The sequence below is a fragment of the Ranitomeya imitator genome, chromosome 9 (assembly GCF_032444005.1).
Source record: "Ranitomeya imitator isolate aRanImi1 chromosome 9, aRanImi1.pri, whole genome shotgun sequence".
NCBI lineage: Eukaryota > Metazoa > Chordata > Amphibia > Anura > Dendrobatidae > Ranitomeya > Ranitomeya imitator.
The window spans coordinates 38615329-38903686 of record NC_091290.1 but is presented as its reverse complement, the minus strand read 5'-3'; the positions used below and the strand labels follow the sequence as shown (position 1 = coordinate 38903686).

Here is a 288358-nt window from a genome sequence, read left to right as displayed (position 1 = left end):
TTCCACTGGGGACCACTTGCCCTGTGGTGTAGATGCACCGCACCCCAACCAGTCAGGCTCGCATCGGTGGTCAGAACCTTCCATTGACCTGTGAGAAAGGATTTCCCCTTTGCTAGCGAGGTTGGCTTGCGCCACCAGTGCAGGGACCTCCTGGTTGATGACGTTAGCCGGAACTCCCTGTCGAGAGAGAAAGGGTTCTTGTCCCAGGACTTGAGGATGGCTAGTTAGAGAGGCCTGAGGTGAAACTGGGCAAATGGGACCACTTCTATTGCTGCCCCCATCCTGCCGAGGACTCATGGCAAAACGGAGAGATCGAAGGGGTTTGCGGAGGAGGGTGCCAACTCCTAGGCGGAGAGCCAGTGCCTTGTCCTTGGGAAGGAGCACTAGACTCCTAGAGGTGTTGAATAGCATTCCCAGGAAGGTCAGAGACAGACTCGGGGTTGGTGATGACTTTTGTAGGTTGACTAACCAGCCCATGCGACTCAGAGTGTCAATTGTGATTGAGACGCTGAGCTCGCAGTCCTTAAGGTGGGAGCCTTGATGAGTAGATCGTCCAGGTATGGAACGACTACTATGCCTCTGGAGTGCAGGATGTCCATGGTGGCTGCCATGACTTTGGTGAACACTCTGGGATCCGTGGCTAGTCCGAACGGGAGAGCCACGAACTGATAAAGGTCCTGGTCCATTGCGAACCTGAGAAATCTCTGATGAGCGGGTGCAATAGGTATATGCAGGTATGCGTCTTGTATGTCTATGGAGGCGAGATATTCTCCCTTCTCCATGGATGCAATGATGGACCGAAGGAACTCCATGCGGAAGTGACGGACCCGTACATATTTGTTGAGCTGTTTTAGGTCCAGTATGGGCCGTATGCTGCCTCCTTTCTTGGGAACTACGAATAGATTGGAGTAGAACCCTCGGAAGCGCTCGGCCGTGGGGACTGGTACTATGACTCCTGCTTGAAAAAGTGAGGAGACTGTTTGGTGGAAGGCACAAGCCTTGGCTGGTGGTTTTGGGGGGACAGAGAGGAAGAATTGGTCCGGTGGGTTGGAGGTGAACTCTATCTTGTATCCAGAAGACACTAGTTCCCTGAACCACCTGTCTTCTGTAATAGGCAGCCAGACTTGATGAAAGAGCAAAAGTCGGCCGTCTACGGGTGTGGTGTCTTCCGGAGTCTGTGAGTCATGATGAGGAGAAAGTCTGAGATTTTCCTCCTCTGGGCTTTGACTGGGCTGCTTTTGACTGCCAGGTCTTGTCCGACCTTCGCGTCGAATGTGAGTTGTCCCTGCGTGGGTAACGGTTACGATTTTGTGCTGGACGCGAGACGGACCAGCCCGAGGCGTTCCGAAAGGATCGGAATCGAGTTTGGTTACGCTTCTTGTAAGTGCGTTTATGTTTCAGTTGGGGAAGAGAGGTACTTTTACCCCCGGTGGCGTTGGATATCATTGTGTCCAACTGTTCACTGAAAAGTCGCCCACTGAGGTAGGGGAGGTGCGTGAGGGACTTCTTTGAGGCTGCGTCCGCTTTCCATTCCCGCAGCCAGAGGATACGCCGAATTGTGATGGCGTTTGATGCTTTCCCCTCTTGCTAAATCCAGAGCTGCATGAAGCATATAATCTGCTACAACTGCTATTTGAACTGCTTAGTCTGACAGCTCAGGAGCGGATGCTTGGAGGCCAGCTTGTAAAATTTTGGCCCAGGCCAGAATGGCCTTGGCAGCCCAAACTGAAGAGAACGCGGAAGCCAGGGATGCCCCTGCAGCCTCGAAAATTGAATGAGCCATGCGTTCTACCTGCCGGTCTGCTGCGTCCCTGAGGGTTGAGCTATCTGGCAGTGAAAGGAGGGACTGTGCTGCTAGCCTAGAGACTGGGAGATCCACCTCGGGTGGATCTGTCCATTCCTTGGTGTCCTTCTGTGGGAAGGGGTACCTTTCCTCCAGATATTTGCAATTAGCGAATTTTTTCTCAGGCTGTGAGAGCTGCTTTTTATGGATCGCCTTAAACTCTGGGTGGTTAGAGAAAACCTTAGGCGGCTTCAGAGCTCCTTCAAAAGAAATCTTGTGTTCTGGGGCCTCTGGTGGCGGATCAGAGATGCCCAGCACCCGATAGATGGAAGAGATTATGTCCCCAACTAGCGCTGTATTGCTAGGGGGGGATTTGGATCAGGGACCCCTCAGTTTCCTTGTCTGAGTCACAGATGCCTTCCGAATCCTGTGTATCACTGAGGCGTCCCCTGCTGGGTGAGCTGGGGCGGAGGCCTTCTCTGGTCAGTGATTGCGGAGATCTGCATTGTCTGCCCCTGGAAGGGGACGGTCTAGATGACCTGGAACTATGGTGTCTCTCCCTAGAAGGGGATGACTGTGTGCTATGGGATGACGCAGATGGACTTGACCTATGGGTCCGCTTGCGTCCTGACCTAGACGTGGATGTGCCAGGGTCGTCCTGTCCCCGAGTCAAGCTCTCCCCTTGCTGCATGGGCGGACATACCGCCGGTTCAACCGGTGCAGCTGCAGCGGGGCCCGGAGGCTCTGGGGGGCCTCTGCAGAGCGGCTAATATAGAGGGCAATCTGGCTAGTCTATCCGGCCCCGAGGGCCCCCTGGCCAGATTGCCCTCATGTGCGGCAGGCATGGAGCAATCCCTGCAGCTCCGCTGCCTGCAAGAGAAGATGGCAACGGATCTGCAGGGAATAGATGCTTCCTGCTTCCTTTCTCACACACAGACAGCAGCGGCTCAGCTGAATGACGTCATCATTCCGCGCTGCGGCTGTGCGAGACAGGAAGCTGCCGGCGTGCAGCTTCAGGATAGGATCCGTGTGCAGAGGTGAGATATCTCCTGTCTTCTTCACAGCTACTCCTCCTCCCGGCTCGTCCTGTCTGGCACCTTCTCCCTGCACACACTTCCAGCCTGTGCGAAGGAAGCTGCAGCTGTGCAGGACCTCAATCACCCCCTGAACAGGAGGTAAAGAACGGCCTGAATGTGACGGATTGTTTGCAGAGTACAGAGGGGAGGCAGGGGCTGCAGTCAGAGACTAGAAGCAGTGATTTACTGACTGTGACCCCCGGAGCTTTGTGTTCTCTGGTCAGTGCAGGATTTTCATCCACACACAGCAGGGACCAGAGAGCTCAGAGCTGGGGAACACAGTCACTAAATCACTGGGTCTATTCTCTGACGGGACTCCAGTCATCACTGCAGTATCAGATCCAGGCTGGGACTGACCCCTGAGCCCATCCCCCAGTGAAGACTTTTTCACATATACTGTATCTGTTGCATCAAACACACAGGTACAATACATAGACACATATAAGGGTATGTTTCCACTGTCAGTAAACTCTGCGGATTGGACGCTGTGTACATCCGCAGCATCCAGTCCGCAGCGTCCTGATGTTACAGCATAGTGCATGAGATTTCAGGAAATCCAATGTCCACTATGTATGCAGCGGCACCCGCAGCTTCCCTGCAGAGACGGACATGCGGCACATCTTTCTAGACCGTAGCATGTCTATTTATCTTGCGGAGATGCTCAGTCTCCACAAGATAAATATCACAGTCTAATGTATAGGATGCGGTGATTCCGCATGTGTTCAATGAACACATGCGGAAGCATCACTCGTACAAAAGCTGGCAGCGCTTTGGACCAAGCGGACATGTGCTGCATCTAAAGCGCTGCCGATTCCTGACCGTGGAACCATACCCTTATACATTAATGTATACTATGTCACATATGCAGTAGACACAGGTGTTTATTATAGATGGGCATATTCTACAGTATATATATATATATATATATATATATATATATATATATATATATATATATATATATATATATATTACCCCCCCCCCCCCCCACCGGATTTAAAGGCAGGATAGCGGTGGGGCTATAAGCGGAAGGGGGGGCCCTGTGAGGGGTCCCCCTGAGGCAGTATAGAGCTGGTGCTGCCGCAGAGACAGGGGCGCAGGGAGCCCTGTCTCTATTGTGCCATGCCTGCCTGCACTCCCCCCCGGCCCCGACAGGAGCCCGCAGCTGGGCTGGGGTCCCTGGATGCAGCCGCAGTGTGCTGGCCCATGCTGCTGGGAGCTGCAGAGTGCTGCCGGGAGCTGCAGAGTGCTGCCTGTACAGGCCCTACCTGAGGCGTCTCAACCTAATGCCCCCAGAGGGGGATTAGGGAGGGTGCTGCTGTCACCATCAGGGGGCTTTATCCTCGCCTTGACCTCAACCAAGAAACCAAAAGGAATTGGGGAAGGAGGGGGGTCTCGACTTCGAACCAGCACCTGAGGGACTGGGGAAGGAGCGACATGGGGAATAGCCATCTCAACTTCAAAAAAGTTTTAGGTGTGCCTTCTATGCGACACTAAGCAAAAACTGGAGAAGGCTGATGCCGTCCAGGGGTGTATACTGCAGAGGAGGAGCCGCGGTTAATCTTTTTCAGATTACGCATAGTGTCGCCTCCTAGTGGTCAGCAGCATAACACCCATGGTCCTATGTTTCCCAATGAGGCGACAGAGTAAATGGAAATTTGGCAAAAATTTCACAATTTTCAAATTTTGAAATTTTCTTCTGTTAAACCAGAGAGTTATGCGACACAAAATAATTATTAAATAACATTTCCCACATGTCTACTTTACATCAGCACAATTTTGGAAACAAATTTTTTTTTTTGCTAGGAAGTTATAAGGGTTAACATTTGACCAGCGATTTCTCATTTTTACAACTAAATTTACATAACTATTTTTTTAGGGACCACCTCACATTTGAAGTCAGTTTGAGGGGTCTATATGGCTGAAAATACCCAAAAGTGTCACCATTCTAAAAACTGCATCCCTCAAGGTGCTCAAAACCACATTCAAGAAGTTTATAAACCCTTCTGGTGTTTCACAGCAGGAGAAGCAACATGGAAGGAAAAAATGAACATTTAAAGGGAACCTGTCACCCCCAAAATCGATGGTGAGGTAAGCTCACCGTCATCAGGGGCTTATCTACAGCATTCTGTAATGCTGTAGATAAGCCCCAGATGTAACCTGAAAGAGGAGAGAAAGACGTTAGTTTATACTCACCCTGGGGCGGTCCCCCTGCGGTCTGGTCAAATGGGTGTCTCAGGTCCGCTCCAGCGCCTCCCATCTTCATTCCATGACGTCCTCTTCTGGTCTTCACTCCGCGGCTCCGGCACAGGCGTACTTTGTCTGCCCTGTTGAGGGCAGAGCAAAGTACTGCAGAGCGCAGGGCCTCTCTGACCTTTCCGGTGCCTGCGCATTGCAGTACTTTCCTCTGCCCTCAACAGGGCAGACAAAGTACGCCTGTGCCGGAGTCGCGGCGTGAAGACCAGAAGAGGACGTCATGGAATGAAGATGGGAGGCGCCGGTGCGGACCTAAGACACCCATTTGACCAGACTGCAGCGGGACCGGCCCTGGGTGAGAATAATCTAACCTCTTTTTCTCCTCTTTCAGGTTACATCGGGGGCTTATCTACAGAATTACAGAATGCTGTACATAAGCCCCTGATGACAGTGAGCTTACCTCACCATCGATTTTGGGGGTGACAGGTTCCCTTTAACTTTCTAGTCACAAAAATTATCTTTTAGCAACAATTTTTTTATTTTCCCAAGGGTAAAAGGAGAAACTGGACCCTGAAAGTTGTTGTACAATTGTCCGGAGTACGAAGATACCCCATATGTGGGGTGGGAGGGGGGGAAACCACTGTTTGGGCGCATGACAGGGCTCAGAAGGGAAGGAGCGCCATTTGACTTTTTGAATGAAAAATTGGCTCCAATCTTTAGCGGACACCATGTCGCGTTTGGAGAGCCCCTGTGTGCCTAAAGATTGGAGCTCCCCCACAAGTGACCCCATTTTGGAAACTAGACCCCCCAAGGAACTTATCTAGATGTGTGGTGAGCACTTTGAACCCCCGAATGCTTCACAGAAGTTTATAACGCAGAGCCTTGAAAATAAAAAAATCATTTTTCTTTCCTCAAAAATTATTTTTTAGCCCGCAATTTTTTTTTTTTTACAAGGGTAACAGGAGAAATTGGACCCAGAAAGTTGTTGTCCAGTTTGTCCCGAGTAGGCTGAGCTCGGAAGGGAAGTAGTGACGTTTTGAAATGCAGACTTTGATAGAATGGTCTGCGGGTGTCATGTTACGTGTGGAGAGCCCCTGATGTGCCTAAACATTAGAAACCCCCCACAAGTGACCCCATTTTGGAAACTAGACCCCCCAAGGAACTTATCTAAATGTGTGTTGAGCACTTTGAACCCTAAAGTGCTTCAAAGAGGTTTATAATACAGAGCAGTGAAAATAAAAAATCATTTTTTTCCTCAAAAAAATGATTTTTTAGCCCGAAATTTTTTATTTTCACAAGGTTAACAGGACAAATTGGACATCAATAGTTGTTGTCCAGTTTGTCCTGAGTATGAGGATACCCCATATGTGGGGGGAACCACTGTTTGGGCACACGTTAGGGCTCAGACGGGAAGTAGTGACGTTTTGGAATGCAGACTTTGATGGAATGGTCTGTGGGCGTTATGTTGCGTTTGCAGAGCCCCTGATGTGCCTAAACAGTAGAAACCCACCACAAGTGACCCCATTTTGGAAACTAGACCCCCCAAGGAACTTATCTAGATGTGTGGTGAGCACTTTGAACCCCCAAGTGCTTCACAGAAGTTTATAACGCAGAGCTGTTAAAAGAAAAAATCATTTTTTCCCCACAAAAATAATTTTTTAGCCCCCATTTTTTATTTTTCCAAGGGTAACAGGAGAAATTAGACCCCCAAAGTTGTTGTGCAATTTTTCCTGTGTACACTTATTCCCCATATGTTTGGGTAAACCACTGTTTGGGCACATGTCGAGGCTCGGAAGGAAGGGAGTACCATTTGACTATTTGAATGCAAGATTGGCTGGAATCAATGGTGGCAGCATGTCGCGTTTGGAACCCCCTGATGTGCCTAAACAGTGGAAACCCCTCAATTTTAACTCCAACACGCCCTTAACTCTAATCCCAACTCTAAGGGCTCATACTCACTTGCGTGAAACACGGCCGAGTCTCGCATGGTAACACCCGGCTCTGCCGCCGACACTTGGAAGCGGAGCGTGCAGCTCCATGTATTGCTATGCGGCTGCACGCTCTGTTCTGGAGTGCCGGTGGCAGAGACGGGTTTAACATGCGAGACTCGGCCGTATTTCACGCGAGTATGAGCCCTAACCATCACCCTAATCACAACCCTAAACCCAATACACCCCTAACCCTAATCCCAACCCTAACCACAACACACCCCTAACCCTAACCACAAGCCAAACCCTAACCCCAACATACCCCTAACCCTAATCTTAAACCTAATTCCAAGCCTAACCCTAATTTCAACCCTAACTCTAGTTCCAACCCTAAGGCTATGCGCCCATGTTGCGGATTCGTGTGCGGATTTTTCCCCACCTTTTTTGAAAAATCTGCAGGTAAAATGCACTGCCCCTTTTCCGGGCTCAAGTACAACTCCTCCTGTACCTGCAGGTCTGGTGAAATTTTAGTTAACCCTTTCACCCGATCTGCAGGAACGCGATCCTGCCATGACATCACATAGGCGTCACAGGTCGGATTGGCACCGACTTTCATGACGCCTACGTGGCGTCACAAGTCGGGAAGGGATTAAGTGTAGTTTTTGTGTTATTCGTATATGATACGCTCACCTGAAACCATATATAGCTGCACACAGTGGGCTTACCATTTATTTCTATACAGATTTCATTCCCGCCATGTGCGTGTCCTCCAGGTCTATGGCCTGCGGCAATTTTTTGCTCCCACTCCTCCATGACGACGGCCTTCTCCTGATCACTCAGGTACGTGGTATCTGGATGCTTCTGTTGGATGTGCATCTTCACGGTGCTGATTTTTGGATTCATCAGTATCGCACCGCATACCATGCAGATTAACCCATCCTTTGCTGGGGTGTAGTCCATTAGAAACTCCAGCTTCCAGCGGTCGTGCTGATACCTACCGGGGTCCTTTACTTTACCTTGAAGTCTTCCAAATGCAAACTCCCAAGAAGCACCTTTACCTTCGGGTAACACACCAGCCCAGTTAGACTCTTCCTCCTCGGGTTCTACAGAGTCACAATCAGGAACATTCACAATGTTTAGCCCACGGTCTACAACACAATCAAAGAGCAGCAAAGGTTAGAAGTATAAAGCAAGGCTGTGCAGTTTCTTAGCATTTTGAGGCTTTTTCTATTTTTTGGTGGAGAGGTAAATCACGCCAAGACATTGTGAAGAAACTGCAGAGTGTGGTCTCATCTTTGATGGATCCAATGGCTTTCTGGTTGCTGCTTACATCTAGCTCAGTCTCCCTCCAGCTACAACTACTACTGCCATGTTGAAGTAAAGAAAGATTTAAAAATTACAAATTTAGTATAGTTCTTCTGCTTCGCTATGTCTCTTTCCTCATGTGCAGGTATTGCAGGACCTTGGGTATCCATGGTTACACCTACTGAAAGCGGCAGTTAGCTAGTTGCTAGTGGTTGTAACCATGGATACCTTAGGTCCTGCAATACCTGCACATGAGGAAAGAGACAAAGCAAATCATAAAAACTATACTAGATGTTTGCTAATATTAATGTTACACGTACTACGTATTAGGATAGGATCTTGGACATGGGAATATCCCTTTAAACCTGTATCCGTGTATGACCACAATTTTACAGTTCATGGATACAAGCTACATAAAATATTGCCTATGATGTACTGACTTATAGCTTGTATCTAAGCACAGAACTAAACATATTTCTATCGGAAATAATCAGCAAGTTTGTCAATAAGACACACTCCTGAAGGAAAGGTTATCATCAGAAAATCACTATTTAAAATCAGGTTTTTGTTTTAAATGTATTTTTAAATTCTTTTTTGCAAATGTTGTGTTTTGTTTTCCTGTGTTTTTAAAAAAAAATAGAAATCGTGCAATTTTCACATTGTCCCCTAGGGCTTTTATTAGACTCTTAACTTCCTGTTTTAGGAAACAACACATGTGCATAGCCAAAATGGTCAGACCGACCCTATGTTTTGTATTTGATGCATCTAATGAGCGTGTGCTGATATCACTAAAGTGAGGGTGATGTCACTAAAGTGAGGGTGAGCAGGAGGAGCTGTGACATCGCCTATTGTGACTGATGGATTCAGCCTTATATAGAGGTGTTACCTCTCATTGTTACCCTGCCTCTGATGATAAGGAGCCTGCTGAAAACTCTTCCTGAAATGACAGGAATTAAGAGTCTAAAAAAGATACAGTGGCCAGGGTGAAAACTACAAGTTTTTATTTTTTTCTTTAGCCCATATGCACATAGTGATGTGTAAAAAAAACAAAAAAAACAACTGGAAGCTTTACTACCCCTCTCCACCGGTCCCGTGTTATATCTCTGCCACTGACCCCAAACTTTATCATTTGGCTGCAGCTGTGTTGTCATGTTGACAGTGGAGATGAGCGAAACCAAACTTTAAAGTTTGGGGTTCGTGCTGAGAGAGCGAGAGAAAATTTTCTGGCTCCAAAGTTCAGGTCCCCACAGATTGCAATGAGGTTCAGGTTCATGTTCAAGTTTGGACTAAAGTTCAGATCGTTTATAGGAATCTGAACTTCTATGGGTCCGCTCATCCCAAGCTGATAGCAGTGCAGCAAGTCCTTCAACTCAGCAGCTTGTGCCGTTTAGATCTGGGATTGGCAGCATCAGTTGACTGCTACGGCCGAACAACAAAGACCACGGCAGCGTAGGAATGCATCCACCAGACCTACAAGTTTGGAGCTTTTGATGAAAATTCTGAGAGTTTGTTCTTCGTAATCTTCTATAAAAAAATAAAATATAAATTGTGTGCAGATGTCAGTGGTTAGCACAGCAGCCTTGCAGTGCTGGGGTCCTGGGTTCAAACCCCACCAAGGACAACATCTGCAAAGAGTTTGTATGTTCTCTCCGTGTTTGCGTGGGTTTCCTCCGGGTACTCTGGTTTCCTCCCACATTCCAAAGACATACTGATAGGGAATTTAGATTGTGAGCCTTAACGGGGACAGCGATGATAATGTGTGCAACCTGTAAAGCGCTGCGGAATATGTTATCGCTATATAAAAAATAAAGATTATTATTATAATGCAAGGGTGGGGAATCCTTTTTCTGCCAAGGGCCATTTGGACATTTATACCATCCTTCGGGGGACGTACAAACTCTGCCCACAAAGTACATCCTGACTCTTTTACTGGTTTCAGGACGTAATCTTTCATTGCATGCCCTTCAGTAGTGAACACTGCATGTGTGTGGTAACAGAGCAAGAAGAAATTAATGAGCTGGTTGTAATCAAAATACACTTCCCTGCCCAAGAATGTGGTCCCTGAGAATCTGCTCGGGGGTCTGATAAAAGGTCATCGAGGGACGTAAATGGCCCTGGGGCCTGAGGTTCCCCGCTGCTGCTCTAATGGAGTGGTTTGATTTAGCTTTTTAGTACATCATATTATAAAGGTCAGCAGAATTATAAATGCAGCTCTGCTCTGGACGACTAAGTTAGTATCACTACAAGAAAAGTTAAGCAATGGATTTATGTAGTTACTTAACAAATAGTTAATTCTGTCTATAAACTGTAAACTAGTGGTCAAAGAGTGGCCTGAGGGTTTATTTTGTTTGTATTTTTTTTTCAACAAATTTAGATCAATTATTGCTACGGATACACGTACTTACAAGTTAATGACACTGAAAAGCTGCAGCCAAACATCTCACATCCACTGCAAACTAATCATAACTCCTGTCTATCCTACGACGGAAGACTTGCGGCTATATTCATCAGTCCTGATTGGCTCAATTCACACTGCAATTATAGCAATTGGGAAAGTTCCTCATCCATATACCAAAAGTATCCCTAAGCCCTCAATCATCCTCATCTTCCTTCCCCTAAGGTGAAGAAAAAGGGCGAGGAGGCCTATTTGAAGGAGGACTCGGCACTAGGTATCATAGTAAAAAAAAAAAATCCTGTTTGTTTTTTCACATAAAAATGGGTGGCTTCTAAGGCCATGTTCACACGTGTCGAATTTGCACATGCAACACATATTTAAAGGAGTTGTCCACAATCTCTTACGAATGTCCCCAAAGTACTGCCTAAAAAAAAGAATGTAGCCATCACCAGACAGAGGCCGCTCCTCTGCTCTGAAGCCATTTGTCCCCGACAGTCCCACTATTTGGACAACTTCTTCTCATACCCCTCACTTGGCCATGATAACATGATAAAGCCTATACTCCCCTCCCATGGCGGTGTGTCAGCACTCATGCGGTGTTATGACATGTGACGTCGGCACCCAATCAGCGCTGACGTCACTGTTCCCACCTCCGGACGTTTTGAACAGAAAGGAAAAGCTGGGAATCCGCTTCAGTGTGGACTTCCTCCTCATATTCAAAACGTCTAGAGGTGGAGAAGTGACGCCAGTGCTGATTGGGCGCCAGCGTCACAACAACCGCACGAGAGCCCCAAGGAGAGCAAGTGACGACACTGTGGTATCAGTGCCAGCACGGGAGGTGAGTATAGGCTTTATTATATTATCGGGGCCAAACATTTCAGTCAAGAAGGGGTTGTCCTAGTAGTGGACAACCCATTTAAACAGTCAAGTGAATGATGCAACGGATTGACTGCCACCTTCACAATTTCGTCAAGAGTGTGACAAGATTGTCAGAGGACATAGGACTCAGTGCGAATCCTTAGGGGCATTCATAAGGGGTTTCATTAAGTGGGCAACCCTCTTTATAGTGTTACGATCTGCAGATCCATATTCAACGGGGCTAATCGGTATCGTGCTGACCAGTCGGCTTTTCTATGCATTATTTGGAAGACTTGAATATCCCCTTACCCCAATGCTTACCTCCTATAACTGATCTCTCCTTGTTTGGTTTTACTCCAATCTTCTTAACCTCAGTCAATTTATTTTCCCAGTCCAGGATAATTGCAGCCTTCTCCTCGGCAGTGAAGTTCCCCGTATGTGCGTGCTTTTGTGCAATGTGCCTTCTGATACTGCTCTCCTTCAGTACGGTTAGAGAGGAGCTACAATACATACAGACCACGCTCCCCCGTACCCCATTGAAGTCCATCAGGTATTCCGAGCGCCAACGTGTTTGGTACATGTTGCTTAGGGTAAGATTTCTACTGTTAGCCCGGGCCACACTAACCTCCCAAACTGTGGGGTCAACCCCTGCAGGTGACTGGGAGGCATCAATGCTGGCCGAGGGTGTTTGATTCTGGCTATCTGTTGGAGTGACCTTGGGTGCGATAACTCGATAGGTTTTTGAGATCTCGGCAGTAGAAGTGGAGGGTTTGGGTTTTGTGGCCTGCAGGATAGCATGCTCTGGGAGAACAGAAACCCGGGTTATAATGATAGGTGTTGGAGCTTTCACTGAAAAAGAAGTGTAAAAGTTACTTGTCAGGTCACTAACATTCATTATTATTCTATAACTGATGAATTTTACCGGTATTACAGACATTTCTAATAATTTCAACACTCCCCCCCACAAAAAATAAACATATAGGTATTAATCACAAAAGAAAATATTATCCATATACTCACTTTTTATCACAGGAAGTCCAATTCCCAACACAGTAGGTGCTTGTGGCATTGGTGTAACCTTTATTATCCGCGTTTCTGTCACCTTTGGCTGCGCTTTTCCTCCTTCCCCCATTTTTGCTGTAACCTGTATCTTTTCAGCTTGGACATGATTTACAATCTCGGTCTTTTCGGTTTTATTCATGCTCACATCAGCATACAGATGATCCTCTAGTTTCACAGTTATTTCTCTGTCCACATTTTCTACTTCATTTGATACTTCTTGCTCCTCTTCCAGCTTTACTTCTTGATCTTTTGGTGTATCCAGGTCCAGTTCCTCGATTTCCATTATATCCAGTTCCTCTATTTTAATCATGTCTTCATCCAGCAGCTGGCCCTCCATAGTGTTCCCATTCTCTTCCTCTAATAAATGAGCCTCCTTTGCATTCGTCTTCTTTTCCTCCTGCTGATGGTCCTCCCTGGTCTTTTCTTCCTCCAGCAAACGGATCTCCTTAGCGTTTGGCTTTTCTTCCTCAGACAGTTCAGCTTCCTTAGGTTTTATGTTCTCTTCCTCTTGTACCTGGACCTCATGGGTGTTCTTCTTTTCTTCCTCTTGTATATGGGCCTCCTTTGCTTTCCTCTTTTCTTCTTCTTGCAGCTTTGTCTCCTCATATTTCCTTTCTTTTTCCTCTTGTAGATTGGATTCCTGTGCTTTCACCTTTTTTCCCTCCGGCAATTGGGCATTGATAGATATTTGTGGTTCCTCTAGCAGTGCAGACTCTCTGTCTTTTTCTTGTTCGTCCAACAGTTGTTTCTCTATAGGTTTTTTTTCCTCTTTAGGAAGCCTTGTCTCCTTCTCTTCCTCGAAGAATTGGCCTTTCCTAGCTCCATGTTCCTCTCTAGGTTTTTGCTTTTCTTCTAGGATCCGCAGTGACTCCAGCAGATGTTTCTTCCTTACTTTCCATTCCTCATCAGCTATTCGTTGTAAATCTTTTGCATCCCGTTCCTCTTTATCATGCCGTTGAACATCTCTAGTTATTGATTCCTCATCCTCCAAAAGCTCCATATCAGACATTTCCAGTCTCTCCTCTTCTTCCATCAACTCTGTACTACAATTGTTCGTTTTCTCTTCCCCAAATTCTATATTCTTTTCCATTAAATTAGCTGAACTTTTAGCTTTTAACTTCCTACTTTTAGGTCCTGGCTTTGCAGTCTTTTGTGCCACAGTATCACATTTTCCATCTTTTTTAGCCAATTTCTCTTTGTCATCATCCATATCTTCTTCCATCTTTGGAGTCATGTCCCCTTCCAGTTCCATCTCTGGATTCTCCTTACGATTTATCCAAGCATCTATAATCACACTTTTCTGGGAATGGCTGAACTGCAGTGACGTGGGATGACTATCCAAAATGTGATTTTTGATGTCCGTAAGACACAGACTTGGCAAGGTCATTCTACACATCATGCAATGGAGCTGGTTTCCTTGGTAGTCATAATGAATCAGAAACTCCAGTCTAAACCACCTCTGAAGGGACTCATTCATATACTGCTCCAGTTGGGTTTTATCCATTGGTGAAGACAGAGGACAGTCTGGACCCAACACTGGCCGCCATGTTCCTTTCGCCACTGGTGGCAGACGCCGTCTTTTCTTTTTTGGACCATTTTTGGCTTTCATATTCTCTGGGGGGGGGGGGGGAAATAAATAGGATACAAAATATTTAAAATAAGTAGGCAAAGTACATTTGCTTATTACAGAAGACCAACAAATTTCAAGCAACATTTTATTGAGCCGTTGCACCCCACACTACCGCTAACCATCTTCTACCTTCTCTTTTCATGTCCTACAACAATCACAGAATGGCGTGTACCCTTATGTATAATGTGTGGGTTAAATAGTGCCTTCTTCTGTCCTTCCTACAGTCATGGCCAAAAGTATTGACACCCCTGCAATTCTGTCAGATAATACTCATTTTCTTCCAGAAAATGATTGCAAACACAAATTATTTGGTATTATTATCTTCATTTGTCTTAAATGAAAAAAACACAAAAGAGAATGAAGCAAAAAGCAAAACATTGATCATTTCACACAAAACTCCAAAAATGGGCCAGACAAAAGTATTGGCACCCTCAGCCTAATACTTGGTTGCACAGCCTTTAGCCAAAATAACTGCGACCACCCGCTTCCGGTAACCATCAATGAGTTTCTTACAATGCTCTGCTGGAATTTTAGACCATTCTTCTTTGGCAAACTGCTCCAGGTCCCTGATATTTGAAGGGTGCCTTCTCCAAACTGCCATTTTTAGATCTCTGCACAGGTGTTCTATGGGATTCAGGTCTGGACTCATTGCTGGCCACCTTAGAAGTCTCCAGTGCTTTCTCTCAAACCATTTTCTAGTGCTTTTTGAAGAGTGATTGGGTCATTGTTCTGCTGGAAGACCCATGACCTCTGAGGGAGACCCAGCTTTCTCACACTGGGCCCTACATTATGCTGCAAAATTTGTTGATAGTCTTCAGACTTCATAATGCCATGCACACGGTCAAGCAGTCCAGTGCCAGAGGCAGCAAAGCAACCCCAAAACATCAGGAAACCTCCGCCATGTTTAACTGTAGGGAGCGTTTTCTTTTTTTTGAATGCCTCTTTTTTTTTCTCCTGTAAACTCTATGTTGATGCCTTTGCCCAAAAAGCTCTATTGTTATCTCATCTGACCAGAGAACATTCTTCCAAAACGTTTTAGGCTTTTTCAGGTAAGTCTTGGCAAACTCCAGCCTGGCTTTTTTATGTCTCGGGGTAAGAAGTGAGGTCTTCCTGGGTCTTCTACCATACAGTCCATTTTCATTCAGACGCCGACGGATAGAACGGGATGACAATGTTGTACCCTCGGACTGCAGGGCAGCTTGAACTTGTTTGGATGTTAGTTGAGGTTCTTTATCCAACATCCGCACAATCTTGCGTTGAAATCTCTTGTCAAGGTTTCTTTTCCATCCACATCTAGGGAGGTTAGCCACAGTGCCATGGGCTTTACACTTCTTGATGACACTGCGCACGGTAGACACAGGAACATTCAGGTCTTTGGAGATGGACTTGTAGCCTTGAGATTGCTCATGCTTCCTCACAATTTGGTTTCTCAAGTCCTCAGACAGTTCTTTGGTCTTCTTTCTTTTCTCCATGCTCAATGTGGTACACACAAGGACACAGGACAGAGGTTGAGTCAACTTTAATCCATGTCAACTGGCTGCAAGTGTGATTTAGTTATTGCTAACACCTGTTAGGTGCCACAGGTAAGTTACAGGTGCTGTTAATTACACAAATAAGAGAAGCATCACATGATTTTTCGAACGGTGCCAATACTTTTGTCCACCCCCTTTTTTATGTTTGGTGTGGAATTATATCCAATTTGGCTTTAGGACAATTCTTTTTGTGTTTTTTCATTTAAGACAAATTAAATCAAGATAATAATACCAAATAATTTGTGTTTGCTATCATTTTCAGGAAGAAAATGAGTATTATCTGACAGAATTGCAGGGGTGTCAATACTTTTGGCCATGACTGTACATTAGATAAAGAACACCTTTGCTCAACTGCTAGCTATTTATGAACAAAAATCATTATCAACCAATTAAGACTTTGCTCCCTTGCCGATTTTCTTAATTATAAAACACCATTTGAAATGTAATGAGATTACTACACATTTAAGTGAATGTCTAAGGGGCTCTCAAGAATTGTTTTTCTGTTGGGAAGAAAAATAAACTAAAAGGGGGAGAAAAAAAAACAAAACAAAAACTCTTCTCTGGTTTTTCTCTCAGAAGGGATTAGACATTATGTTGAATATGCCTGATCCATCAGGGTAAAGTCCTTGCATGATATTTGCATTCTGGGAAGGTTGCTTTGTAAATCGGACACTCTACAATAATCTAATGTGGGGGAAAAGTACCTCCCTCATTGTAATAGTCAGTATTAAGTTACCCAGTCAACAATTTCTAAGGACAACTGGCAGAATTGTGAATACAGCTCTGAGAACAACAGCAAAGCAATGTATTCACATAATATAGGATTACAAATCACAATGTTCTATGTGAACTCTGTAGCTCTTTACAATTTCCTTCTCCTTTACAAGCCACCCATTCTTCCATTAATATGATCCATTATACTTTACCCTCCTGTACACACCGATTAATCAGTTTTCACTAGCGTAAAACTAGAGTACATTCACTGCGGTGGTGCTCTGAAGATGAAAGATGCGTCAAATTCATTAAGATGTGCGTGTCGCTTGATGAAATTGGCGCAATTTACTCCAGCGCACGCTTCCGCCAGTCAGAATAAACCTAGGGCTATTGATGCTCGTCAGGAGAAGAAAAGTTAAGTGCCACCATGAATCCTGTGTTTGCCAACAGTAAAGTATTCTGAGACCATTCATGTGTGGGGGCTTCTTATCCATGAAGGGGGCTCACTTCCAATTTTGCCCAAGAACCCGGCCATGAGTAAAGAACAGAATCTAAGTCTCCTTCAACAGCAACTTTTCCCAATGATCCAGAAGTAATTTAGTGATAAACAATCTTTTTTTTTCCAGCATGGATACCATGTCACAAGGAAAAAAATGATAACTAAGCAGCTCAGTGAGCAAAACATTGACATTTTGGGTTCATGGCCAGAAAACACCCCAGATCTCAGTCCCATTGGAAACCTGTGGTCAATCCTCAAAAATCGGGTGGACAAAAAAAAAAAAAAAATCACAGAAATTGTGATGAACCCCCAAAGCACTGATAAGGCAAGAATGGGTTGTCATCAGTCAGGATTTTGCCCAGAAGCTGATAACCAGCTGCCAGGAAAGAAGGGCAGAAGTCTCGAAAAAGAAGGGTCTATGCTAGAAATATTGAGTCTTTGCATAAATTTTATATATGTGGTCAATAAAAGTTTAAAAATGTATGAAATGACGACAATTGCACTTCAGCAACTAGAGAAATATCAGACTATAAAATCTAAACACAGAAGCAGCAAATGTTGTGAAAAGCAAAATTTGCGTCAGTCTGAAAACTCTTGGCTACAACTGTTCATAAATTGTTAACTGGTTGCTACATTTCTCTTTATTAGAGGGGTGTGTCCCTACATTGCTGATCACTGATTGGATGGTATCAGACCGCCTAGGGACACACCCCTCAACCGTCATTCATAAATTTCGAGGAGGAATAACAAAGCAACGGCACAATGCAAAGAAAAAGGCGCCTCTGGCCAACTCTGAAATTTGGAGTCAAATTGTATTTTTATTCACCATCTGGAGCCCTGAATATTTGATTTTTGCAATTACAAGAAAACCTCTGTGAGATGACTACCCAAAACTGCATTGAAAAATGGGGTCTGCCAGAGGGGCAATGCTCTCAAAGGACATGGACGATAATTTGCCACATGAAGAAATCTGGATGAAAATTTTTTTTTTTCTATTGTTAAATAATTATTAAAAGAACAGAACTTTGGAAGTTACTGAAAGAAACCAGGCAAACATTCACAACTGGCACAGAATTACCTGCCATGTGCTCCTCACTTCCAGCAAGTGTCTGAGCATCGACGCACAGGTGCGCGTCCCAGCTACCAATGATGATCTCCTTCTCACAAGGAGTCCAATAGAGGGAATAGGGGTGCTTCTGGCGTATGTGTCGCTTGATGGTGCTGAGTTTTAAAGTGGCCAAAGAACTGCCACAAACCATACAGATCATACTATGGCAGCGGGGATTATGGTCCATCAAATATTCTAGTCTCCAGTAGTTATGGTAGTAACGCCTGTGGTCTTTTCCAGGGATTCGGCTATTTCCTGGCCTGGAAGCCTTTTCTTCACAGGCCTCTTGCACGGCTACTCCTCCGACGTTGTTTCGCCCCTGACTACTACTATCTGGTGAACTCCAATCAACAGAACCTGGGAAAAGCCCGCCAGGAAATGAATCAGACGGTTCTGGATACATGGCATCTATTGAGCTTGCATAACTTGTATCTAAAAAACAGTAATATAAAAATAAAAAAAAAATCATGAAAATTCATGAGACCAAAAAAAAAAAAAAAAAAAAAAAAAAGACAAGGTATCTCTACAAAGAGAAACTGAAAAATTATTTTGTATTTTAAGTAACCTAAGAAACACACATTTTGAAAACCAGTACATTAATATTTGCCTGAGTGAAAAAAGAAAACCCTTTCGAAAGCGACCACTACATGATTTGCTTTGTTCGGTCTGGTGCTCACATATTGTGCCTTACATGATACAATTAGAAAATATATATTAGCTCAACGTCTCTGATCGAAAATTGTTTTTCTAGATATCGGAAAAGTCTTATATGATTTTTTTTTTTAAATTATATTAAAAAGGGGGAATGCTGAGTTAATATGGGGTGGGGGTCACATTTATTCATTAGTCAGGTCCATGTATAGACTGCAATGCATTGGGTGACGGCGGGTCTCTCAACCAGAACCTACAGCTTCATATAGTGGTGTTTGCAGGTTTGTGAATCCTTCAGAATTTTCATTATTTCGGCATGAATTTGACCTAAAACTATATCAATATTTCACACAAGTCAAAAAAGTAGATGAAGAGAACTAAATCAAACAAATGAGTAAAAAAATTACTTTATCATTTTTTTATTGAGTAGAAAAAGTATGGTATGAAAAAAGGAGATTTCCGAGGTCTTCAGAAGAGGAGTTGATGATGCTAACCAGGCTGGAAAAGGTTACAAAACCATCTCTAAAGAGTTTGGACTCCATAAATCCAAAGGCAGACTATGAATAAATGGAGGAATTTCAAGACAATTAATACCTTTCTAAGGAGTGGTGAACCAACATTGATCACTCCAAGAGCAAGGCAAATAATAGTCCACAAGGTCACAAAGGAAACCAAGAATTACTATAAGCAACTAAAGGCCTCTCTTACATTAGCTAATGTTAATGTTCATGAATTTATCACCAAGAAAACAATGATGTGCATTGCAGGATTGCAAGCAGACCATCCCTACTCTTCAAAAAGAACTATGCTGCCCATCTGCAGTTTGCTGAATGTCATTGGAACATTGTTTTATTTTTAGATGGATGAAAACAAAATAGAGTATTTTGGATTACATGGGAAGTGTTATGTTTAGAGAAAGAAAACCACTGCATTACAGCATAAAAACTCATACCATCTGTGAAATATGGGGGGTGGTAGTGTCATGGCTTGGGCTTGTTTTGCTGCATCTGGGCAAAGACTTCTGCCTTCATTAATGCAACAATGAATTCTGAATTTGATCAGCAAATTCTAAAAAGAAAACGACAGGATATCTGTCTATGAGCTGAATCTCAAGAGAACACGGTTCATGCAGAAAGACGACCCAAAGCACACAAGTCTTTGTGCAAAAGAATGGTTAAGTAATAAAGTTCAAGTAATGGAATGGCCAAAACAAAGTTTAATCCCGTGAAAGGAGCTGAAGTGAGCAATTCATGGGAAACAACAACCCAATATAATAAAAGTTGAAGCTGTTTTGTATGGAGGAAGGAGCCAAGTCCACGTGAAGGACAAATCAACAACTTCCAGAAATTTTTACATGCAATTATTTCTGCTCAAGTGGTCACACCAGATACTGAAAGCAAAGGTTCACATCATTTTGCCACTCACATATGCGATATTGGATTCTTTTTCTCTATTATTCTTTACTCTTTTGTTTGATCTGTTCTTTATTTTAATCAACTTTCAGGACTTGCTTGAAAACAGATAGCTGGGAATCACTGTTTGAGTTGAAAAAGGTCCAGTGATGTCGAGCTGATCTCCTGGAACGGATCTGGTGCAACATTTCAGGCAAAAAGAGAGTGTAGTCGAAGGAGGGCCCCAAAGTTGCCAAGGAAGTGGCTACTTGCTTGTGCGGGTCGCTCTTTCTTCTACACATTGGCTGGTTTGCCTGAAACATTGCACCACGTGAACTACATTGAGGCAAATTGCATCAATCTAAATGTGTGCTGCCTTACTTTTGTAAACCAGCATGGAAGCCACAAAAATCACATAGGTGCTATTGTTTGCCGCCCAAGGCAAGGGCTTCACAGTGACAATGGCTGTGCAATATGAAGATCATGGAGATGTGTCGTCCCATCTATTAATGTTTATGGAGTCAAATTATGATCTAACGCAAAAAAAATCTAACATGATTGGATTTTTTTCCCCTTGGATTTATGAGACCTCTCCTCCGAAATTTAAATTTGCAGTTTGCATGCAACTTGTCTGGGATTTGGTAGTTTCTTTACAGTGAAATTGCATCTTTTAAAATGGTCAAATGACAGCAAGTCGCTCAAATTATTTTGGCCGTACAACTTGCAGCTAGAGTTCCAAGACAATTTTTGGATGTGGTGAATTGTTTAATGACTCAACGTGTGAGCTCAAGGTTTCACCATACTGAAAAAAAGTTGGGAGCAACATATGATGGCTTCCCTACTCATGAGAGACCAAATACTACCATGGAGCCATAGCCACATGTAGCTAATGCGTTTTGGTACAAGTGCAAACTGGAACATCATGTGTTTAACCACAAAACAGGGGTTATCCTGCAAAAAGTATGCAACTTAAAAGAAGCATTACAAAAAAAAAAAAAAACCATGGCAAAACTTTTCACTGCATTGATTTTAGCCATCTTAACTCGGGGCACGAAACATTCAATGGTCCAGGCAGCTAATGTGCCTGGGAATCTGTTAGTGGCACTTTTTGGCATCTTTTCTTTTGAAATGTACAAAACTTAAAAAAATGTCAACCTGCCTCTGAAGCGCTACGGTCACTGGCTAATTTATTCATGCATATTCAAAAGTAGGCCATTAACCAATATATTGTGAATTTCCATTTTGTAATGCCTTTAATTTTAGATCAATGTAAAGTATTTTAGTGTCTGTTAAAAAAAGAACTAACAACTAAAAAAAGAACTAACAACTAAAAAAAAAATTTGCCACATGGAAATCATTGTGATTGCTATAACCTATGCAATCTCAGTATTTATTAAGACTTGAAAATGAAAATAATGCAAATCATGCATGTGGTTTTAATGTCAATTAACCCCTTAAGCCCCGAGGGTGGTTTGCACGTTAATGACCGGGCCAATTTTTACAATTCTGACCACTGTCCCTTTATGAGGTTATAACTCTGGAACGCTTTAACGGATCTTGGCGATTCTGACATTGTTTTCTCGAGACATATTGTACTTCATGATAGCGGTAAAATTTATTTGATATTACCTGCGTTTATTTGTGAAAAAAAATGGAAATTAGGCGAAAATTTCGCAATTTTCCAACTTTGAATTTTTATGCCCCTAAATCACAGAGATATGTCACACAAAATACTTAATAAATAACATTTCCCACATGTCTACTTTACATCAGCACAATTTTGGAAACAAATTTTTTTTTGTTAGGGAGTTATAAGGGTTAAGAGTTGACCAGCAATTTCTCATTTTTACAACACCATTTTTTTAGGGACTACATCACATGTGAAGTCATTTTGAAGGGTCTATATGATAGAAAATACCCAAGTGTGACACCATTCTAAAAACTGCACTCCTCAAGGTGCTCAAAACCACATTCAAGAAGTTTATTAACGCTTCTAGTGATTCACAGGAATTTTTGGAATGTTTAAAAAAAAAAATAAACATTTCATTTTTTTTTTTCACACAAAATTTCCTTCAGCTCCAATTTGTTTTATTTTACCAAGGGTAACAGGAGAAAATGGACCCCAAAAGTTGTTGTACAATTTGTCCTGAGTACGCTGATACACCATATGTGGGGGTAAACCACTGTTTGGGCGCATGGCAGAGCTCGGAAGGGAAGGAGCGCCATTTGACTTTTCAATGCAAAATTGGCTGGAATTGAGATGGGACGCCATGTTGCATTCGGAGAGCCACTAATGTGCCTAAACATTGAAACCCCCCACAAGTGACACCATTTTGGAAAGTAGACCCCCTAAGGAACTTATCTAGATGTGTGGTGAGCACTTTGACCCACCCAGTGCTTCACAGAAGTTTATAATTTAGAGCCGTAAAAATAAAATATAAAATATTTTTTCACAAAATGAACTTTTCGCCCCCAATTTTTTATTTTCCCAAGGGTACCAGAAGAAATTGTACCCCAAAAGTTGTTGTGCAATTTGTCCTGATTATGCCGATACCCCATATGTGGAGGTAAACCACTGTTGGGTGCATGGCAGAGCTCGGAAGGGAAGGAGCGCCGTTGACTTTTCAATGCAAAATTGGCTGGAATTAAGATGGGGCGCCATGTTGCATTTGGAGAGCCCCTGATGTGCCTAAACATTGAAACCCCCCACAAGTTACACCATTTTGGAAAGAAGACCCCCTAAGGATCTTATCTAGATGTGTTGTGAGAGCTTTGAACCCCCAAGTGTTTTATGACGCAGAACCGTGAAAATAAAAATTCTTTTTTTTTTTCACAAAAATTCTTTTTTAGCCCCCAGTTTTGTATTTTGCCAAGGGTAACAGGAGAAATTGGACCCCAAAAGTTGTTGTGCAATTTGTCTTGAGTACGCTGATGCCCCATATGTAGTGGGTAACCACCATTTGGGCGCATGGCACAGCTCAGAAGGGAAGGAGTGCCATTTGGAATGCAGACTTAGATGGAATTGTCTGCAGGCATCACATTACGTTTGCAGAGCCCCTAATGTACCTAAACAGTAGAAACGCCCACAAGTGACACCATATTGGAAACTAGACCCCCCAAGGAACTTATCTAGATGTGTGGTGAGAACTTTGAACCCCCAAGTGTTTCACTACAGTTAATAACGCAGAGCCGTGAAAATAAAAAATCATTTTTTTTTCCACAAAAATTATCTTTTAACACCCAGTTTTGTATTTTCCCAAGGGTAACAGGAGAAATTGGTTCCCAAAAGTTGCTGTCCAATTTGTCTTGAGTACGCCGATACCCCATATGTTGGGGTAAACCCCTGTTTTGGCGCATGGGAGAGCTCGGAAGGGAAGGAGCACTGTTTTACTTTTTCAACGCAGAATTGGCTGGAATTGAGATCGGACGCCATGTCGCGTTTGGAGAGCCCCTGATGTGCCTAAACAGTGGAAACCCCCAATTCTAACTGAAACCCTAATCCAAACACACCCCTAACCACACCTCTAACCCTGACACACCCCTAACCTTAATCACAACCGTAAATGTAATCCAAACCCTAACCCTAACGGGAAAATGGAAATAAATACATTTTTTTAATTTTTTTATGTTTCCCTAACTAAGGGGGTGATGAAGGGGGGTTTGATTTACTTTTATAGCGTGCTTTTTAGCGGATTTTTATGACTGGCAGCCATTACACACTAAGACGCTTTTTATTGCAAAAATTTTTTTTTGCGCTACCACATTTTGAGAGCTATAATTTTTCCATATTTTGGTCCACAGAGTCATGTGAGGTCTTGTTTTTTGCGGGACGAATTGACGTTTTTATTGGTAAAATTTTCGGGCATGTGAAATTTTTTGATCGCTTTTTATTCCGATTTTTGTGAGGCAGAATTACCAAACACCAGCTATTCATGAATTTCTTTTGGGGGGGGGGGGGGGGGGAGAGGGGGCACGTTTATACCGTTCCGCGTTTGGTAAAATTGATAAAGCAGTTTTATTCTTCGGGTCAGTACAATTACAGCGATACCTTATTTATATCATTTTTTTTTATGTTTGGCGCTTTTATACGATAAAAACTATTTTATAGAAAACCTAATTATTTTTGCATCTCTTTACTCTGAGGACTATAACTTTATTTTTTCGTTGATGATGCTGTATGGCGGCTCGTTTTTTGCGGGACAAGATGACGTTTTCAACGGTACCATGGTTATTTATATCCTTTTTATCGCGTGCTATTCCACTTTTTGTTCGGCGGTATGATAATAAAGCGTTGTTTTTTGCCTCTTTTTTTTTTACGGTGTTCACTGACGGGGTTAACTAGTGGGACAGTTTTATAGGTCGGATCGTTACAGACGCGGCGATACTAAATATGTGTACTTTTATTGGTTTTTTTTAATTTAGATAAAGGAATGTATTTATTGGAACAATATTTTTTTATTATTATTTATTTATGTTTTTTTTTTACACATGTAAATATTTTTACTTTCTTACTTTGCACCAGGGGGGGACATCACAGTAAAGTGACAGATCGCTGATCTGACACTTTGCTGTGCACTGTGTCAGATCAGCAATCACACAGCACAGCAGGAAGGCTTCCCAGCGCCTGCTCTGAGCAGGCGCTGGTAAGCCACCTCCCTGCAGGGCACCGGATGCAGCCCCGTGGCCATTTTGGATCCGGGGCCTGAAGGGAGGAGGCACTTGGTACAAGGTGAGCACATCGCCTTGTACCGAGGGTCTCAGGGAAGCCCGCAGGGAGCTCCCTCCCTGAGCGATGCTTCCCTATGCCCCTGGAACACTGCGATCATGTTTGATCGCAGTGTGCCGGGGGTTAATGCGCCGGGAGCGGTCCATGACCGCTCCTGGCACATAGTGCCGGATGTCAGATGCGATAGTCAGCTGACACCCGGCCGCGCTCCCCCTGTGAGCGCGGCCGATCGCTATGACGTACTATCCCGTCCCTGGGAATTAGGTCCCAGGTCACCTTGACGGGATAGTACGTCAAATGGGATTAAGGGGTTAATGAAGTTTTGATCCCTTAGTGACCGGACAAAATTTTGGGAATCTGACCAGTGTCACTTTGTGTGTTAAATCTGGAAGGCTTCAACATATCCCAGTGATTTTGAGATTTTTTTTTCGTGGCACATTATAGTTTATGATGATGGTAAATTTAGGTCGATATGTTTTGTGTTTATTTACAAAAAATATCAGAAATTTAACAAATGTAAAAAAAATGTGCAATTTTCAAACTTGGAATGATTATCCCTTTAATCAAGATGGTCATAACAGAAAAACATTAATAAATAACATTTCCCACATGTCGGCTTTACATCAGCACCATTTGTAAAATGTTATTTTATTTTGTTAGCATTTTAGAAGGTTTAAAAATGTAGCAGTATTTTTTCATTTTTTAAAGGAAATTTACAAAAATATATATTTTTTTAAGGACCTATCCAGGTTTGAAGTGACTTTGAGAGTCCAATATATTGGAAAACCTCCAAAAGTTATACCATTTTGCACACAGCACCACCCAACATATTGAAAACTGCTGTCAGGTAGTTTATTAACCCTTCAGGTTATTTTCAGGAATTAATGCAAAGTGACATGACAGGAATGAAAAAGTGTATTTTACCACCGAAGGCCGGGGTCACACTAGCGAGTTTTACGGACGTATGAGAAGCGCAAAAACAACGCATTGCACACGGACCAATGATTCTCGATGGGGCAGCTCCTATCTGCCATATATTTCTCTGCCGTATTTTACAGGCGTAGAAAATCACAGCATGCTGCGTTTGTCAGCGTATTGCGCAAAAAATCCGCCAATGAAAGTCAATGGGGGCGAGCAAAATACGGATTACGCACGGACCATCAGTGTGACTTGCGAGAAATACGCAGCGGTGTTCTATAGAAAAGCCGGAAATTCAGTGCGGTGATTGCCACGACCAATCAGCGACTTGGATTTCCATGACAGACAGAGGCCGCGACCAATGAATATCCGTGACAGAAAGACGGAAGTGACCCTAAGACAATTATATAGTAAATATATATCTATATATATGTATATATGTCAGTGAGACACATATATCTACTATATAATTGTCTAAGGGTCACTTCTGTCTGTCCTTTCTGTCGCGGATAATCATTGGTCGCTGCCTCTGTCTGTCATGGAAATCCAAGTCGCTGATTGGTCGTGGCAAAACGCCCACGACCAATCAGCGACGGGCACAGTCTGGCGGCAACATTGCAATGAGCTTGTAAATACAAACTTTGCAACGGATCTCTGAGGGATTTTTCATTTTATTGCTTACAGCTTGTTGTGTAAGTTACCTGCCACCTTGCACAGCCTATCAGAGGTGGACGCTTTCCTAGGCTAAGCGTACGTGCAAGCTTGGCTGTCAATCTTCTGGAATGCACGGTCCCCCAACAAGAAGGGGGCAGAGGGCCAGTGCACTCCTGAAGAAAGAAGATGAGCACAGCCCTTTAATGAGATTCACCTGTGCAGCACGAACCATGGCCCAATCACTACACATAAATAAACCCTACACTGTTAAGGCTCCCGTACTTTGTTGAAGGGATTGTCCGGCCTTAGGCTACAAGTCTGCAGTCACTCTACTGTCAGGTTCAGGGAATGGGCAGTCATTTAACCATAAGCTTACTTCCGGCCACATTCCAACTAGTTGTGTCCGGCCTCACTCATTGCACTTGCATTGAACGCAACTGTGCACGTCTAGTCGGCAGGTGACCACATGTATGCAAATCATATACTTGCGGAAGTTACGGTCACACGCCAAATCACTGAAGACTCCTCACAGCGCACACGATGAGAGGATTCACAAGTCTGCAGTCACATAGAGTGACTGCACACTTGTAGCCCAAAGCCGGGCAACCCTTTTAATGCCCATTAATAGGGGCTAATTTTGGCCCATTATCGAGCACTTACCGTTCTATTATTATATACTGCCTACATATAAAGCTGCTCAGCGTTTACTTACTGTCCTGTTTACATGGACAACTAGTACTGACGGGAACGCAATGATCGCTAATATGATTGCTCTGTCCCCAGACAGTATTATATTATCGGCAGCACATCTCCTGTTTACACCGGGCGATGTGCTGCCGAGACCAAGGATTTTTATGCCTTTTATGCAGCATAAATGATAGTTCACCCAATGAGCAAGTGTTTTTCTCGTTTATCGGGCGATTGCTGGCGTGCTTACGCTTGCCGATAATTGTAGACAACTATTTGTACAAACAATTATCATCTAAATTGGCCCTTTGCAGAATTAAGAGGCGCCATCCAGTGACTGTACCCACAACTCTGCTTCCTAGGTGTTATTTTACTGCCAGAATTCATTTTTAGCCAATGGCGGCACTTTATGATTATTGACATTAATTACAAAACTATGGAAACTACAAAGGGGCCGAGGCTGACGGCACCGAGGGCTGCGTGCAAATCATGGTCTGCCAGGCACAGCTCTTCACTTTTATTACCGCCTGTACCTGCGGCCGGAGCGCGGTCCTATTCATTGGGAAACATGACAGGACTCATGCACACGTTGCTTATTTTTTTCCTTGCAGATTTAAGTCAGCAGCACGTCAGTTCTTGCAGCTTTTTACAGCAGATTTCACCCATACAAACGAGTGGGGGGAAAAAGAATCTACACCAAAAAAAAAACAACACATATTGTACGATACCATTTTCCTGGCAAGAAATGCAGAAAAAAAATAATCTGTGTGCACATCTTAGTAAATTAAGTACTCAAAAAACTCTCTCTCTCTTATGGCACTTTTTGGGACGGACTAAACTGCATATTGGGATTATGGGATGATGGGCTGCAATACTAGACTCCACCACTAGATGGCAGCACATTTTACAAATGCAGCCCAGGAAATGACTTCTTGTAATATAGCAAGAAGGGAATTCAATGGAAATACTTAAATGAATCAGAACATCCACAGGGCTGGATTAAAGTTTAATAATAGAACCAGGGAAAAAAGATTGTAACTATATGGGATTATGTGTAGAATATCGGGTTACACACGCCTGGTGATATATCTCATCAACATCTCATAGGAATATGAGTATAACTATTGTTCTGTATGGGGATTATGGGTGAAATATCACAAATACACATGCCCAGGAACATACTTCATCTACTTCAGGAAATATGTTCCTGGGCATGTGTATTTGTGATATTTCACCCATAATCCCCATACAGATCAATAGATATACCCATATTCCTATCAGAAGTAGATGAAGTATGTTCCTGGGCATGTGTATTTGTGATATTTCACCCATAATCCCCATACAGAACAATAGTTATACCCATATTCCTATGAGATGTTGATGAGATATATCACCAGGCGTGTGTAACCCGATATTCTACACATAATCCCATATAGTTACAATCTTTTTTCCCTGGTTCTATTATTAAACTTTAATCCAGCCCTGTGGATGTTCTGATTCATTTAAGTATTTCCATTGAATTCCCTTCTTGCTATATTACAAGAAGTCATTTCCTGGGCTGCATTTGTAAAATGTGCTGCCATCTAGTGTTGGAATCTAGTATTGCAGCCCATCATCCCATCATCCCATAATCCCAATATGCAGTTTAGTCCGTCCCCACTTTTTTAAAGAAAAACTAAAAATCACACACAAAAAAAGAGTTTATAGCACATTTTATAATTCCCCATTAAATGCCAACTAGCATCTGTTGTGTATTTTTTTCTGAAAAGAAAAAAAAAGTCCTTAAAAATACTGCGAAAAAAAAAATAAATACAGTACATTTTGCAGAAAAATAAATAAATGAAATAAAGCCTTTTGTGAAGACCCCCAGAGCGCGTGTTCACATGCGGCATTTTAGTGCATTTTTTGTGTTTTTTTTCTTGCTACGGGTCCCAATGGGGAAAATCTGCAGTAAAAAAAAAAAAAATTACATGCTGCTGCAAAAATGTGCCTTGTTAATAAGATGTTAAAAACTTGCACTTTTTTACGTCACTGTAAAACGAAGCATTTTTTTTTCCTCTTCCGGAAAATAATTTTTTTAAAATTAATTGGTGTAAAAAAAATGCATACCAAAAAATATAAGTGCCTGACGCCTTTAGGTCATGTTCCCACTTATATTTTTTGGTATGCATTTTTTTTACACCAATTAATTCTCCCTGCTTTTTCTCCAGCCATAGAATTCTGTTTTTTAATGCAAAAAAAAAAAAAAAATCTGTAATAATAATACAACGTGTGAACAAGCACTTGGACTACAACACTGAGACATGCTGGGAGTTGTAGTCTCAGAGCTGGAGAGCAGCTTGTGTGCAATACAGAATAGTAACCTATGACCCTGTGGCACTGCACTACATGCCCCAGCATGCCCCGGTTGGAGCCTCCCCTGCAGGCAGCAGGTCACGTGTGCTCTCCCGTGTAATAACCTCCTGCGGCCAGCAGGTGTCGCCAGCGTCCCCGCCTTGCAGTTACCGCTTCGCACCGCCATGAGTCACCTCTCGCTATCCGGCTCCGCCACTCACCCCCTGCGGCCTCCTCCTTCTTTATCTCCGTTATCGGCTTGACCAGCTCCAGCTCGCCGCTCTCGGCTGGTAATTCCCCGGCCGGGCCCGTCTTGGGCCCTACCGTCACATCCGGCTCTCCTTCCTGCAGCTTGGCGCTTTCCATTTTCCTCGGGCACCGTCCGGTTTTTTTCTGGGATTTTTTTTTTTTTCCTCGTCAGCCCTGAGCGCGCGCGGTGCAGACACCAAGGGGCCCGAGGTCCACGCCGCACGCAGCCAGCACCGCACAGGAGGAGGGCGGGGCTTTCGGCCTGACGCCACGGAAGGGGCGGGGCCAACGAGCGCCGCACAGGACAGAGGGGCGGGGAGATGGCGTCATTGGCGAAAGCGGCGCGTTGTGCTGCGCCGCACAGGACTGGGGGGGCGGGGACTAGGCGTCACGTGATGCGGAGGACCTGCGAGCCGCGCCGCACAGGACGGGGGCCCAGTCAGGGCGGCGGTGCGTGGGGGAGACGTGACACCCTGGGGGCGGACACGGGCTGGGAGGCCATTATTATTATCTACCCGAAGAAACGCCCTGCTGCAGCGCGGTATATGGGGGATGCTTGTAAAAAAAAAAAATGTGCTACCAAATGCCCTGCAAAAGTGTATACTAAAAGGTGTATCCAAAAATGACGTTCTGCTAGGAGAGGCTGTGGTGCAAAAGGTTCTGGTCCCTCAGGTCTCTACGTTCTGCATCAGAATCCGCCCTCATCTTCTAATCTGACGCTGTGTTCTGCACATCTGCGGAGCTACTGGAGCGGCGCCAAAATGATCACAATGGCGCACGCTGCGTGGTAAATTTATCACAACATGTTATTCCATGTTTTCCCGGTCGCTGGGACGTGAGCAGTACCGGGCACGTTATTCCTGCATGCCAGTCACCATTCCATTCACGCTCCGTAGGGCCGCTGGGCTCTGCACTCCGCTCCGTAAGAAATAAAAGCACAACCCTTGTAGTAAACCTATACCCAATGATTCGCCTCCTTGGCGCTGCTGTTAGACACTAGTGGATTGAGCTGTGTGTTTCCATGAGGACGGTGGATAGCTGGCGATAACAGGTGTTATACGGATGAATGTGCTCAATTGATGGCTATAAGGTTGATTATTGATATGTACAATCGCAACGCGTTTCGCAGCCGGAACGGCTCCATCAGGTGATACACAACGGCTTTGAAATGGGCTTTTGTTGAGAGCTAACCTTGCCCAACATCGCTACCCCTATTTCTACCATTTGGCGCCTTTATGTCCTCTTAAAATTTACAAACAGGTTTTGTTATGTGTAACCTGATGAAGAGCCAGACTGGCTCTGAAACGCGTTGTGATTGTACAGTCCTTCTGGAAAGATAGAATGGATATATACATTGAATAGACAGAAAGATGTCAGTCATCTATATAATTAGTGCAGCGTGTGTGTAGCTTACGGGACATGTATTTAGCTAATAATTCAATAACTTAAAGAAAAAAAAATGGTGTGGGGTCACCCAACATTTTAATAACCAGCTGAGGGAATGTGTACAGCTGGGGGTAGATGTTAATAGCCTGGGAAGGGGGTAATAAACATGGAGTTTCCTGGTCTATTAATATTAGATTACAGCTGTATACTTAGCCTTTACTGGTTAATAAAATAGGGGCCCCACCCCCCAAAAAATTACCGTGGCGCCCCCTATAATTAATAACCAGCAATGGCTAGGCAGACAACTGGAGGCTGATATTAATAGGCTAGGAAGGAGCCATGGATATTGGTCCCCTCCCAGAGTAAAAACATCAGCTCTCAGCCGCCCCAGAAATGACGCATCCATAAGAATAATGTCAGCCCGCAGCTGTCTGCCTGACCTTTGCTGGTTAGTAGTTATAGGGGGACCCTACATCATTTTTTTGGGGGGTCCCTCATTTTAATAACCAGTAAAGACTAAGTATGCAGCTGTGAGCTGATATTAATAGGACATGGAGAAAGAAAAAATGCGGCACTCACCAGCTGGAATATATCCAATAGTCTTTAATACACCATCAGTGCTTTAGACGAAAAGACCGACATGCAGGATTACAGAGGCGTGCGGGGGAGAGAGGACGACGGCCGTTTCGCAAACACTTCAAGGGGTCCAGCTGATATTAATAGCCTGGGAAGCTCCATGTTTGTTACCCCCTTCCCACCCTATAAACATCTGCCCCCCGCTGTCCACTTTCACTCAGCTGATTATTAAAATGTTGAGAGACCAAACAACATTTTTTTCTTTAATTTATTTATGAATTAAATCAGCTGCACGAGCAAATCAATGTTTTATATCTCCCATATTTATACCTATGGGTATGATGACTTAACCAGCAACCCTCACATATTCTCCAGGTGATTCCCTATGTGCATAGGTACTTTTTCATTTTGTGATATTTTTATGACAACCCTTTGCACCCTATTTTTTAGACATTTTTCAAAGAATATGTGTCTAAAACAAAATAAATGTCACACGTGACCATGGGAATTTTTTATTGTCATCTGCATTATGGGGAACACTATTCTCGCCGCCACCAACTTGCCACGAACAGGGCCAGCTCCAGGTTTTCATGGGCCCCGAGCAAAAGAGTCTCAGCGGGCCCCTTTAACACGTATCACAATTCATGATGCACAGATACAGCAGAGAAATATACGTATAGTACAAAGCCAAAGATTTCACTTCTTACATTATATAAGTGATATCTATAGCTCAGAAACCAGACAGTATACTCCTGCATACAGTATAATGAGCCACATACAGTGCTCCATACAGTATAATGGGCATCATATAATGTTCCATGCAGTATAATGAACCCCATATAATGCTCCATATATAATGAGCCCCATATATTGCTCCATACACTATATGATGGGCCCCATATAATGCTCCAGTATGTGAGGGCCCCTTATGATGCTCCATATATAATGGGCCCCATATGATGCTCTGTATATGATTGGTCCCATATGATGCTCCAGTATATGATGGCCCCTTATGATGCTCCAGTATATGATGGGCCCCATATGCTCCAGTATGTGAGGGCCCCATATAGTACTCCATATATGATGAGCCCCATGTGATGCTCCATATATGATGGGCCCCAAATATGCTCCATATATAATGGGCCCCATATGATGCTCCAGTATGTGAGGGCCCCATATGATGCTCCATATATTATGGGCCCCATATGATGCTCCATATATAATGGGCCACATATATTGCGTCAAACAAAAAAAAATGAAATACCTCTCCTCGCTGGCTGCTGCTCTGCTCCGAACCCCTCAGTGTCACCGTCTTCCAGCTCTCTGCACTGTGACTGTTCAGACAGAGGGTGCACAAACGTGACATTATTGCGCCCTCTGACTTGAAACATCACAGAAGACGCAGCAGCGAAGGAATGGAGAGAGGTATCACAAGTGCCGGGGTCCTGAGCAAGCGGGGGGTCCCACTGACACCTGGCTCCTATAGTGCACCGGTGTCCCCGAGGGCGAGTGGGCCCCCCACCTACTCAGGGCCCCGGCACTTGCCCGGGTGCTGACGTCGGCCCTGGCCACAAGTAACACACATGCCTCAGAAGCTTCTATATAGCCCCACTCACTCATCCAGTTGCAATAGGCTGAAAATGAGCTATGCGCACCCCACGGATCCATCATCCACACCACTCTTCGCTGCCACCACTCGCCGTTTTGATAGGACAGCGAGACGTCTGCACTAGGTCACACTAGCACACATGCCACCCAGCTTTCTTGAGTTTCTGATAGGTACCCACTTGGACACAGGGTATCATAACCAAGATATTCTCGACTTCCTTAGTGTTTCATTTAGAGCAGCAAGGAACAAACTTATTACATTTTTCAATTTAACATAGAAAAAAAAGTACAGTGCTTAAAAAAGTTACAAAAGATGGAATAATAAAAAGACATACATATTGTCAAAAACGGTATAAAATACAGACACTTCTTACGACTTTGATCCGTGAAAGCCTCTATCAGAGGAGAACACTGCAGGGAATATGGATTGATCTGCATTACTCGTTGCATCTCCTGGGGTCTTACCCTGATATTTCTTAGATGGCATTATCAAGGGTCTTACCTGATCCCTCACTCTTCCCTCAGCTGAGTTTAAGAGGGGTTAGCCAATTAGATTAGAGTCTAACCCAATTTTTAGCCATATTTACGCAGCCAGTCAGATTTTCCCCCTAGAAGAACAATATGAAAATGATATATTCATAATTCAGGGAGATATTGAGTTCCTGTGGGTTGTCAGCTAGTAGCTACCAAAACTTTTTGCAATGTTCTTGATCATGGAAATATCCATGGATTATGTGGAACTCGGATTTTATAGATATAGCATGGAAAATATTGTACTTCCATTGTCTTGTGAGGCCTCTGATGTGGAGCTGTACCGTCAGGTAATTCGGGGGTACACGGTGAAAGTCTGCCTTTCCAACAACTGTCGGATATTTGTTAATTCATTTCTGTACACATTCCATGTCTGCTCTCCATCAGATAATGTGCTTAAAAAATGTCACTTTAGAAGAAAACGAAATGAGACCTTAAAATGGTCATCGTTATTTGAATAAAGTCACCCGACAGTCAATGCAATGACTAACAAAATCGCAAAGTACAACCCCAATTTCAAAAAAGATGCTGTGTAAAATGTAAAGAATGCATTGATTTGGAACTCTTTTATCTCCATGTTATTCACAGCCGATCAGAGAACACAGATCATAAATTCAATGTTGGGCATTTTTTCATTTCATTTGAAAACACTCATTTATAAATTGATAGCAGCAACACATTTATAAAAAGTTGGGCCAGTCTTGACAAAAGGGTGGAAAAGTAAGTGGTACTAATGAAAAATATCCGGAGGGTCAATTTTCAACTAAGTCACATGACTGTAAAATGAGCATGTTAGAGAGGCAGAGTCTCACAGAAGAAATGATGGTCAGAGGTTCACCAATCTGTAAATAACTGATTCTAAAAGTTCATTCATACTAGCATACAAGAATAATCAAAATCAGTCATCCAGGGGAGTGGGACGATTTTTTTCTCACATCTGATATACAATCTGTTTTTTTTTACTCAGAAGTTATTATTAATTTACAAGACCATTTACAGTTTCCTGTGCTACAGGATTGTAATGTATGCGTAAAAATTAGATACCATACTGATGGTTCGTTTGGCATGCGAATATTTTATCGCAGCCATCAGATTTCAGAGTGAAATTACAGCATGCCAAATACAACTGAGAAAAAAAAACCACAGATCTGCACAGCCTAATTAAATAACATTGGTCCGAGTCCAATCCGATTTTTTATCGGATTGCACATTTCCGATTTATACGCTAGTGTAAGCTAGCCCTAAAAATTGTGGAACAATTTCATAAAAATGTTCCTCAATGTAAAATTGCAAAGATTTTAAATATCCCACTAACTACAGAACATAATGTCAAAATATTCAGAGATTCTGGAGAAATACATGTGTACAAGTGACAAGGCTGATGGTCAATTTTGGATTCTGTTTACACAGTGCCTTCGGACTGTGGGCCCTGTTGTGAATTCTGTTGTCGGGCTCCCTCCTGTGGTCATGAATGGTACTTCGGCTGGTTCTGTCCATGGACTTCCTCTGGTGGGTGTTTCTGAGTTTCCTTCCTCAGGTGACGAGGTTAATTCGTTAGCTGGCTGCCCTATTTAACTCCACTTAGATCTTTGCTCCATGCCACCTGTCAATGTTCCAGTATTGGTTTAGTTCACTCCTGGATCGTTCTTGTGTCCTGTCTTCCCAGCAGAAGCTAAGTTCCAGCTTGTATTTCTTTGGTTTGTTATTTTTCTGTCCAGCTTGCAATTTTTATTGTTGTCTTGCTTGCTGGAAGCTCTGGGACGCAGAGGGAGCGCCTCCGCACCGTGAGTCGGTGCGGAGGGTCTTTTTGCGCCCTCTGCGTGGTCTTTTTGTAGGTTTTTGTGCTGACCGCAAAGTTACCTTTCCTATCCTCGGTCTGTTCAGTAAGTCGGGCCTCACTTTGCTAAATCTATTTCATCTCTGTGTTTGTATTTTCATCTTACTCACAGTCATTATATGTGGGGGGCTGCCTTTTCCTTTGGGGAATTTCTCTGAGGCAAGGTAGGCTTTATTTTTCTATCTTCAGGGCTAGCTAGTTTCTTAGGCTGTGCCGAGTTGCATAGGGAGCGTTAGGCGCAATCCACGGCTATTTCTAGTGTGTTTGATAGGATTAGGGATTGCGGTCAGAGTTCCCACGTCCCAGAGCTCGTCCTTATTATCAGTAACTATCAGGTCATTCCGTGTGCTCTTAACCACCAGGTCCATTATTGTCCTGACCACCAGGTCATAACAGGGCCCTAACCAAGTCCCTAGAACTAGGGGCGCCCTAGTCTATCCCTGTCCCCTGGATCACTCGTGATGGTGGTGACGCCGGGTACTCGTGTCTTGCTGAACTCCTATATCTACCCTTATCTGTCCCCTATGTATATAGGATAACAATAACCAGACAAACAAAGGAAGACGGACAGGAATAAGTGAAAATAACACTCATACAAAATACACTCACCAAACAACAGAGTAGGACACAGGGGCGTAAAAAGGAAGGCGAAACAAATAGGAGAGAATGAGGATGTGCACCCAGACAAAACTCCAATCAACAATCTCCAGAACAAATTTCCAAACGCCAACTCCAACCACAAACTTCACGTCCTAACTCCAAACCAGGGAGTACAAACTAACACTGGCAATTCTTAAGTGTCAGAGGCGAGCATATATAGCAAAGTGGAGTTGCCAACACTGAATCTGGGTGCTTGGATGTGCTCAGCACTCGATGAGCATTGGCTGGTGCTCGGATTTGAGGCTCAAATGCATGCCACACATCTTTAGCAGCTGTTACACAGTCAATAAGCATGCAGCGATTGCCTGCCAGTTACTGTAATGCCATAGCCATCTTGGTTGTGGTATTACTGTTATTGGCTGGCTGCATTACATCATTAGAAGTTATAAAAGGACAGGCGCCGCCTCACTTGGCTCACTGACGCCATTGCACAGCTCTGGGACAGTTGTGCTTGGAGGGAAAGAGCAGTTATACATGCCTGTGTGTGCACAGTGTAACTAATCAAAGTCCTCTAGTGTTGATAGTGATGCTGAGCCATCCGGAGGACCAGGGTGTGGCGGTGGAAGACGAGGTGGTGGATGACAAAGTTACCGGCCCAACCCTTGGAAGCTGGCGTGCAGAGTAAGGCCAGCAGCACTGAGGGGGAGGGATCGGCAGCACCAAAACAGGCAGGAAGAGGCAGTAAGGTGACCAGAGGGAGAAGGCGGGCAACTGTTCCACAGAGCACAGACATTTATGAATTTCTCGGTCAAAGAGTTAGGTGCTCCCCACTCAGGGACTTTTTAAAGAGAGGTCTGAGACAAAAAAAAATGGACATTTGCAACCTGTGCCATGCCATGATCAGCAGGGGCCTGACCACTAAGAGCCTAACCACCACCAGTATGATCAGGCACATGTCATCTAAGCACCCGATGATCGGTGAGCTGAACGCCTGGGTCCACGATTGGTGCCAGTAGGTGACACCACTGACTCTTCCCCTATGCTAGATGCTTTCCAATCCGCTGTCCATGACTCTGGCGCAGATGCCTGTCCTTACCCATTCTGATGCACCATCATCATGCACTTCAAAATCGTGCCAGCACAAGCTGTCCTTACCCCAGTCCTCAGAATGAAAGAGAACGTTTCCAGCCACCCACCCACAGGCCAAAAGATTACCGGCAAATTTCCAAGTTGCTTGCCGAGGAAATGTTGCCGTTAAGGCTTGTTGACAGGATCTCCGCTGACTCATGGCGGCAGCCATATTCCTTGGTACTTAGTCCTTAGCCGCCACTTTTTCTCCCATTATGGCATCCTCATCTTGAACCAGCACATGTCAAGGAATATCACCCTTGCCCTTACCAGTACACTTACTGGAATTGTCCACTTAACGGCCAACACATGGTCAAGCTGATATTAATAACCTGGGAAGCTACATGGATATTATCTCCTTATTAGTCTTTAAACATCTGCGCACAGCTGTCTGGTTTCTCTCTGCTGGTTAATAAGAATGTCGCAATTTTGTTAAGAAAATAATTTATTAAATAAAAAAATGCATGACAGTAAGCTACACAAGCACTGTACTAATTATATATGTGACTGACATCTTTATATCTATTCTATGTGTATGGTGAAGGAAATAATTATTTGATCATTTGCTGATTTTGCAAGTTTGCCCACTGACAAAGACATGGACAGTCTATAATTTTAAGGGTAGGTTAATTTTAACATTGAGAGATATAATATCAAAAATAAAATCCAGAACATCACATTGTGTAAATTTTATAAATGTATTTGCATTTTGCAGTGAGAAATAAGTATTTGATCCCCTACCAACCACCAAGAGTTCTGGCTCCTACAGACCAGTTAGATGCTCCTAATCAACTTGTTACATGCATTAAAGACAGCTGTGTTACATAATCACCTTTATAAAACACTCCTGTCCACAGACTCAATCAGTCAGACTCTAACCTCTACAACATGGGCAAGACCAAAGAGCTTTATAAAGATGTCAGGGACAAGATCATAGACCTGCACAAAGCTGGAACGGACTACAAAGCCATAAGTAAGACTCTGGGTGAGAAGGAGACAACTGTTGGTGCAATAGTAAGAAAATGGAAGAAATACAAAATGACTGTCAATCGACGTCAATTTGGGGCACCATGCAAAATCTCACCTTGTGGGGTATCCTTGATCATGAGGAAGGCGAGAGATCAGCCTAAAACTACACGGGGGAACTTGTTAATGATCTCAAGGCAGCTGGGACCACAGTCACCAAGAAACCATTGGTAAGGCCGGTTTAACACATCAGTGGCTCCGGTACGTGAGGTGACAGTTTCCTCACGTACCGGAGACACTGACTCATGTAGACACATTAAAATCAATGTGTCTCTGCACATGTCAGCGTGTTTTCACGGACCGTGTGTCCGTTTGGAAAACACGGAGACATGTCAGTGTTCGTGGGAGCGCACGTATTACACGGACCCATTAAAGTCAATGGGTCCGTGTAAAACACGTACCGCACACGGATGCTGTCCGTGTGCAGTCCATGTGCCGTGCAGGAGACAGCGCTACAGTAAGCGCTGTCCCCCCAGCGTGGTGCTGAAGCCGCTATTCATTTCTTCTCTCCAGCATCGTTCGCTGGAGAGAAGATATGAAAAATCTTTTTTTTTTTTTTCTGGGTGTTTAAAATAAAGATCCCTGTCCCCAACCCCCTCCCCCCCTGTGCGCCCCCCCCTTCACCCCCGGTGTTAATAAAATACTTACCCGGCTCCCTATGGGAGGTGGAGCCGCATATTCATCACTGTAATAGGCGGCACCACGTGACCGCATACAGGAGAAGCTGCAGCGAGGACAGGAAGCAGCGCCAGCGAGGGAGCCGGGTAAGTATTTTATTAACAGCAGGGGGGCGCACAGGGGGTGGGAGGGGGTTGGGGACAGGGATCTTTATTTTAAACACCCCCAAAAAATTCATATCTTCTCTCCAGCGAACGATGCTTCAGCACCAGATGCAGGGGACAGCGCTTAACTGTAGCGCTGTCTCCTGCACGGTGCGTGTGGTCCTCAGTCGGCACACGGATGCCGCACGTGTGCCACACTGATGTGCCACATAAACGCACGGACACACGGACACGGATAATTCCGGTACCGATTTTTCTGGTACCAGAATTATCTGGACGTGTGAGACTGGCCTAACACAATACACTATAACGGTTTAAAATCCTGCAGTGCCCGCAAGGTCCCCCTGCTCAAGAAGGCACATGTGCAGGCCATCTGAAGTTTGCCAATGAACACCTGGATTATTCTGTGAGTGATTAGGAGAAGGTGTTGTGGTCAGATTAGACAAAATTGAGGTCTTTGGCATTACCTCAACTCGCCGTGTTTGGAGGAAGAGAAATGCTGCCTATGACACAAAGAACACCTTCCCACTGTCAAGTATGGAGGTGGAAACAATATGTTTTGGGGGCGTTTCTCTGCTAAGGGCACAGGACTACTTCACCGCATTAATGGGAGAATGGATGGAGCCATGTACCGTAAAATCCTGAGTGACAACCTCCTTCACTCTGCCAGGACATTAAAAATTAGTCGTGGCTGGGTCTTCCATCAAGACAATGACCCAAAACATACAGCCAAGGCAACAAAGGGGTGGCTCAAAGAGAAGTACATTAAGGTCATGGAGTGACCTAGCCAGTCTCCAGACCTTAATCCCATAGAAAACTTATGGAGGGAATTGAAGCTCCAAGATACCAAGTGACAGACTCAAAATCATAATGATTTAGAGATGATCTGCAAAGAGGAGTGGACCAAAATTACTCCTGACATGTGCGCAAACCTCATCATCAACTACAAAAAACGTCTGACTACTGTGCTTGCCAACAAGGGTTTTGCCACCAAGTATTAAGTCTTGTTTGCCAGAGGGGTCAAATACTTATTTCTCACTGCAAAATGCAAATCAATTTATATAATTTATACAATGTAATTTTCTGGATTTTATTTTTGATATTCTATCTCTCAATTTTAAAATTAACCTACTCTTAAAATTATAGACTCTTCATGTCTTTGTCAGTGGGCAAACTTACAAAATCAGCAAGTGATCCAATAATTATTTCCTTCACTGCATATATCTATTCTATTCTGGTTGGGTCACTCCGTGATTTTTCTGTGCGTGGCAGATGAATTACCAGCATTTCAAAGGACATGGATCTGTAAAAATCAGACAGCACTTGCATGGTCCGGGTGCCGTGCGATTTTTTTTTCTGTAAACCTATTGACTTGCATTGGCGAGTCTTATTCGAGATACGAGGACAATCGCGGCATGCTGTGATTTTTTTCTCACTCCGATTTCAGCTGAGAAAAAAAAAATCGCAGATGAGCAGGGACTCATAGATTAACATTGGTCAGAGTGCAACCCAATTTTTTATCTGATGGCACTTGTCCATTTTTCTCGCAGGTGGGTACGAGCTGTTACAGTAGCAGTAGAGACATCAAGGTTAAGTTACCGCTGTGTCCTCACTTCTGTGCTGTTGCATTCCAAGCACCTGTTTACACAGCTAAAACAGAGAAGTGAGGTCAAGCAAGCCAATGTAATATAGCATGGGGAATGCATGCATGGAAATAAGGGAAAGGAAGGTCCTGAACCTATAGTGCTGGCAGAATGCCAATAAAGAGGAACATTTACTGAAACCGAATGTATGGCAAGTTATAGAGCACAGGATAGCTCCTGGACATATTAATATTATATGGGCACCAAAAGCTGTGTTAAGATCCAAGATTTTACTGTAGTTTAGGTAAAATTACAGATACACATGACACTAGACATATTGAAATTGCCGTGCAACATGATGTGCCAAAAAATAGTGCAGGTCAATGATAAATTTGGCTCCAGCATTGCAACGTGTAGCTATTTGATGCAATATTTTATTATCCGCCTATGCTTGTTACAGAGTAGGATTTGATGTATCTGTTGTTTTGTACATGTTTTTTTGGTGCATTTAATTGAATAAATGTGTTCAGTGATAGTACGCGGGCAGCTGCGATCCCTTTATGTGTGACCTCAGATAGTGGAACAGTCCCTTTTGCTGTCAGTACAAAGAACCATCAAAGTGCAGCTTGGAGAGCGGACATGTGCCTCTAGCTGGCGCGGTTACATCAGAGCGCTCTCCGCAGTCACTACAGGGGCATTGCCTGGCAGTTCTGATGCTGTGGGGGGCTATGCTCAGATTAACTACTCCTCTGCCAGGGCTGTAATGAGCCCTTTAACATCCTCCCTTGGATGTCTGTATATAATTCTCTTCTTTCTGATTGCCCACCAGCCTTGAGATTTCCTCCGAAATAAAGCGAATCATTTCCTAAAATAACAAAAGCTTAAAAAGCTTCGCGCTGGAGTAAGCTGCCCCCCGAATGTATCAGGAACTACGCACATTGGGGGTCATAGTTTTCATTTAGAAATTATCCAAAAAGACATCACATGCTTCGCTTAGGGCCCAGGCCCAAACAGTCCTGATTTCACAAGGATTGCTTCGGGAATCTAGGGTAAAAAAGGGTCGGACTTAAGAGTGCTGACGTTATGGGGGCATTCCAACAGGCGGGATTTTCAAGGTTTAAATTAATTATCATTTTGCCTACTGTGTAATAAAAATAACAAAATCACCATTACTTACACTATGTAGCTTCATCGCTACCGTTAAGCTGCTTCCCCCAGTAATGAAGTGGTGACATCATTACACTTGAACGCTGCAGCCAATCACTGGGTCGTACTGAAGTACATGGCATGAGACCACTGAGGCCAGTGACTAGTTGCAGCGGTCACCTGCTGAAAAAGTGTTATCATTGCTACTGATAGGTCTACATAGAACAAAGGAGCAACAGGAGTAAGTAATGTTGATATTGTTATTTTTACATATAGGGTGACTATGCAAAAAAGGAAAACCCCTTTAAATGTCCTCATTTTGCCCATTAGGGTGTTGGTAAAAAAAATGCAAATGGTTTCCTGTATTGGCATGCACCTTGGGCAATCATTCTTCTCCACTAGCAGAACAGCAGATATTTGGTCAGTATTTTACATCAGTATTTGTACGCCAAATCCAGGAGTGGGTGATAAATACAGAAGTGGTGCATATGTTTCTATCAGGGCCGCCATCAGGACGTTACTGCCCTTACTGGCTTATGGGGTCCCCCTCCTCACCGGGCCCCAGGGGCAGCATTCAGCAGCTCGCTAATAACTGAGCATGTGTCCTCAGACATATGGGGAGCAGGATGGAGTCATATGGGGGCAGCAGGATTGAGACATGTGGGGCCAGGAAGAGAGAACATGTATGGGGGCATGATGGAGACATATGGGACCAGGACGAGAGGACATATATGGGAGGAGGATGGAGATATTTGGGGCCAGAATATATGGGGACATATATAGATGCAGGAATGGAGATATATGGGGCCAGGATGAGGGGCAGGATGGAGACATATAGTTCCAGGACGTGAGGACATATGGGGTGGCAGGATGGAGATATATGAGGGGCAGGATGGAGACATATGGGAAGCAGGATGTAGACATATGAGGCCAGGATGGGAGGACATATATGGGGTCAGGATGGAGACATATGGGAGGCAGGATGGAGACATACAGGGCCAGGATGAGAGGACATATATGGAGGCAGGATGGAGACATATGAGGGGACATGATGGAGACATATATGGTGGCAGTATGAAGACATATGGGGGTACAGGATAGAAACATATGGGGCCAGGATGAGAGGACATACAGGGGGGGGGGGGGGGCAGGATGGAGACATATGGGAGGCACAATGGAGACTTATGGGGCCCTTTCATATGGGGGGGCATGATGAAGACATATGGGAACAGAATGAGAGGACATATTTTGGGGAAGGATGGGGGCATCACTGGACATATGTGAGGGCATGATGGGGTGGGGCAAAATGGAGAGATATATAGGGACAGGGATGGAGACAAATGGGGCCAGGATTGAAGGACATATGTGGGGCTGGAGACATATGGGACCAAGATGAGGACATATTTTGAGGAAGGATGGGGGGGGGGGTCAGAGGACATATATGGGGGCATGATAGGGTGGGGCAGGATGGAGAGATATATGGGGCAGGGATGGAGACATATGGGGCCAGGATTGAAGGACATGTGGGGGGCAGGATGGAGACATATGGGCCCAGATTGAAGGTCATGTGGGGGGCAGGATGGAGACATATGGGGCCAGGATGGTCTGCTGGTGTCATATCTTGTTTGGAAAGCCCTTGATGTGCCTAAATAGTGAAAAAAAACACTTAAGTTACACCATTTTGGAAGCTAGATCCCTCAAGGAATATGTCTAGCTGTATGGTAAGTTTATAATGTAGAGGCGTGAAAATAAAAAAAAGTAACAATTTTCCCACAAAAATGTTATTTTAGACCCAAATTTTTTATTTTCACAAGAATAGCAGGAGCAAAAGAAACCCCAATATTTCTTGTGCAATTTCTCCCATATGTGGTCGAAAACTACTTTTGAGGCACAGCGCAAAGCTCAGAAGGCAAAAAGCGCTATATTGGAGTTAACATTTTGCTGGACTGGTTTGAGTGTGAAAAGTCACATTGCCAAAGCCCCTGAGTTGCCAGAACAGCAGAACCCCCCATAAGAGACTACATTTTACAAACTACACCTCTCAATTAATTCATCTAGGGGTACAGTGATCATATTGACACCACAGGTGGGTCACAGAACTTTATACCATTAGGCAATGAAGAAAAAATAATTACATTTTTACCACCATAATTTTGTTTTAGCCCAGATTTTACATTTTCACACTGGGAAATGGGTAAAAATTTCTGCTGAATGTAGAAATACTCCATCTGTGGCTGTGCTGTACTGCTTAACCATACTCCGAGGCTCGGGAGGGATGAAGTTCTATTGGCCAATATCGCTGTGTCCCTCCCGAGTCTCGCTTTATTGCTAAGCAGTACTGTTACACAGGAGGCATTCTGGAGAGTATTTTCTGTAACAGTTTTCGAACTCCATATGCAGAGCCCCTAAGTACTAAAAGAGCAGAATCTCCCCTCAAGTGACCTTATTTTGGAAATTATACCCCTTTGGAAATTTACGTACAGATGATTTTGACTCCATGGGTGTTTTCCAGAAGCAAGCAGCAGTGGATGTTGCTGAGTGAAAATTGCAAACTGTTGTTGTAGTGTCCAATACGTTGTAGTGCCCGTACATTGTGCCCAGCTCTTGCACCCGTAAATTAGGCGGGCTCTCATAGCTACAGAAATGGCAAACATGTGGACACTAACTGTGGTTTGGGCACACTGGGGCTCAGAAGGGAGTGGGCATTTGGATTTGGGAGTGCAGAATATCCTGAATTTTTTTTTTTTTTTTGGGGGGGGCAAGAGACATTTCGCTTGTCCAGAGCCTTTGTACTACCAATAACGTGGAATCCCCCTATACTTCCATTAACAAATGATGGACCCAAATGGGGACTTGCTTTTTTTGTGGACTGAGTTGAAGCTTTTATTGGGAACATTTTACATCACGTTTATCCTGCGCTCTACGCTGAGCGCTTACATCAGGGGTTTCCCTTTAAATCTCCAAGTGACGTAATTCATATGAAACTCCTATGGATCCATTCACTATAATGAGGCAGCAGAGTTACTCTGGACTCTGTTCAGCGGTGTCTTATTTTGCAGAGGCATACAAAATTCTGGCCGACGGCACTTTCATGCACTCTTAATATGTAAAAGAGAAAATGATGTATATAAATGTGTGCTGCGATATATATCATATAGTGTATTATAGATATAATCCCTGGGTTTCAGCACACATGTATAAGGATGCATTGCTGTGTGATGGGGAAAATAATTACTTTTTCTTGCTACGTTTGTATTTCTTTACGGTCAATTAATTTCTTCTGATTTTTTTTCCCCCCAAACATGTAAAGAAGATTATACAGAACAGCAAATGCTGACTTTGCAATGTTCCGCACAGATGGTCTATAGACCCTGTATGGGCTGAATGTATTCAATTGTATGTACTATTGATGCGCAGAAAACTCATTGGAAGTGTCTCAATGAATATGGTGGAGTGTGAACGACGAGCTGTGCGCCTGTTACAATTAATGTAAGCACAGATGCATAAAGATGACACAAATCTGCAAAAAAAAAAAGATTTTATTTCAATAAATAGAGTTTAATAAATAAACATAGTTCCCCGGATAAAATTTCGGGAGCAATGAGAACGAAAAAAAAAAAGGGAAGACGGGCATCTTGTTGCTACCCCCTCCATTTGGAGGATGCCCGGTTTCACAGTGTAAATAGGGGATTTAATGCCCGAGGTAATTCAGTCTCCCGCTTGGAAGATTTAAGACACAGATATTGGGGGATGGGCAGGAGTTGGCGTGAAAATACCCCCTGGAAGGAAAATGGGGATGGGGTGCTACGTTTCAAGCAGATATCTCAAGTCCTCATTTTGTAATATATATATATATATATTAAAAAAGTTGTCACATTGTTATTGCACATAATTCTTTGTTGCAAATTACTTTCTAAAAAATATTGTCCAACATTATCCACTTTCAGCAAGCAGAAAACCCTGGTATTCATTGTCCGTTTTTTTTTTCTCATTTTACGATGCAGCAGATTAAATGTTATGTAATCATTCCGCTTCTTTTTTTTTTTTCACCCTAAGCCTATTGGCCAATGCACCAATCTTTTTTCTTCGCGTCCGATGCATCAATTCTATATGAATGGTCATATAAAACAGTCGATTACACTATTAATATGTAAATTAACCCACAATGTGGTTATGGCATTCCTATCTATTCACCCCCAAACTGTCGATAACGTCCTCTTTGCATGAGAATAGCGGTATACAAGCTGCATATTCGTACAATTTTTTTTTTATATAATAGCGCAGCACCAAAAATGGCTGCCACGTATGTGGATGGCAGGTGCATTTAACTTATAGGAAGTTTTGGGGGTTTTCTTGTACTCCAAACTGTAAAAAAAGAAAAATGGTAGTCTGCCAGTTATTTAAGAAGAATACGTTGGAATAGATGATAAGTAGATATCAAACTTAACCTAAGCGCTACAAACAGAAGGATTTCAGGATTTCTAGGTTGGTCATTTTTACGATGTAGAGCCCCAATTTATGGACGAGCCATTCCCTTTTTTTCCTTTATGTCTGCAAACAAATTCAAAACCTTAATTGAGACTATTAAGGTTTTATTTTGACATTTCTTATGTTGCGGTATCATTCACTAATATTGAGGCTACAGTTTCTAGGGTAGGTAACGTCAAACGTCTTTAGGGTTTTGAAGCTGCAGATTTCACCGTGAGTGAATAGCTTTAGTCTTCTGAGACCTGAATCTGCATTTTCTGTAGGCTCCGAAGCTTATTTGCCTGGTGGATCCTGACACTGCATTTCAATAATGATCTAATTTGGGAGATTTTGCTGTTTGCTTAAACATGTCTTACTGTGCAACATCAAAATTGGCTTTTTCCTTCTTTTTTTTTTTTTTGTGTCCTACACATCACTCTCAATGCCCCTCAGTCTGGGTACAAGGATTCTTGGGGTGATGCCTGCATTTAGGTCCGATTCAAACTCCAGGAGTTGCCCCATGAAATTCAGATTGGGTGATATTATTGGACGCTTCCCCTTGACGAACTTGTAGGCATCACCCACAGTCATCAATGTGTGCTTCATCAGATATGCAATGACCACAGTGGCAGAACGAGAGACCCCAGCCTGGCAGTGAATAAGAACGCCTTTGCCTTCCTGTTGCGCCTCCTCTGTAATAATGAAGAAAAACACAACAATCATGGTCAGTTACCAGCAACATAATGTCATAAATAAATGCACAGGTCCCTGCTATATAAAGGTCTGTTCCCATTAAATTATATTATGTTTATATAGTGCAGTAGGATATGCATATATAAATGGACAAAATTAAAGATCAGTGAATAAATTCTAAGGTTCCTGGTCATCCGACCGCATCATTATTCCGGAGCCCTGTAGACTGCTTCCTACCGGCCGGCATCCTTGGCTCCTCTTTTGATTAGATGACGAGATGCGACGTTGTATACCGTAAAGTTGACCGCACCAGGTCGGCTAATCAAAAGAAGAGATGGGGATGCCAGCAAAAATGGACATGTCTCTGTATTTTTGGGGGGCACAATACATGTGAACAGAGTCATAGACTGTTGACTGGTAAGTTTTCTATCAGTGAAAAATACAAAAAATGGACATCCGAATAAGACTGAACTTTTCAATGTGTGGTACTAAGATAACTCTCTGGTAGCACACCCAATCTCTTGGGAGTTATACTGTATTTGATTCAGATCTATCCTTCCCTCCATAAGTCCAATCACTGTAATGCTTGTCACCTACAGCTCAAAATCATCTCCAGAATCTGTCCTTTTCTTACTACTAAAACTGCACAACCTCCTACTGTTGCTAAAATGCATTTCTGTCTCGACTACTTAAGATCAATCTTCCTCTCACTTAAACCCTTCTCCATTCCATCCTGAATATAGCAGTCATTCACATATTTCTGTCCAGCAGCTGCACAGTTGCCTCCACTCTGTGCCAGTCATTGCACTGGTTTCTCATCTCCTACAACATACAATATAAACCTATCACTTTCACCTACAAAGCCCTGCACCACCCAACACATTCTTCTTCATCTCTTTCTACCATCCTACCTGTGCTCTCGGATCAATATCCTTCATAAACCTTTCACTCCTGTCTCCAAAACTTTTCTCATGCTGCACCGGCTCTCTGGAATGCACTACTCCAGATAATCAGGTTTTTCCATATATCCACAGTTTATTGCCTAGGAACCCATCACCTCATGGATTAAACTTCCTCAGTTCTCCCTTTCTAAAGTTTTCCTTCTGGTTCCTTCTTTCACATACACTATTGCCAATCTGTGAAGACTGAAGAAGGTCTACAACAGATTAAAACATATTTTACTGTGGATTGCAATTAAAATGTTTTGGTTTTTTTTTGCATTATACTCAAGTGCCAAGTTCTTCATATATAGTGACCTCCGACCTGGCAGAATTAGTCTTTTTAATACAAAGCACAAATAGGTGGCACATTTTTGGGCATGTCTGGAAAAGACAAATACTACCTGGTCGGAGGCAAGACAGTGACCAGAGTGACGCTTCATTCAAGTGAATGGCTCTGTCAGGGTTCCGGTCAGAATAGTTTTTCAGGTATTCCAATGGGAACCCTGATATAATGCTCAGCGGAGAGCACTGTATTCATGTGAATCTAGCCTTTCTCTGCTCAACAGGTTTATGGGAGAGTGGCCTGCCAATAAATCTCTTGGCAAACAGTTATAGGGGATGTATGGGCACCATTAGACTTTGGCCAGAGAAGAAAGGCCCCGTAGAATTACGGTAGCTAAATATGGCATCAATAGGAATCACAGATCTTGTCACATTGTTGAAGATCATAAATAGTTATGCTCAATTAAAAAACAGTATTCAGAGGAAAGGTCTGTCCCTGGGGGAATACAGCTGTGACTGTAGCTGGTACACGCACTGTGCTTGTCATGGCACAATGTATGATCGTAGCCTTGGAGGACTTTGTAATTTGTCTAAATAGGGAATACTTGGCTTAGGATGGCTAAGAAATGCGGAACGTCCTTAGACCATCTAACAAAATTGTGTTTCGTTGTGTCACTAGGAGAAGATGTAGGTTTTAAATCAGGGCTGTGGAGTCGGAGTCCATTTTGGTGGAGTCGGTGTCATGGAAATTGAGGAGTCTCAGTCGGAGGTTTGGCTTACCAACTCCACAGCCCTGTTTAAAATGACTTGTCCTATTATACGATGAGAAGAATCCCGCTTACCGATGAATTCAAAGGCCTCCTCGAAGTACTGGCGGAGGTCCTGCTTACTGTTATCGGTGGCTGGCAATCTCTTGTAACGCAAGGCTCCGGACTCAGCATGGTAGAGAGGCAGGTGGGTGGTGACGTTTAGGACGTGTCCTATGTTCAGAGTTACCATGCGGCCCAAGTCCTGGGCGTCCTTTTCATTGCCCAAATAAAGGAAAGGCAAGATTGGGCTCAGTTCAGCTTTTTCAACATCAGGAGACAATGGAAGAGCAGGAGTCACTTCAGGGGGTACAACACAGTCATCAGCAGGGGGGTCTGCCAAAACTGCCAGAAAAATGACAGTAGTAAGAAATCACAATCCATAAAATTCGGGAGTCATTTAAAAAAAAAAAAAGGATTATAAATAATGACTGGATGTATATTTGTACCTGGAAATATTAGAGGTAAACTTGTGTTATGGTATGTTCACATGGGGATTTTAAAACAGAACTTTGACGGTGACCCCTGGTTATCTAGATTGCAGATCCTACCTATCTAGGTTGCAGATCCTACCATTCATGTACTGCTTGCACTGCCTTAGGCAGCCGTCACACTAGCAGTATTTGGTCAGTTTACATCAGTATTTGTAAGCCAAAACCAGGAGTGGGTGATAAATACAGAAGTGGGGCATATGTTTCTATTATACTTTTCCTCTATTTGTTCCACACCTTGCTTTTTCTGTGTGATATTTGAGAAAAATAAGTACCAAGCTGGCAGATTTTAGACTGGGATAGCACCAAAGATTCATACATACATCCATACCAAAGATCCACACATCTTATTCAAGTGAACATCATGATTGTGGAGCCCATACTGTATACACATGAGGATTTGCAACTAACTCAGTGCCAAAATCTATGTGAAAAAGAAAGGGATGTTTGCACAACCTTTTTTCTACATGGATTATGGAGCAGGTGGTTCTGTGACAAACTCAACATGAAAAACATGCTTTAACTATGAATAATGGTGTGTTCACATTGAGTTTTTGGAGCAGAAACTGAACAAAAACCATCCAAATCCTCCTTAAAACAAAAAAAAAAAACACAACATAAAACTCCTGAAAAGTTGGAGTTTTCATTTTTTGATGAGGATTTAGAGAATTTCTGCTCCAAATACTCAGTGTAAACACACCATTTATTTTTTTATTTTTTTTCAATGGAAACAAACCTGTAGAACACACGTAGCTGTTTTATTCTACATGAGTTTTCCAAGTGAAGAGAAAGCAATATATCAACCCTTGGAGCTTTTCCATATGTAAGTAAGAGCGCTCCAAATCTACTGTAAAAAATGGAAAACACACACACACACACACATAAGAAAACTAGTTTTTGAAATGATTTCTGTCTATGTTGTTTTTCAATATACAAAAAAGGTTGCACTCTATCGTGCCAAAGCATGTCTAATATGAAATACATGAAATATGAATAGCAAAATGGCTTTTGAACATCAGGAAAATATTTGAGAGACGCTTTGCACAGAATTTGATCAAATAGTGTGAGCCCATCAACCATCGTCAAGGTGGTCTCATTTAACTGATGGGTCCCTGACCTCCCTGTCCAAATGTGAACACTTACCGAAGGCCAATGTCTGTATGTCTGGGTGAACGTGGACACCTCTGTCAGCCAAGCCTACATATGGGTCATCTCCCGTCACCATGTGGTTTTTAATTACATCTAATCACACTTGGTTCCGGCCAACCCATATGTAAGCTTGGCTGACAGAGGTGTCCACATTCACCCAGGCATACAGACATTGGCCTTCGGTAAGTGTTCACATTTGGACAGGGAGGTCAGGGACCCATCAGTTTGAGACCACCTTGACGATGGTTGATGGGCTCACACTATTTGATCAAATTCTGTGCAAAGCGTCTCTCAAATATTTTCCTAATGTTCAAAAGCCATTTTGCTATTCATATTTCATGTATTTCATATTAGACATGCTTTGGCACGATAGAGTGCAACCTTTTTTTGTATACTGTGTATGGAGGTAGCTGCTGCTGGTATGCACCTATTCACACTAGTTTGGATGTGCCAGCCGTTTTTCTGTAATTTCTATGGTTTTTCAGCCAGAATTTATATTAAAAAATCTGATCATACCCTAAAGCATTCAAAAGCAGCGATTTTCAGTGCTTTTTTGCTGTGTAAAATACACATGATTTTGGTACATTTTAACTTGTGTTTTATACCCATTCATTAGAACGGGAGAAAAATGGTGTAAAAATGCCAAGTGTCAACATATCCTAAGGCTACGTTCCCACAATGAGTATTTGATGAATTTTTGATGTTGCAGATCCTCTGCAGCATTTATGCACTCATAGCTAAATTAGATTACTTTGCCATTTTTTTATTTTATTTTTTTTTACACTTTTTACATGCGTTTGCTTTGCATGGCTTTTTTATGCTTTTTTTTGTCTATTTTTGGTATTTGCTGCTTTTTTATACATGCTGATATTTGCCTTTGGCAAAACTTTAACACAGAAATCGTGTAGATTACATGTTTATTTTTTTTGTCTGTAGATTTTCCATATCAAATACTACTTTGAGGAGTTTTGGGACAAGTTTTTTTTTCCATTTCCTGAAGCAGTCCTGACGTTTTTCAAGCTTTTTAGGGGAGTTTTTTCCTGCAGTATTAATATATTTTTTTTTAAATAATTTTTTGGCAACATTTTGACAGCACAGTGTCTAGTTTGGTTTGTTTGCCCATCAGAGGCTACACGCACACGTCTTTTTCAGGCAGATCCACCAGCAAATGTAGCAATGTCAAAATGACATTGCTGCGCACATATTCTATGTTCAAGAAACCCTGGAGTGGTTAAAAGAAGCACCCTGGCAGCTTATGTTCATAAATCGCTCGATCTTTTAATGACGATATAAGGAAAAAGACGCCAAGGAAACGCGACAAAAAAAACAATCGTGGGAATATAGCCTTAAGGTAAGGACTCTCATTGCGAAAAATACATGATCCATTATTAATTGGATACCAGCTAATCCTAATATGGACCCCGTTGATTTATAAAAAGGGGGTCCATAGGGATTTAGGTGTTTTTGATGATAAGAATAAGGCTACCGACTGCGCAGTTTGTGCTCTCAGAAAACAAAAAGCCCATTGTACACCTAGATGGACTTCATCAATGTTGTTTATAAAGACAAAACAAATAAGGTGATTTGTATTTGGAGTTTGATTCACTTTAAGAAATTAATTAATTATCTTCCCCTCTATTACCATGCAGGAAGAGGAGTTGGAAACGCATGAGTGCGCCTATGTGTCACCATCAAGACGCGTGTCTAGAACACGTCACGCAAACATAGAACTTTGATTGTTGTCTCACTCGCTGTTTCCTGTTCATGATGTGACTTTTCAGGACTTTTTGAATGATGTAATTGTATCACAGTCAGGTGCCGCCCGATATTGTCTCCAACCAACAAGTTCCTGCTTGCTCCGTACATGACGTCACCTTGTATTTATGTGTCCCGTGTATTAGTCATATGTATTACACATGTACATTTGTCATCGTCACATGATCTCCGCTCTTCTGATACAGGTTTCGTCACTATGAGACACTTGTTCTGTGCATTGTGTCCAATGAAATCCTCCATATGTCATATCCCATTATAGAATTACTAAATGAATTGTGACCAAACTTTTTGGTGTCCTGTTTCGTTCGCTTGTTGGGTATTTCAATCTATTTTACTGTCCTAATTTATTTATTATTCCATCATTATCTCATTTCAGATTACATTGATGCCTATCGATGACTTTCACTTTGATTAAAGACCTAAAAGGGCTTCATTTGGCTGAAGACCACAAATTTTCCTAGTCTTGTTATAGGCAAGGTCATGAATTTTTGCTACACCCGAATCATCTAAAGACACACAGGTAATAAATAAAAGTACTGTAAGTTTGTGAATTACCTCTTCCTCCTGCAGAATTTTCTTTTTCACTCAAGGGCTCCAGAAGAAGGTATAAACTTTGAAGTCGTCTATTCGTCCCAACTGGAGACTTTGGTGGTGGCGTGGAGGGAGGTGGAGGAGAGCGTGGAGGTACTGGATCATCAACTTCCAATCCCTCTAATCCTCTACAGTCCAGTAATAGCGGAGTTCCTCCAAGCATTCCTCCCCGCGTTCGAGACATAATTTTCCGCGCCAGCTCATCCGGCCATATAGCCCGCACACTATAATCATCATCCTCATCGTAGCTTACCCTTGTACTCCCAACAAATTGTGGGTCAAACGTCACAATAGGGTCACAGCTGCAAGACGAACCCACAGATTTTCTCGGAGGGCGCAGCAGTCGCCAACAGCCTCGACAGCCACATTTTAGAGGGTGAAGAGCCCAACGGAAACATGAAGGTGATCGCGAGGAAGGAGATGGAGGTGAACCCCTCCGACGAGAACAAGGCTCCCGTGGCCAGCGGGGAGGATGGAGCTGGGGTAGCAGTCCAGGTATAGTGAGGTCAGCATGAGATGGTGCCCTATGTCCCGGCTGCAGACCTCGGACCTCTGGAGCCATTCTTGAATGGGTTGCTGAACGTAATGGAAGGGAGCGAGGACGCGGCAGAGGGACTGAACGATCTTCTAGAGGCACCGGGGGCATGATGCTGGAAAAAAAAAAGAAATCCTAGATGTTACCATGTAGCATTGCAGACATTATAAAGGGCAGCTGAAGTTATGGAGCCTGCTTCTTCTATGCAGAAAAACTGCTGCATTTTATAGACACAAGAAAATTCCGACTCAGCACAAAAACAGCAGACGACACAAAAGCCACAAACCGTCTGTGATCTGGAAACCAGTCAATGACTGAAGCTACTGTCGTAGCGAAAGCTCCAATGTAAGAGCAATCTAAATGAAGCACAATGCTCTTCCCCCGTCTACGTCCTTTCCTCTCCTCATTTGTAGCTCTGCAGTAGATGCCTCTCCTCCTAAACGTGAGCTCCATCTAATCTGCTCAGATCACCTTCACATAATGCAGGGATTCCAGCAAACAGTCGCCTCACTACAGGCAATCCGCGAGACGTGGAACATATAGAGAGATCCATGGCCCCGCGGGGTATCAGAAAGCATGTATACAGTGTGTGCAAAATGTCATGTCTCCCCCAATAGAAAGTCATTGCTCCAGTGTATAATTCTGCATAGGACAGGACAGAAGGTACATTGCAGCGTAGCCAGGTAGTAGTGAATAATGGGGGTATAAATAAGGATAAACAATGACAATACTAATATATATATACATACATATATGTATACATATGTATACACACAAACTAATATATATATATATATATATATGTATAAATATACACACATACATATATACACACACATACTATATATATATATATATACACACACACACTATACACACATATGTATTCTAATATATACACACTATATATACATAGATATAACATATACATACACACATATGTACAAACATACACACTATATATATTATATATATTTACACACACACATGTATTCGTACAGATCTCTATCTCTCGTTCCTCAGCATGGTGGCTGCAGTACCTTTGTCAGCTGCTCCCCTCCTCTGCAGACCCCGGGTGCTGTGTCGGTGCCCTCATCTGTGCATGTCTGCGCTCCCCGGTGTCACGTCCTTTGTGTGTGCGCCCGTGTCAGCGTGTGTCTGCTGTGTGCACCGGGTGACACTGAATGGCAAGCCCCGCCCCCTCCACACGAGATGACATCATCGCCAACCAATCAGCGCTCCGGCATACTCTCCAGCTAGACGGGCCGGTAATGAGCGCCGTGCACATTGTGCAGATTGTAGGGAACACAAAGGATGATGGGGCCACAGATAGCGCTGCGCGGTGTATCCGCCGGGGCTACTAATAACACAGATGATACAGGGGAATGATGGCTGCAGTCACTATAGTGTTATACCAATCACCACCCCTGGACAAACAGTAGCTTTTTAGACGCTGCCTCTCAAGTCTTTTTTTAAAGTAAAAAAAAACCATAGACTTCGCATCAGGTATTCTAGAATATTCATGTCCACGTACTATATTGCCCAGCCACGTAGTATATTGCCCAGCCACGTAGTATATTGCCCAGTCACGTACTATATTGCCCAGCCACGTAGTATATTGCCCAGTCACGTAGTATATTGCCCAGCCATGTAGTATATTGCCCAGTCACGTACTATATTGCCCAGTCACGTAGTATATTGCCCAGTCATGTAGTATATTGCCCAGCCACGTAGTATATTGCCCAGCCACGTAGTATATTGCCCAGTCACGTACTATATTGCCCAGCCACGTAGTATATTGCCCAGTCATGTAGTATATTGCCCAGCCACGTAGTATATTGCCCAGTCATGTAGTATATTGCCCAGTCACGTACTATATTGCCCAGTCACGTAGTATATTGCCCAGTCATGTAGTATATTGCCCAGTCACGTAGTATGTTGCACACCCACGTAGTATATTGCCCAGTCACGTAGTATATTGCCCAGTCACGTAGTATATTGCACACCCACGTAGTATATTGCCCAGTCACGTAGTATGTTGCACACCCACGTAGTATATTGCCCAGCCACGTAGTATATTGCCCAGTCACGTAGTATATTGCCCAGTCACGTACTATATTGCCCAGCCACGTAGTATATTGCCCAGTCACGTAGTATATTGCCCAGTCATGTAGTATATTGCCCAGCCACGTAGTATGTTGCACACCCACGTAGTATATTGCCCAGTCACGTAGTATATTGCACACCCACGTAGTATATTGCCCAGCCACGTAGTATACTGCACAGCCACGTAGTATATTGCCCAGTCACGTAGTATATTGCCCAGCCATGTACTATATTGCCCAGTCACGTAGTATATTGCACAGCCCACGTAGTATATTGCCCAACCACGTATATTGCCCAGCCATGTACTATATTGCCCAGCCACGTAGTATATTGACCAGTCACGTAGTATATTGCACAGCCCACGTAGTATATTGCCCAACCACGTAGTATATTGCCCAGCCATGTACTATATTGCCCAACCACGTACTATATTGCCCAGCCACGTAGTATATTGACCAGTCACGTAGTATATTGCACAGCCCATGTAGTATATTGCCCAGCCATGTAGTATATTGCCCAGCCACGTAGTATGTTGCGCAGCCACGTAGTATGTTGCCCAACCACGTAGTATATTGCCCAGTCACGTAGTATATTGCCCAGTCACGTAGTATATTGCACACCCACGTAGTATATTGCCCAGCTACGTAGTATATTGCCCAGTCACGTAGTATATTGCCCAGCCACGTAGTATGTTGCACAGCCACGTAGTATATTGCCCAGCCACGTAGTATGTTGCACAGCCACGTAGTATATTGCCCAGTCACGTAGTATATTGCCCAGCCACGTAGTATATTGCCCAGCCACGTAGTATATTGCCCAGCCATGTAGTATATTGTCCAACCATGTACTATATTGCCCAGTCACGTAGTATATTGCACAGCCCACGTAGTATATTGCCCAACCATGTAGTATATTGCCCAGCCATGTACTATATTGCCCAACCACGTACTATATTGCCCAGCCACGTAGTATATTGACCAGTCACGTAGTATATTGCACAGCCCACGTAGTATATTGCCCAGCCACGTAGTATATTGCCCAACCACGTAGTATGTTGCCCAGCCACGTAGTATATTGCCCAACCACGTAGTATATTGCCCAGCCACGTAGTATATTGCCCAACCACGTACTATATTGCCCAGCCACGTAGTATGTTGCCCAGCCACATAGTATATTGCCCAACCACGTAGTATATTGCCCAGCTACGTAGTATATTGCCCAGTCATGTACTATATTGCCCAGTCACGTAGTATATTGCACAGCCCACGTAGTATATTGCACAGCCATGTAGTATATTGCCCAACCACGTACTATATTGCCCAGCCACGTACTATATTGCCCAGCCACGTAGTATGTTGCGCAGCCACGTAGTATATTGCCCAACCACGTACTATATTGCCCAGCCATGTACTATATTGCCCATTCACGTAGTATATTGCACAGCCCACGTAGTATATTGCCCAGTCACTTACTATATTGCCCAGTCACGTACTATATTGCCCAGTCACGTACTATATTGCCCAGCCACATAGTATATTCGCTACGTCATCATCTCGCGAGACCGCAATGCACTCTTCACACCGGAGCGCGCGAAGAGCTTTGGTAACCGCTTCGATCTGGGGGCCAACGGAGGGTGAGTATATCACTATTTTTTATTTTCTTTTTTTTTAACAGGGATATGGTGCCCACATTGCCATAGACTGCGTGGGCTGTGCAATATATTACGTGGGCTGGGCAATACACAACGTGGGCTGCGCAATATACAATGTGGGCTGCGCAATATACTACGTGGGCTGCGCAATGTACTACGTGGGCTGCGCAATGTACTACGTGGGCTGCGCAATATACAACGTGGGCTGTGCAATGTACTGCGTGGGCTGCGCAATGTACTGCGTGGGCTGTGCAATATACTACGTGGGCTGGGCAATGTACTGCGTGGGCTGTGCAATATACTACGTGGGCTGGGCAATGTACTACGTGGGCTGCGCAATGTACTGCGTGGGCTGTGCAATATACTACGTGGGCTGCGCAATGTACTACGTGGGCTGCGCAATGTACTGCATGGGCTGTGCAATATACTACGTGGGCTGTGTTATACACTACGCATACATATTCTAGAATACCCGATGCGTTAGAATCCGGCTACCATCTAGTAATGTATATTCAACATAACAGGACAACAAGATAAATATATAGGTAAAAAAATGCCTTTCTTATAACAGTATAAGGGCAAAAGGTGGAACTTGAGACGCGTTGACTATTAACCTGTTTAGAAATAAAGCTTTGAAGTATATCGTCTGCCATCCGTCTTTATCAGCAGCGCAGATTTGGACACATACACCCGGTTTCACCATTATCCTCGGTCTTTGGACCCCTGTTCTGCAGCAGCTGATCCAGGCTTTTTACATGTTGATTAGTTGCAATAAAACAAGGTGAGTGTACCGCTCCCCTGTGCACCCTATGTTTTTAACCAGTTAAGATCCTATTTACACTTTTTTTACTATCCAGATTTTCTATGTCTAAAAAAATAATCAAGGTACAGGAAATGATGTATCTGTGTGGAAGATAGAATGTATTGATTGGCAGCAGATGTAACTCACAAGAGTCCGTTTGGTCGATATAGGACGCACATTCATGCAAGGTTTGACCGTATATGCTGCTGAACATGGATATTACTGTAGATAATCTACTTTATAATTGTCTACGGGTCACTTCCGTCTTTCTGTCTGTCTATCTTTCTGTCTCTAACGGAAATCCCAAGTCGCTGATTGGTCGCGGCAAAACGGCCACGACCAATCAGCGACAGGCACAGTCCGGCGGCAAAATGGCCGCTCCCTACTCCCCTGTTGTAAGTGCCCGCTCCATACTCCCCTCCAGTCAGCGCTCACACAGGGTTAATGGCAGTGTTAACGGGGATCTCCCCCAGACACAGGGCCACGAGTTCTCGGTACCGGGCCTCTCTGATTCGGTTCTGAGGCTGTCACCGTGGCTAGACCCGGTCCGTGACCCTGCTAAGGGGCGTCCAATAAAAGGTGATAGCAGTCTGTCAGGGGTTCGTGACGCCACCTGTGGTGTTCTGTCAGGGTGACCGACGCTGCTGTGGGGTCCGCTGGGGTGATGGAATGGCAGCTGGATGGTATACCTTCCCACAGGTGAAGTATGTCTCCAGGGCTTCCCAGTAAGGTGGATGGTGATGGTGTGAGGTGCAGTCAATAACGAGGACACAGGGTTGCAGTCTCTTTACCTCTTTACTGAAGACTTCAGGATCCTCAATCCAGAGCATGCTTAACAGGGTTATCTGAGACCAGCCGGTCCGATGGGCACTTCCAGAGTTCCCTTTGCAGGTGGAAATCAGTGCCTACCACTAGCGCCTGTATGTTGTAGTCCTACCCTGCTGAGCATTCGGAATAGTCCTCACAACTGCTGTTCTCGTTCGTTCGTTCTTTACAGCTCTCTCTCTCTCGCTTGTTCCAGATGTTACTAGTTTCTCGTTCCCCAGTATGTTATGGCTAGGACGCACCCGTATGACGGGAAGGCTCGGAGCTCTTCCGGGACCCTAGAGACGCCCCTCTCCACGCGTTGCCCCCTATGTCTTCGTAGGAAATTTAAGGTAGACAGCCAACCTATAATTAACTGTCCTGCGGAGTTTGAAGTAAGGCCTAGAGTCAGTTACTCCTGCGGTGTTCCGGCCACCGGCTACGCGCCTCAATAGGATGTTGCCTCGGTCTCACGGCACAACTCCTACTGGTTCTCCTTTGGGCTTGATCTCGTTTCTCACTGTTCCACAATATCCTTCCCTTCGTGTCACTTTCTTAGGATACCGCCGCGGGGTGTGCAGGCGCGGTTCCGTAACATTCTGCTCTGTTCGCTAGACACCTGCCAGGTTCCCACACCTGACAGGGACCCCCCTGTGTCTTCTCCCTGCAACACCCCCTGCCACGGGATGTTGCCTGAATCCAACCCAGTCAGCTTCTGATTTACTTCCTATCCAACCCCTAGTTTTACCAGTGTGAGGAGTGGCCCAATAAATAAAGCCTTTTTCTCCCCCTAGTGGCCGGAGTGTGAAGTGTAATGTGTGCTGGTGATACCTGGTCAGTAGAATTCCTTCAGTGCCATCAGACGTACCATCACTCCCCTTAGCGGCAGAGTGTCATACTGCAACGACCAGAACTCTGGGGCGCTGCATAACGGACCACGTTATACCGCGGTGTAATGCACTCCGTTAACGCTGCTATTAACCCTGTGTGACCAACTTTTTACTATTGATGCTGCCTATGCAGCATCAATAGTAAAAAGATCTAACGTTAAAAATAATAAAAAAAAAAAAAAATCATTATATACTCACGTTCCGTCGGCCCCCAGATCCAGCCAAGGCCTTTCCCGCTCCTCGCGAGGCTCCGGTGACCGGTCCATGCATTGCGGTTTCGCGAGATGATGACATAGCGGTCTCGCGAGACCGCTACGTCATCATCTCGCGAGACCGCAATGCACTCTTGGGACCGGAGCATCGGTAAATGCCTCAGCTGGATCCATGGCTGTGGTATATATTACGTGGCTGGGCAATATACTACATTGCTGTGCTCTATATTATGTGGCCTGGGTTATATACTGCATGGGCAGTGTTATATACTACATCTCTGTGCTTTATACTACGTGGCTGTGCTATATATTACGTGGCTGTGCAATATACTATGTGGCTGTGCAATATATTACGTGGCTGGGCAATATACTACGTGTCTGTGTTATACAGTTAGGGCCAGAAATATTTGGACAGTGACACAAGTTTTGTTATTTTAGCTGTTTACAAAAACATGTTCAGAAATACAATTATATATATAATATGGGCTGAAAGTGCACACTCCCAGCTGCAATATGATAGTTTCCACATCCAAATCGGAGAAAGGGTTTAGGAATCATAGCTCTGTAATGCATAGCGTCCTCTTTTTCAAGGGACCAAAAGTAATTGGACAATGGACTCTAAGGGCTGCAATTAACTCTGAAGGCGTCTCCCTCGTTAACCTGTAATCAATGAAGTAGTTAAAAGGTCAGGGGTGGATTCCAGGTGTGTGGTTTTGCATTTGGAAGCTGTTGCTGTGAGCAGACAACATGCGGTCAAAGGAACTCTCAATTGAGGTGAAGCAGAACATCCTGAGGCTGAAAAAAAAAGAAAAAAATCCATCAGAGAGATAGCAGACATGCTTGGAGTAGCAAAATCAACAGTTGGGTACATTCTGAGAAAAAAGGAATTGACTGGTGAGCTTGGGAACTCAAAAAGGCCTGGGCGTCCATGGATGACAACAGTGGTGGATGATCGCCGCATACTTAATTTGGTGAAGAAGAACCCGTTCACAACATCAACTGAAGTCCAGAACACTCTCAGTGAAGTAGGTGTATCTGTCTCTAAGTCAACAGTAAAGAGAAAACTCCATGACAGTAAATACAAAGGGTTCACATCTAGATGCAAACCATTCATCAATACCAAAAATAGACAGGCCAGAGTTAAATTTGCAGAAAAACACCTCAAGAAGCCAGCTCAGTTCTGGAAAAGTATTCTATGGACAGATGAGACAAAGATCAACCTGTACCAGAATGATGGGAAGAAAAAAGTTTGGAGAAGAAAGGGAACGGCACATGATCCAAGGCACACCACATCCTCTGTAAAACATGGTGGAGGCAACGTGATGGCATGGGCATGCATGGCTTTCAATGGCACTGGGTCACTTGTGTTTATTGATGACATAAGAGCAGACAAGAGTAGCCGGATGAATTCTGAAGTGTACCGGGATATACTTTCAGCCCAGATTCAGCCAAATGCTGCAAAGTTGATTGGACGGCGCTTCATAGTACAGATGGACAATGACCCCAAGCATACAGCCAAAGCTACCCAGGAGTTCATGAGTGCCAAAAAGTGGAACATTCTGCAATGGCCAAGTCAATCTCCAGATCTAAACCCAATTGAGCATGCATTTCACTTGCTGAAATCCAGACTTAAGACGGAAAGACCCACAAACAAGCAAGACCTGAAGGCTGCGGCTGTAAAGGCCTGGCAAAGCATTAAGAAGGAGGAAACCCAGCGTTTGGTGATGTCCATGGGTTCCAGACTTAAAGGGAACCTGTCACCTGAATTTGGCGGGACTGGTTTTGGGTCATATGGGCGGAGTTTTTGGGTGTTTGATTCACCCTTTCCTTACCCGCTGGCTGCATGCTGGCCGCAATATTGGATTGAAGTTCATTCTCCGTCCTCCGTAGTACACGCCTGCGCAAGGCAAGATTGCCTTGCGCAGGCGTGTACTACGGAGGACGGAGAATGAACTTCAATCCAATATTTCGGCCAGCATGCAGCCAGCGGGTAAGGAAAGGGTGAATCAAACACCCAAAAACTCCGCCCATATGACCCAAAACCAGTCCCGCCAAATTCAGGTGACAGGTTCCCTTTAAAGCAGTGATTGCCTCCAAAGGATTTGCAACAAAATATTGAAAATAAAAATATTTTGTTTGGGTTATGTTTATTTGTCCAATTACTTTTGACCTCCTAAAATGTGGAGTGTTTGTAAAGAAATGTGTACAATTCCTACATTTTCTATCAGATATTTTTGTTCAACCCTTCAAATTAAACGTTACAATCTGCACTTGAATTCTGTTGTAGAGGTTTCATTTCAAATCCAATGTGGTGGCATGCAAAGCCCAACTCGCGAAAATTGTGTCACTGTCCAAATATTTCTGGCCCTAACTGTATACTACGTGTCTGTGCTATATACTTTGTGGCTGGGCAATATACTACGTGTCTGTGCTATATACTATGTGTCTGCGCTATATACTACGTGTCTGTGCTATATACTACATGGCTGGGCAATATACTACGTGGCTGGGCAAGATACTACGTGGCTGGGCAATATGCTACGTGTCTGTGCTATATACTACGTGTCTGTGCTATATACTACGTGTTGGGCAATATACTACGTGTCTGTGCTATATACTACATGTCTGTGCTATATACTATGTGGCTGGGCAATATACTAAGTGGCTGGGCAATATACTATGTGGCTGGGCAATATACTACGTTGCTGTACTATATACTACGTGGCTGTGTTATATACTACGTCTCTGTTCTATATACTACATGGCTGTGCTATATATTACATGGCTGTGCAATATATTACGTGGCTGTGCAATATATTACGTGGCTGGGCAATATACTACATGTCTGTGCTATATACTACGTGGCCTGGGTTATATACTGCATGGGCAGTGTCATATACTACATCTCTGTGCTTTATACTACGTGGCTGTGCTATATATTACGTGGCTGTGCAATATACTATGTGGCTGTGCAATATATTACGTGGCTGGGCAATATAATGCGTGTCTGTGCTATATACTACGTGTCTGTGCTATATACTTCGTGGCTGGGCAATATACTACGTGTGTGTGCCATATACTATGTGTCTGCGCTATATACTACGTGTCTGTGCTATATACTACATGGCTGGGCAATATACTACGTGGCTAGGCAAGATACTACGTGGCTGGGCAATATGCTACGTGTCTGTGCTATATACTACGTGTCTGTACTATATACTAGGTGTCTGTGCTATATACTATGTGGCTGGGCAATATACTACGTGGCAGGGCAATATACTACGTGGCTGGGCTATATATTACGTGGCTGTGCAATATATTACGTGGCTGTGCAATATATTATGTGTCTGTGCTATTTACTACGTGGCTGGGCAATATACTACGTGGCTGGGCAATATGCTAAGTGTCTGTGCTATATACTACGTGGCTCGGCAATATACGTGTCTGTGCTATATACTACGTGTCTGTGCTATATACTATGTGGCTGGGCAAGATACTACGTGTCTGTGCTATATACTATGTGGCTGGGCAATATACTGCGTGGCTGGGCAATATACTATGTGGGCTGTGCTATATACTACGTGACTGTGCTATATACTACATGAGCTGTGTTATATACTACGTAGGCTTTGCTATATACTACGTGGCTGGGCAATATACTACGTAGCTGTACTATATACTACGTGACTGGGCAACATACTCTGTGTCTGTGCTATATACTACGTGTCTGTGCTATATACTACGTGGCTGGGCAACATACTCTGTGTCTGTGCTATATACTACGTGTCTGTGCTATATACTACGTGGCTGGGCAATATACTACGTGTCTGTGCTATATACTATGTGTCTGTGCTATATACTACGTGGCTGGGCAATATACTACGTGTCTGTGCTATATACTACGTGGCTGGGTAATATACTACGTGTCTGTGCTATATACTACGTGGCTGGGCAATATACTACGTGGGCTGTGTTATATACTATGTGACTGTGCTGTATACTACATGAGCTGTGTTATATACTATGTGGGTTTTGCTATATACTACATGGCTGGGCAATATACTACATTGCTGTACTATATACTACGTGGCTGTGTTATATACTACGTCTCTGTGCTATATACTACATGGCTGTGCGATATATTACGTGGCTGTGCAATATATTACATGGCTGTGCAATATATTACGTGGCTGGGCAACATACTCTGTCTGTGCTATATACTACGTGTCTGTGCTATATACTACATGGCTGGGCAATATACTACGTGTCTGTGCCATATACTATGTGTCTGTGCTATATACTATGTGGCTGGGCAATATACTACATGGCTGGGGAATATACTACGTGTCTGTGCTATATACTATGTGGTTGGGCAATATACTACGTGGCTGGGCAATATACTACGTGTCTGTGCTATATACTACGTGGCTGGGCAATATACTACGTGGCTGGGCAATATACTATGTGGGCTGTGCTATATACTACGTGACTGTGCTATATACTACATGGGCTGTGTTATATACTACGTGGCTGTTATATACTATGTGGGCTGTGTTATGCGCTACTTGGCTGTGCTATATTTCTCTGCTGTATCTGTGCATCATGAATCGTGGTATGTGTTAAAGAGGGGGGGCCCACTGAGACTTCTTTCGCTCGGGGCCCTCAAAAACCTGGAGCCGGCCCTGGCTTCACTGATTGTTCGCGGCCAGGCGTGACCAATCAGCGACAGGTGCAGTCCGCCCGCGAATTGGTGCGGAAGTTGAACCACGCTCACTAATTGGTCGCGGCCGGCCAGCTGAATCCTTTGTATAAATTGCATTATTCTGAAAACTTTATAAATAAACTACATACATATTCTAGAATACCCGATGCGTTAGAATCGGGCCACCATCTAGTTTGAATTATAAAAGAAGGAACATACCAGGTAGATGGTGTGCTGTGATGGAAGTGTGTCGCTGAGCCCCGACATGCGTTTTGGACCAGAGCAGACTTTCGTCAGGGGGGTGGCGTCCTTGTAAAAATCCTGTGGCGTGGCAAGTGGGGTTCATATTTGTGGGGTTGATGTCACCTTTGTTTTGTCTGGTGACATTAAGCCCATGGCTTAGTAGTGGAGAGGCGCCGTTCATGTTGAAAATCAGATGTCGGAGAGATGGATTACGGCGTTGGACAGTATGGATTATCTTCACATTGGACAAGTGAGGGATATGGTTGTTTATTATTTATTTATTTTTTTTACAGGGGACATGGGCATCAGAGGATTTTCTTCACATTGGACAGTTGAGGGATATGGTTGTTTATTATTTCTGGGTTTTTTTTACAGGGGACATGGGCTTCAATGGATTAGGTGTAAAAGTGAGTATAACTGTTTTTTTTAATTTTTAAATAAATGTGTAAAACAGGGAGTTTGGTTTGATTTCAAATAAACGATTTTGTTCTTGTGTGTTTTTTCAATACTTATTATGGAGTTAGTAATGAGGGCATATTATAAATGCCTCTCAATTATTAACCACTGAGCGTGATGTCACCTGATAATACAAAGGTGACATCAATCCCAACCCTATTACCTCACTTGCTATTGCCACAGGGCAAGTGGCAAGAGCGAGGCTCAGTACCAGATTTGGCACATCATATGGTTGCGCCATTTCTGGTGCTGCTGAAAGCTGATGTTGGTAGCCTGGGGGGCAATATCTCTGGCTCCTTCCCAGGTTATTAATATCAATCCACAGCTGTCTGTTTAGTCTGTAGTGTTTTGAATTTATAGGGGGACCCAATGCCTTTTTTATGGTGTCCGCCGTAAATTCACCAGGAAAGGCTAAGCAAACAGCTGTCATTTATTTTGAATAGCCTGGGAACCTTATGGGATATTGCCCCTTTTCCCAGATTATTATTATCAGCCCCCCTGCCATGGACTTTCCCTCTATTGGTTATGAAAATTGCACAGCATCCCATGCCATACTTTTAATATTTTTAATATTTAATTCTTAATTTTACACAGGATGTTCCCCACTGGTGCTGAACACAACTCCAATAATTGTCACCTGCTCACATTAATCTCAGGGAGACCAAGCGACAATGATCAAAGGTGTCTTCAGCAGCCGGCGCCTGGGATCACTGCAAACTGTATTGCTTTTCCAAGACAACGTTATGCGTCATGCTGATAACACAAGGATGTCATCCGTGTGTCGTCAGTGTGCGGCACACATTTCATCCATGCTTCTGATAAAATACTGACATGTGTGTCTGCAGTGGCGGATTATAATGAGGTCAGTCTGGGCGGTATCCCAGGGCCCAGTGGTGTGGGGGGGCCCCGAGCTACCGCTGAGATTGACCTTGGCCGCCATCAGGGCATTACTGCACTGACTGGCGTATGGGGCACGGTTGGCAGAGGGGGCCCGCATCGGGCCCCGTCTCATCTGCTCACCAGGCCCCTATCGGCGCTGCAGTAGTTTAATACAATTGACGTGCGGGCCCGTGCCCGCACGTCAATAGTTAACAGCGACCAGCCAATCAGAGGCTGGCAGCTGACGTCAGCCGCAGCACGCACGTCGCCGGGGTCTGACGTGATTGTCAATCGCCGGCGAGTGCGTGCTTCAGCTGCATGGAGGGAGCTTCGCCGAAGGAGCGCGGCCAGGTAAGAAGAACTTTTTTTTTTAAATTGAGAGCAGTGATCCGGGGGGCCCAGGGCAGAATGCTGGAGACATTGGGGACAGAGATGCTGGACACAGATGGGGGCAGAGATGCTGGACACAGATGGGGGCAGAGATGCTGGACACAGATGGGGGCAGAGATGCTGGACGCAGATGGGGACAGAGATGCTGGACACAGATGGGGGCAGAGATGCTGGACGCAGATGGGGGCAGAGATGCTGGACACAGATGGGGGCAGAGATGCTGGACGCAGATGGGGACAGAGATGCTGGACACAGATGGGGGCAGAGATGCTGGACACAGATGGGGGCAGAGATGCTGGACATAGATGGGGACAGAGATGCTGGACACAGATGGGGCAGAGATACTGGACCCAGATGGGGCAGAGATGCTGTACACACTGGGGGCAGAATGCTGGACACACTGGGGGCAGAATGCTGGACACACTGTGGGCAGAATGCTGGACACACTGTGGGCAGAATGCTGGACACACTGGGGGCAGAATGCTGGACACACTGGGGGCTGAATGCTGGACACAATGGGGGCTGAATGCTGGACACACTGGGGGCTGAAATGCTGGGGACACTGGGGGCTGAAATGCTGGGGACACTGGGGGCTGAAATGCTGGAGACACTGGGGGCTGAAATGCTGGAGACACGGGGCAGAATGCTGAATCATAGGGGCAGAATGGAGATACGGGGCAGGATTGGAGACACTGGGGCAGAATGCTGGAGACACTGGGGGCAGGATGCTGGAGGCATAGGGGGCAGAATGGAGATACGGTGCAGAATGGGGATACGGGGCAGGATTGGAGACACTGGGGGCAGGATTGGAGACAGATCGTGCAGGATCATGGGGCAGAATTGGATCATGGGGCAGGATGGATACGATGGAGACTGATGGGGCAGGATGGGGAGTGTTATGATCAGGTGACCTTGGAGCAGCATGAAAACTTTAACTGGAGTAGGTGGTAACTATACTGACCGCAAACCCTGATCTTAACACCGCAACTAGAAGTAGCCGTGGGGTGTGCCTAACAAATCCTAGACACCTCGACACAGCCGGAGGACTAAATACCCTTATAGATGGAAATAGGAATTCTACCTTTCCTCAGAGCAGAACCCCAAAGGATAGGCAGCCCCCCACAAATATTGACTGTGAGTAGTAGAGGAAAAGACACACGCAGGCAGAAAACAGGATTTAGCAAATGAGGCACACACTAGCTAAATAGGAAAGGATAGGACAGGATACTAAGCGGTCAGTATTAAAAATCCTTCCAAAAATATCCACAGCAGAAAATACAAAAACTCCACCATCTAACTAAAGACTTGGAGCGTATATCTGCAACTCCAGAGAATCCAACAAGACTGAGAAAACACTGACACAGTCTAAGCTGGACAAGAGAAAAACAAATGAATAGCACAGAATATAAGCACACTGCATGTGTGCCACAGAAAAAGAAACAGACACTTATCTTTGCTGAAATGGCAGCTAAGCAGGAGAAGCCAGAGAGTGATCCAACACTTCACAAGAAACACTGACAACTGGCAAGGACTAATGAATCCTGCACACCTAAATATCCCAGTCAGAACTGCAATAAGCAGATACACCTGGCCAGGACTGCGACTCAGAGACAACTGCATTCCCACCTACAACTACTGGAGGGAACCCAAAAGCAGAATTCACAACAGTACCCCCCCTTGAGGAGGGGTCACCGAACCCTCACCAGGGCCCCCAGGACGATCAGGATGAGCCAGATGAAAGGCACGGACCAAATCAGCAGCATGGACATCAGAGGCAAAAACCCAAGAATTATCCTCCTGGCCATAACCCTTCCATTTGACAAGGTACTGAAGCCTCCGCCTCGAAAAACGAGAATCCAAAATCTTCTCAACCACACACTCCAACTCTCCATCAACCAACACAGGGGCCAGAGGATCAACAGAGGGAACAACGGGCACCACGTATTTCCGCAATAAAGATCTATGGAAGACATTATGGATAGCAAAAGAGGCCGGAAGCGCCAAACGAAAAGACACCGGATTAATAATCTCAGAAATCTTATAAGGACCAATAAACCGAGGCTTAAACTTAGGGGAAGAAACCTTCATAGGAACATGACGGGAAGACAACCAGACCAGATCCCCAACCCGAAGCCGGGAACCAACACACCGACGACGGTTAGCAAAACGTTGAGCCTCCTCCTGAGACAACACCAAATTGTCCACCACATGAGCCCAAATCTGCTGCAACCTGTCCACCACAGAATCAACACCAGGACAGTCAGAAGGCTCAACCTGCCCAGAAGAAAAACGAGGATGAAAACCAAAATTACAAAAGAAAGGCGAAACCAAAGTAGCCGAACTAGCCCGATTATTAAGGGCAAACTCAGCCAATGGCAAGAAAGCCACCCAATCATCCTGATCAGCAGACACAAAGCATCTCAAATAAGTCTCCAAAGTCTGATTAGTTCGCTCGGTCTGGCCATTTGTCTTACCAGCCAAAAGTGTCTACCGTGTTATGGTGGCGGCTTGAAAAATCTTTTGGCCAAAGCAAAAGCTGCCAGTTATATGTGTGATCTGGTGATGGGAACTGTTAATGTGTGATAGGTGAGAAGTTGAGTTTCACTTAGCAACTATTTTTCTGGAATAATCTGGTTCAGGTATATGATGACCCCGTCACATGACAGGGGGGCACACAGAGTCTGAACAGCCCGGGGCCCTGGCTACCCTTAATCCACCCCTGTGTGTCTGTGTGAAAAACCTGACGTGAGTGCCACCATTGAAAACAATGGGTGTGTGTCTGTATTTGCGGCACTTAAAAAAACGTACTGCCAACGGGCACAAAAAATGGACGTGTGAAAGAGGTCTTATGTTGTGTTTACAATGATTATTTTTTACTGAGTTTTTGGAGCTGAAACAGAGCAGTAACTCTCAAAAATCTTCCCCAAAAACATCAAACTGCTGAAAAACTTGGCATTTCTGTGCCAAAAAGTCATCAAAAGGGCTCAGTGTGAACATGTGAATTTCACATTGGCACATAGTGTGCTTCTTTATTGATTTGAATCAAATAACATGCAGAACTGAAAATGTGGAGTGCACACTGCATGCAGTATTTTTTTTTTTTGGGCTTTGTGTCCTTATGTTAGACTGATGCCATGACATCAAACCCCTTGAGCTTATGTGCCACACTTAGGCTATGTGCACACGTTGCGGATTTTGATGCGTTTCCGCAGCTTGTTTGGATGCGCAAAATTGCATCAAATCTGCAGTGTAGTGCACAAGCAATGTTAGTCAATGGGAAATTGAGAATTGTCGTGCACATGCTGCAGAAAAAAACGTGCGGATTTGCAGCATTTTATTTTCCACAGCATGTCATTTATTTTTGCGGATCTGCAGCGTTTCTGCACCCATTGACTACCATTGAGTCACGCAAATCCACAGCAAAACCGCAGGTTTAAAAAGATCTGCGGTTTTGCTGCGAGAAACGCTGCAGATCGGGAGGAGGAAGAATGTATGGGCGGAGTGTGGGCGGAGACTGTGTGTGTACGTGGAGAGGATGTGCGTGTCTGTGTGCGGGTGTTTGTGTGTGTCCGTGTGTATCTGCGGGGCTGTGTGCGTGTGCATGTCTGTGTGTAGGCAGGCATCGTCCGATGGGACTACTAGTCCCATCCGGCTATGCCTGCTACAGTGACAGCTAGCCGGATGATGGGACAGCAGTAGTCCCATCATCTGGCTACTGTGTTCCAGTGTAAAAAACAAAAACAAAACACATACACACATATAGACATACAGTACATACTCACCAGGGTCACAGGTGATACAGTAAGGGGCAGGTAATTTTCTGCACTGTATCCCTCCGCCGTGAGTTCATCAGAGTTCATACTGTCACTTGCGGCACCGCTGCGTGGGAAAATTCTCACGCAGCAGTGCCGTAAAGTGAGAGCATGAACTCACTGAACCCTCAGCGATAACACTGCAGGAGCCATTGTCTCCTGTCAGTGTGTCACTGGAGGCCCTGTAGGGAGGTCACATCTCCTGATGTGACTGCTCTATAGGGGAGATCGTCGTGGGACACTCGTTATTAAATGGACTACATTGGACCAGGGAGTATTTTTGTTGGTTTATTATTTTATTTTTATTTGCAGGAGATCGAGGGCGTAGCAGGAATTGGGCGTAACAATAAAGATGACAAAACTGTTTTGTGTTTTATTTCATTAAAATACTTTTTTTCTGGCTGTGTGTTTATTTAGCCCTTTCACTACTGTAGGATTAGTAATCAATAGGTGCCTTATTGATGTCTCTCCATTACTAAGCCAGCTTGATGTCACCTTACAATCCTTACAATTCAAAGGTGGCATCAACCCCACATATATTACCCCATATGCCACCGCTACAGGGCAGTGGGAAGAGAGAGGCTAAGTGCCGGAATTGGCGCATCTTAGAGATGCGCTATTTCAGGGGCAGCTGTGAGCTGGTGTTTGAAGCCGGGTGGGCAATATCCATGGCCCCTTCCTAGGCTATGAATATCAGCCTGCAGCTGTCTGCGTAGCCTTTTCTGGCTATTAATTATAGGGGGACCCCACGTCTTTTTTGGGGGGGGTCCCCCTATTTTAATACCCAGTAAAGGCTAAAAAGCTAAATATACAGCCGTGGGCTGAGATTCATACGAAAATAGGAGAAAAAGAAGTACATAGGTGCATAAAAGTTTATAATTTTATTAATTCCAAAAAGGTAATATATTTATAAAAGTTTGTAATGCAAAAGACACATTCAGGAATGAACAGAGCTATTGATGTCACTATCCATTAGATCTAAAACCTTGCACATATCCACAGTGGCAGAAAGAACAGGTGGGTTCAGTATAATTACACCAGTACACAATACGCCACTCAAGAAACACCACTTAAAAAAAGTGTATATATATACCTATCGCACAAAGTGTGCATCAATTACACAATAATGTGCCCCTCAAAAAATAGCACTAGAACCAGTGCCTGTGACAAGATTGCACATACCCCACATTAAGCCAACAGAAAAAAAAGTGGTATTGTGCAGTTCAAAGGAAGGTACCGTTCTGTAACACATATTCGTATATGGCAAATACATATTCAGCCTGTCTCTAGTCGGTCCTTACCAGGATACAGAAAATTGACACCCCAGGTCAGGTGAAGCAGTCCCGACGGATGTTTTGCAGGCATAACACCCCGCTTTCTCAAGGGAAAATACTCTGTGAGGTAAACAGGACCTTCTTAAGCTCCGGACGGCCGGTCACATATGAAAATTGGCCAATCCTGATGGCGTTACTGGCGCATGCGCAGTGCGCCTGAAAGGTCCCGGTGATTACTGAAAAAGGCGTCCAGCATCACTACGCACGTGCGGGGAAAGAGGGGGTCACCGAGCGAGCGAAGGAGGCAAATGGACGCCCAGCAGTACACCGGACACCACGAGCCACACCCACGGATGCGCACAGCCACGAATCACCAATTATAGTGGTACACACACATAGTAGCCATACAGATATAATACAAAGATACATTAAAAATCAGAGAAAACAACAAATAATATGGTTGTAAGTTGTCTGTTAGATGTAAAGAAAGGTCCGTTACTTCAAATGCAATATAAGGGCCCATTGAATGCAAGTTGTCAGAAGATTACGTATGCTAAAAAAGACATAACAAAAAAAGGACAATTAAAAACACAGCTAAAAACAAAAACACCTGATCAACAAAATATGATGGTCCAGCAGAAAATGTACACCAGTAACGACAAATATGAGACATATATGAGACATATCGTCACAAGAAGGGGGAAAATGGTAGCGTCTCATTAAGACCCCTAGGGGTCATAGTGTCCAAGGTCACAATCCATTTGGTCTGCATTTGGGCCAGGAACTTGTTATTATTGCCCCTCCTGATGCCAAGATGTAAAACATCAATCCCCCTGACCATAAAAGTCCTAGCATCACCATTTTGATGATGTAAAAATGGCGAGGAATAGTCTTAAGGTCAGAGGGATCGACCACCTTCCTGTCTGGGCCAATGTCCCGCACATGCTCCCCAGTCTCAATTCTCTAGAGGTAAGGCCAATGTAGACTTTTTGAATCCACAAGCGGCATAATATTCCACATTAGTACCACCACACAAGATCCGTTGACGAATATTTACTTCTTTCTTACCATCAGAGGACCGGAAGATGGAGCAGCGCAGGACATTGGCGCAGCCAGGCAGTGGCCACATGATATTGACCTAGGAGTGGGGCCTCTGGACCCACATGGATTAATCGGAGTTGGCACATAGTGGCTCCGAACCAATAGGTCTTTTAAATTCTTGGACCTCCTCGATGTCATTAGGGGGAAGTCTCCTAATGCGGTACCCAGGGAGGGCTCGGCCCTCAATATAGCCCAGTGTTTTTTTTAAGAATGTGACGCATCTGTTCCCACTCGTGATTGTATGTCAAGATGAACCTAATGGGTCCATCGCTATTGCCACTCCTGTGAATGCAACAAATCACTCTGGGGGGTCTTTCTGGCCCTGTTATATCCTTGTCAATCATGGCCTTTGCGCGCCGGGCGCCGCCTCTTTCTTCATCAGCGTCCCCGGCGCCTGCGCTGTACGTTCGAAGGGCAGCGCAACTGCGCATGCCCGAAGAAAATAAGCGCAGGCGCCGGGAACGCCAATGTAGAAAGAGGCGGCTCCCGGCGCGCAAAGGCCATGAGTGACGACAGGGAGGCGTCTGGATTCAGGGGGAAAGACCTGCTCCCGTGGCGATTTCACAGTATGAGGGACAAACTTCAAAAGCGATTATTGCAGCAGTGCCAGGAACAAGAACTAACAGAGCCACCTTGTCAGAATGCAGCATTAGTGCAGCACCAGGGGGCTCTTTTACTTACTAACGCCTGAGGGGGGGTGACAGGTTCAGGTTAAGCTCCACCGTTCACAGTAAATGCTGCTAATGTGTCCACGATAGTAGCCGAACTGTAACACAATTATTAATTCATTAATATTATTATTATTAACAATGATAAATATAATATTAACAATAATAAAGCAATGAATACTAATTACATAATAGATGTTAATAGTTTTTATAATAATAAAAATAAATATACTCATTAGAAACTAATACAAATAATTGTAAATAATAATAATAAATACAATAATAATACTACTAGTAATAAATACAATAATATTAGACTACTACTACTACATACAATAATAATAATATAAATAAAATATTTCATAATTATTAAAATGCTGATATGAATAATTGTATTTTGTCAGGTAAATGTTGGCTTTTGGCTCCCTGACCACGTGATCTCAGCACAGGGGATCTTGCCCACAGCGGATCATTCCCGCACTGACAGCTCGCGCAGAGCGTGATCACTGTGTGCACCACGTGACCGAACGCGGGAGCGTATTGTGGGGCGTGGCTAGCAGACTACTGTAACGCAGAATGGGCGGGGATAGACTATATGTGGGCGGTGACTGAGTGGAGAGTGCCGGGGTGGGCGTGGTCTCGGAGTGGCGGGTGATTTGGAGCGCGGCGCGGTGTGATCTGGCGGGAAATGCAGCGCTCGGCGGCGGCGGCGGCGGCGGCGGCGGCGGCGGCGGCGGCGGCGGCGGCGGCGGCGGCGGCGGCGGCGGCGGCGGCGCTGGCGGGGACGGAGAGGATGGCGCTGCTCCCGGAGCTGTACGTGCTGTGTGACCCACAGAAGCCGCCGGTCAGACTGCAGCGGTAACGTAACCTCATTACCGGCCATCATGTAGACGCCACATAATCAGCGCTGCAGCAGGAAGTGTTGTCATAGGGCAGGAGCCATGATGGCCGCAATTGACGTGTCTGCGCTTATTTCCCATTCCTGGAGTCCTTGCAGTTATCATCAAGGCTGATTTTTTTTTTTTATTTTGTATCTATATATGACATTAACTTTTTTTATTTATTTTTTTTAGACGAAATGGGGAAAAATGCTAAAAAATACCAATCACTTTTTAACCCTTTGATTGGTCAATGATTATTTTTTGCATTTCCTCCTTGCAGCGCACTGATCTGCCTGTTTTCTGCAGGATACATGGTATTATTTTAGTTGCTCCCCTGGGGTGCAGCCAATGACTGTATTATTTATACAGTAGATGCCGGATGTGGAGTTTTACAAAAATAAATCTTAGGCTATTTCTGCAATTATTTTCAATTTGTCTAAAAAAAAATATAAGTAGAATTTTACTAATTGAAATCCTTGATAGAAATCTGTGACTGACAGTCTTCCCTGTACATGTAGAGAGGGCTGTCAATCACTGGTAGGACCGCCCACTGGACTCCCATGCATACAGAGGACTGTCACTGAATAAAATACAAGTAAAAGCGCAGTCAGATGACTGTATAAAAGGGACCGGAATGCACGGACTGGACGGCGGTAATCCCGACCAGGGGTGGATTAAGGGTAGCCAGGGCCCGGGTTGTTCAGACACTGTGGGCCCCCCGGGTCATGTGACGGGGGTCATGTGACATACCCGAGCCAGATTATTCCAGAAAAATGGCCGGGCCCTACTCTACTGTAACCTATTAAATATTTGTTAAAATCTGCAATACAATTTAGGTATATTTTGACCAATAATATCACATACAAGGAACAAATACCACCGCACCGTGACCAGACCACAAATTACAACCACAGTGATCGAATAATATCACATACAAGGAACAAATACCACCGCACCATGACCAGACCACATATTACCACCACATAGTGACTGAATACCACAATACTGATCAGTAATAAAAAAAACAAACACAATACTATCACTATAAGTGCCAGTATTCACAGGAGATCTGTCCTTAGTATGCAGTGTCTGTATAGAGGTAATACAGTGATCACTGGTGACATTGTACACAGGACCTCTATATAGTATACAGTGTATAGTGTCAGTGTATAGGTAACACTGACTCACCAGTGACGTCTCTAGGTGAAGTCCTTCATCTTTCATCCAGCACAGACCGCCATCATTTTTTCTAGCCAGGACTCGTTTCTGCAGGAAATAACACAGTTATCTCCAGCTCCGTTTGCAGAACACATTACTTAATTTTTCACAACTTCTACATTACAACATGAAGAAAAAAAGGCGACAGTGTCACTCTGCACAGTAACAGGACCGCCCCCCCCCCCCCCATTTAAAACAGTATACTCAAAAAAATAAAATAAATACATCACTGCAGTAATAATATCCCTTAATTAGCCCCTATGGTAATAATATTCCCCACCCTGGTCCCGTGTGTCTCATTCCTGGCTCCAGCCATATGTTCTCCCATCCTGCCCTCATGAGTATCCATTCTACTCCATATGATCTCCCCATCCTGCCCCATCTGTCTCCATCGTATCCATCCTGCCCCATGATCCAATCCTGCCCCATGTCTTTCATTCTGCCCCATGTCTCCAATCATGCCATGTGTCTATATTCTGCCCATGCCTCCAGTCCTGCCCCCAGTGTGTCCAGCAATCTGCCCCAGTGTGTCCAGCATATTACCCCCAGTGTGTCCAGCAATCTGCTCCAGTGTGTCCAGCATATTGCTCCAGTGTGTCCAGCATATTGCTCCAGTGTGTCCAGCATTGCCCCCAGACAGTGTGTCCAGCAATCTGTCCCAGTATGTCCAGCAATCTGCCCCAGTGTCCAGCATTGCCCCCAGACAGTGTCCAGCAATCTGCCCCAGTATGTCCAGCAATCTGCCCCAGTGTGTCCAGCATATTGCCCCCAGTGTGTCCAGCAATCTGCCACAGTATGTCCAGCATTGCCCCCAGACAGCGTTCAGCAATCTGCCCCAGTGTGTCCAGCATATTACCCCCAGTGTGTCCAGCATATTACCCCCAGTGTGTCCAGCATATTACCCCCAGTGTGTCCAGCATATTACCCCCAGTGTGTCCAGCATATTACCCCCAGTGTGTCCAGCATATTACCCCCAGTGTGTCCAGCATATTACCCCCAGTGTGTCCAGCATATTACCCCCAGTGTGTCCAGCATATTACCCCCAGTGTGTCCAGCATATTACCCCCAGTGTGTCCAGCATATTACCCCCAGTGTGTCCAGCATATTACCCCCAGTGTGTCCAGCATATTACCCCCAGTGTGTCCAGCATATTACCCCCAGTGTGTCCAGCATATTACCCCCAGTGTGTCCAGCATATTACCCCCAGTGTGTCCAGCATATTACCCCCAGTGTGTCCAGCATATTACCCCCAGTGTGTCCAGCATATTACCCCCAGTGTGTCCAGCATATTACCCCCAGTGTGTCCAGCATATTACCCCCAGTGTGTCCAGCATATTACCCCCAGTGTGTCCAGCATATTACCCCCAGTGTGTCCAGCATATTACCCCCAGTGTGTCCAGCATTGCCCCCAGACAGTGTGTCCAGCAATCTGCCCCAGTGTGTCCAGCAATCTGCCCCCAGTGTGTCCAGCATATTGCCCCCAGAAAGTGTCCAGCATATTGCCCCCAGAAAGTGTCCAGCATATTGCCCCCAGAAAGTGTCCAGCATATTGCCCCCAGAAAGTGTCCAGCATATTGCCCCCAGAAAGTGTGTCCGTTAGCTTATCAAAAAAAAAACAGTCTCCTCACCTGTCCGCGCTCCAGGCGGCGAGCTCCTTCCAGCAGCGCACACTCGCCGGCGACTGACAATGACGTCAGACACCGGCGACGTGTGTGCTGCGGCCGACTTCAGCTGCCAGCCTCCAATTGGCTGGCGGCTGTTGTTGTTAACTATTGATGTGCGGGCGCGCACCCGCACATCAATAGGAAACCGCCGCAGCGCCGGAAGGGGCCCTGGTGAGCAGATGAGAAGGGGCCCAATGCGGGCCCCCTCTCTCTGACCACCGGATCCGGGGGCACATACATGCCGGCCCGGCGGTGGGCATTCACAGACGATTAGTGGAGGGTCAATCTGTGCGGCAGCCCAAGGCCCCCCCAGACCACTGGGCCCTGGGCTACCGCCCATATTGACCCTCTGATAATCCGCCCCTGATCCCGACCCGAGCCTGACAGCTGTGTAGGAATATATGAAGCCGTCTGACTGCGCCCTTATACTGAATCTTTTACAACAAACCCATATATCATTCTGCTCAGCTTCTCTTCTTCAGAGATCAGACTGCACGTGCAATAAGACGGGTTCCCTTTTACTTAGTAATGTGCAAGCATGCTAGGATAAGGTGTTATCTGAGCATGCTCGAATGCTAACTGACTCGGCTGTTCGATAGCCGAAAGACATGCATGGATTGCCTGTTAGGAGACATGCAGCCGCGGGGACTCGAGCATAGGTTTCAGCACGCTGGCGTGCACCCCGCCTCCTGAGCAACGAACATTAGTCTTGGCGCCCGCTAACATGTGCTCATACATTTCTCTTAGTGTCCTGTACATCACAAGTGCGGTTTCTATCTACCATGTTACTCATTTGATTTTTTTTTTTTTCTCTCTCTCCTCAGATTGTCGTCTTGCCCGAACTTCACTGCCACCTTGGCCTTTCCAATTCCTTCCCAGATGTTGGTTTTCAGCGTGGGTGACTGGTCAGGATTATCCAGAGATGGTAAAGTGGAGGTTCAACTGGAAGTTAGTGGGCAAGAAGTGGAGAGAATCGGAACCCTGACCCATGAATCCCGGTAAGGGCCTCTAGTGAAATCACTACCATTGATAACTGGGGTCTAAGGGGTGACGTTTCTCCTAGTGGAGAGGGACAAGCCAAATCTGGCAAGCCATGTGGCTTGTAAGTCTCCTCACTCTGACATGCCAGGCTTGGCTTGTCGCTCTCCACAAGGAGAAACGTTACCCCTTAGGCCGGCTTCACACTTGCGAGTTTTACGGATGTAAGAGCGCAGAAACTACGTCCGTAAAACTCGCAAAAAATACGGCACAATTATTCTCTATGCCCCTGCTCCTATCTGCCGTATTTTACTGATCAGTATTATACGGCTTTCTACGGCCGTACAAAATCGCAGCATGCTGCGTTTGTCACCGTACTGCGCAAGAAATACGCCAATGAAAGTCTATGGAAGCGTGAAAAATACGGATTACACACGGACAAGCAGTGTGACTTGCGAGAAATACGCAGCGGTGTTAGAGAGAAAAGCCGGCAATTCAGTGCGGTGTACAGTAAAATCACACTGACCGCTTACAGTCCAATAGGTAGAATAAATGTGTACACATAGAATATATATATATATATATAATCAGTGAGACACATATATTAATATTTATTCCAGCGCTATACAGCTTGAAAGCCGGTAATTCAATTACCGGCTTTTTCTTTCTCCTTCCTAAACCCGACATGATTTGAGACATGGTTTACATACAGTAAACCATGTCTTCTCTCCATTTTTTTTTGCAGATTCCACACTACTAATGTCAGTAGTGTGTATCTGCAAAATTTGGCCGTTCTAGCTCTTAAAATAAAGGGTTAAATGGCGGAAAAAATTGGCGTGGGCTCCCGCGCAATTTTCTCCGCCAGAGTAGTAAAGCCAGTGACTGAGGGCAGATATTAATAGCCTGGAGAGGGTCCATGGTTATTGGGCCCCCCCCCCCCCCCTGGCTAAAAACATCTGCCCCCAGCCACCCCAGAAAAGGCACATCTGGAAGATGCGCCTATTCTGGCACTTGGCCACTCTCTTCCCATTCCCGTGTAGCGGTGGGATATGGGGTAATGAAGGGTTAATGCCACCTTGCTATTGTAAGGTGACATTAAGCCTAATTAATAATGGAGAGGCGTCAATTATGACACCTATCCATTATTAATCCAATTGTAGTAAAGGGTTAAATAAAACACAAACACATTATTTAAAATTATTTTAATGAAATAAAAACAATGGTTGTTGGAGTATTTTATTCTACGCCCAATCCAGTCACTGAAGACCCTCGTTCTGTAAGTAAAAATACATAATAAACCAACAATATACTTACCCTCCGCAGATCTGTAACGTCCAACGATGTAAATCCTTCTGAAGGGGTTAAAACATTTTGCAGCAAGGAGTTCCGCTAATGCAGGCTGCTCCTTGCTGCAAAACCCCGGGGAATGAGGCTAAATATAGATCAATGATCTATATTTAGCTTCATTTGCGGTGAGGCGCCCTCTGCTGGCTGTTCATAGATCGTGGGAACTTTCCTAGAAAGCCTGGGAGCTTATAGATATAGATAGATAGATAGTGTGTGTGTGTGTATATATATATATATTTTTTTTTTTTTTTTTTTTCTTTTTGGGACACATGGATCACTTCTATAGCGGTATGTTGGTTTTGCAAGCCTGCGAGAAAACCACGCAGTACGGATGCCATACGGATTACATACGGAGGATGCCATGCGCAAAAAACGCTGACACACCCTGCCTACGGAGGAGCTACGGACCACTATTTTCGGGACTTTTCAGCGTATTACGGCCGTAATATACGGACCGTATTTTCATACGCTGAGTGTGAAGCCGGCCTTAGAGTCCAGAGCCTCTCACTTAGCAAAATCAGATCTCGCATTTTGCACGGATGAGGGGCAACACCCCAAAACACACCGTGTTTGCAAACTGAGATTTTGGTTTGGCTTTTATCCTAAGTAATATTGCAAGGCTTGTTAAAGGGTCAAAATTGATTATTAGGATTGCTACTTACAATAGTTGGCGCTAGAGTTCTAGTCCTCTTCCTCTGTGAAGAGACTGTTTGCATATTTAATTTCCCAGATGGGCAGGCATGGCTTATAAGTCTCCTAACTCTTGACATGCCAGGCTTGGATTGTCACTCTCCACAAGGAGAATTATTACCCTTTAGATAATAGAGCTTAATAACCTTATTCTGTAGCAGGCTCAAAAGACAACTTGTGCTATAATGTGGTGATGCCTCTTAAAGGGGTTATTCAGTTTCAAGAAACTGATGACCTATCAACTGGATGGGTCATAAACATCAGATTGCTGGGGGTTCTGCCGCCCAGCATTTCACCAATCTGCTTGTTGTAAGCTAGCTGGATGTAAATACATTGAGCAGAGCTGCACTGCACAGCGCCATTATAATGTAGTGGCCACTGAGGGGTACTACACCCAACTACTATTCAAGAGCATAAGAAAATGTCTGCAGTCTGTTACCCCACTGAAGTCACTGATGGGGCCAGTGATTGACTGCAGCACTCCCAAGAAGCATTACTGGGTGTACGCAGACCAGTGTAGGGCCAGGAAAGCATTAGGCATGGGCCTGTATTTTGGGATAGCGGTTGGCTGTCGGCTAGCTCTCCTGGCCCCACTGACTATGTCCACGGGCGCTCTTGTTCATTTGTTCTTAATATCTAGAGGGGAATAAGGGGCTGCAAGAAGTCCCTCACTGCCACTTATTTCCTATAGGATCTAGCATGTTACATACCAGGGTGCTTAATCGGTTTGGTGGGTAAGGACAACAATCATGTATCTTATTAATTGATAAAAATAAATGAGTAACACTTCTATTTTTAAAACATTCTTTCCAGCAAATTTTCGCCCACCTGCCTAAAACTTTTGTAAGGGAACTTGGGTATATCTGTATGTCGGTGCTGCAGGACGGGAAAATAATTTCTTATCCTTCCTCCAGGAATTCACAGCTCCTGAAAAACATAAAACTCAGCAAAAACAATGCACATAGCCTAAGGGAGTTTTGTATGAGTATTATTTCTCTCCTTCCACGAGTAAAAAGTGATTAGCTCTTGATGTTGGTTTTATAGATGTTTCCTCTGGGATTGTGCATCTGGGGATTACAAAGGCAACAAATCTGGGAAGGGGGAGTTTTCTGTAAGCATGGTTCTACACGGACAGGTAAGACTACGGCCGCGGTTATTTATCATGCATTTTTATCCCTTTTTATTTCTTTATAATTTTAGCAGCAAGGTATCTGAATACAGCTGATTGTTTGATTGTGCCCATGTGTCCTGTGAGTTACATTAGCAAATTACGTAGAAGCAGATTTTTCATTATAACCATGGCGAAACTGTTAATAATGCTCCTTGCTGATCTGTAATCTAATTAACTGTGCTATTAAAATATTAGTGGTCTGCAATTGTGTGGTTATTGATGACAAGGGATGGGTGAGGATACAGTAGGTGAGGATAGAGCTGGTCATGCAGCGGTTTGGTCGATCGGTGGTTACTGCAGGTTGTAGGCTTGTCGGAAGAGGTGCGTCTTCAGGTTCTTTTTGAAGGTTTCGATGGTAGGCGAGAGTCTGATGTGTTGTGGTAGAGGGTTCCAGAGTAGGGGGGATACGTGAGAGAAATCTTGTATGCGATTGTGGGAAGGGAAGATAAGAGGGGAGAAGAGAAGGAGATCTTGTGAGGATCGGAGGGTGCGTGCAGGAAAGTGCCGGGAGACGAGGTCAAAGATGTATGGAGGAGACAGGTTGTGGATGGCTTTGTATGTCATGGTTAGGGTTTTGTACTGGAGTCTCTGGGTAATGGGGAGCCAGTGAAGGGATTGACAGAGGGGAGAGGCCGGGAAATAGCGGGGGGACAGGTGGATTAGTCGGGCAGCAGAGTTTAGAATAGATTGGTGGGGTGCGAGAGTGTTAGAGGGGAGGCCACAGAGCAGGAGGTTACAGTAGTCAAGGTGGGAGATGATGAGGGCATGGACTAGGGTTATATATATTGTGTGTGTGTGTGTGTGTGTACATACACAAACGTGTACAGTACAGACCAAAAGTTTGGACACACCTTCTCATTTAAAGATTTTTCTTTATTTTCATGACTGAAAATTGTACATTCACACTGAAGGCATCAAAACTATGAATTAACACATGTGGAATTATATACTTAACAAAAAAAGTGTGAAACAACTGAAAATATGTCTTATATTCTAGGTTCTTCAAAGTAGCTATCTATCTATCGAATGCATTCAGTTTATTTAATTTAACCTTTTACATTGTACGGGCAGTATAAAAATAGCAGAAGGAGCTGAGAAGACTATGTATAGGAGTCAGAGCAGATTCAGGGTCACTCTATGACTGTGTTCACACCATGTCTTTTAAACTCGAACAAACCCAACAACATTTTTTTTTAGAAATAGAAGACAGTTTAGGAAACTGGAGTTGTTTTTTTCCTGAATTGCCTTTTTTTCTCTATGCACAGTCATACATTGAGGCTGTTAGTAATTGAAAAGGGCGACTCACTGAACAACAATTCCTCTAACACCTATAGCCTTCCAAAATAAATCATAAAAAAAGTAAAAGGTAACATCAGTTATTTCAGAAGGCAGATAATTATTTATTCACTACAGGTATCTGTTAAAGCCAAAAGTCACCCAAATCATGAATGCAAGAAGAGGAAAAGGCTGAAAGAAGACATGGAAGAGAACATTTGTCCTAATAAAGAATCAGTGAAAGGACCAGTTATACAGCAAAAGGCCAAGGCTGGTAAAGATGGTGCTCTTGCTAAGGCTGGTAAAGATGGCGTTCTTGCTAAGGCTGGTAAAGATGGCGCTCTCACGAAGGTGACTCCGGGAAAAGGAAAGCGGACTATTTCAGGTGAGTTTAGTTATTGATCAGCTATGATAACTTTACTTCCAATTGGATTTATATATGCATTACATTAGTGTAATACACTGCAACATTTCCATTCACATATCTGAATGGAAAATATTTAGTGCATTTTCTATGTGTGAACGTTTTTCGGCTACAAAGACTATAGAAACCCAATTCAGCATGCAGCCATGGTGACAATTGTTTATCTCTTCATTAGGGGGCCCTACAGAGCGCTGGGGGCATGCTTTATGTCCCGCTGACTCTCAGACTGTGATTCTCATTGGTGGTCAAGGTACACGAATGCTGTTCTGTAAGGACTCCATGTGGAAACTTAATACAGGTAAAGAGAGAAGTATTGTAATGCTGCCCGCCAATGCATTGTAGTCTGCTCTGTGCCGTTACACCACGCTTATGTACATGTTCTGCAGCGCATACATATATGCAATACTGCTACATGCAGCTTATACGGACTCACCCCTGCTGCTGCCGCTACGCAGGTTCGGTCCTGCTGCTGCCGCCGCGACCGCTCGGTCCTGCCGCCGCCGCGAAGGCTCGGTCCTGCCGCCGCCGCGAAGGCTCGGTCCTGCCGCCGCCGCGAAGGCTCGGTCCTGCCGCCGCCGCGAAGGCTCGGTCCTGCCGCCGCCGCGAAGGCTCGGTCCTGCCGCCGCCGCGAAGGCTCGGTCCTGCCGCCGCCGCGAAGGCTCGGTCCTGCCGCCGCCGCGAAGGCTCGGTCCTGCCGCCGCCGCGAAGGCTCGGTCCTGCCGCCGCCGCGAAGGCTCGGTCCTGCCGCCGCCGCGAAGGCTCGGTCCTGCCGCCGCCGCGAAGGCTCGGTCCTGCCGCCGCCGCGAAGGCTCGGTCCTGCCGCCGCCGCGAAGGCTCGGTCCTGCCGCCGCCGCGAAGGCTCGGTCCTGCCGCCGCCGCGAAGGCTCGGTCCTGCCGCCGCCGCGAAGGCTCGGTCCTGCCGCCGCCGCGAAGGCTCGGTCCTGCCGCCGCCGCGAAGGCTCGGTCCTGCCGCCGCCGCGAAGGCTCGGTCCTGCCGCCGCCGCGAAGGCTCGGTCCTGCCGCCGCCGCGAAGGCTCGGTCCTGCCGCCGCCGCGAAGGCTCGGTCCTGCCGCCGCCGCGAAGGCTCGGTCCTGCCGCCGCCGCGAAGGCTCGGTCCTGCCGCCGCCGCGAAGGCTCGGTCCTGCCGCCGCCGCGAAGGCTCGGTCCTGCCGCCGCCGCGAAGGCTCGGTCCTGCCGCCGCCGCGAAGGCTCGGTCCTGCCGCCGCCGCGAAGGCTCGGTCCTGCCGCCGCCGCGAAGGCTCGGTCCTGCCGCCGCCGCGAAGGCTCGGTCCTGCCGCCGCCGCGAAGGCTCGGTCCTGCCGCCGCCGCGAAGGCTCGGTCCTGCCGCCGCCGCGAAGGCTCGGTCCTGCCGCCGCCGCGAAGGCTCGGTCCTGCCGCCGCCGCGAAGGCTCGGTCCTGCCGCCGCCGCGAAGGCTCGGTCCTGCCGCCGCCGCGAAGGCTCGGTCCTGCCGCCGCCGCGAAGGCTCGGTCCTGCCGCCGCCGCGAAGGCTCGGTCCTGCCGCCGCCGCGAAGGCTCGGTCCTGCCGCCGCCGCGAAGGCTCGGTCCTGCCGCCGCCGCGAAGGCTCGGTCCTGCCGCCGCCGCGAAGGCTCGGTCCTGCCGCCGCCGCGAAGGCTCGGTCCTGCCGCCGCCGCGAAGGCTCGGTCCTGCCGCCGCCGCGAAGGCTCGGTCCTGCCGCCGCCGCGAAGGCTCGGTCCTGCCGCCGCCGCGAAGGCTCGGTCCTGCCGCCGCCGCGAAGGCTCGGTCCTGCCGCCGCCGCGAAGGCTCGGTCCTGCCGCCGCCGCGAAGGCTCGGTCCTGCCGCCGCCGCGAAGGCTCGGTCCTGCCGCCGCCGCGAAGGCTCGGTCCTGCCGCCGCCGCGAAGGCTCGGTCCTGCCGCCGCCGCGAAGGCTCGGTCCTGCCGCCGCCGCGAAGGCTCGGTCCTGCCGCCGCCGCGAAGGCTCGGTCCTGCCGCCGCCGCGAAGGCTCGGTCCTGCCGCCGCCGCGAAGGCTCGGTCCTGCCGCCGCCGCGAAGGCTCGGTCCTGCCGCCGCCGCGAAGGCTCGGTCCTGCCGCCGCCGCGAAGGCTCGGTCCTGCCGCCGCCGCGAAGGCTCGGTCCTGCCGCCGCCGCGAAGGCTCGGTCCTGCCGCCGCCGCGAAGGCTCGGTCCTGCCGCCGCCGCGAAGGCTCGGTCCTGCCGCCGCCGCGAAGGCTCGGTCCTGCCGCCGCCGCGAAGGCTCGGTCCTGCCGCCGCCGCGAAGGCTCGGTCCTGCCGCCGCCGCGAAGGCTCGGTCCTGCCGCCGCCGCGAAGGCTCGGTCCTGCCGCCGCCGCGAAGGCTCGGTCCTGCCGCCGCCGCGAAGGCTCGGTCCTGCCGCCGCCGCGAAGGCTCGGTCCTGCCGCCGCCGCGAAGGCTCGGTCCTGCCGCCGCCGCGAAGGCTCGGTCCTGCCGCCGCCGCGAAGGCTCGGTCCTGCCGCCGCCGCGAAGGCTCGGTCCTGCCGCCGCCGCGAAGGCTCGGTCCTGCCGCCGCCGCGAAGGCTCGGTCCTGCCGCCGCCGCGAAGGCTCGGTCCTGCCGCCGCCGCGAAGGCTCGGTCCTGCCGCCGCCGCGAAGGCTCGGTCCTGCCGCCGCCGCGAAGGCTCGGTCCTGCCGCCGCCGCGAAGGCTCGGTCCTGCCGCCGCCGCGAAGGCTCGGTCCTGCCGCCGCCGCGAAGGCTCGGTCCTGCCGCCGCCGCGAAGGCTCGGTCCTGCCGCCGCCGCGAAGGCTCGGTCCTGCCGCCGCCGCGAAGGCTCGGTCCTGCCGCCGCCGCGAAGGCTCGGTCCTGCCGCCGCCGCGAAGGCTCGGTCCTGCCGCCGCCGCGAAGGCTCGGTCCTGCCGCCGCCGCGAAGGCTCGGTCCTGCCGCCGCCGCGAAGGCTCGGTCCTGCCGCCGCCGCGAAGGCTCGGTCCTGCCGCCGCCGCGAAGGCTCGGTCCTGCCGCCGCCGCGAAGGCTCGGTCCTGCCGCCGCCGCGAAGGCTCGGTCCTGCCGCCGCCGCGAAGGCTCGGTCCTGCCGCCGCCGCGAAGGCTCGGTCCTGCCGCCGCCGCGAAGGCTCGGTCCTGCCGCCGCCGCGAAGGCTCGGTCCTGCCGCCGCCGCGAAGGCTCGGTCCTGCCGCCGCCGCGAAGGCTCGGTCCTGCCGCCGCCGCGAAGGCTCGGTCCTGCCGCCGCCGCGAAGGCTCGGTCCTGCCGCCGCCGCGAAGGCTCGGTCCTGCCGCCGCCGCGAAGGCTCGGTCCTGCCGCCGCCGCGAAGGCTCGGTCCTGCCGCCGCCGCGAAGGCTCGGTCCTGCCGCCGCCGCGAAGGCTCGGTCCTGCCGCCGCCGCGAAGGCTCGGTCCTGCCGCCGCCGCGAAGGCTCGGTCCTGCCGCCGCCGCGAAGGCTCGGTCCTGCCGCCGCCGCGAAGGCTCGGTCCTGCCGCCGCCGCGAAGGCTCGGTCCTGCCGCCGCCGCGAAGGCTCGGTCCTGCCGCCGCCGCGAAGGCTCGGTCCTGCCGCCGCCGCGAAGGCTCGGTCCTGCCGCCGCCGCGAAGGCTCGGTCCTGCCGCCGCCGCGAAGGCTCGGTCCTGCCGCCGCCGCGAAGGCTCGGTCCTGCCGCCGCCGCGAAGGCTCGGTCCTGCCGCCGCCGCGAAGGCTCGGTCCTGCCGCCGCCGCGAAGGCTCGGTCCTGCCGCCGCCGCGAAGGCTCGGTCCTGCCGCCGCCGCGAAGGCTCGGTCCTGCCGCCGCCGCGAAGGCTCGGTCCTGCCGCCGCCGCGAAGGCTCGGTCCTGCCGCCGCCGCGAAGGCTCGGTCCTGCCGCCGCCGCGAAGGCTCGGTCCTGCCGCCGCCGCGAAGGCTCGGTCCTGCCGCCGCCGCGAAGGCTCGGTCCTGCCGCCGCCGCGAAGGCTCGGTCCTGCCGCCGCCGCGAAGGCTCGGTCCTGCCGCCGCCGCGAAGGCTCGGTCCTGCCGCCGCCGCGAAGGCTCGGTCCTGCCGCCGCCGCGAAGGCTCGGTCCTGCCGCCGCCGCGAAGGCTCGGTCCTGCCGCCGCCGCGAAGGCTCGGTCCTGCCGCCGCCGCGAAGGCTCGGTCCTGCCGCCGCCGCGAAGGCTCGGTCCTGCCGCCGCCGCGAAGGCTCGGTCCTGCCGCCGCCGCGAAGGCTCGGTCCTGCCGCCGCCGCGAAGGCTCGGTCCTGCCGCCGCCGCGAAGGCTCGGTCCTGCCGCCGCCGCGAAGGCTCGGTCCTGCCGCCGCCGCGAAGGCTCGGTCCTGCCGCCGCCGCGAAGGCTCGGTCCTGCCGCCGCCGCGAAGGCTCGGTCCTGCCGCCGCCGCGAAGGCTCGGTCCTGCCGCCGCCGCGAAGGCTCGGTCCTGCCGCCGCCGCGAAGGCTCGGTCCTGCCGCCGCCGCGAAGGCTCGGTCCTGCCGCCGCCGCGAAGGCTCGGTCCTGCCGCCGCCGCGAAGGCTCGGTCCTGCCGCCGCCGCGAAGGCTCGGTCCTGCCGCCGCCGCGAAGGCTCGGTCCTGCCGCCGCCGCGAAGGCTCGGTCCTGCCGCCGCCGCGAAGGCTCGGTCCTGCCGCCGCCGCGAAGGCTCGGTCCTGCCTTTTGTAAGCCAGAATTATGGCATAAACACTTTGATGACTCAGTGCCATAGTATTTCTTTATCTTGAAATTGCTTCTTTTAAGGAAACATAGAATGTATTCAGTCGCTGGAAGACTGGATAATTATGAGATGAAGCTCTTTATGTGTTATGTGACTTCTCAACAATGGTGCTGATTTTAGCTGACAAGACCTGGTCTCCTGTGGAAGCATTAGCAGACCACTCCAGTCCAGAAGCACGCACAGGCCACACTGCAGTGTTTGACCCCGAGAGCCAAAGAATATATGTGTTTGGAGGTTCCAAAAACAAAAAGTGGTTTAACGATGTTCATATCTTGGATACCGTGACATGGAGATGGAGGAGTGTGGAGGTCGGTGAGCTCGTTTTCTAACCACATTTAGCAGTTATCTTTGTATTTGCTACTTATTGTAATGACTACTTTGGTTGCTTTTTATTTTTTCTCCCTTAGTCTAAAGGCAAAGTCCCTCCTCTATCTTATCACTCCTGTTCTCAGTTTCTTGGAGAGTTATTTGTGTTCGGCGGAGTTTTCCCACGTCCCCACCCGATACCAGACGGTTGCAGTGATTCTCTCTACATCTTTGATCCACAGCATGAGATATGGTATAAGCCCATTGTTCAGGGGGATAAACCTGCTGCACGCTCTGGGTAAGAAAGAAAGGCGATAGAAATAAATATTTATGCGCTGAATACATTACTTGTTTAGGCAGCCTGCTAGTCTGGTATATATTTATTGTATGCCGGGTGTCCAGTCATAGTCATAGCATCAACAGAACAAAAACCTGCTCCTAATATCTACTCTCCTACACGTGCAATGTATGCTGATCCAAAGTAACATTGTGATTTTGCTGGTTACAGCCCAAGTTAACAATGGGTCACCCAAATCTGTATTTACATGCACAGATCTCTGACCAATCTTTAAGAGGTTGAGCGGTCTTCTGATAAAAGTCTTTAGTCACTCTATGTGGCTGCAGATATCTGAATCCTTACACCTTTTAGTGCGCATGCTGTCTGGATTCTCCGGTGCTGCTGGTGAAAGGGGGAGGTAACGTGACTACAAGCATGGAATTTAATTTGCATGCTTCTGGCCACATTCCAACTAGACTTGCTCAACCTCTCTTAATATAAGTGAATTTAGAGAGGCTAAGTACGTCTAGTCCGCATGTGACCACATGTGTGCAAATCACTTACTAGTGGTCATGTGGCCGACCGCTGTTGCATGCATGCAAAATTGGGTATGTTAGATCAATATCTGCCCCAACAATAAATTGTCCGGGGTCCACATACACGTTAGACAAATCCATCGATATCAGCGGGTTTAGGTGACATTAGTCTAATGTGTTTGAGGGCTTTATAGATTATAAGACTGGTCTGAATTAAGGCCACCCATACACATTAGACAATATCGTTGAGTTCAGCCAAGCGTCTGGTGTGTATGGGGGCGCCAACTGACTAGTGGTCCTAACAACAGATGTCGAAGGCGCTTGACCAATTTGACTGCTTATCGCATTGTTGTCCTTGAGATAAGTCACCGCCTTTCCTGTTCCTTCTAATTGTCTTAACTTTGTTTTTGTTTTTTTATTTTATCTGTCTGCATGCTACAATCCTGTTTGGCAGACAGATTTTTTTTTAAGCACTGATCAATGTTCCCATCAAGAAACTAATTTCTATCAGATCAAATGGGAATTTACACAAATCAATTTTGGCCTGATCACGCAGAAATTGGTCAGATATCTCTACATGTAAAAGCACGTGGGTGACTTCATTGTCCTTACACCTATTGTGATAGTTTAAAGCAGGCGATTTAAGGGGCAGGTCTTGTAACTTTGTTGTTTTAGACTTTTGGCAGCATGTTCAGCGAGCAGTGAGAGCTTTCCCAATGAACATGTCTATAGGCCTCCATGCACACTGCAAAAGAGTGAATATCCCCTAAATAGTTTGTACCAAACTGACAAGATACATATGACGTGCTGTGTTCTGTTTTAGGCATTCTGCCTGCCTTCTGGACAGAGAGCTGTATATCTTTGCAGGTTGGGACGCACCAGTGATTTTCAATGATCTCTATGTTCTTGATCTTGGTGAGTGTTTGCATCCATGACATGTTTGTGTTTTAACGTACAATATCTGTTAGAATCGATAAAACATGAATTGTGTTCTCCGCTATTGGACAACCCATATATTAATTGTCAATCAATATGATTGGCTTTCTTGGCTCTAGGTGATGATTCAGTGGTAGGGATTAGTGAAGAGCGAGCGTGTTATCCGCCCATGCTCAGGTGCTAACCGAATGTCTTCGACGTGCTTGAAAAATATGATTGAGTCCCTGCTGCTGTGTGTCTTTCAGCTGTTAGATATTGCCTAACAAACAGACCACTCCTGCATGTATTGTGGCTGTCTAACAGTCACGAGACATGCAGCCGCGGGGACTCAAACATATTTTTCAAGCTTTCCGAAGACTCTTCGTTAGCACCTGGGCATGCTCAGATAACACCTTATCGGAGCACTTTCACTCATCACTAATAGGGATGGCTGTCCCAGTATGTGTATAGAAATCATGGGGCCCCTTAGCAGAAGTAGGTAGGGTCCCAGCATATAGGCACTGTTATAGAAGGGCATATCACCCAACTTTTAAAAACCTGACTGTCATAAGTATTATGCTTATGCAGTCATTTTTCCCCTATTAAAGGCCCTTGGTGTTCTTACCCAAAACAATACCCCTTTCATGACCCCCATAAAGTATAATGCCCTACTGTCCCCCACACACAGTGTGATGGCCCTACTGTGTCCCCCACACACAGTGTGATGGCCCTACTGTGTCCCCCACACACAGTGTGATGGCCCTACTGTGTCCCCCACACACAGTGTGATGGCCCTACTGTGTCCCACACACAGTGTGATGGCCCTACTGTGTCCCCCACACAGTGTGATGGCCCTACTGTGTCCCCCAAACAGTGTGATGGCCCTACTGTGTCCCCCAAACAGTGTGATGGCCCTACTGTGTCCCCCAAACAGTGTGATGGCCCTACTGTGTCCCCCAAACAGTGTGATGGCCCTACTGTGTCCCCCAAACAGTGTGATGGCCCTACTGTGTCCCCCAAACAGTGTGATGGCCCTACTGTGTCCCCCAAACAGTGTGATGGCCCTACTGTGTCCCCCAAACAGTGTGATGGCCCTACTGTGTCCCCCAAACAGTGTGATGGCCCTACTGTGTCCCCCAAACAGTGTGATGGCCCTACTGTGTCCCCCAAACAGTGTGATGGCCCTAGTGTGTCCCCCAAACAGTGTCATGACCTAACACAGTATGTTCACCTCCACAATTCCACTGCATTCAGTTGATGCCCCCCCCCCCCCCCCCCCCCCAAAGCTGCCCACACTTTGATGGCCCCACAGTACCGTATATCCCACACACTGAATGACAGCCCCATACAGGTACTCATTGATAAAATAAAAGGACTACTCAAAGCCCACATTCCCTCGCTAATTAGATCTCTGCATCCTGTGGTCTGACGCTCCGCACACAGAGCTGATGTTTCATTGTGCCATCACTATATTCCACTGTATCTGACCAGTCTTCACCTCCCTTCCACCACCGACTCACAGGCCGATTAGCAGCCGCCGTAGCTTGTCGCTATTAGCGGTAGACAACTGTGCATCAAACAAGAAAACCACAGTAATCCAAGGTCTGCAATTGTTAGCTTGGTCTGCTCCATAAAATATCCCATGGCAAATGTTTTGGTCCCGTCCGAGGAGTCATCGTGTGAGCGCTGCAGCCAATCGACAGCTACTGATCACCTGCAGTGTTTACATTTTGTCCAAGCAGAAGAAATAAATTGTGTAACACTGCATTTATTTTGTGCAAACTAAACACTTGCTGCGGAATTCCCCTACATATTAGAGCTGATCATTGGGGATCCCTGAAACGGGACCTGTGTGGTCCGTTAATCAGTGGAGCTTTTTTTTTTCTTAAATTAAACTAAAGTGCGTTCTGGGATTCTCCTATGATTACTCCACAGTAATTGTACATAACGAACCATATAGAGGTTCAGAGGTTTGGTTTTCTGATGTAAACTTTAATGTTTTGTATTAAAACTGTTTTTCAATATGAAATGTATAGGGGATGAATAATTGTACCCAGACGGTCAATGCCGAGCTGCGGTCCCTAAATAATCACAACTATAGTAAGATGGAACCATATCCATAGTCATAATGATCATAATAATTAGTAATAATTTTTAAAATGGCTCAACAAAAGCAGCGTGTTTTAGGATGGATGACTTTCTTGTCTTAGGATGTGAAAAATACTCAACAAGTTAGTAAGAGACAAACTATGACACCAAGCTATAAGTAGTAATAAGCTAAGAATACTTCTACTTTGCCTCCGATACTGATATTATATCCTTAAAGTGGACACCAAATCAGCATCCACCTCTCGCTCAACATTTAAAGCAAATTTTATAAATTTTAATATTGCCATTGCCGTAATTGACTTCTATTTCACAACCAGGAATTATGGAGTTTTCTCGAGTTGAAGTTGAGGGAAACTCCCCCACACCCCGTACGTAAGTGAATTTGGAATTGCTAACCCCTCCCTGTAGGGTCATGGCTCAAATTGTCTGTCTGGTTACTTAAAGGATATGAATGACTCTGCACCATTGTGGTTTTTTTTTTTATTATTTTTGTTAAACACTCCACAACTGCAAAATGTATGATAGTCGTCCTTCTAGCTACTGTAATTGGTGCGCAAAATGGACAAAAATATGTCAGGGCTTTGCTACTAGCTGCTTTCTGCTTTCTTCCTGCCTTTTTTTCACTTTTAGCAATAGACGTAACATGCAGGAGAAAGGGGTGGGGAAAGTATCTGTAGTCTCTTGGAGAGTGGTCAAAAGATGGTGAGGAATCTGTATAGTAATAAACTTGTGTCGATACATGATGGCTACTGCAGTAACCTAGATACTCACAGACTTCAGATCCAGCCTCTATTGCATGTAGTGACACTCCACAACTGAAATAAACAGATACAAGGAGATTAACACCAATAGAAAAATGCGGCAGCACTCACCGATCTTGTGTGGTCCAAGTCCTGTATTAGAGACAGTTACAACAATGACATCTTCATGGCTCGAGGAAGCAGAAGCTGAGGGGAGGTGAGCAGGGAATAAAGACGACGGCCGTTTCGCGCCTACAACAGCGCTCCAGACCGGTTGAAGAGAGGAAGAGAACTTGAGCCACCTATTGGAGGCAGCGATCCTAAAAGTTGGTATTGACCCTTTCAACGAGACTTGCAATATGACTTAGGATAAAAGCCTAACCAGAATCTCAATTTTCAGATGCTTTTTTTGGGGTGTTGACCTTCTGGGACCATTGCATGTCTCCACAAGGAGAAACGTTGCCCCTTTTTGTCATTGCACACAGCAATAACCTATTGTGTACTGTACGATCTGTATGTATGAAATTAGCAAGTCATTTTTTCATCTTCTCTAAACACGGTTGACTCGCCCCACTCTGGACTGAAACTTCTGAGCAATATGATCTTACACCCACGGCTAGTCGCTGACATATATTGGGCAATGGTTTATTAAACTTATCCGGAATCTATCAGTTCTAAATGACTGTTCAAACCAAGCACAGGCACATGGTGCACCTTTTGGCTTTGCAGATTAGTTTCATGCACCTTCGCAGCTACTTGTTTTCCATCGATCTCCTCCATCTACTGGATCATTCAATACACAAGCTGTCAATCAAAGAAGAGGGGCAGGTGGAGATATTTTCAAGTGGAAGTAGATGGAAATGTGCATGTACTTTGTTCGAATGGTCATTCTGTGCTGTCTCTTTGCTGTCCCTTAAAATCTTACGATTTTTGTTCCCCAAAACAATGTTTTGCCATGTTTCTTTCTCTTTTTTAATATTTGATATATTTTTAATTGAAGTATACATGAATATAGTGCTCTTTTCCATTCACCTTTTTCTCTTAGTTGGCATTCTGCTGCCTGTGTATCCAGTTCCCGTTTCCTAATCCATGGTGGCTTTGATGGAAATCAGACTCTTAACGATACTTGCATATTCAACACAGGTAATGTTTAAACAGTGATGAGCAAACAAGTTCGGATAAGGTGTTATCTCGGCATGCTCGGGTGCTAACTTAGTGACTTTGGCGCTCGAATAATATGTTCGACTTCTCTCGCCTGCATGTCTTACGTCTGTTCGACAGCCGCTAAACATGTGGGGATTGCCTGTTTCTTAGGCAATCCCTGCATGTGTTGTAGCTGTCAAACAGCCGTGAGATATGCCGCCATGGGATCTCGAACATGGTATTCGAGCACTCCGAAGACCCTCGGTTAGCACACGAGCATGCTTGAATAAGGCCTTAATGCAAGCTGATATATGTCTTATATTAATTGGGAACATTCCTTTTTCTTGTTACAGTGACAAAGACTTGGACTACATTGGTCCATGATTCGCTGCCAAGTTCTCCCCGTGCTGGTTCTTCCATGTTGTCCCTCCCTGGAGTGAAAGGTGACGGTGAGGATTGTTCTTCTAGTGAACTACTCATCTTCGGAGGAGGAGACAATAATGGCCACTTCTACAATGATACTATCAGGCTGCAGAAATCCGACATCCTTGATTACTAACTTCTTTTATATTGGCTTTTAAAATAACAAATCTTTGACATTTTTTCTTTAAGTGTATGTATATAATGTGTGGTGCCTTTTGTAAATAGTTTTAATAAATGTAAGGATTTTCTGTGTTTGTTGCGATGTGCATAAGTTTTTGTCAGCATTTGTAAATGAAGATTACTTTATAAAGTAAAGCTAATAGAATCTGTGTAAACTTATTATTGGGGCTTTCTTCTTTCATTCTATGCAAATCTTTATAAAATAATGTCCTAATGTGAAAGTTCATAGCCTTCTGTTCATTGACATGACATATTGGTAACCTTTTGTTTCATTGATCAGAATATTTTATCTGGCCGAGGTAATGAGCTTTGGTTTCAACCGTTATTTTGTACAAATACATTCCCTTTTTTCATAGTATTTTTAAGTTTTCTCTGGATGCAGCAGAGTAACTTGAAGCTCATGGGCCCCGATGCAAAATCTCCAACAGGACCCATAATTATTGCAACTTTTTAATAGTATTGGTCTTTCATATAGGCCAAAGGGACTTTTTAGGACCTTTACGCTCCAGGTCCCTGTAAGTAGAGTATAATATATGGTCATTTTTGTGATAAACATAATTTCACACACCTCCTGCTCCCTTCTTGAAGTGAGTATCTGAATCGTTAAAGCAGCTTTTCTCGTCTCAATTACTTGCTAGTGCAGAGCGCAGCAGTTGTGATGAGTTTGTTGCTGCGCTCTGCACAGGCAGTGACCAAGTTTATAAAGCACTCTGTATAATGAAATGAGCCTTGTCATCTTTGTTGCTGCCTATGCAGAGTGCAGCAACCTGATGACAGACTCATCACAGCTGCTGTTTTCAGTAGTGGCAGGAACAAATCATAAGGTAAAGCTGGATTCGGCTCCCTGCCTATCCTCCCAGTGTCATCCTTTTACTACAGCTACCCTGTTCCTCATCGATTTGGGCTTGGAACCAGTGGTAAAGCACATTTATCCAAAGTGTCCCAGTAGCCATTTTTCAACATAAGACCAGGCCACACGTTGCTCGTGCTACTGTGTGCAGCTTGCGTGGCCTAAATGTGTCACCATGTCCTCAGTCCACACTAGAGGATGAAACAATTTGGCACTATCATTAACCCCTTCACGACATGTGCCATACTAGTACGTCGCATGTTGTGTCTCCCCCTTTGATGTGGGCTCCAGCACATGTCAGCTGTTTGGAACAGGTGGCATGTGCCTGTAACAGCCGCAGGTGGAATTGCGATCCAACTGCGGCTGTAATCCCGTTAAATGCCGATGTCAAACTCTGACAGCAGCATTTAACACGCGCTTACGGGAAGTGCGCTGGAAATCCCGTCCATCTGTGACCCCCGTCACGTGATTGCGGGTCACGGATGGGTTGGCATGACAACCAGAGGTCTCCAACAGTGCTGGTAGTGGGGAACTCAATTATAAGGGAACAGATAGGGCAATCTGTCACTAAGACGGGGATCGTCGAACGGTGTGCTGCCTTCCTGGTGCTCGAGTCCGACACATCGCTGATCGGGTGGACAGATTACTGGGAGGGGCCGGTGAGGACCCAGCGGTCATGGTGCACATTGGCACTAATGACAAAATTAGAGGTAGGTGGAAGGTCCTTAAAGATGATTTCAGGGAATTAGGCTGCAAGCTGAAAGCAAGGCCCTCCAACGTGGTATTTTCCGAAATACTGCCGGTACCACGTGCCACGCCAGAGAGGCAACGGGAGATTAGGGAGGTTAATAAGTGGCTCAAGAATTGGTGTAGGAAGGAGGAGTTTGGGTTCCTGCAGAACTGGGCCGACTTCTCAGTTGGCTACAGGCTCTACGCTAGGGACGGGCTGCACCTCAATGGGGAGGGTGCAGCTGTGCTGGGGGAGAAAATGGCTAGAAGGTTGGAGGAGTGTTTAAACTAGGAATTGGGGGGGAGGGTATTCAATTTATAGGAGGGGAAGATAGTGCAGATAGAGACCTAGGCACAAATAAGGAAGTTGGGGGTGGCGGTGGCATGGGGGGGTGGGGTTAGAATAGTTAATAATTTAAGAAAGAATCGAGGTGCAGAGAGATACATAAAATATATGTATACTAATGCCAGAAGCCTCGCCAACAAAATGGACGAATTAGAACTAATGTTGGAGCATAATTATGACATGTTGGGGATATCTGAGACATGGCTGGATGAGAGCCATGACTGGGCTGTTAACTTGCAGGGCTATAGCCTGTTCAGAAATGACCGTACAGATAAGCCAGGGGGTGGGGTGTGTCTATATGTAAAATCATCCTTAAAACCCATCCTGCGTGATAATATAGGTGAATTTAATGAAAATGTAGAATCCCTGTGGGTGGAGATAAGGGGAGGGGGAAAAAATAATAAATTACTGATAGGGGTTTGTTATAAATATCCAAAAATAATGGAAGCAATGGAGAATATCCTCGTAAAGCAAATAGATGAAGCTGTGACTCAAGGAGAAGTCATTATTATGGGGGACTTCAACTACCCTGAAATAGATTGGGGAACAGAAACCTGCAGTTCCAGCAAAGGTAATCGGTTTTTGACAACTATGAGAGACAATTACCTTTCACAACTGGTTCAGGACCCAACAAGAAGGGGGGCACTGCTAGACCTAATATTAACCAACAGGCCAGACCGCATAGCAAACATAAGGGTTGGGGGTCACTAGGGAAATAGCGATCACAAAATAATAAGTTTTCATGTGTCCTTTAAAAAGATGTGTAATAGAGGGCTTACACGGACATTAAACTTCAGGAGGGCAAATTTCCAACGGATGAGAGATGATCTTGGTGCAATTAACTGGGACGATATCCTGAGACACAAAAATACTCAAAGAAAATGGGAGACGTTTATTAGCATCCTGGATAGGACCTGTGCACAGTATATACCGTATGGGAATAAACATACTAGAAATAGGAGGAAACCAATATGGCTAAATAGAGCTGTAAGGGGCGCACTAAGTGACAAAAAGAAAGCATTTAGAGAATTAAAGGAAGTAGGTAGTGAGGAGGCATTAAATAAATACAGAAAATTAAATAAATTCTGTAAAAAGCAAATCAAGGCAGCAAAGATTGAGACAGACTCATTGCCAGAGAGAGTAAAAATAATCCTAAAATATTCTTTAACTACATAAATAGTAAGAAACTAAAAAATGATAGTGTTGGCCCCCTTAAAAATAGTCTGGGTGAGATGGTGGATGAGGATGAGGAAAAAGCCAATATGCTAAATGACTTTTTTTCATCAGTATTTACACAAGAAAATCCCATGGCAGACAAAATGTCTAGTGATAAAAATTCCCAATTAAATGTCACCTGCTTAACCCAGCAGGAAGTGCGGCGGCGTCTAAAAATCACTAAAATTGACAAATCTCCGGGCCCGGATGGGATTATTAAGTACAGTCATTGATAGACCATTATTTTTAATCTTTAAAGACTCCATAATAACAGGGTCTGTGCCACAGGACTGGCGTATAGCAAATGTGGTGCCAATATTCAAAAAGGGAACAAAAACTGAACTCGGAAATTATAGGCCAGTAAGCTTAACCTCTACTGTGGGTAAAATCCTGGAGGGCATTCTAAGGGACGCTATACTGGAGTATCTGAAGAGGAATAACCTCATGACCCAGTATCAGCACGGGTTTACTAGGGACCGTTCATGTCAGACTAATTTGATCAGCTTCTATGAAGAGGTAAGTTCCGGATTGGACCAAGGGAACCCAGTGGATGTAGTGTATATGGACTTTTCAAAAGCTTTTGATACGGTGCCACACAAAAGGTTGATACATAAAATGAGAATAATGGGGATAGGGGAAAATATGTGCAAGTGGGTTGAGAGCTGGCTCAGGGATAGGAAACAAAGGGTGGTTATTAATGGAGCACACTCGGACTGGGTAGCGGTTAGCAGTGGGGTACCACAGAGGTCAGTATTGGGCCCTCTTTTTAACATTTATTAATGACCTTGTAGGGGGCATTCAGAGTGGAATTTCAATAATTGCAGATGACACTAAACTCTGCAGGGTAATCAATACAGAGGAGGACAATTTTATATTACAGGATTTATGTAAACTAGAAGCTTGGGCTGATAAATGGCAAATTAGCTTTAATGGGGATAAATGTAAGGTCATGCACTTGGGTAGAAGTAATAAGATGTATAATTATGTGCTTAATTCTAAAACTCTGGGCAAAACCGTCAATAAAAAAGACCTGGGTGTATGGGTGGATAACAAACTCACATTTAGTGGCCAATGTCAGGCAGCTGCTACAAAGGCAAATAAAATAATGGGATGCATTAAAAGAGGCATAGATGCTCATGAGGAGAACATAATTTTACCTCTATACAAGTCACTAGTTCGACCACACTTAGAATACTGTGCACAGTTCTGGTCTCCGGTGTATAAGAAAGACATAGCTGAACTAGAGCGGGTGCAGAGAAGAGCGACCAAGAGGACTGCGGGGTCTGCAATACCAAGATAGGTTATTACACTTGGGGCTATTTAGTTTGGAAAAACGAAGACTAAGGGGTTATCTTATGTTAATGTATAAATATATGTGGGGACAGTACAAAGACCTTTCTGATGATCTTTTTAATCATGGACCTGAAACAGGGACAAGGGGGCATCCTCTACGTCTGGAGGAAAAAAGGTTTAAGCATAATAACAGACGCGGATTCTTTACTGTAAGAGCAGTGAGACTATGGAACTCTCTGCCGCATGATGTGGTAATGAGTGATTCATTACTTAAATTTAAGAGGGGACTGGATACATTTCTGGAAAAGTATAATGTTACAGGGTATATATACTAGATTCCTTGATAGGGCGTTGATCCAGGGAACTAGTCTGATTGCCGTATGTGGAGTCGGGAAGGAATTTTTTTCCCCAAAGTGGAGCTTACTCTTTGCCACATGGGTTTTTTTTTGCCTTCCTCTGGATCAACATGTTAGGGCATGTTAGGTTAGGCTATGGGTTGAACTAGATGGACATATAGTCTTCCTTCAACCTTAATAACTATGTAACTATGGGTCTGTGAAAAATATCGGATCACACATCCAAGGGCTGTCCGATTTGCTTGGATTGACGTTATGGAGAATGTGGGGAAACTTTTTTTTCTCTCCACGTCAGCCCAAAAAAATAAAAAATTGACGCTCTGATCACAGTTTGATCAGAATAATCGGACCATTTTTCTCGGTTGGGCAGAAAACGGTCTTGTGCTTTACCCCCACTTAAAGGTGATTTTAAAGGTCTCCATCCCTGTTGAGACCCATATACACAGAGGCATTTAAATGGACGACAGACTAGATCTTGTTATTACTCTCATTACTTAGCATTGCAGATCTGTATTAAAAGCCATTTATTATGATGGTGTTATTGTGGTTTTATTTGGACACAGATATTTTAATATTGTGTAATATGCAGTAAAATTAATACTGGTTTCTCCCTGTTATTAGGCAATGACATGACTGTGTTTATGCAGGTCTCCAATATAAAGTAATCAATTCACTTCTTTCAGCTAAACTGGGAGACAACGCTAGAAGCGGCAAGTGCAATTTGTAATGCTACCAGAAGGTGGTGCTATTAGTAAAGCCATATTATGTTTCCACTGAAAAGAAGAGCGCGGGCGGGAAATACGACATCACAATATTATAATACAAATTAGGCTTAGACAGATACACATCAATGTCTATGTCCAGGGCTGGCCATAGCTGGTTTGGATACAAAGAGCTACTTTTACTGTAAAAGAAAGCATTGAACCGTAAAAATTAAAAAAAAAATTAAACTTTTCAGAAATCCCTTACAAGATCAGTGGGGGGGGGCACAAGCTGTGCATAAGGCCCCCATTTAGATCAGTACTGGTTGTCAAATGGGTCGGTTAGGGTGAATAATGGCTATTTGGATGTCCAGCAGTGGTCAATCTGCTTTGCCTGCAGTGTCCCAGTGATGCCAGGGCAGGTGTCCTCTGATTTGTTAGGCTGTGTTCACACAAGGCGTTTTTTTTTTTTCTAATGCAAATTTTCAGCTGCCTTTTACAGTACCAACAAAGTGCTTTGTATGTTTTTTGCACAATATAGCATATCAGTTCTTTGAGCATTTTTTCTGCATCTGTTACTTGACTAGGGCGACAAATTTTGCCGTATTGGTCTGTGAGTATAGTGGCTTGTGTCTCAGAAGGTTTAATATGGGCCCACGCTATGGGGAGTGCAAAGCTCTTTTTGCATAACGGAGTAAATACTGCTGCATCCAGTTCCAGGACGGCTTGTATTATTTGCTCATGCCATGTTTTGGAATCAATTTTCTGTCCTACTATCCTTTTTGTCAATTATGTCCTTACATCTTTAAAGGGGTTTTTTTTTTTTTAAACCAAAAAAATAGGAGCACAAGAGAACCTATCACATAATCAAATTAAATTCAAGCAGACAACAAAATACTATACCAAAAAAGAACCACTTGAAAAATATATATATATAAATAAAACCAAAAATAATCACACAAACAATTATATTCAAAATATAAATTATTTTATTGAAGACACCAATCCAATTTAACACAAAAACATGATTAAAAAACATATACAACAGGTCTAAAAAACAAGGGGAGCAGAGCACCACACGTAATCCGAATTAATTACCAAAATAGCATACGGTGCTATATAAATCCAACTAAACATAAATAGGGAAACACGTATTTCATACTCACAATCTCATAAATAATTAATAAAGTTCTTATAGATATGTATCCAAATCCAAGTAGTATCATATAAAGTGCATAAGTAATAGGGTACATGTAGCCCCAAAATATATTATAAAGTGCACATGAATAAATCACATATAATGATTCCTAATAAGGGAGTAACTAAATATCGTCAGGGAGTGACAAAGCAATGTGTGAAACGCGCGTTGGAGTGTGGGGTAGCAGTAGCTCCACGTGGGAAATGAATCCTGGTTAGTATATGGATGTTTTCATCATATTTTAATTATTCCCTTATTAGGAATCATATGTGATTTATTCATGTGCACTTTATAATATATTTTGGGGCTACATGTACCCTATTACTTATGCACTTTATATGATACTACTTGGATACATCTCTATAAGTACTTTATTAATTATTATTTATGAGATTGTGAGTATGAAATAAGTGTTTCCCTATTTATGGTTAGTTGGATTTATATAGCACCGTATGCTATTTTGGTAATTAATTCAGATTACGTGTGGTGCTCTGCTCCCCTTGTTTTTTAGACCTGTTTAGATTGTTTATGTGATTTATTTTTGGTTTTATTTATATATATATATATAAGACACAAAAGAGAATAGTAAAACCAAAAACACTCAGTTTGAAAAAATGTTGCAGTAATCCGCAAGTGCTAGTAAAAGATGTAAAAAACAGGGTATTTGGTTGATACGTTTTTTGCAAAAAATGTATACTAAGCTGCTCTACCAATCTTCACGGTATACCCCCATCAGAGCAGCCCCAACCAATGTATGCAATCCCTATCTGATGCATTTAAAAACCTGATCATCTGTATATAACCTGTGTGAACAGGGTTCAGAGAGGTAAAATCCATGTGTGCATACAGGGTAGAACAGCTTTTGTGCAGATAGCCCAAGAGGAGTGGTGGAACTCCCCAGTCTTGTAGACACAAGAGAACAATTATGGAAACAGGAACACATGGGCTACTTGCACAGTGAACAAGTCTGTATGATCATGTTCACACACCACCAAGAAACCTGAAGACACAAAAGAGAATAGTAAAACCAAAAACACTCAGTTTGAAAAAATGTTGCAGTAATCCGCAAGTGCTAGTAAAAGATGTAAAAAACAGGGTATTTGGTTGATTTTTCCTCTCTGAACCCTGTTCACACAGGTTATATACAGATGATCAGGTTTTTAAATACATCAGATAGGGATTGCATACATTAGTTAGGACTGCTCTGATAAGGGTATACCGTGAAGATTGGTAGAGCAGCTTAGTATACATTTTTTGCAAAATACGTATCAACCAAATACCCTGTTTTTTACATCTTTTACTAGCACTTGCGGATTACTGCAACATTTTTTCAAACAGAGTGTTTTTGGTTTTACTATTCTCTTTTGTGTCTTCAGGTTTCTTGGTGGTGTGTGAACATGATCATACAGACTTGTTCACTGTGCAAGTAGCCCATGTGTTCCTGTTTCCATAATTGTTCTCTTGTGTCTACAAGACTGGGGAGTTCCACCACTCCTCTTGGGCTATCTGCACAAAAGCTGTTCTACCCTGTATGCACACATGGATTTTTCCTCTCTGAACCCTGTTCACACAGGTTATATACAGATGATCAGGTTTTTAAATACATCAGATAGGGATTGCATACATTAGTTAGGACTGCTCTGATAAGGGTATACCGTGAAGATTGGTAGAGCAGCTTAGTATACATTTTTTGCAAAAAACGTATCAACCAAATACCCTGTTTTTTACATCTTTTACTAGCACTTGCGGATTACTGCAACATTTTTTCAAACTGAGTGTTTTTGGTTTTACTATTCTCTTTTGCGTCTTCAGGTTTCTTGGTGGTGTGTGAACATGATCATACAGACTTGTTCACTGTGCAAGTAGCCCATGTGTTCCTGTTTCCATAATTGTTCTCTTGTGTCTACAAGACTGGGGAGTTCCACCACTCCTCTTGGGCTATCTGCACAAAAGCTGTTCTACCCTGTATGCACACATGGATTTTTCCTCTCTGAACCCTGTTCACACAGGTTATATACAGATGATCAGGTTTTTAAATACATCAGATAGGGATTGCTTACATTAGTTAGGACTGCTCTGATAAGGGTATACCGTGAAGATTGGTAGAGCAGCTTAGTATACATTTTTTGCAAAAAACGTATCAACCAAATACCCTGTTTTTTACATCTTTTACTAGCACTTGCGGATTACTGCAACATTTTTTCAAACTGAGTGTTTTTGGTTTTACTATTCTCTTTTGTGTCTTCAGGTTTCTTGGTGGTGTGTGAACATGATCATACAGACTTGTTCACTGTGCAAGTAGCCCATGTGTTCCTGTTTCCATAATTGTTCTCTTGTGTCTACAAGACTGGGGAGTTCCACCACTCCTCTTGGGCTATCTGCACAAAAGCTGTTCTACCCTGTATGCACACATGGATTTTTCCTCTCTGAACCCTGTTCACACAGGTTATATACAGATGATCAGGTTTTTAAATACATCAGATAGGGATTGCATACATTAGTTAGGACTGCTCTGATAAGGGTATACCGTGAAGATTGGTAGAGCAGCTTAGTATACATTTTTTGCAAAAAACGTATCAACCAAATACCCTGTTTTTTACATCTTTTACTAGCACTTGCGGATTACTGCAACATTTTTTCAAACTGAGTGTTTTTGGTTTTACTATTCTCTTTTGTGTCTTCAGGTTTCTTGGTGGTGTGTGAACATGATCATACAGACTTGTTCACTGTGCAAGTAGTCCATGTGTTCCTGTTTCTATATATATATATATATATATATATATATATATATATATATTTTCCAAGTGGTTATTTTTTGGTATAATCTTTAAAGGGGTTGTCCAGGCTTGGGGAACAAGTCTGCAGTCACTCTATGTAACCGCAGACTTGTGAATCTTCACAGTGTGCACTGCTAGGAATCTCCATTGCCGGGAGCGGCATGAGCGTGACAACAAGTATGTGATTTGCATACATGTGGTCACGTGCCGACTAGACGTGCGTGGTCTCGCTTAATGCAAGTGTAATGATCGAGGACAGACACGTCTAGTCGAAAAGTAGCCAGAAGTATGAAAATCACATACTTGCGATTACGTGACTGCCCGCTCCTGGCACTGGCGAATCCTAATAGTGTGCACACTACACACTGTGAGGATTCACAAGTCTGCAGTTGCATGCAGTACTATACCAGTCCAGCTTGTGCCTGATCTAACACCGGTCTTCTAGCTGTACCATCACATTAACCAGTTTCTGGCCATTCCTACTGCAGTGTCCCCCTTGGGGGCAAGCTGTCATGGCTCCGTGGGTTCGTTCTGGAGTAGCACCTGCCGGTCACCTGGTGCCAGGTCCAACCCCACCATCAGGGGTTCTAGTGAATAGTCAGGTGTTCGCTTAGTTGCGTCCCTCCAGGCTGTCCCCGGACTGTGGCACCGTGGTTCCATAACGGTGACGGGCACAAGGGGGCATTCTTTGCGTCTGGAGGAGAGAAGGTTTTTCCACCAACATAGAAGAGGATTCTTTACTGTTAGGGCAGTGAGAATCTGGAATTGCTTGCCTGAGGAGGTGGTGATGGCGAACTCAGTCGAGGGGTTCAAGAGAGGCCTGGATGTCTTCCTGGAGCAGAACAATATTGTATCATACAATTATTAGGTTCTGTAGAAGGACGTAGATCTGGGGATTTATTATGATGGAATATAGGCTGAACTGGATGGACAAATGTCTTTTTTCAGCCTTACTAACTATGTTACTATGTTACTTGCATAACAGTTTGTGTTGAAAAATCCTGAAACATCGGTCACTCAGTGTGAAAGGAAAACGAAACCAACATGTAACAAAAAAGTAATAATTGTCACATATATATTGAACCAAAGTAGCCACAGTAAAGGGGAAGTCTGGAGTTTCACTTTAACCACAAGGAAAATTATTTTTCATGCAGTTTCTGGTGCAAAAACAAAGTTTTATAAGAAATAGTGTGACAGCAATTAGTAGTAGAAAGCATGAGTGTGATTTTGCTAGAGGGGGGGGGGGTGATGAAAAGACCCTGATTCAGTGCGTCTGCCATGTAATGAAGCTGTTTTCTCATAAGAGACATTTATTACGTCGACAGGATTTACCATAAGTGTCCAATAGGTGCAGGTTCCACCTCTATCGCCAGGACTTGAGGTCCTTGATTACCCCTTCTGGGTAGCGCCCAACCAGCAGTGGGGGGTGAGGTGGCCACACATGCACCAGTCTCTCCATTCACTCCTAAGGGAATTACTAATACAGCCCAGAAAATACTTTATTGTTCTACCCATTGAAAACACATGAGCGCTTGACCAAGTCAAGAGTTCACATTTATGGGGCAGTCAGGGAAGGAACTCTCACTGGCTGATGAACTGACATACTCTTTAGCTTTTACCCACATCTCTAGCTCCCAATTTCTCTTTTGATTCCCCATACAAAGCCCCCTTACCACGATCTACTTTCTCCAAGGCTACACTTCCTACCTTCTTGCTTTCCTCTGCTTATTAACCAAATTACCTAAACGGTAATTGCCAACTGTCCTGAATTTTCTGGGACACCTGGTGCAAAAGGCAGAGGTTTTTTTTTTTTTTTTGTAAACCATAAAAAAACAAGAAAAAAGCTGAATGGCACTAAGAAACAGGTGAGTACTCACAATTGCAACACAAACTGGTTAGGTTAATGGACTACGGCCGTTTCGCGTAGTATACACTTCAACAGGTCCAGATCAGGACCCGTTGAAGCGCACACGACACCACACGAAACGGCCGTAGTCCATTATCCTAACCAGTTCGTCTTGCAATTATCATCCTAACTGCGAGGAGCCGGGTGTCAATCAGCATGATGTTGGCACTCAGGCTCCATCAAAAGGGCAGCGTGGAAGAAGATCTGCTCTGTTGACATAGAACAGCTGGATCACTGGCAGGAGTGGTTGGTAACTGATCTGAGCCGACCCTGGGTAGAACAGGCAGGTATTTGCTTCTGTTAGCAGCTATCTGACTGCTAGTGTTTAGGACCATAGTAGAAAAAGTAAAATAGTCCTGGTCAAGCCTGGATATATATGCAATATTCTTGGTGATCTCTTCTCAGAACTCCCATCGCAGTATGTTCTGCTTTACTCATCTCCATGCTGGGGCTGTCAGCTTTTTTTATTTTTGCATTGGCTAGAATAGTATTTGCTCTCCCTCCTCTTCAGTATCTTTCTTGCCTGCTGTTGTTAGTCATACCATTAATTAGATGCCTGTATGTGATTGTTTGGACTAATTACAGTACATCAGTCCCTCTTTACAATATAATAGATAGGACAAAACCAGTGCTAAACCATGAGATGAACCTTATGTAGCATGTATTTGTCTTTAATACTCATTACAAAAAAGCATTATTCTCTGATGTAAATTTAATGTATTCAAATAAAACCAAGAACAAGTATGATTCCAATAATTCTTGAGTGTAGTTTTAAAAATCCAAGATCCTATTATTGACAAGGAGCAATAGATGAGAAACCCTTGCTTGTTATAGGAGTCCCTTGAAAATAAGTTGATTGTATAGAAGTTCCCTGCTGGGATGCCAGAAATTTGCTGGTATTTGTGGGAAATCCAGGCAGTAAGTGTTAATTTTCCCTGCTGTGCCACTGTAGGGGAAATTCAGCATTACTTATTGTCCATGCAAAACTGTGCAATACCGGAGACGAAAGGTCTTCTAGAGAAGATCTGAAGAGGGAACAATCCACAGTTAACTCAAAGCGAATTTGTCAGGGAGATCAAACTCCCCAACCCCCCATCATCCCCTTTAAATCATATATATATGGGCATGCAGGTCTTTGGATGCTAAATCCATCGACACCTTTATATATTCTATCAGTTGCTGCATTTCCGAGAAACCAGCCAATGAGGCATTAAGTGCTCTGGGCATGACAGAGCACTTCCCGAGGTTTTGCCTCCCAAGGTTGATTTTTTACCCATCAACATCCTCTTCAGCTTGATTTATAACTCACTGACTGTTATGTCAGGCAAGGAAATTAGGCAGTGAGCTATCAAGCAAAGAGGTTGGCAATAGGCAGGGCAACACGCTGGAGAGTCAGAGACTTGGTTAGTGCCCTGTGACACACAGCTGGGGGCTGCAACCCTCAGCTGTCAGCTTTAGCAAGGCTGGTTGTGAAAAATGAAGGGGGGACCCCTCTATTTTTGATAACAAGCCTTGCTGAAGGTAACAGCTGAGAGTTGCAGCCCCTAGCTGTGAGTTTTGCCTGGCTGGTTATACAAAATACAGGGGAACTCATGCCATTTTTTTCTTTTATTTATTTATAGTGCAGGTGGCAGAGCAGGGGAGAATTATGAGAGCGTCTTCACAACCCAGCGCCGGGGAACAGCACTTACTGTACCGCTTCTTCCCTGTTGCCCGTCTGTGAGGTACTGATGCGGGACACGGTTGCCACACATGTGCCGCAAGTATTACCCACATGGACACTGACATTTCCGGTATCATTTTTTCCGGTACCGGAAGTATCAGGACGTGTCAAACCGGCCTTGCATTGTAATGAAACCGCGCGTGCGTGATTACTCAGAGTGGGCACTGACATTGTGAGGAAAAGCCCTCCTCCTCCTCTCTGACTGCGCTACTCGGCTGTGTGACAAAGCAGAGCAAGAGCAGAAGTGCCAAACGAGAATGTTTTTTCTCAGACAAGCGTGAATATTTCCATCCACATGTGATATAATGGCCGCCTCCTATCTATAAATACAACCAGGCCTCCATCTCTACGGTCTGAAGGTGCAACTGGCTTTGTTGTCCACAGCAACCAATCAGAGCTCAGCTTTCATTATTTTAACAGCTCTGGTAAAATAAAAGCTGCGCTGTGATTGGTTGCTATGGGCAACACAAACAGGTTTTGGAAGGCGGAGATGAAATATAGGGGAAATACAAACAGAATTGGAGGACAGAGGATTAGAAGGTGAAAGGTTGGGATTTGTAGGGACAGACAAGTAGTAGCTAATGTTATCTGTGCATGGAGACAGCAGGAGTGTGGAGAGGAAGCAGGTGCTTGTGGGAAATGTAGTTCACAGTGGTCACATGGGCAGCACTGAAGGACCGCCCACTTGACACTGAGCAGAGCCACACAATTATGGAGGAGCTGGAGCCAGAAAATGTAAGAAGTTAGCTAGTGAGGATCTGAAGGGGTTACTTTAGAGGGACTATTGCAGTTTAGGGAGCTTGAAGAAAAGAGCGGAAAAGCCTTGTTTTTTTAATATATTTTAAAGGGGTAACTAGAAATATTTCAGCAGTGTAACAGTGGCTATCATGCGCTGTGTAAGGCCGGTTTCACACGTCAGTGGCTCCAGTACGTGAGGTGACAGTTTCCTCACGTACCGGAGACACTGACTCACTTAGACACATTGAAATCAATGTGTCTCTGCACATGTCAGCGTGTTTTCACGGACCGTGTGTCCGTATGCAAAACACGGAGACATGTCAGTGTTCGTCGGAGCGCACGGATTACATGGACCCATTAAAGTCAATGGGTCCGTGTAAAACACATACCGCACACGGACGCTGTCCGTGTGCAGTCCGTGTTCCGTGCAGGAGACAGCGCTACAGTAAGCGCTGTCCCCCCAGCGTGGTGCTGAAGCCGTCATTCATTTCTTCTCTCCAGCAGCGTTCGCTGGAAAGAAGATATGAAAAATCCTTTTTTTTTTTTCCGTGTTTAAAATAAAGATCCCTGTCCCCAGCCCCCTCCCACCCCCTGTGCGCCCGGCCGCTGTTACTAAAATACTCACCCGGCTCCCTCGCAGCTTCCTCTCAGCGCAAGCTTCTCCTGTATGAGCGGTCACGTGGTGCCGCCGATTACAGTCATGAGTATGCGGCTCCACCTCCCATAGGGGTGGAGCCGCATATTCATGACTGTAATGGGACTGTTTTTATAAACTAAAAGAGCCACCTTGTGCAGGAGTAATGCCGCATTCTAACAAGGTGGCTCTTTTAGTTTTTTGTTCATGTATTCCCAAAATAAAGCGCTTTGAAACTTATCTAAAATACCTGTCTTTCGCCAGCTTGAACCGCTACTCTGCCGTCACTCCAATCTTCAGGGGCTTTCGGCCCCGCCCCCTCCACGCTGTTTTAGCTTCAAAACCGGCGCCTGCGCTGTGTACAACTGTGTGGGGCAGGCGCAGTAAGCTCTGGCCGTCTCACGTCCCAGCCAGGCTTGCAGACTGCGCCTGTGCGGGCAGTGCGGCCACCCACCTCGGTAATCCCTGCCCCGCACTGTGTTATGCATTATGCACAGTGCGGGGCTAGGATTCCTGGGCATGCGCACTGCGTGTGTCAGCCTGTCACCCAGGTCCCCTGCCTTACAGCGTCTGTTTATTCAGCTGATCGTGCCTCCTCCTCCTAGCAATCGCCGGGAAAGAATTGCTAGGAGGAGGCACGATCAGCTGAATATACAGGTGGCTCTTTTAGTTTATAACGGCTGGGGGGGTGACAGTGGCCCTTTAAACCGTATGTTAAACACCCAAAAATATGCAATAAAAAGGAATGAAAAGTCCACATTTACACCGAAATGGTGTCAATAAAATGATCAGTCACATATGCCAAAAATGAGCCCACACACAGCACAATCGATGGAAAAATAAAAAAGTTACGTGTCACAGAATACGGTGATAACGTTTGTTTTTTTTTAAATTTCAGATTTTTTTCACCACTAGAAAAATGAAAAAAAAAAAAAAAAAAAATGGACAAGTTCAGTATCACCGTAGCAATCATTCTGACCTGGAGAATCATTTTGCTGAATTAACTCCAAAACCTAAAAAAGAAAAAAAACAATGGTCAAACTGTAGGTTGTTTTTTTTTCATAAATTAACCAAACTTTGATTTTTTTTCTCTATTTTCCCACAAATTGTATAGTAAAATTAATGGTGCCATTCAAAACTACAACTTGTGTAAAAAAAAAAAAAAAGCTCTCATATGTCTGTCTATGGTAAAAAAAAATAATGAAAAACTTATAGCTATTGCTACAAAAGGGAGGAAACAAAAACGCAAAAATGAAAAATCCCCTTGGTTGTTAAGAGGTTAATCAGATGTGAAAACAAAATTGAAAGCTGTCCTGTGATTGATTGCTACGGGCAAAAAGGAGAGTTTTCATTAAACTGTCTCTCTGTGTGATCTATACAGGACCCTGAAGAAACTCCTGTCCTCAACGCTGAAAATAATTTACAGCTTCCAGCAGCTATTTCTGAATTTTAGATGTAAGAATTTACTCTATTATATTACTTATCTGTCTAAATGTAATTACTCATCATTTTACATTATTTCAGGATGGCATTCTGGGGTTTTTTAAACCAATTATGTTTTTAAGTTATAATATTTTCTACTTACAAAAAGGTCTTCTGAGAACTAACCCTTCTCTACTCTAAAGGTCCTCTCACACCTAGATGAAAGTCAGCCGAATCCACCGATTTCGGTGGGACTGGTGGAACATCTCATGTCCATGGGGCCTTCCTACTCTCTGCCAACAGATTGGGAAGTTAAGAATTTTTTGTCCGATCCTTTTCTTTTCAAGGAAGCTTCGCTACGGATAGGGGTGTCTGAGAGCGTCTTCTCTTCCTATTGTAAACACTTGAATGTTCGGCCAAGTTGAGCACTCAAGTGTATGAGGGAGTTTGGAGAGATGGTTTTCTCCTGAACGTTATATCCAGCTTTAGATTCCCTTTAGGACATGTGAGTAGTAGAAGAATAGGAATGGTAGTCTGCACTGCTGAAGTGGAAGATAAAGAAATCCAGAAAACGCAGGACAGGATTGACCATGCGGTTTATCCTCAACACGTTTTGAAGTTGGTCCAACTTCTTCATCAGGAGTAAAAAAATATTGTGGTTCTCTTGATGGAGAAGTTGGTCCAACTTCGAAACGTGTTGAGAATAAACCACATAGTCAAGCCTCTACTAGGTCTTCTGCATTTCTATCCTCCTACTACTTACTTTAGACAGCGGGATCTCCCGACCTTAGGGTACTGCAGCAGCTTTCAATCCCTGATTCCTCAATTGTGGGTTAAGTAACCCTATAAGGTGAGCAGTTATCATTCATCCTCACCTAAACAAATTTGGCCATCGGATAAGACATTAGTGTTCCCCTGTCTCTTTAGGACAGTGTTTCTCAACTCCAGTCCTCAAGAGCCACCAATAGGTCACGTTTTCAGGATGTCCTTAGTATTGCATAGGTAAAGGAATTACTGCTTGAGCAGGTGATGAAATTATCACCTGTACAATACTAAGGATATCCTGAAAACTTGACCTGTTGGTGGGTCTTGAGGGCTGGAGTTGAAAAACACTGTTTAGAACATGTGCACAGTTTTTCGTGGAGTCTTTTGGAGCAAATTCACTGCAAACACATTAAAAATAACAAAAACACTTAAGGGACTCTTCCTATTACTTTCTAGAGAAAAATAACTTGACGTTCAGTCTGTAGATCAGTGTTACCCAACTCCATGTAGAAAAGCCACGGCGACACCATCACATGTTTCTCAACGCAAGCAATAAATAGCCAGGTCTTTCATCGGGAAGGAACAACCACGGGAAGGGCAGCATCCAAAAAGGAAAACCACCTATGCCAAAACATGGTATCCATCCACAGACAGCTGTTTTGGAGTTTTATTTCCCATAAGGGATGGGAGCAGTGTTCTGGATCACTGCGTTGAGAAACACGTGATGGTGTATCCGCGGTGTTGGATGTTTTGATCTCCCCGAGGTCATTCATCCTTATGTTTATTACCCAACTCCAGTCCTCCAGAGCCAACAACACATCATGTTTTCAGGATTTTCTTTGCATTGATTGAATTATCAACTGTGCTTTACTATGGAAATCTTGAAAACATGATCTGTTGGTGGCTCTCGAAGACTGGAGTGGGGGAACATTATTTTTTTTAAGATTGTTGTTAACTAGCTTCAGGTTTTCAAAAATACCAACTGTTTAAATTAATTGACTTGTCAATTTTTCATTTTCTGCTATGAAGTCTCTCCGTACTTTTCAATAGAAGTCAACGGGAAGACTGCATTAAATGTTTAGTGTTTAATTCATTGCATAAAGGGCTTTATAGAAGTGAGAAAATCGCCCACAAAAAAAAAGTAATCACTAAAAAGAAAACATTTCCAAAATATTTACAGAGAATGCCAACGAAAACAAACAAAGAAAAAACATTTACATTTCAGGCAAGAAAAAAAAATAAAAATACCTAGAAAAATCCACATAGGAGCATTTTCCTATAGCAGTTTGTGCTTGAATAACTCATTTTTGACTGTCTAATAAAGAGACCTGTTTGCGCACGTACCCTAACACGAGCACAGGGGTCTCTCAATCGTCAATGTAGCAAGTTGACCAGTGACTGTTTACGATAATTGACAGGTTGCAATCATTTTTTTTCTCCCATCAAACGATCATTTGTGTCACTCGCTTCCGTACATTTGACATTATTTTTGTCGGCCTATCCATTACTTACATGACGGGACGAGCTGCCGACAAACGATTTTTAGGTCATCATAGAAATTGCTTAATTAACATCAAACGAACACCTTATACATATTAATGCTTTGCTTGATGATCCAATAATTTCGGTCTATAACTGTCTCCCCATATGGGTTTGTCCACCCTTTCTATTCCACGAAAAGCAAGAACAGGCATATCCTCGAAATGTCCCATAGTAATGTGTCGAGACTACGCTCATTAGATAAGAAGCTCTGCACTTCCTACGTCTGATAGCTGTTTCCAAATGTAACATGTGACTGCTACATTGTTTCAGATACCTACTGTTAAGTCACATTGTTGCTTCTGCCATGATGCATAGTAAAATAATAAATAATAAAAACTAGCCATTGCTGCCAGGCATACTAACAGCATTATACCATAGTCATAGCCATGTGCACCGGGAATGTGACATAGCTTACAGATGTGTAAAATACCTTTAGATAATAAAATGATGACATCAGGTAATTGTCATGCATACATGTAAATGTGCTCATCCGCCAGTCCTGGCTTGTGCTTGTGATCATCTTCCATCTCCTCTAGACACCACAGTCTTTTTGGAAGTCTGAGACAGAAACACACAGGAGTCATCATGTACCAAAGAAGATGGTTTCACGTCCCCAGAAATAGGTGCCTGGCATGCATCTGTATGGGGTCACCGGCGGATCTCTATGAGGTGAGTTAAAAAAAACAAGAAAGGGGTCTTCTAAGATAAAGACTGCAAATACTATATGGTAAAGTATAAGACTTATTGCACCTTGTTAGAGTACTTTTGTCCTTTGGTAATGTGGAGATACCAAAAAATGAATTATGAATGTATGATGGATAGATGGGACATATTGGCTAGAGATGGAGACTTTTTAGTTTATAGACAATGTGTTGTAGGTTTACTTGCCGTATGGATACATCTAACGAATGCCTGGTGCCTAAGGCCCTGTTCACATATCCAGCAGTTTTTCCCGTTTTTGTATCCACTCATTTTAATGGGAAGAGATTGTCATAAAATGTCTTCTGTTTGCTTCCATTCCGCCTGCTATCTTTTTTTTTTTTTTTGGCTGGGCCAATAAAACAAAGTCAGTGCAACGTTTTTATCCAGCCATAAAAAAACAGTAACTAGATTATTACTTTTTAACATGGATCATAACGGATGGTTTCCATTTTGCATCTGTTTTTGCTCCGGTTGCAATTGATCCAGTTTTTTTTTTTTTTTTTTAAATGGAGTCTTGTGCTTGGATCAGGCGGGATTTGACAGGTTATTCAGGACATATTTTTTTTCAACGGGACTAAAAACTTATCAGCAGGTATTTGCTTAATATATCTACCTTTTCTGCAAATATTTTCTGGCTCAGTGCGGTCCCAGACAGCTCCTGCCGGCGATTCTCCTGCTTCCTGTGACTTCATGTCGACAGATCAGTTCCTTCTCTTCCGCTCAGTTCTGTCGGTGGGGCGTCACTGCCGACATCATGTTGACTGATAGCTGGCTCCCTGCTGCGTCAGGTTGAGCCGGTTGTCAATCAACATGATGTCGCCAGTGACGTCCCCTCTTTGACAGAGTTGAGCGGAAGAGAAGGAATTGATCTGTCGATAGGGCAAAAAAATCTGCGTTGAAGGATAACATTTCTGCATATTTTTAAATCCATGTAATGGTGATTATTGCAATTGATTCCACTCAGAAAAGGTGCATGTAAGGCTACGTTCACATTTGCGTCTTACGACGCAGCGTCGTCGACGCATAACGACGCATGCGTCATGCGCCCCTATCTTTAACATTGGGGACGCATGCGTATGCGTTGTCATGCATTTTCGTAAAACGCACAACGCATGCATCGTTTACCGCACCTGGCGGGGCGCCGGCGACGCTACATGTTGCAGTTTTGTAGCGCCGTAAAAACGCGTGCGTCGCACTTGCGTCGCCCGTGCATCGTAATTGCGTTACAATCCCCCATTGAAACCAATTGATAAGGCACGGGACGCAAGTGCGTGCGTCGTGCATGCGTTGTGCAACGCATGCGTCGTTAAATAAAATTAGTGTAAACAAAAAGTGTAAAAACACTAATAAATGACATCATTGTTTGACAACGAATGCGTCGAAAAACGCTGCGTTTTTCAGAAAAACGCAGCAAAACGCACCAAAAAACGCTGCGTTTTACGACGCATCCGTTGAACGCATGCGTCGAAAACGGTGCGTTTTTGTGTGCGTTGTCAATGCGTCGTGCGTTGCGTCGACTACGCTGCGTCGTAAGACGCAAATGTGAACGTAGCCTATGTCCTGTTAAATAACAATTGGGCTAATTTGAAGAATCCCACTGCGACATTTACAACAGGAATCCAAATTTCAGGTTTGCAGGTAGTAATTTTTCCTCTTGTAAACATAGCTTTTGTAAGGTATCAAAATCTAGATCCTTTGGTGCTGGATAACTCTAAGGCCAGGATCACATATATGCGAGATACGGCCGAGTCTCGCAGGTGAAATCCGAGCTCTGGCATCGGCACTCCAGAGCGGAGCGTGCAGCTCCATGTGTAGCTGTGCGGCTGCACGCTCCGGAGTGCCGGCACCAGAGCTGGGTTTTCACCTGCGAGATGCGGCCATATCTTGCGTATGTGTGATCCTGGCCTTACCCTCATAGTTTAAAGGGGTTGTCCAGGCTTGGGGTACAAGTCTGCAGTCACATAGAGTGAATCCTCACAGCATGCACATTGCATGCTGTCAAGAATCTCCCGCCCTGGGAGTGGCGGGCATGTGACCACAAGTATATGATTTGCATACACATGATCACATGCCGACTAGACGTGCGCTGCCTCGGTCAATGCAAGCGAATTGAGTGGCGAGGTTGGACATGTCTAGTCGAAAAGTGTCTGGAAGTATGCAAATCACATACCTGCAGTCATATAACCACCCGCTCCCAGAGCTGGAGAATCCTAACAGCGTGCACTGTGCGCACCGTGAGGGATCACTATATGCGAATGCAGACTTGTACCCCAAGCCTGGACAACCCCTTTAAGGCCTCGCTTATAGTGGGGAATATAAGTATTTAATACACTGCCGATGTTGCAAGTTTTCCCACCTGAAAAGAATAGAGAGGGCTGTAATTTCTGTCGCAGGTACACTTCACCTGTGAGAGACAGAATTTAAACATATAGAGCAGAAAATCACATTGTAGGATTTTTAAATAATTAAATTGCATTTTTTTGGCATGAAATAAGTATTTGATTGATTGACCTGTTTTTCTTTAACAAGCCCCCCCTACTGTGCACTCATTAGCTGGATTAATTGCAACAGTTTGAACTCGTTACCTGTATAAAAGACATCTCTCCACACACTCAATCACACTCCAACCTCTCCACCATGGCCGAGACCAAAGAGCTGTCTAAGGACAAAATTGTAGACCTGCACAAGGCTGGGATGGGTTACAGGACAATAGGCAAGCAGCTTGGTGAGAAGGCAACAACTGTTGGCACAATTCTTAGAAAATGGAAGAAACACAAGATGACCCTCAATCTTCCTCAGTCTGAGGCTCCATGCAAGATCTCGCCTCGTAGGGTAAGGAGGATTCTAAGAAAGGTCAGGAATCGGCACAGAACTACATAGGAGGACCTGGTCAATGACATGAAGAGAGCTGGGTCCACAGTCTCAAACATTACCATTAGTAACACACTACGCTGTCAGGGATTAAAATCCTGCAGGGGACCAAGGTTCCCCGACCTCCTTCCGTCAGTCAGAGCACTGAAGACGGGTCGTGGTTGGGTCTTCCCGTATGACAATGATCCAAAGCACACAGCCCGGGCAACTAAGCAGTGGCTCCGTAAGAAGCATTTCCAGGTCCTGGAGTGGCCTAGCCAGTCTCCAGACCTGAACCCAAAAGAAAATCTTTGGAGGGAGCTGGAACTCAATGTTGCCCAGTGACCACCACGAAATATAAAAGATCTGGAGAAGGTCTGTATGGAGGAGTGGGCCAAAATCCCTGCTGCAGTGTGTGCAAACTACAGGAAACGTCTGACCTCTGTAATCACAGTGACCGCCCCGAAATATAAAAGATCTGGAGGTCTGTATGGAGGAGGGGGCCAAAATCCCTGCTGCTCTGTGTGCAAACTACAGGAAACGTCTGACCTCTGTAATCACAGTGACCGCCCCGAAATATAAAAGATCTGGAGGTCTGTATGGAGGAGGGGGCCAAAATCCCTGCTGCTCTGTGTGCAAACTACAGGAACCGTCTGACCCCTGTAATCACAGTGACCACCCAAAATATAAAAGATCTGGAGAAGGTCTGTATGGAGGAGGGGGCCAAAATCCCTGCTGCTCTGTGTGTTAACTACAGGAAACGTCTGACCTCTGTAATCACAGTGACCGCCCCGAAATATAAAAGATCTGGAGGTCTGTATGGAGGAGGGGGCCAAAATCCCTGCTGCTCTGTGTGCAAACTACAGGAAACGTCTGACCCCTGTAATCACAGTGACCACCCAAAATATAAAAGATCTGGAGAAGGTCTGTATGTAGGAGGGGGCCAAAATCCCTGCTGCTCTGTGTGTTAACTACAGGAAACGTCTGACCTCTGTAATCACAGTGACCGCCCCGAAATATAAAAGATCTGGAGGTCTGTATGGAGGAGGGGGCCAAAATCCCTGCTGCTCTGTGTGCAAACTACAGGAAACGTCTGACCCCTGTAATCACAGACAAAGGTTTCTGCACCAAATATTACATTCTGTTTTTCTATTGTATCAAATACTTATTTCATGCAATAAAATGCAAATTATGTAAAATCCTACCATGTGATTTTCTGCTTTGTATTTTTAGATTGTCTTCCACAGGTGACGTGTACCTATGATAAAAATTACAGATCTCTCCTTTTTTTATATGTGGGAAAATGTGCAAAATCGGCAGAATGTCAAATATTTCTTTTCCCCACTGTAACTATAAATGTGTGACTCGGATCGTAACCAAGCGGTCTGCAAAAGAAATCCACGGACGTGTGACCAGCCAAAAGGAATGTAATGGGCACGTGGGACTAGAACTCATCCTGCCAAGGGGACGAAAAAGTAAAAAAAAAAAGTTTTGGCTGTAGTAAGAAAAAAAAATGGTAAAAAGTATGTGTCCTTTATATAAGTCCATACAGATCGTTTTCACATTAAGGTTATGTTATTTGAGTTTTTCTACTAAGCAAAATGCCCAGTGTGAACTGGGACTGAAACCCGCGAGAAATCCTGAGCGGCTTCTGCCACTTACCAGCATTAGCGCCCTCTATTGTTGGTGTTGGTGTAATGGCATCCTCGGCTGCGCACGCGCAGTGAGCGGCCTGTGTGTGTGGCTGTGAGCAGCAGCTGAGGACAGGTCCGGGTATGCGCGCGCAGCTCCCTACGCGCAGGAAGCATCGCGCGCTCGAGTCAGGTGACTCCGGGGTCGTGCGTGCATGCGTGCGCGCCCCTCCCCCCTCCTCCCTCCATAGAGAGCTGCGAGAGCGGGGACACACCTGGAGCAAGCGAGCGGGAGATCAACAGCGCGCACTGGGGGGGAAGGGGGAGGCGCCAGACCTGGGCGGGAGAATCTACCTGTGTCACCCCCCCTCCTCACCATTACTTTCCTCTCCCGCCCCCGCCTCACACACAACCTGACTGACACCTTTGGTGCGGTCCGGCGGCCCAGCGGCTTCCATTACTCAGTAACTCCCGAGGTGAAGTGGGCGTGTTGCTGCTGGCTCTGCTGTCAGGAAGACATACTTACAGGAGGACCTGTAGTGCGCATGTGTGCGGCTCACCTGAGGGTGTGGGACGGTGACACCTGCCCCGACCACCAGGGGTCACCTGTGCGCCCCTCACAGTGTAGTGTCCCGCATTAGTGCGCCACTCACTGGCCGGGGCCTAATCAGAGCCCCCCTGCTGCCCACCACTATCACCAGGGCAGTGACATGTACTGATTCACAAAGACCCTTTATAATGTGTGAATGAGACCACAGGGGTCTCCTGTAATATAATAACCCTCCCTGTGTGTCCACTAATAAAACCAAAAATTGTTCCCCACCCCATACCTCTGTAACGCCATCACAGCGCCCACCTCTGATCTGCCACGGCCTCTCATCTCCTCCTGTCCAATGCTGTTCTTAAAGCGGATCTATAACTAAGTACAATGTCCACTCGGACCCCCCTACCCACCGTCAACGAGCGCGATGCCGACCAGGTGAGTCCACGCGGCGAGAGACCGCCAATGCTGCGTGTCCGTGTGTCCACGGGGTCTGGTGGATGTGGTGGCTGTGAGACTAGGCTACTATTGTCAGGAAGCCAGATGTTTATGTGTACAGACACTTTGTAACTATTGTTTACTATGAGATCACCCCCCTCTGATTACTATGGCACTGGTCACCCTATATTCTGTGAGATTACCAACCCCCCTCTGATTACTATGGCACTGGTCACCCTATATTCTGTGAGATTACCACCCCGCCTCTGATTACTATGGCACTGGTCACCCTATATTCTGTGAGATTACCAACCCCCCTCTGATTACTATGGCACTGGTCACCCTATATTCTGTGAGATTACCACCCCGCCTCTGATTACTATGGCACTGGTCACCCTATATTCTGCGAGATTACCACCCCGCCTCTGATTACTATGGCACTGGTCACCCTATATTGTGAGATTACCAACCCCCCTCTGATTACTATGGCACTGGTCACACTATATTCTGTGAGATTACCACCCCGCCTCTGATTACTATGGCACTGGTCACCCTATATTCTGTGAGATTACCACCCCGCCTCTGATTACTATGGCACTGGTCACCCTATATTCTGCGAGATTACCCCCTCTCTGATTACTATGGCACTGGTCACCCTATATTCTGTGAGATTACCACCCCGCCTCTGATTACTATGGCTCTGGTCACCCCGTATTCTGCGAGATTACCACCACCCCTCTGATTACTATGGCACTGGTCACTCCGTATTCTGCGAGATTACCCCCCCCCCCCTCTGATTATTATGGCACTGGTCACCCTATATTCTGTGAGATTACCACCCCCCCTCTGATTACTATGGCACTGGTCACCCTAAATTCGGCGAGATTACCACCCCCCCTCTGATTACTATAGCACTGGTCACCCTATATTCTGCGAGATTACCACCCCCCCCCCCCTCTGATTACTATGGCACTGGTCACCCTATATTCTGTGAGATTACCACCCCCCCTCTGATTACTATGGCACTGGTCACCCTATATTCTGTGAGATTACCACCCCCTCTCTTATTACTATGGCACTGGTCACCCTATATTCTGCGAGATTACCACCCCCCCTCTGATTACTATAGCACTGGTCACTCTATATTCTGCGAGATTACCACCCCCCTCTGATTACTATGGCACTGGTCACCCTATATTCTGCGAGATTACCCCCCCCCCCCGATTACTATGGCACTGGTCACCCCGTATTCTGCGAGATTACCCCCCCCCCCTCTGATTACCATGGCACTGGTCACCCTGTATTCTGCGAGATTACCACCCCCCCTCTGATTACTATGGCACTGGTCACCCTATATTCTGCGAGATTACACCCCCCCCTCTGATTACTATAGCACTGGTCACCCTGTATTCTGTGAGATTACCATCCCTCTCTCTGATTACTGTGACACTGGTCACCCTGTATTCTGTGAGTTTACCATCCCCCTCTTTGATTACTATGACACTGGTGACCCTGTACTCTGAGATTACCTCCCTCTATGATTACTATGGCACTGGTCACCCCATATTCTGTGAGATTACCACCACCCCCTCTCTCATTACTATGGTACTGATCACCCTGCATTCTGTGAGATTAATCCCTCACTGATTATTATGGTACTGGTCACCCAGAATTCTGTGAGATTAGGCCCCTGCACCCCTTTTGTGCTACAGCATTGCTCACTCTGTTCTGAGAGATTAGCCCCTCCCCTTGATTACTATGGTACTGGTCACTCCGTATTCTTAGAGATTAGCCCCCCCCCCCCCTATTTACTAAGGTACTGTCCACGCTGTAGTCTGAGAGATTAGGTTCCCTCCCCTACTCTAATTACTACGGCACTTGTCACTCCATATTCTGTGAGATTAGCCCCCTCTTCCTCGTATACTATGGCACTTGTCACTCCATATTCTGTGAGATTAGTCCCCTCTTTCCCGCATACTATGGCACTTGTCACTCCATATTCTGAGAGATTAGCCCCCTCTTCCCCGTATACTATAGCACTTGTCACTCCATATTCTGTGAGATTAGCCCCCTCTTCCTCGTATACTGTGGCACTTGTCACTCCATATTCTGTGAGATTAGCCCCCTCTTCCCCGTGTACTATGGCACATGTCACTCCATATTCTGTGAGATTAGCCCCCTCTTCCTCGTATACTATAGCACTTGTCACTCCATATTCTGAGAGATTAGCCATCTCTTCCCCGTATACGATAGCACTTGTCACTCCATATTCTGTGAGATTAGCCCCCTCTTCCTCGTATACGATAGCACTTGTCACTCCATATTCTGTGAGATTAGCCCCCTCTTCCTCGTATACTATAGCACTTGTCACTCCATATTCTGAGAGATTAGCCCCCTCTTCCTCGTATACTATAGCACATGTCACTCCATATTCTGTGAGATTAGCCCCCTCTTCCTCGTATACTATAGCACATGTCACTCCATATTCTGTGAGATTAGCCCCCTCTTCCTCGTATACTATAGCACTTGTCACTCCATATTCTGAGAGATTAGCCCCCTCTTCCCTGCATACTATGGCACTTGTCACTCCATATTCTGTGAGATTAGCCCCCTCTTCCACGTATACTATAGCACTTGTCACTCCATATTCTGTGAGATTAGCCCCCTCTTCCCCGTGTACTATAGCACTTGTCACTCCATATTCTGTGAGATTAGCCCCCCCCTCTGATTCTTATGGCACTGGTCACCCTGTATTCTGTGAGATTACCACCCCCTCTCTGATTACTGTGGCACTGGTCACCCTATATTCTGTGAGATTACCACCCCCTTCTGATTACTATGGCACTGGTCACCCTGTATTCTGTGAGATTACCCCCTCTCTGATTACTATGGCACTGGTCACCCTGTATTCTGTGAGATTACCCCCTCTCTGATTACTATGGCACTGGTCACCCTATATTCTGTGAGATTACCATCCCCCTCTGATTACTATGGCACTGGTCACCCTATATTCTGTGAGATTACCATCCCCCTCTGATTACTATGGCACTGGTCACCCTATATTCTGTGAGATTACCACCCCCCTCTGATTACTATGGCACTGGTCACCCTGTATTCTGTGAGATTACCACCCCCCCTCTGATTACTATGGCACTGGTCACCCCGTATTCTGCGAGATTACCCTCCCCCCCCTCTGATTACTGTGGCACTGGTCACCCTATATTCTGTGAGATTACCACCCCCCCTCTGATTACTATGGCACTGGTCACCCTATATTCTGCGAGATTACCCCCTCTGATTACTATGGCTCTGGTCACCCCTTATTCTGCGAGATTACCACCACCCCTCTGATTACTATGGCACTGGTCACTCCGTATTCTGCGAGATTACCCCCCCCCCTCTGATTACTATGGCACTGGTCACCCTAAATTCGGCGAGATTACCACCCCCCCTCTGATTACTATAGCACTGGTCACCCTATATTCTGCAAGATTACCACCCCCCCCTCTGATTACTATGGCACTGGTCACCCTATATTCTGTGAGATTACCACCCCCTCTCTGAATACTATGGCACTGGTCACCCTATATTCTGCGAGATTACCACCCCCCCTCTGATTACTATAGCACTGGTCACTCTATATTCTGCGAGATTACCACCCACCTCTGATTACTATGGCACTGGTCACCCCGTATTCTGCGAGATTACCCCCCCTCTGATTACCATGGCACTGGTCACCCTGTATTCTGCGAGATTACCACCCCCCCTCTGATTACTATGGCACTGGTCACCCTATATTCTGCGAGATTACACCCCCCCCCCCTCTGATTACTATAGCACTGGTCACCCTGTATTCTGTGAGATTACCATCCCCCTCTCTGATTACTGTGACACTGGTCACCCTGTATTCTGTGAGTTTACCATCCCCCTCTTTGATTACTATGACACTGGTGACCCTGTACTCTGAGATTACCTCCCTCTCTGATTACTATGGCACTGGTCACCCCGTATTCTGTGAAATTACCACCCCCCTCTGATTACTATGGCACTGGTCACCCCATATTCTGTGAGATTACCACCACCCCCTCTCTCATTACTATGGTACTGATCACCCTGCATTCTGTGAGATTAATCCCTCACTGATTATTATGGTACTGGTCACCCAGAATTCTGTGAGATTAGGCCCCTGCACCCCTTTTGTGCTACAGCATTGCTCACTCTGTTCTGAGAGATTAGCCCCTCCCCTTGATTACTATGGTACTGGTCACTCCGTATTCTGTGAAATTACCACCCCCCTCTGATTACTATGGCACTGGTCACCCCATATTCTGTGAGATTACCACCACCCCCTCTCTCATTACTATGGTACTGATCACCCTGCATTCTGTGAGATTAATCCCTCACTGATTATTATGGTACTGGTCACCCAGAATTCTGTGAGATTAGGCCCCTGCACCCCTTTTGTGCTACAGCATTGCTCACTCTGTTCTGAGAGATTAGCCCCTCCCCTTGATTACTATGGTACTGGTCACTCCGTATTCTTAGAGATTAGCCCCCCCCCCTATTTACTAAGGTACTGTCCACGCTGTAGTCTGAGAGATTAGGTTCCCTCCCCTACTCTAATTACTACGGCACTTGTCACTCCATATTCTGTGAGATTAGCCCCCTCTTCCTCGTATACTATGGCACTTGTCACTCCATATTCTGTGAGATTAGTCCCCTCTTCCCCGCATACTATGGCACTTGTCACTCCATATTCTGTGAGATTAGCCCCCTCTTCCCCGTATACTATGGCACTTGTCACTCCATATTCTGAGAGATTAGCCCCCTCTTCCCCGTATACTATGGCACTTGTCACTCCATATTCTGAGAGATTAGCCCCCTCTTCCCCGTATACTATGGCACTTGTCACTCCATATTCTGTGAGATTAGCCCCCTCTTCCTCGTATACTGTGGCACTTGTCACTCCATATTCTGAGAGATTAGCCCCCTCTTCCCCGTATACTATAGCACTTGTCACTCCATATTCTGAGAGATTAGCCACCTCTTCCCCGTATACTATAGCACTTGTCACTCCATATTCTGTGAGATTAGCCCCCTCTTCCTCGTATACTGTGGCACTTGTCACTCCATATTCTGTGAGATTAGCCCCATCTTCCTCGTATACTATAGCACTTGTCACTCCATATTCTGTGAGATTAGCCCCCTCTTCCCCGTGTACTATGGCACATGTCACTCCATATTCTGTGAGATTAGCCCCCTCTTCCTCGTATACTATAGCACATGTCACTCCATATTCTGTGAGATTAGCCCCCTCTTCCTCGTGTACTATAGCACTTGTCACTCCATATTCTGAGAGATTAGCCCCCTCTTCCCTGCATACTATGGCACTTGTCACTCCATATTCTGTGCGATTAGCCCCCTCTTCCTCGTATACTATAGCACTTGTCACTCCATATTCTGTGAGATTAGCCATCTCTTCCCCGTATACGATAGCAGTTGTCACTCCATATTCTGTGAGATTAGCCCCCTCTTCCTCGTATACTATAGCACTTGTCACTCCATATTCTGTGAGATTAGCCCCCTCTTCCCCGTGTACTATGGCACTTGACACTCCATATTCTGTGAGATTAGCCCCCCTCTTCCTCGTGTACTATAGCACATGACACTCCATATTCTGTGAGATTAGCCCCCTCTTCCTCGTATACTATAGCACTTGTCACTCCATATTCTGAGAGATTAGCCCCCTCTTCCTCGTATACTATAGCACATGTCACTCCATATTCTGTGAGATTAGCCCCCTCTTCCTCGTATACTATAGCACATGTCACTCCATATTCTGTGAGATTAGCCCCCTCTTCCTCGTATACTATAGCACTTGTCACTCCATATTCTGAGAGATTAGCCCCCTCTTCCCTGCATACTATGGCACTTGTCACTCCATATTCTGTGAGATTAGCACCCTCTTCCACGTATACTATAGCACTTGTCACTCCATATTCTGTGAGATTAGCCCCCTCTTCCCCGTGTACTATAGCACTTGTCACTCCATATTCTGTGAGATTAGCCCCCCCCCTCTGATTCTTATGGCACTGGTCACCCTGTATTCTGTGAGATTACCACCCCCTCTCTGATTACTGTGGCACTGGTCACCCTATATTCTGTGAGATTACCACCCCCTTCTGATTACTATGGCACTGGTCACCCTGTATTCTGTGAGATTACCCCCTCTCTGATTACTATGGCACTGGTCACCCTATATTCTGTGAGATTACCATCCCCCTCTGATTACTATGGCACTGGTCACCCTATATTCTGTGAGATTACCATCCCCCTCTGATTACTATGGCACTGGTCACCCTATATTCTGTGAGATTACCACCCCCCTCTGATTACTATGGCACTGGTCACCCTGTATTCTGTGAGATTACCACCCCCCCTCTGATTACTATGGCACTGGTCACCCCGTATTCTGCGAGATTACCCTCCCCCCCCTCTGATTACTGTGGCACTGGTCACCCTATATTCTGTGAGATTACCACCCCCCCTCTGATTACTATGGCACTGGTCACCCTATATTCTGCGAGATTACCCCCTCTGATTACTATGGCTCTGGTCACCCCTTATTCTGCGAGATTACCACCACCCCTCTGATTACTATGGCACTGGTCACTCCGTATTCTGTGAGATTACCCCCCCCCCTCTGATTACTATGGCACTGGTCACCCTAAATTCGGCGAGATTACCACCCCCCCTCTGATTACTATAGCACTGGTCACCCTATATTCTGCAAGATTACCACCCCCCCCTCTGATTACTATGGCACTGGTCACCCTATATTCTGTGAGATTACCACCCCCTCTCTGAATACTATGGCACTGGTCACCCTATATTCTGCGAGATTACCACCCCCCCTCTGATTACTATAGCACTGGTCACTCTATATTCTGCGAGATTACCACCCCCCTCTGATTACTATGGCACTGGTCACCCTGTATTCTGCGAGATTACCACCCCCCCTCTGATTACTATGGCACTGGTCACCCTATATTCTGCGAGATTACACCCCCCCCCCCCCCTCTGATTACTATAGCACTGGTCACCCTGTATTCTGTGAGATTACCATCCCCCTCTCTGATTACTGTGACACTGGTCACCCTGTATTCTGTGAGTTTACCATCCCCCTCTTTGATTACTATGACACTGGTGACCCTGTACTCTGAGATTACCTCCCTCTCTGATTACTATGGCACTGGTCACCCCGTATTCTGTGAAATTACCACCCCCCTCTGATTACTATGGCACTGGTCACCCCATATTCTGTGAGATTACCACCACCCCCTCTCTCATTACTATGGTACTGATCACCCTGCATTCTGTGAGATTAATCCCTCACTGATTATTATGGTACTGGTCACCCAGAATTCTGTGAGATTAGGCCCCTGCACCCCTTTTGTGCTACAGCATTGCTCACTCTGTTCTGAGAGATTAGCCCCTCCCCTTGATTACTATGGTACTGGTCACTCCGTATTCTGTGAAATTACCACCCCCCTCTGATTACTATGGCACTGGTCACCCCATATTCTGTGAGATTACCACCACCCCCTCTCTCATTACTATGGTACTGATCACCCTGCATTCTGTGAGATTAATCCCTCACTGATTATTATGGTACTGGTCACCCAGAATTCTGTGAGATTAGGCCCCTGCACCCCTTTTGTGCTACAGCATTGCTCACTCTGTTCTGAGAGATTAGCCCCTCCCCTTGATTACTATGGTACTGGTCACTCCGTATTCTTAGAGATTAGCCCCCCCCCCCCCCCTATTTACTAAGGTACTGTCCACGCTGTAGTCTGAGAGATTAGGTTCCCTCCCCTACTCTAATTACTACGGCACTTGTCACTCCATATTCTGTGAGATTAGCCCCCTCTTCCTCGTATACTATGGCACTTGTCACTCCATATTCTGTGAGATTAGTCCCCTCTTTCCCGCATACTATGGCACTTGTCACTCCATATTCTGAGAGATTAGCCCCCTCTTCCCCGTATACTATAGCACTTGTCACTCCATATTCTGTGAGATTAGCCCCCTCTTCCTCGTATACTGTGGCACTTGTCACTCCATATTCTGTGAGATTAGCCCCATCTTCCTCGTATACTATAGCACTTGTCACTCCATATTCTGTGAGATTAGCCCCCTCTTCCCCGTGTACTATGGCACATGTCACTCCATATTCTGTGAGATTAGCCCCCTCTTCCTCGTATACTATAGCACATGTCACTCCATATTCTGTGAGATTAGCCCCCTCTTCCTCGTATACTATAGCACTTGTCACTCCATATTCTGAGAGATTAGCCCCCTCTTCCCTGCATACTATGGCACTTGTCACTCCATATTCTGTGAGATTAGCCCCCTCTTCCTCGTATACTATAGCACTTGTCACTCCATATTCTGTGAGATTAGCCCCCTCTTCCCCGTGTACTATAGCACTTGTCACTCCATATTCTGTGAGATTAGCCCCCTCTTCCTCGTATACTGTGGCACTTGTCACTCCATATTCTGTGAGATTAGCCAGCTCTTCCTCGTATACTATAGCACTTGTCACTCCATATTCTGTGAGATTAGCCCCCTCTTCCTCGTATGCTATGGCACTTGTCACTCCATATTCTGTGAGATTAGCCCCCTCTTCCTCGTATACTGTGGCACTTGTCACTCCATATTCTGAGAGATTAGCCCCCTCTTCCTCGTATACTATAGCACTTGTCACTCCATATTCTGTGAGATTAGCCCCCTCTTTCTCGTATACTATAGCACTTGTCACTTCATATTCTGTGAGATTAGCCCCCTCTTCCCCGTGTACTATGGCACTTGTCACTCCATATTCTGAGAGATTAGCCCCCTCTTCCCCGCATACTATAGCACTTGTCACTCCATATTCTGTGAGATTAGCCCCCTCTTCCTCGTATACTGTGGCACTTGTCACTCCATATTCTGTGAGATTAGCCCCCTCTTCCTCGTGTACTATAGCACTTGTCTCTCCATATTCTGTGAGATTAGCCCCCTCTTCCTCGTATACTGTGGCACTTGTCACTCCATATTCTGTGAGATTAGCCCCCTCTTCCTCGTGTACTATAGCATTTGTCACTCCATATTCTGAGAGATTAGCCCCCTCTTCCTCGTATACTGTGGCACTTGTCACTCCATATTCTGTGAGATTAGCCCCCTCTTCCTTTTATACTATGGCACTTGTCTTTCCATATTCTGTGAGATTAGCCCCCTCTTCCCCGTGTACTATGGCACTTGTCACTCCATATTCTGTGAGATTAGCCCCCTCTTCCTCGTATACTATAGCACATGTCACTCCATATTCTGTGAGATTAGCCCCCTCTTCCCCGTGTACTATGGCACTTGTCACTCCATATTCTGTGAGATTAGCCCTCTCTTCCTCGTATACTATAGCACATGTCACTCCATATTCTGTGAGATTAGCCCCCTCTTCCCCGTGTACTATGTCACTTGTCACTGCATATTCTGTGAGATTAGTCACCTCTTCCTCGTATACTATAGCACTTGTCACTGCATATTCTGTGAGATTAGTCACCTCTTCCTCGTATACTATAGCACTTGTCACTCCATATTCTGTGAGATTAGCCCCCTCTTCCCCGTGTACTATGGCACTTGTCACTCCATATTCTGTGAGATTAGCCCCCTCTTCCTCGTATACTATAGCACATGTCACTCCATATTCTGTGAGATTAGCCCCCTCTTCCCCGTGTACTATGGCACTTGTCACTCCATATTCTGTGAGATTAGCCCCCTCTTCCTCGTATACTATAGCACATGTCACTCCATATTCTGTGAGATTAGCCCCCTCTTCCTCGTATACTGTGGCACTTGTCACTCCATATTCTGTGAGATTAGCCCCCTCTTCCCCGTGTACTATGGCACTTGTCACTCCATATTCTGTGAGATTAGCCCCCTCTTCCTCGTATACTGTGGCACTTGTCACTCCATATTCTGTGAGATTAGCCCCCTCTTCCTCGTATACTGTGGCACTTGTCACTCCATATTCTGTGAGATTAGCCCCCTCTTCCTCGTATACTATGGCACTTGTCATTCCATATTCTGTGAGATTAGCCCCCTCTTCCCCGTGTACTATAGCACTTGTCACTCCATATTCTGTGAGATTAACCCTCTCTTCCTCGTATACTATAGCACATGTCACTCCATATTCTGTGAGATTAGCCCCCTCTTCCCCGTGTACTATGGCACTTGTCACTCCATATTCTGTGAGATTAGCCCCCTCTTCCTCGTATACTATAGCACATGTCACTCCATATTCTGTGAGATTAGCCCCCTCTTCCCCGTGTACTATGGCACTTGTCACTGCATATTCTGTGAGATTAGCCCCCTCTTCCCCGTATACTATAGCACTTGTCACTCCATATTCTGTGAGATTAGCCCCCTCTTCCCCGTGTACTATGGCACTTGTCACTCCATATTCTGTGAGATTAGCCCCCTCTTCCTCGTATACTATAGCACTTGTCACTCCATATTCTGTGAGATTAGCCCCCTCTTCCCCGTGTACTATGGCACTTGTCACTCCATATTCTGTGAGATTAGCCCCCTCTTCCTCGTATACTATAGCACATGTCACTCCATATTCTGTGAGATTAGCCCCCTCTTCCTCGTATACTGTGGCACTTGTCACTCCATATTCTGTGAGATTAGCCCCCTCTTCCTCGTATACTATAGCACATGTCACTCCATATTCTGTGAGATTAGCCCCCTCTTCCTCGTATACTGTGGCACTTGTCACTCCATATTCTGTGAGATTAGCCCCCTCTTCCTCGTATACTATGGCACTTGTCATTCCATATTCTGTGAGATTAGCCCCCTCTTCCCCGTGTACTATAGCACTTGTCACTCCATATTCTCTGAGATTAACCCTCTCTTCCCCACATACTATGGCAAATCACCCAAATCACAAAATGGATGTGTACAACAAAATATGGAACAAAATATGAAAAAAAAAACAACAAATAATAAAGCATTTATGTGATCTGTATTTTTTAAGCAATTATGAAGTGCATTAAATAGTGATCTTTGTGGGGAAATATTGGGATTTTTTTTTTATCATCAAGCACAGGACTACACCTCCTAGGGACGTAGAGGCTATTTTACATTTTTGTTTTCTTTTAGTCGCTCCTAATTTGTGTGTTTTTTTTTTTTTTTTCTTCTTAGCACCTCTTTTTGATATATTAAATGGAAATGAAATCATTATGTAGAAGTTTCTGTGTTAGGAAATATTGTTTGGGTAATGTTGCCAAACCTGTTAGGCTGTTAGTCTTGCGTTGTGAGGAATATTGTCTTTATAAGGCTGTTTGTCATCAGCACCTACATACTGCACTGCAGACAAGGATGCATCACTTAGCAAAGAAGTTTGTTGGGACAAAAAAAAAATCTTACTGCAAGACCATGAACCTCTTTTCTTAATGCTATTGTTTGTTTTTTAGCATCTTTTGGATTTATTCTTCTTGAATATTTGCAATCCTTATCATGGTGGCAACATAATAGTGAATACGAGTTACTAGGTAGGAGAGGAGGATTTGTGGTTGTTACTATGGACTGAACCTATTGCTGTGCTGCATCAGCAACTCGTATACATTATGCGCCATGTTTGCAGATACAAGTTGTCATACTTGGAATGTGAAAGAACAAGACTGGCAAGGTGCATGTACTTTTCTGAACTTTTAGGGTATGTGCACACGTATCTGAGTGTGCAGCGGATTTGATAAATCCGCAGTGCAAAACCGCTGCGTTTTTTACTGCGGATTTATCGCGGTTTCCGCTGCCGGTTTACACCTGCAGTTTTCTATTGGAGCAGGTGTAAACCCGCAGCGGAATCCGCACAAAGAAGTGACATGCTGTGGAATGTAAACCGCTGCGTTTCCGCGCGTTTTTTTTATTTCTGCAGCATGTGCACTGCGGATTTTGCTTCCCATAGGTTTACATTACACTGTAAACGTATGGGAAACCGCTGAGGATCCGCAGCAAAATCCGCATCGTGTGCACAGAGCCTAATAGTTGTGTTCAGAGTTGTTGATACTCAATGTAACGTCACAAATGGTCTATTGATAATGATGTTGCCGTTTGATATTGTGGGATATTATTAGAACTTGAAAGTCTATCCATCATCATCGATATATTTTCTTTTTCAAGTTCACACTGAGTAGAAGTTTTTGCACAAATTGTTGTTGTAGAACTAAAGCCTCACACAGACTTTTTTTTTCTATTTTTTTATTTTTGCTACGTACCAAGAACAAACAGACCATTTTTCATCAGCGAGATCCGATTTTCATCCTTTGCGGATTTTGCTGCGGATCCGATGCTGCGGATTTGCAGCAGTTTTCCATGCGTTTACAGTACCATGTAAACCTATGGAAACCAAAATCCGCAGTGCACATGCTGCGGAAAAAAACGTGCGTAAACGTAGCATTGTTTATTCCGCAGCATGCCAATTCTTTGTGCGGATTCTGCGGCGGTTTACACCTGCTCCATAATAGGAATCCGCAGGTATGAAACCACAGGTGGAATCCGCACAAAATCTGCAAAAAAATCGCTGTAATTCCGCAGGAAATCCGCAGTGCATTTTACCTGCGGATGTACCAAAATCAGTCCGGAAAAATCCGCAGCATGTGCACGTGGCCTTATTGTCTGTGAATCACTATCCACAAGAAAAAAACTTTGTGAAAATGCCCATAGACTGTAATGGGTGCGTGTTCTAGCCCTGAAAACCTGACATCTGAATGAGGCCTTGGTTCACACTGCAGGGCACACTCGGCTTATCGGGTGGTTGGTTGCTTGCTTATATTTTTGTTTTCATGTAATTGATGCCTAGTGTGGGGGGGAAAAATATACCGCAAGGAAAGGGGTCAAGACTTTGCAGTAGAAACTAGAAACCAGTATACTGCTCAGATGTATCTTGAGGTCATACTTTAGATGGACGGCAGGTACATCATGAGCAGTTCACTTGCAGTCTGAATGTAGCTTTTGGGTCGCTTTCATATGAACACATTCACCGTTAATATTGGATATGCTTTTTTTTAGATTAGATCCAGAAATTGTTAAGCTGGATCTAGTTATGTGGACATATCAGTCACATATTTTAACCAGATGACAATAGAGATCCGTAAATTTGCAACTATTAGTCCTGGGCTTAAATATTGCGCCATTGTAAATTGATGACACTGGATTAAAGCTTCTGCAATCCAGCACGAGCATGTTGGGTGTCCGTGTGTCAGAAACAGTTGGGGACCTCGAAGTGAAGACAGAAGTGGTTTATCACTGCTTCTGTTTTCTCTTTTTCCAGCCAGAAATTTCTCAATGGGCACTATGCAGACCTGTCTGACATAATCGCTGAGTGTCTGCCTGGTATAACCGAGCTGATAGGTCCCAGGAGACCCAAATCCGCTCTGCCAGTGACATGTGGCAAAGCATGGGGCTCTTTTCCCTTTCCACTGCAACTGGGGCTGCAATGAATGCCCAAGTTACAGAGGAAAAATATATTTACCATGTCTTTTTGTGATCTCCTGGAGAAGGCAAAAAAAAAATTGTGTGTGCATATAATATCATTTGAAAAAACTCCTCACTACAATAAAAAAAAAAACTAACTTGAAAATGAAAATTGTTTCTAATAACATACATTTTAAAATCAATTAACAAAACCTAAATTACACATATTGGGTATGTGCATGAAAGAAAAAACCTGGAGCGTTCACTTAAAGGCTATGTGCACATGATGCGGATTTGCTGTGGATCCGCAGCGGATTATGCCGCGCGGAAACGCTGCAGATCCGCACTGTGATGTACAATATAATGTTATTCTATGGGGAAAAAAAAAACTGGTCAGAAAATCAGTGCGGAATTGCTGCGTATTTCAAAGAAGTGCATGTTACTTCTTTTGTGCGGATCTGCAGCGTTTCTGCACCCCTCCATGTTAAAAATCCGCAGTGGCCCAAAACCGCTGAAAATCTGCATCAATTCCGCATAAAAACCGCACAAAATCCGCGGCTGCGGATTCTGCCAGGACATGTGGATTTTGTGCAGAAAATTCTGCACCTCTTTTCTTACGTGTGCACATAGCCAAAAGGTTATTTGGTGAGAAGTGTAAACAATAAAAAATATAAACAAAAAGAATAATAAATAGTTTTTTTTTCCTATAAATTATTTAAACAAACTTCACAAATGTAAAATGTCCTCGTGTTTTACTCATTTTCCTCCCTAATGGAAAGCTCTTTGTTATGATTGTATTTTCCCAAGATGATATCCCCAGCTATAAAAATTATTGTGGCCTTCTCAGCGATTTCACCCTCTGGCATTCATTGCATAAAAAGGGGATTATGTCTGCAAGATAAGACTTTGCCGAGTTTTTGTTGTCTATTACCATGGAGACATATAGATCTGCATAGGAGTATACCGAAAGAATGAAAACGAAGGCCTGGTGTTGAAAATATGAACAACGCGGCCATCGATACAAAACATCAAGGACAGTTGGAGTGAAAAAGGCAACAGTGTACATTAAAGAGAAGTGGTATAATAATAATAATAACAATAATAATCTTTATTTACGGTATATAGCGCCAACATATTCCGCAGCGCTTTACAGTTGAACAGTTTCAAACACAACAGTCATAAGTAACAACGTTAACAATACAGTAATAAAGCAAAATCAGAGGACCCTGCTTACAATCTACAATGAGGTGGGGGAGATACAAAGTACAGGTGTGTATTTACAATGATGTATTTACAATGATGGTCCAGCCATCTTCAGGGGGTGGGGGATAGATGGAGATAGTGAATGGGCTACACACGCACACTTAGACATAAAATCACTTTGATTAGTGAATGTGATAGGCCGCTCTGAACAAATGTGTTTTGAGGGAGCGCCTAAAACTATGCAAATTGTGGCTGGTACTAATATCTTGGGGTAGAGCATTCCATAGGATTGGTGCAGCGCGGGAGAAGTCTTGGAGTCGGGAGTGGGAGGTACGGATTAGTGCAGAGGTTAGTCGAAAGTCATTTGCAGAGCGCAGCGGTCGGTTAAGCCGATAGATAGAAATGAGGGAGGAGATGTAAGGGGGTGCCGCACTGTGGAGAGCTTTGTGGATGAGAATGAGTACTTTGAATTGGATTCTATAATGAATGGGCAGCCAGTGTAACGACTGGTGAAGAGCGGACACGTCTGAGTAACGATTAGCCAGATGGACGACCCTGGCTGCTGCATTAAGGATAGACTGGAGAGGGGAAAGTCGAGTGAGGGGGAGGCCAATTAATAGAGCGTTGCAGTAGTCCATAGTATAAGTATGTATAGTATGGTATAGATGTACATCCCCCCCATGATTAGATTACAGAAAAGCACTGATGCCCAAATTCTTGTCCGTCCTAAAGGTTACAGATTTTTTGTGTGACCGGTATAGTAGTTTCTTTTCAATTTTTATATGCATTTGAATCGACATGGCTAACCATAGATTTTTTAGGTATTGTTTGGCATTTGATGGCATCCTACTTCTAGTCACCTTTCAGGCTCTATAAGTGGTAGATTAATGGAAGATCTGACTGATACTGAAGGTTGCTTGAGATATAACTCTTGTCAAAATGTTCTGCGTCTCAGATGAACGTCGTGAGCGAGGATACACCCTGATGTGACGCTAGTATGAGGTTAGGAAGTGTGCCACTTCCCTCTTTAACATGCGGTAGAACCTGTTTATCTTTAGACATTCATCTCTGCCCTGCCAAACTCTATGTACAAATTATCATTTCCGGGGGCCTGACATTCACATTGTATGTATCTGCGGTATAACAAGGAAATGTACAGTACATGCTACACTCGGCTGATCATAAACTATTTTAACAAAAAAAAATTTGTTAGCTGAGGGATTTCTATTTCCCACTATTTATTGGCTACTAGAAGTTATATTTTAAGGACTCGCCACAATAGAATATTTGACACAAATAAATGACTTCTATATTTTTGTTTAAATGTGTTAGAACTATGGCGAGCTGTACATTCTTACAAGGTTAGGGCTAAATAGTATTACTAATGAGGAGAACGAAACTTTGACATGTTCCATGTGGGACCAGAAAAATCGCCAGCATGCATCACCCCAAAACGATCAAGAAATGGTTCTTTGACTTTTCTTCCATAGATATCACCTATTACGTTAAGTGTGGGGCACTCGTATTGTACGGTTTGTTGCAAATTTTTGTTGTGGAATCTGTATTGAAAAAATGTAACAAATACACAGAACTTTGATGCTCCATTGCACATATTTAGAACATGTTTTATCTTTTTTTTTGTATTGTGTTCTTCATTATTAGCAGATAAAAATATTTTTTTGAGTCTGGCTATAATGTCCCTCATAAAATGTTCAAACAGGATGATTGGGTCTGTTTTTTTTTTTTTTTTTAAAGGGAATTTGTCATCAGATTTAACCCAGCTAATCCATTCAGGTCATAGAATAATGAACAAAGTGATAGCTTTTATATCTTTCATCCGCTGCGTTGTTGCAGAGAAATCTTCTTTTATCTTGATGGGCTCCACATCAGCCGACAGATCTACCTCCACACTCCATTTTCATATTTTATGCCTTCTTATAATCCCTTCTCCGTTCCTGCGACGTCAGCCGTTGCATGCAAAGTGTTGCATGCACACAGAAATCTCCTTATGTTTATGTGGATGGAAAAATAAAAAAGTTATAGCTCCTGGAAGAAGGGGAGGGAAAAAGCCCAATCACAAAAATGTAAAATTGGTCTCGAAGGGGTTAATGAATGGATATCTGTTTTGTATCCTGTAGTTTTCACGGCTGTCGTGTCTGTATTTTCTGTTCTGACCTTGTTGCCCACTCTAACTGGTGTAACATGGTGACCTCTGCAGTGTGCATTTAATTATTTATTACATTTTTCCTGAGTGTTTTGTGTTAACTATTGCCAAATTTGTGTATTTTTTTATTGGTGCGACGGTGCCTTTTCTCCCCCATAATATATGGATTTCTTGTCACAGTGTAGAATAGCGGCAAATATTTCCTTCTGACTACTGTTGTTGATCTGCATCATTTTGAATACATTATAGTTTCTAGTTAAAGGGAACCTGTCACCCCCCCAGGCGTTTGTAACTAAAAGAGCCACCTGGTGCAGCAGTAATGCTGCATTCTGACAAGGTGGCTCTTTTAGTTCTGGGTGCTGTAACTGCCGAAATAATCAGTTTTGTAATTTGTCCTAAATACCTTTTCTTCAGTCAAGGAGGCAGGCCTTTCCCCCCTGCTGCAGACGCCACACAGCCGTCACTCAAATCTTCTTGGCGCCGGGCGCCGCCTCCTCACCGCTATTTTGAAATCAGCCACATCAGCGCTCTTTTCTCCTGCCTTGGGCAGGCGCAGTGAGCGCTGCCCGTCTGTCCTCATGTGCAGTCCAGCTGACTGCGCCTGTGCGGCCGCCCTGCCTGTGAATCCCAGCCCCGTAGTATGAATAAATAAGAAGACACTGCGGGGCTGGGATTCACAGGCAGGGCGGCCGCACAGGCGCAGTCAGCTGGACTGCACATGAGGACAGACGGGCAGCGCTCACTGCGCCTGCCCAAGGCAGGAGAAAAGAGCGCAGGCGCCGGCCAATTTTAAAATAGCGGTGAGGAGGCGGCGCCAAGAAGATGTGATTGACGGCTGTGTTGGCGTCTGCAGCAGGGGGGAAAGGCCTGCCTCCTTGACTGAAGAAAAGGTATTTAGGACAAATTACAAAACTGATTATTTCGGCAGTTACAGCACCCAGAACTAAAAGAGCCACCTTGTCAGAATGCAGCATTACTGCTGCACCAGGTGGCTCTTTTAGTTAAAAACACCTGGGGGGAGGAACAGGTTCCCTTTAAAAGGTGACATTGAGCTCAATTTCTTCTCTCAGCTGATTAAACATGTAATTGCATGTGAATATACTCCTAATTTGGTATTTAAAAATAGTGGATTATGTCACAATAGGCCTTTTTCACATTTAGCATATTTTTTGAGGATTTTTTGGGTGCATATTTGTATACCAGACCAATGCCCAAACCCCATAACTTCCCTCTCCAAAATCACTGAAGGGGAGCTTGCTCATCTTCTCTCCAACTCACACCTCACCACTTGTGCACTTGACCCCATCCCACCTCCTCCCCAACCTCACCACCACACTTATCCCATCCCTAACCCATCTCTTCAACCTATCACTAACTTCTGGTACCTTCCCCACTGCTTTCAAACATACCACAATCACACCTATCCTCAAAAAGCCATCCCGTGACCCAAGCGCTATGTCCAGCTATCGCCCCATATTTTTGCTCCCATTTGCTTCCAAACTCCTTGAGCAGCATGTCCATGCTGAACTTTCCTCTCACTTTGCATCTAATGCTCTTCGATGATCTACAATCTGGCTTCCGTCCCCACCATTCCACTGAGACTGCCCTGACCAAAATTACTAACGACTTACTTACAGCCAAAGCTAACAGACAATTCTCTATACTCCTCCTTCTAGACCTGTCCTCTGCCTTCGACACAGCTGACCTCTGCCTTCGACACAGTTGACCACTGCCTCCTACTACAGATCCTCTCTTCCTTTGGTGTCAAAGACCTCGCCATATCTTGGATCTCCTCATACCTTACCAACCGCACATTTAGCGTTTCCTACTCCCATACTACCTCTTCATCTTGCCCCCTCTCTGTTGGTGTCCCTCAAGGCTCTGTCCTTGGGCCCTTACTCTTCTCAATCTATACACTCGGCCTGGGACAACTTATAAGGTCCTATGGCTTCCAGTACCCTCTATATGCTGATGACACTCAGATCTACCTCTCTGGGATTCTGGAGAGCAGAGAGATGACATCTGGGCCAGAGTGTCTATCAGCCATATCCTCCTCCTTCTCCTCTTGCTTCCTCAAACTCAATGTGGACAAACCTGAACTAATTATCTTTCCTCCATCTCGCACATCTTCCCTACCTGATCTATCTGTCAAAATAAATGAAATCACACTTTCCCCCGTCCCGGTAATCCGCTGCCTCGGAGTAATCCTGGATTCTGGATTCCGCACATCCAAGCTCTCGCCACCTCCTGTCGCCTCCAGCTGAAAAATATTTCCAGAATCCTTCCTTTCCTCAACTCTCACTCTACCAAAATGCTTGTGCATGCCCTAATCATCTCCCGCCTCGACTACGGCAACATCCTCCTCTGTGGCCTACCTTCTAAGGCCGGCGTCACACTTGGCGTAAGACAATACGGTCCGTATATTTACGGCCGTAATACGCTGAAAAGTCCCCAAAAAAGTGGTCCGTAGCTCCTCCGTAGGCAGGGTGTGTCAGCGTATTTTGCTCATGGCATCCTCCGTATGTAATCCGTACTGCGTGTTTTTCTCGCAGGCTTGCAAAACCAACACACGGCTATACAAGGGATCCATGTGTTAAAAAAAAAAAAAAAAAAATTATATATACTGTGTGTGTGTGTGTATATATATATATATATTCTCCTTCCTAAACCCGACATGATATGAGACATGGTTTACATACAGTAAACCATCTCATATCACCCTTTTGTTTGCATATTCCACACTACTAATGTTAGTAGTGTGTATATGCAAAATTTTGCCGTTCTATCTACTAAATTAAAGGGTTAAATGGCGGAAAAAATTGGCGTGGGCTCCCGCGCAATTTTCTCCGCCAGAGTAGTAAAGCCAGTGACTGAGGGCAGATATTAATAGCCTGGAGAGGGTCCACGGTTATTGGCCCCCCCCGGCTAAAAACATCTGCCCCCAGCCACCCCAGAAAAGGCACATCTGGAAGATGCGCCTATTCTGGCACTTGGCCACTCTCTTCCCATTCCCGTGTAGCGGTGGGATATGGGGTAATGAAGGGTTAATGCCACCTTGCTATTGTAAGGTGACATTAAGCCAAATTAATAATGGAGAGGCGTCAATTATGACACCTATCCATTATTAATCCAATACTAGTAAAGGGTTAAAAAATACACAAACACATTATTAAAAATTATTTTAATGAAATAAAAACAAAGGTTGTTGTAATATTTTATTCTACGCTCAATCCAATCACTGAAGACCCTCGATCTGTAACAAAAAAAAAAAAATAAACCAACAATCTCCATACCTTCCGCAGATCTGTAACGTCCAATGATGTAAATCCATCTGAAAGGGTTAAAATATCTTGCAGCAAGGAGCTCTGCTAATGCAGCGTTGCTCCTTGCTGCAAAACCCTGGGGAATGAAGGTAAAGTAGGTCAATGACCTATATTTACCTTCATTTGCGGTGAGGCGCCCTCTGCTGGTTGTTCCTAGATCGTGGGAACTTTCCTAGAAAGCTCCCAGCCTTGAGTTCATAAGAGGCGCCCTCTGCTGGTTGTCCTCATATGAACTCGAGCCTGGGAGCTTTCTAGGTAAGTTCCCACGATCTAGGTACAACCAGCAGAGGGCGCCTCACCGCAAATGCAGGTAAATATAGGTCATTGACCTACTTTACCTTCATTCTCCGGGGTTTTGCAGCAAGGAGCATCGCTGCATTAGCAGAACTCCTGGCTGCAAAATTTTTTAACCCCTTCAGATGGATTTACATCGTGGGACTTTACAGATCTTCGGAAGGTAAGGATATTGTTGGTTTATTATTTTGACTTTGTTACAGATCGAGGGTCTTCAGTGATTGGATTGAGCGTAGAATAAATTAGTACAACAACCTTTGTGATTTTTTTCATTAAAATAATTTTTAATAATGTGTGTGTTTTTTTTAACCCTTTACTAGTATTGGATTAATAATGGATAGGTGTCATAATTGACGCCTCTCCATTATTAATCTGGCTTAATGTCACCTTACAATAGCAAGGTGGCATTAACCCTTCATTACCCCATATCCCACCGCTACACGGGAATGGGAAGAGAGTGGCCAAGTGCCAGAATAGGCGCATCTTCCAGATGTGCCTTTTCTGGGGTGGCTGGGGGCAGATGTTTTTAGCCGGGGGGGGGCCAATAACCATGGACCCTCTCCAGGCTATTAATATCTGCCCTCAGTCACTGGCTTTACTACTCTGGCGGAGAAAATTGCGCGGGAGCCCACGCCAATTTTTTCCGCTATTTAACCCTCTAATTTAATAGAATGGCCAAATTTTGCATATACACACTACTAACATTAGTAGTGTGGAATATGCAAAAAAAAGGTGATATGAGATGGTTTACTGTATGTAAACCAGGTCTCACATCATGTCGGGTTTAGGAAGGAGAAAGCAAAAGCCGGTAATTGAATTACCGGCTTTAAAGCTATCTCGCGCTGTATGAAATAATAATATATATACATATGTGTCCCACTGACATACAGTGTGTGTATATATATATATATATATCTATTCTATGTGTACACATTTATTCTACCTATTCTACTGGAAGCTGTCAGTGTGATTTTACTGTACACCGCACTGAATTGTCGGCTTTTCTCTCTAACACCGCTGCGTATTTCTCGCAAGTCACCCTGCTGGTCCGTGTGTAATCCGTATTTTTGGGGCTTCCATAGACTTTCATTGGCGTTTTTTTGCTCAATACGGTGACAAACGCAGCATGCTGCGATTTTCTACGGCCGTAGAACGCCGTATATTACGGATCCGTAATATGCGGCTGATAGGACTAGACCCATTGAGAATCATTGTGCCGTATGTTATGTGAGTTTTACGGACGTAGTTTCTGCGCTCTTACGTCCGTAAAACTCGCAAGTGTGACGGCGGCCTAACACTCTTGCAACCCTCCAGTCCGTCCTTAACTCTGCTGCCCGACTAATCTACACTCCTGCTTCCCCTCTCTGCAATTCCCTTCACTGGCTCCCAATTTCCCAGCGTATCCAGTTTAAACTACTAACACTGATCTACAAAGCCCTCCATAACCTTTCTCCTCCGTATATTTCCACACTAATCTCTCAATATCTTCCCTCACGTAATCTCCGGTCCTCCCAAGACCTCCTTCTCTCCTCCACACTTATTCGCTCTTCACTCAATCGCCTCCAAGACTTCTCCCGAATATCCCCCATCCTCTGGAATTCTGTGCCCCAACACGTCCGGTTATCCACCACATTTGGATCCTTCAAAAGAAACCTGAAAACCCATCTCATTAAAGAAGCTTACAGCCTGTAAAGACCACACGGCCACCTCAACACCATCGGAGCTACTGCAACCCTCAACCTACTGTCTCCTTCCCCATAGTCCTGTAGAATGTAAGCCCGCAAGGGCAGGGTCCTCGCCCCTCTGTATCAGTCTGTCATTGTTAGTTTTACTGTAAGTGATATCTGTATTTTGATGTAACCCATTCTCATGTACAGCACCATGGAATTAATGATGCTATATAAATAAATAATAATATCCCCATAAAGCTGCAGACATGTAAATAGCATTTTTCAAAATGTTATTTACACACTTGAAAAAGTATTAAAACATTTAAAGGCATGCTGCAGATATTGAAATCCACGGTATGCCCTATCTGCTCTGGACTTGATTCCAATTTTCATACATTGCTTGCAAGCACTGAGCTTTGCCAATCTTTTTGTTGAGTTTTTAACACATTATTTTACAGTTCCAGCAAAGCGGATGGGTTTATAGAGATCTCCTGCCCATTGTGCTTCTTTTTTACTCGGTATAAATTGACTTGCAGTGCGTGTTTCAAATCCGCAACATGTCAATTTTCCCTGCGAGTATGCTAAATTTTCTGTGTTGATTTTCCCCATAGAATTGCATTAGATGCGGGAAAATACGCAGGTAAAAAACGCACATGTGTTTCCGCAGTAGAAATGCATCAAAAAGGCATGTAATATGCACATGACGATATCAATAAAGTTTTGTCAAAACCAAATACCAGGACGTATCTGAAAACAAAACAACTTTATTTAAAACGTGACATGCCAACTAAAGGCACAAAAAGCAACGTAAAAAAGTGCTATAAAAACACATGTAAATAAAGCCCTCAAATGCAAAGAAGAAGCACAAATAACCTAATCAGTACAGAAAAATTGCAACATCAAAAAGGCATCAGGGGAACATAGCCTTAAGGAAATTTCAGTGAAATTGCGCTTCTTAGGCCACCATCAGTATTTTCCATCAGTATTTGTAAGCCAAATCGAGGAGTGGGTGATAAATGCAGAAGTTGTGACGTGTTTCTATTAGGGTATGTGCACACGCTGCGGATTTTGCTGCAGATCCGCAGCCGTTTCCCATGCATTTACAGTACCATGTAAAGCAATGGGAAATGAAATCCGTAGTGCACATGCTGCGGAAAAAGACGCGCGGAAACGCATGTCAATTCTTTCTGCGGATTCCGCTGCGGGTTTGCCCCTGCTCCAATAGAAATCTGCAGGTGAAAACCCGCAGAGGAAACCGCAAAAGAAAAGGCAGTAAATCCGCAGTAAAAACAGCAGTGGTTTTTTACTGCGGATTTTGCAAATCCGCTGCGGAAAATTCCGCAATGGAATCCGCAGCGTGTGCACTTAGCCTTATACTTTCCTCTGATTGTTCCACTTTTGAATTTAGCTTATAAATATTGATTTGAAATACTGAACGTGGGCCGGGCTGTGGAGTCGGTAAGCCAAACCTCCGACTCCTCCATTTCCATGACACCAACTTAGACTCCACCAAAATGGGCTCTGACTCCACAGCCCTGAATGTGGGAGCGTGGTCTTAGGCTAGGTTCAGATTGCGTTAGTGCAATCCGTTTAGCGCCTAGCGCTAGCGGATTGCGCTAACGCAATGTGATATAAAGGGGTCGCGTTAAAACGTCCCCGCTCTCGCAGATCGGAGCGGGGAACGGACCGCGGCACGCCACTAAACACCGGCACATCGCTAGCGCGTGCCGAAAATGGCACGCGCTAGTGATGCGCGTCCCCATTGCTGTTAATGGGCGTGCTAACGGACGCGTTGCACGGCGTTAATTTCACCGTGCAACGCTGTCCGTTAGGGCGGTCCCATTAACGCAATGGGAACCTAGCCTTAGCGTTGCTCTGTAGATCCCATGCTCAGAGACTTCTAGAAGGGCACAGTTTGCTCTTGTATTTGCACTTGCAGTAGTACTGCAGTGCGCAGGCGCCGGGAAAGGTCAGAGGCCTGTGCACTGCAGTACTTTGCTCTGCCCTGAGCAGAGCAGACAAAGTACGCTGGAGCCGGAGCGTGAAGAAAAGAGGAGGGCGGCATCGTAAGAAGATGGGAGGCCCCGGACCGCAACGCCCATCGGACCGGACCGCCCCTGGGTGAGTATAATCTAAACTTTTTCTCATCTTTCAGGATACATCGGGGGCTTATCTACAGCATTACAGAATTCTGTAGATAAGCCCCTGATGTCGGTGGGCTTACCTCATATACGATTTTTGGGGTGACAGGTTCCCTTTAAGGCACAACAAATGGTGTTTGAGCCACACGAAACACTCAGGCTACCTGCTGACAGCGTAGAATTTTGTGCATCAAATTTCACCATACAGCGGCTGCAAAATGTGCATGTATCAGGCTATGTGCACACATATTCTCGTCCAGTGCGGATTTTTCCGCAGCGGATTTGATAAATCTGCAGGGCAAAAATGCAGCGTTTTTGCTGTAGATTTATCGCGGATTTACCACGGACTTACCGTGGTTTTTCTGCAGTTTTCCATAGGAGCAGCTGTAAAACCGCTGTGAAATCCGCAGAAAGTGACATGCTGCGGAATGTAAACCGCTGTGTTTCCGCGCGTTTTTTTCTGCAGCATGTGTACAGCGTTTTTTTGTTTCCCATAGGTTTACATTGTAATGTAAACTCATGGGAAACTGCTGCGGACCCGCAGCTGCGGAAACACTGCAGATCCGCAGCGTTTTCCGCATACCTTTACAGATCTTGCTGTAGACGGTCAACCATCATAAACTTCTTTAACACAACAAATTGTGTTGAACCGTACTGTTAAGAGTAAAAATAACCGAAGGAATGGTAAAATGAAGCGTGTATTCACATTGCGTGTAGTTCCAGCTGACTCTGAGGTTCACCCTTGGGTTTCTGCCAGGGATTTGCAGCTTGAACTGCTGCTGTGCTCATGCTGCCTTCCTTTATTCAATTGACTTGTCACTTGTCCCCACTCCTGGATATCTCGCGGCTCTTCGAGCACGCCGAAGTCACTCGGCTAGTACATGAGCATGCTCAGATAACACCTTATTGAAGCACGTTCACTCATCACTAGTAGTTTTCAAATGAGTGGTAGAAAAATCCCTGCATGTATGACCGTGAACACTGCGCTCCGAGTTAAACCAATGGGAGTTCTCGTGCAGATATCAACAAAGAATAAGCAGCAAAACCATGTTAAGAAAACCGTGCGAATGTACCCAGTGCGGTACCGGAAGGGTACATCTGCACATTGTGTCTTTGCAGCATTTTTTTTTTTTTTCTCCAAAAATCAGCATTTTTGCCACGTTTCCATGTGCATTTTAGCAGCGCTTTTTATTAGCGTTTTTTTTTTCCCCTCCGTTTATAAAAATGGGTGAAAAACATTAAAAAAAACTCTGGAAGGATTGACATGCTGCAGATTATAAAAACAAAACAAAAAAAAGTCAGGCTCAAAAAATGTCAGGTAAAAAAAAACCATGTGCATAATATTTTTGAAATCTCATTCACTTTTCTGGGACTGTAAAATGCACTGTTGCGTTTTTTCATTGTTTTTTTTTTTTTTTTTTTTTTGTCTTTTTAAAATTTTTCTTCCATGCAATTTTTGTATAATCGCGTGTTTTGTCTTTGGCAATGTAATGTTTTAAATAAAGCTGCTTTGCTTTTGATACTTCCTGGTATTTGGCATCGACAGAGCGTTATTGATACGGTCATGCGCAGATTACGTGCATATAATTTTCCACATCTAATGATTATGGGGAAATTGACGTGTTTGGGATTTCACGCACCACAGGTCAGTTAATAAAATGCACAGTGGGTAGAAGATTTCTATAAATCCCATCCACTTTGCTGGAGTTGCCCAAATATAAGCAGTGTCAAAATCTCCTCTTGGGAACCTATAACCTGAAGCCGCTTTCCTCTTGGGCCTCATTTACTTGTCATTTTTTTCACATAAGAGAAAAACGGACCAAGTTTCATCAGTGATTTTGGTCAGTTTCAAAATTCTATCAGAGTTTAGTCTGAGTGTCTGTCATCAGTTTTTTTTTTTTTTTGGGGGGGGGGGGGAAGTTTCTTCTCTAACTTCTGCTGTTTAGCAGTTTGTAAAAACGTGACTTAACGCTTGCATTGAAGGACCCATAGACTTACATTGCCAATTTACATTAAAATCAGAACTGCTATCCTGAGCAGCATGGTGGCTCAGTGGTTAGCACTGTGGCTTTGCAGTTCTGGGCTTCTGGGTTCAAATCTGACCAAGGACAAGACCTGCAAGGAGCTTGTATGCTCTCGCTGTGTTTGCATGGGTTTCCTCCGAACTCCCTGTTTTTTTTCCCCCCACATTCCAAAGACCTAGTGATAGGGAATTTAGATTGTGAGCCCCAATGGGGACAGCGATGCTGATGTCTGTAAAGCGCTGTGGAATATAATGGCGCTATAATACGCAAAGTATAGTAAATAGGTGAAAAACTGGCATCTGAGTGAGAGCTAAGATTTTTATGTGGCCCTGAATTGGGACATGTTCACCTACTGATTAGTGGGGTAGTTCTTCCCTATGAGAGAATAGGGGGGCCCAGTTATTGGCTGTCGTCTGTAGTACAGAGCTGCTTTAGTGAATTGTCCACATTGTGTAGTAAGAAAATAGTTTATTCGTATTAAAAGTCCCAAATTGTCGAACATTGCTGTATAAATCCCAGGGCTCTCCTTTGTGGGACTGCACTTGTCAAGCAGTGGTATTACTGGTTTCTCCTGCAATGTTGGGCTCTGTTTGGGGGGCAGGGAACTTTGATTCTAGCATTCTTTTCCAACAAGAGGAGGGAGGGAGCACATAACATAGGATGGCTGTGTATGTGCTCCTTACTAGTGGTCCGCCAGGCAGGGCAGAACAGTGGGCATTGTCCTGAAAGCCTGCACTGACAGTGACTGTTGTGCTTGGGTTACCCAAATGTTTTTGTCCTATTGACCTAGTGACATTTTCTAACTATTTCTAAAGCAGGAATCCGTATTATGGCTTTCAACAGCTTCTAATGGATCTGGGTTTTTTTTTTTTTGTGCACTTGTGCTATCCCTCGCTGTTGTCTCGGGGTCCGTCTATTGTGTTTTTATTTTTGAGATTACCGTACCAGAAACCTCACCGATTTTTCTCTTTTATTTTGACCTTCATTTCTAAAGCTTGCCGCTGTCAAGTGCATCCTGCCTTGTGGAAACATGGATGAAGAAAGCCTATTCCTTTTTCCCTCCCAGTTTAATCTTTGCTCTGTTGCACAAGAAGAAGCAACAGTCAGAAAAAGGCAAAGCTTCAGTGTCTTCTATAGGAAGAGGAGGAGCAGCACTGGCTTGGTGGAGGGGGTTGGGGAAAGGAAGAATTACCTTTCTCTCACTCCAGCAGTTGAGGTTCATGAGAACTACATCCTCTCAGCTGCTGAGCACTAGCATCCAATGCCATGATGTCAGCGCCTATCTCACCAGCCCTACCTGCCCTACTAAGGAGGGGACAGGTCAGGTTCTCCTCCCTTGTTGCGTGATACTTCAGGGTGGTAACTTCCTGCTTTCTAGTTTAGTAAAGAAGAGAACGTGAGGGAGCAAGTAGGTGTACCTCCCCCCCTGCCTCAAAGTCTGGACTGACGGATTAAAGAAAAAAAAATCCGACAATCTGGCTACAGCCTTTATTATCTTCATGAGAGGGATTCATTAAAAGAGCAAACATGTTAGAGGATATAGCAGCGAAGCGTCGTGACCATCCCGACTCCTGTACAAGCCCGCTGCTCGCTCTCGAGGTTTGTAACCATTTATATGCTTTTAATAGAGCTGTTTTCTTGTAACCTTTTATTTTTAGGAAGTGTGCCGTGTGTGGCCGGGATTGTCACTTTGTCGCCTTTCTAACCTGTCCAAAGCGAGTAGCCGTAGAAATGAGCATTCATGGCTTATGTCATTTCTTATGAATGTTAAATCCGCTTTTACCGCCGTCACAATAAAATATGGAAAGTGTTATGGAAGCGAGCGTCAGCCGGGCTTATCTCTCGGGGAAGTGTTTGACTCTGGATAGGATAGCTGGTGTCTTGTAGACTTGTACGATCTGGTTACCAATCTGTACCATTGTGTGCTGGATTAATTATTAAACCCCTGCTGTATAAGTGCCTGGTATGATCTGCTTACTATAAAAGTATGTTGTGCTGATTTGCACCTAAACTATTTGTCAGTTGTGTAGTATCCAGCAGAGGGGAACATTGGAAGTGTAGGCCTTCATCTGGGATATTGTAAAGTGGTGTACATGGAGTGCCTGGGTCAGTAAGTTCTCACGGTTTCAATGTATGAACGGAATTAAAGTTACCTATAGTCCAAAATATTGGTTTATCATTGACCTCCATTTAGAAACTGATGTGTTCTATCAGGTTCCAAAAAAGAAATCAAGGATGATGTACAAATAAATAGTCTGATGACTAATAGAAGGATTTCTGATTTTGCCTCACGCATTCATTAAATATGATCAGTCATGACAGGACACTTCAGTCAATCAGTCAGATGGTGACGTCGGATGGTATCACTTTCATAAAGCTTTGTCCGGAGTTCAGATCTTAGGACCTGGGTTACAAAATGTAGTGAGGACAAAAAGGGGCAGAAAATAAATGCTATGTAAATGTTACCGTCATCACGATTGATTAATTTTAAAGAGGTTCCGAGGTATTCCAAGTCACTTTTTTTGGTTGAGTGCTAAACATTGAGACATTGTGCTTATGCCCCTGACGTGTGTATGTTTTGCTACAGTAAGTAAATGAACCCGCTGCATTCACAGCCATGTGAACGTGCTCCTAAAACCTAAGGCCATGTTCACATCACTTCAGAGCAGTCTGCTGACGGTGTATTTCCCGGTGTATGCGTCCAATGGAAAGTTCCAAAACAAGCCAGCATTACGGTTTATGGCTGAAAATAAACGGACGGCCTCATTCACACTTCTGTGTTTAAGCACGTACGTGGAAAAATGGACCCCGTTTCATCAGTGTCGTTTTTTTTTTATACCATCAGTGTTTTTCATGGATGGATAAAGAAATAAATTACTTTTACAAGGCTTCTCCTATACTTGCGGTGTGAAATACTGATGGCACACATGCGATGTACATGTTTTTCGTGGATTCATAGACTTAAACTGGTCCTTGTCATCTGTGCTGCCGAGAAAAAGCTGACCAGTTTCCTTGCGTTTCGCACGAGCACGCAGTCTGTGAAAAAACACGCGCATGTGAATAGCACCATAGGTTATAATGGGTACGTGTTGTTTCCGTGAAAATAAAGGATGTCTGAATGAGGCCATACTGAGTATGTGATATTGAAAAGATATGTGCAATAAAAAAAACAAATGACTAACACACGATTGACATTAAATGACGGCACTCCAGATATGGACGGTCGCCTACTTTGGGATAGGTGTTTGAAACCAATGTACTGACGTGCTTGAGGGATTTGTGCCTTAACATTTGATTTGGGCAGGTGTCTGTGCGGTTCTAGTATGGCACCCATTGAATGTTTTAGGTCCGTACTGTGCTTGTGTGCGCACTGCTTTGCCATGGGCGAGTGGTCTACACCCACCTGTCATATGGATGATGAGTGTTGGGCAGATTTACCCATTGAAAGCTCCATCAGCCACGCAGAGTCAAAAATTGCCAGATATAATGGAGAAAGTGCCACCTCTGGTGGGGGATAAAAATGTTGATGGCGTTTTTGTCAGTCGCATGAAAGAACGTTGCTGTCCAGTATGTTGGTGTCGATAATTCTGTTTGCCTGGGATTGTTTTTCTTTTATCCTAATCTTCTGTTCACATCTGCCCTAGTTATTACCATATTTCTGTTCTGTTATGAGAACAGAAATCCAAGGATAATGGTAGTTTCGGGCCCTCAGCATGCCAGACCCTGGCTCTGTCTGATGGGCGACATGATTATAATGGGGGGCACCTGTTGGGTGACCAGCGCCTTAGCAGAAAGGGGTTTTTAGTGGGGCAGCATGTATGAGCTTACATCCTGTGCTTTAATGGAAGGTTAATGTCCAGTGCAGCTGCCTACACTGTGTACTGCACAGACCATTGTCTAGATCTCTGCTTGCTGTCCATGTGTATTTGGAGGCTTAACACCGACCTGCTTAGTGTTGTGCGATCATGGTGGGATTTTGTTAGTGGACTTCTGCATGTTTCTCTATGGAGTCCACTGTACAAGGCAGTAGTGCTAGGAACCAGGTGCATTGAATACTATGCCTGACCCCAGTCAGACGCAGCAGCAGTGTGTTACACAGAGGCAACATTTGCTGACAATAAGCAGAGATTTTGAAGATAATGGATTAAAACGTAGATTAGGAATCTGAATAGCTTTTCCTTTATAAAATCTTTGCATAACACTCGACAATCGTTTTAATAATCGGATGAGGTTGTTTTGGCGCAAAATGGTTGTCGGATATCCCAGTTTCTATGAGCAAATAGAAGTAATTATTAAAGGGAATCGGTCACCAGTTTTTTGCTATCCCATCTGAGAGGAGCATAATGTAGAGACCCCGATTCCAGCAATGTATCACTTACTGGGCTGCTTACTGTAGTTTTGATAAAATCCCTGTTTTAGCAACAGATTTACAATAGAGGATCTGCTGCCATCGAGATCCTCCATATTCTTGAGTTCTACATAACCCACTTCACCAACCACTGAACAGCAGTTTTCTGCCTATGCACAGTGTAGGAAAGCTGCCAATTAGTGTTGTGGGTAGGGGATTTATGCACAGCTCAGCATTCCGATAACTGCCCTATCTGTAGCAGAGAAAATAGTGACTTTATCAAAACTGCAGCAAGCAGCCCATTAGGCTACGTTCACATTTGCGTTGTGCGTCGGCGACGCAACGCACAACGCAAATAAAAACGCATGCTAAAACACTGCGTTTTGCGACGCATGCGTCCTTTTTTGCCGAAATTTGGACGCAAAAAAATGCAACTTGTTGCGTTTTCTGCGCCCAACGCTTGCGGCAAAAAAACCGCATGCGTCGCACAACGCAGCACAACGCATGTCCATGCGCCCCCCATGTTAAATATAGGGGCGCATGACGCATGCGGCGCCGCTGCGGCGCCCGACGCAAACACGCAAAACGCTAATGTGAACGTAGCCTTAGGCTACTTTCACACTAGCGTCGGAATCTCCCCGTCGCAATGCGTCGGGGAGAGATTCCGACGCTAGCGTTTAACGTACTGCACAACGGAGGCAGCGGATGCATTTCTCCGGCGCATCCGCTGCCCCATTGTAAGGTGCGGGGAGGTGGGGTCGGAAAAAGCGGTCCGTCAGGAGCAAAAAACGTTACATGTAGTGTTTTTTGCTCCCGACGGTCCGCAAAAGCACGACGCATCCGTCGCTCGATGGATGCGAAGTGTGGCAATCCGTCGCAAATGCGTCGTCAATACAAGTCTATGGGGAAAAAACGCATCCTGCAAGCACTTTTGCAGGATGCGTTTTTTCTGCAAAACGACGCATTGTGACGGATTGCAGAAAACGCTAGTGTTAAAGTAGCCTTAGTCATGTATTGCTGGAATTAAAGTTTCTACCCCCCCACATTATGCTGTTCTCAGATGGAGTAGCAAAAACCAAGTGACAGATTCCCTTTAAGGCCAAAGCATAACTGCAGATGGGAAAGATCCAGCTCGCTGGATGGGTGAATTTTCCATGGTGGCAGCTTTTGTTACAGAATCCATTTCTAAAGGATACAAATCTGACCCTGATCATGGAAAGTACAAAACAAGTGCACAGCCTATCCGAGCGCTGAGATGCGTAGGTTTCGCCACAAATTGCTTTGAAGTTGTATTTTTTCCCAGATGCAATTTTGCAATAATAATTGCAAAAACACGTTTTTGACTGCAACGTGGGAACCTGTTCATAATAGGTTTAACACTGAAGAAAGTTCTATGTCTATCACACGGCCAGGACAGATGTTAGCGGTGGATTCACCAAGACTGGTGTGTTGTAAACCAGTTTTACGGCTTGATTCACACTTCGGTGTTTCAAACACGTACATGAAAAAATGGTATCGTGTCCGTTTTTGGCATCAATGTGGTCATCAGTGGTTTTCACCGATGGATAAAGAATTAAGTGACAAAACTTCTGCTATATTTGCAGCAAACAGATGCCATCCGTGTGCTGTACGTGTTTCTAACAAACCCATAGACTTCTATTGGCCCTTGTCAATCTTGCTACCCCCCAGCACCATAGATTATAATGGGTACGTGTGAAAAAATGGCTAAACCCCAACATGGACACGTGAATGAGGTCTATTGCAGAGTTTGCTGGAGTAAATTCATTAAGAGGTCCTCCTCCCTCTGCACCCTGCCACTTTCCAAAAAAGTTTGAGGGTCTGTCATAAAAATGTAATTTGGAACTATTTCATGTCCTTTTTCCGGAGCAAACTGATGAATCGAGACGTGTTGTGTGTATTTTTTTTTTTATAATTACGGTACTTTTCATTGTATAATTGGGAAATACTTTATGAAATCTGAGCACCTGTTTACGATCTTCTCTTCATGATCCCATAACTAATGTATATTGCAAGGATACATATACCGTGCACAGAGAAATGAATGGGCCCATACTTGTCCTCCATATGCCTCTTATTTATACGGTAATGGGCTTGTAATATCGCGTACCGTGCTATGGCCACCTCTGGAATCATTTCTTCTCACGGAAAGTATAGCTTGTTACGGAGACCTTCTATCACGGCACAGAGCGCTTATTCCCCATATTACATAGGACTCTGTGTTCTGCCAACATGCTGCTTTCAGGCCTCGGACGCTGTGTTTGTTTGTGTACTAAACATAATTAGTTTCTAACGACGGCCTGTTTTTATTCATGGTTATTTTGACTTTTTTTTTTATTTTTTAATATAGTTACCTAATTGTTTGACTTTGCCCTGGAAAAATAGGATAGGTACTTTTTTGATAAATGTTTTTGTAATACTAGTAAAATATTTATAAAAAAGATGCGTGAACGATCCATACGGTATAGATTTATGGTGGCTGATTTAGACCAATTTCTGATGTTGGCGCCCATGTCAAGAATGACTGTGATAGAGCCAGGTAACTGTTGAACAGTTGGTCTATCATGATTTTTTTAAATTCCTATTGGTGCAAATACGGTAGGTTTGCTGTAATCTATATTTGCAGGACACTATCCATTGGTAAACTGATTTGCGCCCTGTCAAGCCTATCGATAAGCAACTCGTTCCTTTTAAATGATGACCCTTGTTGTCCTGAACGATTTGCAGAAGGTTGAGAAAATGAACGCTGAAATCTGTAGTGCATGGTTAGATTTGGGGTGCACTGACATGTAGTGTTTTCAACCACTTGGGTTCTCAATTTTTGTTAATAAATTTACTGTGTACTCTTATATTTCTGCAGTGATGACTAATTAGATGTTGAACCTTGCAGTTAATAACCAGGTGGAAATGATACACAAGAGGCTTCCAATTAGTCATACTCTAAGGGGCTCGGCTCATTTCACAGCCAGCCGACACTGTGAAAGAAATTTTGGTACTTTTTCATTTGTTTGTATGATTGCATAGAAACTTCTATAGCAAAACCACCTTAGTCCAACTCTCGACCGCATGCTTTGGCGCCTGTTTCATGTCGAAATCATGATATAGTCCGCGAACATTCAGTGAAAGTAAATTGGGTGTTTTATACCTTATTCACGTGTTCCAGAAAAATTCTGTACGGATTTTGGTTCGTGCTACAGAATAAAATAATTCAGCGATGATGTACGGTAAATTCATTACCCTCACTGATTTTGAATGGAAAGGACACGTTTTGTCCAAATATTTAACTGTAGGTCCACATTGGAGATCTGACCGTCTGCCTCATATTTCTTGGATCATCTTGTAAAACACAAGTTGGATCTGCCATATGTAAATTTGAGACATGTGCAAGTATAGAGGTGGTGAAGTCAAGTCTTGTGTAGATAGCTCCCGAATATAGATACATAAAGTGATTTATTTACCCTACTTAAAAACCGGGGAAAAAAATTCCAAGTGGGAATCTTTTTTTTTTTTTATGGCGTTCATTGCGCTGTATAAATAACATGGGAACATGATTCTCCGTGTCAGAATGATTACTGCAGTTTGAAATTTGCATAGATTTATTTATTAATTTTTTTTAATGTAAGTGATGAAGAAAAAAATCAGATTTTTTTTTTTTCTTTAAACAAAAGTTTATCATTTTAATACATAAAAAACATTTATATTTTTCTTTCGGTTGAGCTGTGCGAGGGCTTGTTTTTCATGGCGAATGTACCTTTTAGGCTACGTTCACATTTGCATTGTGCGCCGCTGCGTCGGCGACGCAACGCACAACGCAAATAAAAACGCACGCAAAAACGCTGCGTTTTGCGGCGCATGCGTCCTTTTTTGCCAAAATTTGGACACAAGAAAAATGCAACTTGTTGCGTTTTCTGCGCCCGACGCTTGCGGCAAAAAAACCGCATGCGTTGCACAACGCAGCACAACGCATGTCCATGCATCCCCCATGTTAAATATAGGGGCGCATGACGCATGCGTCGCCGCTGTGTCGCCCGACGCAAACACGCAAAACGCTAATGTGAACGTAGCCTTATTGATTATCATTTTGGAGTGTTTTTTTAATAGCTTCTCTTGTTTTCATTTTTGGGCTATTATGCTGCTTGAAAAAACAACAATTACTATATGGGTTACATTTTTATTTTGATCAGACTTTTACAGGTGCAGCGATACCTTATGTGTTTTTTTTTTTTAACTCAAGTTTCGGGAGACTTGAACCTGCGATCATCTAATGGCTCATATTCTATACTCTGCAATACCACGGTAGTGCAGTATCTAGCAAAAATCACCAATTCCTATGAGGCTCAGTTTATGGCTGAGCTTCACAAGAGGACCAAAACTTGCTGCAAGCCCACGGCTGCCCGACCATATAATGCCCACCCCCCCCCCGGGCAGCAGATAGAAGTCAGTGTGCATGAGCGACGTCAATTGCGCTATTTAAATGCCGCTGTCAGATCGACGGCAGTAACTAAATGGTTAACAGCAGTGGACTATAGTGGCTTTTAGACACAGATATTATTTATTCGCCACTTGAGCAGTAGGTTTAAGTCCTTAGTACTTCTCAACACACCCCGACCCGCTCTATGTCAGATTTATCCATTATGGGGCATCAAGAGATTAAATCCCTGACCCACTAGCAGTTTTCGGCAGTCTTTTTTTTGCTTTACCATAGAGATGATGAACTCTGCGGTAATGCTAGTGTGTATGTCATTGCTCTGCAAAAATAATAAAAGATCTGTGAGTACAAGAGGAGCGAGAGGGTAGAATGTCGGTTTCCTCCTCCCGTATAGACCATTTCCTGTTGCTGGTCAGATAACCCCTAGGAAGGGTTCACTGGTGGTTTTTATATCTTCAGACGTAATTTGAAAGAAAGCAAAGGCCTTCTCCGACTTTTACCTTGAAGCAGGTCCTTGCTGAGCACAGAGCTTAGCAAATGTGGGTGTGTGTGTTTTTTTCTTTCTTTCAGCTGTGCTGCCTGCTTATCGGATTACTTTTCCTGCTTCAAATGCAGACCTGTGACAAAGCAAAGCGGCCCTCAATCCTCCTCCTCATTACTGCCCAGGTTCGGCATAGGACCTTCTTGTAGAATTGTTTAGATATAAATCTTTTTGGAGCGCTTGTGTTTAGTTCTTCTTCTTTTTTTGGTTTGTAAATGACATTTAATGGTTCCATAAGATTTGCAACTTTCTAATGAACTTTGAGCTTTATTTCCTCCATTTTGTCACATAATGTGCTCCCGATCAGTCTTCTAAGGAGAAGCTGCTATCCCATCTGCAATGTCAGTAAGCTGCAATGTCAGTAAGCTGTAAAGTTCTAGGGAACCCTGAAATGCACGATTTTCCTCTTCTGCTGGGCACTCCGATTCTGGCTATCTTTTGTGTGTCTTTTACTCTGGTATTGTGTGCTTCAGATGAGACCATTTTGCTTTTTTAGGTTCCCTGCTGTGATGCTTCACAACAGCAGGGCATGAGGAGGTGGAGGCGGCCGTTTCTCTGCCTGCTGTCACTGTGTCTAATCATTTATTACTCTGTGATAAAGTTTGTGTTTCCCCTGAGCGGGAGGCTATGTGGAGCAGACAGCCTAGGCTGGGGAGGGGCTGTATCTGTACACCGCATGTAATGACATCGCCCACCAGGAACGGGAATTGCCCCTTTATCATAGACCTATGACTATGTCCGGGGATGTTGCTGTGCTGCGGCCTTAGGGAGAGGATTAGTCTGTGACCCAGCTCCGCAATGTTACAAAGGTGATCCCTATGGATAGAGAATAACTTGCTGATCACTGGGGACTCCAGGTGATACCGAGGTCGGGTTTGCAGACAAGTCTTGCATGGGGCAGAAGTGTGCAAGCTTGGTGTCTGCCTTATGTATTCAGGATGGCTGGAGCAAGACAAGCGTTGTGGTTGTTCCTTAGAGATTAGTGGCAACAAAAAAACAGTTTGACTGCGACATGGGAACTCTCCCTAATTAGTTGTGCACTCCACTTATGTGATCGCTCAAATGACCAGGACAGATTATTTGTTGTTATAGTGCCATTTAATCCATGGCGCTTTACATGTGAAAAAGGGTATAACATAATAAATTTAAAAAAAAAGTACAATAATCTTAAACCATTCAAGTCACGACTGGTACATGAAGAAAGAGGACCCTGCCCGCGAAGGCTCACAATCTACAAGGGATGGGTGAGGATACAGTAGGTGAGGGTAGAGCTGGTCATGCAGCGGTTTGGTCGATCGGTGGTTACTGCAGGTTGTAGGCTTGTCGGAAGAGGTGGGTCTTCAGGTTCTTCTTGAAGGTTTCGATGGTAGGTGAGAGTCTGATACGTTGTGGTAGAGGGTTCCAGAGTAGAAGTGATGCGCGAGAGAAATCTTGTATGCGATTGTGGGAAGAGGAGATAAGAGGGGAGAGAAGAAGATCTGGTGAGGATCGGAGGTTGCGTGCAGGAAAGTACCGGGAGACGAGGTCACAGATGTATGGGGAGACAGGTTGTGGATGGCTTTGTACGTCATGGTTAGGCTTTTGAACTGGAATCTCTGGGTAATCGGGAGCCAGTGAAGGGATTGACAGAGGGAAGATGCCGGGAATAGCGGGAGGACAGGTGGATTAGTCGGGCAGCAGAGTTTAGAATAGATTGGAGGGGTGCGAGAGTGTTAAGGTACCTTCACACATAACGATTTCGTTAACGATATCGTTGCAATGTCACGCTTTTTGTGATGTAGCAACGATCTCGTTATGTGTGACAGCGACCAACGATCAGGCCCCTGCTGGGAGATCGTTGGTCGCTGGGGAATGATCAGGACCATTTTTTGGTCGCTGATCACCCGCTGTCATCGCTGGATCGGCGTGTGTGACGCCGATCCAGCGATGTGTTCACTTGTAACCAGGGTAAACATCGGGTTATTAAGTGCAGGGCCGCGCTTAGTAACCTGATATTTACCCTGGTTACCATTGTAAAAGTAAAAAAACAAAAAAACAGTACATGCTCACATTCCGATGTCTGTCACGTCCCCCGCCGTCAGCTTCCCGCACTGACTGTCAGCGCCGGCCGTAAAGCAGAGCACAGCGGTGACGTCACTGCTGTGCTCTGCTTTACGGCCGGCGCTGACAGTCAGTGAGGGAAGCTGATGACGGGGGACGTCAGGGCCGGCTCCAGGTTTTTGAGGGCCCCGGGCGAAAGAGTCTCAGTGGGCCCCCCCTTTAACACATACCCCGATTCATGATCGCATATAAACACAGCCATGTAGTATATAACACTGCCCACGTAGTATATAGCAGCCCACGTAGCATATAGCAGCCCACGTAGTATATAGCAGCGCAGCCCACATAGTATATAGCAGCGCCACTCACTCATGCACTGGTAGGACTAGGAGCTCCTCCTGAATCTGCCTCATAACTTCAGCAGCAAGGCAGCCAGCCAGGGGCGGAGATCAGAGCAGAGAAGGTGCTCTCTCCCCCCACAAACAATGTCACGCTGGCTGCCTTCTCTTAACCCCTATGTGTGCCTGCCTGGCTGCACTCACTGAGTGATAAGATGCTTGTGTCAGAGCTGGCACATAGGGGTTAAGAGAACGCAGCCAGCAGTGACTTTGTAGGCGGAGAGAGCATGTTATCTCCTGCTCTGCTCTCCCAGCTGTATCTATGACAGCATGAGTGGGCCCCCCTCTCTCCCCAGGGCCCCGGCATTTGCCCGCTGTGCCGGGTGCTGACGCCGGCCCTGGGGGACGTGACAGACATCGGAATGTATGTACTGTTTTTTTGTTTTTACAATGGTAACCAGGGTAAATATCTGGTTACTAAGCGCGGCCCTGCACTTAGTAACCCGATGTTTACCCTGGTTACCCGGGGACTTCGGCATCGTTGAAGACAGTTTCAACGATACCGAAGTCGTTCCCCTGATCGTTGGTCGCTGGAGAGAGCTGTCTGTGTGACAGCTCCCCATTGACCAAATAACGGCTTACCAACGATCACGGCCAGGTTGTATCGCTATTTGTGATCGTTGGTAAGTCGTTTAGTGTAACGGTACCTTTAGAGGGGAGGCCACAGAGCAGGAGGTTGTAGTAGTCAAGGTGGGAGATGATGAGGGCATGGACTAGGGTTTTTGCAGGTACTTGGCTGAGGAATGTACGGATCTGGGAAATAGTTTTGAGTTGAAGGGGAAAGGGCTTGTATATGTGGTTTGAAGGCGAAATCAGAGTCAAGGATTCCCCTAAGAAGTAAAAAAACTAAGGTTACTCAATGGCTACCAGATACAAATACATATATATGTGTATGTATGTATGTATATATATATATATATATATATATATATATATATATATATATATATATATATATATATACACATACTAGATGGTTGCCCGATTCTAACGCATCGGGTATTCTAGAATATGTATGTCCACGTAGTATATTGCCCAGCCACGTACTAGATTGCCCAGTTACATTGTATATTGCCCAGTGACATAGTACACAGCAGAGCCACATAGTATATTGCCCAGTGACGTAGTATATTGCCCAGTGACGTAGTACAGTGCCCAGTGACGTAGTATACAGCACAGAGCCACGTAGCATATTGCACAGCCCATATAGTATATTGCGCAGCCACGTATGACACAGGTTAAAAAAAACAAAAACAAACATATACTCACCTTCCGCAGGCGCGTTGTAGCACTGTCGCCTGTGTGGGGTGCAGGCGGCATCTTCCGGTCCCAGGGTGTGCTGACGTCGCGGTCACATGACCGTGACATCATGGCAGGTCCTTCTGCCAGACCATCCGTGCGACCGGAACGTGCCGGTTGCATCGCGAGGAGCGGGAAAGGCGGCGTAGGTGAGTATATAATCATTTTTTAAATTATTTTTAACATTCGATGTTTTTACTATTGGCGCTGCATAGGCTGCGTCAATAGTAAAAAACTTGGTCACACAGGGTTAATAGCAGCAGTAACGGACTGCATTACACCGCGGCATAACGCGGTCCGTTACCGCTGCCATTAACTCTGTGTGAGGGCAGACTGGAGGGGTGTATGCAGGCGCCGGGCAGTGAGTGCAGGGAGTAAGGAGCGGCCATTTTCTTTCGGACTGCGCGTCGCTGATTGGTCGCGGCAGCCATGACAGGCAGCTGCCAAGACCAATCAGCGAACGAATAACCGTTACAGACAGACAGACAGAAGGACAGACGGAAGTACCCCTTAGACAATTATATAGTAGATATATATATATATATATATATATATCTCTACTATATAATTGTCTGAGGGTCACTTCCGTCTGTCTGTCGCGGATATTCACTGGTCGCGACCTCTGTCTGTCATGGAAATCCAAGTCGCTGATTGGTCGTGGCAAAACGCCCACGACCATTGCCACGGTCATAGTCTGGCAGCGAAATGGCCGCTGCTTTACTGCCCTGCAGTCAGCGCTGAACGCTCACACAGGGTTAATGCCAGTGTTAACGGACCGCGGTGTAATGCACTCTGTTAATACAGCTATTAACCCTGTGTGACCAACTTTTTACTATTGATACTGCTTATGCAGCATCAATAGTAAAACGATCTAATGTTACACATAATAAGAATAATAAAAAAAAGGTTATTCTCACCCTCTGACGTGGCGTTGTCCTCGGCAGTGCAAGCGACAGGTTCCGGTGCCAAGGATGGTATGCGAGAAGGACCTGCCATGATGTCACGGTCATGTGACCGCAACGTCATCACAGGTCCTGCGCTCATACCAACCCTGGGACCGGAAGCTGCCGCGTGCACTGCACACAGGCGCCAGGACTTCAAGGGGCCTTCGGAGAGTGAGTATATGTTTATTTTTTATTTTAAGTCTTTTTTAACCGCGCATATAGTGCCCACATTGCTATATACGTGGGCTGTGTTACATACTGCGTGGGCTCTGTTATATACTACATCTCTGCTATATACTATGTAGCTGGACAATATACAACATGACTGTGCAATGTACAACGTGGCTGTGCAATATACTACGTGCCTGTGCAATATACTACGTGCCTGTGCAATATACTACGTGCCTGTGCAATATACTACGTGGCTGTGCAATATACTACGTGGCTGTACAATATACTACTGTGTTATATACTACGTAGCTGTGCAATATACTATGTGGCTGTGTCGGTTGTGCAATATACTACGTGGCTGTTATATCCTACATGGCTGTGCAATATACTAAGTAGCTATGCAATATACTACGTGCCTCTACAATATACTACATGGCTATGTTATATACTACGTGGCTCTGCTATATACTACGTCGCTGACCAATATACTACATAGCTGTGCAATACATTACGTAGCTGTGCAATATACTACGTGGCTGTGTTATATACTACGTGCCTGTGCAATATACTACGTGCCTGTGCAATATACTACGTGCCTGTGCAATATACTACGTGCCTGTGCAATATACTACGTGGCTGTGCAATATACTACGTGGCTGTGCAATATACTACGTGGCTGTACAATATACTACGTGGCTGTACAATATACTACGTGACTGTACAATATACTACATGGCTGTACAATATACCACGTGGCTATGCTATATACTACGTGGCTGACCAATATACTACATACTTGTGCAATACACTATGTGGCTATGTTATATACTACGTGGCTGTGTTATATACTACGTAGTTCTGCTATATACTACGTACGCTGTGTTATATACTACGTAGCTATGTTATATACTACGTACAGTCATGGCCAAAAGTATTGACACCCCTGCAATTCTGTCAGATAATACTCCGTTTCTTCCTGAAAATGATTGCAAACACAAATTCTTTGGTATTATCTTCATTTAATTTGTCTTAAATGAAAAAACACAAAAAGAATTGTCCTAAAGAAAAATTGGATGTAATTCCACACCAAACATAAAAAGGGGTGGACAAAAGTATTGGCACTGTTCGAAAAATCATGTGATATATAATTTGCTATGTATTCCAAGGACCGCTTCTAAAGCCCCGTGTTTGTGGATTAAAAATTGGTTGTGCAAAATCAGTAGATCAAACGAGTTGAAAAGTTAGTGAGTTTTCACGCAGAAAAATAAATTATTTTCTACTATTAAAAAACATAGTGAAACACTAGGAAATGTGATAAACTTAAAAAAAAACCTTACTATTTAAATTCCCGCTGTTCCAATTGCCAATGCTTTTGTTTGCTTCCCCTTAGCGATGACTTCTTGTGCATCCACTTGACTACTGTAGCCAATCACTTGTGATTTTATTATTTATTTTTTTTATTTCCTCGATACACATTAGATTAATGTTGTCTAAACACAACTTGTCGTGTTTGGAGGAAAAAGAATACTGAGTTGCATCCATCAAACACCATACCTACTGTAAAGCATGGTGGTGGAAACATCATGCTTTGGGGCTGTTTCTCTGCAAAGGGGCCAGGACGACTGATCCGGGTTCATGAAAGAATGAATGGGGCCATGTATCGTGAGATTTTGAGTGCAAACCTCCTTCCATCAGCAAGGGCATTGAAGATGAAACGTGGCTGGGTCTTTCAACATGACAATGATCCAAAGCACACCGCCAGGGCAACGAAGGAGTGGCTTCGTAAGAAGCATTTCAAGGCCCTGGAGTGGCCTAGCCAGTCTCCAGATCTCAACCCTATAGAAAACCTTTGGAGGGAGTTGAAAGTCCGTGTTGCCAAGCGAAAAGCCAAAAACATCACTGCTCTAGAGGAGATCTGCATGGAGGAATGGGCCAACATACCAACAACAGTGTGTGGCAACCTTGTGAAGACTTACAGAAAACGTTTGACCTCTGTCATTGCCAACAAAGGATATATTACAAAGTATTGAGATGAAATTTTGTTTCTGACCAAATACTTATTTTCCACCATAATATGCAAATAAATTGTTAAAAAAAAACAGACAATGTGATTTTCTGGATTTTTTTTTCTCAGTTTGTCTCCCATAGTTGAGGTCTACCTATGATGTAAATTACAGACGCCTCTCATCTTTTTAAGTGGTGGAACTTGCACTATTGCTGACTGACTAAATACTTTTTTGCCCCACTGTATATGGTCAACTTTAGCATTTATGGGAAAAGATTGCTCAGGCCCAGGACAGTGATTGGCTGCAGAGGTCACATGAATGTAACTTACCTGTCTGTAATCAGACTGTAAATGTTGGGCTTGTGAAACCAGGATTTTGCAGTTTTTTTTTAAATTAATTACAACCCCCATAATACCCTGAAATTACGTTATAAGATATATAATTTTTTTATTTTTTTTTAAACTTAAAACAGATGATTTTGTAGATGCAATACAAAATTCTAGAATATGTATATGTATGGGTGCATTTACAACAGTGTCACAAGAGCAGATTACATTTGCAGATCATCCAGTAGATTACAATATTCACAGCTTTACCTATATGCAATTTTGATTTGCAGCTGATCTAATATATAATTGCCTAGAATACTACTTCCTGCAATTTGTGCCAACTTCCGTGGCTTTGTCCGGAGCTAATGTCCGGAGCTAATGTCCGGAGCTAATGTCCGGAGCTAATGTCCGGAGCTAATGTGCGGAGCTAATGTCCGGAGCTAATGTGCGGAGATAATGTCCGGAGCTAATGTGCGGAGATAATGTCCGGAGATAATGTCCGGAGCTAATGTGCGGAGATAATGTCCGGAGCTAATGTGCGGAGATAATGTCCGGAGATAATGTCCGGAGCTAATGTCCGGAGATAAGTGACGTCAACAGTGTCTGATTGGTTGCCGCCTGCTGCGAGCGACCAATCAGAAACGTGCCGTACTGTGACACACTCCGCCCGCCATTTTGGTGTGATTTTTGAATTTTTACCTCACAGCAAGTTTCTACTGCGTGGAGGCGGGCCCAGTGACGTTGCTCTTCAAGGTCCTGCCGAATTTCGTCAAAAAAATGATAATACCATTTACCAAAACTATATATATTTAGTTGTGAAGTGGTTCAGTGACATTTTCACACCAATTTTGAACTTTTGTTTGGTGTTTTCTCCATATACTGCCTATTATTTTTGTTCTTTCTTACTATTATTTATTAATTGTATTATTCTTACATTTGAATAAATAAAGTATATATGGATTCTAGACTCCCGATTCTTTAGAATCAGGCTGCCATCTAGTTTTTAATAATTGTGTATTTGCAGCAGCAATGCATCAGAATTACTGTGGGTGAAGAAAAATTCTCTACAAATTCTGCTCGCAATACGTGGGTTTTTGCAGCGAGAGTAGTCAGAAGCGTAAACTGACTGCCCATTGGAATCTTTCCTAACACTTGAAGAGTAACTAAGTTTTCGTGATTTTTTTGTTTTGTTTTGGCAGACTCTTTAATTGCCTGCAATCGATGGGGAGTGAGGTCCAGAGGCCCTCATCGATTGCTCAATAGACCCCCAAAATAGTGCGCTGCTCTGGAGATGTGAAAGCCTATGCTTTCTACTTAAGCTGTACTCTGCTCTATGTGCAACCTCAGGCTACTATACACTCCTGTCTACTGAGTTGTGCAATGTTTGGGGGTCTTGTCTTGGACCCCCACCGACCTGCGAAATATGGAAAAAAATAAACTTAATTAAAGTTTAGTTAAAATTAAATAATTTAATTAAAATATTGAATGGATGCACCCCTTTGGTTGTAAAATGAAGGATATAGTCTCCTTTCTCTGACATCAGGGTAATAATTGATTTTTTTTTTATTTTTTTTTTACATGGAATAAGTGTTAATTTTCCCTCCATGTAACACAGGGTATATTGCAGCTCTCCTCTGTCTCCCACCGTACCTGCCGCAGGGTCAGATGATACTGTCTCCGGCTTATGTTCCTGCCGGGAATTGACTCCGTTGCTACAATGGCTCCTTTCTCACATCTCCTCTTGTCCATAAACTATATTTAGGTCAAGGTTTTATGTCTCTACCCATAATGTTTTGGGATATGGGAGAACAGGTCATTTGAACTGTCCCAGGCTGAGATCTGCACATGGTGCGTTCATGTTTTTTTTTTTTTTGTTTCTAGATATTGAGGATTTTCAATAGAAATGCCGTTTTAGAGCTTGCAACATTGGACCCCAGTTTGAAAGCGTCACACGCCATAGTGAAGACCAGACAGTCTCAATGGAGCTAAATAGACTGAAAATCCAAACACTAGGTTTCTTATTTATTCTTTAGATTCTAATGTGCTTTGAACCTGAAAAAAAAAACAACCTATCTCGCTGTTTCACCTTAGAAGTTGAAGACAACTTTAATGGTATATTCACAGTTTGTTTGTTTTTTTTATGGACTTTTGTGGCTGACGCAGTCTTTTTTTGCTTTAATTCTGGGGCCAGGTTTGAGCTTGTGTTGTGTGTCATTGCAGATTCATTCTTTCTTTGCAATGCATAGGGTGAAATAGCCTTACAAATCCACATGTAATGTATCATTGCAGTTTTTGCCTTGCAAAATCAGCGTGAAAAGTAATTTTACTTTGACACAAATCAACCAATTTAATTTAGCATTTGTTGGACACATTGTGGTCACTATAAGCTGTTAGCGGCCACCACTAGATTGGGCCTGGTAGATAAATTCATGCTGTTATCTTGAGTTCAATGTTGAGGTTTGTCTTCAGTAATTTACTACTCTCCCCATAGTGGTGGTTACGGTCAGTCAGGATTTATCACTAGATACTTTATACTGAAGATTTTCGTTCAGGAAAATGAAAAAACGTTGGTCTAGAGATGAAGGAAATGTATCATCCTAGAAGTAGGCCCTTATATGATTACAAAAGCAAAATAATTTTCAATAGGGGACATCGTTTTCCGTCTGTTGCTGGCTTTACTATTTAAAAATAGTTTGCTTTGGAACTTAAGAAAAAATGTAAATACAATTTAATTTCGCAACCTGTTTCCAGATCAAGGGTATTGAGGATGTAACGCAGCGCTTTGGCAATGAATGATACAAACCTTTGCAGCTCAATAATGTCACTGCTGAGATATCGGCGGGTTCGGCCGATGGTAGCCTGGGTATGGGAGGCTTTATGCAGACTGATTGCTATAATGCACAAAACTGAGTAAATATTGGATAACTGAAAAATTTGTATCTGTGTAATGATTATAGCACACAGTAACTAGTTGGGAGGCTGATTTGTAAAAACACCAAGGTTATTCACCTACCGATTTCCCCTTCCACCCACCACCATTCTTCCGGTACAGTACACCGGTGTCCCCCATTCTGCTGACTTGTATGGCCAAGCGGCATCATGTCGACACTGTGGGCAGTGACTGGTTGCAGTGGTCACATGTCTATACAACCTAAGCAGAAAGTGCAGAGCGAACGGCTAGGTATAAAAGTAGTTTAGAGAAAAGCCAATTTCACTTTCTTCCTGTGCTACAGTGTGAATAATTACTGTACCTCCAGCCTGGAGTAGCAAATAAAAATACGGTAGTTTTGAAATTATTGAATAAAACAAGTTAGATTCTGTAACTCTGGTCTATTACCTGACCATTGTCTTCTATCTTTTACAAGTCTCCTACAAAACAAAAATGCATGTCACATGTAATGTGTGTACTTTGCCTTGTACCTATTTTGACCTTTGAGCTACCAAGGTAATTGGAGAAGGGATGTACTTAATCAGTAGCAAATCCTACATAAAGGAATATATACATAACGGGAAGACATCTGCTGCTTCTTTTTTTGGGTTCTCCAAATTTTAGAATTTTGTAATAAGCATTTACAATGTTTGTATTCACCGTTATTACACGAAAAACACTTGTTATGTATAATACATGTACATACACTGGGACAAATCATTTCTTGGCCACTTTCACACAGTAAAACTTTGGTCAGTATTTTGAATCTAGAACTTTTTTTTTTTATTTTTATTTGTAAATCACCTCCTACTGTAGTTTTGACATCTAAGAAAGAGTAGAAAAGTTTGCATCAAAGTATTTCTGAGTTTGACAGATTCTTACAAGCTTGATTGTATGAAAACCCAATATTAAATGCTATATTAGGTCAATTTAACGTTTATATAGGAGGTCTCTGTGGGGCAACCATATATCATATACTGTATGTAGTAGTCCATTCATTTCAATATGTGATCATGTTAAAAGGCTGTCCTTTTTTTTTTACATTTTTTTTATGCCTATCGTCTACTTTAGAGAAAGATTATACTAATACAGACTATTTATGAAGTTGTCCATTCCGTTCAATAAATTCCAGCGTTGCTCTTGTATTTTCTCTTTTTACTTCTGATGAACACTGCAGTTTATTTGGCATGATCAAACGGTTCGTGATTTTTTTTTTTTTTTTTTTTTTCACATATCAACAATCCGTGGAGATCAAAGTCTTCAACCAGCTGGACACTAAACCACCTTGAAGAAAAAAAAGAAACGATTTAAATCTTAGAAACTACAGGAGTTGCTGTGATGAAATGCTATATAGTATGTATGTACTGCCCACATCATCCAGATGAAACTGCAGATGGTTTCTTGGGGATCTCCTCCCAGCAGGGCTATGGAGTCAGTAAGCCAAACCACCGACTCCTCAATTTCTCTGACTCCACAGCCCTGGTCACTACTGAGCATGTGCATAAAGTGCAGCACAGATTCATCTCCACTAAAAGCCGAGATCCTTAGATCAGGAACAGAACAGACGTTTTTAGGACATTTCATAACTTTCCCACAGGCCTTAGAAAAAAATTACAACACATCCTGCATTGTACTACTAAACGCAATATATTATGAATTTTAGGAGTCTGAGTCAGTCCATTTTATACGGACTCCACCAAAATGGCAATACGTGGGGGCATCTGACTCATAATGTCCTAGATTTGTATTTTGATTAAGGTATGAGGGCCAGTGAATAGTATTAATGCCTTCATCATCCTGGGACTGAGGTAGGGGAAAAAAAAAACAACGGGCCACCAAAGGTTGACCGAATAATTCTAGTGTTTTCAGCAAATGCCAATTGAGCACGATGCAGAGCTGTGGGCTCAGGTTTCGCTATAAGATTGGATTCCCGTACTACCCTCAAGGATTCTGACCGTTTGGTCAGAAGCATGGACACCAGTAGCCCCGCTCAAGGTCATTTTGTGGGGCTCCAGCAAGGCTTCACCTGTTCTTCATTGCACAAAGGAGCAGATACCGGTTCCACTGCTGGAGCAGTGCCCTGTTTGGGGTCCCGTGATGGACTCTGTCCTGATGGTAGCCATTCTGTTGACACTATCCTTGGGAGACGCAGCAAATCTTGATACATCACACATAGATGGACCATGCTAGAGGATATACACTACTTCTGCAACCTGAATGAGCAACAGGAACCAGCAGTGACAAGGACATTAAACACAAAGCTAGAGAAGAATCAGTGTATGAGGATAAGGGGAGAGTAATGGTCTGTGGTCACAGAACATTCCCAATCTGGGAGCGGTCATGCTGCTGCCTTCCCAGTGCACCAGTTGTAACTTTCCTTTGCACCAAAAGCAGGTGACGTTGATTCCCAATCACTTACGCCTCCTAACTGGACAGTTTGATATCCCTGAAGTTTAATTGACCTGAGGTATGATGGAATGTGTAAGTGTAACAATCATTTATTTTGAGCAGCGCATTCTACCTGGGAAGTTCTTAATGGATACTCTTGGTGAAATGTGACGCCCATTAAAATGAGTTCACTAGACACCGCTAGAGCTGGGCTTTGTAGTCATTTTCTATGACTTTTAAAGATGGTGGTGATGGTTGGGTTGGATGTCTCAAGTAGGGGAATCCTCCTTAATGATGCCAATGTGAAGGTGTTATCCAGATTTGACCCCTTTTTGTGTCTGTTCTTCCTGTGTTTGGAGTGTGGAAGGAAAATGGAGAACCCGGAGGAAACCCGCACAAAGACACACGGCTAGGGCACTTAGATTGTGAGCCCCTAAGGCAGTGTTCCCCAACTCCGGTCTTCAAGAGCCACCAACACGTCATGTTTTCAGGATTTCCTTAGTATTGCACAGGTGATAATTCAATCACGTGTGCAATACTAAGGAAATCCTGAAAAAAACGACCTGTTGGTGGCTCTTGAGGACCGGAGTTGGGGAACACTGCCCTAAGGGGACAGCGATGATAGTGTATGTACAGCGCTGTGCAACATGATCGCGCTATATAAGCAATGTATAATAAATGTTGGGTTGACTATAGTAAATTAAATCGGTTGCACATTTTTCAGACCCATATATAAATGTTATCAGTTTGTTTTCTACGCATGCTGTACATAGATGCACATGGCCTGTTTTAGTTGGTTTTTGTTGTCTTTCAGTAAATGACCTTTTCTTTCAGCGTGAACATCAGTCTTTAGCATCAGAATATCTAAGCAATGTGCTCCCTCTATTCCTATGCTTGAATATAGGCCCAAAAATATCTTCGCCGTGGGTGGAAATGATTCAGACCGTGCAGTAGAACATGTTTGGTGCAATATTTATCTGAGGTTAGGGGGAAAGGATTTCTACCACCAAATATCACAGCATCTTGCAGCAAGACATTTTTCAACTCTTCCCTCTTCTTTGTTTCCTGATGACGGCTTTCAAACTTTAGTCTATTAATAATAATTTTGCAAAAGAAATAGTCTGCTTTCTGGTTTGGGTTCTTGTCGTACCTGCTGCGAAAGAGCTGTGACAAATTTTCCGGTCATGCCTGGTACCATGGTACCATCCCTGTGCTAGGCATTTGGGCTCTTCATATAGAATATACATACATTTTGTAATACAGCCATTCCTTGTGTTATATTGAGTAACTGGTATTCAGTGGACTTGCACATATATTTTTTTTGTCCTGGTGTTTTTAGGTACATCTAGTTTTTGACTCGAGTATAAGCCTAGGGTGGGAAATGCAGCAGCTACTGGTAAATTTTCAAAAATTAAAAATGGATACCAATAAAAGTAAAATTAATTGAGACATCAGTAGGTTAAGTGTTTTTGAATATCCATATTGAATCAGGAGCCCCATATAATGCTCCATAAAGTTCATGATGGGCCCCATAAGATGCTCCATATTAAATATGCCCCATATAATGCTGCATAAAAGGTTAATGATGGCCCCATAAGATGCTCCATAGAATATTATGCCCCATTTAATGCTGCACAAATGTTGATGGGCCCATAAGATACTCCATGGAATATTATGCCCCATATGCTGCTCCATAAAGGTTGATAGCGCCATAAGATGCTCCGTAGAATATTATGCCCTATATCAGTGTTCCCCAACTCCGGTCCTCAAGAGCCACCAATAGGTCATGTTTTCAGGATTTCCTTAGTTTTGCACAGGTCATTGAATGCTTGCCTGTCCAGGTGATGCAATTATCACCTGTGCAATACTAAGGAAATCCTGAAAACATGACCTGTTCGTGGCTCTTGAGGACCGGACTTGGGGAACACTGCCCTATATAATGCTGCACAAAGGTTGATGGCCTCATAAGATCCTCCATAGAATAATATGCCCCGTATGATGCTGCTGCGATAAAAAAAAAAGACATACCTCTCGTCACTGGGAGCCAGGTGTCGGTGTAGCCACTGGTTCAGGCCCCGGCACTTGCGATATTCACCTGTCCCTGTTCCACCGCCGCACACCGCTGTGTTTTCCGGGTCGCTGCAGTGACTGTTCAGGCAGAGGGAGCGCACTAATAAAGTCATCGCGCCCTCTGACCTGAACGAGGACGCGGAACACAGAGCCCGGCGGTGGAACGGGGACAGGTGAATATCGCATGGCTCACCCTCCCCTGTCATACTCGCCTGCTCCCGGTGCAGTCTCTCTGTATGTCCCTGCTTCTCCGATGGACTCTGGCGCGCATCGGCAACTGTGTTCAGCGGTCACATCGTACCGCTCATTAAAGTAATGAATATGCGCGCCATGCCTATGGGAGTGGAGTTGCGTCCATATTCATTACTTTAATGAGCGGTATCACGTGACCGCTGAACACAGGAAGAGCTGCAGGTGCCGGATACCATCGGAGAAGCATGGAAGTACAGAGACCGCGCCGGGAGCAGGCAAGTATGATGTGACAGCTGCCACTCCCCCGCTGACCCCCTTGAACAATTACTCGAGTATAAGCCAAGAGGGGCACTTTTAGCCTACAAAAATGGGCTGAAAATCTCGGCTTATACTCGAGTACCTTTTTATATGGTATTGTAAATCCTGAGACCCCCATCACGATAGATCTGACCAAGTGAGATGGTTAGAAGGTTGCTCTGAGCTTATTTGCAATAGAAAAATGGTAAAGTCACAGTAAGACCATATTCAGACCTCTGTAAATCACGGTCCGAATACAGACTGCAGCTTTAGCCCATGATTCTCCAGACAAGAACGCAACAACCTCATATATTCCTATGAAGCAGTTGAGTTCAGGTTAAAAGACCGGTGGTTAAGCTGGAAATCGTGGTCCATACTCAGACTGTGTCTCACAGATGTCCGAATTCGGCATTACCTTGTGGCTTTGGATGTCCAGATGACTCCTTGTAGTCCTCGTGAGGATTGGAACTTGCCCAAAGTATTCTCATAATATTTCTATCTGCCAAAAGGAAATAATTATGGTTTTCAGTGTCTTATTGGAATATCTCCAGTTTTGGGGTGTCCTGGCTGCTATATTATGGCATCGTCTGCAGTTTCCTCGGCGGTGTTCACAAAGAGAATAGCAACTGCAGCAAGCCGATCTAACGCTACAGGAGGCCATAGCAGCCAAAGTAGATTTTTTCCATATTTTTTAATGTAGCTGATGTAAAGATTGTGTTTTATAGTATTAGCTTATGGCATGGTATGTCTTTTGTTTACATTTTTTATAACCAGGATATATTCATGTGACCCCATGAAAATGATATGTAATACTTAGTGATTAGCAGACAAGGTGACTGTATAATACCCTGTGAGGGTTACTACACATACCACTCACTTGTGGTTACACAAGACTATAGTTTAGGTTTCTCAGGAATGATGGGACCTGTCATCCCCTTGGCCTAGTAGACTAGAGATAAGGGGATCGATTTGCCGCACTCCGGTCCAGCATCCAGGTCAGGGGTACCTGGCGGCTAGACCGAGACCCCCGAATCTCTTCCCTTCCTGCATCCCTCGTGGCTTTCTATTAGCCAGGGTTAAGATGATGATGTGCCAGCCCTGACAAAAAGAAATGCCATGCCAGGGACGCTGGAAGGTAAGAGGTTTGCCGGCCTCTCATCTATACGAGTCCCACAATTCGATCCGCTCATCTCTAGTGAAGACCATTGAGACTTCACAATTAACTTCATATTACAGCCAAACTTTCCAGCCCGATTGATTCTTCCGATACAAACGGATGCGACTTAACAAACAATAATGCAGGTCACGTATATGTTCTTCTTAAAATTGTTATTGAAAAAAAATTAAAAGCATAAAGAAGTCCATAAATCCAAACACTCAGAATGAAATGGGTAAGCCAAGAATTGTCCCCACAAATAAGGTGTAAGTTATTTTAATGCTTACAAAGATGTGTCTATATCAGAATATTTGGAATTAATGAATGAGTAGTTAAAGTAGTATGCAAAGTGAATCATTTCAACTGCGATGGATACTCCCAAAAATCTAGATCAGATAAATATATAAAATCATAATCAAAAGCCAGTATAAACTAATAGCATTAAAGTAAAGTCCCACCCTCCAAAAAACATCTGATTTGCGTTTTGCAACTACTTCATCTCGGGTCAATCCACACAAAAGTATCGTAGATCCCTTTGATACCGTTGGAGTCACAAAACCAACTGATGAAACTAACCAAAAACTAATATCACTTTTTTTTTTGTCAGATGGGAAAAAATATAGGCCCCTCAGCATTCTCAAATCACAGTACATGAAAAACAAATATCACTTGTGTGCTTTTCGAGTTTCCTTGATGTTGTGGGCAAATTACATGGACATTTGAATAGCCCCATATGCTATAATAAATACAGGTTCTGTCTGTGAAAAACGCGGAATGAATTTGTACAAGAAAAATGGACGTTTGAATGAGCCCTTGACTTTCATGGCTCTGGTGTGAGATTCAGGAGGTTCTGGGGACAGGAGAACCCGGTCCTACAGCACAAAGCGCGCTGTCCGGTCAGGATCCCCTGGACCATGAACAATACTCCGTACAAGCGCTGATGTCACCTCTCCGCTGAATCATTAAATAAAATATACATTATAAAATGTCGTATTTTAACCTACTAAAATCCTGTCTTGAGGGGATGGTTTTCAAGTTCTTACTTTGCAGCAGTATTATTTAGGCACTGACTAAAACTGTCGAGTTGCTGAATCGTGCATTGTTGAAGTGTGTGAAGCCGACCTTGGAGCCCCAGGAAGAATTGGATACTGACAAATACGTGCAAAACGAAGGCAGGGATTTGATGTAAAGCTTGTTCATGGTGTACTGACAGGTTTGTCAGCTTTCTCATACATTGATTTCAGTTCCTCACTATTGTCTAAGATCTCTGCTTGCTGTTGTGGGCTTTTGTTAGTTGATCCATGATGTAAAGAAGAATATGTCCACACACTGACAACAAGCAGATATCATAAACCTACAGAGGATTTGTGACAATACATATTAGGAAGTTGCAGCACCTTTCTTTATACAACTCCTAGGCTTCATTCATCTTGTGAGACAAATGTTTTGAGTGTCACTAAGCGCTCATTCACATGGCCGATTTTCTCATACAAGTGCCATCTGTGTTGTCACTGATGGCACCCGTACCTGTGATGGTCTATGGATCCATGACAGATTGTGATCCGAGGGTCGGATCAAAATCAGTAGCACATGTCATTTGGTCCGTGAAAAAATGGAACATGCTTGGATGTCATCAGTGCGCTTTGATTTTCACATTGTCAGAATGGAGAAACTTTAAATAAAAAATAAAAAAATGTATCCATGTATGAGAAATGCGGATAACGCTGATCAGAATAATCATCCTGTTTTTCTTCTACGTGGAAAAATTGGACATGTGAATGAGCCGTTAGGCTTCAATCAGACGTTAGTGTTTTTTAACATATGAGAAACATGGACTGAGTTTCGTAAGTTAAATTAAATCAGTTTCATTTTTTTTTTCACTGAAGAGAGAGAAAAATTCTCCACCTTCTATCATTCAGTGAAAAATGTACAGTATATGGATGGCATCAGAGTGCTGTCCGATTCATTCCTTCCTTCGTTCCTTCCTTCATTTCCTTCCCTTTCCTTCCTTCCTTCCTTCTTTCCTTCCTTCCTTTCCTTCCTTCCTTTTCCCTTCCTTCCTTTCCTTCCTTCCCTTTCCTTCCTTTCCTTCCTTCCTTTCCTTTTCCTTTCCTTCCTTTCCCTTCCTTCCTTCCCTTTCTTTCTTCCTTCCTTCCTTCTTTCCTTCCTTCCTTCCTTTCCTTCCTTTCCCTTCCTTCCTTTCCCTTCCTTCCTTCCCTTTCTTCCTTCCTTCCCTTTCTTCCTTCCTTCCCTTTCTTCCTTCCTTTCCTTCCTTTCCTTCCTTCTTTCTTTCCTTCCTTCCTTCCCTTTCTTCCTTCCCTTTCCTTCCTTCCTTCCCTTTCTTCCTTCCCCTTCCTTCCTTCCCCTTCCTTCCTTCCCCTTCCTTCCTTCCCCTTCCTTCCTTCCCCTTCCTTCCTTCCCTTTCCTTCCTTCCTTTCCTTTTCCTTTCCTTCCTTTCCCTTTCTTCCTTCCTTCCCTTTCCTTCCTTTCCTTCCTTCCTTCCTTCCTTCCTTTCCTTCCTTCCTTCCTTCCCTTTCCTTCCTTTCCTTCCTTCCTTTCCTTTTCGTTTCCTTCCTTTTCCCTTCCTTCCTTTTCCCTTCCTTCCTTTCCTTCCTTTCCTTCCTTCCTTTCCTTTCCTTTCCTTCCCTTTCCTTCCTTCCTTTCCTTTTCCTTCCTTTCCTTTTCCTTCCTTTCCTTTTCCCTTCCTTCCTTCCTTTCCCTTCCTTCTTTTCCTTCCTTCCCTTCCTTCCTTTCCTTCCTTCCCTTCCTTTCCTTCCTTTCCTTAATTCCTCCCTTTCTTTTTTTCTTTCCTTCTTTCCTTCCTTCCTTTCCTACAGATGAAACCAAAATCGAACTTTTTGGCAACAATGTCAAACGATATGTTTGGCGTAAAGGCAACACAGCTCCTCACCCATTCCTTTCCTTCCTTCCTTCCCTCCGTCCCTTTCCTTTCCTTCCTTCCCTCCCTCCCTTCCTCCCTTCCTCCCTCACCTGTTTTGGACCCATAGACTTTTTGACCCGACACTTGGATCAATGTTAGACATGCCTCTGCTATTTTGCATGTAACTTGGTCCACAAAAAAATCATGGACGTATAAAAAGCTCCATAGATGGTCATGGGTAAGAATGCTAGCTGTGAAGAAAACAGCTGGCATTTTGTACTGACTTGTGAATGAGCCTTAACCCTTTCCTGACATCTGCAGTATATATATGTCATGGTTGGAAAGTACCCAACCGCTAAAATATATATTCGTCATGGCATTCGCCCGCACACAGGAGGGTGTCTGCAGGCGATCGCCACCGGGTGTTCAGCTATTATGACATTATTTTTATTTAAACATATTTTTACCATTTTTTTTTTTTTTTTTTACTTTAGTCCCTCTATTGGACTTTCACTTTTTTTAACTCTGATGGCTTCTGATCGCTTATAAAGTAGATATAAATGAATATTTTTATGATAAAAAGTACCTGTTTGGTAATAAAATGATTGTTATTGTGTAAAAGCGTCAAAACATTAAAAGATAAAAATGTGTTATCGCTGTAATCCTACTGACGATGCGCGGAATGGCATAACACCCCCCCCTTAACCCAAAACAAACAAAAATTCCTGAATTGCTGGTTTTTGTTCATTCTGCCTCCCAAAAATTGTATTAGAAAGCGATCAAATGTCATCTGGCCGAAAATGGTACCAATTAAATCTGGAAAAATTGAAGTTATGAAAATATGGGGATGCAAAAACTAGTCTTTGCAATAAAAGGCATCTTTTAGTGTGTGACAGCAGCCAAACAGAAAAACCCTATATAACTCTGGTACAGTGCCTTGCAAAAGTATTTGGCCCCCTGTAACTTTTCAACCTTTTCCCACATATCATGCTTCACACATAAAGATACCAAATGTAAATTTTGGTGAAGAATCAACAACAAGTGGAACACAGTTGTGAAGTTGAACGAAATGTATTGGTTATTTTAAATTTTTGTGGAAATTAAAAAACTGAAAAGTGGGGCGTGCAATATTATTTGGCCCCTTTACTTTCAGTGCAGCAAACTCACTCTAGAAGATCATTGTGGATCTCTGAATGATCCAATGTCCTAAATGCCTAATGATGATAAATATAATCCACCTGTGTATAATCAAGTCTCCGTATGAATGCACCTGCTCTGTGATAGTCTCAGGGTTCTGTTTGAAGCACAGAGAGCATCATGAAGACCAAGGAAAACAACAGGCAGGTCCGTGATACTGTTGTGGAGACGTTTAAAGACGGATTTGGATACAAAATGATTTCCAAAACTTTAACCCCTTAATGACCGCCAATACGTCTTTTAACTGACCTGAGATATAAGAGAATAGCCTCCCCATACAGATGACAATCCAGCATCTGTTGGTTGTACACTATAGCTGACAACTTGCTGTATCATCCACGATCAGTGTTTGCACCATCCAAATCTGTTTAACCCCTTAGATGCTGCTGTCAATAGTGACTACATCATTGTAAATGGTTAACAGAGTGTGGGGGCTTCTTCTTTATCCCAATTGGTGCCCTCAGATCATGATTTTGTTGTCCTGATGTTTGCGATGGCAATTCATGACCAAATAGCGGCCTTAGAGTCTGACGGCTGTAGTAATCTGTTTAGAAGTTAGCAACATTTAGGTGGTAAAAATACACATTTTCATTTCTGTCATGTCACTTTCCATTAATTCCTGTAAAGCACCTGAAGGGTTAATAAACTACCTGACAGCAGTTTTCAATATGTCAGGGGGTGCTGTTTTTAAAATAGTATCACGTTTGGGGGTTTCCCAATATATCAGACCCCTAAAGTCACTTCAAACATGGATAAGTCCCTAAAAAAATAAATGTGGTAAATTTCTTTGAAAAAATGAAAAATTGCTGCTACATTTTTAAACCTCCTAAAATGCTAACAAAATAAAATAACATGTTACAAATGGTGCTGATGTAAAGCAGACATGTGGGAAATGTTATTTATTAATGGTTTGCTGTTGTATGACTATCTGGATTAAAGGGATAATCATTCAAATTTAGAAAATTGCTAATTTTTTAACATTTTTCTCAAATTTTTTATATTTTTTATAAATAAACACAAAAAATGTTGAACTAAATTTACCATTATCATAAAGTATAATGTGTCACGAAAAAACAATCTCAAAATCACTGGGATTTGTTGAAGCGTTGCAGAGTTATTACCACATAAAATGACACTGGTCAGATTTCAAAAATTTGGCTCGGTCACTAAGGGGTTAAACATCCCAAGGAGCACTGTGCAAGCGATCATATTGAAATGGAAGGAGTATCATACCACTGCAAATCTACCAAGACCCGGCCTTCCCTCTAAACTTTCATCTCAAACAAGAAGAAGACTGATCAGAGATGCAGCAAAGAGGCCCATGATCACTCTGGATGAACTGCAGAGATCCACAGCTGAGGTGGGACAGTCTGTCCATAGGACAACAATCAGTCGTACACTGAACAAATCTGGCCTTTATGGAAGAGTGGCAAGAAGAAAGCCATTTCTCAAAGAGATCCATAAAAAGTGTCTTCTAAAGTTTGCAACAAGCCACCTGGGAGACACACCAAACATGTGGAAGAAGGTGCTCTGGTCAGATGAATCCAAAATCAAACTTTTTGGCAACAGTGCCAAACAATATGTTTGGCGTAAAGGCAACACAGCTCATCACCCTAAACACACCATCCCCACTGTCAAACATGGTGGTAGCAGCATCATGGTTTGGGCCTGCTTTTCTTCAGCAGGGACAGGGAAGATGGTTAAAATTGATGGGAAGATGGATGGAGTAAAATACATAACCATTCTTGAAGAAAACCTGTGGGAGTCTGCAAAACACCTGAGACCAGGAGGGAAATTTGTCTTCCGACAAGACAATGATCCCAAACATAAAGCAAAATCTACAATGGAATGGTTCACAAATAAACGTATCCAGGAGTTAGAATGACCAAGTCAGAGTCCAGACCTCAATCCAATCGAGAATCTGTGGAAATAGCTGAAAACTGCTGTTCACAAACGATTTCCATCAAACCTCACTGAGCTCGAGCTGTTTGCCAAGGAAGAATGGGCAAGAATTTCAGTCTCTCGATGTACAAAACTGATAGAGACATACCCTAAGCGACTCGCAGCTTTAATCGCAGCAAAAGGTGGCGCAACAAAGTATTAAGTTAAAGGGGCCGAATAATATTGCACGCCCCACTTTTCAGTTTTTGATTTTCAACAAAAATTTAAAATAACCAATAAATTTGATTGAACTTCACAATTGTGTTCCACTTGTTGATTCTTCACCAAAAATTTACATTTGGTATCTTTATGTTTAAAGCATAATATGTGGGCAAAGGTTGAAAAGTTCCAGGGAGCCGAATACTTTTACAAGGCACTGTATCCGTGTAATCTCACCGACCCGAAGAGTAAAGTGGCCCAATCACTTATACCGCACGAGGAACGGCTTAAAAAATACATTTTGTGCATTTCTGAAAAGGACAACACTGAAAAGAGGCCAGACTGAGTCCAGAGTAACTCTGCTGCCCCATTATAGTGAATGGATCCCTCAGGGGCTTCATCTCAATCTCGTCACTCCGAGATTTTCATGGAGACCCTGATATAAGTGCTCAGCATAGAAAGCAGTATAAATGTGATCCCAAATGTTATATAAAATGTTACCAATAAAAGCTTTAACTCAATCCACAAAAAAAGCAAGTCCCCATTCGGGTCCATCATCTGTTAACGGAAATATAGGGGGATTCCACATTACTGGTAGCAAAAAGGCTCTGGAAAAGCACTATGGCTCCTCGCTCCCCAAAAGAAATTCAGCAAATTAGGCGCTCCCAAATCCAAATGCCCCTCTCCCTTTTGCTCCCCAGTGTGTCTAATCCATATTTAGCATCCACATGTATGGCATTTCTGTAGCGATAAGAGCCCACCAAATTTACGATTGCTTGTCTCCAGAAGCATGAGCTGGTGATTATTACATACTGGTGACTACCACGTACTGGGCACTACAAGGGCAGTTTGCAATTTTCAGCAACATCCACTGCTGATTGTTTTTGACCTATGCAGTCAAAAACGTCACTTCATCTGTAGATAAATTCCCAAAGCAGTATAATTTCCGAATTGAAAGCACAATTGGCTGGAATTGAGAGTGGACACCGTGTCTCGTTTGAAGAGCCCCTGATGTGCCTAAATGGTGGACACCCCCCACAAGTGACACCATTTTGGAAACCACGCCCCTCAAGGATTTTATCCAGGGGTGTAGTGAGCATTTTGACCCTATCCGTACGACACAGAGTTTGATAACATTAGGTCATCATATTGAATATGTCGTCATTAGTGTTGAGTGCACGCGCTTGCTACTCCAGTTTATATCAGGAGCTGTTATATATCGAATATCGCGGGCGCTCGAGTGACCTGGTTGAGTCCCTGCTTCGCATATTCTGTGGCTGTTGGATGCCCAAAAAAACCATGTGGGCATCTGCGATACTCTGTGCATACCCGAGCACCTGATACAAACTCAAGTAGCGAGCATGTGCACTCAACACTAGCCGTCATATCTGCATAATTTTTTTTACTTTTGAAAAAAAAAAAAAAAACAATTCTAACTCCAACCCTTACTGCAAAAAATGTTAAAAAAATCTAAGGGTGACAAAATGTGATTTGATTCACTTTCTTTATTTTGATCACTGCGATAGGGTGTATCACAGTGATCAAAAGGAACCAATAAGAAAAATTCCTTATTGTTGTCGGGCACCGGCCAGCAGATCTTGGCAGGCGCACTGCGCATGCACCTGCCATTTTTTTTCCAAGAAGAAAAAAAGGGGTTTGGCACAGTGTTGGCCAGTTGAAAAAATAATGCTCTCCCTGTGAAAAACAATATTTTTTTGTAGTTGGCTTAGGTCCCTTTCTCAGGCATGGTATAACAAAGTTTCTGAAGAAATACAAATACAGTTAGGTCCATATATATTTGGACAGAGACAACATTTTTATAATTTTGGTTATAGTCCTTACCACAATGAATTTTAAACAAAACAATTCAGATGCGGTTGAAGTTCAGACTTTCAGCTTTCATTTGAGGGTATCCACATTAAAATTGGATGAAGGGTTTAGGAGTTTCAGCTCCTTAACATGTGCCACCCTGTTTTTAAAGGGACCAAAAGTAATTGGACAGATTCAATAATTTTAAATAAAATGTTCATTTTTAGTACTTGGTTGAAAACCCTTTCTTGGCAATGACTGCCTGAAGTCTTGAACTCATGGACATCACCAGACGCTGTGTTTCCTCCTTTTTGATGCTCTGCCAGGCCTTCACTGCGGTGTTTTTCAGTTGCTGCTTGTTTGTGGGCCTTTCTATCTGAAGTTTAGTATTTAACAAGTGAAATGCTGCTCAATTGGGTTGAGATCAGATGACTGACTTGGCTATTCAGGAATATTCCACTTCTTTGCTTTAATAAACTCCTGGGTTTCTTTGGCTTTATGTTTTGGGTCATTGTCCATCTGTAGTATGAAACGACGACCAATCAGTTTGGCTGCATTTGGCTGGATCTGAGCACACAGTATGGCGGCTCTGAATATTTGAGAATTAATTCGGATGCTTCTGTCCTATGTCACATCATCAATAAACACTAGTGACCCAGTGCCACTGGCAGCCATACATGCCCGTGCCATCACACTGCCTCCGCCGTGTTTTACAGATGATGTGGTATGCTTTGGATCATGAGCTGTACCACGCCTTCACCATACTTTTCTCTTTCTATCATTCTGGTAGAGGTTGATCTTGGTTTCATCTGTCCAAACAATGTTCTTCCAGAACTGTGCTGGCTTTTTAAGATGTTTTTTTAGCAAAGTCCAGTCTAGCCTTTTTCTTCTTGATGCTTATGAGCGGCTGCACCGTGCAGTGAACCCTCTGTATTTACTTTCATGCAGTCTTCTCTTTATGGTAGATTTGGATATTGATACGCCGACCTCCTGGAGAGTGTTGGTCACTTGGTTGGCTGTTGTGAAGGGGTTTCTCTTCACCATGGAGATTATTCTGCGATCATCCACCACTGTTGTCTTCCCTGGGCGCCCAGGTCTTTTTACATTGATGAGTTCACCAGTGCTTTTTTTCTTTCTGAGGATGTACCAAACTGTAGATTTTGCCACTCCTAATATTGTAGCAATTTCTCGGATGGGTTTTTTCAGCTTAAGGATGGCTTGTTTCACCTGCATGGAGAACTTCTTTGACCGCATGTTTACTTCACAGCAAAACCTTCCAAATGCAAGCACCACACCTCAAATCAACTCCAGGCCTTTTATCTGATTAATTAAGAATGACATAAAGAAGGGATTGCCCACACCTGTCCATGAAATAGCCTTGGAGTCAATTATCCAATTACTTTTGGTCCCTTTAAAAACAGGGTGGCACATGTTAAGGAGCTGAAACTCCTAAACCCTTCATCCAATTTTAATGTGGATACCCTCAAATGAAAGCTGAAAGTCTGAGCTTCAACTGCATCTGAATTGTTTTGTTTAAAATTCATTGTGGTAATGTCTGTAACCAAAATTAGAAAAATGTTGTCTCTGTCCAAATATATATGGACCTAACTGTATATGCACAAACAGGAAGATGATGCAGAGGGCCAGTGGACGGATCGGGGGGCCCAGGGATGGCGGAGGTACCTGGGGTGCTCGGGGGACCCCATTTCTCTCCTCTGTAATATGTTAGATCATACCAGAGGAGAGAGAAATGAATTTTATTTCAAACTTTTTTTTGTGATCGCCTTTATTCGATGAATAACAGTGATCACGTGACAGGGGACCATAAAAACTGGCCCTGATCATGTTCTCCAGGGTCTCGGCTACCCCGGAGATTTTTCGAGGCTGGGGGACGCTATACCCTTATTTCTCATCACCGTTAAAAAGCGTTGCTGAGGAATAAAGCCCCTTAACTGCCGTCGTTAAAATGCGTATCTGCGGTCGTTAAGGGGTTGAAGGTGACTATTGATTTAATATATAATCCACAACTGGGATCATAGCTGAATGTGAGGGTATGTGCACATGTCAGGATTTCTTGCAGAAATTTCCTGAAGAAAACCGGAAATTTTCTGCAAGAAATCCGCATATTTTTTTTTGCGTTTTTTTTCCTTTTTTTTCGCGTTTTTTTTTTTAGCATTTTGCAAGCGAAATTAGCTTGCAGAATGCTAAAGTTTTCCAAGTGATCTGTAGCATCGCTTGGAAAACTGACTGACAGGTTGGTCACACTTGTCAAACATAGTGTTTAACAAGTGTGACCAACTTTTTACTATAGATGCTGCCTATGCAGCATCAATAGTAAAAGATATCATGTTTAAAAAAAATAAAAAAAATGGTTATACTTACCTGCAGACAGCCGATCTCCTCAGCGGCGTCCGTTCCTATAGATGGTGTGTATGTGCAGGACCTTCGATGACGTCGCGGTCACGCGACCAATCACAAGACGGCGACGTCATCGCAGGTCCTTCACACAGAGCATCTATAGGAATGGAAGCGGCAGCGTGCACCGATGAGAGGCGGGAGGACTCCGGGGCCATCAGAGGGTGAGTATATCATTATTTTTTATTTTAATTTTTTTTTTTTTTTTTTTTTTACCAATTATATGGTGCCCAGTCCGTGGAGGAGAGCATCCTCTCCTCCACCCTGGGTACCAACCGCACATAATCTGCTTACTTCCCGCATGGTGTGCACAGCCCCATGCGGAAAGTAAGCAGATCAATGCACTCCTAGGTGTGCGGAATCCCCGCAATTCCGCAAATTTAATGAACATGTTGCGTTTTTTTCCACAATGCGATTTTTTTCGAGGAAAAAAAAGCAACATTTGCACAAGAAATGCGGAATACACTTTAAATAATAGGAGGCATATGTAAGCGTTTTTTTCGCGTTTTTATCACGTTTTTATAGCGAAAAAACGCGAAAAACGAAAAATACTGAACGTGTGCACATGGCCTTACAGTGCACGAGGGTTATTGAGACTGATAAAATACATTTTAAGTGTGTTAGAAATGCAAATAATTGAACCTGGCATTTCTATCATTATGACAGCTGCTCTGATTTCAGCGCTGCTCATCAATCTTAGTTAAAACAAGAAAAGCAATTTTTTTTCCCTCTCCGTATTTACATGTGACCAGTCATTTGCTTACAAGGGGCTGGTTGAATAATCATTCTGCATTTCTAACACAGTTACGTTACCATTTATATGATTGAATAGCACCTTTAATTTTCATTCTTGGGGATCCTTTATCCTAATCTAAACCGCCGGGTGTCCTATCCCCACCAAGCAATAGCAATGGAATGAAACTGAAAGGGAGAAGATACCGATTAGATTTTAGAAAAAACTTAACAGTGAGGGTGATCAATGAGTGGAACAGGCTGCCAGGAGAGGTGATGAGTAGAGATGAGCGAGTGTACTCCTTGCCCAGGTTTTCTCAAGCACGCTTGGGTGGTCTCCGAGTATTTATGACTGCTCGGAGATTTAGTTTTCATCACAGAAGCTGAATGATTTACAGCTACTTGCCAGGCTGAGTAAATGTGGGGGTTGCCTGATTGCTAGGTAATCCCCACATGTAATCAAGCAGGCTAGTAGCTGTAATTCATTCAGCTGCTGCGATGAAAACTAAATCTCCGAGCAGTCACAAATACTCGGAGACCACCCTAGCGACGAGTACACTTGCTCATCACTAGTGATGAGTTCTCCTTCAATGGAAGTCTTCAAGCAGAGGCTGGACAGACATCTGAGATGGTTTAGTGAATCCTGCATTGAACAGGGGGGTTGCACACGTTGACCCCGGAGGTCCCTTCCAACTCTAACATTCTAGGGTTCTTAATCCAACATTGATGATCTATCCTGAGGTTATCAATGGTAATGTCCTGGACAAACCCCTTTAAAGTCCTCTGTGTGAGCGTAGTGATAGTGAGCATGTAGGCCACCACTCCTATAGACAGTGCATAGAGCAGTGGTATCGTACGCTCACTAGCACACTATTCACACAAGGATATTGGTACCCTAGTTCTTGTGAGTGGGGTTGGACGCAATGGTCAGATTCTCGGTGATCGCACAATTCTCACTTATCCAGTGTATAATAAATGTTGCTTTTTAGAACAACCTCTTTAAATCTATTTGGACAATTGACTAGACTGTACTTCTCTTCCATTGTGAGACCACGAGGCTCCTCTTATTCGTTGCGACATTTTTCCAGAGATTGCTGCAAAAAACTTGTGTGACCACAGGACGAAGCGACTGCGTTTGTGCAGAGAAATTTGCTGATGAACATTATTAACCCTGTTGGAGATGGGAAAATATTTAAAGTAGTTGCCTACAAGGCTTTGCATGTTGAGACAATAATAGTCCACTAAGGCTACGTTCACATTGGCGTTCCGCCAATGTGCGTCGCTGTTGCGCCGGCGACGCAGCGGCGACGCAGCGGCGACGCGCCCCTATGTTTAACATAGGGGACGCGTGCGTTGTTTTGGTGGCGTTTTTGCCACGTGCGTCGTTTCCGACGCTAGCGTCGGACGCAAGAAAACGCTACATTGTAGCATTTTCTGTGCGTCCGATTTTCGTCAAAAACGACGCACGCGTCGCAAAACGCGCGCGTGTTTGCGCGCGTTTTTACGTGCGTCGCGCGTTGCGTCGCCGACGCAGGGCGGCGCAACGCTAGTGTGAACCTAGCCTAATAGAGAGGAGTTGAGTTCTGGAGTTGTGCGCATTGTGTAAGCCGGTAGACACCGCACAGGCCGCCCTCATGCTGCACCCTTGCACTGCCCGGTCACTTTCATCCTCTCCGGCCGGAGCAGTAATCTAAACGTTTTGTTTGTGTTACTAAGCTGTGCCGAGGGGAGGGGTGGAAGATTACTGATCAAACATACAGTAACACCCGGCTCTGCCCTCTTACCTGTTTTGTGTACACTGAGAATACTTCCGCAAACTCGCCTGAGTCTAGCCGTTGTGCCTTCTCTCCTTCAGGTAGGGCGGAATAATTGCATTGTTATTATCGTTATTTGCAATATGAAAGTAGTGAGTGACAAATCTCTTTTGTGACATAGCAAGATTATATTTAGATCTTAATTATATGCTTGAGTTTGTGCTGCATTTACCGAGTATAGATGTAAAGTTTCATTCACAATGGTGGCATAGAGACTCGCATCCAGGAGAACACAGGACTACAGATGTCGCAGAACCTAGATAAACCGAAGAATGTTTTCTTTCTATGTGGTTTCCTCCTACTTAACCAATAGAAAAAAAAACACATTTTAATGAATGTGTCTCTGATGCTCCTTTTATGTGTTTACACTTACAATATGTGGAATATATCATTACAATAGATAAAGCAAGCCTTGTTATAAATGCTGATATAACCTGTGGCGAACCAGGAAATAGAGACCTCAACATGAGACCAGGTGACACTATCAAGTGCAAAGATTACAGCCGGACATCTAGGGGTCGGTACTTTACTGCTGCAATGTTCAGTATTGGGTCCACGGATAAAGTGAATTTATTGCAGCATTGGACTGGCTTGTTATGGCGGTATTAGAACTGACCTACAGTGTTCTGCTCCCCTCCTGTAGAAATAAGAATGATGTCAGCTCAGGAAGTCTTGTCATCAAGTTACACTGGTGTAAACGTGAAATCCTTATGACTGTTGTTTGCTTGCCCGGGTAATAAAACGTATGTCAAACCAAGAAAGCAAATATGGGAAGTACCCAGAAAAAATAGGCATGGCTACTATTCATAATTCACTCTGCATTTCATCTTTTATAGTATCAGGGCAACTTTTCATTTATATTTACCATCTCTGTTAGGGCTCATCCAGACGTTGGTATTTTCCCCATACAAGAAAACAGACCTATGAGTCTGCCCCGAGAGTCTGTCCCGAGAGTCTGTCCCGAGAGTCTGTCCCGAGAGTCTGCCCCGAGAGTCTGCCCCGAGAGTCTGCCCCGAGAGTCTGCCCCGAGAGTCTGCCCCGAGAGTCTGCCCCGAGAGTCTGCCCCGAGAGTCTTTCTTGTACGTTTGAAAACCTCTGATGGCACACATACAAGAAAATGTGATGTCTGAATGAACCCCTACATCCCGGTTGGTTTTGTGAACACATTTGGCATATGCAGTGGGAAAGCTTCCAACTCTCCTAATCTTTTGGCTCCTTTGGAATAGTATGACCCATGCCTGTGACTGACGAGAAGGGCAGAAGGAAAGGAAACGTTTCTGCAGATTCAAAGGATTGTAGTGTGTAACTATAGCAAGACCTAAGTCTTTATCAGAGCTGTAGACACAACAGCTGGAATTTTTTTTTTAGTCAAAATCATTTCTTAAAGAGTAACAGTCATTGTTTTAATTTTTATTTATCTAAATAAATAATACACATGAAAATAAGCTACGTAATATATCTGATCAGAGAAATCTACATACTTTTTAATTTCTTCTTCTGGATTGATTTTTCACATTAACTCATAAAACGTCATTACATTTTGCCATTACTGAGATAGATGGTACTTGTGAAATTCTATGGAGGAGGGAAATAGGAGGAGATATAGGCAGACACGACATTCTGCTGCAATTCTCCTGCAACGTCTGTTACAATTCTCCATAGAACTTTTTATAGGAAAGTCTGTTCACTTCAAGAAACCCTCTTCACATCAAAATTTTTGTCCTCTTACTATATTGCAGTCATTAAATTCTATAGCACTGTGTACTTGCAGTTGCTCATTTTGTCCTTCTACGCAGATGATTCTTCTCTTTTCCATTAGATCTATGACATCACATGATTAAAAACTGACTAGCTGAATCCTTCCTAGCTGTATGTAAAACAGAAAGTCTCTGTTCCCTGTTTTAATAAGGACGGCACTCCTGAATTATAACTTGGTGCACGGATAGAGTCCCAACCCTTCATACATAAAAAGTTCAAGAATCCGGCGCAAATTTGTTCACTATCTTCACACTGTTAATAAATCCACTAAACTGAATGCTGGATTCTGGACCTTTTTTTCCCGTTTATTAGGCTACTTTCACACATCTCTTTTTTGCCGTCGGGCAGAATTCGGCAAATTAAAAAAAAAAAAAAAAAACGGATCCGGCACAAATTATGAAAAACTTATGCAACGGATCTGTTTTTTTTGCTGGATCCGTTTTTTTTTTGTTTTTTTTTTTCGCTTTCAGGAAATTTTTAATGGGTTTTAACGTTTTTTTTTTTTTTTTAACCCGGGGATAGAGTTTGGATTTCCTGTTCTGGGGAGGAGAGAAAAAATGCATGATTTGTGTAAAAAAAAAAAAAAAAAAACGGGATTCAATCTCCGGATTCCATAATTTCACCTCACGTTTCATACGTTCTTTACCAGATCCATCGCTGCCCGTTTTTTCGCCGGACAGAAACGTTCATATGTACGTTTTCTCTGGCCGGCGGAAAACAAATTTTCAACGGATCTAGCAAAAATGGATGAAACGTGAGGCCATCCAGCGCTAATACAAGTCTATGAGAAAAAACGCATCCGGTGGCAACTTTCGCCGGATCCGTTTTTTTTTTTTTTTTAAATTCGCCAGATTGTGCCTGACTGCAAAAAACTGATGTGTGAAAGTAGCCTTAGGGTATCAGGTGTATACGATCAGTATACACTGCGGGTTTGACGCTGCGTACTTCTGCTGCGTCCAGCTGTTACAGCATTGTGGATGGAGTCTCCAATAATCACATGCCCACTATGCGTCCGTAGACTCCCGCGGCTCTCCGCCGAGACGGACATGCACTCCATACCGTAGGATGTCCATTTCTCTTCTGGAGATTCAAGTCTCCGCAGCAAAAATGTCACCCATGCAATGTATTGGACGCGGCGAATCCGCACAGTTCAGTGAACACATGCGGATTCACCTGTGTTCAATAGACTCCAGTGCTGTGTCCAAAGCGCTGCCAGACCCTGTCACGAGTCACTGCAAAAGTCAATGGCAAGGGGAGGAGGCAGCAGCTGGGTCAGGAGTTGAAGAGGGGAATGATAAATGTAGGGACAAGAGACTTCCTGTTTCTACAGAGAGCAGAGAAAAAAGAATTAGGTGGGTAAAAAAGCAAATTGAGCAATTGCAAGCACACCGTGGTGGTATAATATGATGATTGCAATATATTAGGAGGCAGTGTCGGACTGGTGTGGCAAAGGCCCACCAGTAACACTGACTTTGGGGGGCACTTTTCACCTGCAAACAAATATTAAACTACCCTCGATCTCACATTTACCTATATCTCTATATAATAATACACTGGGTAGTTTGGTTAATGAATGATGAAATGCTGCTCTTTTTCTGTACAGAGTGAATCAAGTGAATTATACCAAGTACTTACTGCCCATACAGTGGAGTTGGGAGCCCAGATCCCCACCGGGGGGGATTCACCTGCTCCCCTATGGGCCAGTCCGACCCTAAGAAGGAATAGTCCAGGTGTAGAACGAAGTGGATTACTCTGATCAGATCTATTACAAAGTATTTTATTTTCATGTGTATTATTGATTTATAGAAAAGAAAAACAATTAAAACTACACTTACTCCTGGTTACTTTTTCTTTGTGCTTTTATTTTTTATTTTCGATCCGATTTGCTGCTCACTTGCCACGCAGAGCAGCATTTTCATGAAGTGTAGCTCCCTCTATACGATGAAGTTACACTATGGATCCTCATCTGTGAGGACTCGAACCTGTATTGTAGCCATTCAGCCTGTATCTCCTTGTACGGTCTCCAAAAAATATATATCCTGCTAGCAATAATGTTTCTAGGGGTGATCGTTTCTGTTTTATATTATTTTTTTTGCTAGATTTGTATAAACTGCGATTTTTAAAAATTTTATGAAATTGGTTGTGCTGGGAAGGTATATTCATACAGATTTTTTGGGGGGGGATTTTTTTGTATTTTTTTTTGTGGTCGGGCTGGGTCTTCTGATCCTGGCACAGTTCATATTTTCCTGATGTGTGAAACAAGCTGAACGGTGCCTGTGATAACGGGATGACTTCTGAAAAGTGATCTCCGCAGAATAAGTAATGTTATCCTATTATAACTCTCAGCGGTCAGTCATCTAGAATAAGTCAATAGGGTCCATTGGCTGCCAGTTATGCGACAGATGTGTTGCCGTCATGAATTCAGGTTTTTTTCCCCTTGTTCTTATGGTAGAACAGAAAAACAGAATTCCTGCAGTGCATGTGAACATGGCCTTACAAAGACGATTTAAGTAATAAGTGATTTTCTGAGGATACATGACTTTTAAAACTTGTTGAAATACTGGTATTGCACAAGGCGCGTCTCAACAATGATGATATGGTGAATCGAAAACCGTGTTAACGAGGGCATTTAGACAACCAGGGATTCTGAAGCGGGTAGGTGAAAGACAAACCACTTACCGTACATATAGGGAATCCCAGAAAAGCAACAGGATTCGAGTGGGTAGTATATTTAAGACTACGCCAGAAAGCCAGCATGACAGGCTGAACTTGCTAAATAAAAAGGAAATAGAAGCACGTAAAAACAATAAAACAAAGTCTCCGCTTTGTCCTGGAGAATAGAAACGGATCTGTCTGAACTTAACTATGTTGCCCTGATTTAGAGCCGCTTATTATTACAACTGTTTGCAGACAAAATCTTACATAAAACGTTGCAACCATTGAATTTTACTTTTCGTGAGACCAGCAAAAACAAACAAACAAGCAAAAAAAAAAACAACAGTGCTCCCCTTGCCCTTCTCAGTCCTGAGAGTCTGCAAGCTTTGTATTATGGCTCATACACACAGGGGCCATGTGAGCGAGAGAAGAGTGACCGCATCCAATGGAGGAAATCCAATGCAGAAAAATAAGGGAGAGCACTGGGATTGCTGTAATATTGCTTTGTAATAAAAAAAAAAAAATAAAAATACAATTCAAACACATGGCTTTGCAAAATACCAACCTTAATGGCAATAGACCTGTACTTACCCCGTCCTTTTAATACCGCAAGAAAATCAAGTGACAGATTCACCTTAGGGCATACGGTTAGATGGCTGATATTTATTTCATGCTGAAAACTTGGATGTGGATTTGGAAGGAATTCTGTGGCAGAAATCTGAGGCTGACAAACTCAATAAGTCTTAAAAGAAATATATAACTAGATAATGATCTGTTTCAAACAGGTTTCTGTACAAACAAAAAATTCCCACAATCTGCATTAAAAATAACATAGAAATTTAGCAATTTTCATTCTGGCCACTGAGGCTTTTTTTTTTTTTAGACTGGCTCAACAAACTTCAGGAAACAGCACATGAATATTAGCCACAATGGTCTGACACTGTCCCCGTCTTTTGTATTGAGGCATCTAATTGAGCATGTGCAGAGGTCATTCTGAAGGGAGGGGGAAGAGGTCACCTGTGACATGGCCTATTGTGATTGGAGGATCCTGTGTCATCAGCTGTGTATAGAGGGGTTACCAGTCATTAGAAACCTATTATTGATAAGGACCCTACCAAAAACGTTCCCTGAAAAGACAGGAAATTTAAGTCTAAAAGAAGGCCAAGTGGCCAGCAATTTCCAAGACTACTATTTATTTTTTTTAAACCCTTTGCACACAATGAGTACATGTATGTCAATACTGGGGTGAAAGTGTGTGAATGGGGCTCAGGAGCTTTTTCAGTAGATATCTGCTATGCTACATAGCCGGTATCTGTCTAACAGCAATGGCCAGAGCGGAGCTTTTATCCTCTGCTATTAACCATATAAATGCCAGTCTCAATCTTCCATGGTGGCTTTTAAATGGAAGGATAGGGGGCACTAATGAGTTACCAATGGGTTACCATGGCAGCGGGGAGCCTTCTGAAAGCCACCTCCATAGCTGCCAGTATGGCCGCTGACTGAGGATTTCTGCGCATCAGGGACTATATTGTTGGTTTATTATTTTAATATTTTTTACAGGTGATATTGGCTTGGGAGATCAAAGTGACAAGGTGATGGGGAGTATGTACTCTTATATGTTTTTATTATGTGTACCCTCCTCACATGTAAACCGCCATGGAATAAATGGCGCTATAATAATAAATAATAATATGTACTGTATATCTATATGTATGTACTGTATGTGGCCTGTTGTATGTACTGTATATGTGTGGTTTTTTTTTTTCACATTCAACACATTAGCCGGATGATGGGTCTACTACTGTCCCATCATCGGCTAATGTGTCACTCACTGTCACTGTAGCAGGCATAGCCCGATAGGACTTGTAGTCCCATTGGACGATGCCTGCACACACACACACACACACACACACACACACACCAAAGACCCCCATGCACACACGGACAGTCCTGCACACACCCGCACAGCGTCGCACACATCTGCACACACCCGAACAGCCCGCAGACCCCGCCCACACACACATGTAAAGTGGTGATGTCTTTTTTTTCTATCATAAACAGTGTTGATACAGTAACTGTGTTCAGCCACCGGAGGTCACCCTTGAGTAATAGACAGGATAATTACAATGCAGTAATTTTGTTCAGCCACCGGAGGTCACCCATGAGTTAAAGACAAGAAGATTCTGGAAACAGGACGGTTACCTGAGAGAGAGTTTCTGGGCGTTTGAGAAGAAGCAGCGCAGTGATGGAGAGTGGGGAATCCAGACCTTGAGGCATTCCTGTTTTGGGACTGTATGATTTCAAGAAAGCTATTGTTGTGAGTAAACAGAGAGTGTGACCGGTCACCGGCTGTGTAGTTAGCTAGGGATAGCTAGGTAGGATTCACAGCCTAATTAATTGTATTAAGAATTGCCTGATAACTAATAGACGCTGTGTGGATTCCTGCGCTTCACGATTCTGGTTATAAGGATATTCCTGGAATTATTGGTGAACTTTATCTGGATCTCCATCAGAAGATTTGGTGGCTCAAATACCTATTTAATCCGCTGCTGGACGTCTGTATAACAAATTCAGTTATTTACCGTTGAAGCATAGATTGCAAAAGAGTACTCTGAGCACTCAACAATAAGACAGTGCACGGCGTATACACTGAGTATGTACTGTGATATATATATATATATATATATATATATATATATATATATATATATAAAAACCGGGTACCCGTGATATAGTGTAAACTAGGCGGGAGGCGGCTGTAAGATTGTGTACCTGAGAGGACCACGTGTCACAGGCACAGTATAGCCCCGTGTAGGCCCATTACAGGTAAGGGAGGGAGTGGTATAGTTGTGGGGTAGTCTGATTCCTGTCTGTGAAGCCGGCACTTGGGGTCTCTCAGGCTGCATCACTTGTATTCTGTGAGTTGTGGCTGTTGTGGCCCATATTGTGTTGGGAGAGAAAATTCTGTCATTTTTTGCATAAGTTATAAAGAAAAGTTGGTTTAATATCATATTGTGCTCTGAGTCATTCATAGCAGCGCCATATTCTGTTCTCGAGCAGCGAACGGCATAAAGGTTGTTACACACAGTCACCGCCCACACAAATACACGCACACACACACAGTCACCGCCCACACTCCGCCCCTGCACACAGTCACCGTCCACACTCCGCCCACACAGTCACCACCCACACTCCGCCCACACACAGTCACCACCCACACAAATACACGCACACACACACAGTCACCACCCACACTCCGCCCCTGCACACACAGTCACCGTCCACACTCCGCCCACACACAGTCACCACCCACACTCCGCCCACACTCCGCCCACACACAGTCACCACCCACACTCCGCCCACACACAGTCACCACCCACACTCCGCCCACACACAGTCACCACCCACACTCCGCCCACACACACAGTCACCACCCACACTCCGCCCACACACAGTCACCACCCACACTCCACCCACACACACAGTCACCACCCACACTCCGCCCCCGCACACACAGTCACCACCCACACACAGTCACCGCCCACACTCCGCCCACACAGTCACCACCCACACTCCGCCCCCGCACACAGTCACCGTCCACACTCCGCACACACACACAGTCACCACCCACACTCCGCCCACACACAGTCACCACCCACACTCCGCCCACACACAGTCACCACCCACACTCCGCCCACACACACAGTCACCACCCACACTCCGCCCACACACAGTCACCACCCACACTCCGCCCACACAGTCACCACCCACACTCCGCCCACACACACACAGTCACCGTCCACACTCAGTCACCACCCACACTCCGCCCACACACAGTCACCACCCACACTCCGCACACACACACAGTCACCACCCACACTCCGCACACACACACAGTCACCGCCCACACTCCGCACACACACACAGTGACCGCCCACACACAGTCTCCGCCCACACAGTCACCACACACACTCCGCCCACACACAGTCACCGCCCACACTCCACCCCCGCACACAGTCACCGCCCACACTCCGCCCACACAAATACATGCACACACACAGTCACTGCCCACACTCCGCGCACACAGTCACCGCCCACACTCCGCGCACAGTCACCGCCCACACTCCGCCCACACAGTCACCGCCCACACTCCGCCCACACAGATACACGCACACACAGTCACCGCCCACACTCCGCCCACACACATACACGCGCACACACACAGTCACCGCCCACACTGATACACGCACACAGTCACCGCCCACACTCTACCCACACAGATACACGCACACAGTCACCGCCCACACTCTGCCCACACAGATACACGCACACACAGTCACCGCCCACACAGATACACGCACACAGTCACCGCCCACACTCCGCCCACACACATACACGCGCACAGTCACCGCCCACACACATACACGCGCACAGTCACCGCCCACACACATACACGCGCACAGTCACCGCCCACACACATACACGCGCACAGTCACCGCCCACACACGTTCACCGCCCACACTCCGCCCACACACATACGCGCACACAGTCACCGCCCACACTCCGCCCACACATACACGCGCACAGTCACCGCCCACACTCTGCCCACACACATACACGCGCACACAGTCGCCGCCCACACACATACACGTGCACACACACAGTCACCGCCCACACTCCGCCCACACTCCTCCATCCTCCCGAACTGCAACGTTTCTCTGACCCACATCCGCTGCAAATCCGCAGATCTTTTTTACATCTGCGGTTTTGTTGATGTGCCCGACTCAATGCAAATCTGTGGGTGCAGAAACGCTGCAGTTCCGCACAAAAGAAAAAAAAAGAAAAAAAGCTGCGTTTCGGTGCGGCTTTTTCCACAGCATGTGCACAACAAGTCTGCGGCTCCCATAGACTTACATTGGTTGTGCACTACACTGCGGATTTGATGCAGTCACTGCCCACACTCTGCCCACACACACACACAGTCACCGCCGACACTCCACCCACACACATACACGCGCACACAGTCTCCGCCCACACACATACATGCGCACACACAGTCACCGCCCAAACACATACACGCGCACACACAGTCACCGCCCACACACATACACGCGCGCACACAGTCACCGCCCACACACATACACGCGCACACACAGTCACCGCCCACACACATACACGCCCACACACATACACGCGCACACACAGTCACCACACACGTACACGCGCCCACACACATACACGCGCCCACACACATACACGCGCCCACACACATACACGCGCACACACACATACACGCGCACACACACAGTCACCGCCCACACACATACACATATATATATTTAGGGCAGCACTGTGGCGCAGTGGATAGCACAACAGCCTTGCAGCGCTGGGGTCCTGGGTTCTAATCCCACCCAGGACAACATCTGCAAAGAGTTTGTATGTTCTCCCCGTGTTTGCGTGGGTTTCCTCCGGGTTCTCCGGTTTCCTCCCACATTCCAAAGACATACTGATGGGGATTGTAGATTGTGAGCCCCATCGCGGACAGCGATGATAATGTGTGCAAAACTGTAAAGCGCTGTGGAATATGTTAGCGCTATATAAAAATAAAGATTATTATTAAGATTATTTACTTATTTAATCTTGGCATATGTATTCTGGGGTAGTGTCTGAATCCTGGTAAGAGTCCTGAGCAATACCTATTGCTATAAAATCATAAGCAGTTTACTTTCCCTAATAATGGCCAGAGCTCCACCGATTTCCCGCTCTCGGCACTGGAGGGAGTGTGCTTTGTTGGCACATGACCGGTGCGGTCTGTGGGGGAAGGGGGCTGGCTGACTGTCTATGCATTAGCTAAGCTATTCAAATGAGAAAGAGAAGGGGTGTAGCTTACCTACAGAAATGAACCAGTCGTCCGCCCCCTTCACACAAAACTAGGAACTTGACAACTATAGAAAGCTCTATAGTAGGTTCTATATGGTTTGTTTTTAACAGGTCTAAAAATTATTTTTTTCTTGCTTGATAGCCCCTTCAATGTGAAGTATTGTGTTAACGCCTAATATTCCAATAACCTATTCCTGTGCGGTTTACGATATCTATAGATGCCCTTTGATGACTGGTTAGGCTCAGCTCTACAGTACATAATCTTTATGGTTCAGATCTTTGTCTTGTCATTGCTTACAGTCATCAGTCCCCACCATTGCTTGTATGGATCAAATTAACTGGATGATCGGCTGAGATCATCTCTACAATGACGTTTAGTTCATAGGGGATACTAAAATATAACTTTTAATTTTAAATACTAACATGCTTCCAAGCTAAACCACAGACTAACAAGAAATGACAATAAAACATGTCTAATAAACCAATATATAATCGAATGATAGGCAACCTACCTCCTCTCATGAATCGCGTCGATAGTACCGTGGGGAACATGCATCATTGATCCTTAAGAATTGTGGGAAACATGAGTCTTATCTGTTATCTGATGGTTCATGCTACCTGGAATGCCTCTCATTAGGTCATCTCTTGAGTTGCGGAGAGACCGTTCCTTTTATTGATTGGTATTTTCTGCCATCCTGCCTTTGCATTGGTCGCACCTATAGGCAGGAAGATTATCTTGCTATTGTGTATCATTCGATTGTATATTGGTGAATTGGAAGACATGAGGATATACATGTTTTATTGTGTCATTTCATGTTAGTCTGTGGCTTAGCCTGGAAGCTTTTTAGTGTTTCACATTAAAAGTTATACCGTATATACTCGAGTATAAGCCGAGATTTTCAGCCCAAATTTTAGGGCTGAAAGTGCCCCCCTCGGCTTATACTCGAGTCACGGTAGCGGTGGGGTCGGCAGGTGAGGGGCTGAGGGCGCTGGGGTATACTTACCTAGTCCCAGCGATCCTCGCGCTGTCCCTGCCGTCCCACGGGCTTCGGCGCTGCAGCTTCTTCCTCTCTTCAGCGGTCACGTGGGACCGCTCATTACAGAAATGAATAAGCGGCTCCACCTCCCATAGGGGCGGAGCCGCTTATTCATTTCTCTAATCAGCGGTGCCGGTGACCGCTGATAGAGAAAGAAGCTGCAGCGCCGAAGACAGGAGGGGACAGCGCGAGGATCGCCAGGACTAGGTGAGTATGTTATATTCACCTGTCCTCGTTCCAGCCGCCGGGCGCCGATCCATCTTCCCGGCCGGCGCCTCCATCTTCCCGGCGTCTGCGCTCTCTGACTGATCAGGCAGAGGGCGCGATGACGCGTATAGTGTGCGCGGCGCCCTCTGCCTGATCAGTCAGAGCAGAGACGCCGGGAAGATGGAGGCGCCGGAACGAGACGCCGGGAGCTGCAATCAAGGGAGGTGAGTATGTGTTTTTTTTTTTTTATTGCAGCAGTAGCAGCGGCAGCACAGATTAATGTGGAGCATCTATGGGGCACAGTGAACGGTGCAGAGCACCGTATAAGGCACAGCTAGGGGGCACAATGAACGGTGCAGAGCACCGTATAAGGCACAGCTAGGGGGCACAATGAACGGTGCAGAGCACCGTATAAGGCACAGCTAGGGGGCACAATGAACGGTGCAGAGCACCGTATAAGGCACAGCTAGGGGGCACAGTGAACGGTGCAGAGCACCGTATAAGGCACAGCTATGGGGCACAGTGAACGGTGCAGAGCACCGTATAAGGCACAGCTAGGGGGCACAGTGAACGGTGCAGAGCACCGTATAAGGCACAGCTAGGGGGCACAGTGAACGGTGCAGAGCACCGTATAAGGCACAGCTAGGGGGCACAATGAACGGTGCAGAGCACCGTATATGGCACAGCTAGGGGGCACAGTGAACGGTGCAGAGCACCGTATAAGGCACAGCTAGGGGGCACAGTGAACGGTGCAGAGCACTATATGGGGCACAGCTATGGGGAAATATGAATGGTGTAGAGCACTATATGGCACAGCTATGGGGAAATAATGATCTATTTTTATTTTTGAAATTCACCGGTAAATGCTGCATTTCCACCCTAGGCTTATACTCGAGTCAATAAGTTTTCCCAGTTTTTTGTGGCAAAATTAGGGGGGTCGGCTTATACTCGGGTCGGCTTATACTCGAGTATATACGGTAATTTAGTATCTCCACCCTTCTGTTTTATACCATGATTGGTAGTAAACTTCCTAGTGTTGATCGCTATATTGTAAAAGTTTATTTTGCAGCCAACTTTTTGGACACATTTCTATAGTTGTATAGTTTTTGTCCGTTACAAAGTTACAGATAAAGTTTTCACAAGTTTAGTGATCTCTTTCAGCCTCTAGCTATCCAGACATGTATCATTGATCGCAAATTATCACCTTTTTAAAAATGCTACTGACAATTAAAAGCACGCATTAATGGTGCAGATATTTGGATTAACCCCACGTACACGTCACAAGGTTGGCTGTGCAGAGTCCCTCTGGTTCTCTATTTTGTGGGCTTTGGCATGCTGATAGTGCCTGTGTATAAAATTACTTACATGAAGGGAAGTGAATGGGTCCATAAACTTGTACAGATCCATTGTATTGGGCATAATATGGTTGTATGCGTGAGACCTCATGCAAACTGCTTCTTCAGGGAGGAAGAGCACTTGAACTCTCGCACCACCTTTTTGAAGTAGCAATCCTTAAAGTCAATATCGACCATTTAACGAAGCCTTGCCACATAGCTTGGGATATAAGCCAAACCATACTTTATTAGCAAACACTTGTTTCAGGGTGTTTGCCCCTCTTTAGTGCAAAGCAAAGGATTTGGTACGGCTGGATGAGAGGCCTCTGACGGGGGATCTAGGGTGTAATGTATCTAATTATTAGGAGGGACAAAGTCCTCAAAATGTGTTTGGTGGCTCTGAAGCTGGCCATTGGTGACGCACCTGCATGTGGCCGCCTTTATGACTTTCAAAGTAATGTCAGGGCAGTGTTGGACAACTAGAGTGCAGTAGTGGCTTGCTGGTGGCGTTTGCAGCCAAGGTTGACTTCCTTAGCTACACCTTAATCCATATCCATTCATTCAGACTGAATCGCATACAATTTTTTTTTTCCTGACGCTTCCTATGTTACCCACATAAGGAAAGCATGGCACATAATGTATCTGCTTTATCCATTAGCTGCTGTGTTACAGACCGAAATTGGTTTGTATGTGGTCACCCAAGGGTTCCCAGTGGCAAAGGTCTTCTAGGGCGACCTTTAAATGCTTTTGTTAAATCCTCTGAGTTTTTTTCTTTAAGGGAACTGGTCAGATGATTCCTGCTGCCCGAACCATGAGCAGCATGAATCGGAGACTGGCTTAGTTGTTGAAAATATGTTGGGCGCCTAAAAAATGCTTTTAAACATTAGCTGGGGGCGAGGTGTCGGGGATGACTAGTCACTGAGGTACATAAAGGCAGTAATGGAGCCGGTCTCTGAATCATGCGGCCTGTGCTTGGGGCACCATGAATCATCTGACTGGTTCCCTTTAAATGAAACTGCTTTAAAAAGTAAAAAAAAAAACGTTGAGCTCGATTTCTTTTAATAATATACAGCATTTACATACTGTGAACCCTGATAAATAATGATTCCCTCAGGGATCTTCATGATTTTAGATAAGTCAGTTGTATTCAACAACCAGCCTGGACTAAGTCCAAACGCGCTTTGAACCGTGCGGACCAATCCTGTCCGTAAACTGAGAACATGACTGGCTCTGTCTGCTCGTCCGCATAGCTACAGGTGCAGGAGCTGCCTACTATTTGGGGCTTGTTCAGACAAGCTGAAAGTTTTGTGTATCGACAGCACACTGACCAATGCAAGTCAGTGAGATGCTTCACCTGATCGGTTTTACGCTCGGACAGAAAGTGCATGCAGCAGTTTTTTTTTCTTTTATACACTTAGATTTATTTTTTGGTTTGCACATCAGACTCTCCCATTATATTACAAGTCAGTGGGTATGCAAAAAAAAGATGATTACTTATAGGTTGCCTTCCGTATATTATGTTTTTCACAAATCCATTGCATTTGGCCTTTTATTATTAAGTTATTGATGTAAAAACTGGTAGCCCTATGGATATAAAACATGCGGTTTCATACAGATGAGAATTTATTTTTTTCCCTTCTTTCTGGATGAAACAGACAATTTTGCACACTCTCGTCTGAACCCAGCCTTAGGGCCCCTTTCCACTTGTGAGAAAAACGGACGAGTGCAATCCGATAAAAAATCGGATTGCACTCGGACCAATGTTTTTCAATAGGTGACATTCCATTTGCGATTTTTTTTCCCAGCCGAAATCGGACTGAGAAAAATCTGTGTCGGCTGAGAAAAAAATCGCAGCATGCTGCGTATTGCTGAGATTCTCGGACGAGACTCGCCAATGCAAGTCAATGGGTGCGAGAAAAAAAACGCATGGAATACGGACCATCCGTATTCCATCCGTTTTTTACGGATACCTTACCATTCTGTGGCACAGAACACTGTAAATAGTCCTGTAAATGACTGTATAAAAATAGTTGCAGAGAAAAAAAACGGATTGCATACGGATGTAAAAACGGATGATGCGATTAAAAAATCGCATTACACTCGCATGACACTCGCATGACAATCGCACACGTTACATCCATTTTTTCGGTCCGTAAATCGGACCGTTTTTTTCTCACACAAGTGGAAAGGGGCCCTTAGAAGCACTAGTGTAGTCCATGCTAGTGCATGCTGCAGCTGTAACAGACCCCAAGGTGGACTATGTGCACTAACATGTAGGCTAAGGTTGGTCCCTTTGCTGTCATATATATTCGCTTAGCCTTAGGAGAAGAGATGGATATTGACGGCATAGGACCTCATTGCAAGAAATGTATTTTAATAGCATAAAAAATGTATATTTTCCTTCATTACTAAATTAATAAAGGGTTTGTTCACTACTCTGACAACCCCTTCTCAATCCCTTGTAAAACAAGGGGGGGGCACAAGTGTCATATAATTCATAGCCAAACTCTGCGTCTTGACAAACTAAACCCACAAGCTAAATCTAATGTAGAAATAAAGTTGAACAACAGTATGGGATAATCAACTAAATTGAAGCCTTGTCTGTTGAGTTTTCCTTCTACCCCACCCTCGCGATCTTGCATTGTAACCTGCTTTAGCCAATCATTGGCCACCGCTGTGATTTTTGCGCGAACGGCACGTGACTGTAGAGGCCTGTGATTGGCTGCTGTGGTCACATGAGTGATGGACTGTACTACTGAAGGAGCAGGGAGATTCACTTTGTATGGTCGGGATCACACATATGCCAGATAGGGCCGAGTCTCGCAGGTGAAAACCCAGCTCTGGCGCCGGCACTCTGGAGCGGAGCGTGCCGCTCCATGTATTGCTGTGCGGCTGCACGCTCCGCTCTGGAGTGCCGGCTTCAGAGCTCGGTTTTCACCTGCGAGACTCGGCCGTATCTGGCGTATGTGTGATCCCGGCCTAAGTGGTGGTCTTCTATTTTATAACAGCTCCTACTCTTGGCCAACTTTTCGAAAATCCCGGAAACCATTTTTAAAGACCTTTCCCCAAATTTTTAACATCGAACTGGACACACTATGTATTAGTCGCAATAGAGCAAAATAAAACTTTTTTTTTTAATTTTTTTTTTTATTGCTTGCCCGTCTAGATTAATCCAGCATCAAATACATTTAAAGGGAATCTGTCATCTGCCCCCCCCCTCCCCCGGGGCGTTTTTAACTAAAAGAGCCACTTTGTGCAGCACTAATGCTGCATTCTGTCAAGGTGGCTTTTTTAGTTGGGGTCCCTTCTAATTCTGCAATATTCGTTTTTTTAATTAGGCCCGCCATACCTGTAGTCTGTGAGTTCCCATCATGTGATGGGAGTCGAAGAAGGGCAGCGCAAACTGCGCATGCCCGATAAAGGAACTTGCAGCGCAGGCGCCGGGGACGTTAATGACTGCAGAGGAGCCGGTGCACGGAGGGGCTGAGTGATGGCTGGGAGGCATTTGTGTCCTGGGGGGAAAAGACATGCCCCCTGGACAGACTACAGGTATGGCGGGCTAATTAAAAAAACGAATATTTCAGCGTTGGTAGGGACCCCAACTAAAAGAGCCACCTTGACAGAATGCAGCATTAGTGCTGCACAAGATGGCTCTTTTTTTTAGTTAAAAACGCCAGGGGGGGATGACAGGTTCCCTTTAATTAGGAATATATTGATGATGTGTCTATATAATTTTTTTTGACTGAAGAATGTGGTGAACTCTGCAGTGTAATGTAGGGATTTACCGTGTGAATGTGCCATACTGTATCAAGCAGCTTAGAGTATTAGCCTCCACCCTGCTACTTAGGCGTGTGAAATATTCATCTAATAAGGTATCTGGTGCTGGACTTAGTACCGCGGCGACTAGAACGGGCACATAATTCAGATATAATTGTAAACTGGTTGAATCGAGGTAATGGCACAATGATACGATCAGCGTTCGCATGTTCTCTTCTAAGGTAGAGGCATATTGTTTGTAGAGGTTTTCTATGTGTGATACAATCACTGCGTAGATGGAAAGGTCTTCTATACTTTCTATACTTTCCTTCCCATCATAGATATTAGGCTAGCTGTTGGATAGCGGTTGTTTGGCTGACTGCTCTCTCTCCAGGCCTGTGGGGATAGGTGGATGCTCCCCTGATGGTGGCGGATCTCGCCTACTATACAGTGACGTTCAGCATCCCCAATCCTTCTATTCCCTGACAAATGCCCCCCATACACATTAGATGGTCAATACCGCCCCAACCCCAGGGTTTGATTGACATTGTGCATCTCCAGCTTCTGTCCCCCCGTATTTACATCCGCAGGCTGGAAACCAGTCCATGGCTAGTCCTGCTCTCTGCCAAAAGTGGATACAACTGTATCATGTCTGGCTGGATGTTACTACCTGTCACTGCAACTTGCCCGTCCCTGCTGTGAGCACCAACCTTCCAGTGTATAGGGGAGGACACATAAAATGAATGGATATGCCTAATTCTAAAAATTCAATTTTCATCAAATTACTGGCAAAAAAAGGGTCCAGAATTGTTATGGTAAGGCGAAATGTAATTTATATAACTAAAATAGGAGAGCTGGCAGGTTGTTTTTAAAGATGAGATATGATAAAAAAAAAAAATTTCTGTATAAAATAAAGCATCAGGCTATCACCGTTATGCCTACTATTCCAGAAAGGTATGAGGTTGTATACCTGCGGGACTGAGCCCAAAATGACACGCTTTTGATCAGTTGAATGGCATCCATATGCATCCGAAAGTTTTCCCGGTGGTCAGACTGAATTCAGTCTAACATATATGACTTTGCTGTGATTTATTGCCTCTGGAAACAACAATTTGGCATAGAAAGACTTATAGGCCAATGCTCCTCTCCTAAATTAAATATGCAAATAGCCTATTTAGAGAGGAAGAGGAATGAACTCTAGTCACTTATCTAAAGCAACTATTAGTGATGAGGTGTTATCTGAGCATGCTCAGGTGCTAGCAGAGTGTCTTTGGTGTGCTCGAAAAACATGTTAGAGCATATCACACTGCTGTTTGACAGCCGCAACACATGCATAGTAGATTTCCTGTTTGTTAGACAATCACTGCATGTGCTGCGGCTGCTCAACAGCCATGGGGACGCTAACATGTTTTTTGTGCACGCCGAAGTCACTCGGTAAGCACCCGAGCATGCTAAGATAACACCTTATCCCAGCACATTCTCTCATCACTGGTAATTATCCCAAAAGTCAATAAAGACTCCATTTGCAGACAAGTGTTTCAGAGGGATAGTCTTTGTCTTTTTTATTTCTGAAGAGGCGATTTGCTTATTTAACCCCTTTTTGACCAGGCCAAATTTTTAAACTCTAATGTGTCACTTTATGTGGGCGCAACTCTGAATGTTTCAACATGTCCCAGTGATTTTCAGATATTTTTTTCCGTGATACATTCTTTTTGTTAATGGTAAGTTTAGGTCGATATGGTTTTTGCATTTATTTCTAAAAAATTTCAGAAACTTGACAAATGGAAAACAAATTTACATTTACCAGTTGTCAAACTTTGAATGACTGTACCTTTTAATCCAGGAAGTCATACCACACAAAATAAAGTTGATCACATTTTCACCTTGTCTGCTTTTCATCAGCACCATCTATATAAAAGGTTTGTATTTTGTTAGGATGTTAGGTTTTCAAAATTCTGCAGCAGTTTTTAATTTTAATTCTTCCCACATCAAAATGGCATGTTCCATAAGGTGGTTCATCACAACAAAGCTATGTGTTAAAGGGAATCTGCCACCAGGTTTCTCCTATGTAATCTGAGAGCAGCATGATGTAGGGGCTGAGAGTCTGATTCCTGCATTGTCATTTACTGGGGTGTGTTTTGCTGTTCCAGCACGGTGGCTCAGTGGTTAGTACTGTTGCTTGGCAGCGCTGGAGTCCTGGGTTCTAATCCCACATTGGACAACATCTGCAAGGAGTCTGTATTTTCTCCCCGTGTTTTGATGGGTTTCCTTGGGCTTCTCCGGTTTCCTCCCACATTCCAAAGACATGATTGGTCATAATTAAGAGCGTTTTTGCTTGAAATGCATAGACTATACGTTTGGACGCCTTTTGCCATGATTTTATTTTTTCGTTTTTAACATTGATCCAAATAAATGTGAAGTTTTAGGTTTATCTTGTTTTGATGTAGGGGCTGCTGGATGAAGACCCTTTTTCCTGCACACTACAATGTCATACTGTCTTTGTAATGAACACTGTGAGCCCCAGTTGGGACGACGATGATGATGATATCTATAAAGCGCTAGATGATATCTATAAAAGTGTTTTGCCATAATAAACAAAAAGAACAAAAAGAGTGCTAAGGGCCACGTCTGTGAGTGCCTGCCTGAGACTGTCATCACACAAGTCTCTGACATGCTGAAAGTTTAGGCAGTTTTTCTGGTGTATAGTGTGGAAAACCAATAGTGGCGCATTACATCTGCTGCCCCTGAGAGGATTTTCGGCTGGAGACTTATTGCCTCCCTGCTGCTGTTTCTTCTGCCAAAAACACAAGTGAAGAAACCTTGCACATACCTTCACTTTTACTGCTTTGTGCTGCGTGGAGGAATTGTGTGTGGTGCCGGCTAAATAGCTGCTCAACCCATTTGGTCGCCCGTGCAGCCACTTCTGAAGCCGTTCAATGATGACCACGTTGCTTAAGAAGTTTTCTTTGCTTGTGAGTACATTGATGGACATTTTTTTTTTTTCAATACACGTGTCTATTTTTTTCCGTTAGTTTTCAGTTTGTTGCCGTCAAAGCAGGAAACGTCTCATTGACTCGTCCCGCACAACGGTTTGTGGACCCTAAACGGTTACACGTACAGCTACTGCAGATTTTAATAGACCGGCCGGCATTCGTGGCCAATTTATTTTCACTCTGTATTTGGGGTTTTCTTTTGTGCAAATAGAAGTTTCAGGCTATATTCACACTTTGCGGATTTTGCTGCGGATCCGCAGCGGATTTGACCGCTGCGGATCTGCAGCAATTTCCCATGAGTTTACAGTACAATGTAAACCTATGGGAAACAAAAAACGCTGTGCACATGCTGCGGAAAAAACCGCGCGGAAACACAGCGGATTACATTCCGCAGCATGTCACTTCTTTTCTGCAGATTTTCACCTGCTCCAATAGGAAACTGCAGATGAAAATCTGCAGAAGAAACCGCAGTAAAAACCGCGATAAATCCGCAGTAAAAACCGCAACGGGTTTTCACTGCGGATTTTGGAATTCCGCTGCGGAAAAATCCGCGGTGGAATCCGCAAAGTGTGAACTTAGCCTTAAGGGGTACGACAAAATTCCGGCTTTAGTTTTCCGATCTGGAGTCCGGTGTTAGGGAATGTGGGGCAGTCGCTCACAGTCACCGGCTTGGATAAATCTCCCACGCTGTTTTTTTAGCCTGATCTCTGGGGGTGAAAAAATACTTTGTTTACAAAATGTGCAACTTTCTTTCATGTCGTTGCCTTTTATAAAGCTGATTACTGCTGAAGAGAAGTTAACGTGAGAAAGATAAAAATCTAGAGGACCCGCCATGATTGTTGCCTGTGTCCGGAGGTCTTTTTGGGGTTTTCCTATAATATGACTAGCATGTAACGCATTGTAGCTAGTCAAGCATTGGGTTCTGTATGTTTTCTCCATTGCATCAATTCTCCAATGAAATGTTTTGTGAAGGTTATAACCCCCTTTTAAAATGGACCTGAGATCTGTTATATATTCTTTTTTTACTCTTTCCATAATTGTAGCTAAACAATAATGTTTGTAAAGCGCTGTGGAAGTAATAGCGCTATATAAATTAGTAAAATAAATAAAATATATGACATTGAGGCCTGCTGATCTGTCCAACCATACAAGTATTCATTTTATATTGGCTGCACAAACTTCAGAACTGCAGCTGGATAAAGGTGACTCTGTCACCAGATTTCACATCACTATCGGTATACATTTTTAACCCCCTAACGACCACCGATACGCCTCTTAACGGCAGCAGTTAAGGGTACTTATGCCTCTGCACCGCTTTTTAACGGCGCTGAGAAATAAGTGTATAGCGCCCCTGAGAACATGATTCTGGTGGGTTTTTATCAACCCCAGTGGTGCGATCGCCGTTATTAACGGAATAGCGGTGACTGCAAAAAAAAGGTCTGATTTCCCATGTAATTTCTCTCCTGATTTTTTTTTTTAAATCGGATTGCACTCTTTCGATTTATACGGTGATGTGAGCACATGTGTGTGCTATGTGTGTGTAAGCTATGTGTGCACGTTGCGGATTTGCTTGTGTAAAATTCTGCGCAGTTTTTGCCTCTCTTGGCAGAAAACGCAGTTGAAAATCTGTGCGGTTTTTATGTGGCGCCGCAAGTAAGGGCTCCGGAGCTGATCAGCTGATGAACTCTGGTGAACTCTCACGGCTGCTCAGTGATACACTGCCGGAGCGATCACCTCCTATCATTGTGTCGCCGGAGGCCGGGTAGAGCAGTCACTTCTCCCGATGTGACTGTTCTACACGTGAGATCGCTGTGAGACACGCGTTATTAAATGGACTACGGCGGAAAGGTGAGTATATCTTTATTATTTTTGATTGCTTGCAGGAGACTCTGGCATCAGGGATTAGGTGTTTGGTGAGTATGTATTGTGCATGTAATTAAGTAAATGTTTTTATTTTTTTTAGAATTGAACACAGTTGTCACATGATGGACTACTCTCCCATCACTGTTATATGTGCAGCAGACAGTCGGGTGGGAGTAGTAGTCCCATCCGATGACTCCTGGGTACAGACACACACACACACACCCGCAGACAGATGCACACGCAGACACCCACGCACATACTCTTTTCTCACACACTCTTCCTCCTTCTGACATAATTTCCTTTCTGTAGCGTTTTTTGCATGCGAATCCGCAAACCTTTTTACGCCTGCGGTTTGGCTGCAGATTTGACTGACTCAATGTAAGTCAATGAGCGCAGAAACGCTGCAGATCCGCAAAAATAATTGACATGCTGCGGAAAATAAAACGACGTGAATCAAGACAGATTTTTCTGCAGCATGTGCACACCAATTCTGGATTCCCATTGATTAACCCCTTAATCCCATTGAACGTACTATCAGTCAAGGTGACCTGGGACTTAATTCCCAGTGACGGGATAGTACGCCCAGCGCGATCATCTGCGCTCACTGGGGGAGCGCGGCCGATCGAGGTCGGGTGTCAGGTATCGCAGCTGACATCCGGCACTATGTGCCAGGAGCGGTCACGGACCGCCCTCAGCACACTGCAATCAAACATGATCGCAGTGTTCCGGCGGTATAGGGAAGCATCGCGCAGGGAGGGAGCTTCCTGCGTGCTTCCCTAAGACTCTAGGAGCAACGCGATGTGATCGCGTTGCTCCTAGGGTCTCCTACCTTCCTCTCCATGCAGGCCCCGGATCCAAAATGGCTGCGGGGCTGCATCCGGGTCCTGCATGGATGTGGCTTCACAGCGCCTGCTCAGAGCAGGCGCCAGGAAGCCTCCCTGCTGTGCTGTATGATCGCTGATCTGACACAGTGCACAGCAAAGTGTCAGATCAGCGATCTGTCACTTTACTGTGATGTCCCCCCTGGGGCAAAGTAACAAAAAAAAAAATAAAGATGTGAAAAAAAAAAAGAAATCCTAAATAAATACTAATAAAAGAAAAATATTGTTCCAATAAATACATTCCTTTATCTAAATAAAAGTACATATATTTAGTATCGCTGCGTCCGTAACGACCCGACCTATAAAACTGTCCCACTAGTTAACCCCTTTAGTGAACACCGTAAAAATAAAGAGGCAAAAAACAACGCTTTATTATCATACCGCCAAACAAAAAGTGGAATAACACGCGATCAAAAAGACGGATATAAATAACCATGGTACCGCTGAAAACATTTTCTTGTCCTGCAAAAAAACGAGCCACCATACAGCATCATCAGCAAAAAAATAAAAAAGTTATAGCTCTCAGAATAAAGCGGTGCAAAAACAATTATTTTTTCTATAAAATAGTTTTTATCGTATAAAAGCGCCAAAACATAAAAAAGATATAAATGAGGTGACGCTGTAATCGTACTGTCGCGAAGAATAAAACTGCTTTATCCATTCTACCAAACGCGGAACGGTATAAACGCGCCCCCCCCCCCCCCCCAAAAAAGAAATTCATGAATAGCTGTTTTTTGGTCATACTGCCTCACAAAAATCGGAATAAAAAGCGATCAAAAAATGTCACATGCCCGAAAATGGTACCAATAAAAACGTCAACTCGTCCCGCAAAAAAACAAACCTCACATGACTCTGTGGACCAAAATATGGAAAAATTATAGCTCTCAAAATGTGGTAACGCCAAAAAATATGTTTTGCAATAAAAAGCGTCTTTTAGTGTGTGAAGGCTGAAAATCATAAAAATCCGCTAAAAAACGCTATAAAAGTAAATCAAACCCCCCCTTCATCACCCCCTTAGTTAGGGAAAAATAATAAAATGAAAAAAATGTATTTATTTCCATTTTCCCGTTAGGGTTAGGACTAGGGTTTGGATTACATTTAGGCCACATTCACACGTTCCTTTTTATCCTGCGGGTTCTCCCGCAGCGGATTTGATAAATCTGCAGGGCAAACCCGCTGCGGTTATCCCTGCAGATTTATCGCGGTTTGTCCTGCGGGTTCCGCTGCGGGATTTACCCCTACTATTGATGCTGCATATGCAGCAATATGCAGCATCAATAGTAGTGTTAAAAATAATAAAATCATGATATACTCACCCTCTGACGTCCCGATCTCCTCGGCGCTGCAGGCGGCGGTCCGGTTCCAAAGATGATGTGCGACCAGGACCTTCGGTGACGTCACGGTCATGTGACCGCGACGTCACCGAAGGTCCTGGTCGCATAGCAAACCTGAGACTGGACGGCCGCGTGCAGCGCTGAGACTTCCGAGGTGAGTATAACATGATTTTTTATTTTAATTCTTTTTTTTTTAATACAAATATGGTTCCCGGGGCCTGGAGGAGAGTCTCCTCTCCTCCACCCCGGGTATAACCCGCACATAATCTGCATTACTTCCCGCATGGTGGGCACAGCCCCAATCGGGAAGTAAGCGGATCAATGCATTTCTATGGGTGCAGAATCGCTGCGATTCTGCACAAAGAAGTGACATGGTCCTTCTTTTTTTCCGCAGCAATTCAGCGCGGTTTTTTTCGGGTTTTTCCGCATCATGTGCACTGCGGTTTCTGTTTTCCATAGGGTAACATTGTACTGTACCCTGCATGGAAAACAGCTGCGGACCCGCAGCGGCAAAATCGCCGCGGTTCCGCAGTAAAAACCGCATAGTGTGAACATGGCCTAACGGTTGGGATTAGGGTTAGGGTTGTGTTTGCATTAGGGTTTCAGTTAGAATTGGGGGGTTTCCACTGTTTAGACACATCAGGGGCTCTCCAAATGCGACATGGTGTCCGATCTCAATTCCAGCCAATTCTGCGTTGATAAAGTAAAACAGTGCTCCTTCCCTTCCGAGCTCTCCTGTGCGCCCAAACAGGGGTTTACCCCAACATATGGGGTATCGGCGTACTCAAGACAAATTGGACAACAACTTTTGCGGGCCAATTTCTCTTGTTACCCTTGGGAAAATAAAAATTTGGGGGGCTAAAAAAACAGTTTTTTTTAGGAAAAAAATGATTTTTTATTTTCACGGCTCTGCGTTATAAACTGTAGTGAAATACTTGGGGGTTCAAAGTTCTCACAACACATCTAGATAAGTTCCTTGGGGGGTCTAGGTTCCAATATGGGGTCACTTGTGGGGGGTTTCTACTGTTTAGGTACATCAGGGGCTCTGCAAATGCAACTTGACGCCTGCAGACCAATCCATCTAAGGCCGGCTTCACACTTGCGAGTTTTACGGACGTAAGAGCGCAGAAACTACGTCCGTAAAACTCGCAAAAAATACGGCACAATTATTCTCTATGCCCCTGCTCCTATCTGCCGTATTTTACTGATCAGTATTATACGGCTTTCTACGGCCGTACAAAATCGCAGCATGCTGCGTTTGTCACCGTACTGCGCAAGAAATACGCCAATGAACGTCTATGGAAGCGTGAAAAATACGGATTACACACGGACAAGCAGTGTGACTTGCGAGAAATACGCAACGGTGTTAGAGAGAAAAGCCGGCAATTCAGTGCGGTGTACAGTAAAATCACACTGACAGCTTCCAGTCCAATAGGTAGAATAAATGTGTACACATAGAATAGGTGTATATATATATATATATATATATATATATATGTCAGTGAGACACATATATGTATATATATTAATATTTATTCCAGCGCTATACAGCTTGAAAGCCGGTAATTCAATTACCGGCTTTTTCTTTCTCCTTCCTAAAACCCGACATGATATGAGACCTGGTTTACATACAGTAAACCATGTCTTCTCTCCATTTTTTTTGCAGATTCCACACTACTAATGTCAGTAGTGTGTATCTGCAAAATTTGGCCGTTCTATCTACTAAATTAAAGGGTTAAATGGCGGAGAAAATTGTGCGGGAGCCCACGCCAATTTTTTCCGCCATTTAACCCTTTAATTTAGTAGATAGAACGGCCAAATTTTGCAGATACACACTACTGACATTAGTAGTGTGGAATCTGCAAAAAAAATGGAGAGAAGACATGGTTTACTGTATGTAAACCATGTCTCAAACCCTGCCTACGGAGGAGCTACGGACCACTATTTTCAGGACTTTTCAGCGTATTACGGCCGTAATATACGGACCGTATTTTCATACGCTGAGTGTGAAGCCGGCCTAAGTCTGCATTCCAAATGGTGCTCCTTCCCTTCCGAGCTCTGCCATGCGCCCAAACGGTGGTTCCCCTCACATATGGGGTATCGCCGTTCTCAGGACAAATTGGACAACAACTTTTGGGGGCCAATTTCTCCTGTTACCCTTGGGAAAATACAAAACTGGGGGCTAAAAAATAATTTTTGTGGAAAAAAATTTTTTTTTATTTTCACGGCTCTACGTCATAAACTGTAGTGAAACACTTGGGGGTTCAAAGCTCTCACAACACATCTAGATAAGATCCTTCGGGGGTCTACTTTCCAAAATGGTGTCACTTGTGGGCGGTTTCAATGTTTAGGCACATCAGTGGCTCTCCAAAAGAAACATGGCGTCCCATCTCAATTCCAGCCAATTTTGCATTGAAAAGTCAAATGGCGCTCCTTCCCTTCCGAGCTCTGCCATGCGCCCAAACAGTGGTTTACCCCCACATATGGGGTATCGGGGTACTCAGGACAAATGGTACAACAACCTTTGGGGTCCATTTTCTCCTGTTACCCTTGGTAAAAATAAAACAAATTGGAGCTGAAGTAATTTTTTTGTGAAAAAAATTAAATGTTCATTTTTTTAAACATTCCAAAAACTCCTGTGAAGCACCTGAAGGGTTAATAAACTTCTTGAATGTGGTTTTGAGCACCTTGAGGGGTGCAGTTTTTAGAATGGTGTCACACTTGGTTATTTTCTATCATATAGACCCCTCAAAATGACTTCAAATGAGATGTCGTCCCTAAAAAAAATGGTGTTGTAAAAATGAGAAATTGCTGGTCAACTTTTAACCCTTATAACTCCCTAACAAAAAAAAAAATTGTTTCCAAAATTGTGCTGATGTAAAGTAGACATGTGGGAAATGTTACTTAAGTATTCTGTGTGACCTATCTCTGTGATGTAAGGGCATAAAAATTCAAAGTTGTAAAATTGCGAAATTTTCGCCAAATTTCTGTTTTTTTCACAAATAAACGCAGGTACTATCAAAGAAATGTTACCACTATCATGAAGTACAATATGTCACGAGAAAACAATGTCAGAATCATCAAGATTTGTTGAAGCGTTCCAGAGTTATAACCTCATAAAGGGACAGTGGTCAGAATTGTAAACATTGGCCCGGTCCATAACGTGCAAACCACCCTTGGGGGTAAAGGGGTTAATATTGCTTCAGCAATCCTTTACGGATTTTGTGCAATTCCGCGCAGAAAATAACGTTGTGGATCTGCAACAAATCCGCAACGTGTGCACATAGCCATAGAGATGGAGCATATTCTTAAAATGAAAGCTGCTAGTTCCCGAAAACCGTCCCTTTCCCCATACAAATTAGATGGCTGTCATCCGGACACTCGCCTGGCCGACAGCTATTTTCCCTAAACTTACAAACTTATTACGGTATTTATTTTTAAAGCGCCATTATTTCCAAGGTGCTGCACATGTGATCGTTTTGCTAGGCATAACTTAAATATTAGTTTCTTTTAAGAAACATGTTACAGCAGTAGTAATCACCCTGCCAAACAACATGCAGACATGGATCGCACTGTCAGAGCTGCTTTGTTTATGCAAAAACTACTTTCTTTTGACTGATTATTATTTTTTTTTTTACCACATTAAAACGGCATCCTGGCTATATACTGCTTACAGCGTCTCATCGGTCACAAAACCGATTTACAGTTATTAGCGACATGTGCACATCACGTCTTTACAGTCTGTAACCAGCCTGAAAAGGTCAAAAGGGCATAAAATAAACGCTAAAATGTGAACATAGGCATTTAAATGTAAAAGCAACTAGCTGTGCAAATGTTCAGTCTTCTTATTACCCATTTAGGTTTCCATTCTCCAGGTGGCTTCCATTTCGACTCGCAGCTTACTAGTTTGTTCAATAGAACAAAAAATGAAATAAAAAAAAAATAAAAAAGCTGGCGGCTACAAATGTCGCATCAACACATGAGGATGGCACTGAAAGCAGAAGGGAGGCGCCGGACCAAGACCAGCGACACCCATCGGAGCTGGCGGCCTCGTAGGGGACTATAATACAAGGGGTTTTTATTTTGTTGCAGGCCACATATGGGGCACATGGTCTTTACGAGATAATGACAATGGTAAGGGGAGAGCAGGTGAAGGCACCAGAGTACCAGTAGTCTGGCTCGCTCTGTGAATAATGCAGCATTGCATAGTAATGTGACTCGCATGCAGAGAGTGATTCACTTTCTTTCTCTGGGTGGTGGTTGTAATAAAGTGGTGATAATAAATGGTGAGTATTTATAGGCACAATGTATGGATTGCCTCCTATATTGTCAGCATGTATAGCATATGCCTGGATTATATCTGTAATGTCAGGTTTTCAGTAGTGGGCGAAGGTTAAGCCTCCTGACATTACAAATCTCGGTTATTGCCGCAGACTATAGTTAGACCAGTGGGTAACTACAGCCTTTATGACTTGCCGTGTTTTATACTGGGGTGGGAGAGGGGGCCGCAGACCACCGACTTGGCTGAATCATTCTTTTTTTTTTCTTTTTTTAATGTATATATAGTTTACACATACTAATACTTCCTTTGGAAACTAGACTTGTTTCATATCTGGCTTCTTGCTGGTCTTCTGGAAAATGTAATTATTTTTGGATTAAAATAATCAGATTTGAGTACTCTTTACAGCTTACTTATCTGGCAAATTAGAAATTACACCCTTGGTCGAAAAAGTGGGCGCTACTATTAAAGTCCTGTAAAGTACAATTTCACCTTTGGTGAACCTTCATTTGTGTGCTAATCAGCAAATCTATAATTTATACCTATAAATGGAATTGCAGCTTGTAAATATGGGAGCGTTATAACGTATAATGACCTCTTTCAGTAGCCTTCCCGCTTTCCTTCCTATTTTATTGCTATGTTACAACCTTATAAAGCCTGCCAGTGGTGTAGATCCTGCAGGCGATATCCAGGGACCATGACATGCTCACAATTTCTTTTTCAACTTCTGAATATAGAAACTTAATTCCAGCTCACCCAGTTGCTCCACGCTCATTCACCTGGGGCTCAGACACCGGCTTCACCACGACCCCTCATCAAGGAAAATAGAAAAAATTGGAGTCCGGCACAACAGAACTGGATCTTCGTTTTATTTTTCAAAAGAAAATATGGTGCAAACAAAAGAAAAATTTACATGGTCCACATGACCCAGTTGACGCGTTTCGACTGCACTAGACAGTGTTACTCATGACTCATTAAGACTGTCTAGTGCAGTCGAAACGAGTTAACTGGGTCATGTCGACCATGTAAATTTTTCTTTTGAAAAATAAAAATAAAACAAAAATCCAGTTGAGCCGGACTCCAATTTTTTTCTAACTTCTGAATATGCCTTAAATGTGCGTTAGGTAAGGGACCTTAAGGTGGGACTTACCTCTATTAGAATAACCATAAAAAAAAGCACAAAAGCATAGCCTTTAGTCTATGGTGCTGTTCAGATGTCCTAGTCACAGGTCAAAATGACCCATTTAAAGAGAACCTGTCATCAGTATTTTATACTGCAGACTGATGGCATGCATATAAAGGCGCTGTAATGCTGAGTAGATCTTTACCTCTCTTAGGGTATGTGCAGACAATCTGAAACTGGCAGCGCTTTGGATGTAGCATATGTTTGCTGTGTCCAAAGCGCTGCCGTCTATTGAACGCAGGAGGTGAATCCGCATGTGTTCACTGAACCGTGCGGAGTCACAAAGTCCAGTATATTGTATAGATGACATTTCTCTCTTGGAGACTAGCGTCTCCATAAGGGTATGTGTCCGCGTGCAGGAAACGCTGCGTGTCTGACGCTGCATAGAGCCGCAGCGTCAGACACGCAGCGTCCAGATGTTACAGCATAGTGGAGGGGATTTAATGAAATCCCGTCTCCACTATGCGTGGTAACACGCACGCGGCGGCCCTGCGACTCCGGACATGCTGCGCGTCTTTTCAGATCGCAGCATGTCCGTATATCTTGCGGCGACGCTGCGTCGCCGCAAGATATAGCACAGGGCCCTATGGTGGGGAGCGATGATGCCGGATGTGTGCTATGAACACATCCGGCATCATCGCGTCCCAGAAAGGGGGCGGGGCTTTCCGCAGAGCGGGTTTGCCGCTCCGACGATACCGCCGGCCATCCTGAACGTGGACACGCAGCCTAAGAGAAATTGACGTGCTGCGGTCTGGAGAGACGTGTCGCATGTCCGTCTCCGCAGGTGAGCCGCAGCATTCTCTAGATGCATAGTAGGCATGGGATTTCTTAAAATCTCATCCACCATGCTTTAACATGTGCACGCTGAAGGTTGGACGCTGCACGAGTAGTCATCTTCCAACCCGCAGCACTTGCTGATCATCCCTTATAGAAATCCGTTTTGCTGTTTTTGAGAAATCCATAGACAAAATAGTATGCTAATGAGCTGCAAGTGCAGTGGTGGGGAGTGCTCTTTCATCTCTCCTGCCTCTCTCCCTGTTCTGCTGCCTGACTCCTTTCTTCAGATCACTCATGTTTGTCATCTATCAATCAGAGACAGGACAGGCAGCGGTCAGATTAGGGTTAGGCTATGTTCACACTCTGCAGATTCCACTGCGGATTTTTCCGCAGCAGAATTGCAAAATCCGCAGTGAAAACCCGTTGCGGTTTTTACTGCGGATTTATCGCGGTTTTTACTGCGTTTTCTTCTGCGGATTTTCATCTGCAGTTTTCTATTGGAGCAGGTGAAAATCCGCAGAAAAGAAGTGACATGCTGCGGAATGTAATCCGCAGCGTTTCCGCGCGGATTTTTCTGCAGCATGTGCACAGCGTTTTTTGTTTCCCATAGGTTTACATTGAAATGTAAACTCATGGGAAACTGCTGCGGATCCGCAGCGGTCAAATCCGCTGCGGATCCGCAGCAAAATCCGCAAAGTGTGAATATAGCCTAAGAGGTAGGAGAGCTGCAAGTGCATTGTCCCTCCCACTGCACTTGCGGCTAATTAGCATACAATGTCAACTGTGCCATTGTCAAGAAAGGTATGGACTTACTCAGCATTAAAGCACCTCTACATACATGCCATCAGTCTGATATAACGTCTTGATGACCGATTTTCTTTAAGTATACTGCTGGCATTCTAGGTGCATCCTAGTGCGGTCTGTTTTTCATTGACTATTTGTTAGGATGCAGTCAGATGACTGTATAAATCAGACTAAGATTGGAAGAAATATTTCTTTTTTTTTTGCTTACTAAAAACACTTGGAAAATTTATCACTGACCAAACACTCATCACAATTGCCATAACCTGATTTTCACATGCCAAAAAAAAGCTTAATGTAGAAAACTGCCCTTAGGCCTGCTTTAGATGCCTTTTGGATTTGTGTGTGTGTTTTTTTTATTGCGTTTGCTGTCAGTGAGCAAAATGAATACTTCACGGACAGCGCACTGACCAATGTTCGTGAATGGGCTAGTTCAGATAAACAAAACAGAAAAGGAAATACTTATGGATTGAGTGTCCCTGTAGAGGGGAAGAAATGCAGCATTCATTCGCCTCATGATATTTTGGATAAGACTCGTACATTAGTCTCAATGGGTTACGTGTAGGTAAAAGGCTGTCTGGGTAATATTCTGCTGTGCTGAATGCACTTCAGCAAATCATCAAGATCCGCTGCTGGCAGCTCCCTGTGCAATTACCAACCAATGACGTCTCAGATGTGCTGAATGGGAGACAAGTCCGGAGACGCTGCAGTACATGGTAACACGTATAGGCCACCTGGCTGCTCACAGTAGCACGCTCATAATAATACTCTAAAAAACAGGCTGCAGTAGCGAGGATAAGCTCTCATAAAAATGGGCTTACACCAGCCCCCTATAGGGATGGCAAGATTATCGTGATGGTGGCCGTAGGGATATTTGGATTCCTCATTCTTACTTCTAGATGAAGCAGTATTCATAATTCCTCAGAATACTGTTTTGTTAAATATAGCATAACAATGAATTACTGCTTTCTGCGTTGTAACAGATGACAATGGTCTGCGTGCGTTCCTGTTCATCATTTTCTGAATCTACGTACAGAGATGTAATTTCGCACGGACTATCCCCACTGTGGAGCTGTAGCCGCCTGCTTTAAATGAATCCCAAGTCCCCTCAACCCTCTTGCATACACCCACACAAAATGAAACACAGACTGAGAAATGCATTGGTTTCCATGGTTATCCATAAAAAAAGATGGATCTGGTACCAGGGAAGAGGAAGAAGGGGGAAAAAAGCCCAATTTGGCATGTAACAAGTGATTGCTTTCAGAGAGATGCCAGCACTACTTTGGGCTTTTCAGCCATGTGGGAGGAGGGAGCTAAGTGGAGCATCTGTGCCTCTTGGTTTTACATTAAACATTCAGATTGTATCAATCTGTGATCAGTATAGATTCATTTGATACGTTTAGTAAAGACTCTAGATGATCTTGTATCGGATCAGTCAGGGCATAAATCACCCTTTTAGAGGAACTTTACACTTGGTGCCATCTCATATTTATAACATGATGGGAAGTCTCTTTTTTTAAGTTTTTTTTTCTTCCTTTCTTGTAACCTCTATCCGTTTTTGCAGCCACAGCTAGCCAGGGGCCGACGAAGCATCGGTGCAGCCTGTGCCGCCGCACAAGGGCCCAAGAAGTAATAGGGCCACTTCCATCTCCAAACCAGCAAACGGGCACATTATATAGTCCACCCCTGCAGCCAGGACGCGGCATAACAATTAATCCTTGGTATAGCCTTTATTACTGACGCACAGACATTCTGTAGTTCTTAGTCTATTTCGTATTAACCGCAATTGTTCACGGCTCCATGTAGATCTTCAGCCACGAGCCCTGTGGCCGTCTCACTAATGGAATAAACATGTCGGGTCCAGCTTCTTATATTGGCGAGAACCTTTTGGTAATGGATGAACTTCTTTATGCTGGAGCAAGGCTTTTATTAGCACACTTGCACATCTCTATTATTACTTCGTAGTAATATTTTGCTGCAGGAAGGTTAAAGTGAAATTCTACCTTCGGGCTGGACAGTGCTTTATCACTTATTCTTTGCTCTTACGTCTTATTTTGTCGCTATGGGAGTTCAAATAAGGTTGGTTTGTTTTTTGTTAATAGTTTTTTCCCCGCTACACCCAGAGAACAATTAGTGGGGGAAAACAGTGGAATGAATACAGATTATTTTGATATTTTAGTAGCAAGCTATGGGTAGGTATATGCCATTTTAAAACTTCTCACATGCTTTGGGCTCTGTTCACACGGGCAATTCTAACAGAAGCAACTGCACTTGACAGGTCCTTCACTTGCCTGACAGCAATTTTAACCAATAGATGCCATCATGAGTCGATAATGTCTATCGGGTTCTGTCATGGTCTCTTTCATAACTGGAAAGAAAGGCGCAGATTCCGATTGTGTTGAAGGGGTTGTCCAGGCTTACAGTTCAAGTCTGCAGTCAATCGATGTAACTGTAGACCTGTAAATCCTCACAATGGGCACGTTGTCAGGATTCTCCTATCCCGGGAGAGGACGAGCCGGTAACTGCAAGTATGCGATTTGCATATATGCAGTCACATGCCGACTAGATGAGCCGGATACGTCTAGTTGGAATGTGGCCGAAAGTGTGCAAATCACTGTTTGGATTCACAAGTCTGCAGTGACATAGAGTAACTGCAGACTTTTACCACAATCCTGAACAGCCCCTTTAAATATTATTATATTTCAAAGATTAGTTTTAAAGCACCACTCAAGCAGTTTTTTTTAATGCAGCATTGGAGTGGTGCTACTAATGCAAGGCCCCTGCACTTAGTGTTATACTTAGCATCTGCAGTCTTCTCCTGCCGTCCGCGCCGCTGCAGTCAGTCTCCTGCACTTTGTGGGTTTCATTGATTACAGAGATATACGTTTAAAAAACTGATCCATGTGTCTGATCCGTAAGACTTGAGTATGTATGCCCTATTCTCCTCCGTTTTGAGTATCAGATTCGGCCATTGCAAGGGGTATGTGCACATGGCGTATTTTAGATGACGGCCTACCCTCTGAGCTTTCGAAGCAGAAGATACTTTAGGAAAAACACAATTTTCTTAAAGCATTTTCTTTGTCGCCTTTTTATTTAATATATTATTTATTTTTTAACCTTGTTTAGCTTCCAAGTGGAAGCCGCCTAAAGAACGGTCAGGTCACTTGTTTTATATGCATCATGGCTTCCAAAGCCTGAAGTGGTAAAAAAAAGAAATGTATATTTTTTTTTTAAATTTCTTCTTTTTTTCCTTTCCATTTTTTAATCTCTTTCCGGCGGAATCTGCCTGAAAGTGGTGCATGCACACCCTAGATTGTCCTTTGTGCGGCACAAGCTGAAGTAACATTAGTCCTGTTTTAGAGTTTGAACTTTGTTCCCGGGGTTTTTGGCAGAAATTTATACCCCTCTCCATGTTAAAAATGACATGCAGGCATAGCTGGGGGTGTATGATTATGGTGGTCTTGGTAGGGAGCTGAGCATTTGCCTGGCAGCTATTGCCTTTGTATAGAGGGGAGCCAAACTTTATTGGATTAGTCTGGACATTTGGTATCCTTGTACCTCACTGGCTGAAATCGCACACATTTAATTATCATGGATTTCCAGAGTGGTGGAGTTGAATGACAACCAGATTTTACATGCGAGAGCTTCTTTTTATGCCAAGATCACCATCTGCCACAGGTTTTTAGTATAATGTGTCTAGTTCTACTCATAAAGGAGCCAAAAAGTCAGGATGATCATGTTATTGCCAAAAACGGAAACCATATATTTACAGATTGGAGGTGATACCAGTGTTGGATTATGTGACATGAATCAGACCTGGGACACTGCAGGGTGGAGATTCTGCCCATTCTGTGTTATGGGGGTATACAGAGGATATGTAATGGATGGTGCCCCGGAATGGCTGCAGTATCTTCTGCTCACAAACAAGTCAGGTACCGAGAAATTCTGCACCTCTTCTTCGGTCTTTAATGATGGATTTGTTTTTTCAGATTTAGAAAGTGATCTTTTTCTTAGTGTTTTTTTCCTTCAGAAACCGCACATATCGTGCCCATGGGCTGTGGTTGGTATTGCAGTTCTGCTTTACACTCGTACAGCCTTTGGACACACATCACACTATTTGTGGAGGCAAAAAAATGGACTATTTTCCATCTAAGGCATCTTTTACACTTGGCGTGTTTTTGCGGCAGACCGTGAAAATTACGGCAATACGGCCCGCAAAAAGCAAGGCATATGTAAAAGAAGCCTAAGGCTATTTGCTCACCGGGTCTTTCTGCAGAATGTTTGCAGCAGAAACTGAGCAAAAACTCTTCCCATCTCCAAGATCCTATCCTAATATGGAGTAAATGTAAGAATAAAAATATTAGCAAATACCTCCCATTAGAAATGTAGTATAGTTCTTCTGATTCGCTATATCACTTACTTCATGTGCAGATCATTGCAGTAGCTTGGCTATCCATGGTTATGACCACTGTCACTATGTATATTAGTGACCGTAACCATGGATTACCTATGGGAGGTGGAGCTGCATATTCATGACTGTAATCGGCGGCACCACGTGACCGCATACAGGAGAAGGTGCTGCGAGGACAGGATGCTGCAAGGGAGCCGGGTGAGTATTTAAATAACAGCGGGTGGGCGCACAGGAGGGGGGTGGGGACAGGGATCTTTATTTAAAACACGAAAAAAAACAAAAACAAAAAAAAAAAGAATTTTTCATATCTTCTCTCCAGCGAACGCTGCTGGAGAGAAGATATGAATGGCGGCTTCAGCACCAGATGCAGGGGACAGCGCTTATCTCTAGCGCTGTCTCCTGCACGCTCCGTGTGGTACCCAGTCGGCACACGGGCAGCACACGTGTGCCACTCGGATGGCCTACGTGAGCTCACGGACACACGGATAATTCCGGTACCGATTTTTCCGGTACCGGAATTATCTGGACGTGTGAGACTGGCCTTAGGCTGCATCCAGAGAATCGTGTGCCATGATTCAGACTGTCCGCAGGTCTCACGGCCTGAACTCAGCAGCCCCACTGGGGATATATTCTGTCAAGTTTTGTTGACCTATGGCCAATCCATGCATCGCGGTCTGTACTTGGACCACGAAAAGTGGAATTGCGAATCCAGCATTATTGGCATCACTGTTATAGCCAATAAATTGGCCAAATGGATTTCTGTAATTATGATGGTCGCAAATACACTGATCCTTTTAAAGGGGTTTTCCTATGAAAAGATAGGTGATAATTATCTGAATGCGGAGGCTACACTGATCTTAAACGGTGGCCCCCCAATTCCCCATTTCCCCTCACTGCGGTCAGGATTGATCTTGGCCTTGGATGAACACTGTCCATCCTTTCAATGTCTATGACATGGGGGAATACAACGTTAATCTATCTCCGTCAGTCCCTAATGACGGCATTTCGACGAGTGCACAATTTATGAATGAGCAATTGTAAGAATGTTCATTCCCAATTATCCACAGATGTAAACATATTGGCAATCGCCTGATAAATATTTTATTCTGGGGGAAAAAAAAAAAACACTTTTCAGCAGCATGTTGCTCTGCCGATAACATGACACTGTCTGGGAGTGATTGGTCTGTTCACGTCCTTGTTTGTCAGGCTGGTAAATAACTAGTCATATAGTCGATCGATTCTCGTTAAGGTGCATTTTTGGCTAGAAAACGGCACAACGAAGTGTGTATTATTAACCATGAATGGAGGAACAGCTGTCCTCATATCCATGCCACTCTATTCTGTCCCAGCCAGAGTGAGGATGATTGGGGGGTTGGGATCCCCTCTATTGTGGTCCCCAGCGATTACACATGTATCACCTATCCTCTTAATAGGTGATAAATGTCTTTCCTAGGAAAACCCCTTCGAGGTTAAACGGTGAGAGCAGCGCCAGGCAAGTCCTGTAGGGCTGTAGTAGCTTTACAGCGCGTCTCCTGTAATGGGATTCTCTGCTACTTTATATTAGCCACAATGTTGTGAATCAACGAGCTTTAAGAGGCTTTAGCGGGGGAGATTTGCAGTTTATATCTTAAAAAGACCTTTAAAGGGATTTGGTGCTCCAAGAGACAAAGAAATCTGTTTTATAAGCTTATGTGCAGACAGCCAAATAAATGCAAAGCTTCAGACAAATATGGCGTTACTGGTACTCAACATGTTAAACTTTAAGGGAATGTATCGCCTGTATTTTTCTGGTTTGCTAATTTAAACCAGATAGCAAAACCTTTTTTTTTCTATTTTTTTTATTTTTTTTATTTCATGATTATGATAAGTGGCCATCTTGCTGGGGTTACTGCTCAGCTTTCATATATATACTTTACAGCCATCGCACGAATAATCGTTTAAGCATGGTTCAAGGGGAGATTTACAGACTTCCGCAGGGGAGGAAAGTTGTATTCATCACGTATTGTAAATGGTCTGATACATACATACGTGTATATGCATATAATATATAGATATATATTATAGTAGCTGTGTGCCTTGAAAAAGTATTCATACCCCGTGAACTCTTCCACATTTTTTTTTTCGCGTCGCACCCAGATATTTAAATGTATTTGATTGTGATTTTATTTGCTATACTAACACAAAGTAGCAAGTATTTGTGAAGTGTAAAGGAAATTATACATGGTTTACTGATATATATATATATATATATATATATATATATATATATATATATATATATATAATCTGAAAACTGTGACATGTATTTGTGTTTGGGTCCCCGTCACAAAGACCAAGAAACACACCAGACAGGTCAGGGATAAAGTTGTAGAGGAAAGTAAAGCATGGAATGAATTTTACAACTTGACTATTAATTCAGTTATTCGTAAAAGAAAAGCTAAAATATGTAAACGTTCTAAAGTGTGAATGTTGTACGTTGATGTGGGAAAAAAAATAAATAGTAGTATAGCCAAAGGTACATTTCAAAACCGAGAATTGACTAGATGAATGCTGAGCACCGCCTGGAGCATGGAGCGTATTGTAAGCATGTGTCCAGTATTTAGGATCTCTAGCAGGTCACCAGCTGACTCTTTTTTCCGCCTGTGCATCTCCTAATTTCTTGGGAAGTCTCCCCTCCTCCAGATCCTCCTCTACATTCTCTACAGCAGAGTGACTGCATGCAGATCAACCTTGAATAACTTTTCTCCTCTCCTCCCTCCTACCCGTCTCTGCTGCTTCACTCTTTGCAATTAGCTCCATATCTATCGGGTTATATGGAAACGCACGCCCAGCCCCTATCCGTCACATATCTTGCTCAGGCTTGTCTTTCGTCCGGCTTTACCTGAGTCACCGATCGCCCTTGAATTGTTGTGTTTCTTACCGGCTGATGGAAAATCTAATCTGAGGCATGAAAATAGATTTTTCTTTTGTTTTTTTTTTGTTCCTTATAATTTTTCTTACATAATTTTATATCATATATTTTAGCCCATTGTCTTTTTTTATAACTGATAGTTTTTGTTTTACTATCGTGCAATTAAATTAAACATTAGGATTATTTAGTGTACTTTCCCATAGGACTTTTCCACTGCTGATTTTTCTGATGAGAAATCCACAGTGATGAATACCACTGCAGATGATGTGAGGAAAAGTCCGGATTTTAAAATCACGGCGTTGGTCAATTTATGTTGTGTATTTTCCCTGCAGAGTGTGAATTTCTTTTTAGACCAGATTTTCAGCATTCAAAGATTTTCTTTATAGCAGTGACTGGATCACAGAAAATATTATACAGAATATAGTTTTCTAGGCATGCTCCAACATCTGTGCAGAGGTCACTGTACAGGCAGGGGGAGGACGTGAGCTGCAACAATTACCCATTGTGAATGATGTGATCCTGTGTTATATATAGTGTTGCCTTTCATTGTAGTAATATCTGTGATTAATGAGACCACTGAAAAGTGACCGCCATAGAACTGTGACTATTAAGATTTTTTTTTAAATTGATATGAAAAATAAAAATATAGCACATCAAATCTTCATTTAATCAATAGGTAGTTTTCTAATTACCCACTCCCTTTAACGGTGTCAAGCCTAGAGATGAGCGAATTTGCTCGGGTTCCCTCTTATTCAGCAAGTTGCAGAGGGAACCCGGCTTCCTGGATCGCGCTGGCCCATCAGCTGATCGGCGCCGCTGCGGCTGTGTCACAGTCATGACACATGCAAATTCGCTCATCTCTAATCAAAACATGTGCTACATTTCTGTTTTAATTTTTTTTCGTTATTACCTTGGGTCAAAAAATGGTCATGGTTATTATCAGTGCTGTGGAGTTGGTAAGGCAAAACTCCAACTCCTCAATTTCCATGACTCAGACTCCGACTCCACCAAAATGGGCTCCGACTCCATGACTAGGACTCCACAGCTCTGCCAAGGTTGTGGAGTCTGTAAGCCAAACCTCCGACTCAGACTCTTCAATTTCCATGGCTCCGACTCCAGCAAAGTGGGCTCCGACTCCAGCAAAGTGGGCTCCGACTCCAGCAAAGTGGGCTCCGACTCCAGCAAAGTGGGCTCCGACTCCGATTCCACAGCCCTGGTTATTATAGTTTACAACATAACACCTAAAATGTTACATACAAGGAGATCTCACGCCTATAATGCTTTCTGGCTTCCTAGTTTCTGTATTTGATGACTAGCTGTTGGCCACTAAATATCATCTAAAAGAATCACTGAAAATCCATTTTCTTTTTGTAATTGTGTAAGGGGGGTTTCAACATCCTGTGGGGTTAAACGTTTTTAATTGATTTATTAAAGGGCTTGACCCCCTACCCACCTAATTATCTACTGCATTTGTCTGTTAGAATATGCAAAATAAAACAATATTTCTACTCGCAATAGATAAAACTAACATTGCGTCTCTCTGAGATCTTCCTAAGGCCTTATTCACATGTCTGTTTTTAAAGTACAAGTGCTCTCTGTATTTTTCACCTTTGATGGTCTATGGCAGGGGTGTCAAACTGCATTCCTCGAGGGCTGCAACCAGGTCATGTTTTCAGAATTTCCTTGATAATTTAATCACCTACACACATAATGATTGCAGCACCTTGTGCAATGCTAAGGAAATCTTGAAAACACGCATGGTTTGCGGCCCTCGAGGAATGCAGTTTGACACCCCTGGTCTATGGGGCTGTTTACATGTCAGTGACTATTTTTGTGAACCGATTAGCCCATGCAAAATCGCAGTGACGTACAAATCCGATATTGATCCGAGTGTCAGATAAAATGGTCTATGGGTCCTTGAAAAAAATCGCACCACACTCAGATGCCTTCCATGTGCTGTCCGTTTTTCACTGATAAGAGAAACTTTTTTTTTTCCCCTCTCATATTTGGCAAAAACTGATGAAACTGTAACAAAATTCTGATGAAACTTGGTCCGTTTTTCTCGTAACTGTGTTTCAGTTCAGTTATTTCTTTTATGTACATACCTGTAAAAAATTGTATCTGTCTGCCTGAAAGCTCTCCATTGTGGTATTGTGTTTCAAAGTGACTCAAACGTTTTCTTTTAAACTTTTCCAGCCTGTGTTGGGTCACGGCGACGCAAAGACAAGTAGTGGGGGCGGCAATAGCAAACCCAATATGCTGAGATGTCGCACCTCCATTCCAACCTCTGCAGATGAGCAGCCACATATTGGGAACTACCGTCTTCTGAAAACCATTGGCAAGGGCAATTTTGCCAAGGTCAAGCTAGCTCGGCATGTGTTAACTGGGAAAGAGGTAAGAATGTTTTGGTTCTAATTTGGTAGGATCTCAAAATCGGTCTCATTAATATGTGTATTTATGTTTAAATTTTTTTTTTTAATCTTTTAACTTTTGTTTTTCATCTGGATCCTGACAGTTGATACATGTAGCCTGATCCACGGGCAGCATGATCTCTGCCACTTATGTATTACACTGAAACGCTGCAACATTTCAGAGAAAAACATACTTTAAAAGCCAACAGGGACCAAGCCAGGCAGGAGACTAATCGGACAGACTACTCACTGGCAACGTCTCCCTGCCCACTGCCAGTGTCTGACAGACTACTCACAGGCAACGTCTCCCTGCCCACTGCCAGTGTCGGACAGACTACTCACAGGCAACGTCTCCCTGCCCACTGCCAGTGTCGGACAGATTACTCACAGGCAACGTCTCCTTGCCCACTGCCAGTGTCTGACAGACTACTCACAGGCAACGTCTCCCTGCCCACTGCCAGTGTCGGACAGACTACTCACAGGCAACGTCTCCCTGCCCACTGCCAGTGTCGGACAGACTACTCACAGGCAACGTCTCCCTGCCCACTGCCAGTGTCGGACAGACTACTCACAGGCAACGTCTCCTTGCCCACTGCCAGTGTCTGACTGGTCTCTATCCGCACATGCAGGCAGAGACCCGCCACTCCATTGCAACAGGCCTGTCCGACTAGTCTCCTGTGTGGCTCCGTCCCGGACGACTTTTAAAGTATGTTTTATAATGGATCCACCCTAGTTGTCACAGATCCTGGAAACCAAGAGTAAATGACACAGTACATTTCTTGTTTGCTGTTGGTAACACTCTGGACAATGTGTCCATAAACTCTTGTGAGCATACATTTTGAAGCAGGGTGTTGTTTGCACTTTTCAGAATAAATGTATGCTAAAAAAGGATTACCATGAGGCTTATAGAAATGGTTTTTGGCAGCCTTTCAGACAAATTTAGCTGTACTGTCAAGTAGTTGCATACAGTCATGAGACCAACCAAGTATATCTCCTTTTTATTTTATGGTTTTACGTAAAACAACATAATGAAAAAAAAAAAAAAAGAATCAGGCCCTTTGAAGATCTAAAAATTGTGTTAATGCAACCTCAGGTGAACAACAATACATGGCAAATGTCTTTATTTGACAAAACTCATGTCAAAATGCAGAGACCGTGTGTGAAAAATTGCACTATGCTATGCACTATGCCTTTGCGCTATGGGCCCCATTGAATATCTGGGCTTTGTTGGCGGTCAGTCTTAGTCCACACTCTTAGTCTTAGTCATAAATAATGCTGCATTCAAATGTTGGTATTGCATGGTTGCCTAACGCTATTGATTGTGTTGTCTGATGCCTTAAAAGTGTATTCTGCTAAGTAGAAGTTATGACTAGTGATGAGCGAACGCGCTCGGATAAGGTGTTATCTGAGCATGCTCATGTGCTAACCCAAGTGTCTTCGGTGTGCTTGAAAAACATGTTCCAGTGCCCGCGGCTGCATGTCTCATGGCTGTTAGACAGCGGTAACACATGCAGGGATTACCTAACAAACAGACAATTCCTGCATGTGTTGCAGTGGTCAAACAGCCGCGGGGACTATAAATTTGCCGACAGGTCCGTTTTATCAATGTGTCTCTCAATTTCTTGTGTTTTGCTTTTAGGTTGCTGTAAAAATTATAGACAAGACACAACTAAATTCTTCTAGTTTGCAAAAGGTATGTATGAAAAAGGGGGCCTTTGCTATACTTATTTTTTATTTATTTTTTGGTGGGATTCCATCTATACAACCCTTGGAGACTGCGCAGAGAATATTTGGCACTCCTCTCTAGCGACTTGTGCTTTTTAGCAATGCTAGTAAGTTTCCAATGTTGGTAAGTTTTGCTTGGAGCAGAATTCACATATCGTTCTCTTGTTATTGGCGGGTTTTATAACCGTTTCATTGTTGATCATTTCCTGCATTTGCACTGATCAATTATTACGCTGATTACTTTAATGCCAGAAAATAACGATTGTAATCGAGCAGCGCGAACAACCATAAAACCTATTTCTAGCTACTCCTTTATAAGGCTCTCTTTCTAGGATGTTGATAATACTAGTCTTTTGCGCGGATAGCAAATGATGCATCCGTTTTATTAAGAAGCGCACTTTTCGCCAGTGAGCTCTTTGTTGGCCTCAGCGTAAAGCACACCTGTCTTAACAATAGTCCTGAATTTAAATTAGTACGTAAAAAAAGAAAATAGAAATATAGAATGGTCGCCTCACCTCCCATAAATATTGCATAAAATGGTGGCAATAAAAAAAAAAAAATTACTGGTCACCCAGCAAAAAGAAAATGTGCCGCACATGGGAACACCCCCCAAAACAAATCTACAACAGCAGATCTGTGTTTTGTCTTTTTGTTTTTATTACACCTTCCAAATAATTATTTTCAGTATATTACAGTAAGATCATACTTAATAAAACTAAGTTAACAGAAAAATAAAATGATGGCTTTTGGAAGCCAGGAATGAAAAATGTTCACGGAGGGAAGGGACTAGGAATGAATTCACACACAACAGTTATGTTGCAGATGTTCTTGTGATGGTTTATTAGGAGTAAGTGCCAGCAAGGATCACTGCAGGTTGCTTATGCAATCATAGGGGAATAGTCTCCGGTCTCCTGAGAATAATGGCCGTCCTCCCATAGGAAAATGGAGCAGAAGTTCAGTCTGACCTGGAATTCTCCTTTTCAGCAGACTCTTCTCAGTGCTGACATCCCCAGCCTCCGCCTGCCTGCTTCATAGAGGAGACGGCGTACATGTCTTATACAAGGTGACAGCACGGTGTCTGGAGGTGGTTTTCAGAAGCGGCAGGCTGAAATTATGTTGACATTATACCTTTATGCTACTTTGTTTTTTTTACAATTTTCAAAGCCCTATAACGTCATGGCTGAATATGGCTTCTATAATGCCTGAGAGAGGATTTTTACATAAAACACGTTGCGTTATTAACAATTGTATTCAGTCTTCGGTATCAAATCTGGGTCTAGATATACAGTCATGAGAATGAAAGATCATTTGGGTGTAACCTGCCCCTTCTAGAGTGCTGTCCTACCCTTTTTACTATCTTGGGTATATTTTTTGACTCTGGCTACAGGAAGACTAAAAGATACACATCTTAATGAACGTGGCGCTTAGACCTGATTCATGAAGACTAGCATTGTGCTCGTCGGTCTTAATTATGAAATAAGATGCTCCTAAGTCATTAAGAGTTGCACGCCGCTTAATGATTTAGACACATCTTATCAGTGTCATTCGCATCCATATGTCTGGTCAGAAATGTTACTCCAGTCGGGGACTGGAGTAACTTTTCTGGCAAAATTTGATGACTTTGCTGATTCCAGCAGCCTCTATTTTTTCGCTGATTCCTATATCGCCATGTTGTACATATAGTAGCGGCTGTGCTGGGTTTTGCAACTTTTGTTCCATTAAATTAAAATACCCAACTCATCCAACTCATCCATTGCTAAATGTACATCTTCTGTTGTATGGAGCAGTGTAATCATTTAAGGAGTCACTTGGCTTCATAAAGTAGATCCACGGTGACCTCAAGAGTCTAAACTGATAGGTTGTCTATCCAGAGAACCACTTTGTGTACTAGTGATGAGTAAACGGGTTGGGATAAGGTGTTATCTGAGCATGCTCGTGTGCTAACCAAGTGTCTTTGCAGTGCTGGAAAAATCTGTTTGAGTCCCGACGGCTGTTCGATAATCCATGCATGTATTGCAGCTGTCAAACAGCCGCCACGACTCGAACATATTTTCCGAGCACGCCGAAGTCACTAGGTTAGCACCCAAGCATGCTCAGATAACACCTTATCCCAGCACGCTCATCACTGCTGTTTATACATGCTCATTAATGGTCTGGAATTTAGACTCTGAATACTGATGATTGATCTTACTCAGCTGCTCAATCTTGTTTCTTTTCTTTTTTTCTTCTTTTTTTTTCTTTTTAACAGCTTTTCAGAGAAGTGCGAATAATGAAGGTTCTGAATCATCCGAACATAGGTACAAAGGTTTTTACATTGTAATTGCTTAATATGAATACCATGTACTGTAATTTGAATTGATATTCTAAAAATATATACCGTACTTTTATACGGTATATGTATTTGGTGATTTCATTGCAGCAAATGTGTTGTGTAAATCATCCAGCGGCCCATAAAAAGACATGTCTGTGGGATTTATTATCTGGATCCTGACATTATCATTTTTTATTTTTTTTTATTGGAGCTATGTATCAGTCCACCTGAATGATTAAACAATGGAATGAGATCAGCTGTTTTTCGACAATAGACAGCACTGTAATTTAGCGAGTCCGTTTTATTTTTCTGTTCTAAAGACCTAACACTCCTGACAAGTCTAGTTTTGTGTCGGAAAACCCTTTTTACACATAGGAATGTGTGAATTTCCCTTGGCTTAGGGAAATCTTTTATTTGCTTGGTGTTAACCCTTTCTTCTTTTTGCTTTTATTTCAGTAAAATTATTTGAAGTTATAGAGACGGAGAAGACATTGTACCTTGTGATGGAATATGCCAGCGGAGGTTTGTATTTCATTTGTCTGATATAATTCCAATTCATTGTATGGGAAATGGCTTCTGCAAACAGCCTACCCTATAACGCTAGCCCCTTATTACTGTTCTATTAACCCAGCTCAGGTAAACAAAGGGGCAAAGGTTTTTTTGTCATTAACCTAAAAATTGACATGCCTTGTATCACGGCACTTCTCATTCTTAAGGCGCAGTCATATAAATCGGACCGCAGTGCACAGTCTGGCCGGTGGATCGGACCACAGTGCGCAGACTGGCCCGTGGATCGGACCGCAGTGCGCGGACTGGCCAGTGGAGCGGACCGCAGTGCGCAGGGTGGCCGGTGGAGCGGACCGCAGTGCGCGGACTGGCCAGTGGATCGGACCGCAGTGCACGGACTGGCCGGTGGATCGTACCGCAGTGCACGGGCTGGCCGGTGGATCGTACCGCAGTGCGTGGACTGGCCGGTGGATCGGACCGCAGTGCGCGGACTGGCCGGTGGATCGAACCACAGTGCGCGGACTGGCCGGTGGATCGAACCACAGTGCGCGGACTGTCCGGTGGATCGAACCACAGTGCGCGGACTGGCCGGTGGATCGGACCGCAGTGCGCGGACTGGCCGGTGGATCGGACCGCAGTGCGCGGACTGGCCGGTGGATCGGACCACAGTGCGCGGACTGGCCGACTGCTCTCCTGACCCAAGCATGACAGCCTCATATATTTCTATGCAGCTGTCGCGCTCCGGTCGGGAGAGCCGCCGGCCAGTCCGTGCACTGTAGTCCGATTTATACAGCTCTGACTGCTCGTTTATGTAGTATCCCTGTCTGTACTGCAATATAGAACTAAAATATTATGTAATCTCCCCGAACATCGCTGCGTCTGCATTTGGGTGGTTTGCAGGAAACTTGTAATGTTATTGATAACGTCACAGGAATTCCTTTTGTCCAGAAGGGTCTAGAGGGCATGATGAGAAAATATGTTCCTAGTCACAGATCTGAAATAACTAATTTTTTTTTTTTTTTAAACTATTATATCACAATTAGTGATTTCTTGCTGTTTTTTTTATTTATTTTTTGTACTGCCAGGATGATTTTTACAAATCACTTGAATTATGAAAAAATATCATATTTAAAATCATTTATTTAATTATATATACATTTCCTAAAAGTAGTGCCCTGTCGCGTTTTAAAAAGGCGACTTCATGCAGTTTTACATAGACATATAAAGTTTTTTGTTTTTTTTCTGAATACTTTATACTTCATGTATGTTTTTGCTTAAAAATCTTATCCAAAACCCTAAAGCATAGAACGTCTCCAAACAATAAAAGTTGGTAAGATTCCGAGTTCATGCATGTCGTGTATGTCTACGGCTGCTTTAAACGACCGCCAATCGTCCACATGCAATTAGATTGGTTGTCTTCAATTCTAAATGGACAGTTTCAATAAAATAAAATAAAACGTTTTAAATATACTGCTTAAACACGCCGACCATACTTCCGTGGACATAGTAGGTCGGTGATACAGTCATTCTGTGCGCATAGTGTATTATTGATCTCGGCAGCACATTTCCTGTTTACACAGGACGATGTGCTGCCTAGAGCGAGGAATTTTTAAACCAGCTTAAAAATCATTTCACCCAAACAAACGAGTATTTTGCCTTGTGTAAAAGGCCATTTGATATGACTGAGATCTGTCACATCTGTAAGAAATTGATCCAGCTCACCAGTCCCAATAATTGTATCATGTGTAAGCAGATGACTGAAAGACAAATCCTCCATAAAGAATAGGAAGGTTTTATTTTAGGAAAATTACAACAGATGGGGAACGCGAATATTGGTGTATTTGGTGGAGTCAGACCAGGTGCCTTACCTTTTATGATTGGTCAGAGATCTGTGTGTTAGATGCAACTTATTTCAAGGAAATTAGAACTAATCTTCATATATTCAGCAGAACAAAATAGAAGAGAAATGACCATTATTCAGGGGATCGGAGCCAACAAATGTCCTGATTGGGAGCAGGCGGCGGTTACGTGTAGGATATTGACATGTTATAAGACGTTGACAAATATGGTAGAAATAAAAATGTGGTAAACATTATGCTATAAAGTAGTTGTCGATTTGTAACTATAGTGGGAGTGATATTGCTTCCATGTAACCCATCCAGAAGTCTGTATGATGGGTAAGATATAAATATTAGTGATGAGCGAGTATAGTCGTTACTCGAGATTTCCTGAGCATGCTCGCTCATCACTAATCAATATATCTGGCATTTTATCTATAGACATTTCTAAAGCAGATTGAGTGGATCGCAGCGTTTCTGTTTGTGGCTAAACAAGCCGCAGACGTCAGTGATGATCTCTCCTTTTTGGACAAGTCTTTGCTTTAGTCTCGAGATGATGGCAGAATCTCAGCACTAGTCTTCCACTACTGTTCGCCTCACTTCTGCGTTACAGAAGATGATGTTTGTACTTTTATTTGTTCACATTATATTGTATCCAGAAATAATATTTTAGCCAGGCTCAGTATTTTAGATTACAAAGTATTTGATCAAAGGACTCGGCACAATTTAGCCTGTGGGTGTAGTCTTGTTTTTCAGAATTATACATTCAGCCTGGCATTACTAGCAGCAGAATTGGCACCAGAGCATGCTCATATAAGACCTTTTCTGAACACGCCCGCTCATCACTAGTCTTTAAACACATGTTTTATTTCGGGGTCCAGACTACACACCATTTATATGTTGCCCATTGGAAAGAAAATACGTTGAGCTTTCTGCAAATGAGGCTTTGTTTCCCATGATAGATTTTTTGGTTCATTTTTGATATTGCAGATTTTCTGCAGCATTTCTTCTTTCGGTTAGCTACAATAGGATAGTTATGTTCTTTTATCATATTTTTGACCTTTTTTTTTGGTTGTTTTTATTATTTTTTATTTTTCTTCATGTTTTATATTAAGCTGCTTTGTTTTAGATACTTTCTGGTTTTTGACTTTGTCAAAGCTTAATTCATACAGTCAAGTGTGATTTAGTGTATGTAGTGCATTTTCGCAGCATATTTTTTTTTTTTTTTTACCTCTAGTGCAATTATTTGGGGAAAATCCACACACAAATTTCAGCGTACTTGCAAGAAAAGTTTTGACTTGTTGCAGATTTCAAAAACACACTGCAGTTCAGTTTATGCGGCGTAAAAAAGAAAAAGCACAGGGGACATGAGGTTTCTATAAATCCCATCCACTTTCCTAGAACTGTAAGACTTTTTTTTTTTTTTTTTGTGCAGCGAAAATAAGCAGCGTAAAATACCAAAAAGTCATCTTGGGATCTTAAACGTAGCAGCACCAAATGAACTTGCACGGTTGATGAAACAACTTATAGTGTATTCATGTTAGATAGGTTAGCTGTTGGATTTACATTTTTTTTTTTTTTTTTTTTTTAAGAAGGGTTTGGAGAACACCCGCTGAGTGATTACTATTGATATCTCATTGGACTTATTAGTCTTTTAAAGCGTAACTGCACAGTTACATAACTTTTTACATGTCATAAGGACATCAGAAGCTTTGATGCGGGGCGAGGTGCTTACCAGTTGTTTCAATATAGTGAACAAGCCTGTAGGGAACTGTCACAATCAGTGCTAAAATGTATTCTTTTTGGTAGGACTTCATTAAAAACATATACACAATAATGGCTTATGTCTTCAGTCCCATCAGGTCCTTATTTATAGCTCTTTTAAATATGTGCCCTTTTTTATTTCCATTTAAATACATTGGAGCAATAAAAAGTGGACATAAGATTTTGTCTTTTTTTTTTTTTTTCTTTCAAAAAATAATCATATGCAGAGTTGTCAAACTCGAGGCCCACCATAACATTTTATGTGGCCTGCAAGGTCAGGAAATAGAAGCAGAGGCTCTCCACTTTCTCCATATATTTGGAGCCGTGTGGAACTGTGTGCCGGAGCACAAAATCTAAGATAGCACCCACCACGTGTGCTTACGCCATTTCCTCTGCTAAGTACAGGCTGCGTTCATGTCCACACAGGCAACACTTAGTAGAGGAGATGGCACTTGTACAAGGAGTGGGTGCCATCTTTGTTCTGTGCGAGTGAACGCAGTCAGCCAGCATAAATAGTGAATGCCGTCAACCAGCACTTCTGTGTGGTTCCATCTTTGATTCAGAGCGGATGCAGACTGTATTTAGCATAGGGAGCAGTCCATATTGCACCGGAGGTCTGATCCCACGCTCTCTATCCCTACAACCAAGGGCCCACTGTCTTACAGCCCTACTACCCAGGGCCCACAGTCTTATTACCCTACTACCCAGGGCCCACTGTCTTATTACCCAGGCCAACTGTTATAGCCGAACTACCAAGGGCCAACTGTCTTACAGCCCTACTACCTAGGGCCCGCTGTCTTATTACCCTACTACCCAGGGCCAACTGTCTTATAGCCTTATTACCCAGGCCAACTGTCTTATAGCCCTACTACCTAGGGCCCGCTGTCTTACTACCCTACTACCCAGGGCCAACTGTCTTATAGCTGTACTACCCAGGGACAGCCCGCTTATAGCCGTACTACCCAGGGTCAGCCTTTTTATAACCCTACTACCCAGGGCGCACGCTCGCTTATAGCCCTACTACCAAGGGCCAACAGTCTTATAGCCGTACTACCCAGGGACAGCCCGCTTATAGCCCTACTACCCAGGGTCAGCCTTTTTATAACCCTACTACCCAGGGCGCATGCTCGCTTATAGCCCTACTACCCAGGGACAGCCCGCTTATAGCCCTACTACCCAGGGCGCACGCACTCTTATAGCCCTACTACACAGGGACAGCCCGCTTATAGCTCTACTACCCAGGGCATGCTCTCTTATACAAAGGGCCAGCTGTGTTATAGCCCTACTACCCAGGGCCAGCTGTCTTACAGCCCTACTACCCAGGGACAGCTTTCTTTAAGCCCTACTACCCAGGGACAGCCTTCCTATAGCCCTACTACCCAGGGCACGCTCTCTTATAGCCGTACTACCCAGGGCACACTCTCTTATAGCCCTACTACACAGGGCCAGCTGTCTTATAGCCCTACTACCCAGGGCCAGCTGTCTTACAGCCCTACCACGCAGGGACAGCTTTCTTACAGCCCTACTACCCAGGGGCAGCTCTCCTATAGCCTTACTACCCAGGGACAGCTTTCTTATAGCTCTACTACCCAAGGACGGCTTTCTTATAGCCCTACTACCCAGGGCCCGCTGTCTTATAGCCCTGCTACCCAGGGACAGCTTTCTTACAGCCCTATTACCCAGGGACAGCCTTCTTATAGCCCTACTACCCAGGGCACGCTCTCTTATATCCTTACTACCCAAGGACCGCTTTCTTATAGCCCTACTACCCAAGGACAGCTTTCTTATAGCCCTACTACACAGGGCCAGCTGTCTTGTAGCCCTACTACCCAGGGCCAGCTTTCTTACAGCCCTACTACGCAGGGACAACTTTCTTACAGCCCTACTACCCAGCGACAGCTTTCTTATAGACCTACTACCCAGGGGCAGCTTTCCTATAGCCCTACTACCCAGGGACAGCTTTCCTATAGCCCTACTACCCAGGGATAGCAGACTTATAGCCCTACTACCCAGGGATAGCTGACTTATAGCCCTACTACCCAGGGCCCGCTCTCTTACAGCCCTACTACCCAGGGCACGCTCTCTTATAGCCCTACTACCCAGGGCACGCTCTCTTATAGCCCTACTACCCAGGGCCCGCTGTCTTATAGCCCTACTACCCAAGGGCCCGCTCTCTTATAGCCCTACTGCCCAGGGACAGATTTCTTATAGCCCTACTGCCCAGGGCCCGATTTCTTATAGCCCTACTGCCCAGGGCCCGCACTCTTATAGCCCTACTGCCCAGGGCCCGCACTCTTATAGCCCTACTGCCCAGGGCCCGCACTCTTATAGCCCTACTACCCAGGGACAGCTTTCTTATAGCCCTACTACCCAGGGACAGCTCTTATAGCCCTACTACCCAGTGCCCGCACTCTTATAGCCCTATTGCCCAGGGCCCGCACTCTTATAGCCCTACTGCCCAGGGCCCGCACTCTTATAGCCCTACTGCCCAGGGCCCGCACTCTTATAGCCCTACTGCCCAGGGCCCGCACTCTTATAGCCCTACTGCCCAGGGACAGCTTTCTTATAGCCCTACTACCCAGGGACAGCTCTTATAGCCCTACTGCCCAGGGACAGCTTTCTTATAGCCCGTCTCCAGTCCTTGCTAGTACAGTGTTGCACAGACATCTACATGAGCTCCTTAAAACTGCAAGCGGTGTTTTGAAGTCAACCATAATGTGGATGTTGCCTTCAATGAAAATAAGTTTGACACCCCTGCACACGGAATGAAAAAAAAAATCTTCTCTTTATTTTCTTTAGGCTGTTTGTATAGGACTTATTGAAATTGTATCAAACAGCTGGAATAGTCTATGGTTATATTGAGGGTTGGTGCCAATCGATTCAGAGGTACCTGGTGTATCAGACATGTCAGTAGTCTGTGGCCACAGGGTGAGAACCACTTCTTACCTGGCCACGTCCCCGGCCGTACTTTTGATTAGCCGACCTGGAGAAAAAAACGACATAATTTTTTTTGCTTGATATCTTAGGTGAGGTGTTTGATTACTTGGTTGCACATGGAAGAATGAAAGAGAAGGAGGCACGGGCTAAATTCCGGCAGGTAAGTTTAGATTATCTAACAATTGATTTAGTTTCATTAGCTAAAATTCCTCGTTATTTCTATATTACATTCATATGTTTTGTAAAGATCATAATAAGTGTGTTAGATTGTTTGAATTGAACATTTGTTTAATTTGCTCATTTCAAAGGAGTTGTAAAAACATGGCTGCTTTCATTCAGTGACGGCGCCTCCCCTGACCATGGGTTATGACTGGTATTGCAACTCTGCTCCATTGAAGTGAACGGAGCTGAGGCTAAGTTGACAATACTATACACAACCCAGGGTTATAGATGGTGCAATTTCTGAAAGAAGGCAGCCATATTTTTCTAATCTTGGACAGCAAAGTCTGTGGTTTTAGGAGGCCAAAAGAGACCAAACTTATATTAAGAAATGTAACCGTAATTTATGCTTTCAGTATGAATGGGCTACAGTCGAAATGAAGGACATACAGCAATTATGTTTTAATAAATGTAGTAGATGATGTATGGGTAGTCGTCTCTCATTAATCAGTCCCTTTAATTGCTATAGTTATGCCGCAATAAAGATATTTCTTAGGTCATCAATGTCATAGTAGTCAATAACTCCTTCCAGGATATATATTATTAATTTATTTCATTTTTTTTACTCTCCAATATACATGTGCTTGGGTTGTGACTGGTATTGTGGTATTGTAGTGCAAGCCCGCTCATGTGTTGGCATTTTAGCCTTTGGTTCCAGGTCACGGCCTTTGTAATTAGGTATTAAAGCTTCATAATTTGTGTGGGTTATCTAGCTCAGGACAGAGCCAACATTTTATTTATTTCCTGTTTAAAGATAGTGTCACATTACAGCATTGTAAGAAGCAGAAAAACAAGAAATCCTTCACTAGTGTCTTGGAGATGCCAAACTTTATTGCAGCCTTGCTTTTTTAGGCTATGTGCACACGTTCAGGAATTTTCGTGTTTTTTCGCTATAAAAACGCAATAAAACTGCAAAAAAAATGCATACATTAAGCATCCTATTATTAGAATGCATTACGCATTTTTTGGGCACATGCTGCGTTTTTTTCCTCGGCGGAATCGTATTCCGGAAAAATACGCAGCATGTTCATTCTTTGTGCGGAATCATGGGGATTCCACACACATAGGAATGCATTGGTCCGCTTACTTCCCGCATGGGGCTATGCCCACCATGCGGGAAATAAGCGGATCATGTGCGGTTGGTACTGTACCCAGAGTGGAGGAGAGGAGACTCTCCTCCAGGCCCTGGGTACCATATAATTGTTAAAAAAAAAAAAAATTCAAATAAAAAAATCACGATATTCTCACCTTTCGGCGTCCCCGGCAGCCTTCCCGCTCCTCGCGATGCTTCCATTCCCAGTGATGCTTTGCGAAAATGACCTGTGATGACGTAGCGGTCTTGCGAGAGCGCACGTCATCTGGGGTCATTGCCACAAAGCATTACTGGGACTGGAGCATCGCAAGGAGCAGGAAGGCTGCCGGGGACGCCGGAAGGTGAGAATATCGTGATTTTTTATTATTTTTAAACATTAGATCTTTTTACTATTGATGCTGCATAGGCAGCTTCAATAGTAAGAAGTTGGCCACACTTGTCAAACACTATGTTTTCCAAGCGATGCTACAGATCGCTTGGAAAACGCTTAGCTTTAATATGTTACTTATTTAGAATTAACACTACCAAAATATTCATAAAGCACATATTGTGTAACCGGGTTGGGAACATAACCAATTTGGGTGCCCCTCTTCCTAATTTTATAAGGAACATAAAGGGGTGGAGTACTCATATATACTATCAGAAACTTGTGAACCCACAGAAAATAAATGGAGTAGTCACAAACTACCAAAATAAGTTAAAACATATTTATTTAAATGAATTAAAAATGCCTAAGATACAAAATATTTTGATCTAATAAGTAGGAACATGACAGTGGAAAAACATCATTATCCAGTACAAAACCTAGGGAAAAATATAAAAAGGCAAGTGCCACGAGCCTATATGGATCATGTAATGAAATTAAATGTTCTCCGAAACCCATAATTGCCTGAAAAAGGTTACGATTATATAGAAAGCAGAAAGCAAGTGCCATAAACCTTTGGACCTCATAGTGTATGCAATGAATATTAATTGAGGACCCATATAATTTATATGTTCCATAGTTGGATGCATAAATTACTATTATTAGTTAGGTTTACCTATAGTGTCAGAGGATACGGGTGCTCTCCAGGCTGCCATGACGTGCGTTTCACATAGCTGCTTTTTCAAGGCCAGGTGTCATATCCATTGTCCAGCTCTGAATTGATATATTAAGGGGCCAAATGGTGCCAATTAGGCGGTGCATGCGTCACGAGTTTCATGCCTAGTAAAAGTACTTTTGTAATGGCCATCATCGCTTGGCTCACATGTCTGGTGCACCATGACCTAGTGATGTCAAAAACACGCTTGCAATGCTTTGTTGATGACCTGCGTGAAGCAACATGGCATTGAATCACACTATGCAAGCACACATCAGCAGCCATTTTAAAGGAGATCACGGGTGCAACCATATTGGATAATATAGGCAGAAAAGAAAAGGATAATAAATAGCAAAGGGGCTTAGTGGAGTGGATTAACGGCAATTGTAATTAAACAATCTGATGACGTATAGTAGGATGCCTGGGGCTGGATTTGGAAAGGAGAGGGGTGTTGTAATGGAGCAGTGCAATAGCATAAAGTGCAATGTGCACAAATAAGTGAAAAAAAAATGTATTTCATTGACTGAATCAAAAATAAGTGAAATAAAATAAATTCCAAAAGTGAATAGTGAAAGGCAAAAGCTATCAATGACAAAAACACAGATATGTGGTAAAAGAAAATTTAAGAAAAAAAGGAGAATGGTGAGAGTAAAAAAAAAAGTGTGTGTGAAGATTGTATTACTTGGTCTTTGCCAATAAAAGTGGATAACATGTTACCGTTAGTGATGAACATGATTTATATAATGAGCAGCTAATAGCGTGTTTCTTTTATTTATTTTTTCTTTAGATTGTCTCTGCTGTTCAGTATTGTCATCAGAAATTCATAGTTCATAGGGACTTGAAGGTAAGAAGTGATTGGCGTCATGGTGTAGCTTGTTCACCACTCGCTTCGTGCGCCCAGAGAACTTCAGGATTGGCTGGGACTTCAAGAGCTCGGACCCCATTGAACATACATTTATCACCGTCCAGTTAATTCCAAGCAATTATTAGTGCAGAGCTGCCAAATGGATTCTATAAATCCCGTAAAAGATATAAAAATTCTGAATAAAGTTGCACAAAGTTACCGGGAGAGTTTATTTACTTAAAGCTAATTAACAAGAGAATTGTGATATATAAATCGTTAGTTATGTTTTTATGATATTTTCACATATGTTTAGAAACTCATTTGTTCCCTCTCTCTCACCTCTCCGTTTTAGGCTGAAAACTTGCTGCTAGATTCTGATATGAATATAAAGATTGCTGATTTTGGCTTCAGCAATGAATTCACTTTTGGGAACAAGCTGGACACGTTTTGCGGTAGCCCACCCTATGCAGCCCCTGAACTCTTTCAGGGAAAGAAATACGATGGGCCTGAAGTGGATGTGTGGAGTCTCGGAGTTATTCTTTATACATTAGTCAGTGGTTCCTTGCCTTTTGACGGGCAGAACCTTAAGGTAAGCAAGTGCAAAGGAAACAGTACTCAATCTTTGTTGTCCTCTCACGACAGCTGCATGCAATAGTATCTTCCATCAATATACATGGCATATATGATTACTATACTGTTTTTTTGCTTTTCAATCCGCACAAGGTTTGACAAGTGTTTTGAGTAGGGTTATATCAGGACTCAACCCCTACCTATCTGTAGAGTGTTTTAGGCTCTGTCATGTATTTAAAAAAAAGTGTTGGTACCCTTTAAACATTAATATTATCAATGGCAGGAAGAGTTTGATATATTCATGATACGCGTCCTCACTATTAATGAGTGAATGTGCTCGGATAAGGTGTTATCTGAGCATGCTCGTGTGCTAAGAGTGTCTTCGGCGTTCTCAAAAAATATGTTCGAGTTCCCATGGCTGCATGTCTCGTGGCTGTTTAACAGCCGCAACACATGCATGGATTGCCTGTTTGTTAGGTAATCCCTGCATGTGTAGCGGCTGTCGAACAGTCGCGGGTAGGCTTGAGCGAAACGGATCGGAAAAATTCAAAAGTCGCCGACTTTTGGCAAAGTCGGGTTTCATGAAACCCGACCCGATCCTAGTGTGGGATCGGCCATGCGGTCGGCGATCTTCGCGCCAAAGTCGTGTTTCGTAGGACGCGTTTGGCGCCATTTTTTCAGCCAATGAAGGAGCGTGGGCAGAGTGATGAAATAGGTCTTAGGGGCGTGGACGCCTATCGCCATCTTGTCGCTTGTGCGCTGTAGCGATTTGCAATGTGTAACACCAGCTTTTCTGTTCAGGGACGAAGAGAGAGCGAGAGGAAAAAAAAAAAAAAAAAAGTTAGATTTCCCATTGACTTTGCAGTGGGTTTCGTGTTTCGGTCGATCCCCGACTTTTCGCCATAATCGGCCGATTTCACTCGACTTTTGAGAAAGTCGGGTTTCGCGAAACCCGACTCAACCCTAAAAAAGTAAAAGTCGCTCAACCCTAGTCGCGGGGACTCGAACATATTTTTGGAGCATGCCAAAGTCACTTGGTTAGCACATGAGCATGCTCAGATAACACCTTATCCGAGCACGTTCACTCATCACTGCTGCTCACCCTTCCTCCAGACACTGGTTGACAATTTTCTCCCTATACCCAAAAACATGGAGAGCAGCCGCCAATCAGCAGCAGGAAGATGAGGGGAAGCCGACATATCATTCTTGTAGCCCCATTCTGAACTATTAGAATAACTGCAGAAAACCACATTCTTACAGCAATAAAGGTAAGTCGTCATGGGACGAAAAAGCTGCAGATTTCCCCTGTGCTCTTGGCCAGGTGTCATCCTCAGGAGAATACAGCAGCTTACATGTATGTGACATTTTAACACCTCGCTTCCACATCATGCTGAATTTTTCTGCATGGAAATTCAACAACAGTGTGAAACACAAAATCTCCCAATTTCAACCCCTTTCATGGTAGCAGGGGTGATATTCTACATGTCTCAGATACAGAGTTTGCTGCCGTAAAATGTTTCTCGTGTGAAAGTCCAGTCCTGGTACCCGGTCGTTCTTATCGTGAGGTTTGCAGAAGAAAGGACATGGATAAACCTCTCACTACAGTCTCCGATGTGTCTTTCAGGAATTACGGGAGCGTGTGCTAAGGGGCAAATATCGTATCCCTTTTTACATGTCTACAGACTGTGAAAATTTGCTAAAAAAATTCCTTATACTAAATCCAAGCAAGAGGGGCACACTGGAGGTGAGTGCCGTCTATTATATGTGTTTCCATCAATACTTCCATTTAATATTTAAAGGTTTATTACAATCTTTATATTCAGATAAGGAGAGGTTATAACTTGCTGATCAATTTGGGGCCAATTACTTGGGACCCCATAGATTTCAAGAATGGGCTGTGTAGAGCCCTGTGTGAACGGAGAAGTGACTGGGCATGTGCACCACCTCTCCATTCATTCTCTATGGGACTACCAGAAAATGATACTTGGCTATCTCCAACAGTCTCATAGAGAATGAATGAAGTTGTGGCACCGTTAACACATTTGTGTAACAAGTCTGTGTGCTGTCTGCGCTTTTTTTTTTCCCTCAGTCAGCACACAGACCCATAGAATTTTATTGATCCATACATGCATCCGTGTGTGTCATCTGTTTTTATGGAGGGTCAGATTCAACCATTAAAGTCTATAAAACAGATGGAGTAAGATGGATGAAGCTTGGAAGGCACTTCAAGGTTTCATTGAAAGATTCCACAGGGTAAAAGTTACAAACCTATAATGTTATAGTATAAGGTCAGAATGATTCAAACACTTACCTATATCCATTCAGTACACTAACATGAACGTAACATCACACGCTCAATAATAGTGAACAAATAAAGAAAAGCAAACCGATTGGAAGGTATTTCAAGGTTTAATCTGTTTTTTTTTTTTTACTGATCCATTGCTAGAAATCAGTGGATAAAATGGTTCAGTTGACCTTTTTTTAGCAGAAAAAATATGAATAACTAAAAAAAAAAAGTTGCAGAAACTAAATTACGAAATAAAAACTAATGAAGACTAAAATGCAAAATAAAAAAATACAAATGCATCTAGAAAAATTGCAAAAAACACCCTAGAAAAAATAAGTCTGTTTTTTTCAGATTTGTGAACGCAACGTACTAGAAAAAAAGATGTAAGGAGGCAATAACCTCTGACTGTGTGGGGACGGTTCTGCGAAAATTTCATGAGCGCTATTTAATGTAGCATCTAAGGGTTTACGGTGCAAGGATCGGAGTTACCTCTGATACTGTCAGTTGCCTGTTATCTTTTTCTTTTTTAATATTCTTAAATATATTTGTATTTCTAGTTTCATAGAAGGTATTTATTTCAGTGTGTTGCCTAAATTACATCTGAAGTAACACGCCAGCTGATTAGTTCGGTCCTTGTCAATTGTCTTTAATAAATTGTGTTTCTTTTTGTTCTTAGCAAATTATGAGGGATCGTTGGATGAATGTAGGTCATGAGGATGATGAGCTGAAGCCATATATTGAACCAGTTCCAGATTACAAGGATCCCAAAAGGACAGGTCTGTCTACGGTCATCTTACACTGAAAAAATTGCTTCACTAATCGTTAATTTTGCCTATTACCTTGCGGATATATTGCCAAAAATCACTGCAGATTTAACCCTTTGTTATACAAAGAGTGAATTTCATGCGACTACCAATATGTAACACAATAGGAACATTTTAATGATTTTACTGCTCGTTAATGTTGGATAATCATGGAGGGTTACACACCTGCCACCTTTTACTTCTTACTTAGTTAGCTAGTCTGGTGACTCGGCCACATCTTCTGATCTGACAACGACAACATACGGTAATTATATAGAGGCGGTGGGAATTCAGCATATAGTAACACATGCAGTGTTTATCATTTGGAGTATTTCCGGACTCCTGGTGCTTTATTAATTATCACACTGCATTGGAGTAGACAGTGAAGATCTCTGGAGTGATGCTTTCAGTATGTCAGGAAGGCAAAGAGAAGTCTGCCAAGCCTCTCTGCTGCTCCTTTTCCTTAGGTTGAGTGACAGTTTTGCATTATGATGAAGGCGTGATTAATCCGATGCACACTGGATGATGAGGATGTGCAGCCTGAAAACAGTATTGAAAAGATACGGATAAACAGGGCATCCACCTGTCACACATTACGTGGATGTGCATCTTAAAGAGGAATTGTTTCTGTACTGTCAGCAGAGAAGAATGGCAGCCGTCAAGTCACATAGTTCTCCATCCTGTGTGACAGCGAAAATGTATTCCAATTTTCTTTACCTACTTATTATTAGTTTTAACTGTACCCTAAGTTATAAATGAACAATCAAATGTTGAAGTTCTTATAAAAAGCTTTACCTTTTGCATGGTTCTCTTCCTTTTCTGATCTTTAGCAGTATAAACCCTCCTGCTGCTTACACCAGTAACTTACTGTAAAGCTCCAGACATTGTACCTACCTGTAACGGACCTAGAAAGCTCCAGCATCAGACACCTATGCTGCATGCACCTGTAACTGATAGCAGAGCTCCAGCAGCACAGACTCCTATGCTGTACTCTCCTGTAACGGACCTAGAAAGCTCCAGCAGCACAGACACCTATGCTGCATGTGCCTGTAACTGACAGTAGCGCAGACACCTATGCTGCATGTGCCTGTAACTGACAGCAGCACAGACACCTATGCAGCATGTGCCTGTAACTGACAGCAGAGCTCCAGCAACACAGACGCCTATGCTGTACTCTCCTGTAACGGACCTAGAAAGCTCCAGAAGCACAGACACCTATTCTGAACCCTCCTGTATCTGACTGTAAAGCTGCGGCAGCACAGACAACTACGCTGTACCCACCTGTAACTGACGGTAAAGCTCCAGCAGCACAGACTCTTTTGTTGTGTGGTCTGGTAACTGACTGTAAAGCTCCTGCAGCACTGACACCTATTCTCTACCCACCTGTAATTGACTGTAAAGCTCCAGCAGCGCATACACCTATGCTGTACCCACCTGTAACTGACTGTAAAGCTCCAGTAGCACAGACACCTATGCTGTACCCACCTTTAACTGACTGTAAAGCTCCAGTAGCACAGACACCTATTCTGTACCCACCTGTAGCTGACTGTAAAGCTCCAGTGGCACAGACACCTATTCTGTACCCACCTGCAGCTGACTGTAAAGCTCCAGTAGCACAGACACCTATTCTGTACCCACCTGTAGCTGACTGTAAAGCTCCAGTAGCACAGACACCTATTCTGTACCCACCTGTATCTGACTGTAAAGCTCCAGCAGCGCATACACCTATGCTGTACCCACCTGTAACTGACTGTAAAGCTCCAGTAGCACAGACACCTATTTTGCACCCACCTGCAGCAGCCTGTGAAGCTCCAGTAGCACAGACACCTATTCTGTACCCACCTGCAGCAGACTGTAAAGCTCCAGTAGCACATACATCTATTCTGTACCCACCTCTAGCTGACTGTAAAGCTCCAGTAGCACAGATGCCTATTCTGTACCCACCTCTAGCTGACTGTAAAGCTCCAGTAGCACAGACACCTATTCTGTACCCACCTGTAGCTGACTGTAAAGCTCCAGTAGAACAGACACCTATTCTGTACCCACCTGCAGCAGACTGTAAAGCTCCAGTAGCACAGATACCTATTCTGTACCTACCTCTAGCTGACTGTAAAGCTCCAGTAGCACAGACACCTATTCTGTACCCACCTCTAGCTGACTGTAAAGCTCCAGTAGCACAGACACCTATTCTGTACCCACCTGTAGCTGACTGTAAAGCTCCAGTAGCACAGACACCTATTCTGTACCCACCTGTAGCTGACTGTAAAGCTCCAGTAGCACAGACACCTATTCTGTACCCACCTGTAGCTGACTGTAAAGCTCCAGCAGCACAGACACCTATTCTGTTCCCACCTCTAGCTGACTGTAAAGCTCCAGTAGCACAGACACCTTTTCTGTACCCACCTCTAGCTGACTGTAAAGCTCCAGCACCACAGACACCTATTCTGTACCCACCTGCAGCTGACTATAAAGCTCCAGTAGCACAGACACCTATTCTGTTCCCACCTCTAGCTGACTGTAAAGCTCCAGTAGCACAGATACCTATTCTGTACCCACCTGTAGCTGACTCTAAAGCTCCAGCACCACAGACACCTATTCTGTACCCACCTGTAACTGACTGTAAAGCTCCAGTAGCACAGACACCTATTCTGTACCTACCTACAGCTGACTGTAAAGCTCCAGTAGCACAGACACCTATTCTGTACCCACCTCTAGCTGACTGTAAAGCTCCAGTAGCACATATACCTATTCTGTACCCACCTGTAACTGACTGTAAAGCTCCAGTAGCACAGACACCTATTCTGTACCTACCTACAGCTGACTGTAAAGCTCCAGTAGCACAGACACCTATTCTGTACCCACCTGCAGCTGACTGTAAAGCTCCAGTAGCACAGACACCTATTCTGTACCCACCTGTAGCTGACTGTAAAGCTCCAGTAGAACAGACACCTATTCTGTACCCACCTGCAGCAGACTGTAAAGCTCCAGTAGCACAGATACCTATTCTGTACCTACCTCTAGCTGACTGTAAAGCTCCAGTAGCACAGATACCTATTCTGTACCCACCTCTAGCTGACTGTAAAGCTCCAGTAGCACAGACACCTATTCTGTACCCACCTGTAGCTGACTGTAAAGCTCCAGTAGCACAGACACCTATTCTGTACCCACCTGTAGCTGACTGTAAAGCTCCAGTAGCACAGACACCTATTCTGTACCCACCTGTAGCTGACTGTAAAGCTCCAGTAGCACAGACACCTATTCTGTACCCACCTGTAGCTGACTGTAAAGCTCCAGCAGCAGAGACTAGGGTTGAGCGACCTTTACTTTTATAGGATCGGGTCGGGTTTCACAAAACCCGACTTTTTCAAAAGTCGGGTCGAGTGAAATCGGCCGATCCTATAAAAAAGTCGAGTTCGGCCGAAACTCGAAACCCAATGCAGTGCATTGGGTTTCCAATGGTTCCCAGGGTCTGAAGGAGCGGAAACTCTCCTTCAGGCCCTGGGATCCATATATATATAAGTGTAAAATAAAGAATTAAAATAAAAAATATCGCTATACTTACCCTCTGACGCGCCCTGGTACTAACCGGGAACCTTCCTTCCTTCGAATCAGTGCTTCCAGGACCTTGCGGTGACGACGCGGCTTGTGATTGGTCGCGCGGCCGCCCATGTGACCGCTCGCGCGACCAATCACAAACCGCGTCGTCACCGCGACGTCACGCAAGGTCCTGCAAGCGCTGATTCTTAGGAAGGAAGGCTGCCGGAAAGAAGCAGGGCGCGTCCGAGGGTGAGTATATTCCTATTAGGTATATACTCACCCTCGGACGCGCCCTGCTTCTTTCCGGCAGCCTTCCTTCCTAAGAATCAGCGCTTGAAGGACCTTGCGTGACGTCGCGGCTTGTGATTGGTCGCGCGAGCGGTCACATGGACGGCCGCGCGACCAATCACAAGCCGTGACGTCACCGCAAGGTCCTGCACGCGCTGATTCGAAGGAAGGAAGGTTCCCGGTTAGTACCAGGGCGCGTCAGAGGGTAAGTATAGCGATATTTTTTATTTTAATTCTTTATTTTACATTAAATATGGATTCCGATACCGATTTCCGATATTGCAAACATATCGGAAATCGGGATCGGAATTCCGATGCCACATTCAGAAGATCGCCGACTTCATGGCCGACCCCACACAGGGGTCGGGTTGGGTTTCATGAAACCCGACTTTGCCAAAAGTCGGCGACTTCTGAAAGTGGCCGACCCGTTTCGCTCAACCCTAGCAGAGACATCTATTTTGCATCCACCTGCAGCAGCATGTGAAGCTCCAATAGCACAGACACCTATTCTGTACCCACCTGCAGCTGACTGTAAAGCTCCAGTAGCACAGGTACCTATTCTGTACCCACCTCTAACTGACTGTAAAGCTCCAGTAGCACAGATACCTATTCTGTACCCATCTCTAGCTGACTGTGAATCTCCAGCAGCACAGACACCTATTCTGTACCCACCTTTAGCTGACTGTAAAGCTCCAGTAGCACAGATACCTATTCTGTACCCACCTCTAGCTGACTGTAAAGCTCCAGTAGCACAGACACCTATTCTGTACCCACCTGTGACTGACTGTAAAGCTCCAGCAGCACAGACACTTTTGTTGCATGCTCTGGTAACTGACTTTAAATCTCCAGCAGCACAGACACCTATTCTGTACCCACCTGTAGCTGACGGTAAAGCTCCAGTAGCACAGACACCTATTCTGTACCCACCTGTAACTGACTGTAAAGATCCAGTAGCACAGACACCTATTCTGTACCCACCTGTAACTGACTGTAAAGCTCCAGTAGCACAGACACCTATGCTGTACCAACCTGTAACTGACTGTAAAGCTCCAGTAGCACAGACACCTATTCTGTACCCACCTGTAACTTTGTAAAGCTCCAGTAGCACAGACACCTATTCTGTACCCACCTGTAACTGACTGTAAAGATCCAGTAGCACAGACACCTATTCTGTACCCACCTGTAACTGACTGTAAAGCTCCAGTAGCAGAGACACCTATGCTGTACCCACCTCTAGCTGACTGTAAAGCTCCAGTAGCACAGACACCTATGCTGTACCCACCTGTTACTGACTGTCAAGCTCCAGTAGCACAGACACCTATTCTTTACGCATCTGTAGCTGACTGTAAAGATCCAGTAGCACAGACACCTATTCTGTACCCACCTGTAACTGACTGTAAAGCTCCAGTAGCACAGACACCTATTCTTTGCGCATCTGTAGCTGACTGTAAAGATCCAGTAGCACAGACACCTATTCTGTACCCACCTGTAACTGACTGTAAAGCTCCAGTAGCACAGACACCTATTCTTTACGCATCTGTAGCTGACTGTCAAGCTCCAGTAGCACAGACACCTATGCTGTACCCACCTCTAGCTGACTGTAAAGCTCCAGTAGCACAGACACCTATGCTGTACCCACCTGTTACTGACTGTCAAGCTCCAGTAGCACAGACACCTATTCTTTACGCATCTGTAGCTGACTGTAAAGATCCAGTAGCACAGACACCTATTCTGTACCCACCTGTAACTGACTGTAAAGCTCCAGTAGCACAGACACCTATTGTGTACCAACCTGTAACTGACTGTAAAGCTCCAGTAGCAGAGACACCTATGCTGTACCCACCTCTAGCTGACTGTAAAGCTCCAGTAGAACAGACACCTTTTCTATATCCACCTGTAATTGACTGTAAAGCCCCAGCAGCACAGACACCTATTTTGTACTCACTTGTAACTGAGTAAATTGCAGCAGCACAGACACCTGTGTTGCACCCTGCTGGAACTGACGGAAATGCTCCTGCGGCACAGACACCTTCGCTGCTCCCTCCTGTAGCTAACCTGTAAAGTTCCAGCAGCACAGACACTTATGTTGCATGCGCCTGTGAAGCTTTTAGCTTTTTCATGAAAGACACTTATGCTGCTTGCTTCTGTGACTAAGCTCCAGCATGAAAACGCCGCTTCCCTGGCATTTGGACACTGCAAGAATTTTTTGCTGCTACTTTCCTATTGATCTAGGAGATGGTGTGCAGGTCTGTGCTTCTGGAGTGTACTGCATGGATGTCTGTCATGCTGGAGCCAAGCAAAGACGGATCATTTTCCTAATCATCAACGCTTCAAGGGTAAAACTCATATTGTGAGTAACGCAACATATAATTGTATTTTTTAACTGGAGGTACAGGTAAAATAATAACCCTAAATATTGGGTCTGGTCTCTGCTTTGGTCGCTGCTTTTATTATGCTAAAGTTCGGTGGTTGTATTTCTGCAGTCTGAGCTCCGTAAACAGATTATGCTTCTCTGCAAAGATCATAAAAGTGCATTACTGTAATACTATCTGCTATAGCAACTGGTAAAGCCCCCTCCATCTGAAGGACCAGGTGTAAATGCATTTTTTTCTCTCTGTAATAGAATTGATGGTAACTATGGGTTACACACGGGAGGAGATCCAGGACTCTCTGATTAACCAGAAGTATAATGAGGTTATGGCAACATATCTTCTTCTTGGTTACAAGTCTTCTGAGGTATAGTATACAACCTTGGCGTTCGTTGTACGTGTATAGTTTGTACACATACACTTCCATCTTAGTTATAATAACTTTTCATTCTATTATGTTTTTTTTCTCTCATTTTTTTTTCTGAGCCCACTCTAACAAATGCTGGAAGAATGAGCTTTATAGATTGTGACCAAGTAAGAGTATCAAGTCTACCCTGATCTTTAAGGCCATGTTCCCAAATGCAAAAAAAAAAAAAATACTGTTTTTTTTTTTTCCTGGTGCTTTTTTTTTCTTTTTTGCTTCAGGTGTCAACACCAAAATACGCACTAACAATCTTCTCTGATTATTGCATTTTCTGCCTGCGTAATTTTGTGTTTTCCCCTTCTTTTGATGGGTTTTTTTGGTATAGATTTGAAGCAGCTTTTTTTTTTATTGTTTTTGGTGCAGAAAAACTGGCCTTTTTTACATGTTTTTTCGGGCTCCCTATGGAAGCAAGTGGAGAAAAACGCAGCGGAAAAAAGCATAGTTTAACGTAGTCTGTAAACCGTCGGCATGGGTTTTCAATAAATCACTTCCACTTGGCTTAAACTGATAAACGCAACAGATTTTCAGCAAAAAAAAAAAAAAACATAATTGTGAAAAAAAGTTTATGCTATGTTATGGAACATGGCCTATGTGACTGAGAAATCATATTACTCAGTACATACTGATATTCTTCAGTAATGTTCCCCCACGAAAAACCTGACTATATATTTTTATTTTGACACACTAATGAAGTTAATTTATATGGTATTTTTCTCCTTCGCCTCATTGGGGGACACAGCCCACGGTCTGTGTCCCCCAATGAATGGCTCGGAGAAAAGGATTTTACGGTGAGTACACAAAAATCCCTATTTTTTAATCATAACTGAGCCTACAGCTTTAGGCATTGGACACACCGCCACATTATAGATTTGCATCATCCTGAATATTTAATATCCAGAGTGCAGACCGATAACATATGGGGTCACCATTTGCAAGGCCCTTAGCAGTGGGAATTAGTGTTTTTTTTTGTTTGTTTTTTTTTATTTATGGTAATTGCAGCCAATTAAGGCCAAAATCTTTTTTGCAATTAGGTTTCACTTAAAATGTTGCTGTTTTACTTCTATAGCCTCCTCGTTGTACGGTCTATATTGCTGTGCAGGAAGCGTATAAAAGCCAAACAGTGCAAAATTATTAATGAAACCCAATGAGAAAAAAATTGCTCCAGAAACAAACATTTTAATTTAAAAAAAAAATCTCTTAAGTGGACAACCCCTTTAAAAATCTCCTACACTGAGTTATCCCAAGTTCTGACTTTCAACACCCTGTACTAGTATCACACTTCTTCCTTAAAGGGAACCTGTCACCCCCAAAATGGAAGATGAGCTAAGCCCACCGGCATCAGGGGTTATCTACAGCATTCTGTAATGCTGTGAATAAGCCCCCGATGTATCCTGAAAGATGAGAAAAGAGGTTAGATTATACTCACCTGGGCGGTCCGATCCAATGGGCTTCGCGGTCCGGGGCCTCCTATCTTCATAGGATGACGTCCTCTTCTTGTCTTCACACTGCGGCTCCGGCACAGGCGTACTTTGTCTGTCTTGTTGAGGTCAGAGCAAAGTACTGCAGTGTGCAGGGAAAGGTAAGAGAGATCCAGTGCCTGCGCACTGCAGTACTTTGCTCTGCCCTCAACAGGGCAGACAAAGTACGGCTGAGCTGGAGCCGCAGCGTGAAGACAAGAGAAGAGGACGTCATCGTAAGAAGATGGGAGGCCCCGGACCGCGACGCCCATTGGACCGGACTGCAGAGGGACTGCCACTGGGTGAGTATAATCTAACCTCTTTTTCTCATCTTTCAGGATACATCGGGGGCTTATCTACGGCATTACAGAATGCTGTAGATAAGCCCCTGATGCCGGTGGGCTTAGCTCATCTTCCTTTTTGGGGGTGACAGGTTCCCTTTAAAATGATCTTTTCCTTAGGTTTTAAGGTGATTTCCACTTTTTTTTTTTAATTAAAGTCATCCATAAATGATACAACTCATTGAAAAGATCAAAATCAAATAGTAGTTAACCCCTCTGATTCCACCTCCAGGACTTCACTGCTGTGTTTCTGTCTTCTGTTTTGGCTGAAACGGTAATGTCACGTAGACAGCAGACCTCACTGCTGCTGACCTCCCTGCTGCAGCCAATCACTGAGCTGAGTGGCTCGTCCATCTGCATTAGCAGACCACTGAGCTCAGTGATTGACTGCAGCAGTGATGTGTGCTGTTGATGTGACATCACTGCTCCAACCAAAATGCCAATCAGAGGCAGCAGCGAGCTTTTAGTGGACCTAGGGAGGGTGAGTACTAGCTGAATTCATTTTCAAAAAGTTTTTTCATTTGGGGACCACTTTTTCTTTTTTTTTTTTTTTATAGCTGTTGGATATGCAGAACCCGGCCGCTGCCACTATAGTTTTGATGGAGCTGCTGTTTTCGAAACACTTCCATTCTGAGCCTGTAACAGCTGATCGGCGGGGTGAAGGGTATCGCACACCCCAAACCAATCTGAAATTAATAAAGTAGTGGCCAGCGTCTTTAACCAGAAGACATGATGTGAACACAGCCTATAACTTACAACCGTATTTTAATGTTTGATTTAACAACTATGGCTAAGGGATAAACTTGTAAATACAGGTGTGGGAGAATGTTGTGCTTTGCAATAGTTTATCCAGTTGTGCCTATTTAATAGAACTTTATTATCAACGTTACCCTTATGTACAATTTCTGCTCAGCTGGACAATGACAATATGACGCTAAAGCCTAGACCGCCTCCAGACATCACAAACAGTACAGCTCCGTCACCAGCTCACAAGGTTCACCGCAGTGTGTCTGCTAATACCAAGCAAAGACGGCTCAGCGACCAGGGTGAGTGCTGAGTTATGAAGAAGAGAGCTCCTTCACCATGTCATGCAATCTGGTGTTTCTAGATCATGTTTATTTCTCATCTTTATTTTCTTTTCTTTTTAAGTTGGTCCAACCATCCCTACATCAAACTCCTACTCCAAAAAGACACAGAGCAACAATGCAGAAAACAAGCGGCCCGACGAGGAGCGAGAAAGTGGGCGCAAATCTGGCAGCACAGTTCGAGTACCTCCTAGTCCTTTATCTGGATTGGAGAGGAAAAGAACGACCCCGACGCCATCTACGGTAAGAAGTGCTGTGTGCTTTGATGAAGGTGGTCCAATAATATCGTTACCTTCCAGGCACGTACAGCAGTTAGGCTGTGTGCACACGTTCAGGATTTGTTTTGTTTCATATTTACATTTTTTTGCATCACTGACATTATGCCTGACCCTTTTATGGACATAATGCTTTAAAGGGGTTTCCCAGCCTTGGAGATCGAGTCTGCAGTCACTATATTGCACTGCAGACTTGTGAATCCTCAGAGTACATGCTGTCAGGATTCTCTGGCGGTTTGCATCTTTCCAACTAGACTTGTCCGGTCTCACTCAATTATCTTGTATTGAGCAGGGCTGTGGGGTCGGTAAGCCAAACCTCTGACATTTCCATGACTCCAACTCCACCAAAATGGGCTTGCATTCTACAACTCCGACTCCACAGCCCTTGTATTGAGCGAGGCCGTGCACGTCTTGTCGGCATGTGACCGCATATATGCTTATCACATACTTGCTGGCACCCGCCTGCCTGCTTCCTGCACTGGAGAATCCTGACAGCAGGCACACTACGCTGTGAGGTTTCACAAGTATGCAGTCACAGAACGACTCCAAACTTGAACTCCAAGCCTAGACAACTCCTTTAAGGTACCAGGATGTGATGCCTGTATCAACATATTTTAGTAGCTGAGCTGGTTATATAACCCACTTTTACCAGGCCCTAAGAAACCACACTCACTGAGTTGACGTTTAGTTGATTACTAAATTACTTTGTTCTTGTAGTGTGTATAAATCTTTGTAATTCCATGGTCCTTCTCTTCAACAAGTCTTTTTGCCATCTTGTATATATTATACTGTTTAATTGCATATCTTGTATGTAATTACCATCTAATTACAAAAAAGAAAGTTGACTTTTGTATAACTTCTACCTATATAGAACAGTGTACTATCCACTGGTACCAATCGCAGCCGCAATTCTCCAATGCTAGAGAGAGCCAACCTGGGTCCTGGATCAGTTCAGAATGGCAAGGATAGGTAAGAGGTATTTCGTATGTATTGTAAACTATCGTCTGAGTACGGCCAAGTTCACACTATCAGTATTTTACGTTACTATTTGTAAACCAAAACCAGGAGTGTGGAACAATCAGAGAAAAAGTATAAGGCTATGTGCACACGTTCAGGATTTCTTGCAGAAAATTCCTGAGAATTCCGGACATTTTCTGCATGAAATCCGCAAGAAAACCGCATGCGTTTGTGCCGCGATTTTGACGCGTTTGTGCCGCGTTTTTTTCCGGACACTTCCCAATGCATTTTGGAGTGGGAAATCCGCAAAAAAAAAACGCAAAAAGATAGAGCATGTCCGGATTTTGTGCGGTATGCGTTTTTTTTGCGTAAAAAAACGCATTATCTGCACAAAACATGCAGAATTCATTCTAAATGATGGGATGCTTATTGTATGCGGTTTTTTTTGCGGTTTTATAGCGTTTTTATCGGGAAAAACCGCGGAAAAAAACGCGACGTGTGAACACAGCCTTATAGAAACCCGTCACCACTTCTGTATTTTTCACCCACTCATGGTTTTGGCTACAAATACTGATGTAAAACACTGACCAAATACTGATCGTGTGAACATGACCTACCTCCGAATAATTTCTGTAACCCAGTCTGACATTAAGAATTGAATTGGTAGGACACTTCAGATATTTTGCTTCTGAATATAGATTTTTTCGTAACTGTTTCACCTGTTTCTCTTAGTTGATAAATTACATGAAAGAGGGTTTCGTGAATTTGATGGAAGCTTGCGGATTCTCTGGTCTTAAACAAGTTAAGAAAACACTTGCTAATTTCGATAGGGCGCTTTTTTTTTTTTTTTTAAATAAAAAAATGAATTATTCACGGTTAACGTTTAGTTTTTATTATAGTATAGTAATATGCTTCTGCAACTTGGCATTGGGAACACTGATGTTATAGAGAAAACCAGATTAAGCATCCTTGCTCTAGAAGTTCCTAGATGCCGATAACTGATACATCCATATGTGTCTTCCAACATAAGTTTTCAGATTGTCGGTCTCGTGTGTATTGTGATCATTTACCATTGGCAAAATAGAGCATAAAGTCATAATGTGTACCTTCAATCTCATGCCTTCCCTTCCTTGCTTGCACCGTTGTGTTAGTTTGTACATCCATATCCTGTTTTGTATGTTCATTTACACCCTGCTCCATCCAGCTTCTCCACACCTGGTTCCCGTGCCTCCACCGCCTCTGCCCCAGCCACATCAGCTCGGATTCGTACTCATCAGAAATCCATGTCCACCTCTGTGCACCCCTCAAAAGCTACACCTTCTTTGGAGGGCACTGATTCACATAGATCAAGGCAAGTGTAAGACTGGGCATTGGGTCTAGTGGGAAACGTGTTGCTCTGTAGGGGGCTATACGGCGTGTTTAAAAAAAAAACATCTAGTACTGGGCCATAATGCCGATAAGTATGGCATGTGACCACTGAATGACTGCAACAGTAACATGCTTGTCCTGGGAAGACCATATCCCCAGGTAGACATTCGGCAGCATGAAATAAGAGGTGATTAGTGTTTGTTTTTTTTAATAGAATTTGCTGATGTTCTCATTGTCTTCACAATCTGACAATGTCAACACTGATTGCACAGTGTCAGTACTATGTAGGAACAGGAACTCGCCCCACTGACAAACTTAAAGGGTTTATCCAGGACTACATTTTAAGGCCCATAGGTAAAAAAAAATTTTAAAAAAATTTTAAAAGGCAGAAAATTGCTAACTGCCTGCCTGTTGGGCCTGGCGCCAACCTCTACCAGCACAGAGCGTTCACAGACTGCTCTTGCCAGCGATTCAACAGCTTCCACTGATGTTGCGTTGACAGAACTGCAGCTTCTCTTCCACTCTGCTCTGTTGACAGGTGTGACTGCTGAGATCACGCTGATTAAAAACCTGCTGACTAAGGGTACCGTCACACAGTGAAATTTTGATCGCTACGACGGCACGATTCGTGACGTTCGAGCGATATATCTGTGACGTTCGAGCGATATCGCAATGTCTGACACGCTCCTGCGATCAGGGACCCCGCTGAGAATCGTACGTCGTAGCAGATCGTTTGAAACTTTCTTTCGTCGTCTAGTGTCCCGCTGTGGCGGCATGATCGCATGGTGTAACATATATCGTATACGATGTGCGCATAGTAACCAACGGCTTCTACATCGCACATACGTCATGAAATTATCGCTCCAGCGTCGTACATTGCAAAGTGTGACAGCAGTCTACGACGCTGGAGCGATATTGTTACGACGCTGGAGCGTCACGAATCGTGCCGTCGTAGCGATCAAAATTGCACTGTGTGACGGTACCCTAACTGTGTGGAGCTGGCAGTAAATAGGCATCATGTCAGCAGTCACAACCTGTTGACAGAGCAGTAGGAAGTGGAAGAGCTGCTCTGTTGACATTGAGCAGCTGAACTGCTGGCAGGAGCAGTCAATCACCCCTCTGTTCCAGCTGTATAATGTAGTGGAAATTTTATAGGTAGATAGTTTTTGGGAAGCAGCAGGGAAAAAGCAAAAATAAAGATGCCTGCGTCCTCAAGGGGATAAACTTTTCTGGCCTGTTGAAGAACACATGTTATGTTTTCATTGTCACTTTGTCTCTTTTTTTGTGCATTTATGTTGAACAGCTATTTTCTTTAAGTATCCTATTTTTCAGACAATTAAAGACGCACCGACCATAAGACACACCTAGGTTTTAAAGGAGGAAAATAGAAAAAAAAATGGAAGCAAAAAATGTGGTCAATTCTGTACTAATATTCCCCAACCTGGTATACATGGTCCCCCTCAACCCAATCTTGGTATACATGGCTCCTCATCCCCATCCTGGTATACATGGTCCCCCTCAACCCCATCCTGGTATACATTGTCCCCCTAATCCCCATTCTGGTATACATGCTCCCCTCATCCCCATCCTGGTATTATATATGGCCCCCCTCATCCCCATCCTGATATACATGGCTCCTCATCCCCATCCTGGTATACATGGTCCCCCTCAACCCCATCCTGGTATACATTGTCCCCCTAATCCCCATCCTGGTATACATGGCCCCCTCATCTCCATCCTGGTATACATGGCCCCCCTCATCCCCATCCTGGTATACATGGCTCCCCTCATCCCCATCCTGGTATGCATGACCCCTTCATCCCCATTCTGTTATGCATTTCTCCTCATCCCCATTCTGGTATACATGGTCCCCCTCAACCCCATCCTGGTATACATTGTCCCCCTAATCCCCATCCTAGTATACATGGGCCCCCCTCATCCCTATCCTAATATGCATGGCCCCTTCATCCCCATTCTGTTATGCATGGCTCCTCATCCCCATCCTGGTATGCATGGTTTCCCCATCCTGGTGTACATGGTCCCCCTCATCCCCATCCTGGTATACATGGGTCCCCCTCATCCCTATCCTGGTATGCATGGCCCCTTCATCCCCATTCTGGTATGCATGGCTCCTCATCCCAATTCTGGTATACATGGTTCCCTCAACCCCATTCTGGTATGCATGCCCCCTCATCCCCATCCTGGTATGTATGCCCCCCCTCATCCCCCTTCTAGTATACATGATTCCCTCATCCCCATCCTGGTATGCATGGCTCCTCATCCCCATCCTGGTATGCATGCCCCCCCTCATCCCCATTCTGGTATACATGGTTCCCTCATCCCCATCCTGGTATACATGGCCCATCATCCCCATCCTGGTATGCATGCCCCCCTCATCCCCATCCTGGTATGCATTGTCCCCCTAATCCCCATCCTAGTATACATGGGCCCCCTCATCCCTATCCTAATTTGCATGGCCCCTTCATCCCCATTCTGTTATGCATGGCTCCTCATCCCCATCCTGGTATGCATGGTTTCCCCATCCTGGTGTACATGGTCCCCCTCATCCCCATCCTGGTATACATGGGTCCCCCTTCATCCCCATTCTGGTATGCATGGTTCCCTCAACCCCATTCTGGTATGCATCCCCCCTCATCCCCATCCTGGTATGCATGCCCCCCCCATCCCCATCCTGGTATGCATGCCCCCCCATCCCCATCCTGGTATGCATGCCCCCCCTCATCCCCCTTCTAGTATACATGATTCCCTCATCCCCATCCTGGTATGCATGGCTCCTCATCCCCATCCTGGTATGCATGCCCCCCCCTCATCCCCATTCTGGTATACATGGTTCCCTCATCCCCATCCTGGTATACATGGCCCCTCATCCCCATCCTGGTATGCATGCCCCCCTCATCCCCATCCTGGTATGCATGCCCCCCTCATCCCCATCCTGGTATACATGGTCCCCCTCAACCCCATCCTGGTATACATGGTCCCCCTCATCCCCATCCTGGTAATGCATGACCCCCTCATCCCCATCCTGGTATACATGGTCCCCCTCATCTCCATCCTGGTAATGCATGACCCCCTCATCCCCATCCTGGTATGCATTGCCCCCTCATCCCCATTCTGGTAATGCATGACCCCCTCATCCCCATTCTGGTAATGCATGACCCCCTCATCCCCATCTTGGTATACATGGTCCCCCTCAACCTCATCCTGGTATACATGGTCCCCCTCATCCCCATCCTGGTATGCATGACCCCTTCATCCCCATCCTGCTATGCATAGCCCCCTCATCCCCATTCTGGTAATGCATGACCCCCTCATCCCCATTCTGGTAATGCATGGCCCCCTATGGACTGGGTTTGGAGAACAGTGAATATTCATTCTCTTTAATATTGGGCACACGTGATCGCCCAGCCGCTGTAGGAGCGGCGGCTGCGGTTAACACTGCCTGCTATTTAGGAGAAATGAATATTCACTGCTCCCCATGCCCATAGTCCCTCCCACCTCTCAGCATCAGCTTCAGTGCATAGAGGTGGGGGAGATTGTGGGCATGGGGAGCAGTGAATTTTTCTCTTTGATAGCGAGCACAGGCGTTAGCCTCAGGAGCCGACTCCTGTGACCCGCTCATCCTCCGCTACCTCTCCCCCACAGCCACAGCAGGTACATCCTGTCTATAAGATGCAACCCCACCCTTTTTCTCCAAATTTTTGGAGGAACAAAGTGTGTCTTATAGTCCAAAAAATACGGTAGTTTAAATATTTTATTTGGTACTTTGTTATAAAGTAACCCTGACTTCATAGAACAGTTTTGACCATTATCTATTGGTGACAGTGCATAGAAAGTGTGCCATCAATCAATGGATACTGTGCAATGTTTCTTATTTCTATGTGGTTGTTCACAGTAAATGGGGGTCTTAGCAGCCGGACACCCTGTGATCAGTGTTTTGTTGTCACTTTTCTTGCAAACAGTAATAAATAATTACTTTACGTTTAAGGGCCAGTTACATATTGAGATTTGTCTCTATTTTTCTTCTCCTTGGTTTTATTTTTATATTATATATTTAATAATGTTTTAGAGAAATTTGTTCTAATTTTTTTTTCTTTCCTTCCCTACACCAAACAGTGCAGCCCCTCAGAGACTCCCTGTCGCTTCTCCCTCTGCTCACAACATCAGTAGTGCAGCCCCTGAGAAGACGAACTTCCCGCGTGGAGTATCCAGTCGGAGCACTTTTCATGCCGGACAGCTTCGCCAAGCTCGGGACCAGCAGAATTCACAATTTGGGGGCGTCACGCCAGCTTCTCCTTCTGGTAATAGCCAGGGTCGTCGGGGTGCAACTGGAAGCATCTTTAGCAAGTTCACATCCAAGTTTGTGCGCAGGTGAGGCGCAGAACGGAACTTATAGGCTTTGCTCTGATTGCCGTACCATATATTATGTATAGCTTATTTTTCCTGTCCTTGAGTGAAATCTATTTATGTATCCTGTTTATCTTATTATTCAAGATGCCAGTGACCTGATCAGTATTGTTTGTAGACTAACTATCTGCACTGTGGGTCACATCTATACTTTTTGCTTTGGTCTGCCTTATGTAATTTGTGCAATTATCTGTCCTTACCTGCATGGAGACACATAAAGTACACCAACACCAGCGTCACCATTCAGGTACGGCTGTGTGTAAAGGAGACCAATTAATGTACTTCCATCATTACGACCGATGCAGCCATAATGTTAGAAAGCCCTATAAAGTTGATTTAATTTTGTGCAAAAATAAAATTGCTACTTCTGCTACAATCCAGCAGTGAAGGGGTTAGTATTCAGTGATATCATGTTTAGACATAAATTTATAATTTTCCTACCCCCTCACTTATCTGTTGTTTTTTTTTTTTTTTTTCCTGTTTTTCCTCCCATCCCTCTATCTAGAAATCTGTCTTTCAGATTTCCAAGAAGGTAGGCATGGATTCCCCAACTTTCTCTTGTTCTCCCTGTCTACACTGCTGGCTCTTCTCTGTTGTCCTCGTCTCCTGAGCACTCTCTTTCAGTGTCGTGTCCTGTGCTAGGACAAGCGTGCGCGTGTACGTGAGCGTGATTGTCACTCGGCACGGAGAGCTGAGGCAGCTTCAGGATCACAAGGTTGTGAATATTTTCGACAGCTTATCCCGTTCTCCGACCTGCGGATCCGAGTTGCCTCATGTCTCTTGTGTCTGTCCTGGGTATAGCCAATCTTTTCCGGGTTTGTTTCTGCGTCTTGCTATCTACTCTTCTTCATGCTGTCCACGTTTTAGACACACGCTGCTAAAATAAACTTTGCACACTGCAGTTAGAAATCGGTTTTTTTGCGCTTTATAATTTTTTTTTTCAGAGCTTATATTTTAATTTTATTACGACACATTTAAATGGATTTAAAAACCTTAAAATTCGAGACATTTTACTGCTGTATGAAGATTTGCTACAGCAGCTCTGTAATTGGAGTATTCTGCAATATATATTCCAAATTTGTTAATTCTGCAGTGTCCAAAGTTTTTTCTTTCTTTTTTTTTCTTCTTCTGAGTTGGTGTTTGACACCTTGCAGCTTTTGATATGCCATATAGTGGGTCTTTCCACGCCTCCCTACACTTTTCCATACACATTCTCCCAGGTATTTGTGCTTTCTGCCCTGCACCCCAGTCATCATATTACCTACCATCCGGACAGTTGCGGGTGAATATAGGACTCATCTGCTCATTCACGGCCGGCTTACTGCATCGGAGAGAGACTGAGAGGGACTGTACCGACCTGTGCTGGCTCTAAAATAGTGTCATCAGTCTGGTGGGAATTAATCATTGCATTTTTTGTGTAATGGAGGACAAGAGATATTTATGTTAAAAGAAAAAATAAATAATGTGAAGGTCAATTATTTATGTAATATAAGGTATAGGAGGCAAGCTGACAGCTTTAAAGATACTGCTGTGCTTCCACGCAAGAAACTTCCCATGTAAAGCCGTAGTGACGCATGACAATGATATTTCAAGTCTGTTATTTGGAAAGGCTGATAATTTTATGTTCAGGCGCTCTATCATATCTGTCTATCCAGAAAAAAAAAATCGAAAAACACTTTGGTTTTGTGATATAAGTTTAACTCTCTTGTATTTAAAGACTTATGTACCTAAATTGTACTGTTAGAGTAATGTAACGGACTAGAAAGATTTATTAATTTACTAGTAAGTTTATTAATTTACTAGTAAGTCTGTTTCTTTTGGCTGGTGCATGAGAAAAAAAAATTACCTGTATATAAAAAGGACTTAATGCCATGACATTTGCCGGCATCGATCCTGAATTAATATGGCCAGACTAAGTGGTAAGGGTATGGCCAGATTGATCATTAATGTGGCGAAATCCATATGATTGCCTACTACTGAATATTCTTCACCCACAGGTAATGCATTAATACATATTAATAGTCATATATACCTGAAGGAGATGGAAAAAAACTAATATTTCATTTCATGGCATCCTTCATTTAAGTCTTGACTGATAATGTTAGTTTTTCTGAGTGTAAATGTGAAGGTTTTTGTGCTTTCAGATGTGTGTGGGAGATCAAACTTTTTTTGTCTGCATGAATTTCTCAAAAACGTCTTGCTTGTAACTACTGCCCTGTCTGTCTCTATCTTACCTGCTTATGGCAAAGATGCTTAAATTCATACCCCTTCACTGCTGGGGATGGTAGTCGTGGGAGAATGCAACGGGTTAAGGCCAGGTTCACTTTGCTTTTATCCTCTACCAGGATTCAGATAGAGCTCCCGACATAGCCAAAGCCAAGTACAAAGTCTGCAGCTTAGATACGAATGTAGAGGGTAGATGAGGGCTGGGTAGCACATCGTTCTGAAATTCAAAACTAGACATTGAAAACACTGGAAGATCCAATTACGTGAATTTTGTGGAATAATGTGCCTCAGTAGTATGTTTGCACCCCATGTGCCTGCATGCTCTCCTGACTTGGCATGCTCCTGATAAGACGGCAGATGGTGTCCTGGGGCTTGGGATCAGGCCATTGGTGGCTGCTGGACAGTCCATGACTCTTCTTGACGTTGTTGGATGCACTGATGATACATAAGCTTCCAGAGTTGTTCAATTGGATTCAGGTCTAGGGAACATGAGGCCAGTTAGTGACATTTCGTAGGCCTCCAGTTTACTGCCTTCACACCCTGGCCACATGAGGCCGAGCATTGTCTTTCACCAGGAGAAACCCAATCACCACAGCACCAGTGTAAAGCCTGACAACATCCGAGGATTACCTCCCGGTCCCTAGCAGCAGTCACAGTACTGTTGGCTGTCATATTGAGGTTTATATGACCTTCCAAGAATATGGTCTCCCCCAAGACCATGCCTGATTGGCTTCCAAACCAGTCATGGTTGATGTTGTTGCACACAGCATTATATTCACCATGGAATCTCCAGACTTTCATGTGTGAACCTTCTCTAAACTGGGAAGAGTATGAGGCTGGCAATGGTGGACCTGTCAGTTCTGGTGTTCAGTTGGGAATGCCAATCGAGCTGTATAATACTGGGCTATGAGCGTAGGTCTCTCTACAGGTTGTTGGGTCCTCTTGCCACATTCAAGGAGACCGGACATAGCCACACCAGTAGCCCATTGGAGGTTTTCTATGTCTCTGGCAGTGCTCATCGTGTTTCTTCTTGCACAGAGGTGCAGATAGCAGTCCAGCTGGTGGATTGATTTCATCACGAAATCTGCTTCACACTTTTTTTTTTTTTTTTGCGATGACCCTTATGGACGTGCCATCTTGGAGGGTTGGACATTCTGTGCAGCCTGAATGGGCTGCAGGTTTTGCTCCGTTTTACTATTAATGACAAGGACACTGCAAAAAATAGAGAAAGATCTGGAAGTATAAAGAAAAAAATATGGCCTACTTTTTTTCCGTTTTTCACATGTGTTCCGTCCCTGTTCTACAACCTGTAGTAGTCTGCGGGGCTGTTCACATATCCATGTTTTTGTGGACCAGATGTCTACAAAAAAAATAAGATGAGAAACATTTCTGTTTATGATTCAAAACACAGATCAAAATCACCCGTACAAATTTATGGCCCCAATTCATCAATGCTGTTTCCCTAGTTTTATGCAGTAAACTACATGGACAGTTATATAGGGGTGTGCACATGTTAGAGACTCTAGTCGTCAGGGTATTGTTATCTGCATCGTAACGTAGGGGCAAATCACTTAGTCCATTTATACTGCAAGTTGCGAAATGACGGTTCCTAGGAACAAGCTGCCAATCGCCTGACTAACAAGAAAAACGCTGGTTCGTCATGTAAAATAATCTGCTGCTCAAAAGACCTTTGTTTTTGGCAGTGCTTCATCCTGGGTAAACAGGACTCTTACTGCCCAGTATGATGGCAGCCTATGCACAGTGAACGATCTATTGCAGAGCGCCTCTGAAGCCTGGTCTGCTTGTGTAAGCAGGAATATTAAACGAGTGCCCATGAGCAAACAAGCAGCTGCCTGGCGGTCGTTTGTGCCCCGGGTCTGCCTGTATTGGGCTGTTTGATGAAGTTAAATAAAACAGTTTTATTAGAAGAATATTATCACTCAGAGCATTAGTAAAGTACTGTAGCAATGTATTCCTCAATATTTGAGCTCTGGCTATCCCTTAGACTAGACAGTGGAGTTGTGCTAATCGATTCACAGGACTCATTCCAGCAGCCAAACGGTGATGAGTGAACGTGTTTTGTTAAGGTGTTATTCAAGCATGTTTGGGTGTTATCGGAGTGCACAAATAATGTTTCGAGTCCCTGCGGCTGTATGTTTTATGGCTGTTAAACAGCCGCAACACACGCAGTGATGGCCTAACAAATGGGCCCCTACATGGGTTGGAGCTGTCTTAACAGCCACGAGACAGGCAGCCGCGGTGACTCAAAAATATTTTTGGAGCACACCGAAGACACTCTGCTGATCTGATAACGCCTTATCTGAGCACGTTGGCTCATCACTAGTGTTACATAATGGATCCATTTTGGATATGAATTTGTGTTCTTAAAACCGAACAAACAGACAGAATGGAGGAGTGAACATAAACAAAGCCTTAGGTCTTCGGCATGCTCGAATAATATGTTTGAGTCCCTGCGCCTGCATGTCTCACAGCTGTTGGACAGCCGCAACACATGCAGGGAATTTCGGTTAGACACTCCATGCATTTGTTGCGGATGTCGAACAGCTGTGAGACATGCATGCGCAGGGACTCAAACATATATTTCGAACACACCGAAGACACTCGGCTAGCACCTGAGCATGCTCGGGTAACACCTTATCAGAACACGTTCGCTCATCACCGCCTCCTTTCTCTCCGACCACTGGACGGGAGCCGTGGGAGCTGCCTCCTGACATCTGCGGCTCGTCTTTGGCTTAGCTGGCCTGACATCACAATGTAATGATGATATAGGACCAGGATTGCTAATCTAAAGAAGAGCCGTGGATGTCTGGACGCAGAAGGCGATTCTCGAGGCTCTCGTACAACGGCCAAAGATTGCTGGACTGTGTCTTGCAAATCGATTTGCACAAACTCTGCAGTCTAGTCTAAGCAACAGCCAGACCTCGTGAATATTGAGGAATACATCACTGCAAGTTTATTAGTCCTCTCTATGATAATCTCCTGCTGATAATATGCATGATGTGACCCTGTAGGACATGAGCAGGAGAGGACTGTGCTACACTCCTTGTTTCTGTCCATATCAGAAAGTCACAGGCGTGGCCACCTCCGCGTTCAAACTACGCCTCATTGCTAAGGAAGAATGGGGGTCCTTGGACACGTGCTCCTCTCTAACGCCCAATTGTTTAGCCCACCAAGGACCTACTTTACCTTGTTGTATCTGGTAGCTCCCCACGATCGCTGTCCCATTTATATCTCTCCTAATCTGAGCATGAGTAGAGGGACGCATCGCTGCAGATTTCCCCCAGTCTTTACTCCTTGTAGCTGATGCATAATAATTAGTCTTCTACCACCCACCAGCTTCCTCCTCACCTTCTGCATACATAGGGGGGCTTTATGAATCTTAATTTTGGTTGTCGTGAGCAACACATGTTTGATGTTGGGCTTAATCCTTTCTGTAATATGTTCACATTTTGTGGAATATTACGGTCTCATGCTGCATCTAAGGCAATGTGCACACGTTCAGGTTTTATTGCAGAAATTTCCTGAGAAAATCCTGAGATTTTCTGCAAGAAATCTGCATGCGTTTTTTGCGCGTTTTTGGTGCGTTTTTTTTGCGGATTTTTCCGGACATTTCCCGATGCATTATATAGTGGGAAATCCGCGAAAAATCTGCAAAATTAATGAACATGCTGCGTTTTTTTTACCGCGATGCGTTTTTTTCGCGGAAAAAAAACGCATCATGTGCACAAAAATTGCGGAATTCATTAAAAATGATGGGATGCATAATGTATGCTTTTTTTTGCGGTTTTATAGTGTTTTTATCGGGGGGGAAACGCTAAAAAAAACGCGAAAAATCAGCAACGTGTGCACACAGCCTTATTGTTTTTTTTTCGTTATACAGTCCTGAGACTGTGAAATTATTAGATATTTAGAAATGTAATTGGTGTATTTCTTTTTTTTTTGTTTGCGATTTTTCATTGCAGTCATTTTTTTGCAGCCTTTTTGATCTAGAATAGGTGACTTCTATAATTTGTACTTTGTATAGGTGCCTTTAAAGAGGTTGTACAGTGAATATCTGTGAATTTACTCTGTTGAAATGAATATGACCGCTGCTTCTTGCTGCCCGAACTATGGGCACCATGAATCAGACACTGGCTGTGCCATTTCAGCAAGGAAGGTTATACTCTGCAATGTAATGGCATTTTAGGGAAAACATACATTTAAAAGCCGACTGTGTGACATATCGCTCTGGTGACCTTGATTAACACACACGTATGGAGATATCTGCCATTCAAAGTGGGTGGGGTGAAGCCGCCGGGGATCGGCCTCTTGGACTAGTCACTTGAACAGCTTTTAAATGTGTTTTCTGTGAAACAACAGTGTTTCAGAGTCAGACATACCTGGCTAAAATGACGGGGCTGGAATAGTAGATCGAGCAACATGAATCAGCTGTCTGGTTCCCTTTAATTTTCTGGTTGGTAGGTGGGGTATTTGCAATTATTTTAGAAAAAAAAAACTTCTATCTCTAGATATTACTATTACAGACTTGATATGGTGGCCCTCACCACCCCTGCAATATTTATTAGTATTTAATTGTTGGACAACCACTTTGAAATACTCTTCCCCCACTAATTAAATATATCACCTGTGCACAGGATAGGTCTGACATTTAGCACAGGGGACCATTATCTCCCCTCCGCAGCATGGCTGTAGCATGGAGGCACCGCATAGAACAGCCCTGCAACTCCATATAACATGTGGAAACAGCCTAGTACTCTCCGGTGAGGACAAGGTGGGTTCCCCTGCTTTGGTTCTGATTAAAGGGGAGCTGAAATTTTTTTAACAAAATAAAAATATATAAAAAAATATATATACAAAAAAATTATCATACATGTAAATTGTTAGCTGCCATTCTCACATTAGTGATTGTGTGGTTTCCCAGTGATTCCTGTTGGTGTAACAGTGCAAAGACGCGACCACAGCAGCCGGTTAAAGGAACACTGAAATAGAGATAAGTCTAATTGTGCCATCATGGTTTATCTGCAGCATTGCCTACATGTCCTGTGCAGACAGTGGAGAGAGAGGAGGCTTCTGCTGCAATTACTGTATACCCTTGTGTATAAACTGAGTTTTTCGGGACATTATTTATGCAGAAAAAGCCCCCCTCGGCTTATACTCAGGTGAGGGTCCTACTTTCCATATTTTTTGGACTATAAGATGAAGAGGGAGCAGCAGGTCACAGGAGGCAGGAGCCGGCTGCTGTGGCTAAGACCTATGCCCGCTGCTAAATAGAAATGAATATTCACTTCTCCCCACAACTATGGGAGTGGAGAGCAGTGAATTTTTATTTCTCTTTAATAGCGAACACACTGTTAGCCGCAGCCGGCTTCCTGCAGCTGCTGGGCGATCACTTGTGCCCGCTACTTAAGGGAATGAGCGTGGAGAGCAGTGAATATTCATTCTCTTTAGTAGTGGGCACTGCAGCAAGCCAGCGGATGAGGTTACTGTGCCCACTATTAAAGATCAATGGATACTCACTCACTGCCCTCCACGCCCATAGTCCTGGCGTGAAGAGCAGTGAGTATTCCGGCAGCTGTCCTCGGCTTGTAAGCAGCACATGATGTCACTGCCATGAGCTGCTTACAAGCTTAAATCATCTACTGGCATTAAAACAGGATGCTGCAAGGGAGCCTAGGGAAGGTAAGTAGAATGGTTTATTTTTTTTTATGTTTTTCTGATTGGGGCCATGCATACCAGAATGGGGGAAGAGGAGGCCGTGCGTACCAGGATGGGGATGAGGAGGCCGTGCGTACCTGGATGGGGATGAGGGGGCTGTGCGTACCAAGATGGGGATGAGGAGCCATGCATACCAGGATGAGATGAGGGGGCCATGCATACCAGGATAAGATGAGGGGACCATGCATTACCAGAATGGGGATGAGGGGGCCGTGCATACAGGGATAGGGGGCCGTGCATACCAGGATGAGATGAGGAAGCCATGCATACCAGGATGAGATGAGGAGCCATACATACCAGAATGGGGATGAGGGGCCCGTGCATACCAGAATGGGGATGAGGGGGCCGTGCATACAGGGATAGGGGGCCGTGCATACCAGGATGAGATGAGGGGACAATGCATACCAGGATGAGATGAGGGAGCCGTGCATACCAGGATGAGATGAGGGAGCCATGCATACCAGGAAGCCATACATACCAGAATGGGGATGAGGGGGCCGTGCATACCAAGATGGGGATGAGGGGACAATGCATACCAGGCTAATACTCAAGTCAATACGTTTTCCCATTTTTTTGTGGTAAGATTAGGTGCCTCGGCTTATATTCTGGTTGGCTTATACTCGAGTATATACGGTAGTTGTCTTACAACCAGACATAGAACAGTAAATGTTTCATTATAAATTTCTCGGTTTTATTTGTAACATGACATCAAATTAGAGCAAAGTAGATGATGGAGAAATTGCTCAGATATTGAATTTTCTATATTTAGTGGATCTTTAGGCCAGGACGACTTTGGCCACGAGGGTCGTGCAGCTAAAGATCTCCCTATGCAGGTTAATTGGCCAACATTGCAGCCCACAGGGTGGCATGACTTTGATAACGAAGTTGCAAACTGGTTGCCACTTGCTAGTTTCTGCACCCTGCATGTGCGGTGCGAACCCCTCCAGCCTCATTACGCTTCAGTGTAGCATCGGCGTAGAGTGAGCTTTGGCCACACAACCTTGTCAGCCTATTGTGCGTTCTCCAGCATAAGAACTGGAATATTTATATTAGGAAAATACATTTCTAAAAGTATTTCACATTTTCCAGTTAAAACAGTTTTATAAGCAAAATGCACTCTTACTATTAGACTTCTTTGAAGATATTTACATTTTTTTTTTCCGAATTTCTAAATTTTTTGTGTGATTTATTAAGTAGTTCTGCATCTTATCAGTATTTTTTTTTTTTTTTTTTAAATAAAGGGACAGCACGATTACTGATGGCCCCAGGTTGCTGCATAAATGTATACTTACGGGTACCACTCCTCCATTTTGAGGGTGTGTCCCCTGCTGGACGGCTGCAGACGATCAGTGACCACAGATCGGCTGCAGCCTTTACAGTTGCCTCTGATTGGAAGAATAGATTGTGGCCAATGGTTATGAGCACCCGCGGTCAGGAATGAGCACAAGTTTGCGGTAGTTTGCACATGCAGGTAGGTTTTGACCGCACCGCATAGCACAGCACAAAGTGTAAATGCTGCCTAAAAAGATTGTATTAATATTATTAGCAATATCCACAGTGGTATTTAGCCTTGCAGATTTCAAGGATACATTTTTGCTGTGGGAGGTACAAGGCAGAAATGCAAGTGAGGACATACGGTAAATGTGTTTTGTACTTTGCTTTTTTGGACTGTCCTCTTTAATTTTCAAAGACTGCCCCCTTCCTCTGTGATAAGTCCTTAACAGTTTCCATTGAAAATGTTGAGTTGGCTGTGTCATCCATAAATTTGCCCACTCCTTCAGAGAAAAATAAAATACTGTTAACTAATTGCCCCAAAATAATGGTCCTGAATCCATAGGCGCGCTGAAGATCAGCAGAGCTCCCATTAAGAATGAATGGAGCGGCGCTGTGTATGATCGACCTCTGCTCCATTCAGCCTCTCATTTGTGGGGATAAGTGGGGGCCACCGCAGTCGGACCCCCCGTGATCGGAAACTTATAATTTATCCTGAGAATAGGGGATAGCTTTTAAAGTTGAGAACACCCCTTTAAGGGCACATGGGAGATGGCAGAAAACAGTGCGGGCATGCAAGCCATGGTGGGTTTTCAAGTTGAATGTTAAAAATGATCCATTTATGGTATCCACAAAATCATGTGCAATGAACACTAACTAAACCATCAAGTTTCAAACAATAATTTTGTGCGTCACACGTCCAAGTACAGACCGTGACTTCCAGACCGGCCACGGGTCCCCTGACCCAAACTCATCAGCCTCGTAGGCGTATATGAGACTGTTGATTTGGGATCAGGAGATCGCTGTTCTACACAGACCGCGAGTCACAATTGTGTGAAGCTGGCCTAATTGTTGTCTTCATGGAGGATTTTTTTTTTTCTTTTGAAGCAATTATTTATGACTTAATTGGCTGATATGAATGTTTAATCACTTGTATAAAAAACAAAAAAAAGATTGTTAAATTGTGGCTACGAGAAAACCTAAGCTTTAGTCTCTCCGTGCTCGGGAGAGTTCAGAGTGCACACATTGAACAGCTTTTTTACCTCTCTCTTTTGAGGAACCCAAATGAACCAGAAGGGAAAGATCGAGTGGAGACCACCAGGTGAGAGATCCATGATCTTGTCTCGGCATTATTATTCCAATCCCTAATCATTTCCTATTCCATATCACTTTTGGTTATAGATCTCTTCTATTCCAGACTCCTCCTTCCCCTAATCTTGTAGTGAACCATTAAATCTCTTCTTTATCAACCATTTCATTTTCTTGTTCACTTCTTCATCCACTTATTCTCCCTGTGGGCTCGCTCTTCTTCTTCTTTCCCTCTGGAATCTGATCCTAAATTACGTTGATCCTGATGTACTGAAGATTTTCACTCTTCTTTTTTCTACTGCTCCAGAGCGCTCAGCCGTTTAGCTCACTCCGCTAGACATTGGACGGAGCAGTGGCAGAAAACATGACAGGCTGCGCCTTTCAATCTTTCACACATTTAATCAAATATTTGTTTATATGCTGTTTTAAAAAAAAAATTATTTATTTTAGTCTCTATTAGGGCTCATGCAAACAAGCGTAGTTTCGGTCAGAGTGCGATCCGTCACAGCATCAGATCGCACTCAGACCAATGTCATTACGTGAAACAGCGCACATTGCCTCCAATAATCGGATGGCACTCGCTCATTCATGTCTTTGGGCAGTGTGTATCGGCCACTAGCTCCTCCTCCCTCCATAGAATTTTAAAAGCACTAACTGTCATCTCCTATCTGAGCAATGGGAAAGTCTGTACCGAGAATGAAAGATTAATCCAGGAGGAGAAAGAAGCATATTACAAAATTCCTTATTTTCATATGTACTATTGATTTATGAAATAAAGGCAAAGGTTATGCTCCAACAGCCACATATATTTCCTATGAGGCTGTTAAGTTGGAGTTCAGAGAACTGTGGTCAGTACGTGAACATTGAATGTTTCACACCTTGCGCGGGCAGAAAAGAACGACTGATAATTAATGCATGTCTATCGGCGGTGGCTACTGGACTTTTAGATGCCGCATTACTAGGAGGGGATTTGGAACAATCGTTCGTTCCATAGTTTCCATTAATGATAGAAGCACGTGCCCTATTTATCCGAGGAACACGCTGCCGACCAATGATATGTCAGGGCTGTATAGGGATCAGCAAAAGATTGCAGGCTAGTTTACTCAGCGCAATGATCTGGAATGAACATTCATACCGCAAATCATTGCTTCTTGTTAGCAGCCCATAACATGTAACTTTCCCTGCAAGACGACCAGCAAAAGAAACCTGATATCACATAATTGCTATGGCCTCCAGAAACTGTTGTATGAAAGGGCTTTTAGGCCAAGTTCACACCTGCATTTGGGAGTTCTGTTTTAGAAATTAATGTCCAAAACTGATCCGCAGCTGTTACATCAAATGGGAGAAAAGCGTCATGCAGACCTCGTGGTTTTCCATGTGTTATTTATTTTTTTCTTTCTTTTACTTGTATAGCGGCATCCTATGCCACATCGCCTTACAGACCTGATCATCGTTGTCCCCATTATTGGGCTTACAATCTAGATTCCCTATCAGTATGTCTGGAGTGTGGAAGGAAGCTGAAACCCACACAATGACGGGGAGAACATACAAACTCCTTGCAGATGTTGTCCTTGGTGGGTTTTAAATCCAGGACCCCAGCGCTGCAGGGCAATACTGCTAACCACTGAGCCAATGTGCTGCCTGTTCTAAAAACACATAAAACCTAAAGGAACCCCTGGGTCAATTGTTTGCATCAGTAAAGCAACACTTTTGTTCTCGGGGAAAATAAAGTAGCAAACAGGCAGAATGTCCAAACTCAGGTGTGAATGTAGGATAGCTGCCAAGTGCTGAATCTGAGGTTTTCCACAGTTTGGTGGGGACATTTATCTTTCGCAGACTTTGTGACGTTACATTTGGATGCATCTTGTTTTTGTTTTTTTTCCAGGCCTCAGCTGACTGTTGCAGAAAAAGATAAAGATGACCTGAGAGACTCCAAGCCTCGCTCTTTGCGCTTCACGTGGAGCATGAAAACCACCAGCTCAATGGAGCCTAATGAGATGATGAGTGAAATCTGCAAAGTGCTGGATGCCAATAACTGCCAACACGAGTCACAAGAGAAGTACATGCTGCTTTGTGTCCACGGCTCACCAGGTCATGACAGCTATGTACAGTGGGAGATGGAGGTGTGCAAGCTTCCACGGCTCTCCCTCAACGGTGTGCGTTTCAAGAGAATTTCCGGCACCTCCATGGCATTTAAGAACATTGCCTCCAAAATTGCCAACGAACTCAAACTTTAACAGGGCTTTCTGCTCTGCAAGGGATAGAGACACAAAATGAGACACTTAGCAGGCGCCCTCCCACAGCCTGACCAGCTCTTTTATCCAAGAGGATGCCGGGATTTCCATTTTGGCTCTCTGTGCTGGGATGTCTGAGATAAGGGCTCAGCAGTGATATAGGTGGAGGCGGGCAGGGTGCCCTGGGATAAACTACTGCTCCTTTCATTGTAGGTTTTGAGGGTTATTTTATTTGAAATAGATTTATAATTTTTTTTTTTTTTTTTTTAAAGATTGGGTTTGGGGCTCAGATTATCTAATAGACTGCTAAAAAGTCTTGTAGAAAGCAAGCTAGAAATGGTTGCCCCCTCCCATCTGTATTTAGTACAGTTTTAAGAATGAAACCACAGCAGATTTGAAGGGGTCAGTATCTGTTCCTTCCCTCTATTCACAGACCGTTCCTTTGTACAGAATTTATATATATAAAAAAAAAAAAAAAATGTCTAAGACACTGAACTACTAGCTCAGGGTGGCTATACAACACAGGTACAGGTGAAGACTGCCCAACATGGAGTAAGTTTTTGTGGGTAACTAGGTGTGCTATGAGGAAAATTAGTGGGTAACCCATTTTGGGGGTTTGTTTGTTTTTCTGTATTTTTTTTTTTTCTTTTGCTTTTTTGCCTGTCACTGAAAATGGCAAAACATTGTAGTTTCACTGGGAAGTAAGCTGGCTGATCAGTGCCGGGCAATGGTGGGTACTTCTTCATTTACTCACAGACATAGGTAATGAATTTGTGTCTAGTTTAAATAACTCGTCTTCTCCCCTTCCCTTTTATGTATTATATACAAAAGAAAAAATAAGCAGTTATCCAAGTCAGATTTTTGTTCATGTTCCCTGTAAACAAAAAAAAAAAACAAAAAAAGGGGGCACAGGAAGGGCCCTGTCCACTTACTCCTCCATGTTCTGTGTTCCCACCACTTCTCCTGATTTGGCAGTACATCACTATAGCAATGTCACGGTATACACAACGCACCCTTTCTCATGCTTGTATGAACGGTGGCAATAGCAGATCACGACTGCAGAGGTCACAATGTAAATATCTGTCTACAGCCAGATCTAAATCCAGGAAAGTGTCGGTGAAATACCTACTTATTGGAATGGAATGAATGGAGGCTGCCTTGCTGAGGAATGTTGAATGCCAGCGGATCGATCAGTGCATCATATCAGACTTTCTAATAACCCCTCAGCAGCAGTTGCAGGATTTTTGTTTCTGTTGTATATATCAATCTCATATCTACGTGTGACTCCCGGCTGCAGCTGAGGGGTGTAGTAGCGAACCTCGGCTTACAGGTGGTGATTACTTTCCAGATTTGCAATTTCTTTTGTTTGTTTGTTTTTTTTCTTCCTTTGTGTGAATGATTTCATTGCTGTTTGGAAAAAAAAATTTCTGTGATGAAGACTTTTTCTTATTCTTTCATTAAATCACACCTCGCCATCCACTTTCTCACATACATGAAAGCTTTCAGCAATACAAGGAGGACATTCCCGCAACAATAGACATATTACAGCTAAATAAAAAAAATGGCAGTAATGACAAGGTGCCATAGTGGACGCTTCATGAGAAAGGTTTTTGGGTTTGTTTGTTTTTTGCTTTTTAAGACTGCTTTCATGCATTTGGAAAAAATGTTTAACCCATAGCCAGAAGTAGATGCAACATAAGCATAAAATATCTACAGCTTCTGCCTGCTGAATCCACCTCTGGCTTTTGGTCAAAATGGCATCAGTGGGTTGGTTTTTTTTTTTTTTTTCTAAAGAAGTAAAAAAAACTTTTGCCACCTTAAGTTGGGGATAACAGTAATGAGCATTAATTGGTCAAAAGGCTGCATATTATGATCATTAATAAAATTTGGATGTCTGCCCCTACATCATCCTGCTGACAAATTCCCATTAAAAGACCTATAAGCTCTCCATGTCTCTTTTAGAAAGTCTGTTGGCCAGACATGTCAATGGAGCGGACATCTGTAAACTCTCATTGACATTCGGAGTCACCTACACCTTTTTCTCCGCTTTATCTGTCCATCACAAAACTTCGTTGTAAAGCGATTACCGGTAGTTGGTTTTTCTATAAATAAAGCTTAATTATTGTATAATTAAGTCCCGACACTTTATACTGTTCTGCCTCAGTTCCTAGATCAGTGTTCGTACACTGACAGACAAGGCGTCATCGGGCCCCTTATGTCTGGAGTATACAGGATGTCTGTCCATTGCAGATGGATGCTAAAGTAATGTCATACAGAAGTATTGCTGTACAGTAAAACAAAAAGTCTCTTAACAAAACTGAAAAATAAATATTGTTTAAAAAAATATATATATTTTCCTTCAATAAAAGTTTACAAAAATAAAATAATACATGTATTTTGTAAAGTAAAGACTCCCACGATACCTTAGTCTATTTTATGTCATATAGCTAAAATTATATTTCTTCTATTAAATTGTTAACTTTTATGTGCCTCAAAATGATGCAATAAAAATATGCATCTAATCTCACCTTAAATAAAAATAAATACATGGAGAAAAATCAATATATATTATATATTTAGAGATTAACCTAAAATGGTCCTGGTGTTTCATGTCTTATGTGTGTTCTTTCTTGAGTCTCTGAAATGATCGAGCTCCCTACTTATGATGGATATGGCACTTGTTCTGACCCAACCTGGCCATAGTTTTAGCATGCGCCATACAGGGCGATACCTTGGTGCACGGCTCTCACTGCAGCATTATTATCAAATTACCCCCAATGTATATTTCCACTTTTCAGAATGTTTGGTTATACAATGGTAAAGCTTTATTTACATGTAAACCTGTGTAATGCTTATTCTTAACTCCATGATGTATTTATTGATTTTGTAACAGATCAAATCAAAACTATGCGGAGAGCTAATATCATCACACAGAGAATTCCACTTGCATCTGTTCATTTTTGGAGCCTACTTGGGAAAATTCTCCCCCCACCCCAGTTCAATACTTTGTCCGCTGCAGTCTTAAGAGTCTCCATTTTTTTTATCCAATGACTATTTATTATTAAGCTGTAATAAGTCTATTGATTTGCTTCTTTTTTTCGGCTCCGTTAATAAGGATCTGAGTACAATACCTGTTCACACATGAGCAATTCCAAGTTCATATGTTGTTGTTTTTTTTGTACAACTGAGCAGTTGATGATTTGGATATATAGGAGCTGGTTCTCATTTCACATTGTGATAATTTTCACACACTCAATTTCTGCAGTTAAATACTTTTACTCTGCATCCCAGCACTAAACAGGAATATAGTTACAAATCTCCAATGGAATCATATTTTTCTTTTGCATTGTTCTAGCCCCAGAAAATGGTACATGCAGTACATTCAAAGGCTAAAACCTAGTAATATGCATCTGGCTTCCCACTGCAGTGCTTTAGGGCAGTCTCACACGTCCAGATAATTCCGGTACCGGAAAAATCGGTACCGGAATTATCCGTGTCCGTGTGCCCGTGCGTTTCTGTGGCACACGTGTGCCGCCCGTGTGCCCACTGGGTACCACACGCACCGTGCTGGGTACCACACGCACCAGCATCTAGTGCTGAAGCCGCCATTCATATCTTCCCTGCAGCAGCGTTTTCTGTAGAGAAGATATGAATATTCCTTTTTTTTTTTAGTTTCTCATGTTTAAAATAAAGCTCCATGTCCCCACCCCCCTCCCACCCCTTGTGCGCCCCCCCCCCACTGTTCTTAAAACACTCCCCCGGCTCCCTCGCTGGCTGGTGCTGCTTCCTGTCCTGGCCGCACCTTCTACTGTATGAGCGGTCACGTGGGGCCGCTCATTTACAGTAATGAATATGCGGCTCCACCCTTATGGGAGGTGGAGCCGCATATTCATCACTGTAAATGAGCGGCCCCTCGTGACCGCTCATACAGTAGAAGGTGCGGCCAGGACAGGAAGCAGCGCCAGCGAGGAAGCCAGGTGAGTATTTTAAGAACAGCGGGCGGGCGCACAGGGGGTCGGAGGGGGGTGGGGACATGGAGCTTTATTTTAAACATGAGAAACTAAAAAAAAAGGAATATTCATATCTTCTCTACAGCAAACGCTGCTGCAGGGAAGATATGAATGGCGGCTTCAGCACCAGTGGGGGGGACAGCGCTTTCTGTAGCGCTGTCTCCTGCACAGCACACGGACAGCGTCCGTGTGCGGTACGTGTTTTACATGGACCCATTGACTTTAATGGGTCCGTGTAATCCGTGCGCTCCCACGAACACTGACATGTCTCCGTGTTTGGCACACGGAGACACGGTCCGCAAAAAATCAATGACATCTGCACAGATGCATTGATTTCAATGTGTCTACGTGTGTCAGTGTCTCCAGTACGTGAGGAAACTGTCACCTCACGTACCGGAGCCACTGACGTGTGAAACCGGCCTTAGGCAGATCCTATCACTTTGTCCTTGCCAGAAGTTTCTTAGTATCTCTGCAGGTGAGCAGTGTCCGCTTTTCCTTCTCAGATGACACCTTGTCTTATCTTCTCGTAAAAATTCCACATTCACATTAAATGTGTGAACCTGGCAGGATCAGCCAACAAGCTGCTTGTCATGTGGGCCTGCTGACTTTCCCCATATAGATTTTGTCTTGAGACATGAGGATCGGGTGGTTGGTGTTCGATCGCCCAATTCTTTTGTTTGGCGGAAAGATAATCCACTGTCAGATGATTCTGCTAGAGAGCACAGAAAAGATGAGTGCTTGCCACGATCAGCATTCATGTTCTCAAAGCTTGTATATTAGTGATGAGCGAACGTGCTCAGATAACGTGTTATACAAGCACTCCCAGATGCTCGGATATTATCTTAGAGCCCCTGTGGCTGCATCATTTGCAGCTGTTAAGGTACCTTCACACTGAGCAACTTTTGAACGAGAACGATAGCGATCCGTGACGTTGCAGCGTCCTGGATAGCGATCTCGTTGTGTTTGACACGCAGCAGCGATCAGGATCCTGCTGTGACATCGCTGGTCGGAGCTAGGAGGCCAGAACTTTATTTCACTTGTGTGTTCACTTGTAACCAGGGTAAACATCGGGTTACTAAGCGCAGGGCCGCGCTTAGTAACCCGATATTTACCCTGGTTACCATTGTAAAAGTTAAAAAAAAAAAACAACATACTCACATTCCGGTGTCTGTCACGTCCCTCGCCGTCAGCTTCCCGCACTGACTGTGAGCGCCGGCCTTAAAGCACAGCGGTGACGTCACCGCTGTGCTCTGCTTTACGGCCGGCGCCGACACAGTCAGTGCAGGAAGGTGACAGTGGGGGACCTAACAGACACCGGAATGTGAGTATGTAGTTTTTTTTTTTTACACTTACAATGGTAACCAGGGTAAGCATCGGGTTACTAAGCGCGGCCCTGCGCTGGGTAACCCGATGTTTACCCTGGTTACCCGGGGACTTTGGCATCGTTGGTCGCTGGAGAGCGGTCTGTGTGACAGCTCTCCAGCGACCACACGACTTACCAACGATCACGGCCAGGTCGTATCGCTGGTCGTGATTGTTGGAAAATCGTTTAGTGTAACGGTACCTTTAGGCAATGCCCACATTTGTTGAGGCTGTATAACAGGCAATCCCCACATTTGTTGAGGCTGACTAACAGGCAATCCCCACATTGTTGAGGCTGTCTAATAGCCGCAAGTCGTGTAGCCGTGGAGACTCAAACATACTATACGAGCACTGCCAGATGCTTGGATAACAACTTATCTGAGCACGTTCGCTCATAACTATTGTATATATCAAATACCTTGGTACTCGCCCTCTCTGGGTCCAGTACTGTTCATGTCTTCGTTTATTGACTACTACAGTGCAGATTACCCCTGAGCTCAATGCTGTGCCTTCTACCTTGGCAGATACACTGAGCTCAGTGGCTACAGCAGTCATGTCAATATACCTAGACTAAACTGGACTTGGGGCAATATTTCACAATTTGTATAAGGACCATTATACCTGGATTGACCGCAAGTCTCTTGACCCAAATTTATAGCTTCAGTATATAGAATTATTATTATTATTATTTATTGTTATAGCGCCATTTATTCCATGGCGCTTTACATGTGAGGAGGGGTATACATAAAAACAAGTACAATAATCTTAAACAATACAAGTCATAACTGGTACAGGAGCAGAGAGGACCCTGCCCGCGAAGGCTCACAATCTACAAGGGATGGGTGAGAATACAGTAGGTGAGGGTAGAGATGGATAGATAGAATATGAAATACAGCTTTCTCAACCCAGTTTTGAACAGATACAAACTTTTTTGGAACACAACAGTTGAGTGTGGAAAACCCCTTTAAGTCCTGCTTACTGCGCAGACGGTGAGATGGCTGAGGAACACTGCATTGTAAAGCAAAATGTACGTCAGACGCTGTTCACATCTTAATATTTGATATGTCCAAATTCCCTGATCTATACAGTCTCCATAGAGCAATACTGTCAGATGTTGGCCATTGGTCACAACGTAAAAGAATTAATACTGCGCAATATGCTGTTTTATTTTTTTCTGGTGGCCAATTGTTTAGCCCTGTCTGCTAGATTTTCCTGTACAATTGAGAAGAAAAAGAAAAGTGTTGGTTCAGATCACCCTGATAAAGGAAACTTATGAACTGTCAGGCCAGTAACTTAGTCGCTTATGGATTATTATTTATGTAAAATAAATTTCTATGGCTGAAAATCACTTTCAGCTCAGAGCAGATAGAAGACGACAATATCCATAACACAGTCGGTAAGATAAATGAGTGAAAAACCACTTGGTGACTTGATAAATCTGCTATGTCGGCACTGGCAATTACAGCAACGTGCCAGGATTCTGCAACACAAAAGTACATCTGTGATGTCTCACAATAACTGGACTTGCAGCTGTCTGGAGTTTCGTCAGTGCGATGCTATTGTACGTACCTTTTCAACAAATTAAAAAAAAAAAAAATTAAAAAATCCACAGCTTTATTTAAACCAATTAAAATCTCTACTATTGTAAAAACCTGTATATTGAAAATGTATTCACCTTTCAGAAATTTGCCCAGGCAAGCGAGTTTTAGGAAAACTATATGAATACTGCTGTCACACTATTTTATAAAGCCACAAGGATTTATCTTAGCCAAGCGGATTTTAGGCTAATTGAAATTTTGAGCTCTGTGATCCAAGATGATACAGGACAAGAAGAATTGAAAAAAAGGTAAGATTAGAAAGAATGGAAACGCAATCAATCTTTAATGGGATCTCTATGCTAGTTGAAGAGTATAAAGGTACATTAATGTGACTTCATTATTTTTTTTTCAGGTGGGAGTGGGGGTGTCAAAATGCCCTGCCAAATCTGAATGATTATAAAAAACCTTTGATCAGCATTGCCCCATAGAAGAACAGTGCTATCTGATAAAACATCGGATTGCACTTGTCCGTTGTAGATGTTCCAGTGAGCGAACCCTTAAAAAGAACCTGGTGGCAGGAGCAACACCTGTAATCTAACTGTCGACAACCCCATTGTGTGGGGCAAGTTTACAGAATATAGTGACATTTCTTTTATGAAACTTCTTTCGCTGCATGTTTAAATGTCCTGACTAGTCAGAAAGCCGTGCATTATAAGCTCACAAGTACAGGTAGCAAACCCACTAAAACGTGACCGATCTCTGAGCTAACCTAATCTCCCGAAACCTTTGAATACATGTCTTCCATACTAAAGGCTTGCGCTCCACTACACATGCCCGAAGTTGTGAGATTCAATGTTTCAGGAGGAGAAAGCAAGGATGGCTCAGGGACCTTTGCAATGGTCAGACTGGGCAGGACTGGTGAGCCTATAATGCAAAGCTTTCTGACTAGTCTGGACATTTGAATATGCTGCAAAATAAGTTTCATAAGGCGAGTATCACTATATTCTGTAAACTTGGACAACCCCCATAGTATGGGGCATTCATTTTTTAAAGAGAAATACAGGCATGTAGTTAGATTTTAGGTGTCCACCTGCTGCCAGATTCCCTTTAAAAAAAATAACCCATTCTTAGGATAGATCAATATCATATGCACAAGCAATCCGTTTGAGTATCGTGACAAATCCATCTTTAAACCTTTACATAAATGGGTTGTATAAGTAGTGGACGACCCCTTATACAACCCACGTACAATAAAAAAGAGTACTCTATACTTATCTTATGGACTAGTACCTTTCCAGCGGCTTCTGCTGCTGCACATCTGACATTGCCAAGTGTGTCTGGAAAGGTGCTGGTCTGGCAAGTGAGAATATGGTATTATTTTATGAATCTCTGTCCACGAGTTGGGCAATCCCATCACATATCGATGTCACGCTGATTTTCAGAAAGGTGGCGAGTCTTCTTCCTTGAAATCGGCTTCACAAGTCTAGTTAAGGCCGACAAGTTCGGGTCAGTAGACCTGCAGCCGCGGAGTGTGTGCATCCTGTCTGTACTCTGCACCAAACACGTGTGTGAATTCTCCCTCCAGTAATCGCCATTTTGAATCTCAAAGATTTTTACATAAAATAAAGTTTTAAAATAAGCCCCTGACTCTGCATGCAGCATCCCCAAGGTGGAGTTAAACTGATGCGGATTGCTTACATGTGAGTATATCTGGTGATTTAAAGGGACTGTCAGCACAGAATGACTGTTCAAACCCAGTACAGGGGCTCGGTGCTTCACAGCATGGCCAATCATTTAAGTGCACTTTCCCACCTGTTTGTTTTCCTATCTCCCTATCCCCTTTGATTGGAAGCTCTGGCTTTACAGCACCAGAGAAGGGCAGTGATAAACAAGTAGGTGGGAAGATGTACTTACCGTAATTAATTTTCTGCGTGGTAATGCACCAAGCAACCTGTGCTTTGTTTGAAAAGTCATTTTGGGCCGAGTCTTAAAACTTAAAATATACTATATACATCAAAACTTGTGCCTCCGCTATACACTCGCGTACAAATCCCAATTATGTCTTTTTCTACTAGTGAATTGAGGGCATGGAAAGTAGCAGAAACTGTAAAATTTGCCCATTAGAACATAATGTCACCATGGACAAGAACAGCGCTGCTCTGGTTACCATGTAAAACTGCGTTTTCCTTGCTGTGGGTGCTATTTGGGAAAGTATCTGGCAATATGCATTTCGCAAAAGACGACAGCTGATCGCCACCACTCAGAAAAGCGCAATGTATTGTGATCACTTATTACCTGCACTGGCTTTTCTTTGAAAATGGATGGCCTTCATCAGTCCAACCTTTTCTTGGGAGGTGAGGAAACCTACGACCTTTACATTTAATCAGGAAATAATTTTTTTCACAACACATTAATTCCTCATTCGTGATGAGACATTGATACACAAAAATAGAAATATGCATCCGTTATACAGTTAGTATAATAATCGATTTATTAAGGGAGCGACTGCTGTTACTATTAACGTCTCATTTAGATGAGTAGTTTGAGTCTGTGCAGATTGGGCCAATTGGGCTAATCACCATGTCATTAGCTTCTACAGTTTTAAAAATGAAATTTGTCCATAAAACGTAATGGATGCTTTAAAAAAATAATACATTTACAAGTTGCTATCTATTTTCAAAGGATATATTGGAAAAGAGGAGGAAAAAAAGTTTTCATACACTCGTCTGAATGAAGCTCAAGTTACGGATCTACTCTGCACAACCTATTGCATCAGTATTTCTTGGAGTGTCCTTGTAGTGTTCTTGTAGTGGGACAGAAACTGGTTCAAAGGGAATCTGTCATCCCGGGACGTATTTGACCTATCAATATGGGATTACGGGTAATAGAAATGTGAGGCTGGAGACACACTAGCGATTTTAAAATCTGTCCGATTTTGAGGCAGGAGAGTCAGAAGAGTGTAATGTGAGTGTCATGCATTTTTTTCTGAGAGTACAGTCCCATTTTTCAAACCATTTTTCCGATTTAAATCCAAATGCAGTGTGAATGCTATCCGATTTGAAATGCAATATTTAACATGAGCTTTTACATAGAGAAATTCTCTCACACATCGTTTTCAAAGGAAATATTCGTCAAAACACACACACACAAAAAAAAAATATACACACACCCCCACACCCTGGCAAAAATTATGGAATCACCGGCCTTGGAGGATGTTCATTCAGTTGTATAATTTTGTAGAAAAAAAGCAGATCACAGACATGGCACAAAACTAAAGTCATTTCAAATGGCAACTTTCTGGCTTTAAGAAACACTAAAAGGAATCAAGAACAAAAAATGTGGTAGTCCGTAATGGTTACTTTGAATATCCTCCAAGGTCGGTGATTACATAATTTTTGCCAGGGGTTGTATATACATGCATACATATACACATATACATGCATACATATACACATATACATGCATGTATACATATAGGTATGCATGCATATGTATTTACATGCATTGAATTGATACACACTACCATTCAAAAGTTTAGGGTCACTTAGAAGTTTATTAGTTTAGCAAAAAAAAGTCTGAACGTACCGTTCACTTAGAAGTTTCCTTATTTTTGAAAAAAGCAGTTTTTTCCAATGAAACTAACATTAAATGATTCAGAAATACACTATACACTGTTAATGTGGTAAAGGACTATTCTAGCTGCAAACTGGTTTGTAATGCAATATCTTTATAGCTGTATAGAGGCCCATTTCCAACAACCATCACTCCAGTGTTCTTGTGGTACTTTGTGTTTGCTAACTGTGTAAGAAGGCTAATGAATGGTTAGAATACCCTTGAAAGCCCTTGTGCAAGTATGTTAGCACAGCTGAAAACAGTTTGGCTGATTAGAGAACCCATAAACCTGACATTCCTTTGAGCTAGTTGAGAATCTGGAGAATTACATTTGTTGGTTCCATTAAACTCAAAAAATGGCCAGAAAAAAAAGAACTTTGATGTGAGACTCAATAGTCTATTCTTGTTCTTAGAAATGAAGGCTATTCCATGCGAGAGATTGCCAAGAAACAGATTTCCTACAATGGTGTGTACTACTCCCTTCAGAGGAGAGCACAAACAGGCTCTAACCAGAGTAGAAAGAGAAGTGAGAGGCCCCACTGCACAACTGAGCAACAAGACAAGTACACTAGAGTCTGTAGTTTGATAAATCAATGCCTCACAGGTTCTCAACTGGCAGCTTCATTAAATAGTACACGCAAAATGCCAGTTTCAACGTCTAGTGAAGAGGCGACTCCTGGGTGCTGGCCTTCAGGGCAGAGTGGCAAAGAAAAAGCCATATCTGAGACTGGCTAATAAAAGGAAAATATTAATATGGGCAAAAGAACACAGACATTGGACAGAGGAAGATTGGAAAAAAGTGTTGTGGACAGACGGATCCAAATTTTAGGTGTTTGGATCACACACCGAAGAACATTTGTGAGATGCAGAACAACTGAAAAGATGCTGGAAGAGGGCCTTGCGCCATCTGTCAAGCATGGTGGAGGTAATGTGATGGTCTGGGTTTGCTTTGATGCTGGTAAAGTGGGAGAGTTGAACAAGGTAAAAGATTTTGAATAAGGAAGGCTATCACTCCATTTTGCAACGACATGCCATACCCTGTGGACAGCGCTTGATTTGAGCCAATTTCATCCTACAGCAGGACAATGACCCAAAGCACACCTCCAAATTATGCAAGAACTATTATGGGAAGAAACAGGCAGCTGGTATTCTACACGGTGTGCAGAATTATTAGGCAACTTAATAAAAACCAAATATATTCCCATCTCACTTGTTTATTTTCACCAGGAAAACCAATATAACTGCACAAAATTTAGAAAAAAACATTTCTGACATGCAAAAACAAAACCCCCCAAAATTAGTGACCAATATAGCCACCTTTCTTCATGATGACACTCAACAGCCTCCATCCATAGATTGTCAGTTGCTTGATCTGTTTACGACCAACATTGCGTGCAGCAGCCACCATAGCCTCCCAGACACTGTTCCGAGAGGTGTACTGTTTTCCCTCCCTGTAGATCTCACATTTTATGAGGGACCACATGTTCTCTATGGGGTTCAGATCAGGTGAACAAGGGGGCCATGTCATTATTTTTTCTTCTTTGAGACCTTTACTGGCCAGCCACGTTTGTGGAGTAGTTGGAGGCATGTGATGGAGCATTGAAATGCATGAAAATAATGTTTTTCTTGAACGATGCTGACTTCTTGTACCACTGCTTGACGAAGTTGTCTTCCAGAAACTGGCAGTAGGTCTGGGAGTTGAGCTTCACTCCATCCTCAACCCAAAAAGGTGCCACAAGTTCATCTTTGATGATACCAGCCCATACCAGTACCCCACCTCCACCTTGCTGGCATCTGAGTCGGAGTGGAGCTCTCTGCCCTTTACTGATCCAGCCTCTGGCCCATCAAGAGTCACTCATTTCATCAGTCCATAAAACCTTTGAAAAGTCAGTCTTAAGATATTTCTTGGCTCAGGCTTGACGTTTTATCTTATATTTCTTGTTCAAAGGTGGTCGTTTTTCAGCCTTCCTTACCTTGGCCAAGTCCCTGAGTATTGCACACCTTGTGCTTTTTGTTACTCCAGTAATATTGCAGCTCTGAAATCCTCCTGATTTTCCTCAATTCATGGAGTTATTTTGCGCCTTTTTTGCCCAACATGCTTCTTGCGACCCTGTTGGCTATTTGCCATGAAACACTTGATTGTTCTGTGATCACGCTTCAAAAGTTTGGCAATTTCAAGACTGCTGCACCCCTCTGTATGACATCTCACAATTTTGGACTTTTCAGAGCCCGTCAAATCTCTCTTCTGACTCATTTTGCCAAAGGAAAGAAAGCTGCCAAATAATTAAGCACCCCTTATATAGGGTTTTGATGTCAGTTGACAACGTCCCTCCTCATTACAGAGATGCACATCACAGAATTTTCTTAATTGGTAGTTGGCTCTCAAGCCTGAACAGCTTGGATTAGGACAGCATGTATACAAAGTATCATGTGATCAAAATACAATTTGCCTAATCATTCTGCACACAGTGTATCTGTAATGGAGTGGCCAGCGCAGTCACCAGATCTCAACCCCATTAAGCCATTGTGGGAGCAGCTTGACCGTATGGTGCAAAAAGTGCCCATCAAGCCAAACCAACTTGTGGGAGGGGCTGCAGGAAGCATGGGGTGAAATTTCTCCAGATAACCTCAGCAAATTAACTGCTAGAATGCCAAAGGTCTGCAATGCTGGAATTGCTGCAAAGGGAGCATTCTTTGAAGAAAGCAAAGTTTGAAGGAGAAAATTATTTCAAATAAAAAAAAATATTTTTTTTAACCTTGTCAATTTCTGGACTAGATTTTCAATTCATTTGGCAACTGATTTGATTAATAAAAGTATGGGTTTTCATGGAGAACACAATTATCTGGGTGACCCTAAACTTTTGAACGGTAGTATATACAGTACAGACCAAAAGTTTGGACACACCTTCTCATTTAAAGATTTTTCTGTATTTTCAGGACTATGAAAATTGTACATTCACACCGAAGGCATCAAAACTATAAATTAACACATGTGGAATTATATTAACAAAAAAGTGAAGAAACTGAAAACATTTCTTACATTCTAGATTCTTCAAAGTAGCCACCTTTTGCTTGATGACTGCTTTGCACACTGTTCTCTTGATGATCTTCAAGAGGTAGTCACCGGGAATGGTCTTCCAACAATCTTGAAGGCGTTCCCAGAGATGCTTAGCACTTGTTGGCCCTTTTGCCTTCACTCTGCGGTCCAGCTCACCCCAAACCATCTCGATTGGGTTCAGGTCTGGTGACTGTGGAGGCCAGGTCATCTGGCGTAGCACCCCATCACTCTCCTTCTTGGTCCAATAGCCCTTACACAGCCTGGAGGTGTGTTTGGGGTCATTGTTCTGTTAAAAAATAGATGATGGTCCAACTAAACGCAAACCGGATGGAATAGCATGCTGCTGCAAGATGCTGTGTTAGCCGTGCTGGTTTAGTATGCCTTCAATTTTGAATAAATCCCCAACAGTGTCACCAGCAAAGCACCCCCACACCATCACACCTCCTCCTCCATACTTTACGGTGGGAACCAGGCATGTAGAGTCCATCCGTTCACCTTTTCTGCGTCGCACAAAGACACGGTGGTTGTAACCAAAGATCTCAAATTTGGACTCATCAGACCAAAGCACAGATTTCCACTGGTCTAATGTCCATTCCTTGGGTTCTTTAGCCCAAACAAGTCTCTTCTGCTTGTTGCCTGTCCTTAGCAGTGGTTTCCTAGCAGCTATTTTACCATGAAGGCCTGCTGCACAAAGTCTCCTCTTAACAGTTGTTGTAGAGATGTGTCTGCTGCTAGAACTCTGTGTGGCATTGACCTGGTCTCTAATCTGAGCGGCTGTTAACCTGAGATTTCTGAGGCTGGTTACTCGGATAAACTTATCCTCAGAAGCAGAGGTGACTCTTGGTCTTCCTTTCCTGGGGAGGTCCTCATGTGAGAGTTTTTTTTTGTAGCGCTTGATGGTTTTTGCCACTGCACTTGGGGACACGTTTAAAGTTTTCCCAATTTTTCGGACTCACTGACCTTCATTTCTTAAAGTAATGATGGCCACTCGTTTTTCTTTACTTAGCTGCTTTTCTCTTGCCATAATACAAATTCTTACAGTCTATTCAGGAGGACTATCAGCTGTCTATCCGCCAGACTTCTGCACAACACAACTGATGGTCCCAACCCCATTTATAAGGCAAGAAATCCCACTTATTAAACCTGACAGGGCACACCTGTGAAGTGAAAACCATTCCCGGTGACTACCTCTTGAAGCTCCTCAAGCTTCATATATATTTATATGCATACATATTCAATACATACATATTTATATATATATATATACATGCATCATATATACATACATATACAGTACAGACCTAAAGTTTGGACACACCTCATTTAAAGATTTTTCTGTATTTTCATGACTATGAAAATTGAACACACACACTGAAGGCATCAAAACTATGGATTAACACATGTGGAATTATATACTTAACAAAAAAGTGTGAAACAACTGAAATTATGTCTTATATTCTAGGTTCTTCAAAGTAGCCACCTTTTGCTTTGATGACTGATTTGCACACTCTTGGCATTCTCTTGATCAGCCTCAAGAGTTAGTCACCAGGAATGGTTTTCACTTCACAGGTGTGCCCTGTCAGCTTTAATACGTGGGATTTCTTGCCTTATAAATGGGGTTGGGACCATCAGTTGTGTTGTGCAGAAGTCTGGTGGATACACAGCTGATAGTCCTACTGAATAGACTGTTGGCTGCTTTTTTCTTGCCATAATACAAATTGTAAGTAAAGAAAAACAAGTGGCTATCATTACTTTAAGAAATGGTCAGTCAGTCTGAAAAATTGGGAAAACTTTGAAAGTGTCCCCAAGTGCAGTGGCAAAAACCATCAAGCACTACAAAGAAACTGGCTCACATGAGGACCGCCCTAGGAAATGAAGACCAAGTGTCACCTCTGCTTCTGAGGATAAGTTTATCCGAGTCACCAGCCTCAGACATCGCAGGTTAACAGCAGCTCAGATTAGAGACCAATGCCACACAGAGTTCTAGCAGCAGACACATCTCTACAACAACTGTTAAGAGGAGACTTTGTGCAGCAGGCCTTCATGGTAAAATAGCTGCTAGGAAACCACTGCTAAGGACAGGCAACAAGCAGAAGAAACTTGTTTGGGCTGAAGAACACAAGGAATGGACATTAGACCATTGGAAATCTGTGCTTTGGTCTGATGAGTCCAAATTTGAGATCTTTTGTTCCAACCACCGTGTCTTTGTGTGACGCAGAAAAGGTGAACGGATGGACTCTACATGCCTGGTTCCCACCGTGAAGCATGGAGGAGGAGGTCTGATGGTGTGGGGATGCTTTGCTGGTGACACTGTTGGGGATTTATTCAAAATTGAAGGCATACTAAACCAGCACAGCTAACACAGCATCTTGCAGCGGCATGCTATTCCATCCAGTTTGCGTTTAGTTGGACCATCATTTATTTTTCAACAGGACAATGACCCCAAACACACCTCCAGGCTGTGTAAGGGCTATTTGACCAAGAAGGAGACTGATGGGGTGCTACGCCAGATGACCTGGCCTCCACAGTCACCAGACCTGAACCCAACGAGATGGTTTGGGGTGAGCTGGACCGCAGAGTGAAGGCAAAAGGGCCAACAAGTGCTAAGCATTTCTGGGAACTTCTTCAAGATTGTTGGAAGACCATTTTCGGTGACTACCTCTTGAAGCTCATCAAGAGAATGCCAAGAGTGTGCAAAGCAGTCATCAAAGCAAAAGGTGGCTACTTTGAAGAACCTAGAATATAAGACATAATTTCAGTAGTTTCATACTTCTTTGTTAAGTATATAATTCCACATGTGTTAATTCATAGTTTTGATGCCTTCAGTGTGAATGTACAAATTTCATAGTCATGAAAATACAGAAAAATCTTTAAATGAGGTGTGTCTAAACTTTTGGTCTGTACTGTATATACATACATATATGCGTACATATATATACACATCTATATGTACAGTACATACATATGTACATACATATATACAGTACATATTGTCACGGATCCCTCTCCGTGTTGCCACTAATTCGTCACGTAACCGCTCTCAGCACGTGTCTTGGGGTTGTGCCTGCAAGGGTAAATCTATCTCTCCTCTCTCAGCCCAGCATTCGACCTCTGTCCTATGCTGTAATGGGAGCATAAATCACACCGACCCAGGCCTCACACCCGCTCATACGCGCTGCCACCACTCACCAAATACACAGGTGATGAGTCCTGGAAATATTACTAATACTGTCTACCACTCATTCGGATCATACAGTTTAAGACTATGAATTATTTTAGAA

At 44.1% G+C, this 288358-nt stretch overlaps 4 protein-coding genes and 1 long non-coding RNA gene across 17 annotated transcripts in view; 2 read left to right on the top strand and 3 right to left on the bottom strand.

The window, feature by feature from the left end:
• The window catches only part of ZFTA (zinc finger translocation associated), a 36908-nt gene extending 6954 nt beyond the window's left edge, over positions 1–29954 (bottom strand). Inside the window, exons 1-5 of one of the 2 annotated variants that reach the window (XM_069739685.1) lie at positions 29669–29954; positions 18057–18518; positions 12562–14217; positions 11863–12390; positions 7709–8131 (exon numbers count right to left, since the gene is read on the bottom strand). In XM_069739685.1, coding sequence (XP_069595786.1) covers positions 7709–8131; positions 11863–12390; positions 12562–14217; positions 18057–18518; positions 29669–29813 — 3214 coding nt within the window. In that variant the 5' untranslated portion in view covers positions 29814–29954. The remainder of the gene's footprint in view (positions 1–7708; positions 8132–11862; positions 12391–12561; positions 14218–18056; positions 18519–29668) is intronic. The other variant, XM_069739686.1, reaches the window with a different exon arrangement.
• Positions 29955–45946: 15992 nt separating this feature from the next.
• Positions 45947–54816, bottom strand: LOC138648662 (uncharacterized). Its single transcript, XM_069738449.1, has 4 exons — positions 54671–54816; positions 53060–53745; positions 49125–49433; positions 45947–47058 (listed from the first exon to the last, which is right to left on the bottom strand). The coding sequence occupies exons 2-4, from the start codon at positions 53739–53741 to the stop codon at positions 46793–46795; spliced, it is 1257 nt and encodes a 418-aa protein (XP_069594550.1). The 5' UTR covers positions 53742–53745; positions 54671–54816; the 3' UTR covers positions 45947–46792.
• Positions 54817–74375: 19559 nt separating this feature from the next.
• LOC138649756 (rab9 effector protein with kelch motifs-like) lies at positions 74376–94712 on the top strand. Of its 2 annotated transcripts, none has more exons than XR_011315358.1 (11): positions 74376–74478; positions 78208–78381; positions 81443–81533; positions 82983–83229; positions 83444–83566; positions 88045–88232; positions 88332–88528; positions 89867–89958; positions 92385–92435; positions 93853–93950; positions 94304–94439. XR_011315358.1 is itself a non-coding variant. In XM_069740418.1 (11 exons), exons 1-11 carry the CDS (start codon positions 74414–74416, stop codon positions 94507–94509), a joined length of 1536 nt encoding a protein of 511 aa, XP_069596519.1. In that variant the 5' UTR covers positions 74376–74413; the 3' UTR covers positions 94510–94712. The 2 variants fall into 2 exon arrangements, 1 of the variants encoding a protein (XP_069596519.1); XM_069740418.1 differs by having other exon boundaries at positions 92385–92439; positions 94304–94712.
• Positions 94713–106621: 11909 nt separating this feature from the next.
• Positions 106622–118094, bottom strand: LOC138648867 (uncharacterized). Of its 3 annotated transcripts, none has more exons than XR_011315205.1 (4): positions 117963–118094; positions 113179–113410; positions 109999–110032; positions 106622–106949 (listed from the first exon to the last, which is right to left on the bottom strand). It is a non-coding gene; the product is annotated as an uncharacterized lncRNA (long non-coding RNA). The 3 variants fall into 3 exon arrangements; XR_011315204.1 differs by having other exon boundaries at positions 113223–113410; XR_011315206.1 differs by having other exon boundaries at positions 113223–113306; positions 117963–118058.
• MARK2 (microtubule affinity regulating kinase 2) lies at positions 118047–272976 on the top strand. Of its 9 annotated transcripts, none has more exons than XM_069738827.1 (19): positions 118094–118910; positions 224004–224201; positions 225858–225911; positions 228192–228240; positions 228711–228776; positions 235390–235460; positions 238479–238535; positions 238888–239124; positions 240730–240849; positions 242069–242168; positions 248644–248756; positions 251525–251657; positions 251761–251939; positions 252843–252940; positions 254133–254279; positions 258431–258685; positions 259227–259253; positions 269232–269276; positions 271149–272976. In XM_069738827.1, exons 1-19 carry the CDS (start codon positions 118860–118862, stop codon positions 271498–271500), a joined length of 2352 nt encoding a protein of 783 aa, XP_069594928.1. In that variant the 5' UTR covers positions 118094–118859; the 3' UTR covers positions 271501–272976. The 9 variants fall into 9 exon arrangements, with proteins under 9 accessions (XP_069594933.1, XP_069594928.1, XP_069594935.1 ...); XM_069738826.1 differs by lacking the exon at positions 118094–118910 and adding an exon at positions 146446–146843; XM_069738830.1 differs by lacking the exon at positions 118094–118910 and adding an exon at positions 183665–183788.
• The last annotated feature ends 15382 nt before the right edge of the window (positions 272977–288358 follow it).

Coding starts and splice junctions, on each gene's coding strand:
- LOC138648662 (XM_069738449.1), bottom strand. CDS start 53,741: ATGCCCCCGGTGCCTCTAGAAGATCGTTCAGTCCCTCTGCCGCGTCCT. Junction 49,434..53,059: donor AAATTCTGCAGGAGGAAGAG/GTAATTCACAAA, acceptor TTTTTCTGGCAG/TTTTGGCAGACCCCCCTGCT. Junction 47,059..49,124: donor GGAGGCCTTTGAATTCATCG/GTAAGCGGGATT, acceptor TCATTATTACAG/AGGAGGCGCAACAGGAAGGC.
- MARK2 (XM_069738826.1), top strand. CDS start 146,772: ATGTTAGAGGATATAGCAGCGAAGCGTCGTGACCATCCCGACTCCTGT. Junction 146,844..224,003: donor GCCCGCTGCTCGCTCTCGAG/GTTTGTAACCAT, acceptor AAACTTTTCCAG/CCTGTGTTGGGTCACGGCGA. Junction 269,277..271,148: donor GATCGAGTGGAGACCACCAG/GTGAGAGATCCA, acceptor TTTTTTTTCCAG/GCCTCAGCTGACTGTTGCAG.
- LOC138649756 (XM_069740418.1), top strand. CDS start 74,414: ATGGCGCTGCTCCCGGAGCTGTACGTGCTGTGTGACCCACAGAAGCCG. Junction 81,534..82,982: donor GCATGGTTCTACACGGACAG/GTAAGACTACGG, acceptor TATTCACTACAG/GTATCTGTTAAAGCCAAAAG. Junction 88,233..88,331: donor GGAGATGGAGGAGTGTGGAG/GTCGGTGAGCTC, acceptor TTTCTCCCTTAG/TCTAAAGGCAAAGTCCCTCC.